Source organism: Malaclemys terrapin, chromosome 1 (assembly GCF_027887155.1).
Source record: "Malaclemys terrapin pileata isolate rMalTer1 chromosome 1, rMalTer1.hap1, whole genome shotgun sequence".
NCBI lineage: Eukaryota > Metazoa > Chordata > Testudines > Emydidae > Malaclemys > Malaclemys terrapin.
Genome location: NC_071505.1, coordinates 254,745,427 through 255,033,784, shown reverse-complemented (window position 1 = coordinate 255,033,784; position 288,358 = coordinate 254,745,427).

The window sequence follows — 288,358 nt, the reverse complement described above, 5'->3', positions numbered from 1 at the left end:
TCATTCACTCACTCAAAGCAAACAACAAACTCTTTGCTTTTTCTCTGTGATACAAACTTTGAAACCGGCACTTCCGCATTCCTGCAGCCGGTCACAACAATGGAGAGGATTGGCCACTTGACAAGGTGATTAGTACAGCGCTGCAAGCGTTTACACTCACATCCATGAGTCGTAGCCACTCCGCTGTATCTCTTATGCTTCTCGGGGAGGTGGAGTACCTGCAGCGGTGTACCCAGGGAGATACAGCACTGTAAGTGCCCTGCCAGTGTGGATGGGGAGTGAGTTACAGTGCTGGGGAGACTTTACAGCGCTGTAACTTGCAACTGTAGCCAAGGCCTCAGATTAAAAGGGACCATCTAGTCCAGTTTCCTACACTGAAGCAGGTCTAAGTATTATCTGGACCATCCCTGACAGTTGCTTGTCTAATGTGTGCTTAAAAACCTGCAATGATGAAGATTGCACAATATCACTAGGTAATTTTTTCCAGGGTGCAATTACCCATACAGTTAAGAAGATTTTCCCAATGTCTAACCTAAATCTTCCTGGCTGTAATTTAAGACCATTACTTCTTTTCCTGTTCTCAGTGGATATGGAGAATAGTTTGTCAATCTTCTCTTTATAACAACCTTCTACATACTTGAAAAATTGTCAGTCCCTCTCCCCCCACCTCTAAGTCTTCTCTTGTCCAGACTAAACAAACCCAGTTTTTTCACTTTTCTTTAGGTCATGTTTTCTGGACCCTTAAATATTTTTGTTGCTCTCCTCTGGAATTTCTCCAGTTTGTCCACATCTTTCCCAAAGTGTGGTGCACAGAACTGGACACAGTACTCTAGTTGAGGCCTTATCGGTACTGAGTAGAGTGGAAGAATTTCTTCTCATGTCTTTCTTGCAGCACTCCTGCTATAACAGCCCAGAAAGATGTTTGTTTGTTTTTTGCAATAGTATTACATTGTTGACTCATATTTAGCTTGTGATCCACTATAACTCCCAGATCCTTTGCAGTACTCCTTCCTTGGCAGTCATTTCCAATTTTGTATGTGTGCAATTGATTATTTATTCCTAAATGTCGTACTTAGCATTTGGCCTTATTGAATTTCATCCCATTTTTTCCAGACCAGGGATCGGCAACCTTTGGCACGCGGCCCGCCAGGGCCGGTTTGTTTACCTGCCGCATCTGCAGGTTCGGCTGATCGCAGGTCCCACTGGCCACGGTTCACTGCTCCAGGCCAATGGGGGCGGCAGGAAGCAGCGTGAGTCGAGGGATGTGCTGGTGCAGCTTTATGCAGATACTGATTAGAACCAAACCCAGGACAGATCCTTTCAGGATCCCACTTGATATGCCCTTCAAGCTTGACAGTGAATGATTGACAACTACTCTCAGAGCATGGTTGTCCAACCAGTTGTGCACCTACCTTAAAGTAGGTTAGTCTAGGCTATATTTCCCCAGTTTGCTTGTGAGACGCTCAGGTGAGACAGTATTAAAAAAGTCTTACTAAAGTCAAGATATATCACATCTGCTGCTTTCCCACAAACACAAGTCTTATTATTCTGTCCAAAAAGGATATTAAATTGATTTGACATGACTAGTTCTTCACAAATCCATGTTGACTGTTATTTGCTCCATTATCTTTAACTGAAGTTAAGATGATTATTCTATAATTTCTGGGTTGTCCTTATTTCCTTTTTTATAGATAGGTACTGTATTTGCTCTTTTCTAGTCCTCTAGGATTTCTCCCATCCTCCCTGAGTTCTCAAAAATAGTAAGTGAATAAATAAAATGCCAGTGGATAGTGTTTAGGAACATGTAGCATAGATCTGTGCAGTGCAAATGGCTTCCTTTGTGCATCTCTTAAAGTCAGGGAAGGAAGGAAAGAAGGTCAAATGGTTAGGGTGCTAGACCTTGGCTCAGGAGACTTGGGGTTTGGTCCCTGCTGTGCCTCAGACATCTTGTGTGACTTTGGGAAAGTTGTATCATCTCTCTCTGACACTTTTCCCTTTCTGTAAAATGAGGATAAGAGTACTTCCGAACCTCATAGTAAATTAAATATTTGAGAGGCACTCAAATGTTAATTTAATAGGGGCCATATAAGTCCCTTAGATAGTTCTCAACAATGCTGGAATAGGACTCAGAAGATCTGGGTTCAATTCCCCACCAAAGATTGGGGTCTGTCAGCATTACACAAGCATTGTGTAGGATAGCCATAGATAACCCTATAGAGACCCCCCACCCCCATGAGCCCTGTGTTCAGAGCATACTGGGAACAGGACCCCTCCCTAGCAGCCCAAAAGGGAGGAATGTGAAAAGGTGACTCTCAGTATTTAGGCATAACTAAGGTGCCTCTAATGACTCTAATAAAAGTCATCACATATCTCCAGCATCTTTAAGGAAAACCCTAAATATCACATGTTTCTACGTAAAATTGTGAGAGATCACAACACTGCTGAAGCTCACTGCTAAAGCCCATTGTCCTCTCTCCACCAGGGCTAGCAAAATTTCCCCTTTATTAAAAAAAAAGCCCATGTCTCCTTTATTCATCAAAAAGAAGCAACAAAGTACTCCAACCAGTTCTTTAAAAATGACCTTAAATTAAAGGAGATATCCCATCTCCTAGAACTGGAAGGGACCTTGAAAGGTCATCAAGTCAAGCCCCCTGCCTTCACTAGCAGGCCCAAGTACTGATTTTGCCCCAGATCCCTAAGTGGTCCCCTCAAGGATTGAACTCACAACCCTGGGTTTAGCAGGCCAATGCTCAAACCACTGAGCTATCCCTCCCCCCTAAGGTCACCTCTTAGGGTATATTGCCTTACAGGATTTATATTTACAACTTTAAGAAGACAAGATGGTCCAGTTGTTAGGATACTCCACTGTAATTTGGGAGACCTAGGCTCAAGTTCCTGCTCTGCAACAGACTTCCTGTGTGGTGTTGGGCTAGTCACATAATCTGCCAGGGCGCTATCTGTAAAATGGGGATAATAGCAGTGCTATACCTCACAAGGCTGTTGTGAAAATAAATACATTCAAAATTGTCAGGGATGCCAGGGTGATAGAGCCCATATAAGTACTCTAAATAGATGAATGCTTGTTTAACTAATTATTTTGTCTGGGAATGTTCTATTTTACTCGTTCTTCCTTTTATATTTTCATATACAAGACTGGTCATGAGAGTATCAAAATAAACTGTCTCAGCTGACACTGAACCAATGCTCAACTCTATTCTCCTTTTATGTTGTTCTTTATAGAGATAGGAGGTTGTGGGTGATTTTTTTTTTCTGCAATGTGTGTCATTTACTATGTGTGCTGTGTGTTTGGCTTTTGTTTGTTTGTTTTCTTTATGTTTGTTTGTTTCTTTTTAAGGAGAAAATGCTTTTGTTAGCAAGAATAACTTGTAACATTATCTAATGATGTGGAGACTTGGGCAGGTTGTTAAGATAAATGGGGTTCACTCAGTGCAGTGATTCATTCTGCATCAGCATTTTCTCATATGGGGATCCTTTATAGGTGTTGAAGGAAAAGAGTTGGAGGAGATGATTCTACAAAGCCTTCCCTTATTCCCTGCCCACCAACAATGGTCCCAAGCTCTATTAGAACAATTGAAGAGGAGATTTCATAGAGTTGCACAGGATGAAGCCATGGCCTAAATGTTGTCCAGTACTGTAGCTCCCTTCCCCGGGGTCCCCTCCAAGTGTATAACCACTAGATCTGGGTTCCTTTTGCTCACAGAGATGAAGGAATCTGGCCCATAGTAATGAGAAAATTCATCTGAATTAATTAGGCCTAAACACAAGGTCTCAGATCCCTGTTGTTTTATTTAGGAAATAATGGTTCACATTTAGCATAAACTATTGCAGGAAATTGGTCAAAAAGCTCCCACTATCCTATGGTTGGTATGCTGTTCACGTGGGTTGCCACAATAAATCTTACACTAATAAGGGTATCATTATGCACTAGTCAGGACACGATAAGGTATAGAAAATTATGAGGGGAAGAGACACTACATGATCAGACTTGTAGAAATCACTCTTTGGGAAAGCTGTGCTTACTTTTCTGTGTTCACTGGGAGGCAGATCAAAGCACAAAGGGAATTTTAGAGAGACATTAGCTTTGATTAAAAAGTTAAATGCCATCCAATGTCCAATCACTCAGGATAAGCACGAAATGGATTCATTCAGTGCCCTGCAAGTTATATTACTGACACAATTGAAAGTCAAATAATACATTTCAAATGTATTGTGGCTTTAGCCAATATGTTTTGGCCTATTTCATATCAGGTATAAATCAGTATTTGTGTCAGATATTGATTAATATCTAGTCACTTAGGACTCTCTACAAGTCTCTTTCAAATTGTTTGAGCTGGAAATAAACAGGCACCAGTGATATCATCAAATTCCAGATCTTCAGTGTTTGTTAGCTCTGCAATAACTTAGCCTTGGTCTTTTTAATAGTTTGATCATGTGGTCACAAGAGAACTGAGAGGTGCAGTAGACACTTATCACTGTTTAATTAAATGTAAACCCAGTGGCATATTGATCCCAACAGATCTCTGACTCCTAAGTGAAGTTGTGTAAATATGACACCGGTTCACAAAGGCTCACTGTTTCAAAGATGTGAAGATGGTGTCATACCCAGGATATTTTTTCCAAGACAATCTAGAAAAAGTGACATGCATTAGATGATCATGTCAGCTTTTTTGTGTTTTTTTTTGCTACCCAGTGGGTCCAGTCCTGAAATATGTGCAGCATAAGTGGGCCCAAGGTGTTGTATGCACTTAACTTGCAGTGAAGTCAAATGGGAGTTGAAGATGCTTAGCAACTTGTTGAGCCCTACGTGAAACAACAAGGTATTGAGTTATTTTAAATTTTAACTTGGCTACATGTATATACAGAAAATACTGCAGTAGTAATAATCAAATCACAGTGCAGATAGTAATGTTCTGCAGATATGTCTCTCTCTTTTGTAGAAAAGCAAATCTCTTTTGTAGGAAATGGTAACTGACCTTTTAAATTTTTATTCATGAAATAAATTATGGATTTAAAAATCAAGTTAGATATTTTGAATATATAGACATTTAAAATAAGAAATTCCACAGATGAATATTTTCATAAGATTTATAAATAAAATCAAATGTAGTTACTATCTGAAATATAATTTGGTTAATGTTTGTTTCATCATCGTAAATGCTGTTACTACTGATAGTGAGTGACTAGCAGCACTGGACAGTGTCGGCAGTTATTGGGTAAGCACCTTTGGACATTTTTTTCCATACCTCTCATTCCTGATCAGCAATGATACCCAAGCTATTCCAGTCCGGGGCTCTGCCTTGTACCAGACTGTGCAGTGACTTTATGATGTGGAAAATAATTCACTAGAAAGAAACCTGAGACCATTAAATTTACTTTTACTTGTCACCTAAATCAGATTTAAACTCATGGTTCTAGATATGACAGACAGGTGCCATAGGGCTGTATGCTTCCTTGGCTTTCATGAAAAAACAAGTATAGCGACTTACTACAAATTCCCCATATTCTATGCACAAGCCAAAATGTCTATTAGTCCTATACATTATTTTGCCTTACCCATTATCCTCCTTAAAACCCTCCTGCTGTGATGCCTACAAAAAAAAAAAAAAAAAAGAAAGAAAATGATTAGGATGTTGGCATGCTGAGACCATTGCCTCTCATGCTGACCAATATTCTTACATTTGTTCCTTGTAGTCCCATCTCTGTATCCATCTGTGGTCTCTTCTCCTATACTTAGACTGTAAGCTTTTTAGGGCGGGGACCATCTTGTGTTCTGTGTTAGCACAATGCCTAGTGCAATGGGGTCCAGATCCTTGACTAGGATTCCTAGGCACTACGGTAACACAAATACATAAATAAATAAATAAATAAATAACCATAATGCTAATACCTAACTTCTACACAGTATTTTTCATCAGTAGATCTCCAAGCACATCACAAAGAGAAGTAAGTAGCATTATCATTATCCCAATTTTACAGATGGGAAAACTGAGACATGGACATTATTAATGATAATAATTATATAAAGAGGAAGAAAAGGCCTATTCAGGAGTTCTGAAGCTCAGGAAAACAAAGCCTGCTTATGGGAATGGGGGACAAATCAGGGCAAATCTAAAATACAATAAAAGAAGGTTCTGATCCTGTGCCGTATTGTGAATGAACCCTCATATGTTTAATGTTATTCATACAAGTGTTTGTAGTGTTGGGACCTTAATATTTAGCATTAGCGATAATAAAACTATATGTTGTATTTAGTAACTGATCACTAACTTAAAAAAAATCATGCATTTATAAAAGGGAGGGACTGTCACCTCTCCATTATATCCCCTCCATTGTTAATGTTGAAGCTACCTCTTACTGGACTATTTTTTAATTTCCTTCTCCCCCTTCCAATTTTACCATAAACAAACTGAACCTTCACATGCCACACATCAGGGTAGAATAGTTTAGGAACAGTCACAAGCCATTGAGATTACTTGCATACATGAAGTTACCCATATGCATAGGTGTTTTCAGATCAGACCCCAAGTGTTCCCTGACTAATGGAAAAACATACAGGATATTATAGTAATACAGTGCAGTAGGTAAGTTGCTAGGTTGTTGTATTTTTGTGGGTTTTTTTGGTGGTGGGGGGGTGTTGTTTTTTGCATGCCAAGACAAGCTAGGCCAGTATAAGCCAGGGTTAAACCTAATAACGTGTGTGCATACTAGGTGTTTCCATCAGCTTAACTACACAGCTTTTTTAAAAATTCATTTTGCCGAATTTAGCGCTTTTCTAGCATAGACAAGACAATGTTAATAGATAGTCCTTGTTCTGAAGAGCTTTTATACTCTTAGTAGACAAAACACAGAGGCAGACAGAGGTGAAGTGACATGCCTCCAAAATTACAAAGCTGGTCACTGGTCCAGTAAACAGAACCCAAGTCTTCTGAAACCAAGTGTAATACCTTACCCACGGAACTACAACCCTCTCTTTTAAATATCAGTGTTCATGTAACAGTTGTGACAATAAAAATTATTAAAAAGGACATCTAAAATAGCAATGAAGACCTAAAATGTATTGATGTTTAAATATTTGTTTTGGAATACACTGAATGAAAGAGTAATGTACTAACTTCTGATATTTTAAAAAAAGTATACGTATGAATACATTTGGAGAAATTTTCTTTGTTCCATAATTTATTTTTATTACAGTAAAGTGCCTAGTTAATTACCCCTTGTATACACAAATACTTGATACTATATAGAATGGTCTTTCACAAAAATGAACTGAAATTAATAGTGAAATATCTATTTTTATATGTATACTGCATGTATACCTTAAAAGACTTTCACCATCAGTAAAATACCAATGAAAAAAAGACATTTTATCTCAAACAGCAACAAAAAAATACCCCCCTCCAAAAAAAAATATTACAATATTAAATAAACATGTATTTCAAGTCCATCAATAGCAAGGAAAATAGGAAAGTACAGGCAGAACTGTTTAAGCAGATATTAAGATGTTTAGCCTTTGGGATGCCTTTCTTGGGTCATACACTTGTTGCCACATAGACCTAGTTTAAACCTCACAATGTCCAATGACAACATGTCAAATCAATGTTCACCGTTGAATAATGTTTTAGGGTATCCAGAAGATCACATTCCCTTGCAATTCATTGAGCATCTCATTTAAAAGCACTACAGCAAAGTATATTTCTTACATAGGGTTTTTCTTTTTAATGTAACCTGCATATAAGATATATATAATATTCAATATATGGAAATAATGGTGTTAGGGGGCTTATTGTTTTATCCTCTCACTTCTCTGGTCCTTCTCGCATGAACAGAGAGCAACAATACCCAAAGTTGAAAGGCGTAAACAATTTGATGTTTATTGGGGTGAACTTTTAGCAAGCATGATTTTAGTTTTCTTTTTTAGTGTTCCACGTCCCAGCTCTGACACCACAGAGCCATTTTTGTTCCCATTCCCTGTTTCCATTTTCCCCTTAGCAACAACATGATTTTCCCACTCCCATTCTCCCCCTTACTTCCTGATTGACTGCAGGCTATATAGTAAAACTTGAGTTTTGCTTAGCTATACTTTAACCAATTATTTTACTGAAATTTAACTAACCAATTTTAACATACCGTAACATGGTTATTTAACCAATTATATTTTACCACCTTAATTAGTTTACACCCAGCAAAATTAATTATACAGCAGACAGAAACAATTACAGAACCAGACAGAGACCATGCAAATAAACATACAAAACAATACAGAAGTGAGGATTTTACTACATTTATTCAGACATAAGGGTTTTTCAGCTGTGTTTATTAATAAGTAAGTTTTTCCCATCAAAAAACTATTAAACTAATTTTTTTTACATGTTTTAGGCTCTTTCCTTTCTCTGGAGGTAATAAAAATATTAGAACAAAATTGTATTTTTAACAGCCCAATAGCACCTTATTTTCATGTAATTAGTTTAAAATGTAAGAATGTAACCGTTTACTCTTCAGCTTATGGCTGCCTTTGCTGCTTAGCCAAAGGCCTTACTTAGCCTAAAAACTAAGCCTCAAACTATCCCTTACACATACAAAAAGTAATTTTAATTCTTTTTTTTTTTGTACCTCTATAACTAGCTAAGTAATAAAAACACACCTAAATTTTTAAAGTATAGGCCGTTACAAACAGGCCTAAATATCTATATTCTAACAAATGGGTATACATAGTAAGTGATTATCCTACTAAAATATGTGACATCTCAAAGGGTATGCTTGAAGGATAAAGTCAAATTCAATTTATCTGTAAGGCTTTACTTATGTGATTGAAGGATATTATTGTTGTTGCTTTTGTTTGTTTTGTTTTTTCTTGTTTATGGATATCATAATAATATGGTTCAGTGCTGGGGCAGAATATGATCATTTAAATGTCATCTCTTTGTGTGCTTAGAGTGAAATTCTTCCAGGAAGGGACAGCCTGTGCATGGATGTAAGATCAATGGGGTGAAATGAGGAAGGAGTAGTCCCTCAGGGTAGGTGGGTAGTGGAGGGTACTGACATCCTTGCTAGCTCTGCACAGAAGAACATAGGAAGCTGAGAGTTACAGATAGATAAGGTGAGTGGAGGTTGAGTGCCCTCAGTTTCAAACATAGTGACCCTAACACTCTGTGCTATTGGTACAAAGCGATTGTGGTCATTACTCCCATCTGGAAGCTGTATTAGAATCCATGGGGCTTCAGAAGAGGCAAAGCTTGTGCTTCAGTCCCACATTCTAGCCCTGGGCAGGAATGATAGATACCCTCCCCCCCACAGCTCCAGTGCACTTAACAATATAAATCCTAATAACTTCAGCTTTGTGTATGTGAAATAAATTATGATAGAGCTGGGATATTACATATCAGCAGGAGTTAGTGTAACTTTATACACTCTCGATATAGAAAAAGGGTCTGAACCAAAACTCGAGATCAAAATGTACATAAAAATGGTTCAACATAAAGATATTGCCAACAGAAAAAGGAACTAAACACAGGAAAGAAGCAGACTTGATTCATCTCTCACGTCAGACTTTGGGTCCCATCCTGGTGCTGAACACATACATATGATGCTGACTGCCCTCAATTCCTATTGACTTATGTGGGAGTTCAGGCTGCTCTGAACCTTGCAAGATTAGACCAATGTTTTTTAAGACATAAATATAAGTTTTCTTCCAAATAGGTATCTGGACAATTATTATGGAAATATTGTTAGAAACGGAGTGTAAGTATTGGTATCAGTGAAACCATCAAATTGGCCTTTGGCACTTAGCAGAAGTTCTTTAGAGATTGCTGTCAACTCCAGGGGATATAGTCAAACTTTTCCTTGTTCCCCAGTGATTCCTGCAAACCAGTCTGGCACTAGACCAAAGTGGAGCAGATCAGATAATAGGAAGATCTGTTAAGCTTTCAACCAGAACTAAGTGGTGTAATGAAAAGCCTATTAAAGACAAGAGGAAAGGATACAAGGGGATTGGAAAAAACAGACCTTTTATACGTGCCTTCCAGGCCTTAAATTAAAATATGAAGTCAGTAGCAAGAATTTTGTGACTCCAGCCTTGCGGTCACATATCATATTTCCATTTTTATCATAATTTCCAACTTGTAAATTATAGAAGACATTTTATAGTGTACAGTAATTATATAACAGTTATATAATCTATATAAACTAACATGATAACTATTTATAAAGCACCTTTACTTTCAAGACTCTTGAGGTGTTTTACAATTCAATAAAGTATTCAATCACTAAATTAGTCATTTAATCCTGATATAATAAAGCAACCCTCTTCAAGCTAAAGTATAGGAGGAGATACACCATAGGAAAAAAGAAGGAGAGAAGGGGTGCTGGAACAATTTTTATAGTGGGGTGCTGCTGATGGAAACCATGTAAACCATGTATTTGGTATTTGATATTAACACTTCAAGCCCAGGGGAAGGGGAGCACTCCTCTTTCCAGCACCATTGAAGGATAGAGACTCTAAATAAGTGGCCAATGAAGCCCATAATAATCAACACATTTGCAATAGGGTTCAGGTGTTGCTCAAGACAACACACTTGAGTATGTTCAGGTCAGATACACTGCCATTTCTAGTGAATACATATTTCTGTATGAACTGGCATTTTACAGTTGTCAGGATTTTATTTTTTACCAGCAAGGAATGAAAAGGAACTTTTTTCTGTTATGGAATAGGGTCCAATTCTGGAATGAGTTGAGCTCCTTCAGCTGCTGTTCAGATTAATGGAAGTCAAAAGGATTCACCCCTTTGGGGTTAGTTGCAAAAATACTCACTGCTTGAATATTTAGGAGGAGAATTATAAGCTGAACAGATAATTATTTTTGGTATCCCCAGATATATGCAAATGATTTTATGGCTACCAAAAAAGTGGATAATTGTGAAGCTTTCCCTAGAAACTTATTAAAAAACCTGCTTTTGTATAATCAGTTTTTTTCTCTTTTGTTTATTCTTATAGCCTCTTAAGTTCTGTATATGGCAACCATAAGAAATAAAAGTAAAAGGGGTCAATGAAACAAAGATTGACTCGCACCTCCAGTTATCCCATGATTTCAGCCTCTATCATCATTTGTTAAATTTTCAAAAAAAAATCTTCATTCTTTCTCCCATGTTGTCCCTAATGCTTAGGAGAAGCTCCACAAAACTGACTTGTGATCCTCTTTCAGAACACTCCTTAAAACTCTCCTTTGCCATGTTGCCTACAAAAAACTTGATAAGTATTGGGCTGCTGGTGTGTTCAGACCACTGCCTTTCATGCTGACAGATACTGTCTCATTGTTTCCTTGTGTCCTCCATGTGTCTGTATCCATCTGCTTTCTCTTGCCTTATACTTACGTTGTAAGTTCTTTTGGCAGGTACTGTCTCTTTGTTCTGTATTTGTACAGCACAAACCACAGTGGGGTTCTGGTCCACGAGTGGGCCCCTAGGCACTACAGTAATACAAATAATAAAGGCAATAAGAAAAGTAAATATTTTACCCATTAAGAAAACGTTCACTTTAAATAGACTAAACATGCATAAAACTAAGTGTACTGAAATATACATTAGATCAACAAGTATTCCACGAGCCTGTGGCCATGGAATTTGACTCAAAATTCACACCCTGCTCCTGAATTTTTGTAAAGAAAAATAGTCATATCCTTGAGTGAAGCTGTCCTGTGCTCAGCATCGAACCCAAGCTGGGGTTACAGAGATGCTATTATGCCTTATCCACTCCTCAGTCTGAGGAGAGCCTGGAACTGCACATCGGATGCAGGGAGGGTGTGTGGCAAAGTCCCTTTGTACTGCAGGAACAGTCCAGGAGATCTTTCCCAATGGTTCTAGCCCTCCAGGTTAAAAAGTAAACCTTGAAAAGCTGAGCTAAATGTACCCCAATGTAGTGTTGAAATAGTTGTGCGCTATTTCACTGCTGATTATTTTGACAGACTCACCCAACTACTGTGCTTAGCCATAGTCCCAAACTGCCTTCAAAATGTCCTCAGGAGACAAAAGCCTCAGCTACACTTTATATAACTGTCAAAATCTCCACTTTACCCCTAACAACATCTGTAATGCAATTACTCATTGCCAGAATAAGAATTTGTAATGTATCAAAAATGAGATTATGAGGCCAGCCTAAAATAAATTTACCGTAAGTCAATATCTAAATAGCATAAGGGCCTATTGTACTGATTTACATGTTTAATTCATTAAACATTTCCTTTTAAAATTAAATTTAGATGCTACATAATGCCTACATCAGATTGCCACAAAATCCAGGGTTCTTGCTGCAGAATTTAGGCTCATCTTGCTGGAGAGTATGTGGGACCTTGAACATATTGCTTATTAAGGGTGCTTATCACCTCCAGCAAATTGCTGTGTAGCTTGAACTAATAATTGACATTATGGAGAACTGAGGGCACCCAGATCCATGCAGGATTAGCCTTGTGAAGGGAAAGCTTACTGCATGTAACAATTCTATGTGCTTTTAAGTTTTTTTCTGCCTCTGCAGTATCTGAGTACTTTGGTGTTTCTATAGTTGAATTAGAAATACAGTGAAAAATTATCTATTACTAAATCCATTTGGCTCACACTCCCTCTGGGCTTTGTTTTGTTTTGCTGAAGTATTGCTTTTCAAATTTACTGAACTGGGTTTGACTAGCATCCTCCTGGGCTTAGTCTATATCTGGAAAAAGGGAAAATCTAAAGACACTGGGGAAGAGAGCATACATTTTTTTCCCCATCCTCTGCCTTTTAATGTTCCTGGAAATTGCAAAATGCAAGGTGGAGGAGTCGTGGAGTTATAGCTTGTGATGGGTGTCAGCCTTTTGGGGATTCTCGTGGGCTGGAAACACTTTTCCCTGATTCCACCATTGAGGAATACAGGTCAATCCTATAAATGGTGCAGTGAAGTATACAGGCCAAGTGTTGCTTGCAGGGAGTCCATGTGGATTGGTTCATAATCTAGATCCCAGAAGGCTCATGTGGGTCCCTGGGAGTGAAATTCCAGTGCAGAGGGAGTCCTGAGGGGTAGATAGCTATGCATCTAGCTGAGCTATTCACTTGTAGGTAGATGACTTGCATTACCCTGATAACTTATCATGATATGTAAATGGCTGACTTCTTTTCTGGTGGAGGAGCATGAATAGACAGGCTTTTGAGAAGAGAAAAAGTGCTGTCTTCCTCCCCTTCCTCCCCCCTTGGTGTGTTTTTGAAATGGAAGGCTATTGGGGCACTCAGACAGAGACAATTTATGGAAAAAAAAATAGCTTTGTTCAGAAGAGTGAGGCAAGCAGCCTGAGGAATCCCCAGTTAGCCACACCACACATCTTTACTCATCTAGTGAGTACTGTGATTTTGTGCTGCTGCTGTTAAGTAAATCTGTATTGAAGAGAATGAAACTTTTATGTAGAAAAATTACTTCAATATTATATACCAATTGCACCTGCCAGATATACACCTTTTAAGGTATGTATCAGTTATATCAATCTAATTACATTTGAGATTGTAAACACCATAGGACAGTCATTATAGTTGTACAATCTTGTTTCTCAGTAACATAGCAATGATCTTGAGAGTGGAGAAAGAGGCTTTAGATACTGAGATGCTCATTTCAATAGTGTCTTCCATTTGAGGATTTCAGAATGCTTCCAAAACATTAATGTAGACTTTCTCAAACTTAATATAGCAAGATCTTCCACAAAGACTACATCCCCACCCACTTAAAAGAGAACATCATCCCGCCCACTTGCTAGTTAATTGCATTATTGGAGCTGAAAGCTGTAGTCCTTACTTAGGCAAAACTACCTTTGAAATCAGTGATGTTTTTGCCTGAGGAAAGACTGCACAATTTGACCTTTAGAAAGGTGTTTGACACTGCTGCTTCATTTGCTGATTTATGAAGCTAAAAGTCTAGCCACAAGTGTGAGTGATGGGATAGACTGTGATACAGACAAGGGTTACACAATATTTACTTGCCTTCAAACTCTTTCATGGCAATGAAATATTTCCCTAGAGTTCAAAAACCCTATGTTCTGCCAAGCCGTTTGTATTAAAGGTGTGAAGCCAACCTGTCTGGTTTATTTCTGGGTATATATTTCGAAGAAATCATTATTTCACTATGTTTTGTGAATAATTAGTTGATTTACCAAAACACATCTTGACACTGTTTTACAATTATGTTAGGTGTCTTACCATAGCCTTGTACTGATACCTTTCTACTATTGTCCTGACATCAAGGTTATGAATCATGAGATCTAGGTCACAGACTCCCTATATGACTTTGGAAAGTCACTTTCCCTATGGTCTAGGTCACAGACTCCCTATATGACTTTGGTAAGTCACTTAAAACTTTCTCTGCCTCAATTTCCTCAACTGTAAAATGATAATTCCCTTTTCACAAAATATGTGATATACTTAATCAACACATTCTGGGATGCAATCCAGACCAGTGAAGGGTTGTGTCATCCCCTGCCCTGCAATCTGGGATGCCTTACAATGCTTTGCTGCAGTAGCTTCCAATCTGGGCTCCTCACAAACAGCTGCAGCCTGCCAGAAGTGGCCCCAGCAGACTTGGTTACTGCCTGCAGAATGACCCCAAAACACTCCAACTTCTGAATTTTCCAAAAATAATGCGTGTTGCACTGGCCAGCCCTCTCCTGGGGGTGGCCCCTGTAAGGGCTCAATGTACAACAATTTGGTACCTTTAATAGAGTTTCCCAGACAGTTCAGTTTTAACCCAACACTGGATTAGTTTTGATTCAAGAATAAAACAAATGTATTTAACTACAAAGAGATAGATTTTAAGTGAGTACAAGTACAAGGCACTAAAGTCAGAAATGGCTGCAAAAGAAATAAAGTTAAAACACTTTCTAGTGCTGAATCTTAACAAACTAGACTTGGTTCAAGATAAAATTCTTACCACATGCTCCCAGCTAACCAAATAGGCTAACCAAATTTTAGCTCAGAATCTCTCCAAAGTCAAATGGCTTCTTCCTTTGGTTTCTTAGGTGAAAGAGAAAGAGGGCTAGTTAGGGAGAGATACATTTGGGTGTTTTTGCCCTTCGCTGTTATACACCCGTCACCATCTGAAATACATTTTACTGAGGGTTACCCCTAGATAAAGTTCATTCCCTCTGTGAGGTCGGAACCATGTACAAAGATTATTGCAACAGTCTGTAGGGTGTGAAGACAGGCTGCATTCAGTCACATCTATTAAATTTTGTAAAGCTCATTGAGCACCTTGGATGCAAGACACTATATAAGTGCAAATTATTAAGACAGAGTTGCATTGATGAAACTTTGCGGCCATGGGAGTTCTCTTCACATTTCCACTGATGAAAATCATATAATTTTATCTTATAATTATGACATTCTCTCAACTGACTTGTATTTACATTATAAATTGAAACATTACTAAGCTCCGTTTTAGGTCAGGTCTATGCTAAATAATTAGGTCAACCCAGCTATGTCCCTCAGGGGTGTGAAAAATCCACACCATGACCAGCTTAGATAAGCTGACTAATGTAGACAGTGCTATGTTGACAGAAGAATTTTTCCACCAATTTAGCTACCACCTCTTTGGGATTAACTACATTGATGAAAGTGCTCCTCCCTTTGCTGTAGTGACTACATTGAAGTGCTACAGGGACACAGCTGTGCTGCTGCAATGTTTTTAGTGAAGACATAGCCTCAGTGACTGGTAAAGTACAGTAATTTGAGGGATGGGAAGAGTCTATATGCACAATGGATGTGTGATAAGACCTTTAGTGATGGACAGGTGTTTTTGTTTTTTTGTCTGTTTGTTTAAATAGTCTAGCCTGTACTGTAAAACTTGTCTTTAAAAACGGTTAGATAATAGGCTTCTTAGTCATTTTTAGAATATAGTGCTAATGTGACCTACACTGATATTTTCTGAAGTTAATGCTATTTTAAATCCATAACCATGAACTCACTGTAAACTTTTTGTTTTAATTTGAACTCAGGCTAAAAGAAGCACAAAAGGGATCACTGAAACCCAAACGCAATTCACAATTTATATAAAGTGTTTAATTACAAGGTGATGTAGATATATTTGATATAACAAAGGACTGACTTTCCCACTGACCATGTTTTAACAAAAAGTGTTATTACTATCCTGTATATAACAATGAAAGAAAAGTTGAGGGCATACAAGATGAGAAGCAGGATCTATAACATAGCAACACTAGGTCTCCCATAAGATTTCCAAGACACTTATCTCATTCTGTTCTTTGAGAAATGAAACCTGAGATTCTGTAAATTGAAACAAAGCAAGAAAGCTTAAAAGCTGCATACTGCTCCTTCTCAGTGTGGCCTTGGAATAATGAAAGGTCAAGACCAGTGATCATCCGTCTCCATAATTTCACTAGCAATTGGCAAACACAATTTAGAAACTGCCAGGAAGTGAAATTGATCTGAGTCCTGGAGAAAAGAGTATCTATCTCTTAAGATTTCTTTACTTTGGTATAATGACAACAACAAAAAATCAACCACATTCATTGCAACTTTATGAAGTCCACACAGCTTGTACTACAACCTACATTTCAGTGAATGTTACCTATCAAACCAAAATTTTAATGATGTTAAAGTTGTCTGTGAGAAACCTAAGGAAAGCAAGTAAAGTTACACTTGAGAATGGATCTCTATCAAGCTTTACAATTTGTATGAACACAATACAGATTATGTGGTTGAATTTGTGGAGTGGATTCATAGCAACATTTAATTATTTTTATCAGTGAATATAACTTTTTCCTACAAACATGGTAAAATTTCACCATAGACAAGAGGTAAGCATTTTCCTGTAAATTGCCATGTTTTGCAAAGAAATTTTGCTATTTTAATGACAAATTGATAGCTTCTAGAAACCATTTTTTTAATTATTTTCAAAGAAAACCCATTTGAAAAAAAAGTTGTAAATCATACATTTTACTGTCATACTACATAGTGAGGAGTTGTGGGCGAGTGCACTTGAAATGAACAGAGAAGAGCAGAAAAATGTCTGGAGTCTATGTATGCATTATAGGTAGAGATGGCAGTACTGGGTATATTTAAGGCTATGCCTTAGCTATGGAAACTATGCCAACATAGCTATTTTGGCTTAGCTATGTTAGCATAACCCTGTAGCTAGACACAGCCTACACTAGCAGAAGGGGTATTTCCAATGGAGTAGAACCACCATCACCTCAAACTAAGGCTATGTCTACACTTAAATCGCTACCACAGCACAACCACAGTGCTGAAGCTGCACACCTGTAGTGCTGCAGTGTAGTACTCCTGGGGGAATTCTATGCTACTGCATGCACACATAATTAATGAGCCACAGGGGGATGGCTGAGTGTGGGCACAGAGACACATAGGGACGGGGAGGAGGGTACAGAGCTACATAGGGACATGGGGAGGGGGTGTAGGGCCACATGGGGATGGGGGCAGTGAGTGTCTGAGTGGAGGTACAGGGACACATGGGGATGCAGGGACACATGGGGACAGGGCAGATGTGCCTGAGTGAATGGAAGAGACAAGGGGTCAGCCAGGGGCTATACGGGGGAAGCTCCCTAACAATCCCTCCCCGCCCCCCGAAAACCTGTTCCATATTTTTCCCACCCATATCCAACAACCCTCCAAGTTCACACCAGGCTCCTTCCCAGAAATTTAGTCCCTCTCCCTCAGCACCTCTATTACCTCTGATTCCCCTAAGCCTTTGCACTGCTTCTGAGGGATGCCAGAAATATGATTCTGTATTGTAGATTAAATGAATTATTACTCAGAGTTCTGTATTAATATGCCTAGTAAGGAATCTACTTGTCAAAAAACATTTCCTGAATCTTTTTTGTTGTTTGTATTGTCACAGACATACTTGCAGACAGGTATTTTGAAATAAATGACCAAAAATAATTGAAACTGGTATGATTATATTGTGTTATTTTAACAAATGAAATATGCAGATTTTTTCAGAATTTTACAATATTGTATGCAGAATATTTATTTTTTGTTCCAACATTTTTAATTTTTTGGTGCAGAATTCCCCCACGAGTATTGTAGATATTTGCTACAGTGACAGGAAGGGTAGTTAATCTACCTCCCTGAGAGGCAGTAGCTAGGTAGATGGAAGAATTCTTCCTTCAATACCTCACTGTCTACACTGGGGGGGTAGATCGGCATAGCTACAACACTCGGGGTGTGGATTTTTCTGACCTCTGAGAGATGAAACTATGTCAATGTACATTTTCAGTATAGACCAGCCCTATTGATGGAAGCATTTGTTCATCAACAAATCTGTGTTTACACTGGGGGTTAGGCTGGCATAGCTATGTTGGTCAGGAATCTGTATTTTTCCCCCCACAACTCTGAATGACATAGCTATGATGATCTAACTTTTAAGTGAAAACCAAGCCTAATGTTGTCTGACGCTTTCCATTATAAGACACTGCTTTCAGTTGCTTATCACATCTCCAAACTTTAACCATTCAGGCTGCAATTTTCCATGTCAGGTGTCTACCTCATGCTGATTTTTGGGGGGACATTTTAGGTAAAATGATTCAGTCATTAAAGAGAATGATATTAAGGGGAAAATGCATTGTTTTACCCATGAAGAAGTTAAATTGTTATTAAATGTTAAATGTTTCTATGAATCAAATCCACAAATACAACCATATCAACTCTATTTTGTTCATACTCATCATGAAGTTCTCACAGCTCCATTATCAACTGTAACTTTCTTTTATTTGTGTGTAGATGATAGTAGAGGAAGATAGGGGAAAGAGCTGGATTTGGTGAATAGGAGCTCAGGGAGAGCAAGGGACTGTGTGTGGTTGGATTGGAGAAGAAGGGGGTGGATCAGGAGCTATGAATGGATAGAGATAGGGGTGGAAGTAGGAAGGGGGTGGGGAACTTCCTCAAAACTACACAAAACTTCAATTAGGACACTAGTGTGCTCAAGCCACTGTTTATCATGGTGACTAATACTGTCTCATTGTTTCCTTGTACTCCTCCATCAATCTGTCTGTATCCATTTGTCCCTTTTCTTATTCTTAGAATATAAGCTGTTTGGGAAAGGGTCCTTTTTTATATTTGTGTTTATACAGTGCCTAGTACACTGGGGTCTGGTCCATGACTAAGCCTTTTAGGTGTTACAATAATATAAATAATAAGTAAGTGTTGTGGTAAACAGATACAGACTTGGGGGATGAGTAACAAGGGCAGAAGAGTCTGTAGTCAACTAACGCCCCTACTTTACTTGCGCTACATTGATGACATCTTCATCATCTGGACCCATGGAAAAGAAGCCCTTGAGGAATTTCACCATGATTTCAATAATTTCCATCCCACCATCAACCTCAGCCTAGATCAATCCACACAAGCGGTCCATTTCCTGGACACTACTGTGCTAATAAGCAATGGTCACTTAAGTACCACCCTATACTGGAAACCTACTGACCGCTACACTCCCCTACAGGCCTCCAGATTCCATCCAGGACACACCACACGATCCATTGTCTACAGCCAAGCTCTAAGATATAACCGCATTTGCTCCAATCCCTCAGATAGAGACAAGCACCTACAAGATCTCTATCAAGCATTCTTAAAACTACAATACCCACCTGCTGAAGTGAAAAAACACATTGACAGAGCCAGACGAGTACCCAGAAGTCACCTCCTACAAGACAGGCCCAACAAAGAAAATAACAGAACACCACTAGCTGTCACCTTCAGCCCCCAACTAAAACCTCTCCAGCGCATCATCAGAGATCTACAACCTATCCTGAAAGATGATCCTTTACTCTCACAGATCTTGGGAGACAGACCTGTCCTCGCTTACAGACAACCCCCCAACCTAAAGCAAATACTCACCAGCAACCACACGTCACTGAACAAAACCACTGACCCAGGAACCTATCCTTGTAACAAAGCCCGATGCTAACTCTGTCCACGTATCTATTCAAGTGACATCATCATAGGACCTAATCACATCAGCCATACCACCAGGGGCTTGTTCACCTGCACATCTACCAATGTGATATATGCCATCATGTGCCAGCAATGCCCCTCTGCCATGTACATTGGCGAAACCAGACAGTCTCTCCGCAAAAGAATTAATGGACACAAATCTGACATCAGGAATCATAATACTCAAAAACCAGTGGGAGAACACTTTAACCTGTCTGGTCATTCAATGTCAGACCTGTGGGTGGCTATCTTACAACAGAAAAACTTCAAAAACAGACTCCAACGAGAGACTGCTGAGCTGGAATTGATATGCAAACTAGACACAATCAACTCAGGATTGAATAAGGACTGGGAATGGCTGAGCCATTACAAACTTTGAATCTATCTCCCCTTGTAAGTATTGTCACACTTCTTATCAAACTGTCTGTACTGGGCTATCTTTTTTTTCCCCTCTTACTTAATTGGCCTCTCAAAGTTTTTAAGACAACTCCCACCTGTTTATGCTCTCTGTATGTGTGTATATATATCTCCTCAATATTTATTCCACTCTATATGCATCCGAAGAAGTGGGCTGTAGTCCACGAAAGCTTATGCTCTAATAAATTTGTTAGTCTCTAAGGTGTCACAAGTACTCCTGTTCTTTTTGCAGAAATGGTGTTATATCTAATAATATAATCAAGTGGGATACAAAGAAATAAGCTAGTATGGAGGATGTGAAAGGATAACATTGTTGAAAAATGGATGAAAATAGGAATAGCTATAACAGACACAGTAATGCAGAGCTGACTGAATTATTTTAAAGAGAAATAAAAGAATAATGTAGTGTTTTTATTATTATTATTATTATTATTATTTTATTTATTATTACTACAGGAAAATACATTAAATCAAAGGAAAAATAAAAATATTTTTCTTTAGGTTTTAAGAGGTGTGAAACTAAACCAGTCCAAATGTATGCAAATGTTAAGGTAATTACTTGCTCAGAGTAATCCCTCACAAAATAGTTCATAAAACATGCTCACCAATAATGATTCTATAATGTAGGTAATATTCATATTCTTAAAAGCTGCTAATGACCCAATTTTACAATAGTTAGTGTTGCCTAAATTGAGAGTACAGAGTAGAACCCTAAATGTGGCTTTAATTCTAAGAAGATCTATCCTCAAAAGAATGCAGACTGAAGAATCTAATAGGATGGTGATTTTTTTTACTTGTTTGTATTCTATATAATGAAACATATAATCAATCTGTTGTTGTCCTTTTGTTGATTTAAGTACAGATTGTCTGGCTATATCAAAAGAACAGGAGACTTTACATATGATTTTAATCAGGCTTCAACTTTACTATTAGATGTCTGGGACTACCTGGCACATAAAAGTATATGGTGCAGGTTCATTCAATAACTTCCTAGAGGGCTTCCATCAGTCTATGCTCCCCCACCCCCCTTCTTCCATCCAGGTCACCCAGCCAACCCATTGCTGGGACCTTACCATACACACAGACCCCATGTAGGGGGGTTAAGGTGAGCTATAAGAAAAGCTCTCTTCCGTGCCAATCATAGAATTCCCCCGTGCCCCGTTCGTTCCTGTAACAATCACCTCCTTTTTAAGTCCTTTCCCAAGCCATTTATCCAGTCACTATATACCTTCCACATGGAGTAGCCACACTGGACATCTGCCACAAGGAGGCACCAGCAATTAGCTTGGCTGCCTTCTCCCCAAACCCTGTCAGGTTCCCAGAAATCTCCCAATGCTTTCTTTTGTATCAGTCAAAAACATGTTAGCACGTAAATCTGACAAGTGAATTCCATCCTCCTGAAATAACTCTGGTGCTCCATATACTATCACAGAATGCTAAGTTACCACCCCTCCTATGGTCCCAAAGAATTTGACCACCTCCCTGTTCACAGAACTCCTTGCCCTGCATTTAAGCATGTCTGACCATACAATTTTAACTCCTGAAAAAGTTCAAGGATCGATTTTCATGCCATTAGATATTTTACTCTACAATATTGATAATCCTAACATTAGCTTAATTTACAATAGCAAGAGTTAATTTCCTGAGTCAATTATTAAATTGTTATTGTGATATAATCATCAATCTTTGTCGCTTCATCAAAAGAGTGTCCATATTCTACTCTAGTGTCATACAAAACACAATATGCTAGGAATACTTACAGACTTTAGAAGGAGAGAAAATATCCTGGTTATCTTGTAATTTAACTTTGCAAAATACTAGAACATTTTAAACCTTTACCATCAGAAGGTTTTCTCACTGTAGTGAGTCGGTGTGGCTAACCGCCACCCTGGAAGGGGAAGAGCCCATCCGGAGGCCGAAGTGGGCGGAGCTAGGGAGTTCTGAGCCCGCCCCTCAGAGGGTCAGGAGGCGACCCAGAAGTATAAAACCGGGCCCTCAGAACTCAGTCTAGCCCCAACAGCCGGAGAGACCAGACATCTCCAGCCTAGTTCGGGGCAGGGAAACCTCCGCAGCCCAGAGTGACCGCCAGGAGCCGCCGGGCCTGCCCTGCACCCGCTACCCCAAGGAGCCGCCGGGCCTGCCCTGCGCCCGCTACCCCGAGGAGCCGCCGAGCCTGCCCGGCACCTACTACCCAGAGGAGCCGCTGGGCCTGCCCTGCACCTCCTATCCGGAGGAGCTCCCGGACTTGCCAAATGATCCCTGGCTGGACAAACCCATGGTCCAGGATCCCCCCGAGGCCGACACCAGCACCCAGGTAGGCCCAGAGGGGGAGTCTGGAAGTAGCCCGGGGGCAGCTGACCCCAGTCTGGCTGCAGCACTGCCAGAGCCGATGTCAGTGTGTTGCGGCCAGGATCCCCACTGACGAAGCAGCGGGTCTTCTGCTGCTGCTAGGGCCCTGGGCTGGGACGCAGTGGAGTGTGAGGGCCTGCGTCCCCCCTGCCACCCACAGGTGGCAGTCTCCCCCTCTCCCAGGCCTGTTGAGGCTCAGGCCTATTACTGTGGCTCAGCCCTGCCTGAGGGCCTGAGCTCTGCCTCAGCGTTTGTTGCCCGCCCTGACCTAGGGCCTGGGATTAAATACTTTATTTACTGTGGCTCAGCCCTGACTAAGGGTCTGAGCCCTGACCTAACGCTGGTACCCGCCTTGAGCCAGGGTCGGGCTTCCTGTATCTTTCAGGATGGCAAGGGCTGCCGGGCGAGACCGGCAGCCAGACAAAGCACTCAAGCCCCAGCAGGTAGTGAGTCGGTGTGGCTCCCCGCTGCCCCGGAGCAGGTCGAGCCCTGGCCAACCCCTGTACATCATGATAAACACTTTTACATGCCAGAAAACTGATGACCTTATATTATTCTGCTTTAAAAACAAACAAATAACCCCCCCCCCTAAATCTTAACTAATAACCCACCTTTTCATATTAATGAATGAAACTTCCAAAAAGATACAAAACGTGAGCAGGACATCAAGTTTATCTGATCATTAATCATGATATGACACTAAATGTTTGCTCCCTCAGTAGTAGTGTTATACTTGATGTTTGATTTTACCTGAATATTTAAGGAATCAATTGTCTTGTGTTGTTTTTGTAGTTTTGTGTTGTCATATCATTCTGATATGACTGAGATAGACATATGGATAGACTCAAACCTGTGAAGGATAGTGATGTCATAATATTATTTCGGGACACTGTATGGCACTGACAGATTTGTTTTCATATGGTAGAAGGTGTGCATAAACCTTACAAATAAATAAGAAATCAAAGACACTGCCCTGAAGAGTTTATAATCTAATTTATACATATAACAAAAGGCCCAGGTCTTTAACTGGAAGTCCACAGTATGCTTCATGGTGGCCTGAGGAGAGATGGCTGGTCACTTTGTGCTGGTTGTCCTCCTTAGATGAGCAAAGGTAATATTCTATAAATAGCTTTATCTCTGCCTTATGCCCAACAACAACAGAAATATCCACTTAATATAAATATCTGTAAATATTAATAATTTAAAAAAACTGAACGATATATGAAGTGTCAAACAAATGTATTGTAAGCAAATGTCAACTTCTTTCTAAGATCTGGGGGATGGGAAGTAGGTAAGGTTCTGGAGAATTAAGTAGCCTGTGGTCTTCTAAAGGCTATACAGATTAGATGTGGTCAAAGTGCTTATCCTAACTGCACTTTGGTAATGGGATTTTGAACATCTGTAAGGAAGGTGAATAAGGTAAGCATGGTGGTGTTTTCAGTCTGTGTGTGGGTGTGGACCAGAGGGTAAATCTCTCCTCCAAAACTAGGAATTTCTGCTTCTGATATGGTATTATGATGAGATAATCTTTGATAATATTATATTAATTGTAGAAATAATAGTGAACTTGGGTGTCTAAAAATGATGGTAAATAGTAATTTAGTCAGGAAACACAGTAGAATAGAAAAGAGGGGAGGAAACGCTAAAAAAAGTCATTTGTTGCTTTTGACAATGTATTTGTATACATGCAATGTTTTAGCTCAGAGTGAAAAGAAGAGAGAAGTCATCAGGGGTTCTCAAACTTCATTGCACTGCAACCCCCATCTGACAACAAAAATTACTAAAGGACCCCAGGAGGAGGGATCAAAGCCTGAGCCTGCCCAAGCTCTGCTACCGCAGGGGGAGAAGCTAGAGCCCCACCTCTCCAGGACAGGGGCCAAAGCCAAAGACCAAGGGCTTCACATAGGCATGGGGCCTGTAACCTAAGCCCCACCGCCCAGGGCTAAAGCCCTCGGGCTTGGGCTTTGGCTTTGGCACCAGGCCCCAACTAGTGTAAACCAGCCCTGGCAACCCCATTAAAACAGGGTTGTGACCCACTTTGAGGTCCTGACCCAAAGCTTGAGAACCACTGAGCTAGGCCAATTGTTGAACGTGGGAGCAGTGAAGTTCATCCCAAAATGAGGCTGTGTCTTATCCACTTTCTCTCAATAACTTCCATGCTTTATCCCAGAATGATCCTATTTGAGAGAAAAACACTCCATCACAATTCATAAATGTCCTGCCTTATCGTTATTTAAATTCATCCCTCAAACCTATGGCTTCTCTGCTGCCTACAAACCATTACTGTTTGGCCCTGGTTGGGTAAGGGCTGAGCCAAGGCTAGCTGTTTTTACTAAACTCTTATCATTTTAATATGTATTCCACTATCCCCACCCAATTTAGCTGTTGAAGCCTATCTAACACCTAAACTAACCCCTTTGGGCAAGAACTGTCTTTTTATACTTGCCTATACAATGCCTAGCACAATGGACCCTGACCTTCATGAGAGTTCCTAGGTGCTAATATTCTACTACTGATAATAGGAATGACAGTTACAATTTAGGTAAGCACAGGGAATACCCAAGAAGCTGCAGAATGGCAAAGTCATTATGAGTTAAAGATACTATTTTCATACCTTAGGCACAAAAGATAAGAAAACTATCAATGTCAGGTTAGGAGGGAATTGAAGAAGCCATGAGTCAGTCTGTCTCACTGTCCCAGATACAGTAACTCCTCACTTAATGTTGTACTTATGTTCCTGAAAAATGCAACTTTAAATGAAAAAATGTTAAACGAATCCAATTGTCCCATAAGTTATCATGTAAATGCGGGGGGCTAGGTTCCAAGGAAATTTTTGGGGGGTAGACAAAAGGCATTATACTGTATACTGTACAGTACTGTACTATACTGTACAGTACTGTACTGTGGCCCCTGACTTACCGCAAACAGGCACAGCCCGCTGCAGGCAAGGACGCTAGGAAGCACCTTTGGTGCAACAGTGGCAGCTTCCCTGGAGAACAGGCTCGGATTTTGCCAGGAATGCTCCAGGCCTGCCTCTTCCTGTCCCCGCTCCACTCCAGTCCCACCTCTTCCCACCCCCACTCCACCTCCTCTCCAGAGCACGCCACATCCCTCGCCCCACCCCAAAGTCCTTAGCGGCGCTTAGGACTTTCTGGGAGGAAGGAGGAGGAGCGGAGACGCAGCACTTCCCTGGTCCTGCCCCTCCCTCCCAGAAAGTCCTAAGCGTGAAGTTCTAGGAGGGAGGGGGAGGAGCAGGGAAGCCCCATGTCTCCACTCCTCCCCCCCTCCAGAAAATCCTAAGCATCGCTAAACAGCTGTTTGGCAGTGTTTAGGATTTTTTGGGAGGGAGGGGCAGGAGTGGGGAAGCGCCGTGTCTCTGCTGCTGCCCCTCCCTCCCAGAAAGTCCTAAGTGCTGCCAAACAGCTGTTTGGTGGTGGGGGAAGCACTGGGAAGAAGAGGGAGGAGGCAGAGAAGCAGAACTTGTGCAATGCTCCCTTGTAATCAAGCAAGTAGCCAAACAATGTTATAAGGGACCATTGCACAACTTTAAACGAGCATGTTCCCTAATTGAGCAGGGACATAACATTGAAACAACGTTAAGTGGGACAACATTAAATGAGGAGTTACTGTACTTTACTATGTCTATAGTCAGTCAGAGGAGGTTGTACTTAGATTTATAGTCTTATACTGAAAGCCCACTGGATCTCACAAGATAGACACATGGTTGGGTTCACTTATTGGGTGGAAGGCTATGTAAGGTAGGAGCTTGTAATGAATCTATCTTGCCTAGTTTTTTCAATAGACAGGGAAAAGGAACAGTTTACATTTTTATGACAGGATTAACAAGATGGAAGGAAGGCTCCAGTTCACCCCAGAGATGGAGGAGGAATTTAGTTTGGGGCTTAGAGGTCTAGTAGAAGGGGATCTGGCATTGGTTATCCTGTTTCTTCTGTTGAGTATTGCTCAGAATAGGGCATCTATGATAGAAGCTTGTTTCTTCCTTCCCTAGAGTAAGTGAGAGTTTGCAAGTAGACCCTACCTAGTAGTGTACAAAGATGATGTGCGCAGAAAATACTGTGCATATGTTCTACCTGGGTATTGAGCAAAACAGGAGAGATAATAGAGATGTGATCCAGATTTCTGCAAGAAAATTGTGTGATGTTGGAGACATTGCCTACTAGCTCTCAAGTTGATTAAAATATATGGTCATAGCCTCTTGGTCTTTGTCCTTTTTGGGACCCAGCCTAACTCTCGCTCCCCCTCGCTCCCCGCATCCTGATAGGTGTCTGTATTTCCTAAGTTAATACACATGGAGATGGCAGTTTGGTGTGTTTGCTATGGCCCAGATTCAGGAAAGTACTTAAGTGCATGCTTAACTGTCCTTCCTAAATAGGAATTCTTTCCTAAACTAGGGCCTGTACTGGGAATATTATACGCTTTAGATGAAACTTGGCTTCACTAAAGTCAGTGGCAATACTTCTATTGAATTCAGTAGGGCCAGAATTTCACCCTGTTAATTGCTCACCCCTACTGATAGTAGCATGGTCTGTCACCTCTATCAGAGTATTGCTGCATTCATCTAGCAAACCCTTACTGCTTCTCTTGAGCATTGCTGTACAGAGCACTTCAAAAACACGTACTTAAATTTGAGAACAAAGTTCCTACATTTTGTCTAGGATGTCTGGAATTATATAATTTTGGGACAAATAGGAACCTTAATTAATGACACTACCGACAGGCTAGTTCCACTCACAGTTCTGTGCATGAAAGTATATGTGGATTGGCAACTTCCATATCCAGTAAGAAATTATCAGTATTGTTTATTAAACTCAGAAAATCAGATGGTGTAGGGTTTTAAAAAAAAAAAAAAAAAAAAAAAAAAAAAAAAAGCTCGTGCATCAATCCTAAATATAGTGGTGGTGTCTTGAACATGTAATAATGAATAACTTTAATAGATAAATGTCACATTGACAGACGGAGGTAGTAATAGCTGTATTGTGCAAAAGTATATTTCATCTGCCAGAATCAAAGTTAAAAGGATGAACTATGTACTTTACAGGCTTAAGTAAAAGAAAGAATCTGTCCCAATTCTTAATGGACATCACCAAAGGTATTACAGCTCAAAGTGCATGATGAATTTAGTGGTTTGGTGGTTACAGGAAATTGCACATTACCACCAGAAATAAAAAGTACTATTTTATTAGATTGACACTTGCTAGAGTTTTAAGTAAAACTGCCAAGTTCCCTTTCTGCATTAGCACTTTAGACCTATCTACTTGCTTCAGGGTAGTGTTTCTAATAACACAGAGATGATTTTATATATCACTTTAATCCCAGTTCATAGTTTTTGCAATATAAAATATAGTATTATGTATCTGCAAAGTTTCAGAGAATAACATTGTCTAGGGAGGTTCAATTTGTAGTGCAGTGGCATGCTGTTCAAAGCCAGCCTTAAAAATGATAAGCCAGGTACAAATTACCAAGATAACTGGGACTTGGAAACTGTTTTTAAAAATGGAATATTTTAAGTAATATGTTCTAAGCCCCAATATTCAGGAAGGTACTTATGCATGTCCCTAACTTTAAGCATGAAAGTAGCCCATTGACTTCAATTTAAAGTTACATCCAAATGTAGGTACTTTCTTCAATTATGGACAAAGTTAGTTTACAGGGATGGACAGCATAGTATAGGAAAAAAACACACACACACATTTATCAATCTGGAATAAATATAAGCATATCATGGAACCACTGCTCTAAAAGAGAAAATATTTGCATAGTATACAATGCAGTGGTTAAGATAGAAATATTACCTAGTTATTTCGCATTGTTGAGATGCTATGTAGGTAAAGTGATAGTCAGGAACATAATGTGGCTCAACTACTTCGTTCATCATAGATAATGACTATGGATATGTCTACACTTCAGCAGGGAGCATGTTTTTCAAATCATGATGCATGTATAGCTCTTATTGAGGGTAATGACAGCATCATGTGCTCAACACATTTGAAAATCAGGCTTCGTAATTATAATGTGTGGCACAGAAAACCATATGTGGTTCACTAATCTGTGTCAGCAATTCTTGCCAGGCCTGGCATACTCACTATACCTAACACATGGTTGTCATAATCTGTATCTAAAAGGTGACATGCAAGATATCATTGAAAAACACATAATTCACTGATCATTAATAATCTTGCATTATGTGTGCACTGGGTGTGTACAAAGAGTTATTAATATATGCTAGAATAATGTTCTTAAAATGTGTTTGAAAAGCAATCCATAAGCCCAGTCTGCCCTTGACAAAGGAAAGTGTATTTGTTTGTTCAATTTGGGCATCAGGCAGAGACAAGGAAGATCCATTTACATATAAGGTAAAAAAGCCATCAAGCAGGGGAGATGACAGGAGAGAGACACATTATCTAGGCTATAAAAAAGGGGATCTGAAACTCAAAATCAACTTATTGTGTACATTGCAGGCCATAGAACCTCACCCACCACTCCTGTAATAGGCCCCCAACCTCTGGCTGAGTTTCTGAAGTCTTCAAATTATGGTTTAAAGACTTCAAGGTATGGAGAATTCACCATCTATGCTAAGATAAACTTGCAAGTGACCAATGCCCCATGTTGCAGAGGAAGGTGAAAACCCCCTCCCCCAGGGTCTCTGCCAATCTGGCCCAAAATTCCTTCCCTACCCCAAATATGATGATCGGTTAGACCCAGAGCATGTGGGCAAGACCCACCAGGAAGATACCCGAGAAAAAATTCTCTGTAGTAACTCAGAGCCCTCCCCATCTAGTGTCAGCAGGGGGATGGGAAGTCCACAGGAAATGATAAGCAGCATGAGGTGGTCCAGAGTCTGGGGACAAACAGTAATTGTGGGAAGATATAAGGAGAGAGGGGAAGTCATCTTGGCATCCATCACTAGACAGACATAAGGAAACAGAGCACACAGTTTGGGGAAAATCTGGGATTGATAAGTGTTTGCTTACACTTGGAAAAATGACCCTCAGTGGGGCTATCGTGTTGTAGTCAGGTTGCTGGGGTCAGAGTGCTGAACCAAGGCATAACACATAGACATTAAGTGCATGCTTATATGATGGCTGGAAGCATCCAGGCAAGAGAATCACAGCAGCCGAGCATTTTGAGGTACTTAGGGTTACATGATGATAAAAACCTGTACTGGTCTTGATTGCAACTGGGAACATGACAATATGTCATAATTAATTATTTAGCAACTTTAAATTTAAGCACTGAGAAATTACAGTGATAGGAGTCATACACATACCTAGACTGATAAAATGTTGATGTCTACATGGTAGGTTTCATCCTGGAACAGGAAAATATCAAATACTCTGAGGCTACAGGTGATGTTATTTTCCTTCTTCTAATTGGTGTAGATTCTTGGACCAGAGGAACTAATCAAGTATCAAAGGAATTTGAAAATGGACATGATAAATCAGGGGTCATATTTTGATCTCAGTTATATTATACTGGTATAAATCCAGAGCAGTTCTATTGAGTCCAAACGGTAGCAGAAGGAAATTCATCTCTTCAGTGCTGTGGATAAGATAAAAAGAATAATAATCACTTTAAATTTAAACTATTTTAAAATACTTCTTTTTTCACTGCTGTTTTAAAGTATGTAGTATCTAGAGGAAGATTGTATTCTTTACAGGTTCAGGCTTTCTCTTGTGCAGAACAGGGAGTGAGCAAATAAAAAAAATAGATAGATAGATAAACCTGATATTATAATTAAATCAAGCCACTGACCCAGATTTCCTACAGTTTTACACCTCGTTTAATCATTTACATGTATACATATGTGATATAGATGCAAAACACTTCTAGACGAGAATGATATATTACACACCCTTTTTCACAGATGTAAACAATTACACTAGGTGCAAGGTATTGGATTATCATTTGACTTTATATAACCTTGCAGAAACTCACCTTTGTTAAGTCTGACATTTTTTCAAAATAACCTCTGTAGTAGAGGCTCCCATCTCTGCTAAGCTTCTCCTTCACTCATCTACCACATTCCTTCTCTCTCTGTGCTAAACAACCTCAATTTGTCTCTGTCATCAGGCTTCATTTCTTCTCCATCTTATTTCTACCACCAGATTTTCATTTCAGCTGAGTTGCTTCATATTTCCAATGCCATTATTTTTGCATTTCTGCTGTGCATCTTATCACCTTGATTAAGTAGTTCAGGTGAAACACTACCTTTTGCCAGCCTAAATGCGTAGTATCTGTCAACAAATTCAACAACAATAATAGTTTAATTAATTTGGAACATTTGGTGTCCATGGTGTTGGAAGAGTTTGTGATATTTCAGAGTGTGTTATTCACTCTTATCTGGAATGTGCCATGTGTTTAACTATGACGAAAGTGGACCTTTGATGTATTGAGGATCAGACTTTGGAACAAAGCAATTAATGAAGTACAAAAAGGCAAAAGGAGAAAGATCCAGTTTGTGTTTTAGCAATGAGGCTGACACAAAAGAAAATTCAGTGATAGGGAAGTCAGCCAACAAAAAGGGAGTTACAAATCTGTCATCTTGAGACACAACTGCACTTGGTGAAAAATAGAGGACATTTTTAATGTGTGCTTATGTGCCTGGGATTGAAAGCTAAACAAAGGAAGAATGTGTTCTTTTACTTAACTTTATTGATACTTACATATTTCATCAAATTTGTGTTTGTCACCAACAACTGTGACTCACTCTGACTCTATTCTTACGTTGTGATCAAGTAATATCACTATATGCTCAAAGTTTAACCTTTTGAAGAGTTACCTATACCACCCATATTAGCCCCCTCCATTCTCATTCTCTGTGTGTGAGGTTTCTTGAATTGCAAAAGTGGTGTTGGGCATAGCATATGTTCTTCACACAAAAAAGCTTATTATTCCCCTACCCTCTCATTCATCAAACACACATGAATCCACACTATATATAGTGGGCTTCAGACAGACTAGTTGAATTATGCCAGCAGAAGTATGTAAGTATTATTTATGTATTTGTATTGTGGCAGAGCTTAAAGGTCAGGTGGAACAAAAAAAAAATCTTACAATATAACTTTAAAATGAGGCAATGGGTGACTAGGACAAAGACAGTGGGACCACAAGGTAAAGATGAGATGACCAGGAGTGTGATAAATTGTGGTCACAGTGGACCACACCACCTCTGCAGGGTCTTACAAAATCACAGGTGAGGTTTTTGCCATGCTGTGGTGGCTAAACAGAAGATCCAGAAAACTTTGGGAAGGGTGTTCAGTTAATTAGAGGCTCTAATTGTGAATTATATTAAATCTGGTATAAATTCGATGATATAGAAACAACTGCCACTGAAGAACCTAATCTAGGACTGCTGCATACATTACCCAAAATCAGGAGTGCCCACTCTAGAGCACTTACACTAAATTCCATAATGAGTGCTTTAATAACAGTAATAATCTTAGTAGTAGTATGTAGATTATAAACTGTAATAGTCAGAGACCTTCTAGTCATACTTGTTCATAATGTGCCCACCACACTATTGAGTCTATATAAATAATCATACATCATGGTACCAATACCTTTCTCATGTTGTAAGAGCCACACAGCTATCATTTCTTTTTCACTGGGAGTAGCAGACCACAGATACTTACCATTTCTGCAGTTAGGTCATTTGTCGGGGTTGAACCTGGGATTTATAATCCTGAGCGTCTATAACTTGAGCTGAAAGGCCAGCTCCACTAGCTTGATGGCAATAGTGGATTCATAAACCTCCTCAGCTGACTAATAGTGCTGAAGTATGCCACTAGACTTAAAAATGATAAACTATAATTAATTATCCCAGATAAAAACTACATTAAGTTAAAGTTAAAAGTACATATTAGTAATTTAGGGTCAAATTCATTACAGCAGCCGTTCTCAAACTGTGGGTTGGAAGTGGGTTGTGACCCTATTTTAATGGGGTTGACAGGGCTGGCGTTAGACTTGCTGGGGCCCCTGGCCAAAGCCAAAGCCCGAGCCCCACAGCCCGGGGCGGCAGAGCTCTGGCTTTGGTTTCACCCCTGGGCAGCAGAGCTCAGGTTACAGGCCCCCAGCCTGGGGCTGAAGTCCTTATGCTTTGTCCTCCCCTCGCCTGAGGCAGCTGGGCTCCGTCAGATTTAGTCTTTGGTTCCCCCCTCCTGGTGTTGTGTGATAATGTTTGTTGTCAGAAGGGTGTCAGGTGCAATGAAGTTTGAGAACCGCTGCATTACAGGGTTGTTGTAATTAACCCCAAAACAAACAGCATATGCCCAAGCGATCGGGCTCAGTAAGTGTGCATTAATTGTGCATGAACTTTAACTTGTTTCATTTTTATGGTTAATTTTTCTCTCAAATAGCATTAACCCTTCCCTGTATTGATCCATGAAATAAACATACAATTATGGTTAGTGCCATGGTCAAACTGGGGAACTGAAAAAGATGGTAGTATTCTTCCAGGTTCTAAATACAAAATAAGCACTGCCCCTCCACCCCCAGGGCATCTTTCACAAGGGAGATGTTCAAAATATGATCATGCATGTTCTCTGGGCTCTTTGGGCTTGGATCAGCTCCCACTCATTAGTGTCCAAGTACACCGAGGGTCTCTTCTATGTTCCCCTTGTGAAGCTCCCATATGAACTGGGCTTCCTGAGCTTCACTGCGGCACAGGAGGCTGCAAACAGGGCTGCTAACAGGGGAGTTTGAGTGGGAGTCTCATTGGAGGAGAAGGTATCTGTACTTGTGTCTGTCTTTGTAGTGCTTGTGTGTGTAGAGGCCTGTAGGGGCAGGGTGCTGGAAGGGACGCCGAGCCCTGATTAGGGGGTGGAGCTTGGCTGAGTAGGAGGCCTATAAAAGCAGCCGCCTAGCCAGGCAGCGGCACAGGAGGCTGATAACAGGGGAGTTTGAGTGGGAGTTTGCAGGGGGAGATGGAAGGGGAGGCAGGAGGGAGCGGTGCCTCGTGTGCTCTGTGTCCCCAGGTGCTGTGGGCAGAGACTGCAGCAGCCATGAGCCAGACTGCAGTGGACAGAATGCAGGTGATTGCATGTGGAAGCTGCGGTATGTATATGGTTCTAGCGGGTGAGCCTGAACAGAGGTATGTTTGCATGAAGTGCCGCCTAATACAGTTACTGGAAGAAAAGATTAAGGGGTTGGAGATGCAGGTAGATACCCTGGTGGAGTTTAGAAGGGGGTTCGAGCAGCTGATGGAGGAAAGGCAAGAAGGGGCTGAAGGGGAATGCTCAGGGGTGCAGGTGGAAGCAGAGGCTGAGGACTGTGAGGGGGGAATGTTAGGGGGAGAACAAGGGCAGTGGAAGCATGTGACCGTGAGAAGCAGGCCAAGGAAAAGAAGGGCTAGTGAAGGGGAAATAGAACTCAGGAACAGGTTTGGGTGTTTGGATAACGAGGAGGGGGGGCAGCACGTGGTAACTGAAGGTGAGAGGGTGAGGAAGAAGAGAAGAGCAGCTAGTCCAATAGAGAGAGGGGAAGAGTTGATGGAGACAGCACCAAATCTGGGCACCGGGAGGATACAGAATGGGACAAGGAGGAGTATGAGGGAAAATAGGAACGGACATGGGTTTCGACTAGAGGGAACAGAGGATAGATTAGTAGATCGCACTGTCGCCAGGTGACGGCAGGTTTACGTGATTGGGGACTCCTTATTGAGGAGGTTAGACAGGCCTGTGACCAGGGTGGACCCAGAGAACAGAAGGGAGTGCTGTCTACCAGGCGCAAAGATACGGGATGTGGACCTGCGGTTGAAAAGGATACTAAAAGGAGCAGGTAAGAACCCCTTGATAATCCTTCATGTAGGAACGAATGACACGGCTAGGTTCTCGTTAGAGAAAATCAAGGGAGATTATGCCAGGCTGGGGAAGACGTTCAAGGAAATCGAGGCTCAGATCATCTTTAGTGGGATTCTGCCTGTTCCTAGAGAAGGGCAGCAAAGGGCTGACAGGATCATAAGGATAAATAGTTGGCTAAGGGAGTGGTGCTATAAGGAGGGCTTTGGGATGTATGGCCACTGGGAGGCTTTCGGGGACAGACAGCTGTTCTCACGGGATGGACTTCACCTGAGTAGGGAAGGAAATAGACTTCTGGGAGGGTGGCTGGCTCATCTCATCAAAAGAGCTTTAAACTAGGAAGTTGGGGGAGATGGTTGGGAGATGTACAGTTAATCTCCACGCCAGATTCCAACATTGAAAAGGTGAGTGATGAGATAAGAAGAGATATAGCTGGGGGGATGGGATTGGACATAAGAAGGAGAGGGGGGATGAACAGTAAGGGGTCCATAACAAATTGCATAACTAATGGGAGACAGTCTAAACGGCATACATTAGGATGTTTATACACCAATGCAAGAAGCCTAGGTAACAAAATGGAGGAATTGGAGCTCCTGGTCTGAGAAATGAAACCAGATATCATAGGAATAACTGAAACGTGGTGGAATGGTAGTCATGATTGGAGTACAGGTATGGAAGGGTATGTGCTGTTTAGGAACGACAGGAACAAAGGTAAAGGTGGGGGGGGTGGCATTGTATGTCAATAATGAGGTAAGCTGTAAAGAAATAATAACTGATGGAATGGATAAGACGGAGTCCGTCTGGGCAATACTCACACTGGGTAAAAGAACTACTAGAGCCTCCCCAGGGATAGTGCTTGGGGTGTGCTATAGACCATCTATTTATTACTGATCTCGGAACCAATTGTAGGAGTGGGCTGATAAAGTTTGCGGATGACACAAAGTTGGGAGGTATTGCCAATTCGGAGGAGGATTGGGATATTCTGCAGGGAGACTTGAATGACCTTTTAAATTGGAGTAACAGAAATAGGATGAAATGTAACAGTGAAAAGTGTAAGGTGATGCATTTAGGGATGACTAATAACAATTTTAGTTACAAGCTGGGGACGCATCAGTTAGAAGTTACAGAGGAGGAGAAAGACCTCGGAGTCCTGGTAGACCGCAGGATGACTATGAGTCGACAATGTGACGTGGCGGTGAAAAAAGCCAATGTGGTCTTGGGATGCATTAGGCGAGGTATATCTAGTAGTGACAAGGAGGTGCTGCTTCCATTGTACAAGGCACTGGTGAGACCTCATTTGGAGTACTGTGTGCAGTTCTGGTCTCCGATGTTTAAAAAAGATGAACTCAAACTGGAACGGGTACAGAGAAGGGCCACTAGGATGATCAGAGGAATGGAAAACCTGTCATATGAAAGGAAACTCGAGGAGCTCGGGTTGTTTAGCCTAACCAAACGAAGGCTGACGGGGGATATGATTGCTCTCTTTAAATATATCAGAGGAATAAATACCAGGGAGGGAGAGGAATTATTTCAGCTCAGTACTAATGTGGACACGAGAACGAATGGATATAAACTGGCCGTGGGGAAGTTTAGGCTTGAAATTAGATGAAGGTTTCTGACCGTCAGAGGGGTGAAATATTGGAACAGCCTTCCGAGGGAAACGGTGGGGGCGAGGGACCTGTCTGGTTTTAAGATTAAGCTAGATAAGTTTATGGAGGGAATGGTTTAATGGGATAACATGATTTTAGTCAAATGAACAGCGTGCCATCACTGGTAAATAGTATCAATGGCCAATGGGGGCCTGGCTGGACAATCTTGCCTACAAGCTCGGGGTTCTACTGATCGCCATATTTGGGGTCGGGAAGGAATTTTCCTCCAGGATAGATTGGCAGAGGCCCTGGAGGTTTTTTGCCTTCCTCCGCAGCATGGGGCAGGGGTCGCTAGCTGGAGGATTCTCTGCTACTTGAAGTCTCTAAACCATAGGATTGGGGACTTCAACAACAGAGTAAAGGGAAAGGGGTTGAGACGGCTTTGTGGCCTGCATCATGCGGGAGGTCACACTAGATGATCATAATGGTCCCTTCTGACCTTAAAGTCTATGAGTCACTCCTCCTTCCAGGGGCTCAGATGCGCCTGTGGGCTCTGCTGGTTCCCCTTCTTGATTGGGAAAGCTCTCCACAATGAGCTGTCACCAACAGAAGACTGTTTAGATCTTCCTAGAATGATCCTGCCTCTTCTCCCTTAGACACTGTGATGAGCTGTGAAAAAGTTACCAATGTTGACATTTAAATTGTCATTAGACCTCTGAGTTAGCCCCCACTGAGATGAATGGGGCAGGTCACACCTCTCAAAATCATGTTTGTAGGTTCTGCAAACACAATCAAATGTCACTGAATCAGTTCTGCTTGGCTCACAGTTTTGAGATTGTCTCTTATAGTCGCAGAGACAGAGGACAGTCAACACTACAACTTTGCATTGGAGCAGCAGCACCAATGCAGCTGTGCCGCTGTAGCGCTACTAGTGAAGACACTCTAAGCTAACGTGAGAGAGCTCTCTCTCAGCTTAGTAACTCCACCTTTGTGAATGTGGTAGTTAATTTGCCAGGAGAAGCTCTCCTGCCAACACAGTACTGTCTATATGCGGTGGGAGGGGTAAGGTCAGTTAACTAAGTTGCACATCCCTGAGTCATGTAGTTATACCAAAGTAAGTTAGTAGTTTTTTGTTTTGTTTTGGTTGGTTGGTTTTTGTTTTGTTTTTTTACATAAAAGATTAGATTCTGGAAAAAGAGGCACCAGTACAACATACCTCATGCACTGGCATAGTCTATGTCTGGCTTTATGTATAACAGTGTTTCTTGTCCTAATATAGATTACATTGATTTTGAAAGACACATTAGATTGTCTTTTTTCCTTTTTCTTTATAGTGTCACTAACAGGTTAAGAATTAAGGATGTTTGGGTATATTAACTGTATATTTTATCTTGGCATGTCAGGATTTCTTTTATGGTTAACCTTAAGTATGAACTTTCTCGGGGTATAATGTTTGATTTTGGGAGGCAAATTAAAGTGCACTGTATTGCATTAGACTCCGAGGAAGCTAGGTGATACGGTTTGTAATAATCACCCAGGCCAACTAATACAGGCCAACTAATAACAATGAGGGATTTAAAATATGTGTGTGTGTGTGTGTGTGTGTGTGTGTGTGTAAAAATATCTTGAATTAGTAGAGGTAATTAAGATCCTGGAAGGCAAACATAAATAGATAAATTAAAGAAATAAACAAGGAGGTGCAAGTAACTTGAGAGAACAGAAAAATGCCTGGGGCAAACTTTAATGTTCTGTTGATTAGACAATTCCCCCCCCCTCAGGCTAAATAAGCAAACATGAGAAAAAGTTGGACAAAATTCTTTCAGTTTAGATAAAAGGCCAATCAAAACCATTAAGTAACTAGGTCCATTAAGAATAAAAAACACAAACCGCTTATTAAAACTGAAGAGATTAAGAGACATAAGAAGATATGCTATGCAACTCACACATCTGAGGGCTAACCAGCAAGGGGCCTATAGCAGGCTTAGGTGAAGAATGCAATTAATAACATCAACAACAAACTCCTTTGATAAGCCAATGCCTTTGGAAATCCCAATTTCTGGAGCAGAAATGCATAATGCTATTACAGATCATCCAAGTAAAAAGTCCCACGGGCTGGATTGTGAAGCTTCATAAAACATTTGAAACAATCAATTTTCTTGCTGGTTAGTGTCTATTACAAGGTCTTATATCTGATATAACAGATTCTGATTTCAATTACACCTGAGTAAATAAATGCAGACTAACTCCATCAAGATCAATCATTCTTGATAAGCATGATAATTCTTTTCATAGAGTATCTATGGAGCACTCTTGCTATTAAACAATCCTTCACAATGTTAAATAATTTTCTTGTATTTGCTTTGATCGTTCACTTTGGCCCCCAATTCAGACAGAATTGAAGCAAGTGCTTAAATCCATCCATACTCTATTAACTATTAACTTGAAGTGCTATAAGAATGCATTCCTAAATCAGGTTTTGTACTCTCTGGGTTTGCTCCATGTTTGGATTACTTTGAGGGAATATTAAATAGCAGATAACAAAAATTGTACTTTGGTTAAAATATTTAGATAATTATTTGTGATAAAATTGGTGAAGTTTGTGGGACCAGAAAATATTTTGTCAAATGCTTGTGTTTATTCAAATATACAAGACTAACAAACATGACACCATGAACTATAGCAAACTGAACTCAGCACTTTTATTCAAAAACAATTACAAATCATTTAAACTATTTGACCAGCTCTATTCTCCCATATTAGACTCTGAGAAGGCATTTGAGAATCAAGGATAGGATTGCTTATTTATTTTGCATTAAAAGCTTAATTGCCATATACTGAGTTTTTTTTAAAGCTCTATGCAGAAAACTTAAGGCTACATTGTGAATGACTAATACTTTGGGAATATAGGAGAAACAAAGAGGTATATTATCTGCAGCCTATTTTCTGTTTGTTCTTTTTATAGAGGCACTGATTTCAACTATGATGCCTAGAATTGAATTTCCGAGGTTGAATATTGGAGGAAGGTTATGTGAACACAATATGACATTACGTGAAGATATCAACGTTTTAATTCTTTTAAATTCCTATGCTAGAAAAATATTCGTACTTAATTCATACTTAACTTGGATAAACCTGTTATGAGTTTTAAATCTCATTAAATTTTCAAATGTCCTTTGTCAAAATGGAAGCCCCTTGACATTGTTTTTGTAATTACAGGCACATTTGGGTTCAATTAGATGGAAATGTCTATTAAATATCTTGTGGTGGAGGGATGGATTTAATTTTTGCTAGATAAGGATATTAAAGAAGACATGGATTGATTTTTCAAAATTGCACCTGGATAGGTTACACTAATGCATTTAAGTAAATGTATACCCATACTGAATTATTCAGCACAAAACATAAAGCAAAGTTCCTGTCATTATTAAATATAATCATAGAAAACTCTGGATTCTTTTCAGCTTTCAGATGAACTCTCAATAAAATTGACCTCCAATTAGCCAAAACACTAGGTGAATGGAAACTGGGTTATGTGTCTCTAGGACTGCCTTCTGGAGTCAGCTTCATACCTTCAGAACTCCTATTCTTCAGTTGAGCCACACACAAAGTTAAGCACGATATGTGATAGTGACTGTTTGCAGGATTATGCCCTAAATGCTATGCTGAACATTTTTGTTTTATGGAGATTGTTAACTAATCATTTTAGTTTCAGTAAGCCACTAAATTAAGTAATTTAGCCTAAGGATTTATCTAAATAAAAGGACAGCTAGGCATAACCAGTGTTCCAAATTTTGGTATGTTAATTGTGCCACAAATTTGGGCTGCAACTAAGCAAGGAAGATTTCAGCCCAATGTGCAATTCAATTTAGGCTTAGACACAGAGGACAAGCTAATTTTCTGTAATGTAATATTGTATTCTTAAAACTTGTAACTTACGTTAGATGTATCTACAATCACTATCTGGCTCTCTCTTTGAATCTGTCTATAATAACTGTCTTTTAGAACTAAGTATGCTTCATTTTCTCATCTTTTTATTCTTGTGGGAGTCTTGTACTGTCAGAAAGCTAAGAAAACTGAAAAAATATATAGCAATTGTAGAAGTTGGCAGTAAACTAAATAAAGGAGTCACGTAAAGGTGGTTTTTTTTTAACTCTTTGCTCAATTTTAAGTTCCCTATTTTGTTTTTCTTTTGGAGGGGAAAGGTTTCTTAAATATTAGTTTGTACATCTGCTTTGTATTGTACATATTGTACCTTAATAAAATCTGAACCATTTATTTGAGCCTGTAGATTCTTAAGTGAATTTACTGCTAGTGAAAGAAGTCAGATTGACCGAGAAAAAGACTGAATACTATAATTGGACCTGACAAGGGTGCTTCCCCACTCTGAACTTTAGGGTACAGATGTGGGGGCCTGCATGAAAACTTCTAAGCTTAACTACCAGCTTAGATCTGGTCCACTGCCACCACTCCCAATGTGCTAATTCCCTTCCCTGGGTAGCCTTGAGAGACTCTTCACCAATTCCCTGGTGAATACAGATCCAAACCCCTTGGATCTTAAAACAAAGAGAAATTAACCATCCCCCTCCTTTCTCCCACCAACTCCTGGTGAATCAAGATCCAACCCCCTTGGATCTAAAAACAAGGAAAATCAATTAGGTTCTTAAAAAGAAGGCTTTTAATTAAAGAAAAAGGTAAAAATCATCTCTGTAAAATCAGGATGGAAAATAACTTTACAGAGTAATCAAACTTAAAGAGCCCAGAGGTACCCCTCTAGCCTTAGGTTCAAAGTTACAGCAAACAGAGATAAACACTTTAGCAAAAAGGTACATTTACAAGTTGAGAAAACAAAGATAAAACTAACATGCCTTGCCTGGCTGTTTACTTACAAATTTGAAATATGACAGACTTGTTCAGAAAGATTTGGAGAGCCTGGATTCATGTCTGGTCCCTCTCAGTTCCAAGAGCGCACAACCACCAAAACAAAGAGCACAAACAAAAGCCTTCCCCCCACCAAGATTTGAAAGTATCTTGTCCCCTTATTGGTCCTTTGGGTCAGGTGTCAGCCAGGTTACCTGAGCTTCTTAACCCTTTACAGGTAAAAGGGTTTTGGAGTCTCTGGCCAGGAGGAATTTTATAGTATTGTACACAGGAGGGCTGTTGCCCTTCCCTTTACAGTTATGCAGGACCTTAATATGCTCCTTTTGGAGGCAATGGTAAAACTCCTATTGCAATCAATGGTAGCAGGCTTGGGCTATATGTGAATGGAACAGATATGATATAGGCGGTGGGAAGCTTCCCTTGTCAATGTACCTTAACCCAAACTTGGATAAACCTGCTCCTAGGAATGAAAGGATCATCCTTCTCCATCTCTCGCTCTCTAACATACACTGTGAGAATATGGGTCTTCGTCTCCCTCTAGAGGTTGGTCTACATAAGAGGATAAAAGTCTACAACAGCTGCTGGCAATTAAGCCATGAGTGGGACCCAAAAGATCTGGATTATTTTCCAACCTCTGCTACAGAACTCCCAAATGACTTCAGGCAAGTTACACAATTTTTCTGTGCCTCAATTCTGTTTCTGTAAAATGAGGATTCTAATAATTCCTGACTTTGCAAGTATGTTGGAAGAATAAATTCAGTGATGTTTGTGAAACTTCTGGTTAGTACATTTATGTGCACCATAAAAAAGGTTATATAGAGAAAATATTCTCTATGAAATATAGATTTTGTGTGATGTGAAGTAATGGCCTTCCAAAGCACTCTGAATTGAATGAGACTATTTCCTCTGACTTCAATAGGCTTTAGATTAGGTTCTAAATGAGGTATGAAACTGTATGTTAAAATATGAGGATAAAAAGAAATATTCAATGGCTGCCTTGTTAAATGAATGAAGCAGAGGTCCTGCAGAAAAATACTGCATGATTAGAATAAAATATACTGTCATAAGGCATACACACAAGAAGGCAGAGTGAAAGTTGCATAAACAACCTTAATTTTGTCATTTTTGAGTTTTGATTGCTTTATTTTCCAATCCTGATTTTAGTGCAATTATTTTATATTGAATATAAAATAATATCATGCAGACAATTTAGACTGAAACCAGTGAGATTCTTCTCAATACACGTGAGATGAAATGTTGATCTCAGCACAGAGGATTTCAGGATATATGAGTTGTGTTCAGTTTTAGGGATGTGACAGAAAGTATTCCTAATTTTTTTGTTCTGAATCAGTTGATCGACATCTGTTGTAATTTCTCTAACAATTGTGTTGCCAAACTTGAAAATAAAGATGTTTGATAATCTAATTTGAACATCACAAGAGCATGTTACAAAAGTTTCCACAGTCACTGAAGTCTGGATGAATTATATCTAGCTACACAGTTTATTTTTTCAAATATATTTTTGGATAAGTTTACTAAAGGAAAGCATGAACAAAAAATATCCCATTTCTTGCTGGTTTGATTTTTTTTTAAACCTCTATATTTGATACAGGTGATTTTTCAAAAGTCAATTTTTTATTCAAATTTAATTTAAGATGGCTAGAAATCATTCAGCCTTGAGTATTCCAAAAAAAAAAAAAAACCAGGCAAAATGCAAGACTACTTGCATAAAGTACGATTTAAAGCTCTAAATGCTTAACAAGCTATAATCTGAAAACAATGAAAACCTAAATAATACACATCAATGGCTGACCCCAAGGGAAATATACAGTATAAATAGAAAACAAAAATGGTATAAAAAGATGCTCTGCAGTTCAAATATACTACTGGTAAACGATATTGAGCCAAATTAACAACCCACATACGAGCACAGTCTCTCAACCAAACTGGCAATGACCAATGCAATTGAGAGGAATCACATTTCATCCAAAACACAGCTACTTAGAAAAGAATTCTGGTGAGTCAGATAGATATGATCATATTGATGATACCTGACTAAAATAATATTCTATTTATTCAGATTAGGGTTTTGAAAGGGAAATGGCAAATTCTTTCCCCTTCCAGTTATTCTCCTGTTTACACACGACTGCATATGATGTGCACACACACACAAACACGGATAAAGTAGTTATGTATAAAAAAATACATTGGCTTTCTCTGTTAGGAATTTTGAAACAATGTTAACAGCAGCCTGCTGGAGAATCATGTTGAGTGGGGTAGAAAGGCTAAATGTTAAATTAACGTTAATCTTAAAAAAATACTAAATTTTTTTTGTCATTAACATTGTGGTGTTCAAGGTAATAATATTTAAATAACATTACCAGTGCTCATTACTGAACAACAAATTTTTAGTTAATGTTTTAAAGGAATAACTGCGAGTCCATGGAAGTACATGAATACGAGAATAACGAATGAACTAGTTGATCAAATCAACAACATTGACTCTGAGTAAATTCAGAGGTCAATGCAACTAAAAAATTAGAAACTGCACTACCAACTAGGTAACATGATATCTTTTGGGGAGTAAATTATGTGTCCCTGTGTATCCCACTCAAGGTGCACATGGGTCCTCTGCATGTAAAATTGAAATCTTTGAATAGTAGTGTCTGGTGGGTCATGCCTGTGCTGTGCATGTCCTTGTGTACCGCTACCCAAGGACATAAAGGAAAGAGTGGCCCCAACTGTCCTTCAGTTCCTTCTTATCACTTGTGGCAGAGACAGAATGAATGGTGTTCTCCTGCTACCCCGTAGGAGAGCATACTTCTAAGAAATTAGGTACTTACATCATGTTAATTACCTTTAAATTTCTCCTTTGTTTATTTCTGTTTTATAATAATAATAAAACTGGTTTAAATTTAGTTTTTCTCCTTAGTGCACCATGCCACTATCCAGGCCTAATATGGGAGATTCAAACTGTGCCTGTCCTGTGACACTCACTCTTCTCACAGACAGCCATAATCACTGTCTGTTTTACCTTGATGAAAGTCATATGTCAGACTGCTGCTCAGGGTGTCACTCCTTTTCAGTGAGGAAGAGAAAATCTAGGAACACTCTACTGATGTTATAGCTCCTCGAACAATCAGTAAGAAGGATTCCAAACCCCAAAGAGTGAGGATCAACTTTCAAGATTGATTTGGTCCATTTTAAGTTCCAATCAGTCAGTTCAATTGATAGCCAATATGCAAGACCCAAAAACAGTCCTGACAAAAAATCCTCAGCACCATCTGGCAAGGCCAGGATCATCAAAGACCACCTCAGTAGTGACTACCATCTACCACCGAAGACTGGTGCTGTTCCGTCACTGAGGCAAGGGGTATCTGAACACCAGGATAGATATGGCTCCCATTCTGATCCTCCTCTTCCCATAAAGAGAAGTTCCATGTTGTAATATATATATGTATAGTGAGATAAAACATTGTACACGTATGACAACTCTCCCTAGATTCTCCTCCTTTTCACCATGGTGAGATGAAAAATGCTTTTTACACCCCTACCCCCACAACACCAAGTAAAAAGTCTCCACCCGCAAACATAATACACTACAGCCAGCCAATAAGAGCAGAACAAAATGCACTTTCAGTCAGAGTGGAGGAGAAAAAAGCACAGGGGTATGCCAACTCCTGGGAGTTAGCCCCCAACTTCTAGAACCAGCCATGTTAGCAACTAACATATGCTAAAGCAGCCATAATCCTATGTGTGAGGGACAAAGTAACCATTCTGCAACTCAGGTACATGGAAGTGCAAAAAGTTACCTATAAGACACTTTTACTCCTTTCCTCCGCATCGAGCATAGTTCACCTGGGCCCAAGGATCTTAGCCTTAATCTTTTGTACAAATACCTGTTACAGTGAATCAAAATCATGCAGGAATAGCACTCAGACATAAGCCCACATGCTTCATAGATTCACAGATTCTAGGACTGGAAGGGACCTCGAGAGGTCATCGAGTCCAGCCCCCTGCCCTCATGGCAGGACCCAATACTGTCTAGACCATCCCGGATAGACATTTATCTAATCTACTCTTAAATATCTCCACAGATGGAGATTCCACAACCTCCCTAGGCAGTTTATTCCAGTGTTTAACCACCCTGACAGTTAGGAACTTTTTCCTAATGTCCAACCTAAACCTCCCTTGCTGCAGTTTAAGCCCATTGCTTCTTGTTCTATCCTTAGAGGCTAAGATGAACAAGTTTTCTCCCTCCTCCTTATGACACCCTTTTAGATACCTGAAAACTGCTATCATGTCCCCTCTCAGTCTTTTCTTTTCCAAACTAAACAAATCCAATTCTTTCAGCCTTCCTTCATAGAACATGTTCTTAAGACTTTTAATCATTCTTGTTGCTCTTCTCTGGACTCTCTCCAATTTCTCCACATCTTTCTTGAAATGCGGTGCCCAGAACTGGACACAATACTCCAGTTGAGGCCTAACCAGAGCAGAGTAGAGTGGAAGAATGACTTCTCGTGTCTTGCTCACAACATACCTGTTAATGCATCCCAGAATCATGTTTTCTTTTTTTGCAACAGCATCACACTGTTGATTCATATTTAGTTTGTGGTCCTCTATAAGCCCTAGATCCTTTTCTGCCGTACTCCTTCCTAGACAGTCTCTTCCCATTCTGTCTGTGTGAAACTGATTGTTCCTTCCTAAGTGGAGCACTTTGCATTTGCCTTTGTTAAACTTCATCCTGTTTACCTCAAACCATTTCTCCAATTTGTCGAGATCATTTTGAATTTTGACCCTATCCTCCAAAGCAGTTGCAATCCCTCCCAGCTTGGTATCCTCTGCAAACTTAATAAGCATACTTTCTATGCCAATATCTAAGTCGTTGATGAAGATATTGAACAGAGCCTGTCCCAAAACAGACCCCTGCAGAACCCCACTTGTTATACCTTTCCAGCAGGACTGGGAACCATTAATAACTACTCTCTGAGTATGGTTTCAGAGTAGCAGCCATGTTAGTATGTATCCGCAAAAAGAATGCATCCGAAGAAGTGGGCTGTAGTCCACGAAAGCTTATGCTCTAATAAATTTGTTAGTCTCTAAGGTGCTACAAGTACTCCTGTTCTTCTTTTTTCTCTGAGTACGGTTATCCAGCTGGTTGTGTACCTACCTTATAGTAGCCCCATCTAAGTTGTATTTGCCTAGTTTATTGATAAGAATATCATGCGAGACCATATCAAATGCCTTACTAAACTCTAGGTATACCACATCCACCACTTCTCCCTTATCCACAAGACTTGTTATCCTATCAAAGAAAGCTATCAGATTGGTTTGACATGATTTGTTCTTTACAAATCCATGCTGGCTATTCCCTATCACCTTACCACCTTCCAAGTGTTTGCAGATGATTTCCTTAATTACTTGCTCCATTATCTTCCCTGACACAGAAGTTAAATTAACCGGTCTGTAGTTCCCTGGCATGGTTTTATTTCCCTTTTTATAGATGGGCACTATATTTGCCCTTTTCCAGTCCTCTGGAATCTCTCCCGTCTCCCATGATTTTCCAAAGATAATAGCTAGACGCTCCGATACCTCCTCTATTAGCTCCTTGAGTATTCTAGGATGCATTTCATCAGTCCTTGGTGACTTGCAGGCATCTAATTTTTCTAAGTGATTTTTAACTTGTTCTTTTTTTTATTTTATCTTCTAAACCTTCCCCCTTCCCATTAGCATTCACTATGTTAGGCATTCCTTCAGACTTCTCAGTGAAGACCGAAACAAAGAAGTCATTAAGCATCTCTGCCATTTCCAAGTTTCCTGTTACTGTATCTCCCTCCTCACTGAGCAGTGGACCTAGCCTGTCCTTGGTCTTCCTCTTGCTTCTAATGTATTGATAAAAAGTCTTCTTGTTTCCCTTTATTTCCATAGCCAGTTTGAGCTCATTTTGTGTCTTTGCCTTTCTAATCTTGCCCCTGCATTCCTGTGTTGTTTGCCTATATTCATCCTTTGTAATCTGTCCTAGTTTCCATTTTTTATATGACTCCTTTTTATTTTTTAGATCATGCAAGATCTCGTGGTTAAGCCAAGGAGGTCTTTTTCCACATTTCCTATCTTTCCTACTCAGCAGAATAGCTTGCTTTTGGGCCCTTAATAGTGTCCCTTTGAAAAACTGCCAACTCTCCTCAGTTGTTTTTCCCCTCAGTTTTGATTCCCATGGGACCTTACCTATCAGCTCTCTGAGCTTACCAAAGTCCGCCTTCCTGAAATCCATTGTCTCTATTTTGCTGTACTCCCTTCTAGCCTTCCTTAGAATTGTGATCTCTATGCTTTCATGATCAGTTTCACCCAAGCTGCCTTCCACTTTCAAATTCTCAACAAGTTTCTCCCTATTTGTTAAATTCAAGTCTAGAACAGCTTCCCCCCAGTTGCTTTTTCAACCTTCTAAAATAAAAAGTTGTCTGCAATGCAGTCCAAGAACTTATGGATGGTCTGTGCCCCACTGTGTTATTTTCCCAACTTATGTCCGGATAGTTGAAGTCCCGCATCACCACCAAATCTTGGGCTTTAGGTGATTTTGTTAGTTGTTTAAAAACTAACATGACAAAGCATTATGTCTATCCCCTATCTCCTAGCCTTTTCTTCTTCATTCATATTCTTCATATCACCTTTATTGAAAATCATTTTCCCATCATTTTTTTTTTCAATTTCCTACTCTTTTTCCTCTTCTAGTTTTTATTTTCATTCCTCCTTTAATCTCAATATGTCTTCTTTGTTTATTTACTTCCAGGACTATATAAATGTAGCTCTCATGGAAATGATGCAGTAAATTTATACTAGTATGCGTTTCGTTTCCAGTGGTACATGTTTCTTGCTGATACTTACTTTCAAGCTGAGCAGTTGGGAGCTGCCAGAAAGGCAAGTTTTTCTAATGATGCTGTGATAGACATGCAATCAAACATTTGACAACTAGTCTATATATCAGTGGAGATGTGAATGTGATGGCCCACAGCTTTCTTAAGATAACACATAGCTCTTCTGTGCACTGTTTCATAAAGCTGTAGAAACATTTTTTTTCTAAAAAGGAACTTTCAAAATGATATAGGCTAATATGAGTCAGCTGTATCCATAAACATGAAAGAAACTTTATTTACTTGCAAATGAATCCAATAACATTACCAGGAACCCATTATGTACCTTTTTGTTATTATTATTATTCCAAGCCTCTACGTTCCTATCATGGACACTATTCCAAGCAGTCCCACTTACTTTGTACCTGTATCATAAGTCTTGTTGTATTGTTAAGTTTCTCTGGTTAATAATTTATTGTAATTTATTTGGTTCTGTGATTGCTTTTCAGAGTCAGCCTCCTGAGGGTCAGCCTTCTGGGCACACAACATGAGATATTAACCATACTACAAAAAGGCCCTCATTTACATAGCCATGAGCTTGCTCAACATGCTTTCAGAATAAATGTAAAATATTACTATTATTACATCTATCTAATTTGCTATTGCCCGTCTTCCATGTATACAGAGATAGCAAGTGGCATCGTCAGTAAATAAATTGAAATTTTACAGATTTTTAGGCAAATAACTTTGGATTACAAAATAGGAACATATTATTTCTGTTCCAGAGCATATTATAGTGCTCTACGTAGTGTGATGCATCAAACTTTGTAATTTATCCACTAAGTGTGCAATATAAGTGGAATTGTTCCCTTTCTGTTCCTTTTGGTTAGAAGGAACAAGTATCAGAGATATCATAATAATGGAAATGCATAGTTCTTCACCGGTGGCTTTTAACCCTTTTAATTTCACCAGTTTTCCTTGTGTTCAAACTGAAAACGTCATGTTTTACTTGTTTTCTTGTCCACTTGAAATATGCCATGGCTTAGAATTGAAAACTTGTGCTATGATTTTTAAAAGTGACACGAGTTTTTTCAGTGCTTCAATTTTTATTTCCAACTTGACACAACTTACAGGGCCTGATTTTCATAAAGTGTTGAGCACCCAAGCTGTAATCATATATACTATACATTTTCTTGTTTAAAATGGTGAGAGAATATCAATATCTGTGGTGATACTGTCTATGGAATAGTGGAGAATTTGGTTCATTGTTCAAGGCCTCCCTCTTGATGTATCTGGCATCAGACACTGGTGAACACAGAACACTGGACTTAGGGCCAGCTTTGGCATTAGTTCTGACAGTGTGGACCCTTTCTCCTTGGTGTCACAAAGGAATACTAGTGTTCATGCTTCACCATTCTGTGATGTACTGTAAGAGGTGTGGAGTGAGAGTGTAAGGCTGTGGTGCTAATAACATGAGCCCCTTTTATGTAACAGCCCTGGCTGGGATAAATTACACATTTCCCACTTCCTGACCCAGAAAACTCCATTATCTTCCCATAACTTCTTCTAAGGACAAATGCATCACTTCTGGGGGGGTGGAGGTATTCCTCCCCCCCACCACCACCCTCACCTGAGTCAGACTGAGTCCTCCCTTCTCCTCAAATAGTATAACATAGGGACATGAAAACGTAAAAATGGCCATTCTGGGTCAGATCAATGGTCCACCTAGCCCAATGTCCTGTCTTCTGAGAGTGATCAGTGCCAGATGCTTCAGCGGGAATGAACAGAACAGAGCATTTATTAAGTGATCCATCCCCTGTTGCCCAGTCCCAGCTTCTGGCAGTCAGAAGCTTAGAGACACCTAGAGAATGGCGTTGTGTCCCTAATCATCTTGGCTAATAACCATCGATAGAGTATCCTCCATGAATTTATCTAATTCCTTTTTTAACCCAGTTACACTTTTGGTCTTCACAACATCCCATAGCAACAAGTTTTACAGTTAGCTGTGTGATGTGTGAAGAAGTACTTTCTTATGTTTGTTTTAAACCTGCTGCCTATTAATTTCATTGGGTGACTTCTGGTTCATGTGTTATGTGAAGGGATAAATGACATTTACTTATTCACTTTCTCCACGCCATTCATGCTTGTATAGTCCAGGGATTGGCAACCTTTGGCATGTGGCTCGCCAGGGTAAGCACCCTGGCCCGTGCCGCTTCCCGCAGCCCCCATTGGCCTGGGACGGCAAACCGCAGCCGTGGGAGCCGCAATTGGACAAACCTGTGGACATGGCAGGTAAACAAACCGGCCCTGCCCACCAGGGTGCTTACCCTGGCGAGCCGTATGCCAAAAGTTGCAGATCCCTGGTGTAGACCTCTATCATATCCCTGAGTTGTCTCTTTTCAAAACTGAACAGTCCCCATCTCTTTAATTTGTCCTCACATTGAAGCTGTTCCATATCCCTGATCAATTTTGTTGCCCTTCTCTGGACCTTTTCCAATTCTAATATAACTTTTATGTGATAGGACAACAAGAAATGCATGTACTATTCAAGATGTGGGCATACCATGGAATTATATAATGGCATTATGAAATGTTCTTATTATCTATCCCTTTTTTAGTGGTTCCTGACATTATGTTAGCATTTCTGACTGCCAGAGTTTGAGGATAATACTGTGGTGGTTACATACAGATCATGCAGCCACAGGATTGTCCCTCCTTAAAATTGACCTTTGCTATACAGAAATGTATACAGAAAATTGCCATTTGATAATGACAAGGCATGAAGTGAGATGTGATTTCTGCTACTAGTTGGCTAAGATCTCTATATTCGGCTATTATATGCTAACTATCCTATTTTTATTATCACCCCATCATCCAACCCATCCTCTGCCTGCTAGTTTGTCTCAACCAGCTGTTATCTCTTGTCTTCTGGGCAGCAAGCTCTTTAAAGAAGGAATTTTCCTTTTTGGGGGCCTGAACCAAAGACCATGGATGTTAATTGAAGTTTTTCCTATGACTTGAACCAGCTTTGGTTCAGATCCCGTGGGACACACTCAAGTCCCATTGAAGTCAATGCAGGTTTTGCCAGTAGCTTCACTGGGGCCAGGATTTTTTTGTATGTTTTTGTATAATACCTAGCACAAGTGGGGCCTGGGTCTGGTTTATGCCACTAAGCACTACTGAAATATAAATGTATATATATTTTAATAATAATTTGAGGCAGGTTCAAGATTTGCATAAACCAGTGCAAGTGAGGAGAGGAATCGACTCGCTCTCTCTCTCTCTCTCTGTATATATATATACACACTAGTTCTAATTAAATACATTTTTTGCTTATAGAGCTCGAGTCTGACTTCACTTACGTCTGTGTAAGTGGGATTAAAATCAGTCTCATTATTGTCTTTGTATCATCACTTGAAAGACCACTTTTATAAGGGTAGAGTATCAAAGAAGCTATTAATTATGCTTCTGTGGTGGATATTTTGCCCCAGAAATATACATGAAAGCAGGTATCATGCTTCAAGGAAATGCCTACTGAAAATATATTAAGACAAAACTACAGAGAAATAAATGAATTCAGATTTATTTATTTTTTCAACATTCTGTCCCTTTGATACAAGTGTTTAAAACTTTTTTTTTTTTTCCACTGAAAGGGAAATGTACTGTAATAGGTAGAATTAGTCATACCAGAAATTTAATGCAACAGAAACATGAAGCAGAGTACTAATCTGTGGCCCTTTGTTGGTGTTCATCATACTAGCCACTCACTGCAGACATATTTCTATTAAGTCATTTTCAGTTTGTTTTGCTGCTGATTAAGGCATGTTTTCTCATGGATAGATTCTCCTGTGAACTTTTGTTTGATAGTAGTTATGTTAGATCCATCCTATGCAGTTGTGGGTTAATTTGTGCTATTTCCTAACATTTTGCATGAATGTGTCTTCTTAAATCCTGGCATTGTGGGCAGCACCATAAATAAGGAGAAACCTGAGGAAGTAAATGGACTTATTTCATTGTTACTGAAAAAATGAGAAAATAATCATTCCCTGGGTTTTTACATTGCTAAAATACAACCTTGATGATACCTGAAATAGTCAACTTTTGGCATGGCAGCTTAAATTACATTTGTTATTTCTAACACCAGAATACTCTAAAGAGTGTTCTATTCTGGTCACGCTGGAAAAGTACAATTTTCCACCACACCAAAATTTCAAATAGGGTAGGAAGTGTTTCTCTCCATATAACAAGAAAGCAATACTTGGAAAAGGGGAATTTTATTCCTATTTATTCCCCATTTGTGTTTTCCTTTCAGAAATGAGGTATATACATAACTTGAAATTAGATCTAGAGAGGATACAGTTAACACATCAAGATTTAGTCTAGTTCCAAGAGTTCTAATAAATTCTAGAAGACTACTTCTTTGACTTGGTGTTCTAGGCAGTGAAGTATCAGGGTTAGACCATTCAGAAAGCAAGCTAGAAGTCAACACAAATAAACCTGTAATCACGTACTCAGATTCTTTTGTTTGTTGGTTTGGGTGGGTTGGGTTGGGATTTTTGCACTAAATTTCATGACAAATAATTGTCTAATTTTTCAGAAGTGTCTAATGATTTTGAGTTTATCAATTTTTGGGTACCCTATTTGAGACACCTGTAAAGGCCCTGATTTGCAGCAAGTCAGTGCTGTGAGCTCTAAGTACTTCCTACAGATTGAGTTCTTCTGAGATGTCTCAATTTGGCCATCCAAAATCGCTAGTAACTTAAGTACATCTACACTGCAATAAAAGCCCCACAGCACAGCCATGGCTTGCACAGGTCAGCTGACTCAGGCTCAGAGGACTTCAGCTGTGGGACTATGAAATTTCAGTGTAGACATTCAAGTTCACACTGGAGTCTGGGACCCCATGAGCAGAGATGGGTCTCAGAACCAGGACTCAGACCTGGGCCCAAACTTCTATGCTGCTATTTTTAGCCTCACAGCCCAAGGCCCGCAAGCCTGAGTCAAGTGACCCAGACTCTGAGACAATGTCATGTTTGGGGGTTTTTTTTAGAATATAGTCATAGGCCTATTACCCTATGTGGTATAATAAATAGAGAGAGTGAAAGCCTTGTCTTATAGAGACAATGTTATGAATGATAAATATTAATAGAGCAAAATTCTGTCTTGTCTTCCATGTTTCAGGAATGTGTTTGAATTATACTAATTTTTCTCAATGTGAGATTCACCTCTACCCCGATATAACGCGACCCAATATAACACAAATTCGGATACAACGCGGTAAAGCAGTGCTCCGGGGGGGCAGGGCTGTGCACTCCAGTGGATCAAAGCAAGTTCGATATAATGCGATTTCACCTATAACACGGTAAGATTTTTTGGCTCCCAAGGACAGCGTTATATCGGGGTAGAGGTATATTTGTTTTATAGGCATTCAGAATACACTGAAGATATGTATCAAAAGAACTCATTGTTAGCACTGTTTAGAATATCTAGAATTTGAAGACCATCCTTAGTAACTTGTCTGTTCTTTTGTATTTTAAATATTAAAGCACATACTAAAGTTCTACAGTGTGACAATTTACAACATTGTATTTCATATTGCAATGCAACTTTTTTTAAAAGCTCATTTGGGATCATTCGGTCTCTCTTTCTTGTTTTTCTCTATCAGCGCAATTACAGGGGGATTTATTAAAGATGGTGATCCACTGGATTTCTGAGGTTCTTTTTTGCCATGCATCCAATAAAAAGAAGAAATAATAGTTTTTGAGTCGCTAAAGACATAATGCCATCAAGACTGGTGCTAATTAATCTTATGGGAATATAGTTGCTAGTGCAATTAATACATTTATTATTAAAGAATTGCTTCATAAGATTAAACTGCTAGTGCAATTTTTAACGTACTCTAAAATACTTTGGCAGATCTAGAACACTGGGCCTGATGTTCCTCTCAGTTACACCAGTATAATGCTGAGTACCTCAGTTGATTTCCTTGGAGTTACTCCAGATCTACTCCTGTGGAAGTGAGAGAAGACTTTGCTCTGGTGACTGAACTACAAAAGATTAATAATTTTTCATTATATGTGTGGAAATGGAAGTCTAAATTTGTAGAGCTCCTTACTCAGGAGTTCTGGGAAAATAATATGTTAAAAAAGATTTGAGGAAACAACATCACCTTAAAGAATATATTTATCTTCAGTTTATGGTATCAGAACATTGGAATGTAGGGCTATATTTTACAATAAATGGGTCAATACCTTGTAGGCAATCTACTTATTCTAAAGCAAGAGATATGTAGAATGTATTAATTATCTTAAAAATAAACCATGTGAAATTCTTACCATGAGCTCTTTATTTTGGTACTTGGCTCCCAATAATGAAATGGTCTAACCATATGCATGGGAGAGGTATTGCAGCTAAGAAGCACTGCCCAGAGAGGAACATGGGGCCTGAGATATTCTAACAATTTCAGTGGGGCATCATAGGAGCCTTGCTGGATGGTTTTCAGGTGTTCACTTTTTCAATGAAAGTCAAAATTTTCTGTGGAAAAAATTTATGAAAAAAATTGTTTAATTGAAAACCCAATTTTCTACCAAAATATTTTTGACAGAAAATTTTCAACCGGTCCTATTGTTCTGGTTGAGTAAGGGTGGCAGAATCTAGGCCTAAATAATATGTTGGTGTAAAGCTTAAGAAATATTTTGTTTCTTCCAAATTTTAAAATTGCAGTATAGATGCCTGCTAAAGAACTGCAGCAGATGTTCTGTTCTTGGCTGTTTCTCTGGAAACAGCATACCTGGTAAGTACACTGAAGTTAGAAAACAAGCTATTCTACATGGCATGCGTATTGAAATATACTATTAGGTTTGTTTATGAAAGCCACACACAGCTCTTGAGGCATGTGAGTGTATCATTGGGTCAGATGTTTAATGAGACCAGCTTGAAGTCCTTCTCTGTCCAAAATAAAGCCATGGGTCACTCTATGCAAAATATATATTCTAAAGAATATGTGTTATGACACTAAATGATGAGTTGAAGAAACACATGACTGAGTGCAAAAGAGAGAATTACACCTTGTTAGTTTGCCACTTTCTCTTTCTTCAAGATCACAGAAAATGAAAATAAAAAAGAAACTTTCAAATAGTTATTGGAATATTTAGCATCCCACAGATTTATCCATCAGTCACTTCTCTTTTCCATGTAATCTGAAGTTTTTTATTTACTTTGGATAAGAGACTGTCAGTTCTCTTAATACTGCACCTAGTATAAAGGAATGAAACTAATGACTGTACCACACTTAACACTTCATTTTCTCTAGACTAGAGTCTAGACTAATGAAGGCAGAGAGAGCAATGTATATGGATTAGAGTGACCAAATAGCAAGGGTGAAAAATCGGGACAGGGAGTGGGGGGTAATTGGCACCTATGTAAGACAAAGCCCCAAATGTCGGGACTGTCCCTATAAAATTGGGACATCTGGCCACCCTAATATGGATATAGACTTCCAGCTTTCTTTGAAGTGTTCATGATTAAGAAATAGGCTGAGCCTGAGGGTAGTACCCTAGGAGAACCAGCCTCCAAATTTTACCATCTCTATTAATCGCTCTCATGTGATTCATCTAAAGCAGTCCCCTATTACTTTAGTGTGTGTGCTTTTTGGAGTGTCATAATTATTTCAGTTATGGTAACTAATGAAATACACTCACAGAAACATTTCTCCTCATGATTGGTTGTTCCCTGACGGCTGTGTGTGTCATGGTTTCAAGTCCGTCTTTATCCTCCAGCTGTTGTGCTCTTTTCAGTAATCAGTTAAACATTTTAAAGTTGTTTGAAAGTTATTAAGAAGTTTTGCTTGTTTGTTTGTTTGAATCATATCTGCTTTGGAAAGGACAAAAAGCCCCTCCTTTGTGGCAATATGGTATAAGAATATAAGAATGTACACACAGGGTCAGACCAATGGTCCATCTAGACCAGTATCCTGTCTTCCAACAGTGGTCAGTGTCAGATGTTTCAGAGGGAATGAACAGAACAGGGACATTTTAAGTGATCCATCCCCTGTTGTTCAGTCCCAGCTTTTCTCAGTCAGAGGTTTAAGAACACCCAGAGCATGGAGTTGCATCCCTGACAGTCTTGGCTAATAGCCATTGATGGACCTATCCTTCATGAACTTATCTAATCTTCTTTTGGCCTTTGGCTTTTTTAGTAGTAGTTTTGGCTTTCACAACGATTTCCGTAGGTTGACAGTAAGTTGTGTGGTGCCACATGTAGTTACTGCAACAGAAAATATTACTGAGGCACACCACTGCAATAAAATTAAACTTGATTCTTTATTTCCAAAATTTCGGTGGCCCTTGGGTTGGTCCTGGGGCCGGTTTTGTTTAATATCTTTATTAATGATCTGGAGGATGGTGTGGACTGCACTCTCAGCAAGTTTGCAGATGACACTAAACTAGGAGGCGTGGTAGATACACTAGAGGGTAGGGATCGGATACAGAGGGACCTAGACAAATTAGAGGATTGGGCTGAAAAAAACCTGATGAGGTTCAACAAGGACAAGTGCAGAGTCCTGCACTTAGGACGGAAGAATCTCATGCACTGCTACAGACTAGGGACCGAATGGCTAGGTAGCAGTTCTGCAGAAAAGGACCTAGGGGTCACAGTGGACGAGAAGCTGGATATGAGTCAACAGTGTGCTCTTGTTGCCAAGAAGGCTAACGGCATTTTGGGCTGTATAAGTAGGGGCATTGCCAGCAGATCGAGGAACGTGATCGTTCCCCTTTATTCGACATTGGTGAGGCCTCATCTGGAATACTGTGTCGAGTTTTGGTCCACACACTACAAGAAGGATGTGGAAAAATTGGAAAGAGTCCAACGGAGGGCAACAAAAATGATTAGGGGTCTGGAGCACATGACTTATGAGGAGAGGCTGAGGGAACTGGGATTGTTTAGTCTTCAGAAGAGAAGAATGAGGGGGGATTTGATAGCAGCCTTCAACTACCTGAAGGGGGGTTCCAAAGAGGATGGAGCTCAGCTGTTCTCAGTGGTGGCAGATGACAGAACAAGGAGCAATGGTCTCAAGTTGCAGTGGGGGAGGTCCAGGTTGGATATCAGGAAAAACTATTTCACTAGGAGGGTGGTGAAACACTGGAATGCATTACCTAGGGAGGTGGTGGAGTCTCCTTCCTTGGAGGTTTTTAAGGCCCGGCTTGACAAAGCCCTGGCTGGGATGATTTAGCTGGGAATTGGTCCTGCTTTGAGCAGGGGGTTGGACTAGATGACCTCTTGAGGTCCCTTCCAACTCTGATATTCTATGATTCTATGATTCTATCATTTTTTGTGTGTTTTTGTCTGTAGTTATCTTGCTTATTATCCCCTATTGTGTTTAGTTGGGAAAGGGCTTTATTTTCTTATATGCTTCCTTCCCCTTACTTTGCTTGCTTAAATTTTGTCATATGGCAGCTGTAGTTGTTCAAATTTAGTTATATATTATTGTAGTGGTTTAATAAGGATCCGTGAAATTAATACTTACCATCTTACAATAAAATTGAGTTGTATCCATTTCTCCTCGTCCTGGGTCATTCAATTCAGTCCTTCCCCGAGAATCCCTAAAGAACCCTTGCCTCAATTGGGCAGAACAAACTTTACCCAAAAACTCATGCTCTCTGAGAAGAAAATACTGTTTTGATTTGGCAAAGAGGGTGAAAAAATCTAGGGGTTAATGCAGAGGATTTGAGAGTCAGGAGAGTCAGTTGTATAGGAATATAATCTCACTCACAGATTTACTGCATGATCTTGGGCAATTTGCTTAATGCTTGTGCATGTCAGTTTCCCCATCTAAAAATTGTAAATATTTATCTCATGAAGTCAGTGAAAAAACTGTCACAGAGATCAGTGGATGGGCAATATGCCATTAATTTTGAGATCCGCAGATGGAACAGTATATAGAAATACAAAATATTTTTATGTTAAGGAGTACTAGTGAGAAAAAATTCAAAAGGTATTGATATTCACTGTAGTTAAATTTCCATAAAAGTTATTTTAACTTCTCCAGATCTCCTTGGTCTAAAAATCAGCCTATTAATCTTACAAGAACAGTTTCTCACAAGATTTCTCTTTCTTATTAGCCTGGGTTGAGCTGGAAAGATTATAAAATCATCTGATCTCTCCTAGTTTTTTTCAACATTTGCTTCTGGCCCAAATCAGGAAGTGCAAAGATTAATACTTAGTCCTGCCATGAGTGCAGGAGATGGGACTAGATGACCTCTTGAGGTCCCTTCAAGTCCTAAGGTTCTATGATTCTATGCACATACATGAAAAATAAATAAACTAACAAAAACCACAAATAAATAGCCAAATCTTTTCAAACCACAACTAAGTTTCAGAATTCAGAAAGGTTCAGGTTGGCTGCTACTTTCTGTGAGCCACTTGGTCCTATTTTAATATATTCAGTGGACATATTTTAAAAAAAGCAATATTTTACAATGGTATGGTGTCTGATATTACTATATTATATGTGAAATTTCTTAATTTAAATTGAATACCAGAAATGCTGTGGCAAAGGAAAATGCAAAATGCAGCAGTGACATAATTACGAAGTATGTGTGTGTGTATTTGCCTTCTCTATTCTTATATCTTCCTTTAAAATATTAACTTCTATTCAGACTTACACTTAATATAAACACTACTGATTTTATTTTAATATTTTATTTTTGTTATTGTTGGCAAATTTCAATTGCTGACTACTTTTTCTTAATTATCTAAATATACTTCAATAAAAAACTTAATTAAAATAGAATACATGAGTCATCCCAAAAGGAATATAATTTATTCAAAGACAAGCTTTTAAGTTGTATATATTTTCAAAGAAATATTCCCCAAAGAAGGATGATCCAGGAATGAATTAACTAACCTGACCCAGTTGTTAGTGGGTGTTTTCCCACTCCCCAATAAGTAGCTGATTTAAATATCAAGAGCTGACTTAAGGAACTACAAAGTTTCTACAGCACTTCTGAAAGTGTTTTGTATTATCCTATCCTATCTCCTAGAACTGGAAGGGACCTTGAAAGGTCATCGAGTCCAGCCCCCTGCCTTCATTAGCAGGACCAAGTACTGATTTTGCCCCAGATCCCTAAGTGGCCCCCTCAAGGATTGAACTCACAACCCTGGGTTTAGCAGGCCATGCTCAAACCACTGAGCTATCCCTCCCCCCCAACCTTATACTGGTTGGTGTGCATTTGTGCCACTGTCCTCTTCTGGAAAGCATGTCAGATCCGATCAAGTGTATATGTTATGCCAATCTAGCATTTAGCCCACAGAATAGACTTTGCAAGCCCCAATATTGAGAATCTTATGACCACAGAAACAAAAGCCACATTTATGAGGTAAAGGATTATTTGCACACACAGAACATGCAAGTGTGTTTTAATTTGCATGCCAGTTACCACAAGTGTGTGCACACATTAAGCAATTGTATGTGTGGGAAAAAAGTAGCATATTTATCTACTTTTTGGGGTGCAATTTCCATACTTATGTTAGGTATTAGAGAAGTCATGTAATGTGATTGCATGTTCATGTTTTGCACAGAGACCCCATCTTTCTTTCCTTTTCAAATTTGGCCCAAGGTAGGAATAAGTAGAAAAACCAAATGTGCATACAATGCTTTGTATCATTATTTATTATCGTAATACCTAGAAGCCCAAGCAGAAAACAAATAACTGTGCCTCTCCCAAAGTACTTACATAAGATACAGTTTGAAATATATATTACAATTTTGTGCAACCGCCTACTGGAATTCAACGTTTCTGAACACAATTACAAAATTTGAGTTTTTAGAAACTCATATTTCACCTGTAAGAATGCCTTTTGGGTTCCATCTGTGGTTCAGATTGTAACAGTTTTGTAGTCATACTTCTCTTGGTTTTGTGGGTATTTTTTAGATTAGGATGATTTATGTTAATCCTCATATCCTATTGACATCCATGGGATTCAAAGACAGATTTTTTTCTCAATTGAGGTGTCCCTTGTTTTATTTTTGGCCTAAAATATTGAGATGATCTTGAGTAGCCTCTACACAGTAGTATAGACAACCGTTCTTGCTTCTGACAGTGTTTTTTGGGGGAAACAGTTGTGGGGTACAACATTTCAGGTTGTGGATGTCACAGTATTTCACTACTCTTAGGGCTATATTATTCCTCTCTTTTTTCTGCATGCATTTAAGTGCTTTGTTGAACAGGATTACTAAAATGTTCAAAATTAAGCATGTGTCTAAGTACTTCACTGACTCAGGGCTCTCTGTGTGTGTATGTTGAAAGAAAAACAGATTTTTTTCAATTCTCCTTTAGGCAACTGAGAATAATGGGAGCTAACAGGCGCTGAGCACTTTTGCAAATCTGCCAACTTAATTTGAAAGCCTAAAATGGATGCTGAGCACTTTTAAAAATATATGTCTACAGATGTGAGTATGGAACATTTTTTTTTTTAATCTGGCCTGGTGGTGCTAATACAAAGGGATGCTAAATGTATTATTTTTAAAATCTTTGTCCAATAATTATGTTTCTAGCTTTCTGAAATAAGTTTTAAAAATACATTAAAAATAAATTTAAAACAGTCATTGTTAGTTCTAAAACTCATTTTTTTTTGGCTCTATTTTGATTTTGCCCAGATGCCAATGTGATGGATGAATTACAAATCATTAAAATAACTAAATAAATACAAACAAATTAACATGATAATAACTGTCTCACTGTATGTAAATTTTCCCATTACCTCATAAAATAGGTTGATGTTTACTTTTGTTTCTATTGATTGCGTATGGTAAACAATTACATTTCCTCATATAGTAATAATCATATAATAGAAATGGAAAACAACAGCTATATACTATCCACATGAGAATTACTATATCGGGGGTAGCCGTGCTAGTCTGTATCTACAAAAACAACAAGGAGTCTGGTGGCACCTTAAAGACTAACAGATTTAATTGTTGTTTTTGGAGAATTCCTATAGTGTATCATGCTTTTATACCCATGTATTTGACTTAGTGTATTTTTGTGAAATCTGATTAATTTGCTGCTATTATATTTTAATCAAATGTTAGTGCCAAAGGAAGCACCATGTGCAAGGTGATGTATATTTTCTTTGGAGATAATTCTAAAAAGTATTTTTTCAACAAATAATAAATACACTTATTAGATTTTGATTTTTCCTCTATGTTAATATGGGGAAGTTGCCAGTGTTAAACCATTTTTTCTACTTGAGAGCTGATTGTGGTTGAAAAAGTAATTTATTGCGCTGATTGCTTTTTGAAATTGTTGATTTTTGTTTTTGTTTAGATTAGTCAATAATTATATTTTGAGTGAATATCGAAGGAGATGAACAGTATTGAATAAATAATGAAACTGGAGGATATGATATTTATTGATTCATCTGTGGTCATGGTAGTCTTTGGGACTAATTCTCATTCCACTAATACCAAGAAGCAATAGCAAAATGTAGGTATTTATGTAAGTCCCTCTCCCCCCAACAAAACAATTACTGATTTAATTTAATCTCAGTAGGATGCTTCTAAAACAGAGCAAAGTCTCATTGTTTCTACTTACATGAACAGTAGGTGTAAATCACTGAGCTCAGAACTCATTGTGTATTCTGTATGAGGCATTGCTTCTAATTAAACCAAGTCTGATGCTGTGGGAAATGTCAGTAATACATAAATTGGATTGGAAGGGTTAGATTTTTATCGGTAAATGTTGGTCAACATTGATGTCACCATACATACACAAACTAGTGAAAAAAATATTTCCATTGGTATACTAAATTTATAGATTGGCAAAATAAGAAAAATGCTGCTTGAGAACTTATTTAGAATTTGACTTAAGGATATTTACTTTGTATATTTTGATGTAATATTGACAATGTGTGTTTTAGTAGTTATAAAGCTGTAATTGTTTGAATGTTAACATCAACTGTCATTAAATAATTACTGTCTGATGCCCTCAAAAGTATCCACAACTGTTAAAATGTAAATCAATAAAAATCTAAAAATGTGCTTAAAAATCCACAGTATCCATCAAAATTATATATATATATATTCTGCCAAGCCTATATATAAAGCTCTAGAATAGAATGATTTTTTTCAAGCTCCAGAGTAATAGCAACCAATGTAGGAATAATTGAACAAGTGACAAGTTGTGCTGAAGAGCAGTGGCCTGTTATGATATACCCTACCTTTGGTAGAAATTCTTAATCATTCAAAGTAAGTGAAAAGTAACATGAGATTGTCTTCACCTAAAACATGTTATATAAATGTTGTTGAAAGGAAGTATGAAATGAAGTCAAAGTACTGGCGAGAACTGAATTTGTTTACAGAAAAGGAATTGTTTGGCGCACACCAGAAATGAAGTTTGAAAATTGTTGCAGCAAAAGATCAGAATTTTAAGATATTGTACAGCCAATGGGCAGCAACTGCCATTTGTTGTGTGTTTGTATGCCTATCATGAGGGGGCACAAGTTGGTCATGACCTTTAGAAATTACCAGAGTATAAATGTTAATAATGACAAAGTCTCCTTTTATAGACTATGGGGAATGTTGTTTTGATTGGACATTTTTTATGAAATAAGGTTGATATCCCTTGAAACTTATTTTTGAAGGACCTCTTGGCAATTTGATTTAACTTTGAAGCAGAAGCAGCATCACGATATCAACGATCCTCAGAATCACTACCAAGGTAGGTAGACTCCATGACTACTACCAGATACTAGAATATAGCAAGTTACCATGACACTTTGGGGCCTCTTTCTGATTCTTAAACTGTATTTGCAATGAGCCTGACAAGGAGATGGAACCAGGTGGCATCACTATTGACATGACTCTATCTTGAGCAATCACCGAGAGGTGAACTATAGGTCCCTTCTCCAGTCTATCAATTTCTCTTCACCATATTCTTCCTACTATTCCCCTCCTCACAATCTCTCCGTTGGATTTCTCAATAACAGTTGGATTTCTTTAAGCCAGGCATGACAAATCTAACCCTGCCAAACATGGTCTCATAGCAAGCATAACACTATTGCTGAGTAGTCCCATCCCTGTGAACTCTTGTCAAGAATAAAACTGGAGCAACCTAGAGAGATGTTTTCCAGAGCGAAGAAAGTGAAATCCGGGTCCAGTGGCTAATTAGATCATGTAAATGGTCCTAAAGTCTTCCAATACTTGACCTACAAGCCAGAGACAGAATGTCTATTGTGTTTCTTAAGTTATTCATTCCTCTCTCCCCTGTCATGTATAACTATCTTCTTAAGTTAATACATAAGATGAGATCTTAATCACAGAATCAGAGAGCATCAAAATTAACTCTGTCTTTGCCCAAGAAGGAGATTTAGATGTCATTTCCAAGCAAGGGCTTTTCCTATTTAACATCTCTATCTAAAGAGGAGGATGAGAAGGATAAGTATAAAGAAGTTTGATTTTCCTTAGATTTAAATATTTTGATTTCACATCCCTTACTGTGGGCTATGCCTTTAAGGTTTGATCCATCTGTTGAAAATCACATGATATTGTATCAACCATATCAATTTAATTTTATATATTCTGAACCTTGAACTAGTAATAACAGTTGATCAATATATGCTTCATCATTATGTTTTCAATTTCTCAACAGGATATATCTCTGCTCCCCCAAATCCACATTTGTATCTGCTTTTTTCCCACATCAATACCCTTTGATCTAGACATAAAAATCAGGAAGCCATATGTTGTGAGTTTCTTACTCTGTGGTGTTTTTCATCTAGTTATTTTGCTACATGTGCTCTAAGCAAACTGAATGTGATTAATAATTGACATTTAAGAAATAACTGCTGGAATTTCTCTGTGGTGTTGACATACATGATTAAAGCTAGTTTGCAATACAATATTGTAGGATCTTAACCTCATTTTTTTCTCTTAATGCTCTTTGCATTTGTCTATACAAATAATTTTCATATCTCATTTTTTGCAGGATGATTGGTGGTGACCACCATCTGTCTTGAAAGACAATGGTGGAAGCACCAAAGATGCTCAGTTGCAGCATCATGAGTGGCTAAAAAGTCTAATTCTTGAGTGACAGTCCTCATCACAGATAATGCAGGCATAAAATGCATTGCCAGAAGATGAAGCCAGTGCACTAGTAATGCTTGAGGCCTACTGCACTTTCTTCTTCTCTCTCTTTGCTTTCCTTTCACTGAACCACCACTCTTTAGCCTCTTTGGGTATGTTTACTCTGCACCAGCTGACTTGTGCCAGCTGACTTGTGCTTGCAGATCTAAGGCAGTTTAATAGCATTGTAGATGTTTGGGTTCAGGCTGGAACACTCCCGCCTCACAGGGTCCTAGAACCCGGTCTGCGGCCTGAGCCCAAACATCTACACTGAAATTAAACAGCCCATTAGCTTGAGCCCTGTGAGCACAAGTCAGCTGTCATGGAGCAGGTCTGGGTGTCTAATTGCAGTGTAGAGGTACCCTTTGACTCCCTGGTGCAGCACAGACTTCCAGTGTAGCCTGTTGTCAGCTGCATCTTCTCAGCTTGCAGAGGTGATATTGAAAGTTTTCAAATCCCTCTTGAAACATCCATGAACCTGAACCTAGATCAGCCAAGTAACCATGGAGCATCTGCAATTTCTCCATAGAGGAATCCTTTGGAATCTGTCCATTGTCCATTCAGTGCTGATGACCAAGCCAATGAACATGTCTGTGCATGAGAATAGTGTTAGACATGGCACTTTTGCTGTCTCATGTACTTTGGTGTTAGGAACTTTGGTTTCTCACATGATATTTAGAATACAAAAAAGCTAGAAGGTATGGAAGTTGTTTAGCCTTCTCTCATGCCCATAGTAGGTGGTCCAGGTCTTACCGCCATACATCAGCACGATCAAAATTAATGTCTGGTAGACCAATATCTTGGTGTTCATTGTCAGTTTCCTGTTATCCCCACATATACTTATCCAGTCGGCCGAATGTAGTCGTTGCCTTGCTGATGCAAGAATTAAGCTTGTTATCTAGAGACACATTATCTGATGCACTTGATCCTAGATGTAATAACTTGTGCATAACGTCTAACATAATTCTATCATTAGCTATTGACATTTCTGGTGCAATCACACCTTTTTAGTCTAAATTCATCACAAGCTAGTGAAAAACTATTTATTGCACAGTTTGTCAGGATGAGGATATGTTCAGTCTGAGCTAGTGGTTGGAGCAGGGGAAATCAGGTCCAGTGGACAGAACCAGCATCCAAGCCAGGGGTTAGAGCCAGAATCAGAGTCCCTGGACTGAGCCAGAGGTCAGAGCCAGAACGAGGAACTAGATATCAACAAGGGGGGAGGGATAGTTCAGTGGTTTGAGCATTGGCCTGCTAAACCCAGGGTTGTGAGTTCAATCCTTGAGTGGGCAACTTAGGGATCTGAGGCAAAATCAGTACTTGGTCTTGCTAGTGAAGGCAAGGGGCTGGACTCAATGACCTTTCAAGGTCCCTTCCAGTTCTAGGAGATAGGATAGGAAGAGTCTGGTCTGGCACAGTGGCCAACTGGAAAGTCCCTCAGTTGGTCTGATAATTTCATGTGCTGATTTAAACAGTCTGGTCCAGCCAATTGGTGGAGCCAGTAATAGTCCCCCAGTCAGGGTCCTCTTGGGTGGACCCCTGTGGAAGGGGTCAGAGTTCTGCTAGCCCCTCACTTGAAGGAATTCTGGGTGAGCTGCTCAGTAGTGTCCAGGGTGAGAAGGTTGCCTGTGAACCCATGGACCTGAGTGTGAGACTCATGAGCCCTTACATCACCCTCTCTTCTAGCTCTCAGGGCTGCCTTGGGCCTGCTTTCTCAAGATGAGAGTCATGGAAGGCTCTCACTAGGTTGGGAGTGTGTCCACAGGCTCCCAGGAAAGTACTTCTGGTCTGTAGCATTCCCAGTTGACCAAATATCAAAGTATGCTCTTTCTTTTGGAGTCAAGATTTTGTGGGCAATATATTCATTGTTTACCTCCTCAACTTAGCTAGCACCCAACCTCAAGAAGGAGGACAGCTGTCCTCTCCCTGGGTTGGTACCTTAATACTGAAGAATACACTCTGCTATCCTCACTGTCAGACAAGCCAGGGTCACTGATGCACCACTTTGAGGCACTGAGGTAGGATTTTGCAGCAGTTGAGGAGTCAACGTGCCATTGACAGCATAGCCAGTGGGTGGATGAAGAAATGACTAAAACAACATGAATAAATGGGGCCCAACTCCTTGTGTGTTCCTTGAAACATTCTATGACTGTGGTGGGGATTTCAGTCAATGAGAGGCTGTTAAGAATCTCAAAGGTCAGAAAAAGGACTGCCCTCTCAGTCTGCACCTGTAACTGCAGGACACTGATGAGAGACGATTCAATGCACATGGAGAAGAAAGGCCACGAAACAATAAGAATGGAAGACATGTTGTGATCAGCACAATCTAAACGAGGGCTGAAAGATCAATCGACCAAGGTGATATTCATTGTGGTCTTAGACATTCACTGGAGTGTTGGTGGTAGTTGGGATCAGTCAGGGAAATGGGTTTTGCATGCAAAGCTTCAGCAATGTCACGTGGAACACTACTTGTATGCACAGGGATCAAGGTAGGTGGAATTTGAAAGTCACTGAATTGATTTGACAATGAATTCAGGAGGGGCCAAGGAACTAGTTTGCAGAGTGGCCTATTCGTGTGTAGATGTTTGGTTGAGAGCCAAATGTTTTGGCCTACAGAGAAGACAGGACCTTGCTGTTGATGCTGATCCACATTGTACTTGTAACTCATCTTAGCATCCTCCAGATGGGTTTTCAGGTCCTCTTGGGTCTGACATATCAGTTGTACCCAGTCTGCAGCTGCAGACATGGAGAAAGTTGTGGGCAGCTCCTGGTGGAAACAAGAGTGAAACCCATAATTTGAAAAGAAAGGACTTTGCCCTGTGGAAGCATGTTCCACGTTGTTGTATGCAAACTTTCCCAGGGGTATTAGAGAGGATCAGTCATTTTGATGATAATTAATATAGCACTACTGTTCCAGAATTTGATTTGTTCTCTCTGTATGACTGTTTATCTGGGGTTGGTAGGAGGATGAGAGGCTGGAGCAAACCCCTAATATTCAGAGGCCTCCTGTCAGAAGCAGGACACAAATTGTAGGACATAATTGGAGATGATGCACTCTGTAGACCATGAAAGTGAACAACCTGTTCCACACAGGGGTGGGCATTTTCCTTGTAAGATGGCAGGCTGGTGGAGGGAACAAAGTAGTCCATCTTGGAGAAGTGATCTACTATGGTCAGGATAGTCATAAAGCCATTGGATTAGGGTAATTCCACTATGAAGTCTAGAGTGGCAACTGACCAGGGTGTGGATGGTACTTTTGAGTGCTGTTGGAGTCAAAGGGTTTTATCGTGTGGCACCTTGGCACAAGCCCAGATGTTGCAGGAGATGATATAGGTCTGTATTGTGGCTAGCATTCCACAAAAAGAACAAAGAAAGCTGCTGGGTCTTGGTAAGGCTGAAATAATGCCCTGCCAGGGGAAGAACTATGGCAAGCTTGCAGAGCTGCAACTATTAGGGTTCCAGGGGGGATACCGGTTTATTCTTTCACGTAGAATATCCCATCATGGACACTGGAGGCTCCTAGTTTAATGCTTCCTTTTTATCAGGGGACCTCCATGGGTTAAGGCTGACTGGATCAAGACAAGCAGGTCTTGATCGGGGAGCTGAACCAAGAAAGTTCTGGGGCTTGAGGATGTTTGAGGCTTCAGTGATTGGCCTTTTGGGCCATGAAGATGATTTCCTTTCTGTGACAGTGCATTGGCCTTGCTATTTTTAGGAGCTGGATGATAACAAATAATAAAATCAAATTGGAAGAAGAACAGGGCCCACCAAAGCTGTCATTGATTAAGAGCCTTGTCCCTATTCAGATATTCCAAGTTCTTATGGTTGGTATACACCTGGACTGGGGACCGGGCCTCCTGGAGGTAGTGGCACCATTCTCTGAAGTCATCCTTAATTACCAGGAGCTCCTTGTCCAAGATTTCATAGTTTTGTTCTGCAGGGAAGGGTTTCCTGGAGTAAAAGGCACATGGATGCAACACCTCTTGGGGGCCTTGTCTCTGGGAAAGCACTGCCCTAATCTCCATGTTGGTGGCATCTGCTTTCCTGGTGAAGGCTTGTGTGAGATCAGGTTGGCCCAGTACAGGGGCAGAAGTGAATGCAATTTTTTTGCCATTCAAAAGCCTATGGAGCCTTAGGAGCCCAGTGGAACTTAATGCTTTTATGGAGCAGAGAGATGTGGGGGGAAACTTGTTCTGACGACCTTGGGATGAACTGATAATAGAAGTTAGCAAATCCCAGGAAATGCTGCAGGTTGTGAATATTCTGGGATGCTGCCCAATTGAGGACTGCATTCACCTTAAATGGGTCCATCTCAGCACTCTGTGGAGACAGCAGAAACCCCAAAACCTCTACAGAGGACTGGTGGAAGATAGACTTTTCCAGCTTGGCATAGAGGTCATGATGGCATAGACTTCTGAGGATGGTACAGACATGCATGGTGTGCTGCTCTGCATTATCTGAGAAAATCAGTATGTCATCCAGATATATTACCACATACTGGTCTAGCATGTACCAAAACACATCACTGATGTAATGCTGTAATATGGTGGGTGTGCTTGTCAAAACAAATAGCATTACTAGATACCAGATAATATCTGGTTTGAAAAGCAATTTTCTGCTCATCACCTTCTCTAATGCATCCCAGTTTGTATATCCATCAGAGGAGCAGCTTTGTGTATGCCTGTGCAAACCCCACATGGTCCAACAGATCAGGGATGAGTGGCATCCCATGACGATTCTTGATTGTGATTTGGTTCGGAGCCTGAAAATATACACACACACTTGGAGACTTCCATCTTTCTTCAATAAAAGTACTAGTGCCTCAATAGGCAAGGTGAATTCGCGTATAAACGCCTTGCGTTAGGTTTTTTAGAAGGTAAGCCTGCCGGGCGACAAACTTGGGATCCAACATGGCATAAATGCACCCACACAGAATCTTCATCTTGATTGACATTCTGTGGGGTAATTGTACTCCCGGTGATAAGGAGTCTAAATTCTTTTTAAAAAAATACATTAGCAGAATAACTGTGCTGTGTGGGGATTTCGTGTTCAGTTTCCATGGGAATCTGGTCAGGCTGAGTACTCTTGCTTGTGATCCCCAGGAAACAGTTGCATGCTTCCCACCCACTGCAGTCTGGCACTACTGCCAGAGGGGAAGTTGACCTTCCCCTGAGGGGAAGTTGACCTTCAGTTCCCTCCACTTGATGTATGGGCTATGGTAGACCAGCCAGGACATACCCAGAATCAGAGGCATATCTATGGAAAGCATGACATTGAATTTCAACATCTCCTCTTGTCATTGGATGGTAGCCTCCAAGGGTAAGGTTTCTGTAGCCATGGGCCCAGAGGACAAGAGAGCTCCGTCAATTGTCATCCCAGGTCTGGGATTGATTTTGACTATAGGGAAATCTGTAGGGTTCAGGCTACATCCATGATGATGCAGTTATCTGTGGTACCTGAGTTGATGACTGCCAACTGCAGGAAAATTTGATGGGGATACACAGATATGTGTAACTCAACTAGAACTTGTAGGTGTGGTGTCACTCGCTTGGAGTTGTTGTGAGTTCCAGTCAGGAACCTTGTTCAGGATTCAAAGGTACACTTTGTTAGGGACCCAGGCCAGTCCCCCTGACTGGGCTCAGACTGTCTTGTTTCCTGGCTCCCTTTGGGCTGGGCTTCAAGTGGGGTTTCTGGAGATGACACTATCTGGCTCATCACAGTAAAAACACAGGTTGATATGTTAATGATGCTCCTTTTCCTCAGAGGTGAGGTGCTGGCAGGTGAGGGCTACCTGCATCAGCTCCACCTGCAGGGCTGGGTTTGATAAACAGGGACACATTTGTATATTGCCATTTTTTTCTCTTGTCATTCCCACAATTGATTATTGATCTGGATCAATAAAAGTGTCCAGGACTGCCAGCATCTTGATCTGGTCCAGCTCATTCTTTATTTCTTCTGGCAGGTCCCCCTGCAACTTGCCTAGTTAAGCCACCTCATTCCAGACTGTATCTGATGTGAGCCGATGAAAATGTGCTGCATAGGAGGCAGCTGTACCTTGCTCCTGCCAGAGATTACACACGATGGCTTCCAAAGTGCATGCACAATTGGAATAATCAAAGATAGCTGATATTGCTCACTGGAAGGTGCCCCAGTTTGACAATACTGGACTATCAGTCTCAAATAAAAAGGAAGCCAACTGCAATGCTTCTCCAGTCAGGAGGCCAACTACCAGGCCTACCTTGGGTGCCTCAGAGGAGTATGTCTGCAGGTGAAACAGGAATTGGAGGCAGAACTGATTCACAAAAACTTGAAATCTTTGGTGATCCCATTAAAGTGTTCCAGCAGGGGGATGATGGGCAATGAATCAGGGTGGTGCAGAAGGGTGGGGTCAAAGTGCAGAGTTCTCAGTGCAAAGTTGTGGCACTTGCTCTTGCAGTATCTGGTTTTCAGTGGCCTATTCTGTAGCCATGCATGCATCTCTTGGTTGTTTGCCAGAAAGTAGGCTACCTGCTTGTGCAATGTCAGTGCTCCTTAGGACAGGAGGTGCTCTGTCAGATCCATGCCTAGAACAACCTATCTCTCGAAGGGGTCAGTAGTCCAAGCAAGCTGTTAGGACCAAAATGTGGGTGGTCTAACCTAGTGGCTAGAGCAAGGATGGTCATGTCTAGTGGTAAGAGCCAGAGACCAAGGCAGGGGTCAGAGCCAGAACCAGGAACCAGGGACAAAGAAGAGTCAGATTTGGTACAGCAGCCAGTCAGGAAGTCTTTCAGTTGTTCCTCTGTCCCCCTCTGACTTAAGTAGTCAGTCAATTGGTGGAGCCAGTCATTGTCCCCCCAGTCAGGATCCTCCAGGGCGGTACCTCTTGGAGGGGTCAGAGTTCCATTACCCCCTCATTTTTATGAGTTCTGGGTGAGCTGCTCAGTGGCGGTCAGGTTATGAGGGCTAACTAGGATCCCATGGGCCATGGTGCAAGATATAGGCCCTTATACAGTTGCTGAAGCTCCTCTTCACTGTGTGTGTCAAGCACTGCATACTCAGAGAAAATAGTGAAAATATCAGCAGGTGTTTAACTTCGCTGTTAGAACTTTCATCTGACCTTCTATGGCATTAACGTAAGTGATAAAAGTAAATTTTCAGAAACAATATTGTAGGATTTAAGCCCCGTTTTCCTTTAAATATTCTTTTTAAGGGTCTACACAAAGCATTTTCCTAACCCATTTGATGCAGAAGGATTAGCAGACGATACCTTCTATAGTATTTGATATATGGATCTAACATATATATATATATAACATATGTATTGCAAAATTTCATTTGCCAAAAAATTGAAATTCCTGAACAACAAAAATATGGGTTCCTCCAACATGGAGAATTCCAATTTGCTCATGTTCATGTCAGTATGGTGATTTCGGTGGAACAAGTATGTCATATTTGATAAAAGTAGTCTTTCATATTGCCGTATATTTCTTTTGGTGAACTCAGACACTTACACAACATTCACCACTCTTTTCAAGTTGAATTTCTTCTTTATTTCAGTAGGGAGTTCTGCTAGCAATGGCATAATGTTCTAGGTAGAGGGTAGATTTGACTTATTTAGATGAGCTTACAAGAGGATAGAAGAAATTATAGTCTCATTGTTTCCTTATACTCTTACATCTGTCTGTCTCCATCTGTTGTCACTTGTCTTATACTTAGATTATATGCTTTTTGGGTGGGGGTTTCTTTTTGTTCTGCATCTTTACAGTGCCTAACAGAGTGGGGTCCTGGTCCATAGCTCTGGCTCCTTGTTTCTACTTCAGTACAAATAATAATAGAGCCATTGAATAACTTCCCATGGAAAGCTGAGGAAGCCCCATCACTCAGCTTGCAAAGTGAAACTGGAAAAACTGCTAGAAAATGGAGAGCAGGAAACTAAGGGAATTAAAACCACAATATACTGGATAGATTAGCAATGTCAAAACAACCAAATAAACACAAAAATAAAAATGTAGTGTATGCATCTGTAAAGAATGAAGAACGTTAGCTTGGGTACAAGGTAAATAAAGATGGAGCTCTTTGGAAACTGGTACTTTCTATGAAATGTTTTGAAAGAAACAGAAAATACTGATTTTAATTGATCTTTAATAACCCCTATATTTTCAAAAGCAACAAATATTTTCATTAAAAAGGCATTTACAAAAATAAAAAAAAAGTGTTTTAGCTACAATATTTCAACCAGCTCCAATAACACACACATGGAAATTTGAGATAAATCAGCATGGAGCTATCCAGAAATAAGTCACATACGTATTAAAAGCATGAGTTACAAGGATGTTGATTAAAAATAATATCAGTCGCAACCAATCAGAAGTTATTCTACAGACTATCATGGAACTAAATTATCCCTTCCTCTGGAAAATATCTCATGACTGAGATAGATACTTGAATAAAATTAAAAAAAAAAACACAAGCAAATAAATCCATCACTCTGCATCCTTCATTCTGTGCTGTGGAGATGAGAAATCAGAGCAGCCCAAGTTAAGGATCTGCTAGAAACACTGGCTGAAATCCTGACCCCATTGACATCAGCAACAAAACTTCCATTCTCCTGGACACACAGGAAGAAATATAAGAGGCAAGGCATGTGGTTTAATTAGGCCACAATTTATTAACTTACATAGGAGCAGCAATATCTCATACAGCACGGGTTGTGATTCCTTCTTAAATCTTTTCTTAAATCTATCAGCCTCCAACCCTGCACAGTCAGACCCCAGCTCTCCCCTCATATGAGTGGTAAGAGATTTAGGGAAGAGATTATCACTCACCTATACCAGCAATTAGGAGTCCCATCCCTATCCCCAGCATTTTAGGAGACATTTTCTAATCCTCCCCCAATCCCAGTTTATCAGGGACATGTCATCCTGGATGCCTGCTATTAGGAGGTGCAAGAGATGGGGTCCTGGCCAAAAAGACAGGGCATGTATACAGTTCCCTAGTTGCACAGGGGCTAATGGATTACTTCAGCCCCTTATTGGCTAATTCACCAGCTCAGATGATGACCAAACTGAACTTCAACAGGAGTTGGGTATTTAATTCCCATAGGCATCTTGGAAAATCCCCCCCCCCCCCCCACACACACTGACATTAACCTCCACAGCTTTTTTGCTGTAAATTTTCTTTTCTCTTCTTCCAAGGGTGCATGATACATACGGTGGCTGTTACCATACTTTGCCACCACCAGTACTGGACAGATCATCTCTAGTGTTAGGATATAGATATTCAGGCCTGTCTGTAAAGGCCTATACTTTAAGAATTTACGTGTATTCTTATCACTTAGCTAGTTATAGAGGTATAAAAGAGAGAACCAAAATCACTCTCTCTGTATTTGTAAGGGACAGTCTGAGGCTCTGTTCTAGTTAGGCTAAGTAAGGCCTTTGGCTAAGCAGCAGAGGCAGCCATAAACTGTGAACGGTCACATCCCCACATTCCAAACTAGTCACATGGAAATAAGGTGCTATTGGGCTGTTAGGAATACAATTCTGTCCTGATATTCCTATCACCTCCAGAGAAAGGAAAGAGCCTAAAAGATGTAAAAGGAAACTTAGTTTGATAGCATCCTATCTGGCAAGAACTCACTTATCAATAGCTGGGATGTGAAATCCTCGCTTCTGTATTGTTTTGTATGTTTATTTGCATGGTCTCTGTCTGGTTCTGTAATTGTTTCTGTCTGCTGTATAATTAATTTTGTTGGGTGTAAACCAGTTAAGGTGGTAAAATATAATTGGTTAAATAACCATGTTACAGTATGTTAAAATTGGTTAGTTACATTTCAGTAAAATAATTGGTTAAGATATAGTTAAGCAAAACTCAAATTTTACTATATAGTCTGCAGTCAATCAGGAAATAAAACGGGGAGGGAATGGGAACAGGGAATGGGCGTGGGGAAATTGAAATCATATTTTGCTAAGGGGGGAATGGGAACAGGGAATGGGAACAGGGATGGCTCTGTGGTGTCAGAGCTGGGAAGGGGGACACTGAGGAAGGAAACTGGAATCATGCTTGCTGGAAGTTCACCCCAATAAACATCAAATTGTTTGCGCCTTTGGACTTCGGGTATTGTTGCTCTCTGTTCATGCGAGAAGGACCAGGGAAGTGAGCAGGTGAAGGAATAATCCCCCTAACATCTAGCCTTCGGTGACCCAGTCCTATTTTGGTCTTAGTGTTCCACAGAGCTCATATCAGCCTTCTGTAGCCTTGATTTCACACATGTGTATTCTAATCCATCAGAAGTGAATGGAAGGAAATAACCCAGAGGAGAATTAAAGAGAGGTCTGGATATGTTTGGTGTTAGAAATCACCATATAAAAAGAAAAGAAAAATGTTTGTTATTGGAATAAATTTCCAAGGAGTATGCCAAAAATATAGGGTACCGAATTAATCGATAAAACATATAGTAGAATATAATTTCAGTGACTGGTTAAAAGAAAATGGCTCACACTTCAAAGTTAATGTATCAAATAAGCAGTTAATTTTCCTTTAGATTTAATACAGCAGTAATTATGGAATGATCAATTATTAAAAGGCAACTTCTTAAGGATTACAATTACATCGAATAACACAATTGCCTAATGAAGTTAATGATACATTTCTATTCAAATTTTTTAAAGTTTTTCATTCACCCATGTTGAATTGTTTAGATTTTTTTAACAGTTTTCTAGAGAAAGTCAGCCACACACAAATCTATGCAAATGTGTGTTTTCATTTGTTTGTTTCTTTCTTTTAATCAATTAATTTCTATATTGTTTGTAATACAGGCTGTATGCTAAGGTTAATGGTACTCAAACTGGTCTTTAGGTCTTCCTGCAATTCTTGGGTTGCAGGATCTTCCCACTGCTCTTGCATATTCATTTCATGATTTGCAAAGATGGTGGATCGACTCAAATATGAACCTATCATTCCTTCCTTCTGCCTTCTCCCTGTGTGCACAGGAGAAGTTGAGTAAAGCCCATGGAATAGAACTCCATGATATGCAGGGTATACCCATCCTTTGCATGGACGTGCCAAATCCTCCCTGTTTCATGCAGCGAGACAAGGTTATGCTGCATCAAATAACATCTTGGCACAGTGAGGTGGTTGGACAGTCAAGATTTATCTCCTGTGAAACTACAATAGGTAAATTGATCTAATGCAATTCATTCTTGGCAGTGGAATTTTATAATATTATTGCATATTTGGCTTGTGCTTTCCAGTCTCTTACTATTGAAAATGTACAATAATTTCTGGGAAGCAATTTCTGGGTGCAATATCAGGAGTGTCTGGAATCCTGATGTTGCAGTCCTTATTCCCATTGAACTCAGTGACTACTGAATAGGAAGACTACAGCACTAAGCATTTCTCTATTATTTATTACAATGAAACTGTATTTAAAGCTAAATAGAAAGATAGTGTTTTTTTTTTAACAGAAACTTACAGGAAAAGAATATTCCTGTCAATTTTTAGTTGAAAGGCTACAGGGGTAGGCATGTATGCTATGTTCTGTTTTATTATTGCTCTAGTTTAACTACAGCTATGGTACATAAAAAGGGAATTAACTGGGGAAAGTTCTATGACCTGTGTTATACAGGAGGTCAAACTAGATGATCACAGTGGTCCCCTCTGGCCTAAGGATCTATGAATCCATGAATTATGTATAATGCTGAACTGTTACCATGAACAACATTGTAGCTGCATTATTTGCTGTACTGAACTCTTCCTGGAGAGGTAAGAGAATGTGGAGGATCATGAGTCTAAGAAAAAGTGAATTTTACACTAGTAATCTTCCTTATGTTTTTACTGGTTGTTTAGGACATTTCTCCTACATTTCTCCTCTCTTTTGGTTATCAGAGTAAGCCTAGGATGGTCACCCTTTTTTCTTGTAAGGAATGGCTATTACGGTACTCTAAAGGACATTGATTGCTTATTTATCACTAAATTACCATGCCTGTATCAAGACATTTTAAGACTGCATAGTAACTTTTTGAGTATTAAACACATTGACATTGCCTCACTTTTATTTCACGTACAACCATTGCTTTCTGCTGCTATTTACCATATCGGAAATACACAGATAAAGTAAAGGATGCTAGATCTCTTCCCTGGGGGAAGAAATCCCTGAAGCACATAGTAAAAGGAAATAGCAATATACACAGGAATGATAAATTTAGCTGCTTAGTGGCTGTATATCTTTTCAGTGTGCAATGAATGCCAAGTTGGGAAAGTCATTTAATTTTTCCCTTTAACTTTTAGAATTTTTAAATATTAAATTTGTTTCTGTAGGGAGCCAGGGTGGCTGCCCTCCGAACCTGAGGGTAAAGGGTCGCTCTCTCAGCCTGAGTGGGCAGGGCCAGGCCAAGCTCGCTCCACCCCCCGGAAGGGGAGGGGTGGAACAGGAAGTATAAAAGGCAGGGCCCTTAGCTCAGTCAGGGCAGCACCAGGGAGGGAGGCACATGCAGATCGTGGGCTGCTCCCTTCAGACCCTGTTGCCATGCCAGGGGAGTCCCTGGACCAGTGGGAACCTCACCTGGAGGAAGGACTGGGGCTGCCAGGACTGCCCGCTGCTGAGTACCCAGAGGGACTGGAGGAGCCGGAGGGGGAGCTGAAGCTACCAACAGCGGACTACCCCGACGCACTGGCAGGACCAGAGGGATTCGGATGAGCAATTGGGTAGGAAGTAGCCCAGTGGACAGAGCAGCACAGTGGTGAGTCTATGTAGCGGGACGACCCCGCTGACCCAGTGGCGGGACCCTCGTTCTGCCACTGTCAGGGCCTTGGGCTGGAACGCAGTATAGGTTGGGCCTGCGTTCCCCTACCCAGCCGACCCACGCCGGGACCTTTGTCGGCGCTCCCCTGCCTGAGGGGCGCGCTACTGACCTTTGCCAGCGCTCCCCTGACTGAGGGGCGCGCTACTGACCTTTGTCGGCGCTCCCCTTCCTGAGGGGCGCACTACTGATCTTTGTTGGCACTGCCCTACTTGAGGGGCGAGGTACTGACATTTGTCGGCGCTGCCCTGCCTGAGGGGCGCGCTACAGACACTGGCTGGCATCCTTCCCACTGCTAATTCCCCAGTGGCAGAGGTGTGACCCACGCCGGCCAGTGATGTCGTAGCTCCCCACCGCACCCTAGCGGGTAGGTGGACTGACACCGATCACAGTTTCCCTTTATTTTTTCTATGTAATTCTTCAATTGTATGTGGCATTAGGCCATTGAATCCACAAATATGCAGATCCTGTGGCTTTGCTCCTTGCCAGACCCTAACCTGCCCAAATCAAAACCTTCTATTCAGGCCTATGTGGGGATCAGACAAAGATTTGGAGCGAAGTGCTAAGAAAGAAGCAGGGTTCCTGATACATTTTTTGATATTCTAATGCTGTCTAATAGTGAACAGAGTGTGATGGAATTTCCTTGTTTCTTTCTTGGTTTCTTTTTTAAATAAACTAGGAAATTCTGTGCAAAAAAAAACTATATTAAGAGAAATTTAAGTACAAAGTGAAGCACATAAAATAAAATAAAATGTCAAAATAAGGGTTCTGCATTCAAACTTAACTCCACCTGCTTTTGTGTATGTATTGTTATTTAGTGTTCAATTACATGGCAGTGCTAATCTGTTTTTTCTTTCTTTTGCTTAAACAGGTAATGTAATTTTTCCCTTATTTTCAAATCCAACCCAGATCATCACAATATTGTATTGATTATTTGGGCTATGTGAGTTGACCAGGCTAAGAAAACATAACATATCAGGAAGATTTAGACTGAAGGAGTGAGTTATTTCCTTGTTGGGAGAGAAATGAATGGACATAGACACAGGATCAATAATTTATCCTACCCCTTTTAAAAAAAAAAATTCCAAGATGTAGCACTCTTGCTGATGTAGTTTTGAGCAGCAGCATTAGATAAAATAAGCAAGCACAGATTATGACTCAAAACTGCAGGCGTTACCAATTCAGAGACAGGGGTAACTTTATGTATATTGTTGTTATAGGGAGAAATAGGATGTCAGCATTGACTACAGTATAAAAATCTATAAATCACTCTACTGAGAGCCATCTTTAAAATATAGGCTAGCAATTAATAACATGCTTAAGAAAAAACAAATCCCCATCATTCTCCATATTTTTATCCTCCTCTTCACTTTTTTTTTTTTTTAATGTGAGAAAGAATGATCCAGCACATAGGGTATTAGCTTGGAACTTGGTTAATCTAAGTAACTTTAAAAATCTAGCCTTTAGTCTCTCTCTGCCTCTGTTTCCTAGCTATAGGAATAAAATAAAAACAAAAAAGCATAAAGAGAGAAACAAAACAATATGAATGTCTTGCTATAGCATTCTGTACATTTTAGAAAAAAAATCCCAATTGGAAATTTGCATTCCATTTTAGTTATAATTTATTTCATTAAATGCAAACTTTTCATATCATTGCCATTTTTCCCACAGTATTAATGTAATGATATTTTGAATGATTTCTGGGTGATCTTGTCACATATTTCAGATATCTATGATTAATCAGTTTTCATTTACTTATTTGGGAGTCTATGTCCTATGTTCAGAGATTGGGATTTAGGGTTCAAACGTGTTCAGTTCAAGGTGTTGAATGCACTGTCCCCAGTCTCACAGAGCACTAAAGTATGTGCTTAACTTTAAGCAAGGAAGTAGTCTTTTTAAAATTAAAGAGTTTGTCAGCAACAGAGGTTAAATTGGCCCCCCTGCTGTTCCAACTTCCACCAGAATAAGTGACTTGAAATCTGGGAATCACCACTACCCCCTGTGGATATCTCCATCTACTACATACAAGCACAGATCAGCTGTAGTGGAGAATTGGGCTAGAAAATGCAGAAAAGCTGTAACTTCTTAACACAGAAAATGTGTGTGGTTCTCACAAGCAAACCAGAAAAATGTGATCTAGAATTTAGTATAAGGTGGATGTACAACTGATTGAAAAACCATACTCATAAATTAGTTATCAGTGGTTTCAAACTGTCAAACTGATAGGGTATACCTAGTGGAGTCCTGCAAGAATCTGTCCTGGATCTGGTCTACTCAATATTTTAATTAATTACTTGGATAATGGAATAAAGAGTATGCTTATAAAATTTTTGAATGATGTCAAACGGGGTGGAGTTGCTAGAACTTTGGAGAACAGGATTAGAATTCAAAACAACCTGGAAAAATTGGAGAATTGGTCTGCAATCAACCAGATAAAATTCAATAAAGACAAGTGAATAGTACTACACTTAAGAAGCAAAAATCAAATGCACAAAAACAAGATGAAGAGTAACAGGCTAGGCAGTAGTACTGCTCAAAAGTATCTGGGGATTATAGTGGATCACAAATTGAATATGAGCCAACAATGTGATGCGGTTGTGAAAAAGTCTACTATCATTCTGGTGTATATTAACTGGAGCATTGTAGGTAAGACACGAGAGGCAATTGACCCACTTTATTTGGCATTAGTGAGACCCCAGATGGATTACTGTATTCAGTTCTGGGCACCACGTTTTAGGACAAATTGGAGAGAGTCCATAGGAGAGCAACACAAATAAAAAAAAGATTTAGAAAACCTGACCTATGTATAAAGGTTAAAAGCAACAGGCCATGTTTAGTCCTGACAAAATATGACTAGGAGGTAGAGAGCAAAACCTGATAGTATTCAGATACAATTGTTATGATTATATGTGATAATACAAAATTAATTATAAAACTTAACTCTCAAAATACTGAGTTGTTAAGGCAAAAAGGTGTACAAAGATGTTTATAAAACAAAACCTCAGCATCATTCTGAATGGCAATGCCCTGTGAAAGATGTTCTCTGCAATGGGTGAGGCAGATTTGGTCATTAAAATGCAGTTTGGCAGTCTCAGTAGTTAATCTATGAGGCAGAAGAATGTTCACAAGTATGTATAAGTGAGTTCAGTAATTATGAGAGACAACCCATGGATAATTGATGTTCATAATGGATCTGAAAAGCATTAACTTTAATGGACAGACACAGGTGCAAATGCCAAAAGGAAGCATACTTCTCTGGTTATTGCACTCACATCTTCTAGAAAGGTGCACCCAACTTCGCATTCACTGGCACAGATCAGTGCTGACACACAGCAAAAGCAGCTGTAAACACTATGGAATTGGGCTAGTAGCACAAGGTTACTTCACTTCTAGTCCCTCTGCACTTATAGTAGGGGGTGTTGCCAGGCAAAAAAAAAAAAAAAAAAATGGAAGATGATCAGATTAGTTACATTTCTGTTATGATTTGTTGGGGGAGGGGGATTGTACCATGTTTGTTAATACAAATAATCTTAATTAGACAGATCATTATAAAAATATTAAAATGAAGTTCCTGGAATTTGTGCATCTCTTTTGCATAGACCAATATAATAAAACAAGGAACCCAATATGTTAATGAATAACTTTTATTAAATGAAATATGCAGTTATAGCAGTGTAAAGCACATCCAGTGAGCTCAGAAGCAGGCCTACAATTTGTGATCGTGGTATCATTTAATGTATTTTCTTCGATTGTTCTGATAGACAGTTTCAAATCTGTCTAAATACCATCTAGAACACTACACAGATAAGACTATTTGATGATATACTTCTGATGCATACAATTTTTATAATAAATTATGTCTAATGAAATAGTAATTGTGCACCTCACTAATTTTAGTACAATCTAATTCTTGGCTTACTTTGAATAAGTTATCTTAATGGTCATACCTAATTCTCCATCATTTAACCTGCAATGTAATTAAATACCCCTTCCTACCATTCACAGTGATGCTTGCTGAGACTTTTTTTAGTACATTCTATTCTCTTTTGGCATTTACTGCATTTATTTTCAGAATTACCTGATATGATAAATACAGTTGTGAGTGGACAAGGTGACATCTCTCAAGATAATGTCAAACAGAGATGCAGGTAACTATGGCACCTAAATTAAATCTGAAATGAAAACACTAGCATTATATGATCGGCTCATGAAGAAGGGAGCATGCTGATTCCAGCACCAGTTCCCTGGTTTCTCCTCTCCTCACCCTGGAACTCTGTCTGCATACAAGCAGAACAGCACTCACATACATTTCTTACTGAAAAAAATTGAGCCATTTTTACACCTTCTCCACCACTCTAATCCCTGGAACCTGAGGGCTGCTCTGACATACTCCTGGATACTCATGGCCCTAGGATATTTCAGCAGTTAGGTATCAGTGGAATTCAACTGTATTCTGACCACCTCCCTTTTCACCCCTGTTATGAGTTCAGGGGACTAGAAGAGGAGTAACCCTATGCCATTGGCCCAAATCCACAGGGTTTGCAGCTGTTTTGCACAAGTGCATCAGTACAGATCTGGGCCAGTGAGTGCAAAGTTGGTTGTAAAACAGTACCACTGGTTGAAGTGTAAAATTCTGATTTGGAAGCATATTACAATGATTTTGCACTCCTTGGGCACAGGTACATGCAAAAGGGTGGAGAATCAGCCTGTTCTTCCCCTCTCCTCCCCACCCCACCCCACCCCACCCTGCTGTGTTGAACTGGAATTAATATTATCATGACTTCTGCTTTGTTTCCCTGATGTATATCAGTACAGGTAGATTTAGGCTTGCTTGCAGTTTTTCTGAGGATGACACTCTCCCCTTGTATATTAATAGCCTGTCTTGAAATCCTCAACTACACTTACAGAGGTTTATGACCTTTTTACCTAGTAATTCATACAAAATGGATGTCCAGGATTTAAATTTTCTATACTTTTGGGATAAGATTTCTTTGGAAATGTATTCCTGGAACATTAAAGTACACAAAATCTTGAAGAATTTGATTTGCATTCATTTTATCAAAATGCTGCTGTTTATGGGCCAGTTTCTCTTTTGAAAGGTGACATTTTATTTCACCCAGGGGACACAAAGTAGTTGGCTTCTGGTCACAAATCACCAATAGAGAATTCCCCTGGTGCAAGGGGACAATTCAGCACAGACTGAAATTCTGTGGATCAGATTAAATTAGGGTTAAGGCATTGCAAACAGTAGAGCAATCTTGATGTGCATACACACAAAGAGGAGAAACACAGCATCAACCTGATCAGGGGAGTCATTTCCTCTTTAAAGAATCAGGCCATTTGTTACCATAATGACACTCTGCCTCCTATGCTCTAAAAATCTAAAAAACATTTTTTGCACATTAACATTATGCTGTTTACAGTTGCTAGAAAGTGTTTGTTTTTCAAAAAAATAAATACATAAATGATAGTCATTGATTTCATATTCACATCAGTTTCCAATGTTATTTTGATTTACCTGTAGTATTAAAAACATATCTAAATTATATATTTTAAAAATAAAATATATTAAAGGCAAACCACTTTGTAAGGTTCAAAAAGGAATTTGATCCTTACAAATTAGGATAGCATTGGCATTTGCATTAGCTATAATACATCTATTTTCACGGCCCATAAATCTTCACCAGCCACAGTCAGGAAAGAAATTTCCTTCATTGGTATAGTACCTAAGGGCTAAATCTTGATCCCAATTATTTTATCTCAGATTTGATCATTGATATCATGATTTGGCCTCCAATATTTTATAACTAGAGATATGAACACAAGGCTAGGAATCACACACTACTGAATTCTTAGTATAGCTCTACAGTACTACTGTCTTGTGGTGTAGTCTTGGGCAAGTCACTTAACTTCTCTCTGTTTCCCCATTCTTTTGCTATGCCTAAAGTGTACTTCCAGTCCTGTAAAAAAGTTCATTTGTTCTTATATCAGTCTGTTTAATGCATACAGAATGGTAGCATAAATACTAATTATGAAAATTTGCATAATTTATGTGATAGAAGTTTCAAGACTGAATGTTATAACATAGTGAGAGAGTGTTTTTTTTTCTTTCTTTCTTTTAAACAGTTCTCTAGTAGATTGTAGCTGTGGGCAAAAACTTCTTTCTTGTCTTTTTAAATTGACCTTTTGTGAAAAATAACGTGCATAAATTTCAATAGTTTTACATAATTTTAATATTGCAGTGGAAATGTGAACTCTTATGAGACACTTTTTTCTAGCTTGAAAGTATGTGTAAAAATACTTATTTATAAATCTGCTGCATGTTGTTCATCACCTAACAGTGTGGTAAAATAGCTAAGTATGTTAGCTTTTTATTCTCTGAGACCAGGGTTCAGATCCTCATGGGATCATCAATCAAAATGAATTTATTATCTTTTTCTTATGTCCTATAAGACATTTGTCTATATCCAAATAACTTCTGTACCAAGTGGCAATCTCTGTTCAAGGAAGGATCTAGAACATTGTTGGACAGCTGTATGTGCAGGTTTGTGTGTGACAGCCTCATCCATTGGACATAAAAAAATACTGTAAACTTACATTACTTACAATAATTCATCATTAATACAGTAAAAAAATCAAGTAAGCAAAGCTAGAGGTCAAAAACTGAAGAGACTTTTGCAACAGTAAATAGATCCCATTGTACCCATAGTTCATTGTCTATTGCTATTTTCCTTGTTAATAAATTAACATGAATTATTACTTAGTGGACCCCAATTCAGTCAAGAATTTGCTTAATTCTATGCCTATTGCATAAAGTACTTAAGCACATACTTAAATCCCACTGAAGTCAATAAAAATAAGCATGTGCATAAAGTTAAGCATGTTCTTACATAATCTGATGAATCAAGACCTTCCTGATTGGGGATTAATGTTGTTAATGCATATAATAAAATAGATGGACAAGTTTCATTTTGTAGCATTTCCTGGCATTTAAGTTCTTGATTTGGCAACCCTGATGTTGCATTGTGTTTTGTGGTGTTTTTGTATTGTATTATATATAAAAACTATATCAACAAAGAGGATGTTTGTGTGTTTTTTTAAACTTCCAACCATATAACATTATTTATTTATTTTATAGATATGCATAGTTTAAGAAAATGTCTTGATACATGTGCTAGTTAATTTGAATATTGATTCACCACCACTTAAACTCACCATGTTAAAGATAGCAACTCTTAACTGTATGCTCAATACCTTTTGGAGGAAAACCATTAGTCTTCCAGATTTTTTTAAATTCTACTTCAGTATTCGTTTCTATTAAAACCCTTGTATGACCTAGAATTTACCTGTATTTGTTTCTGTGTCTGATTGTTTGACGTCTAGAGGTATATTTTAAAATGTGCATCAAACGTTTGTATAAAAGTATAAATCTTAATATGTCTGTTGATGCATACCAATTTACAATATGTAGCTTGTTAATCAAATCCACAACATATCTATAATTACTTTAGCCTGATTCTGTCTCCATTAAATTAAAGGGAGTTTTGCCATTGTCTCAAACTGAAGCAGGGTAGGATTTTTTGTGTTCTGTTGCTATTTGTCTATTTTCTTAAATATTCTATTAAAATGTATACAAATGTAATCTATTAAACAATCTCTACAGTTCATTAGTAGTTAGTAGTTAAGTTAATTGTTTTTACATTCATTGTGACTTGTAACATTAGAACCTACTAAATGTTCTTTTATTGCAAGCTATTAAATGTCCCTCTTTGAGACTACTGCTTTACATTTGCTTATTTATCAGCTACTGAAAGAGCACTAGGATGAACACTTTAAGAATGGATGTCTTGCTGAAAGTACATTCTGTCATGGGGATGTGAGCAAGGGGAAAGTCAAGCTGTGATTTAGTATTTTTGCTTTAAACCAGCATCATGACAGAGGTCATAATGCTGTTTTGACGACGAAGTACTAAATCATTCATTGCTTTTCCGTTTGCTCACTTCCTCATGACAACATGCACTTATAGCTAGACATTCATCTTTGGGATTCTTGTCAAAGTAGTTAGATAGGAGGAAGGAGGAAGGCTTAAATGAGAAGCCAAAGATTGCAAGATTACTTTTTTTTCTGGGTGTTGGATGGCCACATTTCAGTTTTCTATGCCTCCATATATGCTATTAGCAGAATTGTTACTATCTCTGTCTCACATTGGAAAGTTGTTGGAAAACTAGCTTTAAAAATGAAACCTTGATTTTCTCCCTCACCCTGGACATTCTATTCATATTTGACTTTTTAAAATAATACCCAGATTTGTTTCTGGAGAGAGAAAGAGTTGAGCAATATGGTGGAAAAGAAAGAAGGATCAAGGCATTGAAAGTCACAAAGTTGGTCTAGATTATAGGTAGGGATTCTTTGTGTTGCTGCTCCTCAAATTTGTGTGTTTTTTTAATTTTAATTTCAAATTTTAATCTATGTAGCTACAATTCTACTCCCATTAGGAATTTACCATTCAATTATTTGGGAGCAGATTTAGGGCTAATCACACTACAGAATATAAATATAAATGGCCTGTGTATTTGCTTTTATGCATATAATGACACTTCATGTAGGATTTCCTTCTTCTTTTACTTCTCATTGGTATTTATGCATGATAACACTCACATGCAATGTTGTAACCGTGTCTTAAAGAAGCAGTTACCTTAACATTTAAGGACCAATTCTGCTTTCACTTAAACTGTTGTAAATCAGGTGTAACTTTGTTAAAGTCAATGGAGCTGCACTGGCGTAAAGTTAATATAAGTGTTTCGTGGCACTGAGAGGGCTTTGATTAATGTGGATGGAGAAACATCTCTTGACGATGAAGAGGTTTCTGTTCTTGCTGCTATTGTTGGATCTACAACAACCTTTGATGCATGTGATCACTTATGCATGTCAGCAAAACCGATCTCTAATGCCTGTGTTCAATGGGAAATCTGAAAGATGGTTGCCACAAGGCTCTATCCTGTCTACTTACTTCTTTGGTTTGTTTGTTCATTGATTTTGTCCCTTTCTTCCCAAGAAAAAAAGGCCTTTTATAAGGCTGATAGGGGAGATAAGCTGATATGGCTCTAAATATTAGCTATGTACGTCTGCAGTTCAGCATCTCATTTACTATGGAACTGCTTTAGACTTTAGCTCTACACTACCACTGGCAGATGTTTTTTTTTTGTTTTGATGAGGGGCAATTTTGTAAGTCTATCTGAATAAGATAAAACTAATCTTTGTGGGAATGTTGAAGAATTTATTAGCAGCTTATGCACTCTTCTTATTAAGAAAGTGAGCCCCTGCTTCTGGCACAGGTCTGGAACTGTCACTTTGATTGCTCTCAGCACAGAAGCCTGTTCTACTTGTCACATTAATCATAGAATCATAGAATATCAGGGTTGGAAGGGACCTCAGGAGGTCATCTAGTCCAACCTCCTGCTCAAAGCAGGACCAATCCCCAATTAAATCACCCCAGCTAGGGCTTTGTCAAGCCTGACCTTAAAAACCTCTAAGGAAGCAGGGCCGGCTTCAGGGTTTTGGCCGCCCCAAGCAGCCAAAACCAAAAAAAAAAAAAAAGCCGCGATCGCGATCTGCTGCGGCAATTTGGTGGGAGGTCCTTCACTCCCAGGCGGAGTGAGGGACCGTCCACTGAATTGCCGCTGAATACCTGGACCTGCCGCCCCTCTCCAGAGCGGCCGCCCCAAGCACCTGCTTGAGAAGCTGGTGCCTGGAGCTGGCCCTGTAAGGAAGGAGATTCCACCACCTCCCTAAATAACCCATTCTAGTACTTCACCACCCTCCTAGTGAAAACAATTTTCCTAATACCCAACCTAAACCTCCCCCACTACAACCTGAGACCATTACTGCTTGTTCTGTCATCTGGTGCCACTGAGAATAGTCTAGATCCATCCTCTTTGGAACCCCCTTTCAGGTAGTTGAAAGCAGCTATCAAATCCTCCCTCATTCTGCAAACTAAATAATCCCAATTCCCTCAGCCTCTCCTCATAAGTCATGTGCTCCAGCCCCCCAATCATTTTTGTTGCCCTCCGCTGGACTCTTTCCAATTTTTCCACATCCTTCTTGTAGCGTGGGGCCCAAAACTGGACACAGTACTCCAGATGAGGCCTCACCAATGTTGAATAGAAGGGAATGATCATGCCCCTCGATCTGCTGGCAATGCCCCTACTTATACAGCCCAAAATGCCATTAGCCTTCTTGGCAAAAAGAGCACACAGTTGACTCATACCCAGCTTCTCATCCACTGTAACCCCTAGGTCCTTTTCTGCAGAACTGCTGCCTAGCCATTTTGTCCCTAGTCTGCAGCAGTGCATGAGATTCTTCCATCCTAAGTGCAGGACTCCGCACTTGTCCTTGTTGAACCTCATCAGATTTCTTTTGGCCCAATCTTCTAATTTGTCTAGGTCCATGAGGAGGCTGAGTGAGAATTACAGAGTGTGCAGTTACAGCTTGGTAAAGAGATTTCCACTGTAAATAAAGTTCTGTTCAAGTTTGTCAATACCTTGCCTGGGTGATACAACAACTTGCTGGCAAGAATACTGTGGGAGACCATATCAAAAGCTTTGCTAAAGTCAAGGAATAACACATCCACTGCTTTCCCCTCATCCACAGAGCCAGTTTTCTCATCATAGAAGGCAATTAGGTTAATCAGGCATGACTTGCCCTTGGTGAATCCATGCTGACTGTTCCTGATCACTTTCCTCTCCTCTAAGTGCTTCAGAACTGATTCCTTGAGGACCTGCTCCATGATTTTTCCAGGGACTGAGGTGAGGCTGACTGGCCTGTAGTTTCCCGGATCCTCCTCCTTCCCTTTTTTAAAGATGGGCACTACATTGGCCTTTGACCCGATCGCCATGAGTTTTCAAATATAATGGCCAATGGCTCTTCAAATCACATCTGCCAACTCCTTTAGCACCCTCGGATGCAACACATCCAGCCCCATGGACTTGTGCTCATCCAACTTTTCTAAATAGTTCTGAACCACTTCTTTCTCCACAAATGGCTGGTCACCTCCTCCCCATACTGTGCTGCCCCGTGCAGTAGTCTGGGAGCTGACCTGTTCGTGAATACAGAGGCAAAAAAGCATTGAGTACATTAGCTTTTTCCATATTCTCTGTCACTAGGTTGCCTCCCTCATTCAGTAAGGGGGCCCACACTTTCCTTGACTTTCTTCTTGTTGCTAACATACCTGAAGAAACCCTTCTTGTTACTCTTAACATCTCTTGCTAGCTGCAACTCCAAGTGTGATTTGGCCTTCCTGATTTCACTCTTGCATGCTGAGCCATATTTTTATACTCCTCCCTGGTTATTTGTCCAATCTTCCACTTCTTGTAAGCTTCTTTTTTGTTAAAACATTAGGTTATCTGAAAAGTTGTTCTTTATACCCTTTTTTATTATTTAAAGTTTAACTGTGTCCCACAGTGTCTTAGTAGAGTCTGAGTGACTGACCAAGAGGCTCATCCTACCTTCCCTCCCCCAATCCAACATCACCTGCAGGACATATGAAGTCAGCTGAAATGTCCTCTTTCTGTATTACAAGATTCTATTTGAATCAGACTTGGGGTTGGGCCTTCTCCTCCAGCTCCTAACATGAATATGTCTACTGGGCTCCTTTTGTGTCCCGGTCTTAATGGATCCATGCAAGATATTTTCTTTTCTGTTTTTCTCCAGCTCTTTTCTAAAAGAGAGATATGCTATCTGGCTTTTCTGGGCATTGTGCCCAGTTTTTATTTTTATTTTGTAATTTGGGATGTTATCCCATTTACTGTGTCCAGAGATAAGCACTTAATTAATAAATAAAAATATTATCTACTGCACTGGTGCAGCACTTTAAAAAATGCATACCAAAGAGTAACAGCAACTTAGCTGTTAGGATATGTGTGTGTGTGTGTGTGTGTGTGTGTGTGTAACTATTTTCCTGCCCTACTCCCATTTCTCTATCTGCATGCATGTATTCTTTCACTGCCTAAAAACATTCTCTATTCCCATTTCTTCTTTTACATAGTCCTTTGCATACTACTTTTATCTCTCCCTCTTGTCTATCCTTTTCCTCTGCTCATAATATGAAAAGTTGTACTCCTTTTTTTCATTTAATTTTGAGTACACTGTCTTGAGAAGCATCTTTTCTATCCCATTTCCTGATTGTGTTTCTCTGTTTCTTTCCTCCCCTTAACTCATCCATGCTCCATTGTTTCTGTCCACAGGATACAGTTTCTCCTTCTTTTCATTTCCCTCTTTCCTACATTCCCATTCTTGCTTCATCCTGCTATGTTTTCCCCAAGACTCTTCTTGCTCTTCCTGCCTGTCTATTTCTTCTTCCCCCATTTATTAGGCTACCAATTCACACCCCTAGCTACTCAACAGCTTAGTAACCAGGTGAACAATGACCCCTGTGGGAAAATGAGGCAGGCTTTTTTAAAATGTAAGGAATTAATGGAACAATGTGCCTGTTCCACTGAAATTCAGTTATTCCTGGGGAAATTCTACACGAAATTTAAAAATATATTTTAAAATTCTGCATATTTTATTTATCAAAATAATGCAATATAATCATGCTGTTTTCAATTATTTAGGTAAGTTATTTAAACCACAATACAATGGATGGAGAATGAGAGTGTGAAGTATTAGAGGAAATCCCCAAACTCTCTTGCCTAATAGTAATGTAGCTAGGTTTGACATTTTATTTCTATTTATTAATCAACAAATATATGCAGCCATAATCTCAGTGTTACATCATAGGCAACTGAAGAGCAAGTGAGGGCTGGTGAATCAAACCTACAATTTATATTGACTACTGACCATCTCTAGAAAGGTCACTAGCAAACAATTCATGGAGCATATTTTGATAGGAAACTTTGTCAGTCGAAAAATTTAGAGCAGTTTTAATCACTAAAGAACCATAAGCATTTATAAGGCTGTATTGTCCTTTACACCTCTCTGGCAATGTAAAAGAGTCTTAAAACATTTACACCTGTTTTATACTGCTCAGGAGAGTCACAAAGACAATGGGAACAATCACTAAGCAGGCAGGCTGCTACTTTCTGCTCTGTCTCAGGGGACATAGCCTGCCCCACGTCTACCTCTCAGAAACATCCCAAAGCTCCGCCTCTCCACACCAAGCATGCCACAATACAGAGAGACAGAGTGTCTCTGTCTGTCACACGCACAACTGCACACACACACACGCCATGATTTACGTCTCTACCAGCTGCTCTGGGCACCCAAACCAACCAGACAGAGAGGGTTGTGTGACTGCTCATGCCGCTTCCCTTTGCTTCCCGATCAAAAGTCATTTTTCTGTTGGGAAGCAAAGAAATCTGCGTGGGACATGAATTCTGCACACGTGCAGTGATGCAAACTTCCCCCAGGAGTAAGAAAGCAGCTATATTCTATTCCTTGCGAATTGAGTTGACTGGGATCCTATTTTTAATAATTATTCAGATCCAGTCTGTCTTGTGCCTCCACTGAATAGTATAAGACCTATAAATCCTATGATTGTAACATGACTAAGGAGATCTTGGACCCAGTTTTTCAGAATTACTACAAACATTTCCACATTAAATTACCACTGTAATTGAAGTTTTGTGATAGACTTCCAAGAGATCTCTGGCCCCTGCAGTTATAAGGTTTGATAAATTGTGTGTGTGTAGTTGTGATAATTTGGGCCTTGGTCTCCTCAACTTCAGAAAACACATTGCAATAGTATATGACCATTAATGGTGAATTTAAGGAGCCTCTTGAGAACATTCTCTTTGCCTCAGAATGTACAAATACAATAATTTGCACTAAACTAAATCTCATAGTTTCTAGTTCCAGTTCCAATTCTCCTTTTTTTTGTGCCAGAAAGAAAATTTACATCAGATATAATATTATTTTATACAGTGCTGTTCACACAATACTTTTATGCAGTCTTCTTCATCTGATAACTTACTTAACTTTTTTCTGCAATTTCAGTTAGAAGCATAGTCTTTATTTCCTGTACTCAACCTTTTTTTCCCCCTTTGACATAAACTGATTAACCCTGAAGGTGCTTGCATGTCATTACTGAGTGAAGTGATCACTACAGATCATCTGTAAAGTGCTCTGGAATAAAAGCTGCTACCTAATTGTAAGTCATATAGACCTAGAAGCATTTTACAGTTGCCTTAGATAATTAAATAAATTTACCTCAACATTTGCAATATTCTCTATCATAAGTGTAGAGAAATAAAGGGATTATTGAAAATAGAGAGTTAATGTTAGCTGCAATGGACACCTTTAAAAACATGTGTCTTTCTGCTTTTGCCATTACTGTCACAGAATTATGGCCAGTGGTGTAGTTTTACCAGTGGGCACAACTCTTCATAGTGCTGTGAGTCCATAAATAAAAACCAAGGCCTCCATCTGTGTAAGTTCCCTCCTGTACCCTACCACAAATGAAGCTCTCAAACTCCCCATCTCTTCAAACATTCCCTCCCTCACTCCTGTTTCCAAATTTCCACCCTATGCTTTCTCTCACCCCAAAGCACTCCCCTCTCTCACCAAACCTTCCATTCCCACTCATGTCCCCCAACAAGGCTGAAAGTTGGAAGGGAGATGTCCCCTCTTCCTCTCCTAAAATTATGCCCATGTTTTTAGCAGTTGTGGTATTTCCTATATTTAGAAAGGGGAATTATCTCAAATAATCCATAAATTGTTAAATATGTAAATGGCAAGTTTGTAGTTACAGTAGGCATTTTCTTATAGGCAAAAGTGGTAATGCTGGATATTATTGAAGTTGCCTGACACTTCCCATTATGAGACTGTTTTCCGTGGCTTATAACTTTGCCAAACTTTAACCCTTTGGCCTGAAATGGTTCATGCCATTTGTCTACCTCTGGCTGAAAGTATTGGGAAAATTTCAGCCAAAATGGTACAATCTGCTCCGATGCTTACCTATCCTATTTAAAGACTGTTATCATGTTCCCCTCAGTCTTCAATAAATATTTCTGTTTTGTATTTGGGGAAAAACAGATGGAGAAGTATCACCATGTGATGATGTTAATACTCTTTCTATTCTAGTAGTCCCTCAGGAGGATTTTAAACAGCTTCTACTAAAGTGAGACATTTTAAAATCAGCCAGTCTGGATATCTTACATCCAAGTTTTAAAAAGAGCTGGCTGAGAAGTTCACTGGACCATTAATATTGATTTTCAAGACATTTTGGAACTTCTGGGAAGTTCCAGAAAACTGGAAGAAAGCTAATTTTGTGCCAATATTTAAAAATGGCAAATGGGATGACAGAGGTATTGATATGGCTGAAATCGATCCCAGGCAAGATAATGGAGCAGCTGAGACAGGATTTGATTAATTAATGCCAAACAACATGGGTTGATGGACAATAGAGCCTGCCAAACTAATTTGATAATATTTATTAGCTCACGTTTCGCTGATAAAAGTAATGGTGTTGATATAATATACTATGACTTCTGTAAGGCATTTGACTTGGTATAGTATGACATTTTGAATAAAAATGAGAATGATATAAAATTAACATGGCACTTATTAAATAGATTAAACACTGGTTAAATGATAGGTTAACTTCAATTGGTTAATTGGTTTACTGTAATTGTAAATGGGGAATCATCCTTGAGGGAGGGTGTTTCTAGGGGGGTTCTGCAGGGATCTGTTCTTGACCCTGCATTTAGCATTTTTACCAAAGACGTGGAATAAAATCATAAAAATCATTTTATAACATTTGTAGGTGACACAAAAATGTTAGTGTAGCAGGGTGGTCACCCACTCCTGCCCTGAAAGGGCTTTAAGCCAGCCTGGGGAGAGGGCTGGGGCTGCAAGCTAAAGGCTCGCTGAGTGGGGAAACAGCCACAGCTGGGCCATGCCCCAATCAGACTGCAGCTGGCCCAATAAAAGCTAGTGAAGCCAGGATGAGAGGACTCTCCCTCTAGCTCTTGAGGGAGAAGTGCCTGCCTGCCTGGGAGCCGAGAAAAGGTACCTGGAGTGTAGCAGGGCTGGGGGAAGGCGAGAGGAGCTGGGGAGCTCCGGCCTGGAAAACCCCCAGGCTTCAGGCCTTGTTAAAGGCTGAAAAGATACTGGGGTTGCAACGGGACAGCCCAAGGGTAGGCAGAGGCAGCAGGTCCAAACCCCCCTTGCCGATGATGAGTGGCATTTACACCGCAGTCTGCCCCAGTGAACGGGGGCTAGTTCGAGACTGGCAGTAGCCATAGTCTGAGGCGAGGTGGGGATTGAGGGTGGGGGTTCCCCAGGGAGGGGAGACCCAGATCTGTGGGGGTACTGCCGGGGGCAGCACCCCGGCCTGAAAGGGCACCATGTCCAGGAGGGACTCGGGCCCAGTGGCAAGCAGGACACTGGCCTGCAGAGGGCGCTCCGGAGGCTGGAAACGCAAATTCCCTGGACGACCAACAGGAGGCACAGATATTTTGTGATTAAGTCTTTAGTAGCGTCGTTATCCTCCCCCCTGAGGAAAGCAGTTTCCACCGATAAATTTCTTAGTACAGCATGTACATGCCAAAAAGCCATATTTAAGTGTAACTAAAAAGTCTAGACTTGCATCTGAAGAAGTGAGGTTCTTACCCACGAAAGTTTATGCTCCCAATACTTCTGTTAGTCTTAAAGGTGCCACAGGACCCTCTGTTGCTTTTTACAGATTCAAACTAACACGGCTACCCCTCTGATACTAAAAAGTCTAGGACCATTTATTTCATTTTATTGTTTTTAAAGGCAGAGGCATAACAAAATGAATCACCAAGTAAAATAAAATAAAACATGAAAGTCTGAGTCTAATACAGTAAGAAAACTGAGTACAGATAAAAACCTCACCCTTAGAGGAATTCCAGTAAGCTTCCTTTTACAGACTTGTCTCCTTCTAGTCTGGGTTCAGCAATCACTCTCACTCCCTGTAGTTACTGTCCTTTGTTCCAGTTTCTTTCAGGTATCTTTGGGGTGGAGAGGCTATCTCTTAAGCCAGCTGAAGACAAAATGGAGGGGTCTTCCACGGGTTTAAATAGATTTTCTCTTGTGGGTGGAGACCCCCTCCTCGCTCTTATGTAAAGTTCAGCTCCAAGATGGAGTTTTGGAGTCACATGGGAAAGTCACATGTCCATGCATAACTCAGGTTTTACAAGCAGCGGCCATTGCTCACATGCTATCTTGAACATCCTCATGTAGATGTTTTATGTGGATTGGAGCCTTCCAAGATCCATGGTCCCTTCAGTGCTTCTTGATTGGGCATTTAATTTTCACATTCCTTTCTCAAGAAACTGACCAAATGCTTTACTAAGGCTACTTAAAAATCAAGCAAGTACACAGCCAATATGCATAACTTTGAATACAAAAATGATACATGCATACAAATAGGATTAATAGATTCAGTAGATCATAACCTTTGCAGAGATAGGTTACATGGCATATGTAGCATAAAACATATTCTACTTGTCATATATACATTTATAAACATATTTCCATAAAGCCTTATGGGGGGCACCGTCACACCTGCATTCAGTGATTTCTCGGTTTTCCATCTGAGGTGCTCAATTTTCTTTAAAGATCATACTTTCTTTTAATATTTTAAGTTTATTAATACATAACCTACATTAATACATAACCTACAAAGATTTTTTTTTCCCTGCTGAATTAAAAGCAAACACCAACAGAGAAATTGCTTTGTAAATTAAATGTATTCCAAAAAACTACCCTCTGTTCTTGTAACCTTTACCTGGACAGTGTCATTTACTATAATGGATATGTTCTCATGAATAAGGAAAACTCAGGTGACTAAAAGTTTCAGATGGTAAATGGTCACATTCAAATGAATATAGGTAAATATATTTATGGTACTATATATACATCTTAAATATGTCAGTGTTGCAGTGAGGTTATGTTAGTGTTGAGGGCCAAGAGGTGTATTCTTAAAGTTCATTTGGTTATTGGCTATTTTAATATGATCATAATTAGTTTTGGTTTCTATCATATGATCTTCTCTACTAACCATGAAAGCCCCTATTAACCACTGAAAGCCTGATTCATCAAAATATTTAAGAATGTGCTGAAGTGTCAGTGAAGTCAAGCACATATTTAAGTATTTTGCTGATTTGCAGTGTAAACCATTGTTCATTTGAGTTCTAAAGTTCTGGGCAAAAGCCTAGAATCATAGAATCATAGGGTTAAAAGGGACCACAAGGGTCATCTAGTCTTACCCCTGCCAAGATGCAGGATTTGTTGTCTCTTATATATCCTCATCTGGTATAAATAAGCATAGCTGTAGTGAAGTCAATGGAAGCATGTTGATATACAAAAAGTGAGGATCTAGCCCCATATTTTTTGCGATTATCGATTCTAATTTCATATTGTGAGGAATGATTTCATAGTTGAATGGTGACATTAGTTCATATGTGGCTTTGGGCTATGAGGTAACTCAAGCTATATATAAAGAATTAACGTAAAATAGAATTGCCTACTCTATATTATAAAGACTGTCTATCATTCTTTTAAACACCCTCAGACTGCAGGAATATTAAAACATAATTATCCTGTTACTCCACAGGGTATGTATTGGCGCATAGATACAATTGCAGATCAGAATGAAGAAAAACAAAGATTATTCCTGTAATGCTAAATTAATAGTTTTAGTTTATCCCTTTGCACAGGAATGAAGGTCCAGGATATTAATGGCAAGATATTTCCATTTAATTTTTATTAGTGTGTTTATCAATAAGAATAATAAAGTAAAGTAAAAGGTTTCTTTTTAGAGATAATTTATTTTGATGTATATACATCTTTGAAAGTTATTGCAATTATTCTTATAATGTAAAAATGGATTACACCTTTCTGAGAAATCAGTTTTAATAAATCCTCTGTGTGCTTTCCACATTGGTTTCTGTGGCCTTAATGAACGGGAGTTGGTGTTGTATTATTGTTAAACTACCATAGCTCAGTGAACTCAACTGCAGTGACAGTAAAGATAGCATCACTGATCTATTAGCATTTGGCAACAATGAGAAAATCAGTATCTGGGATAAACAAAGGGGTCTGTTAATAAGAAGGTTTTCTCCAAGGTGGTGGTGGGGGGGGGGAATAAAAGACCTATTAAATCATGTGAAAGCTGCAGTTTGGTAGCAGCAAGTCTGTTAAGTTTGTGATCTGACTCAAGCGATTATTCATCAGTAACTGGTAATGTTACTGATCATTTTTTGTCATAAACATGTAGCAATAATACTTTTGAAAATAAGACATTAGTGTACTTTTCCATACAGAGCCTTATATTCAGACATGGACATATTCCACTTCTGTCAGCACATGTTAGCAATTGGGTACCACTGCCTAATATGCTCCCAGAGCCACTCATGTATCACACAGAAAAGGCACCAGAGCCAAATCCCCCCGGCTCCCAGCACTCTGGAATATAATGTTTTGCACGGCTCAAGATGGACAGTGCAGATTTATTAATTGGTTCACCACTTCTGCAATGGAAAGTGGAGATACACCAGCCTTTGCAAAACTTGAGCAGATTTGCCACACACTTCATACAAACTCACTGGTAAAGTTAAATAGTTAAACAAATTTATTGACTATAAAAGATAAATGTTAAGTTATAGGCAAAAATCAGAGTTAGTTACCAAAAGAAATAAAATATAAGCATGCAGTCTAAACTTTCAACCTTATTAGACTGGGCAACATCTAGATTAAGCAGTTTTTTCTCAACCCCTTAATGGATAGGTTTGTTCCTTAAACCCTGGCCAATCTACTCTGTTGGAGTCTTTTCTTCTCTGTGTTTTAGTTGCTTGCAGCATAGGTGGGTGCAAGAGAAGGGCCCAGTATGTGTCCACTCTGTCTGTTTTATACCCTCAGTCCATGTGCTTGGAAAACACAAGTCCAGGCATGTCTGGGGGCATTGCTGAGTCTCTAGGCAAGGTTGATCAATTCCCCTGGTGTGGCCTCATGTAGGTGATTCATCAAATTGTAGCTTCCTTGCTGGACAATGGTTGTTGATGGGATTTTTGAAACCCCGCCTGGGTGTTGGTTACTTTCCTTGCTGTTGCCTCTTGGGAGCTAATATCTTGCTGATTCACCAATTTACAGCACGTTTTAGTGACAACCATACAACACAATTTTCATAACTTCATATGCATTAATGATATACATATGTGAATAAAGAAATTACTTTAAGTGGTTCATAACCTTTTCCCTGATACCTTACAAGGCATGCTTTATATGTAAGATCACAATTATATAAAAATGAGGAATATGGGGGTTCCAGGACGCTCCCCCAAGGTATAGAATATTACAGATATAATGCATTTTTCTAGCTATTACACCATCTTGTAATGGGGGGGGGTGGTGAGGGATTGGACCACTGATCTTCTATGGTAAAAGATAGATGGGATCTTCTCCTGGCATGCCTTCACCTACTATAACAGCTTGTTCTGAATTGTGTGAATCTTCCCTCCGTAATGTTCAGGAGGTCAGACGCTTTTCTTGAATTCATCCTCACATTCATCTTTGCTTCATGCTTAAGTATTTGAAGAGCTTTTCACCAGCTTTCCACTTCCGAAAAAGTCTCACCCATGACAATGATGTGCTGCAGTATCCCTTTTGGAATTCTGACACTCCTCCCATTAGCTCCTACACTTTTCAGTGACCCAGGTATAAAATCTGCTCTTTTCTTAACTATCAGATGTGACTGTTTCATCCTTCTTTGAAGAGAACTGTAATCAACATTCAATTCCATAATACACCCGCAGTACTTAAAATACACATCTACTTTACATGGCTATTTCTTTTCACTAGACAACTATCCTACTTTTTGTCTGAAAATAGTACAACATTTCTTTGTTTGGTCTCTTCAGTTTTTGCTGTTATCTATTTCATAGACAATAAAAACATATAAGTGTAAGAGTCACAAAGAAATTTAGGTGCCCGGGATTCACAAAGCCTGAGTGTCCCTAAACAATTAAAGGGATGAGGGAGGCACTTCAGAATGAATGGGATTCACAAAAGCTAGCAAGCTAGGCAGCTCTTTGCCTAAAATAGCTAATGAGAGATGCCAATCTGAGGGGAGTCTATTAAGTCCTGTGCCACTCTCAGAGATAAGTCTGGACATCAGGCAGCCATCTCCCTCTGCTTGAGAGTCTCAGCAGAAAACCCTCACTTGGCTTTGGTGCCTATGCCCTTTTTTTCAAGAAGCTGAGGGTGGAGGGGGAACAGATCTCTGTCATAACGTTTAGAGTTAGAGTACTCACTTGGGATGTAGGAGACCCCCTAGTTTAAGTCTCCCATCCAACTGAGTCAGAGAATGGAGTTGAACTGTGATGTACCATCTCTCAGGCAAGTGCTGTAACTACTGGGCTTTGAGATATTCTAATGTGCTCCAACAGTCTTTCCTGCTGAAGCTGGTTTATGGTGGATAAATAATGCAACAATCATTGGGCAAGTGAGGAGAGGGTGCATGAGATGGACTCTCTAGCCTGGTGTTTAGGGCACTCACTTGGGCAGTAGGAGACAAAGGATACCAGCTTTCATGACTTTTTAAAATCATTTATCGACAATGCAAGAAGACACTGAGGGAGCCCTGCTGTGGAATATATTGTAGCCCAATGATTAGAGCATTCACATGAGCGATAGCAGATCCCCATTCAAATCCCTACTTACCCTCAGGTGGGGTGGGAGGAGACTGAAGTGGAGAGTCTCCTGCATCCCAGGTAAATACTTTAACCAGTGGGCCAAAAATTATGAGGGAGTTGCCCCTCCTACTCTCCCCTCAACCATGTTCTGCATAAACTTCTCTGTATGAGCACAGTCTGGTAAGTGAGGTGCCAGCATGCTTACCATATTGGGCACTGAAGGTGAGTTAAATAGAAGAACACCTATCTTCCCCTGGATATGAATTGTTCTGGGATTTAGGCATCTGGATACATGGTGTCAAGCTGCAGTGCACGTGCTCAGAGGCAAAAATATGGGGGCGAAGGAACTTTTATTGAAAAAAAATGGGTGCCAAATGAGTTTAGGTACCTACAAGACTTTGGGAGCAGGTGAGGGAGGTCTTTGTGAATATCAGTGGGACTTTAATCTGGGATTTAGGTGCCTAAAGTGTCAGTTAGGCTCCAAAATCTTTTTCTTTTCATGTGCAGTAATTCAAATATAGAACTTACTTCCTTGGGCATTCTGTTCATTTACCTTCACACTGGGGATGAGGATAACATTCAGAAGTTAACATAAAAGCAATCAGTGGTTAGCACACAGTGATAAAGGAAATAACAGCAATTAATCTCAAATACATCTCCATGGCAACTGCAAATATTTTTTTTTCTTTTAAATGGTAGCCATTGTACCTAACTGAATCCATTGTTGATTGCAGTGACAGCTCTGACCTCTGACTAGTTTTTAATAGGTAATATTACTTAGCTTAAATTAATAAGTATGTTACACGTACCATTTCCCAAACAATAATGTAGACCCTGATTCAGAACAGCACTTAATCATATGTTAAACTTTTAAGTCAGTGAAGATTAAACACATGCTTAAAGTTAAGCACTTGCCTAATTGCTTTCCTGAATCGGGCTTTGATTTAAACAAAAAAATGCAGAGTGAGGCCTTTGTTATTTGCAAATAACTATGCATGTTCTCAGTTTTACACACCTGAGTAGTCCCATTGACATCAGAGGGTCTACGTTACTGTGAGTAACTCTAGAAGACATACATGTTCTGATGTTGTAAACACTTTGGCTCCTTTGTTAAAATGGTTCACTTAGTGTCTGGTTTGGTTTTCAGAAACAAGTCCACTAAATTTGTCCTAATATTTCAAAATATATTTGATTAAACATATTGTCTGTAATACATTGTGTGAAAAAAATTGTGATTTTGTAATAAAAAAAATTGTGTAGACCAGGGGTCGGCAACCTCTAGCATGCGGCTCGCCAGGGTGCTTACCCTGGCGGGCCAAGCCAGTTTGTTTACCTGCCGTGTCCTCAGGTTCGGCCGATCGTGGGTCTCACTGGCTGCAGTTCGCCGCTTCAGGCCAATGGGGGCTGTGGGAAGCAGCACGGGCCGAACCTGCAGATGCAGTAGGTAAACAAACTGGCCCAGCCTGCCAGGGTGCTTACCTTGGTGAGCCGCATGCCAAAGTTTGCTGATCTCTGGTGTAGACATAAATGTTTGCAGAAATATTCTCTGTATTTCTCATAAATTGCACACTATGATAGCTGCAGTGCTGCCCTAGAAGTACTTCAAAGAGCAGGCATACTTTCCTATAAATAATAATAGGGCAAAGGGGAAAAGCACACTTGGCACCTGATTAGCTATTAATGCAGTCAGAGGGCATAACGTTTTGCAATCTTAACAGGTATTTAGAAAATTTCTATTGAATGTGTTGTCCAGTCACAGCACAATTTTTTTTAAAGTCAAATCAAGTAATAAGTGAAGTGATTTAGTTGTCTGTGTTTTCAATTATGCTTGTATAATTTTGCTTGCCAGTTCCAGACTTCAGCACAGCTTATTCTTCCCCTCCCCACTTTTTTTTTTTTTTTTTTTTTTTTGCAACAGTGTGAACTAAAATGAGTTGCCAGCCCACCAGCTTAGGTTTTTTTTTTTTGTTTTTTTGTTTTAAATCTTGAATCTATGGTAATTCAATTTCCGATTGTATGCTGGATATACACACACAACAAAAGACAATGAGTGCTTCAGTATTTCTGTTACAGTTACAGACTGATTTAAAATGAGGAAACAGCCACACCAAACCAGTTGTTTTTTATAATAAATATAACATTTATTACTTCTACTACCTACCTGGAGCTCAGTGTAAAAGGGAGCAAAACTCCCATTCTCTGCTTTTATTAGGTAGAGAGTGAAAGCAAGCTATCCCCTTCCAACTGTATGGATGTAATTTAATACCCTTTGAAGTCAATCAGAGTTTTACCATTGACTTTGATGGAGCCAGGATTTCACCCGATGGCTTTGGTGAGTGCTGTCCTTAAGGACCTTAACTAAAGCCTATTGAAGTCAGTGGAAGGCTTTTACATCAGGCCCTAGAGCTCTTTCCTGTGTGATTGGTGAAATGAGGGCTCACCAGTTAGGGGAATCTGAAGCAGGTGAACCTAGTGTCTGGCCGAGAAATTTGAGGAGCATCCATCCTTTCCTACCAATGAGAGCAAGGGTAGCTGATGGGAAAGACGTGTCCTAGACAGAAGTCCATTGCTCATCTCTTCTCCTCTGCAGGAAGATATTGTCCTTTTGGGAGAGAAAGAGAAGACAGCTGCTAGCTGCTCCCTATTCAGACAGATACATAATTTATAATAGATTTTTTTAAAAAAAGCCTTAAAATTATCTAAAATTAAAAAAAATGCATTTGTATTTCAAAAGATTTTAGGGACATGTGTTGGATAGCAAGAGCCTGTATCAAAAAGCAAATAGAAAATCTGTGTGATATATACTGAGAAATACTTTTTTATTTTGAATTTCTAAGGAGCCTAAATCCTTTCACATTTAATTATGTATAGTATCTGACCTGAGATGCTCTGTGATAGTCTGTCATGTAGTAATTGTACTGAAAATTGATTCAAACATAGAACATGTGTGCTGGCCAGCATTAGTTAGCCTGTGAATATATCACCATGGATGTGATCTTGGCAGATCTTCTTATAAAGTAAGTAAGGTAGGCCTAGTACTGGATGTGTGATTGAGTAGAAAATCACCAAGGAAAGCCCAGCTGCTATAGTATGGTACTCGGCTCATCATTGACCACACATTGTTGCCTTAAAGATACTGGATTTAAGGTTCAAAAGTGCACACACAAAGAGGTCTGGAAGCTGGAAGTTGGGTGAATTCAAATTCTGACATGCAGATGCAAATCTTGATTTGTATGTGCAAGGTTGACTGCACCTCACTAGGGTCAATAGCACATTTTAGTAGCTGTGGGGGGGATGCCATCAGTGCTGACTGCATGTCCGTTTTTCAGTTTACAGATGGCACACTTCACTTCATCCAGTGTTGGTGCGTCAGTACAAGTGTCTGGGTCTGGAACTGCAGTGGCTGCCAGATAGTCTAGCTCAGAGGAAGCAGCAGCTGGAGTATGGTTTAGGGTGCTGTGATAATATTCTACCCAGTGTGAGAGGATGTGATCATCCAATTTACATAGATCACCTTAGCTGTCGTTCAGGATGCCATTCGTAGCCACTATCTCTTGACCATTGAGGTTGCGGATCGCACAGAATGCCGGCTTTAAGTCTCCCCTGCCTAAGCCAAATTCAACGTTATCCACCACTTGGTTATAATATAATGTTAATTTTTCACTTCAGCTGATTACGATTGCATTTATCACCATGCTGGCAAGCTGTGGCCTTCAATTTATCTGGAAGGCTTTCTCTGATAGCATGGTCGGCATGCTGGGTGACTATAGTCAATCATCTGCTCAGCAGATTGGTGGAAGATAGAAGTGAGCAGAGACCAGGCAAACTCCCCGTCATCCAGCAGGTTGGCTAGAGCCAAGAATCTATTGCTAATGTCAATACAAAACCTGTTGGCTAAATCTGGCATGCAAAGTGTGTCAATGTCAAACTTCTCCATTATTGCAGAGGGCTTACCTGCTCATCGGAGTGTCAACACCATGTGAGCAACCACTATGTGGTGATCTGTGTTAGCCACTCATTCCACACTACAATATACTCTACAGGAAGTAAAGAGACGCCTATCACATGTAATGATGTGTTCCAACTGCTTCTGAGGAACACCATTGTGGGAGATCCATGACATTTGCTGTATGTGTCTCCACTTGAACCATGGCCCAAAAATAGAAAGATTCTGGGAGGTGCATAATGTGAGCAAGTGGCAAGAGTTCTCATTGGGTATACTTGAACAATAATGACCAATGACCTGTTCAAACCCAGTTTGCAGGGAGCCAGTAACTACATTTAGGTTGCCTAGGATCACGAGATTATCATGTGGAGAGACTGTGCATGCTAGAGACTCCAATTGATCGTATAAATTATCTTTGACTGAATCAACAGATTCCTCTGTCAGATAATAGACGGCTATGACAGCAAGGTGACCGTGCTGATGTTTAAGACATGCAATAAGTTTCCAAGAAGACACGGGCGTCCAGGCTATCAAGGAGGACTTGGCCTTGCCTCGCACTAGTAGTGCTACCCCATGTAAGTGGTTGGTGCCACCAAAATACAGAAGTAAAGAATCTTCCACCTCATGATCTATCAGTCTTGCTTCTGTTATCCTGCAATTGATATGTCAAGAAAGTCCATTTTGCGTGAGACAGTGACCTGATGATCACACCCGTGAGGAGTTGCAACATTCTAAGTTGCAATTTTGATGGACTGGTGGAGATCCCAACTACAACTGGATGCATTGTCACGGTATACTGCAGATTTGCCTGCGGACATCAGAGGATGTGCGTCCCCAGGTGGGCTTTGGCATGAGCCTGTCATATTTGTGCCAAGGGAAGAGGACACTGGCAAGGCATCTGCAGTTGAGAGTAATGCAGGGGCTTTAACCCTGGTGCTGAGTGCTAAGTTATTCATGTTGGTCAAAAGCAAGCGCTGAAACCAGTGGAATAGGGAGGGGCGCCGTTTCCAGTTAAGCTGTAGTTGTTAAAGGTGCTCCAGGGGGATTACTCCAGCAAAGCTGATGAGGTGAATTTGTGGGGCAGGGTTTAATATGGGTTTCTGATCCCCTTTATGTTTAAAATAAATAATAATAATTAGTATTATTATAATTAATAATTGAACTCAGGGGCAGTGTTTGGCTATATTGTTAAGAGAATGATTCCGCAGGAATGAATTGAGGGTAGAGTGGCAGGGCCATTCAAGCAATTGCCTGTGTGAAATTGTGGAGTTTTTTTCCCCCAAAACTTGGCCCCTAGGAAGGCTGCAGGAAATAAAAATTTCTTCATCACCTTTCCCCCGGTTAATAATGTCAAAGCAGATGCTTTGTCTCATTTTCAGATGCACAGATTTCTGAAGTTGGCACAAGGAGCCAGATACGAACCCAGGCAGATGCCACCAGCACTATGTAACCTTGGCATAGATTGGTTGTCAGTGTGGTGTGGATATCAGTTGCTCTACTCACATGGCAGAACTATGAGAGAAGTTTTAATGATTTCATCCAATTTCAGGATCAGGAAGGCTGGTCTATAATATGGCCCATTACAGAGGAACAGGTGCTGTGATACGTGCTGTTGCTGACAACCTGTCAACTGGCATCCTCAACAATCTCGAATCACCATTCTGCCATTACAATCGTCAGTAGGCTATATGGTTATCCTGATCCTTGCAATGTTTTTTTAGTTTGGAGGTTTTTGGTACCAGGGTGGATTCACGTCATCCCATCACAGTTTACATACTCAGGGATCTCGTGCAGATCCTTGGCACCATACGTCATAGTGGACAGGAGGCAGCTTTGTTCAGGGCATCATTCTTGATAGCATTTTGTGGTGCTTTAAAGATCAGCAAAATAGTATGTGGGTCTGGTAGGGACTATACAGGAAGGACTTTGGAACTGCATAATATACAATGGGCATGAGCATTCAACGATAATACACGTGTGAAGGTCAAAGATGGATCAAGTAGGCTGGGATGAATCTGTTATCCTATGGGAGGGCAGTGAACCTGAGGTCTGCCTGTTTGGGCTTTGAGGACCAACATGACGATATGGCTTGGGGATAGAAGGCCCCCTTTTATGGACAGTGACAGGATTCCCATCACAACATAGCAATACATTACAGTGTAGAGTTGGGGACTGACAAGGTTGGGGCTGCCAGCCCACAAATTTGGTTCCCACTCAATCAGAATCAGGGCAGCAACAGCAGAAGCACAACTAGGTAGGGGAGCAGAGACAATTCAGAAAGTGTTGGCATTCGGAAGTGTACTGAATGTATGTGAGACCTCATATGGTCAGTCGGCATTAATTTGTTTTAATCTCATTCCAGATGTTGGATAACCGGCTATGTAGATGGTGGTGTGGATCTGCGGGCAGACTATTGTCCCTTGGGTGTATAGGCATACATCTAGGTTGCTTGAGGGTTCGGAACTGGGATTCAGCAGTAAAGCAATATGAAGTTGACATGGAAAGAGGGGCATGTTATGGGATCACCTGATACCACTGCTGTAAACTGTAGGGGCCCATCAGCGGCCAACAGATATAATTGTAAAAAGCAACAGAGGGTCCTGTGGCACCTTTGAGACTAACTTCTGCTTTTTACAGATTCAGACTAACACGGCTACCCCTCTGATACGAGATATAATTGTAGTGCACCTTGGGGAAAACAATTTGGGAATGTTTAGACGAATCGAATTAATGCTCAGAGCAAGGAGGGACTTGAGGCTGATCCTTGAACTTTTTTCCAGGAGTTAAAATTGTATGGTCAGACATGTTTCAACACAGGGAGCCATGACCCCTCCCCCCACCCCCAGGGTGAACAAGTCAAGGAGGTATGTGTACAAGGAAATGGCCAAATTCCTTGGGACCTCGGAGGGGTGGTAATATCACATCCTGGCATAGTATATGGGGCACCAGAGTTATTTCTGAGGAAGAGGTTCACCTGTAAGAGATGCTTACATGTTTTTGACTAATATTAAAGAGGGCATTGGGAAATGTCTGGTTTTGGGTAGGAGTCAGCCAAGCTAATTGCTGGTGCCTCCTTATGTAGATGAACAGTGCAGGTACTCCATAGGGAAGAAATACAGTGACTGGCTTGGAAAATAACTTAACAAATATTTGTTAAAGGAACAAAGGGGTGGGCATGGGGGTTGGGGACTCCTATGATTGCCATGGCAGGGATTCCTCTCCCCCCTTCTTATAGGCCACATTAACCCTTCTATGAGGTGAGCAGGGATGGTAAGGTCCCAGCAATGGATTGGCTTGAGGGACATGGATGAAAAAAGAAAGGGTGCTGGCGGAAGCCCCCTTGGCTAATTAGGGAATAAATGTGGTTTTACATTCATTGCACACTTTTATCTGCCAGGTAGTCCCAGACATCTAATACTAAAATTGTGGCCTGATTAAACCCATATCAAATGTCACCTGTCCTTCGCTCAGTATATCCGGACAATAGGTCTAATGCGTATAATCAAGTTTTGTACCTGCACAAAGCTGTGAGCAGACATTTGCAAATCTGCCCCACTGTCTTTCAAAAGTGAACTTGTGGCACATTATAAAATGTTCATATTGGTATCTTCCTTCCCCCTCACGCTTTTTCATTTGAAAATGATATAATGATATAATTGTAGTGCACCTTGAGGAAAACAATTTGGGAACTTCCCTTTGACCTATGGAATGTGTGGGTTTTGCTTCTTCACTCTACTGGTAGTGCACCAAATAATTTATATCTGTATGATTAATTAGTATCACTCATGTTTTATTCAAAGAGTGGTAAATGGTTGTGCAAAATGATGTATCATTATGAATTTCCCCCTGTATGATACATCACACTTGGCTATGTCAGCACACATCATTATATTGAATTATTGGACTGTTTTTCCTCATTACATTGAATTGTTTTTATAAGCTATCACCACTTTTCTCTTTCTTTCCTTTTTTCCCCCTGTGTTCCTAGATGCCGCTAAGAACATTCCACTCACTGGCTAGACCTAAACTACTACCGTTCAGAAAAAAGATCTTGGAGTCATTGTGGATAGTTCTCTGAAAACATCTGCTCAACATGTAGTGGCAGTCAAAAAAGCTAATAGAATGTTAGGAACTATTAGGAAAGGGATAAATAAAAAGACAGATGATATCATAGGGCCACTGTATAAATCCATGGTATACCCAATTCTTGAATACTGTGTGCAGTTCATCTAAAAAAAGATATATTAGAAATGGAAAAAATACACAGATGGTCAACAAAAATAATTAAGGGCATGGAACAGCTTCCATATAAGGAGAGATTAAAAAAACTGGGACTATTCAGCTTGGAGAAGAGATGAGTAAGAGGGGTGGGTATGATAGAGGTCTGTAAAATCACGAATGGTGTAGAGAAAGTGAATAGGGAAGTGCTAATTACCTTTTTTGCATAAACAAGACCCTGGGGTCACCCACTGAAATTAATAGTAACAAGTTTAAAAAACAAAACAAAAGGAAGTACTTCTTCACTCAATACACAGTCAACCTGTAGAACTTATTGCCAGGGGATGTTGTGAAGACCAAAACTATAACTGGATTTAAAAAAGAATTAGATAAATTCAATTGCTATTTGCAAAGATGGCCAGGGATGTAACCCCATGTTCAGGGTGTCCATAAGCTTTCCATTGTTAGATGCTGGCACTGGATGATAGGGGATGTATCACTTGATAATTGTCCTGTTTTGTTCATTCCTTTTGAACCATCTGGCATTGGCCACTGTCAGAAGTCAGGATAGTTGGCTAGATGGACCATTGGTCTGACCCAGTATGGCCATTCCTATGTTCTTAAACTGGATATTTCAGCAGCTAGCAGACTATTGATTGGGAAAAAGAAATTTGAGAGCAAGCATAACTGCAAACTTTGCCAAGGGCTGCACCACAAAAGTGCCTTGCGGAGGTAAGTTACTGACCAGAGCAAACCAGCTGGTGTTCAAAGTGTGTCCCAAGATGGTTGTACCAATTTTTATGGCCTAACTTGTCTTACATAAGCTGGTGTGACAAAATGTGTTGCACAAAGATATTGAAAACTTGTAATCTCAGTTGGAAGAACTCAAAAACTGATGTATCTTCCCTGATTGAATGGTGAGAAAAACAACTCTGATTTTGGTTTGACATTTTGAATCTTCAGAAGAAGTATGGGTCACCATCTGATTAGTCCATACCAGCACCAAGAGAGGAAGCAAGTTAGACCACCCAGCAGAAATAGGATAAAATGGCTTGTCCCCTTCAGCACATCATTTCCTGAAAACTGAAGGGAGAAGACTGAGGTCCTAGACTGTCCACCTGAGAGTCCTCCTTGTTGACATCAAGTACCTACCTTGGATTTGATAACCAAGTAAAGCCTTATTTTGAGGGCCTCTAAATCAAAAATCTAAACAAAGTTACCTCCCTGAGATAGTAATTGAGTAAAAGTGTTATTTTTTATTGTGGTTATGTGATCTGATTATAAAAGACTAAATGGTTATATCAATCAATTTTCTAATTTATGTATCCAAATCATAGTCCAATACCATTTTTTTCTGTTCTTATATCCTATATTATGTGTTGCTATTGTTAAGAATATTTAATAAACTCTATAAAACCAGTGTCAATGCCTGAGTCTTTTTTTTCTTTAGTTAAGCAATCAAAATTAAAGAACCATAAGAAAGGTAATCACTTAAATAGTTGCTTAAAGAAGGTTTGTTTTATACCCTATCTTTCTTACACCATGATGCACCCTTACTTCAGGGCTTCCTTCCTTGTGCCTGAGAGGGTTTGTCCTGCCCAGTTTCTCCAGCAGCATGGTTTCCTCTTACAGTTCTTGATACATGTCTCTAATTGACTAACTGGGAGTCTTTTAATTAGTTCCGGCCAGCCCTTGATTGTCTTCAGGTGTCCCAAACAACCTAGCTGTCTCCACTGCTTTCTAGAAGGATCTTAATTGGCCCCAGGTGACTTGATTAACCTGGAGCAACTGCCCTTTGGTTACAATGGTAACAAGGATTTGTTTAGCCTGGGGCTAACATACCTGTTTCTCACTACTTTCCTATAGTCATCTGGCCCTGCCCCGTCACAGTATGTATAGTTGGGATTGTGTTTTCTGATACCCATTGCTGTGCATTTATTAACATTGAATTTCATCTGCCATTTTATGTCCCAATCACCCAATTGTTTGAGATCCCTTTCTATCTCTTCTCAGTCAGCTTTGGATGTTAAGTATTTTTGTATCTTCTGCAAACTTTGCCACCTCACTGTTTACCCCATTTTCCAGATCATTTATGAATATGCTGAACAGCACAGGTCCCAGTATAGATCTCTTGGAGACACTACTATTTACCTCTCCCCACTGTGAAAACTGATCATTTATTGCTATTTTTTGTTTCTTGTCTTATAACCAGTTACTGATCCATGAGAGTATCTTTCCTCTTATCCCATGAGTGCTTTAAAATTCACATAATTATTTAAAGTCCCTCCATATTTTTGATGTTCTTTAAACTTGTTTTAATAGTCTATTATACAGCACAGCATCACTTCAAGAACTATTATCTTTCAACAGGCCAGAACAGCTGTTTAAATCTTCTATTTCTGTTCTCCTTGTTTTAGCAACAATGATAGAACCTGGTATATATGACTAAGTTGAGTCCATACATTAAATAAACAGTTACATTTGCATTCTATTGTCAAGTGTTCTTAGAAACACATTATTTGTGTAATTTCGTTTGACTTACTGCCTTTTCAGCACAGGCGTATTTCTCTAACTTGATAGCATGAGCTTCCTTGATTGCAAACATTAGCCTTACTTCTTTACTTTATCACTTAAACTAAAAGAAATCAATATGAATGCAACTTTTTTCTTTCCTAACAGGATTGCCCATGAGATAAACCCTGTAATTAAAGTTTACAAAATTTTGCCCAAAGCTGTGTCACTTACAATTGACTTTTGTTTTACATACATTTTAATTATAATATTAGATTCCATCGAGTTCCACATTTTACTACTGTATCTACCACAGAACACTAAAATATCAGTGTTTGATATTAATTTAATATGATTTTTAATTAATTCAATCATGGATAGGGAAAAAAGGGAAGTCTCTCTAACTACACCAGTGCTACACTCTTGTGAAAGAGTGCAAGAAATCTAGCCTTTAGAACTTGGGTTTTTATTCTCTCAGCCATCTGTTTTATCTTTTCTAGGAATTTAGAGCAATTCTTAAATAGTAATAACACACAATGTAGGGGTTTTAGTTACTAAATGGACATATATGGCTGTTGTGCATCATGAGAAATGTAGTCCAACTGGGGAACCTGGCCCAAAGAAGAAATTGGAGGGATGAGGTAACTCTGAATCACATTTTCTATTTTTTGCCAAAAACTAAAATCGTCAGTTTTTGAGTGTCCATTTTTTTCAATCAAAACTCAACATTTACTATGGAAATCAGACACTTTTGTGGAAATAAAATGTATTCAGAAATTTCCATGGGAAAACAGTTTTGATGGAAATTTTTCTACCAGCCCTACTGATCAAGCTGAAGAATTGGTCCTTTAATAATAATGGTATTTTTTTCTAAAATGACTTCACATTCACTAAAGTGTCTCTCCATCTGTATAGATGTCTATACACATTGCATCATCATGTTTATTTTTACCCAGCATTATCATAGAGCCTGATCCTGTGTGCCTTTAATCCCATGAGCATTCCTCACTTAAATAGTCTTAATGATCTGTCTAGGTTTATTGACAGACTCAGTTGAATTAATGTACATACCTCTCATTTTCAGAAGCCTTGTCACCTATACTATACTCTTTACTTCTATTAAATTACCATATATAGAGCCTCAATATATTTGTGATTTGGGACAGTAGTGCATCATTAGTTTGTTGGAGTGAATGACATTTTTTTTTTAAATTGTGAGTTTGACATTGTTTACAACAATGCAGGGTGCGATTTTCAAAAACTCTCAGCACTGGCCTTTGTGTGGTTCCATTAACTTCAGTGGAAGCAGAGTTAGGCCAATGCTGCGTGATTTTTAAAATTTCACACATCATTCTTTCCACACTTATTTATGGTGAAATAATTGTACTCTACAGTAGTTATTCAGGAAAGAGAAAATAACTTGGAAGAAACAAATCAATTTAATCAAAACCAGCATGTTGTTTTGGGAGTCAAATGACCAATAGGTGTATCACAAATATGAAGCTGATAAATCCTATAGTTATAAGAATTAGGATTTTTACATTCTGCCTGAGACTAATTTTGCATTATGGACTGTCATGGTAATATTAAAACCTCTGTTAGCATTGACATCAACAGTTCAGTAATGCTTTACACTTCCCTTTGGGAACAGATTCACTGAATAGTTACTGTTGGCATTCATACAACAGCAGTAAAAGTCACAACATTACTAAAAAGCAATATATAGCTCACTAACACCCTATTTTTCACTTCAGAATTACCATAATTTACAGCAAAAAATTACTTAGGCAAATTCCTTGTACTGTAGGGTGTATTTAACTGGTGAATACATGTCTCAGTAGCATCCCCAAGACAACAATTCAACAGTAAAAACAACACATTATGCTATGGAAGGTGTTCGAACTGATATTATTATATTACACTGTGCACTGTATATATGTTGTGTGTTTGTAATACAGCATTTGGGCTAGCAAAAGTTGTGATGTAGCCTCCACTATAAAGCATAGATTTTGTTGGTTACATAATGCCCATTTTGCCACTGGGACTACTCACAGAGAAGCTGAGTAAGGGTGGCAGTATCAGGTCCAAAATAACATTTCCCCAAGTCCTCCATTTGGAATATAAGTTTCCATGCTTGGTCCCATAACAAAGAGCTTTTTTTATTTTCCTTGTAAATCGGAGCAAAAATCATTTGGCCACTTTTTATTTATCAGTGTATGGGGTAGGAAAATCATTGTAAGAATGACAAGAATTCCATTTATATCTATTCACTGGCTACCTGGACTTTCGGTACATGTGTACAGGAGTAAGTGGGCACTGTATTTCTGTTACTTCCCCAGTTGAACAGGTATCTGGGGAGCTAGGAGGAGTGGGTGAAGCCAACACCACAGCTGCTGCAGCTGAGCAGGGTGTAGTTTAAAGTTAGATAAGCAATACTGAACAAACTTTCTGCAGTTATGTCTATTAGTAGCTGGACTGTTAAAGGACAAATTTTCAAAACACAGTCTCCATCCGTGCATATGCACATTTCTTCTATGTTTTTGTGCATGGTTATTTGTGCAATGCAAATTGAGTGCAAATGGATTTTTCACACATAAAGTGAAATTTTCTAAAGGACTCAACTTTGTCCTGTGTCTACTGTGATGGAACTCAATGGCAGTTTTACCAATGTAAATCTGACACATTCCATTGAATTCAATTAAGTTATTCTGGATTTACACTGGTGTAACTGAGATCAGAATCTGGCACATGGAACCATACAATGCAACATTTCCAGAAGAGGATTTTGTGCACGGAAGAGAAAACTCCGTTAAATAAAGCTTAGTTCCTGTAAGAAGGAAGAAGATGAAAAAAACCTCTCCTTTTACAGAATGGGTGGAATTTTAAGGCTTCAAGACTATCAGTTAAAATCTGAATGAACCAGTCTAGACGTTGAAAGATCCAGCAGCAGTAACTAAATGCAGCTGTAGTGTGGCAATAAGACAAGAAAAGAGATCCTTGCAAACTACTGTACAGAGGATTCACTTGCCAAAAGAGGCATCTGCAGAATAGGTGCCAACATACTAATCACACAAAACTGAACACCCCTGTCCCAACCCCTTCCCCATCCCTTCCCTGAGGCCCTGCACCTACCATGCCCCTTCTCTGAGGCCCCGCCCCCACTTGCTCCATCCCCACCCTCCCTCTATCACTCGATCTGCCCCACCTTCACTAACTTTCACTGGGCTGGGGCAGGGGATTGGATTGGGGTGCAGGAGGGGGTGAGGGCTCTGGCTGGGGATGCGGACTCTGAGTGGGGTCAGAAATGAGGGGTTCATGGTGCAGGAGAGAGCTCCAGGTTGGGGTGCAGGGGAGTGTGAAGGCTCCAAATGGGGGAGTGGGCTCTGGGGGGGCTGGAGATGATTGGTTTGGGGTGCAGGAGAGGGCTCCGGGCTGGGACCTAGGGGTTTGGAGTGCAGGAGGGGGTGTGTGCTCTGGAGTGGGGCCGGGGATTAGGGACTTGGGGTGCAGGAAGGGGCTCCAAGATGGGAGGTTGGGGTGCCGGGGGAGAAATGGGTTCTGGGCTCCAGGTGCGGGCTCCAGGTGGGGCCAGAAATGAGGGGTTCAAGGTGTGGGAGAGGGCATCAGGCTGGGGCAGGGGGGGTTGGGTGCATAGGGGGTGATGGGTCCAGATGGGGGTGTGGTCTTGGGGGAGAGAGCTGGGAATAAGAAGTTTGGGGTGCAGGAGGGGGTTCAGGGCTGGGGCAGGGGGTTGGAGTATGGGAGGATAGCGGGGGGCTTGCTCTGAGAGGGCCTTTGGGTGCTGGATGGGACTCCAGACTAGGGTAGGGGGTTGGGGTGTGGGGCCCTGGCGGTGCTTACCGCGGCTCCCAGGAAACGGCCACCAGGTTCCCAGCCAATAGGAGCTTCAGACTGGCACTCCGGTGGAAGCAGCATGCGGAGCCTCCCTGGTGGCCTATGCACATAGGGGCCACAGGGACCTGGCAGCTGTTCTGGGAGCTGCGTGGAGCCAGGGAAGATAGGGAGCCTACCTCAGCCATGGGTCCCCACTGCGCCACCGACCGGACTTTTAATGTCCCGGTTGGCAGTGCTGACCGGAGCAGCCAGAGTCCCTTTTCGACTGGTGTTCCATTCGAGAACTGGATGCCTGGCAACCCTACTGCAGAAGCATGCTCAGTAAGTCTGCTTTACCAAGAAGGGAAGCCAAAAGGCCATTCCAGATCATGAGGTAGCAACCTCTCATGCTAAATGAACAAAGCTGGCTCAAAGGTGTTCTTTGTTGATGACTGAGTAGGCCTCTTTGATGCAATTCATCACCAATCTGGTTAAAGATATCAGAATTCCTCTATAGGATGATCATCTGATCAGAATTCTTTATATATGCATAACTCATCAAAGAGAATGTGGTTCTTTTTCTCTTCTCTTTCCTGGGACATGATATATATATATCACAAAACTTTTAAATGTCGTGGAAAAATTCCAAATCCAAGAATAAAACCTCATGTCATTTATATTTTGCCTTGAAAAGAACAGTAATAAGAAATGCACCCTGTGCTTGTCATCAATATGCAGCAGAGAGTAAAGCACAGCAGAGAAATACAGAAAGTTGTAATGAAAGGACTGAAGACAGAGAGACAGACACTGATGAATAGAAGATATTTCTAAGATATATCACATTTTAGAGAAAAAGTAGATAATAAAAGTACATGATTTTTCACGGCAGAATTATCAGAATAAAGCCTTCTATCATCACTAAGCTGACAGCACTATTAGAGTTCTAAGCAGGATATAATTAAATCATCAGTTTTGTATATGGTAAATCCAAACTATCAGTCTATGAACCTGCTTCTTTAGTTTATTACTCAATACATTTTCTTTCAGGTGAATTATCTTGAAAGGCCACTTGTAGAGAAGCCTTGTGTGTTATTTTTATTTTTTATTTTATTTTTTTGGACTCCTACATTTAGTCTGGAGAGAGCAATTCATTTTAGAACATGTCACAAGGATCCCTGCCAAAAAGAAATCAAGAAAATAGTCTCCATGACTCTGTGAGCCAGCCAGGAGCGTGCCATTTGGTCCACACATGGTCATATATTTGCCTCATTGGCAGGGAGAGGATGAAGATGCAGCCACTATTACTATCTGCCTTCTGAATCTGGGTTATGCAAAAGGTGTTGGATAGGCATCTGTAGAGAATGAAGTCTTCTATCCACCTAAAAGCCACATTCTGCATAGTAGTTGCGCAGCTTCTCTACAATACTTTGCACAAGGAAGCCGTGGTGACTGCTTCAGTATATGGGCAGGAGTAGGGGCAGCTCTGGGCCCTGTGTGGATCATTAGGCAATTAAATGGTGACAAAGCCTTGTCACGCCATACTGGCTCACAATACCTCCCTCCCCACATACACACAGTTAATGGTCTCATTTAGAGATGTTCTTGGAGTTAAATGACCCTTTGTGTTAGCCTTTTTATAGTCTGCCACTATTAAAAAGGGAACCTGTCCTTCCTGCTGCATATTGTATCTTGCGTATCATCTGATAGTGACAGTACTTAGTCTGTAAAGATTTTCTATTAGCTCTAAAGGTTCAGCTCACTAAGGGTATGTCTCCTCTGCAATCAGAGGAGGGACTGCATGTGACAGGGTACAGTGTGTCACACTGCAGCATGTGTAGACATACCTGAACTAGCTTTCACGTAGCTATCTCAAACAACAATAGCAGTGAAGCCCTGGCACACGAGCAGCAACACAGGCCAGCCACTCAAATAATTACTGAGATTTCTAGGCGGGCTTGTACAGCCTGAGCTGCCACCACACTACTGTGTTTCCATTGGTCTCTTATTTGAGCTAGCAAGATCAAAGCTAGCTCAGGCTTGGCTACAGGTACTGCAGTCACACCTTTGATTTCAGTATATGCATATCCAATAAACTGGCACAAGATTTACAATAACAGCAACAGGTATATTATTTGCATTAGGCTTGTAATATGTAGGGAATATGTTTTGATGTTTAATTGGTATAAGTTTAGCATGGCACATTATTTACTCTTGACAAAGATATGAGTGAGTCATACAGGTACTCTGAAATGGGGCTTCTAAAACACTTGTACTACATCACACCATTACACACACAGTATGGTGCCACATTTTACTGACAAAAACTATTTTAGGAATATTAGATTTTTTCAATCTATTCGTGTAAAGCAAAATTCCCTTAGTACTATGACTCTAACTGTACATTATTTTGATTTGTATTGTATCAAGGCCTTGAGGCCCTAGTCAGGAATAAGAGTTCATTGTGCTAGGTGCTACATATAACGAAAAGACAGTCACTGTAGCTTACAATAATATTTGTGTAGTGCTTTGGAAATATAAAGTGCCATGTTATTGCTAAATATTATTATTTTCCAAAAAAATTAGATTGAAATTTGTCATTCTTCTAAGACCAGACTTTGTGTTATGTTTTGTTGTGTTGGGTTTTTTTTTTTGAAAGCTTCAAAAATGTTATTTATTTCTTCATAAAAATATTTGCTTTTCAGAAAGCGGGAGAATTAACTCTAAAAGAAAGATTTCAGCACAAGTGCAATATGTATTTGTGGGTTTCTGACTGATAAGAAACTTTGTAAAGGATGAAGCAGGCTGAACTAGAAAATTGTTAATTAATTTATCATTTTAAAATGTAAAGTGAAATATCAAGCTATTACAAATTGAAGCAAATTAACATATTCACCCACAGTGCTGATTACTATGTTGGTTACACTAATTGCCAATAAAATGAAAAATTAGGAGTTTATGTAGAGTTTTGTAAAATATATTTGTTTATTGTTTCTTTGTGCTCCGCAACGGCTAGTTGTTGCTGTCTGCTGCTCACCATGTTGCCTTTGCAATCAGACACACTATACAAATAAAACCAACTCTCTAAACATCAGACTTTTTGTTTCAATTGACTACATCTCTCCTCCCTTTTTGGCTGGTGAAGTAAAGAGTGGAACATCACACAGAGTAATGAAAAGAAAGACATGATGGATTCCCCTCCCCTGACCCTCTCCTGCTGTTATTCTATGGATGAAATTTGTACTTTAGGAAGGCAAATTAGGTGGGATTGAGTAATATGTAGCATCTGATTTTACAATCCATTGCTCATAGAATTTGTTTTAATTTGGGTGAGGAGTCCCAAATGCATGGAGTATTCTTCTGCATAAGGAATATTCCTAGGAATAAGGTTTTGAATTGATGGTAATCCAGAGTTGTGTCTCTCTTCTGCTTTGCTAAGGAGGGATCTGCCCAGTTAAGGAGCCATTGCTGAACAGGTAGAGGTACAACAAGATCCTTTGGTTCAGTGAATACACGGCCTATTAGGCCACAGCTCTGGGAAGGATTTAAAATGTTATGTTTGAGCAACTGCAGGACACACAACACAGCACAGATCTTGGCTTAAGAATGCAGTTTTTAGAAGGAAAAAAAGGGCAATGCTTCCTGTTCTATCAGGAACAAATACTGTGTAATTAATAGGACAAGAGAGTGACAGGCAAAGCTGACAACAGGAACATAATGAAAATATACAACTTTAAAAAATAACAGTGATTTTCATAGCAGTAACTATTCTCAAATAGGAGGACATAAAATGACCTTCACATGACACTGGCTTGTGATAACTTTCAAATCAAATATATCTGTTTGCTGAACAATGAATATCTGAGCATTATTTTAACTCTTATATCCATCTCTCTCCACAGCTGGCCTATGTCTATGTAGTATCATCTGGTTTTGTGTTGTCAGGTCTTACAGCTTTGACAAATTGTAAAGCTGTGTAATTCCATAATTCTGTGGGAGCTCCCAGGAAGTATGCAGTATTTGGAAATATATACAAGCTAGCAGTCATTTATCTTTTTGTACTTTTCATTGTCTTTTTCTTTATGAAAATCAATGAAAAATTAATCTATATATGCTTAAAATAGCAACTGTCAAATACTATTAGGACAGAAAGACAATTGGCACAGCTGGCCAGGGAGCCGTTAATGCACTACTTTAAAAACACAAGTCATGTCTGAGCAGCTCTCAGTACTGTGAGAACAAGGGTGTATCTGGTAGAAGATTCCTATTAAAACGTAAAACCCTGAATTTAAAAAATAAAATGTCAAGTGTGTAACAACTATGCTATCAGCACACCCAAATAAAAAGGGGCAGAAGAACCCAAGTTAAAAAAACACTTTCCAAAAAACCCAGTTTGTGATATATGTTTTCAGGAGAACTGACAGATAGAGTTGCCCAACACATATACAGAACTTTTGTTTATTAACGTATACACTAAGTCACATTTTTCACTTGACAAAAAAAAAACTCTCACATTCAACAATTAGCACCCACATACAGACAGAATTAAGGGTAGGTGTGGGCGTATCTGAGCTTGTCTCAAAAATATACTGAAGGTTCAAGCCAGAAGAAATAATAATAACAACATATATTTCAAAAGGATCTATTGTAGTTTTAGCTGAATCTCTTTGACCTTCTCACTCTGGGTACTTTCATTTACCCATCCACTTTTCTTGGCCACCCACTGATATTCTTTTCTAGCTGACAGTAACAGATTATATATTTGATGGCCTGGATGCTTCTTTGAACTTTATATGAATCTCTCAATTTTAAAACAATCAAACAAACAAACAAAAACAACTTGCAAGCATTGGTTTTCCTATGAGATTCCCACTATTTTCAGCGTGAAGTCATGTGGTCACTCAGGTGGAGCAACATTTCAGGCAGGATTTTGACATTTTAGTGTGCAGCTGGAAACAGGTACTGCAAAGGTGCATGAAAAGAAAAGAAAAATAATGGAGGGAACGTTATCCAGAGTTTCTTAACGTGTATGGAAAGTTTGATGAGAATTTTGATAAACAAATTTGGCTGGTGCTGTTTCTTATGTCTTATAACATTGTGTGTGCTCACTTCAGGACTGAGGGCTTTCCCATGTAAATGTATTGTTCAGCATTCAAAACCTGACCTTCTAAGAGCCTGCCTGGTTCAACAGATCCTAATATGCCTTCTCCACCTAGACACTTCAGTCCTTGTTCTCTTGCTTATCTGGCCCTTGTTTCCTTTCTTCCCCCTTTTTTGCGTTATTGAGTCCTATTATTTTCTCTCATTTTCAGCCTCCATCCACCAGCTCCTAGAAGCACTACAGACCCTGGCCCTGGCCTGAAGTATAATGAGCTTCTGCAGCCTATCCTGAACTGATTTCTTCACATGTTTTCCTGGCTGCTGATGACCAGGATCTAGCCTGACCTTTTGATTCTGAGGTAACTATGTGCTGCTTCTCCAATCCAAGTCACAGGGAGCCTCTCTTGGTTAAAGTAGGCAAAGTGCACCTTGCCTCCAGAGCTGGAGGGGACCTCTATTACACAGGAGGTTTCTATCTCCACAGTTAACTCTGCTCACAAGAGATCCTCTTTGCTGCATTCCTAGTGTGGGAGGACAGTGGGACAGGGAATCATATTATGTTGGGCACCTCTCTTTTATCCTCTATATTCACCTACAGACCTGAGGTTTAATACGAAAAAAAGTTCTCCCATACAGGTCTATGTTTCTCTTTCCTTGGGCCCAGGTTTCCACACCTTTTCAACTCCTAGCCCTTCCTTCTCTAATTGTGTCACATAGGATATTGTACTATACGTATCACTATAATATATAAATGCCTCTTAATTTAATTAGATTGGCAACAGTAAGTCTCTGTTCTTCTCCCTTTGGAGGTTATAGAAATCTCTACTCCCCCCACACCTTTCATTTAATGAGAGATGCTGGGAAGGTTGGTATTGTCTTTATGGTGGAAACCCTTTATCAAATAGGAAGAGGTGTTTTTTTTTTCCCCATCTAATCTATCTATCTAGATATAGATATGGATATAGATAGATAGATAATTCCAACATAAATGACATGAAGACAGCAATAGCGATCATATTCAGATCCACCCATTTCCTCTCACCTTCATTGCTTGGTGTGCACATGTCTGTAGCAGGAACAGCCCTCTGTGTAGCTGTGATGTGTTTGAATGGTTGCGCATCTCATTCTGGTCTATCAAAATGACTTTCCAGACTTCATACTGCTGTCCCCAAAGCTACTGAATGACTAAAAAACATATGTAATGTCTACTTCAACCCTTTTGATACTTTTCTCACTTTCTGTTATATCTCCCTGCTTTTTCTGTCTTTATTGTACATTTGGGCATTTAATCATAATACTTAATCATAATGATTAATAATAATAAAATTAATGTCTGCCTACTGCCTATTTGGTTTCAGGTTTTCTGGTGCTGTTACTATTCTTACAGTCCCCATGTGAGTACCTGGATGTGATCTTTTTATATACATTGAGCAATGCATGGAAGTGATATCATGCAGTGAGACACAAAGTGCAGGTCACCTTCAGCAAAACAGTGAAATATCTACATGTAAAGTCCCAGCAATTGTACAAAGTGAACAACTTGAAAAAAGAGTAATTTCCCGCCTATCTCTTTCAGCCATAGTAATTGTATGTGTTACTGTTGTGTGTTGTGTGCTCTATGATGTTTTAGTACTGTTTGTATTAATAGTTATTACAATTGTTCAATGTTGGGGTAAATTTGGACATTTTCGTACACTTTGTGCTAAAAGATGACAGACTCTCATGTGAAATCCAGTTCCAGCCAGAATCACTGTGGAACACTGGCACCCTGGCACTTTTAAAAAGGATTCCATGACTGTTGCTGCCCATCTGAGAGGCAGTCGAGTATGGTTCCTTTGCGCGGCAATGGATCAAGAAACCAGCATTGTCAAGGAGCACGTATACCATCTAATCAAACTTATCTCTCCGGTATCTTGCATATCCAGAGTCACCAACTTACCTGGTTCCGGATCCAATCCGATCCTGTGTTCCTCTTGCCTTGGTCCAAAATCAGCCGTCAGGCTAAATGCCAACTATGAAAGAAACTGCATTTTAACATCTTCTACCCAGAAGTCTCTGACAGAGTAGAGTATTGGGGTATTTTGGTTTTTTCTTTATTTTACTTTGTTACCACAGGAGGGGTATTTGGGGCCTGGGGTTAATACCATAAGGGCAACCACAACTGTTTATTATCTGTTTATGGTTAATAGTTTTCCCCTTTTCTATCTTTGTTGCTATTCCCAAATAAACTGTGTTTTCGAAGGGCTTTGTTTCTCTCCTCTTCTTTCCCTGCATACACACGTACATAGGTGGGAGGAGTGGACCGGAGAAACACTTCACAGGTGACAGACCCTTGGTGCCAGTGAAAAAGACCTGTCTACTGTAATTGGGGGTATCTCTACTATTCCCCCTTTCTCCCTGTTATTTCACCACCTTTTATCCCTGTTACATTACTTGTAGACATAACATTTTCAGATGACAATGTGATGTTCAGGATGGCAGTACCTCTTTAAGCTCCAGGTATGTGCTCAGTCTGCCAGTTAAATCATGTGCCAGAATTCATGAGCTTCTGCTGTGAAACAGAATTCAAATGGTTATACAGGATAATTTCTTTTTCTCATATTTGCCACTCTTGCTGAGCCTGCAAAATTGTGTCCCTTATGTTTTTTTGAAGCAGCTCTTCTATTCTTCTATCTAAGGTCATACTCAGGAGCAGCAGGATCACTGACGCAGAAGTGGAATATAGAGTAGCATGATTTTATACCCCTTACAGAAAATGCTAGTCAGTGGGGAGAAATGCTATAACTAATGTGGAACCAAATTTTTGACTTGTTCTGGAGCAGTTGTAGAGACACATGGTATGCCATTGTAAATGTATTAACACAGAAAAGTCTTTGAATTAATTTGTTACAAGTTAGAACATAAGAATGGCCATACTGGGTCAGACCCATCAGGTCCATCTAGCCCAATATCATGTCTTCTTATATGGACAATGTCAGGTGCCTCAGAGGGAATGAACAGAACAGGTAATCATCAAATGATCCATCCGTTGTCGCCCATTCCCAGCTTTGAGAGACTAGGGACACCATCCCTGCCCATCATGGATAATAGCCATTGATGGACCTATCCTCCATAAATTTATCTAGTTCTTTTTCAACCCTGTTATAGTCTTGGCCTTCACAACATCCGCTGGCAAGGAGTTCCACAGGTTGACAATGCAGTGTGTGAAAAAATACTTCCTTTTGTTTGTTCTAAACCTGCTGCCTATTAATTTAATTTGGTGTCCCTTAGTTCTTGTGTTATGAGATGAACTAAATAACACTTCCTTATTTACTTTCACCACACCAGTCATGATTTTATAGACCTCTACCATATCTCCCCTTGGTCATCTCTTTTCCAAGCTGAAAAGTCTCAGTCTTATTAATCTCTCCTCATACAGCAGCCATTCCATCCCCTAATCATTTTCTGAACCTTTTCCAATTCCAATATATCTTTTTTTAAATTGGGCGACCACATCTGCTCGCAGTATTCAAGACATGGGTGTACCATGGATTTATATAGAGGCAATATGATATTTTCTGTCTTATTATCTATCCCTTTCTTAATGATTCTCAACATTTTGTTCGCTATTTTGACTGCCGCTGCACATTGAATGGATGTTTCAAGAGAGCTATCCACAATGACTCCAAGATCCCGGCTTGACAAAGCCCTGGCTGGGATGATTTAGTTGGGAATTGGTCCTGCTTTGAGCAGGGGGTTGGACTAGATGACCTCTTGAGGTCCCTTCCAACCCTAATATTCTATGATTCTATGATTCTAAGATCTCTTTCTTGAGTGGTAACAGCTAATTTAGACCCCATCATTTTCTATGAATAGTTGGGATTATGTTTTCCAATGTGCATTACTTTGCATTTATGAACATTGAATTTTGTCTCCCATGTTGTTGCCCAGTCACCCAGTTTTGAGAGATCCTTTTGTAGCTCTTCACAGTCTGCCTGGAACTTAACTATCTTTAGTAGTTTTGTATCATCTGCAAATTTTGCCACCTCACTGTTTAACCCTTTTTCCAGATCATTTATGAATATGTTAAATAGGACTAGGTCCAATACAGACCCCTGGGGGAAACCACTATTTACCGCTCTCCATTCTGAAAACTGACCATTTATTCCTACCGTTTGTTTTCTATTGTTTAACCAGCTACCAATCCAAGAGAGAACCTTCTCTCTTATCACGTGATTGCTTACTTTGCTTAAGGGCATTTGGTCAAAGGCTATCTGAAAATCTAAATACACTACATCCACTGGATCCCCCTTGTCCACATGCTTGTTGACCCTCTCAAAGAATTCTAGTAGATTGGTGAGGCATGATTGCCCTTTACAAAAAAAATCTTGATTATTCCCAAACAAATTATGTTCATCTATGTGTCTGACAATTTTATTCTTTACTATAGTTTCAAACAGTTTGCCCAGTAGTGAAGTCAGGCTTACCGGCCTATAATTGCCCGGATCTCCTCTGGAGCCCTTTTCAAAAATTGGTGTCACATTAGCTATCCTCCAGTCATTTGGTACAGAAGCTGATTTAAATGATAGGTTACAGACTACAGTTAATAGTCCTGCAATTTCACATTTGAGTTCCTTCATAACTCTTGGGTGAATACCATCTGGTCCTGGTGCCTTATTACTGTTTAGTTTACCAATTTGTTCCAAAACCTCCTCTAATGAAACCTCAATCTGAGACTGTTCCTCAGATTTGTCACCTAAAAAGAATGGCTCAGGTTTGGGAATCTCCGTCACATCCTCAACTGTGAAGACCGATTATAAGAATTCATTTAGTTTCTCCACAATGGCCTTATTGTCCTTAAGTGCTCCTTTATCATGTTGATCATCAAATGGCCCCACTTGTTGTTTATCAGGCTTCCTGCTTCTGATGTACTTACTTTTTTTTTTGCTATTACTTTTTGAGTCTTTGGCTTGCTGTTCTTCATATTCTATTTCGGCCTTCTTAATTATATTTGTATACTTCATTTGCTAGAGTTTATGCTCCTTTCTATTTTCCTCATTAAGATTTAACTTCCACTTATTAAAGGGTGCCTTTTTGTCTCTCACTGCTTCTTTTACTTTGTTGTTTAGCCACGGTGGCTCTTTTTTGGTTCTCTTACTCTGTTTTTTTCATTTGGGGTATACATTTAAGTTGAGCCTCTATTATGGTGTCTTTAAAAAGTTCCCATGCAGCTTTCAGGGATTTTACTTTTTGTGCTTTACCTTTTAATTTCTACTTCACTAACCTCCTCATTTTTGTGTAGTTCCGTTTTCTGAAATTAAATGCTACACTGTTGGGTCGCTGTGGTGTTTTCCCTGCCACAGGGATGTTAAATTTAATTATATTATGGTAACTATTACCAAGCGGTCCAGCTATATTCACCTCTTGGACCTGATCCTGTGTTCCACTTAGGACTAAATCAAGAATTGCTTCTCCTCTTGTGGGTTCCAGGACTAGCTGCTTGAAGAAGCAGTCATTTAAGGTGTCAAGAAAGTTTATCTCTGCTTCCCTTCCTGAGGTGGTCTGTACCCAGTCAATATGGGGATAGCTGAAATCCCCCATTATTATTGAGTTTTTTTATTTTAATAGCTTCTCTATTCTCCCTGAGCATTTCACAGTCACTATCACCATCCTGGTGTGGTTTCTGTACTATATCCCAACTGCTATATTCTTATTATTCAAACATGGAATTACTGACCATAGAGATTTTATAGTACAGTTTGGTTCATTTAAGATTTTTACTTCATTTGATTCTACACTTTCTTTCACATATAGTGCCACTTCCCCACCAGCATGACCTGTTCTGTCCTTCCAATATATTTTTTACCCTGGTATTACTGTGTCCCATTGATTATCCTCATTCCACCAAGTTTCTGTGATGCCTATTATATCAGTATCCTCATTTAATATGAGCACTCTAGTTCATCCATCTTATTATTTAGACTTCTAGCACTGGCATATAAGCACTTTAAAAACTTGTCACTTTTTACCTGCCTGCTTTTACATGTTGTAATTGAATGTGACATTTTTTTCATTTGACTGTTTCTCATCAGTTTTTATCATCTACCATCATCTCCTCCTTTCTAGGACACAAGGAATCTCCATTTATAGATCCTCCCCTAAGGGATGTCCGAACCACATGCTCCTCTGCACCTGTCAGCTTTCCCCAGCCCTTAGTTTAAAAGCTGCTGTACGACCTTTTTAATTTTAAGCACCAGCAATCTGGTTCCATCTTGGTATAGTTGGAGCCCATCCTTCCTGTATAGGCTCCCCCCTTAACAAAAGTTTCCTCAGTTCCTAATAAATCTAAACCCCTCCTCCCCACACCATCTTTCCCCAGCCCTTAGTTTAAAAGCTGCTGTACGACCTTTTTAATTTTAAGCACCAGCAATCTGGTTCCATCTTGGTATAGTTGGAGCCCATCCTTCCTGTATAGGCTCCCCCCTTAACAAAAGTTTCCTCAGTTCCTAATAAATCTAAACCCCTCCTCCCCACACCATCTCATCCATGCATTGAGACCTTGCAGTAAACACTCCATTTTGAAGTTTGTCGCACACTACTTACTAACCCTACTCTAAATTACTATGCCACTAAGAGTATGTCTACAGGGCACACACAAAAAACAGTGGCAGTGAGTCTCAGGCTAGGTCTACACTACCCGCCTGAATCGGCAGGTAGAAATCAATCTCTCAGGGATCGAATTATCGCGTCTCGTGGGGACGTGACAATCGATCCCCGAATCGATGCTCTAACTCCACCAGCGGAGGTGGGAGTAAGCGCCGTCGACGGGGAGCCGCGGAGGTCGATTTTGCCTCCGTCCTCACAGCGGGGTAAGTCGGCTCTGATAGGTCGAATTCAGCTACGCTATTTGCGTAGTTGAATTTGCGTATCTTAAATCGACCCCCACCTGTAATGAAGACCTGCCCCCAGACCCTGTGTCAACTGACTTAGGCTTTTGTGGCAGGGCTCAAAATAGAAGCGTAGACATTCCTGCTCAGGCTGGAGTCCAGGCTCTGAGACCCTTTCCAGTTTTCAGAGCCTGGGCTCCAGCCTAATTGAAAATGTCTACACAGCTATTTTTAGCCCTGAAGCATGAGCTGCATGAGCCCCAGTCAGTTGCCTAAGCTCTGAGATCTGCTGACACATTTTTTTAACATATAGATATACCCTAAGTGTCTGGATTGCAGTTCCAATTGCGACTATTACTTCCTGTTTAATTTCTAAAGAAGACCAAACATTATTTACTCCAAAGAGATCTAGCCATTTCCATGAGTGCAGAAGTATCTCTCTGTCAAGTGACATATCTCTGATATTAGGAACAACTTCTTACTGTTATTTCCAAGTCCTCATCCCTTATTATTAGTTATTATAATGAGTTCTGTCCACTGTTGCTGTGTATGTTTATATCCTGTATATGGAAAATCCCATGGAAGGTGGCAAGGAATATTTGATTGGGGGGCAAATAAGATTATTGATAATAAGTGCGAGAACCATGGGACCATCTGCTGTTTTCTAAAAACTGAGGCTGCTGTTAACACATCTTTGTATGTGTGGCCCTTGTATGTGAGGATCAAAGCTGTGAGGTGATTATTCTTTTTGTCTGGTATTTTCAAAGAGTTCTAAGGCAGACAGCCAATTCCTATGAATTTCAATGGAAGTTAGACACCATATTTCTTTTTGAAAATTCCAGACTTTCTTCCCACCCTATGAAGTATCAGAAGAATGGTTGAGAAGGGTGGATGAAGGAGAACACGTATGTGAACCTTGCATTCATCACACAGGAATTGTTATCTTTTCCTCGATCATCTGAATGACTCAGTATGCCATGAGGAAATTAGTGGTACAATCATTTCATGTAGATTTTCCTGGTGGAAATTTCCACTAAAATAGATATTTTCCTGTTGATGGGAATATGTTTAGTCCAAAAATTTTCAAACAGCCCTATTAGTAACATTTTCAGGTGACTATAATTGCGGCCACCATTGAAATCAATGCACAGGCAGCTATACTCCAGTATACTGAGATACTGGTGTTGTCAAAATAGCTGACAGTGAAGTCAAATATTAGTATTTGACAGCTTTCACACTCAACAGATTACATTTACCAGAGTGGCAAAGGTTATTGAAAGGTTTATTTGAGTTATTACAATGTTCTTCCCACAAAATTGTGTGAGACACTATGTAGCACTACATCTGTATGGACTCACCTACACTACAAGCTACCTTCTATAGGCAACCTTATTTGTTAAGTGACCACTCTAAGACAGCTACAAAATTGGTTGTGCAATTTTGCTTAACCTTTACTTTCAAGATTACGTCTGCAAAGAAATAGCTTTTGTTGTTCTCTTTGGTGGTTTGCCCCCTATGATTGATGGTCTCTTTGGTTGTTTGCCCCCTATGATTGAAATTGATCCAGCTCTTCTGTGTCAAAGTAAGTGCTCCCAGTTGAACCAATTAAGCATGGGGGGAAGTTGGCAGAGTTATAAGGGCTCAGAGGCAGTTCAGTGAAGGTAGAGCTAGAAGGGGAACAGCAGAGTGAAATTGTAGGGAGAGAGGGTCTCCTGCAGTTGTCTATAAAGAAGGGATTTGGGGATGGGTAAGAAGGTACATCTGAAAGTTTTGTTTTTCCCTTTGGGAGAAGTCAAAGAAGACAGGCTAGGTCCCACATCTCCTCCAGCTGCCCAGACAGTGAGAAGGTACACAGTACACAGGGTGGAGGAGCTGTGCCCAGCTTGAGATTGGGTAGAAGATTACTTTTTGGAACTTTGGGTTAATAAAGAAACCAGACCTCCAAGAAGGGCTGTGGTTGGAGGAACAAGATTGTTTGTAGTTTTGTTTAAGGAGCCCTGAGAGAGGGACTGCTATAGGCATTTAGTTAAAATGAAGATTATTAATTATAATTATTATTTTATTATTTTATTTTAAAATATAAGACACTCTCCAAAGAGTGGGAAAGAGATAATTAAAAAGTAGGGTTTTAATGCACTTCCCAAACTCTTGTGTGCTAAAAACAAATGACATTTTTCATTTTATCAGTGTGCTAACCAAGAACCTTTATGCGAGATGGGAGTACATGACAGCTATTTTTGGAAATAACCTTTAGTTAATGTTAAATGTGTCTGTCATATTCTTTATCTTTTCAACTGGAAAATACATATATTTTTTATGAACACTTTGTTTTATTAAGGCTCAGCCAAGATAATGAACTAGTATTAGTATTTCATTTCTGAGATGCCTGGTTCCAATCTGTGACAGCTTTAAGGAAGGCTGTTTGTAATGGTATTTGTAGCCAGGAATTTTAATGCTGAAGCCTGAAAGATTCAGAGATATTATTTTAAATCCAGTTTGTCTGCATGCTTTAAAAATGCACAGAAGTGAGGGATATTAACTTTAAAATCCCCCAAATCCTCCCTTAGAGGATGTTGGTATAAATTATTAATCTGATGCCAAAAAATGCACTATTTGCATTATTTTAAAAAGGAGACCCATATATTACTTCCCCTGTCTGAGAACACATTTCCCCTTAACCATGCACATACCAATAAAACTAATGAAAACTACATGAACACATGAAAATTGGGAAACGATAAAGCCTATTAGATAAACTTACAGTACTGAAAATTTACTTCATAGTGAGAGATGTTTACCTATTTTTTCCTTCACTCTGTTTGTATTATCTCATTACTTTCATATTTTTTTTCTGATATTTATTTTCTTTTTCTCACTGCTTATTTTATTCCTTCATTTTCTTAAGTACTGTACATATTTATCACTGAAATTTGGATAAAGCTGTGAAACATTTTTAAAAAATGGAAACCACATGGGCCCATCGAAGGGGAGAATTTGTCACTAAATCTATATTTATAAAATGACATGGCCCAATACTTACCTCCCTACTTCCACAAAGCTCCAGTTTATGTCAATGGGGTTTTTAATGGCATAAGGAATAGGAAAGACCTATTAGGTCATCCTGTTCATCTTCCTGTCACTGCAGGATTGCTGCATGTTTCATTGTTCCTCTTTTGTTTTACAATTTAAAGATCAAACCATTGCCAGGATTATGCACACATGATTATTTTTTCTTCAATGGGAGATGCACAAAGTTGTTTGTAGTAAACCTCTATCTCGATATAACGCTGTCCGCAGGAGCCAAAAAATCTTACCGTGTTATAGGTGAAACCGCGTTATATTGAACTTGCTTTTATCCACCGGAGTGTGCAGCCCCGCCCCCCCCGGAGCACTGCTTTACCACGTTATATCCAAATTCATGTGATATTGGGTCGCGTTATATTGAGGTAGCGGTGTATTTGCTAAATAAAATTGGCATTTGTCCTTTCTCTTTGATTGCTACCACACTGTGACTATACTTGTTCCTTCTTTAGTAATTTCAATAAATGTAAATTAAAACAACTCATCTTTAAAATCATTAAAATTGGTATTTCCCTTGCAGAATGTCGTGTACTTTTCTGGACAAGTATTTCAAGTGGGTAGACGTGTTGAAAACTGAAGTACTGTACCAAGGAAATTACATGTCTGCTGCTTTTTTGCAATTGTAGTCTGAGAAATCTTAGATTCATTCTGTGCATAAGTTGATGAACTCCACTGGAAGCTTTCATTCAATTTATGTGATTAGCATATATGCAGTCTGCCCTTTTTGATCTTTCCTTTATATGATTCCTTATAAGTTCCAGTGCCAGATATTGACTGCTAGAGGTTATATCTCTTTTCCAGAAGTAAAGTTGTTTCATTTTAAAAGAAATTAAAGGCATAATCCTCATCTTGGAATGTGAGGATACCAGATATGCCTCTTGCCTGATATTCCAATACTGTGAATTGGCACAAACAACTGAGTATGTAGAAGTGCCAGATTCTTGGCATCAAAAATGACAGCAGCAAGGGGCATCAAAAAGCTAGGATTGTACTCAGGAAGTTCTGTCATCCTTTTCCCTTTTAATACAAACAGTTTATTTTAGAACTTAGAATAAACAGCTTGGTTTTGCTCAATAAAAACTTCTACTGAAAACTGGCAAATCACACTAATTAAGTGTAGCATTTCTCTAGACATTGCAGATTCATGACTGGAATTTTCTGACTTTCATCAACATTTTTTGTGCAATTTGAAGGGGAGATTTTCAAACACACATAAGGGGTTTAAAAGCACAAATCCCCCATTGACTTTTAAATCTTTTCTGTTCAACTAGTCCTGCTATGATAGATTCACAAGGGGAACTATGCCTAACATTCTAATGCACTGACACCACAACTCATCTAGATATTTGGCTAGTTTTACAACAGGCTACATAAAAGCACTAGCAAAGTCAGAACAAACTATAATTTCATACAGACAGTGATTAGCTCTATATATTATACATTAGTGTTTCTCAAACTGCTGTTGCCGCTTGTGTAGGGAAAGCCCCTGGTGGGCTGGGCCGGTTTGTTTACCTGCCCCGTCCACAGGTCTGGCCAAGCGCGGCTCCCACCGGCCACCGTTCACTGCTCCAGGCCAATGGGAGCCGCTGGAAGTGGTGCGGGCCGAGGGACTTACTGGCCGCCGCTTTCAGCAGCCCCCATTGGCTTGCAGCAGTGAACCGTGGCCAGTGGGAGCCACGATCGGCCTGACCTGTGGATGGGGCAGGTAAACAAACCGGCCCGGCCCACCAGGTGCTTTTCCTACACAAGCGGCGACCCAAGTTTGAGAAACACTGTTATACACTGAAATGTAAGTACAATATTTATATTCCAATTGATTTATTTTATAATTATATAGCATAAAATAAAAAGTCAGTAATTTTTCAAAAAGAAGAACAGGAGTACTTGTGGCACCTTAGTGGGCTGTAGTCCACGAAAGCTTATGCTCTAAAAAATTGGTTAGTTTCTAAGGTGCCACAAGTACTCCTGTTCTTCTTTTTGCGGATACAGACTAACACAGCTGCTACTCTGAAACCAGTAATTTTTCAGTAATAGTGTGCTGTGACACTTTTGTATTTTTATGTCTGCTTTTGTAAGCAAGTCATTTTAAGTGAGGCATAACTGGGGGGTACGCAAGACAAATCAGACTCCTGAAAGGGGTACACTAGTCTGAAAAGGTTGAGAGCCACTGTCCTATTCAATGCCTGAAGAGAGTTAGGTACCTAAAAAGGGGATTAACAAAAGCCAGCACACTGAGTGAGAAGTTGCCTAAGCTAGCCAATAAGACATGCTGAGGAGAGGTGTGGGGCTGATCCTTTCTCTTCAAAGGGATTTAGGCATCTAAATTCTGTAGAGAGGGAGGCACTTATTTTTGCTCACGATTCATTGTGATCCCTCTCCTAGTTATGTTCCTAAAGTAGGTTAGTCATTTATCCAGAAAAAAACAAAAACAAAGGAGAGGTGTTGTTGCTCCACTTATGCCATATAACTCACAATAAAGCACTCACCCACACTACAGAACACCTGGATTCAAATTCTTTCTCCTTCTGATTCAGAGCAGAGAGCTGAAACCAAGTCTCCCACCTGCCAACTGAGTGTCCCATCCACTGATCTATGGAGTCATTCTTACTTGCTGTCTGCCCAATGACTATTTAAGTATTTCATACAAATTAACCCGTCTTCAACAAGAGAAAGCCCTACATCAGATTAACCTCGAATAGCCCAGTGGTTATGTCATTAAACTGGGAGGTGTGACCTGGGTTCAGGTCCCTGCTCTGAATTCAGAGAAAGAAGGATTTGAAGCAAGGTCTCCTACAACCTAGCTCCATGCTCTAACCATAGGACTACCAAGGGGTTCCACATTCTTTGGCCACTTTTTTGTGTGGTTCAGGCATGCTTTGAGCATGTCTACCAGCTTGGGCTCCACAAGAGAGCTCCTAATTTGTGAATCCCAGTGGGATTTAGGCATGAATTATGGCTGATCAGATTGGTGGTGTCAGGATTTAAGCAGTTTTGCACATGCCCTCTGGCAGAAAAGTCTATGCCAAGGAGAATTTACAGATGGAAAGCTAGGTGCCTACTGGGTTAGGTTGCAACTGAATCATGGTTCTCTGAGTGCTGGTGGCATATTAATGTTAGATTAAGGTACGTAAAGTGGCAGCTAGGTGCCTAAGCCCTTTTGTGAATCTAGTCTGTTGACTTTATTGGAGTTACTTGAATAAGGAAGGGTTATAATATCAAACCCAATATTACAGAAAGTAAACAAGTTATTGGTAACAGTAGAAAATGTTTTCATAGTTGTGAGAATGGAAGAGTTTAGTATATGGAAAAATGTTCCTTCAAAGTGATTTTTTTTACCAGTGTAATATACGGAAATCTAGTGCCTATGTACTGTATAAGTATTTTATTTTGTGTGCAGTGTATGCATTGTCCTGGACTCTGTAGTGTTCTTCACACAAAGTGCACTCCAGAGTATGCTGAATAGTAATTTAACATGAAGCCAGTAGATCCTAAATTGCATATTCTCATTGAACAGCTTTCCATATATCAACACCAATGAAAGATGCTGACAGTTACACATTTTTTGATAATGAAAATATATAGTAAAAGTTGATTAATGCTGAGCAGATGTTTTTGTTTTGTTTCTCTTTCCTAAAAAAAAAAAAAAAAAAAAAGAAAGAAAGACAAAAAGAGAGAGAGGGAGAGAGAGAGGGAGAGAGAAATAACTAATGTTGTAATGCTGAGTGGACACTTCACTTACAAATAAATATGGACAAAACAGCTGATGATTTTCAGCCAGATGTTTCACTCACAAAGACAAATGCAGAGTTCTCTAACCTATGTGTTAAGCTGATATTAAACTTATAAAATCATGTGTGTAATGCTTATGTATGAGGATAAAATATGTCAGTTAAGATGGCTGAGAGTATGAAATTCCATGCAGTTTACCTGTATCTATGAATCTCAGAAATTGATAGGGGATTTCTGTAATAAAGACTCTAGAGCATAATTAAGCAAAGCTAGTGACAGCATCTGTAGCTCTGAACCCACAGAATCCAATGTTACAGCGGTGACATCAGTCAAAGATAATTGATCTTTCATAGTTTTTACATAAATGAATGTAAGTCTCCATAGATTTCAGAAGCTCTTGGGTCACAAAATGCAGAAAGCACTTATGTGCCATCTTATGTTTTTGATATTTATTTTATTTTGGTCTTTTTTACTCCCCAATCTTCCTTCTGGGAACTTTACTGTAACTAAAATATGAAATACCAAGAATACCATCAACACAATGAACACATATTGAATTTCCAAGTAATTTATAGTAACATTAGCCCAGCTGAGATAACTTCTCAGATCACATCTTTCCCCACTACCGGCTACCAGTTGGACATATCCAAGGTTTTGGTCAAAGAGAGAAAGGAAGTTTCAAAGGCTGTTACATCCCCCCACAGGAAACACTCTGCCAAAAGCCCCTCTTGTATGTTAATGAGATCTCTGCCAGCTCATGTGCCTCATTGGTCTCATTCAGATTGGTGTTGCTCAAAGAGAGATGTGATCTTTCAGATAGCCAGGACTCAAACCATGTAGGTCTTTATAAATGAAGCCCAACACTTCAAACTCCAGCCAGATATTTACAGATAATCAATGCAGATGTATATCACGCCTGGTGATATACACCTTGTAGATGATGCACCATTTAACAAATAGGAAAACCACTGTGCAATAGCTTCAGCAGTTTCTGTTTTAACTAGTGTCAGTTCGTCATAATAAATCTAGGTCCCCCAAAGGATTTACATTGATCAATTAATATGTGTTAAAATTGTAACTTGACTTGTCTACATTACAATTTTAACATTAATCAGTTAGCATATGTTTACTAACATGTTAAAATCCACCTTTAGTCCTAGTAAAGCATGGCCTCTGCATACAGTACTGATACTAGAGATTTTGGAGCTGAAAACATTGTTTTGCCACCAATAACTGAATATAGGGGAAGAACTAAAATAAAATTAACTAAACTGGCAGGAAATAGGGTGACAACAGCAGACCATAACATTATAGTGCATAAATTAACAATTGGATACACATTAAAAGGATGAGGTAATTGTTTACAGTTTGATAATTTGGTATGTGTGTAATACTGGCACACAGACAAGAAGAATAAGTTAGTAGTTTTCAATTCAGCACATAGCTCCTATGTTGGAAGGCAGATAAATGTAATCTAGAGTCAAGTAAATGTCACTCCAACACCACAGGAAGTGGTCAGTCAGGCATTCTCAGTCCAAAACTAGGTGAGGATCACCAGATTATAATAGTAAACAGATCATAATACTAAGATGTGTTATGAAACAGCTTTGATTGACATCCAGATTTAGCTGTTGTGATTGGACTAGAAGAATAGACCAATCACAAAGGGTCTAAATTTTATGGGAGGATAAGGAAGGATCAAAAGGATAGCCAATCAGAACAGGTCAAAAACTGAGAGTTTGGACAGTAAGGAGCAGGAGCGATGTTAAGAGCATGAGGAGAAGAAGGAGAAATCAGAAGAAGGAAGCAGAAGAAGCAACCAGAGGGTGACAGCAGCAACAGCGGTGCTGCTAGGACATACCATAAAAGGACCCTGACAGAACAGAGGGAGAGAAGACAATGGAGAGTAAACATGAAAGCTATAGTGAAAAATATAGAAACAAATAGGATTCATGATTATGTGTCTGTATGTTCAGGTTAATAAAAATATGTCTCTGTGTTGTGAATGTTACATTGTTTTTTTCTTTATAAAGTTTAAGATATTAAGATTGCAGGTGACTGATCACCACAAGCAGGATACAGCCATTTAGTATTGCTCTAACTATATGATTACGGTTCAGGTACTTTTAGCCTGTATCCAAGAATTGTGCTAAGGGATTTATGTTTATGTTTTGATTTATGTTTAGACTTATTGTACAGGAAATATCAGTTACACTAAATAAAGAAAATACTTTATTTTGTAAGAATACTGCCTGGGTGTTAATCAATTATATCAGAAGGCTGTATCTGTGTTCTCCCAAGGGTAACAGATATAAGCTGTAATGGGAAGTTTTTCCTAAAAGTGTTTCCTGCAAAATCCTGGCAGATTCTCTAGGTAGGGCCCCCTTTCACTTTGCAAAAACAGATAAATGAGTGAACTGAAGGGAATCTCTGGTAAACCCAGGATCCCAAAAAGAAATGTCACCTATCCTTAACAAGGCTAATAAAACCAAGCAAATGTCAACACCACACTTTTAAGAGGGGAAGGGGTATTTGGCTGGCTTGCCAAAGGAAGGGAACAGTGCTTTATGGCTGAGTGGAGGGAGATGAAAACTTCTGCAAAAGGGTCAACGTAGTCGCTTACTCATCCACTGTGAATGCAGGATTTAAAAGGGTCAGCTCTGCACCTGAAGCCTCCCTTTTACCAGAAGCAGGAGGAGGCAGGAGGGAACACAGTTCTTCAGCACATTTCTGCATGGCTCCATGTGGAAGCAGGACAGTAAGAAAGGGGAAGGGGGGTAATTCCTTCCTTTGGTCTGGGTAGGGTGAAGCAGGCATAGCAGACATAACCCCTGGATAGGGAGACAAGGAGAGGGGATGTACTCCCCCCCCCCTCCCAGGCAGCTGACTGTGGTTAGAGGCATTAGTGAATCAGGTTTCAAGATTTTCCCTGCTAAGGGGAGAGGACAGCAGGGGGCACTTTTGCTCAGTTTGGCTCCCTGTGGAGGAAGGTTGGTAAGCAGTGAAGGAGTAGACCAAGAGGGAGAGGAAACCCCCTCCCGTCCCATTCCCTCAGTCCATGCGCAGATAGGCAGGAGAATGCTGATAGTGCCAAAAAGAGACGGGGGTATTACCTAGTTAGTTAGCTCTAAGGAGGAGGAAGGCGATAGAAAAATTGTCCCTCCCTACCACCCCAGCAACTGAGCTGTGAAAATTGGCTTAGGGGCTGGTCTCAGGTTTTTGCTTGGAATGGGAAGGGCAGACCCAGGGAATTTTCACTTCTCCATTTTCTGTCAGGCTCAGCATTAGCACTGGAAAAAGATGGGGGAGGTCAAAGGCTGCACAAGGCATATGTAGTGGGGTTGTAGGAATCAGTGGCAGTCAGAGGTCGTAGCCATGCAAAGGGGGCATGGGGCTGGTACTAGGCCAGGGGCTCATGGGCCCGGGGTTTTTGTTTCATTACCAAAGACCAGCCCCCTCCTATCCCCAGGTTCATGGCTTGGGGAACTCCAAGGGAAGCAAACTTCTACTTCAGTCAGCAGGAATGTTCATGCAAGTGGTTAAGACTGTTATTTCTAAGGTTGTCTTCACAGCATTAAGGGTTTCTAAATGCCCGGAGCATTGATGTTCATCCCAACTGAATACAATATGTGAGGGCAATGCTGAAAGCAGAGGTGTATCAGTGCAGCAACAGATGCATGTGATATTGAGTGCAGGCTTTGGGAAGGTGCAGGCATCTGTGAGGCACCCATTTGTGGATTATGTTTTGGGGCACATGCAGCATGTTCATGCCACTGCAGTAAGGAAAGGGTCCCAGGGGGAACCAGCATAAGGATTAAATCAAGTGCCATCCACAAGTTGGCAAGGGCACCATTTCCAGTTCAGCTGGAGATGTTAAGGCTGATCTTTTGGAAGTATCTTAATAAAGAAGATGGGGGCAGATTACTGTGTGTTTAGGATTCTGTTTTTGAGGATGGGGTGAGGGATAGCTCAGTGGTTTGAGCATTGACCTGCTAAACTCAGGATTGTGAGTTTAATCCTTGAGGGGGCCACTTAGGGATCTGGAGCAAAATCAGTACTTGGTTCTGTTAGTGAAGGCAGGGGCTGGACTCAATGACCTTTCAGGGTCCCTTCCAGTTCTAGGAGATAGGTATATCTCCATATATTATATTATATTATTGACTATAAATAACACACTGTCAAACAAAACCTGGGGATAGGAGGGTTAGTGATGTAGCAAGGAGATCCACGGCCTCTATTCACATGGCAGAGCTATGAGAAAAGTTTTAACGAATTCATGCAATTACAGGTGTGGGAAGGCTGGTCACCGAATGGTCCATTACAGAGCAGCAGGTTCTGGGGTACACAGGGTCCTGGACAAAATGTTGACTGGAGTCCTCAACAATCTTGGAATCGTCTCCCGGCTGTTACATTTGTCAATGGGGCTAAATGGTTATCCATATCCATACAGCAGTCTTAACTCAAAGGTTGCTGGCTGGGTGGTTGTATTCCAATGTCCCATGCAGCAATCATGCAGACACATCACAGGTAATGTTCACAAGAATCTAAGCAGCCTTGCTCAGAGCAGCATTCTTAAAAGCAATGTTGGTGCTTATGGGATCAGCAAGCTGATGCCTGGGTTCTTTAGGGGCAGTATGTGTGTGTGGTGGGGGGGGGAGAAGGGGGTTTGGAATTATGTGATGTACATCAACAGGGGCAAGCATTGATATTAAACTTCTGATGGTCAATGACTCATCAACGAGGCTGGGGAGAATTTGTTATCTTCCGGAAAGGCTGTGAGCTTAGTTCTGCCCCATCGAATTTGGTTCTCAATCAGGAACCACAACAGCTTCAGTGCAGCTCGGTACAGGGGCAGAGGCAATTCTGAAAATTGGGCATTGGCATTTGGAAGCATACAATACTTGTGTGCAACCTCAGGTGGTGAGTCAACCTTAATGTGTTTTGATTGCATTCCAGATGTTGGCAGATCGGACATGGAGGTGGTGGTGTGGATCTGTGGGCACAGGGTTATTTTTCTTATGCACATATGCAGACATCCTAGTGGCCTTGAGGGTTGGCAGTAGGGCTCCTGTGACAGGTGATCCTGTGTTGGCATGGAAGGAGAAGCATGTTATTGGATCAGCTAATGCCACAACTGTGCTCCATTGGGGCCCATCAGCACCTTGAAAAACATTATTTGGGAATGTATAAAGGGGTTCAATTACTGCCAAGATCAAGAAGGGACTTGATGCAGATCCATGTTGTCAGACATGCATTAATGCAGGGTCTGGATTGGAGCTGTGGAGTGCCACCTGGATGGAGAAGGCATGACAATGCTAACAGGGGTGGTGACCAAATCTGTTGGGGTCATAAAAGGCTCAGCAATTTGGGCATCCTGGGTCACCAAATTATTCAGGGAAGGTGGGGTTCCTTTGTAAAGCTTTGGAGCCCATTTATTTTGGCCGATATAAAAGGGGTCAGTAAGAGATGTCTGGGAACCTGACTGGTTGGGGGGGGGAGGGGAGGTACTCCATAGGAAAGGTATACAGTAGCCAAATAAATGGCTTGAAAAAAGGACTTAAAAAGAGCTGTTCATTACAGAAATGAATGGGGGGCAGTTGGAGACTCCTATGATTGGTATGGCAGGGAGGCAACCCCCCATTCTTATAGCCTACCTTATCCATCATATGAGAGGGGATGGATAGTAAGATCCTCAAAATGGATTTGCCAAAGGGACATTCACAGAAAAAGAGGGGGAGCTGGTAGAAGCCCCCCAGGTAATTACAGAATAAACATGGAATTACCTACACAGTAGACTTCTATCTGCCCAGACATCTAATAATAACGTTATGGCCTGATTATACCCATATCAAATATCTCCTGTCCTTCTTTCAGTATAACCAGACAATCTGGGGTTTGTAGACTAAGCCAGTTTGGAAATCTGAGCCAAATATATATATTAGAAACATTTTTAGAAAAGTTAATGCAGGAATATTTTTAAACACCATACAGTAACTTGAAAATTTCCAAAATTCCACCATGAGAACAGATGTGGGGTATGAAATGGAGAAGTTATTAATTCCACGTTTTGGGTTTAGACAGGAGCACATAACATAAGGTGCTTCATTAAAGATAATCAGCATTACTTCCACATGTAGTGAGACCTACAGTTAGCTCTTTCACTCCCTTACACCACAGCTGTAAATCTGGCCAATGACTGGAAGCTAGCTTCAACCTCCTTATTTAATATTTTAAAATGGAAAATCTGGGAACTGTTATTTCAAAAGTTTTGTGAAGGGAATAGATTTCTGAATTATGTTTATATTAAAGAACATACAGAATTTCTATGGTTTGATGTTAAGAGAACACATTTTCTATATTGTTATCTTCCCTTCAGCTTGTTATGTTTTCACCAAGGTATTAGTTGTCTGACAGTTCATTTAAAAAAAAATAGGGGATACATGTTCACAACAATCTCGGTGACATATTGATATAGACATCATTAGCAGAAGTTTCTCAGAACAATATAGACAAGGACACTCATCTATTTGAAAAGTTAGATGGACCATAAAGCTTCTGAATAGCTCCAGGAAGAGTGTCTTTGACAGAAACTTGGCTAACAAAATTCAGTATACTAACAAATGTTATAACAATGCCTTATGACATTTCAGAATTACAGGAAGACTGAACATTATGGTGTCATGTGTAATTTCAGATGGGCATTATTTCCATGGTGCAAGGTATAGTGGATTTCCAGAGGTCATAGAAAAGACAAGAGCCTGTTCCATAATTATAGAAATTAGATCTAATATACATGAGTATTCCATTTAGGACTACATTCTTTAAGTCTTCACTTTAGCAGTGTACCTCATGGGAGGGAACTTATTCTAGTCAGATGCGCGCCCCCCCCCCACCATTTACTCTTTCAAGTGCAGTCTGTACAGTTTCCTGTTATGCTGTTACAAAACCACAAACAGCAACAGAAGCTCCCTATGATGTTAGATGCTTGCTTAAAGTTGCATTGCTCTATATCACCAATTGTATTCATGCTTATGAACATGTAATCAATTAATGTAGGGAATGAGTGAGATAGTGTGAGTGACTGCCAATGGCAAAGCAAAGAAGCAAAGATCACCTTTTATGGAACCATGGTACTGTCTTGGTGAAGGTATACATTTCGAGACAGGCAGCCAGGACAGGTACCAAGAAGGAAATGTAACAGCTTGCTAACCTCAGGGCTGGACTGGAAGCAGTAGAGGCCTCCCACAGATCTGAAGGGACACCGGGGACTCTCGTCGCCCCGCGTTCAATCTCTGGGCAGCTGTGGCCTGCCAGCCCCAGTCACCTGCAAAATCGAAACCAACAGCCGTGCCTTCAGCCTGCCAGCATGAATGAGTTTTGTGTGTGAGTATAACTGCGCAAATAAGGGAAGCAATAAGGAAAGCAATAAATCAACCCTCAGTACTGCTCGAGTTCACCCTTTGTCTGTGGTTATTTCCTGGCTGGATCCAGGAATAGGTAACGCTTATCACAGGGATTGCAAAACTTGCTTCGCGGCTTGTTCAGGGTAAGCCCTTGGCGGGCCACAGGATGCTTTGTTTACCCAGCATGCACCACTTCCCACAGCTCCCATTGTCTGGGAACAGCGAACTGCAGCCACTGGGAGCTGCTAGCGGCTGTACCTGTGGACGCTCAGGTAAAGCCCCTTGCAGCCAGGGTCTTACCCTGAAGAATCCGAAAACCAAGTTTGGGAACCCCTGACTTATCATCAACAAAAAATATTTACATCAAATAATGACAGCTCTGAGGGATGAAACTGACCCATATTCATGCCATAGCTGGAGTAGATGGCACAGCACTAAAACATTCCCAATCACTCCTTAACCAGGGCTTCCTGAATATTCAGAAAAATATTCCCTTTAATCATTTTTTTATCTCTGTATTAAAAGATGAGGTGTTGTAATTCACAAGATCTCCCAGGTCAATTTTAAACAAAATCTCAACCTGCCTTTCTTTTTTGTTCCTGTAATTTTATAGATACTAATAATTACAAACTTGGTTTTGCACATTCAGTTAACTGAATGTGGATGTTTAAATGTAGAATGACCAGGTATGTGAGCACAATTGGGTAATTAGATATCAAAATTACATCACTTCAGCATCATGTAATAATTAAAACACGTTAATTCACCTAACATGTTACACTGTTTCCTAGTGAGTAGATTGTTATGTAACTTAAAGTCAGTGGTGCAAGTAAGCCGGTACAGTCAGCTACACCATATCATTCAGACATTTCTTGCTGATACGCCATACTGGAAAAACACATTTTCAGAACTGCAGGGCTCTCCCGGGAATTGCAGAGGTAAAATAAGCAGAATATGGGACCACTGTTCTGAGGAGCCAGTGCCCCGTGCCAGCAGTTCCTCTGGCGCGGATGTACCACCCCCCAGTCCAGCCCCTAGCCCTTCCACACAGTTGGGTCTCCTGTCTGGGGTCTGTGCAGCCCCACCAGAGGACAGGGCTGTGGACAGGGCTGGGGGCAGGACAGTCATGCTGGAAGAGCTGCTGGTGCAGGGCACTGGCTCCTGGGAGTGGCAGCCTTATGTTCTGCTCCTTTTGCCACTGCGGTTCAGCAGATACCGATTTCTATCCATGGATATCCACATTCACGGGTATAAATTTGTATCCGCACAGGGCTCTAGTCACAGAACATTTTTTGTGAGGCGGAGCAGGGTTGGCGGGTCGGTACCATACCAGTATGAGTTAAAATCTACTTGCACAGCTGCTTATAGTTTAGGTTGAATAAAAAAAATTGAAAGGAAATCATATGAAAAATGTTGTCTTTCATGACTTCATACTCCTGAGCCCATTCTCTTCAAATGTGATAACACAGCCTGTTTCTCAGAATTTAGAGAACTCTACAAAGGAATCCACATTTCAGGAGAAAAGAAACCAAATGATTCTTGAGTTATACACATGCAGAATTTCTCATTTGGAACATATTGTAGGGGGTTTTTGTTTATTCTTTCAAAAGTGTCTAGACAGGTTTTCCTGATACTCATATATCACCTCAGGGAAGAAACTAATCATGGAAAATTTAACCCAGAAGACATTTTTTTGAGGAAGTTCTGAACAATTGAAAAAGGAGGTTTATATTGTACATTGCATTTCAGCCTTACCCCACCTGTTTTAATAAAGCTCCGTCTGATAGGATTTAATGTTATATAAAATATTACCAGCTTTCTTTTTATCGGAAAATCTTAATTAAACATGTTTTACTTTATTCCATACATATGCTGGATTTGTATGGTTGCCTAAGTAAAAAGGTCAGCAATCGCTTATTTGCTGTATTTTTGAGGATTTCCATTGAAATGGGAGTATTTAAATATGGAAAGAGTTTTATTATTGCTTTTACGTGCAATCTGATTAATTGAATTTGTCAGTTATCTGATTATATTTACAGCATTACAGAAAAAAAAAATTAAATGACACAACTGATGGGTGTTAGGCTAACTACAGCAGTGAAGTTCAGTGTCACTGTTAACAGCAAACTGTGATGCCTACTAATTGAGTGAAGACTACAGCTTCCAATCGGTAATCTAAGTTTATTTGCTATAATTCCCCTGTCAAGAGATCACAGTCTATATACTGTTTTCCAGTTCATGCTGATATCGATTAGGGGTGAGAAAATAAAGTCTGGGTTTATATTTCTTTCACCTCCACTACACTACACATGCCCTTGGCTGGCTTCAAGACATCCCTGTTTCCTAGTTAAGGGCTTCAAGGATATCACCAACCATGATTACTTCTGCTATCCGCAGGTGTTAGAAAAGCTTTTGTTATTACTTTGTTGCTATAGATGTTATCAGTGCTCCTTTTTCTCTTCACCTTTGAATAAAGCAGGTTATGGAACTAAAAGTCCATAAGAAGGACAAATTCTGTATTTTCCTTCTCTCTTTACCTCCTTCTTGCAGTGCTCTCTTATTCCATTTGCCCCTTTTAATCCTCTCTCTCTTTTTCACCAGTTGACTAACTTTGCCAAATGAGCACCAGGAATGAAGCAAGAGTGATAACCTTGTCTGCATCATTCAGCATTAAGTATTACTTATCTTCTCTGCCAGTTTCAAAAGGAATACTCCTATTAAAAGAATATTTGAAAAAAAATGTGATTTTTTTTTAATTGGGACTAAAGCAGCTCCTCCTAAGCCAATCTATAATTAGTGTGCTAAAGATCTCATTAGAATTCCTGACCTGTATCCTAATTAAGAAAAAGAGGTTCACATCAAAATCTCCTTACAGCAGGCTCATTATGTACCCTGATCCCTCAAAAACAAACAGGCTATACATCATGTTGGGCAGTCCTTCACTTAATTCCATTTGCTGTGATTCTTAAGTGTAATAGAGAATAAGTCTAAATGCAGAATGCTAGGTTCAACGCTTCTTTAATAGGGCTAAATTTGTCACATTCTGCTCTGGGTTACCTGGATAAAACTCCTATTGAAATCAATGGGATCAAATAGCTGTCACTAGAATCTGAAGCTCCCAATTTCATAGCTACCTATTCTGGAACATTCCCGATAAAGACAAAACAAAAATAAAAAACAAACAAACAAATCAGGAGTGTATCTGTGAAGGTCTATGGAGAAGAATTCCAGAAGTGGTAGGAAACTTGGAGCGGCATAAGTCATTCATTGGAGTAAAAGACTGTGTGAGAATCCATCAATAGAGCTTCATCTTAAGACCTGTAGTGAAAGCTGGAGATGGAAATGCCCTGTGATGAGAGAAGCTATGTGGACACTTATGCTTGTTTTTTGGGTCAATAACTGAGTCTTTAAAAGAGTGTAGGAGGAAACTCCCCTCTGCATCTGAAGGATTTGGTAGGAAGAGCTTATGGATATAAAGAATAGGAATATGGTCTGGGGAGAGTTAAGGACTGTCTTGTTTCATTTGACTTTTCATTACTCTAGAAGAGTAATAGTTTATCCCTGCAAATGAACCATAATCTAGTCACCTATCAGCAGAGGGCAACTGTGGACCAGTGATGGAAAAGTGAGGGAACGGAATGATATGAAATTCAGCTTTGAGGCTGAACTGTGGAGCTGCACCATTATGGCATAGCACAGATGTTTTTTGCATCAATTATTACCAAAATCTGGGGCCTCTCTTGAGTCTAATAACACTGCTCTACAGCCAAAATGCTTCTGAAATAAATGTAGTCAAACTTTACTAATTCTGGGTCACTGAGAACAAAAATCATGCTTAAAATTGTTGATTGGCTCTAGTTTTCAAGATATGCTATTGGGTCAGTATATACAACCCTCGACGTGGGAATGGCAGAGGAAAAGTGAGTTATAAAGGGAAGGGATCTCAATTTAAACCAGAAATGACTAAAAGACATCTTTGACTGGATCTATGAATAAATCTGTGACTGGGTTTGGACAGTACTTGCTTTTTAAGCAAAACAATGAATGATGCAATCTGAAACTGGTATTGCATCATACATGATATGAATTACATCATGTTATTCCTAGAAGTCATGGATGATGCAATCATAACGAAGCTTACATCACTCTGCTGAACAAATTGCCCAATATCAGGAAAAGTGTTCAGCATTCACCACTCTAGAAATCATACAGTGTTGTGCTCTCTTGTTTGTCAGTGTTTGATTTTGCAAAGGGACACATTTCTGTTTAGCCAAAGTGAGCAGAGATGCCTCGTACTTGTGTGAACAGTGCAGATAACTTCTGCTATGTTTGTGGTGAAATGACTTTTGCATCACAAAAGCGCAGTATAACCACTATGGTTAAGAAAGCGTATCACCTTTATTTTGGCTGCAAAATTGGAGATTAGGACAAGAGGTGGGCCCCACACATATGCTGCAACACTTGTGCAACAAATCTTTGCCAGTGGTTAAACAGGAAAAGGAAATCTATGCCTTTTGCAGTGCCAATGATTTGGAGAGAGCCAACAGATCATAACAGCAATTGTTACTTCTGTATGGTGCCTCCAGTTGGGAAAGGTGTGTCAAAGAAGAAAAAGTGGACTGTGCATTATCCAAACATTCCATAAGCTATACGCCCAGTACCCCACGGAGAAGGACTGCCGGTTCCTGATGCACCAGAATCATTCTCACTTGAGTCAGATGACGAAGAGGAAGAGGATGAAACTTCTGGTCCTGAACCATCAATGTCACAGGAGCCACATTTTCTCCCATCCTCCTCCTCCTCTGAACCACACCTCCTAACACAAGGTGAACTGAATGACCTTGTCAGGGATTTGGAACTACCCAAGAGTAAGGCAGAGCTGTTGGGCTACAGACTACAGCAGTGGAATCTCCTGGCAGGTGATGTTAGGGTTTCCATGTTCCATGACCGTCAAAACGATCTTGTCCCATTCTTCTTCATGGAAGGTGATCTTGTAGCCTGCAGCAACATTGATGGTGTGATGGCAGCCCTCAACATCATTCACGATCCAGATGAGTGGAGACTGTTCATTGATTCATCCAAGACGAGTCTTAACGCTGTTTTACTGCATAATGGCAATGTTTTGACATTAATTCCAGTTGGTGATGCAGTCCATATGATGGAAACCTATGACAACATGAAACAACTTTGGAGGTGCATAAACTATGACCAACATCAGTGGCAGCTTTGTGGCGATTTGAAGGTTGTTGCTCTCTTGCTTGGTCTGCAGACTGGATACACAAAGTACTGCTGTTTTCTCTGTGAATGGGATAGTCGGGCAAGAGATTCCCACTACATCAAGAAAGATTGGCCACTCCGACAGTCATTGGAGCCTGGGAGGACAAGTGTTCAGCATTCACCACTTGTTGAATCAAGGAATATTTTGTTACCACCCTTACACATCAAGCTGGGTCTGATGAAGAACTTTGTCAAGGCCATTGACAAAACACAAGCAGCTTTCAAATACCTCCGTGGAAAATTTCCAAGTTTAAGTGAAGCTAAGATAAAGGAAGGTGTCTTTGTTGGTCCTCAGATTCGTGAACTTCTTCGAGATGATGCATTTGATCATGCACTGCGTGGCAAAGAAAAGACGGCATGGAAAGCTTTCCAGTTAGTGGCAATAAATTTTCTCGGAAACAACAAGGCAGACAACTACAGCTTGTTGGTGGAAAACCTCCTCAAGGCATACAAAAGCCTTGGTTGCAACATGTCACTAAAGATACATTATTTGCACTCTCATCTAGATTTTTTTCCACTGAACTGCGGAGTAGTGAGTGACGAGCACGGCGAGCGATTTCACCAGGACATTGCAACAATGGAGAAACGCTATCAGGCCAAATGGAGCACATCAATGCTTGCAGACTATTGCTGGACAGTGACAAGAGATGCTCCATTTAATGAATAGAAAAGACATGCCAAGAAGCACCGAGTAGATACTGAATAGGACTAAACTATGTACATAATTTTTTTTCCTTTTGTTTCATACTACATTTTATTTATATAACCCTTTTGCTGATTTTTAAAGTGTTACAAAAACAGGACAGGTGAAATATTATCATGTAAAGCAACCATAAACACATGAAATGACCTAGGTTTACAATTTATGATTAAAACTCTATTATCTACACAATATACATAGACATAAAATATAAAAACTTAAATATCTTAGAAACAGTAGCCAATCAGTTGTTTTAATTCAATCAGTTGTTTTAATTGAATTCAGCATATCAAAATACATAATAAATAGCATATTTTATCTCTGAAGCAGACGACTTCTCAAAAATTGTACACCAGTGTAATTAACCCTGGGACAGAAAGACCAGGTAATTGGATGAAGGATGGAATCCTTAACCGGGATTCTGTGAGACTTGAAACATCTGGACCTTCCCATGTCAAATGTTACCTATGAAGTGACTAATCCCAGTTCAAGTTGTACATGTCAGGGAGGTGGCAGCTATTTTAGGTGCTTAAATATTTTGTAAAGCATTACCTTAATCTCACTACCTGCATCCTTTCCCAGGCTTCGCCTCCTCTCCATTACATCTCACATAAACCAATTGTCCTAACTCTGAAAGCTCTTCACTGCTAAATTCCACCCTCTTGATCAAATCTAATATGTTGTTGAGACTTCAAGATCTACCTCTGCTCTTTCAGTAATTCCAGTCTTCATTTCCCATTAGTCCAATTTCTTCTCTTTTGTCCATATATTTTCTTATGTTTTGAAAGAATTTCCGCTGCATTAACACACTGCATTATTATTCTTCAAACCTCTCTATAAAATCACCTCTGCTGTGATACCTACAAAATGGCAGTTATTTAGCCATTGTCAAGTGTGCTGACAATGGTATATTTCTTACCATGAGAAGCATAATTTATTTCACTATTAGACAGGTTTTTTCCTCTCCACCTATTTTCTCATCACATTCTAAGAGTGCAATGTCACTGGGTCAGGGATTGTCACCTTAATACATATGTTTACTATGTCTAACACAGTGGAGCCATGATCCCTGATGTGGGTTTCTTAATTTTACTTCAGCAGAAAGAATTAGTTTTGGGATAGGTAATCAATTAGGCTCAGATAATGTTCATATACCAAAGCTTTTTTCTGTGAGGATGGGTTCACCTGTACAAAACCAATGTTTCCAGAAACATTTATTTTTAGTTGGGTCAGACCTGATTACCCACTGGGATTGTGCTGGTAAGAGATTTTTTTTCTTAATGGAGAAATTCTATTTCCTAGAACTGGAAGGGACATTGAAAGGTCATCCCCGAGTCCAGCCCCCTGCCTTCACTAGCAAGACCAAGTATTGATTTTGCCCAAGCTCCCTAAGTGTCCCCCTTAAGGATTGAACTCACAACCCAGGGTTTAGGAGGCCAATGCTCAAACCACTGAGTTATCTCCTGATATTTCCATTGTTGTCTCTGGTGTGCTTTTATTTTTTATCACCCCTCCCGCCCCTACCAATCCAAGCACAGGGTCAAGAATAAATATGACTAGGGTTACTCGCTATGTTATGGTCTTGGATAGAATTTCACTACGGTGCACAGCTTTAAGATTGTCCAGTATCTTTGTATGTGGAAAGGTCAGGATGAGGAGACCTCAGTTTGTCAACCCTAATCCTAATTTGATCAGGGAAAATAGTGGCACTTTATCTTGTAGGATTGAGCCATGAAATAGAACCTGACTGGAACTGAACCGGATGAGATGTTACTCCCAGATAAATAAAGGATTTTTAGTTTAGTTGCTCAATAAAGTTCTGGCCATTGCTTAAATCAGTCTAATGGTGTGGAGTCTTGATTTATATTATGCTGTCTCTTCAGCAGCAACAGCATTGATGTATACCCAACAGCCTGTGCAATTCTAGAAAGAAGAAATCTCTTGCATTTATACAAGTGCGGATAAGCATACAGCAAGAATGCCTTTCTCATACCAAACCTATCAATAATCTTGTAAAATGAATTGTGCCCTCTGGCCGTTAGGAGATTTTCTGAAGAAGATAAATGCTATATAAGGTTGTGCTATCTCTGCCTCAAAGCTGCCTACATACCCCAGTAGTCCTGGGGACCACCATGGCCGGGGGTTGCCCCTGATAATGTGGATACTTTGGAACTTTACTGCCAGGAAGTCAAGGGAGAAGGATGTATGTGATGGCCACAGGATTGCCCATGGCTCCTGAGGATTTCATAGTTTGGGAGTGAAACCTCTGGCCTTTTGAATTTGGGACGGACAAACGCTACCTCTCCAACAAGAGAATATAGGATATCTCTGAGGCTTCTTCCTGCATACCCTAATTTTGTGAGGGTTTTTTTGTGTGTGTGTTGGGGTGGGAGGGGCTAGTTTTGGGCAGCTGATACCTTGTCCTATGAAACTTGCTTTGAGGCCTTCTGCATTGGTATGCCTTGCCTGGGATATAGCGATACTGAAAAAGATTTGCCAATTTTGCCTAAGACACATAGGTACCTTAACATTTGTGTATTTTATTCTTTCCTAATATTCTCTATAACAAATACCTTATCTGTAAGAAAAACAAGAACTATTTGGAATTCTTATTTAGGAAACTGTGAAGATTTGGGGTACCATTAAAAGCAACAAATATGAAGGTCCTAAAATTGAGACACCCCTTCAAAGTGCATTGTCTGAGAAAATTTCTAATGAAGTTTCTTCATAATGATTTCCAAACAAAACTGGCCTTTCAATGAAAAATCCACATTTAAAGAAGATAAGAAATGTTGACATTAAAGATAGCATGCTCTCCATAACTTTCCCCCGCTCCACACATTTCTAACAGATTAAAAGGATAGCACATATAACACACATATGCTGACTTATAACATAGAAATATAAAATTGGAGAATTGCTAATGATAAGATTGAAAGCTTTGCTAGCTATATTTTAATGATTTGTAATTATGGATTACAAATGAGCACAGGTGAAGTAGGACTTAAGCAAAGATCTTGCTGGCATATTTTTGGTTTTGTGAATTCTTCTTTTATATAGAATTGCTGATCTGCTTCAAATTATATTGTTGCTGACAGAACAAAGGTAACATGTTGGGTTGCAAGATGTAAGTAAGAAGTACACAAATGTAATTATAAATTAAAAAAAAAAATCTGGGAAGGCTGAAAACCAGAGTTATCTAGGACAATTCGACCCAGAAAATTGGAAACCTAGCAGAAAAAAAATGTAGAAGTCTGGTAACTGAAACTTGCATATGCATAATATATGGGTTACATAAACCCAAAGGTTTGATACGTTAAAAGCCCATTGGATGAGGATTAATCTGCAATGTAAATGTATAAAAAACCTACGTGAACATGGGCCAAACTGGAGAAACCGTAGACCAGAAACTGAAGGACAGAACTGAAGGACCAGACAAAGGGATCAAGGACGTCAACAGATATCATGGAAAGTGGAAGGGCTTCCCGGTGCCTGGTGGAATGTGGTAACTTGGACCCATTTACCAAATTTGTTTTGTCTGTTATTATTTGTCTGGCATAGATGTATGTCCAGACACTACAAGAGGCAATAATTATGTATCAAATGTTATAAATAAAGGCCAAAAATTGATTAACACTAAATTCAGTGGACTTGTGACTGAGTTTCCCACATTTTACCCCCAACATACAGTAATGGGGGATAATATCCCAATGGCCCACTTACTGAATTCAGCTATTTGCATTAGGGTAAAATTCACCCCTGTATGGAAACCAGCAGAAGACTCATCTATACACTTAAGTCCCCTATACATCATCACTGATGTAACTGAAGTGAAACCAACTAGGATGAACCGGATCTTAATAAGACTTAATTAAGGCTCAATTGCAAGATGCACTTCATATTAGAAATGTCTTATTTATGAAATGTATATAACAAACCACCACTCTCTGGGATTGTCAACACTATTGAGACACAGCTGCAGTGCTGCAGATGCACTGTTGTAAAGCTTCAGGGTAAACACTGCCTTTGCTGACAGAAGGAGTTCTTCCATTGGTGTAGGTAATACACGTCCCCAAGAGGTGGTAGCTAGGTCAATAGAAGAATTTTTCCTTCCGCCTAGTGCTGCCTACACCAGGGTTTATGTTGGTTAAGCAGTGCTATCCCAGGGTTGTGGATTTTTCACACCCTTGGGTGATGCTGCTGGGTTGACAAAGCATTTTAGTGTAAAACAGGCTTAAGAGTCACCTGGAATCATTCAGATTTTGATATAAGATCAAGTGTGGGAAATGGCATGAAATGTCTTCCAACAACTCCTTGGGAAAAAAATCCCTAGAAACAAACTGCTTTCTGTTAGATCTTTATAATGTCTGTTAATTTACAATACCACATGCTGAACTCATAGAATGATTTTATAGTTATTTCAATCTGGGAAGTTGAAAAATGTCATATCACATTTAGAAATAATCATGTGATGTGACTGTTCCTTCACTTTTCCAGATTGCTAGCCCTAAGATTCCTGCAGCGATCAAAGCTATTTTAGTAGCAAAACCACCATAGTTCGTAAAATGGTTCACTTTGACATGATGCACATCTACAGGGCTATATGTAGCTGGCGTTATTGGGGATAGTTGCATACATCAAATGAACAAAAGGAATAATAGGGTTCTCTGCAATTACAGATGCACCTTTTACCCCCACACCCCCAGCTACATTTAAACCTCTAATGCCATGTTTGAAAAGTATACTTTTCTCATTCCCAGCAAGACTACCTTGCTGTAGAATTTAATGAGAGGAAATCAATTGTTAATTAGTTATATACAGCATATAGTAAGTGAAGATTCTTCCAGAGCTGTTGTAATGGAGACTGTGATACTAGAGATACTGCTATTTAGGCCCATTGTAATCGAAAGCCATTATTTTTGAAGGAAAGTATCGCAAACAGATGCATTAAATATGAAGATATAACAAAAACATCATTGTATTACCTGGTCAATGCCAAAGACAAAACACATGAAACACTATCTCAGGATCTATTTTCCATTCTAAAACAGCAATGTCAATTTATAGTGAATCCAGGCACTATAAGCCATTTTCTAAACAAATTTAATTAGAGGTAGGCTCAAACCAATGCCCTGAATCCAAATTTATGTTTGAGCAGGGAACTTGGATTTGAACCATTATCTTCTGAAATACAATGGTGTCATGATGATAATGATATGAAAAGACTCAAAACTGAAGAGTTACATATGAATGCACAGGCTTCATTCTGCCCCCTAGTGTATATGTATTCCTTTAAAGCCTTAAAGTACATGGTCACATATAATACTATAGTATGCCCAAATAATAAAGAATATTTTACAGGATTTTTTTTTCTGCTGTATTACAGTGGTTTAGGTAAGCTCTACAGAAACATACAGACATCAATTCAAAATGATTTCTTAGTTAAATCGTACAGCACGTTGTCTCTATGTTTCCACTGGAATCTGTCTACAGTTGAAGCTGTATGTAGATGTCACCAGATGCTATTTATCCTGTGTCAGTTGATAATGGCTACTTGTACAACTCATGTTAATCTTTTTCCAAGCAATAAAAGGCTATAATCTGCTGTGAAAAGTAGCAATCCTGAAATATTCTAATTATAAAACTCATCCATTTTTAGTTAAACTTAAAATTTTAAAATTAGAACACTGCTTTTCATTCTTCCAAAACTCAAACCGGATGATTGTCCTTTGCTTACACTTTTCAGACTAATTTTACTTCTGAGCTGAAACCCCTTTGGATGATCTAAATGATCTAAATACAACCATCCACCTTCTCCCTTCCCTTATCCCTCATACGAATTGGGGAATGTGGTTTCAATCCCCCCAAATAAGGGTTGTTTGGATCCAGCATTGTAATTCAGATAGGGGCTTTTAATAAGGGGCCATCTTTGCTTAAACACTGTAAAGATTTTTCATTTAGCTGAAAATATTTGTCTTACTATGTATTGATATGGCATTTTTGAATGACAACAATATAGTGAGCCTCAGGTATAATCAGGATTCCTACAGAGAACACTCTTCTAAAGTTTCAGTATATAGTTCTCTTCAGAGCCCTTCCAGATAAACTCTTTCTTATGAAGGTAGACGTTATAAAATCTAAAGCATGATATCATTGCATAATGCATTTCAGGTTGTAATTATAATACATCTAATGAGGCTATGCTGAAAATTGTCATCTTATTTAGTAGGCATCTATTTCCAAGAGCTTCCTCTTGTGGTCTGGGCGGGGGGAAGAGGGAAGGAGTGGATTGGGAAGCTCTTAATATATAATGTTGTTAACTCTTGCAATGTTTTTACTATGTCTAAAAATATTGGGGATATTTCTTAAAGCTCCACCTCCTGGAGTCAAGTGATTATATGAGAATCTTGACTCTAATTTTTGTAAGTGACTAGCCCTCAGTTTGATGCAGAAACATTTAAAAACACGAGCCCTAAAGGCTCAGAAACCAGAAAGTGACATTTCAAAGCTAGATTCATGATTTTCCAGAGTCTGACTCATGAATTTTTGAATACTTGGGGTTGATAATACATTATAATTTGGACCGAGAAAATCTATCAATTTTATGAGTTTTCAAAATGTCAAAATTTGTCACTGGATATTTGACTTGAGACTATCAAAAGCAGAGAAGCAGGTTTCGAAGATCTGTCTATTGTCATCATAGGGTTTTTTGACTTTCTTCCTAAGACCCACTGTCAGTTACCTACCTCTAATGCAGGGCAACCCAATTAAGTTGGATGCACTGGAGGAATGCCATATCTTTCAAATTTACCTAATAGCCTTTTTAAAACAGGAAATATCATATTGAATACTGTATGCAGTTCTTGTCAACCCCCTTTTTAAAAAGATATATTGGAATTGGAAAAGGTACAGAAAAGGGCAACACAAATGATTAGGGATAAGGAATAGCTTCAATGTGAAGAGAAATTTATAAGATTGGGACTTTTCAGCTTTGAAAAGAGACAGCTAAGGGGTGGGATGTGATAAAGGTCTATACAGTCATTACTGGTGTGGAGAAAGTAAATAAGAAAGTGTTATTTCCTCCTTCTCATAACACAAGAACTAGTGGTCACCATGTGAAATTAATAAGCAGCAGATTTAAAACAAACAAAAGGAAGTATTTCTTCACCCAACACACAGTTAACCTGTGGAACTCTGTGCCAGAGGATGTTGTGAAGGCCAAGACTATAACAGAATTAAAAAAAGAACAAGATAAATTCATGGAGGATAGGTTCATCAAATGGCCCTTAGCCAGGATGGGCAGGGACAGTGTCTCTAGCTTTTGTTTGACAGAAGCTGGGAATTGGCGACAGGGGATGGATCACTTTTTGATTACCATTCTCTTCATTCCCTCTGAAGCACCTAGTCCAGAAGACAGGATTCTGGACTAGATGGATCTTTGGTCTGGCACAATATAGCCATTCTTATGTTCTATGTAAAATCATTAAGGAGGGACTTTTGGGGGGAAAGTCATTTAGATACTTGAGAAGCTATCCAGGATGAGTTAAAAGCCACAGAGCTAGGGAAGAGTATTGAGAAATCTTGGGAATCTGTTGGTGCATGAAGAGGGTGACAGGAACTGCTAAAGAACCATGAGAAAGAGAAGAAAACCAATGGAAGTGAAGTAAGTCCAGTAAATAATGCAATAAAATGGCTTTAAAAAATGCTTCAGTGATAGCATAAACTGTCACAAATGTCCACTGGGTTTGGAAAAACGCCTTTTCTTATTGACTATCTTGATGACACTTATGTCTACTTATATGTTATCTATCATCATATAAGCCCTTGAGCCCCTCCAAGGACTTAGGGGTTTATTTTCACAACTCCCGTGTAAGTAAGCAAGTAGTAATATCCCTGTCATACTGTTGATGATTTGACACACGTGAAACTATGACTTGATCAAGGTCTCAAAGGATATCTATAGCAGAGTATGGAATTTTACCCAGATGTCTAATCTGTCCATTGCATTAACACTAAGATCATTCTCCCTTCTTTACCTTTCTTCAGTGGTGTCTCCATGTGCTGAAATCTCTTTGGGATTAAGGAGACGTTTATTTCAGTCAGAGAAAAGGGAAAACAGAAAATGAATTGCTAACCTTTAAAAAGGTTATACATCCATTTAAATACTACTTACGCTGCCAGTTTTGCTTAGAGTGAACATGTATCACCACCCTTGTCATGCTACACACTTCATAGCTCCTTGTTAAATTCTCAAGGCTTTCCTGGTCTGAGAGGTATTGATACTTAAGTATCTCACAAAAGCTACAAGTCAAACCCTGCTATGTCATGCTACAAACCTAAATGTCCAAGTCTTAAGGACACTGATTTAGCATCACTCTAATTCACTACCAGCCACACTGTGGATGTTGCATACACATGTGGTTGTATAAGGTTATGCTGTGAAGGCCAAAATCTCAGGCTGTTAGGGCCCTTCCACTTATTAGTAAACACAGGCAGAAGAACTTAATAGAATAAACAATAATAGTATTGGCAGCAGTTTTGAGAGCTGGTCAAAACTTCCTGAATTTAAACATTTTTAGTGATTTTTTTTGTCAGTCTTCTTTCGTATTTTCGACCAGTTATTAAGCTGGTGAGAATCTTTTGCTTTTTAAAACATAAATATTGAAGTTGTCAAAATAAATGTTGTTACCACTTTTACCATCTCTAGCAGGTATACTGAATGTATAGAAAGTTTGCATATCCATATTTCATATAACACCTAATGACCTAAGGCCCTAACGACTGGAGGGAGAACAAGATAAACATAATTTTACTTTGTTTTCCATTTAGCCTAAGAATTATCCGTTACCATTCAAGAGGATCCTGCAAACTTTTACATGACTGAGTAGTACCAGTGATAATCAGTAGAATGTAAACCTTTTCAGGCAAGTCTACTTGTTTTCCTGACATAATAAGCTTTTAGGTACACAAAGACATTAATTTTATGGAAAATTACATGAAGTTGCTGAGTGAAAAAAAATTGCAAATTAGTAATAATTTAACATAAAAATAAAGACAAAATGAATACATTAATATTGGGAGGACATTTCAAATATACATGTGACTTTACAGCCCTTAATCCCAGTGTTGAATGTTTGAGGCCTGATCTACAATATCTACACAGGATCCTGCAGCAGTTCTTATTTAGGCACAACACTTGCTGAAATCAATGGGACTATTTGCAGTGCAAGCCACAAACCACCATGAGTCCTTTGGGATCCTGAAAGTTTAAAGACAATCTTTAAATGTTAAGTATTATTGATGTTATCCTGTTTTTTTCTCTAGATGTACAAAACAGTTTAAAAAAAAAAATCATGTGCCGTAAATTTCTACATGTATATTTGAAAGACCGAGAAGTAATTTCTGGTTCCCTGGGGAAAGAACCCCTTTCTATTCTTACATCAAATGTTCAGGATTCATTAACCATCCTTTTAGAATAAAAGGAGAGAGAATAGCTGCTGAAATATTCAAAGCAACTGATGAAAGAAAAAGTTTGTTTTCAAGAGAAACTAAGATTTTTTTTAAAAAATACTGTATCTTGGGCCTGGTCTACACTAGGAGGTTATGTCGAATTTAGCAGCGTTAATTCAAATTAACCCTGCACCCGTCCACACAACGAAGCTATTTATTTCGATATAGAGATCTCTTTAAATCAATTTCTGTACTCCTCCCCAACGAGGGGAGTAGCGCTAAATTCGACATGGCCATGTCGAATTAGGGTTAGTGTGGATGGAATTTGACACTAATAGCTCCGAGCTAGCCCACAGTGCACCACTCTGTTGACGCTCTGGACAGCAGTCCGAGCTCGGATGCTCTGACCAGCCACACAGGAAAAGCCCCGGGAAAATTTGAATTCCCTTTCCTGTCTGGCCAGTTTGAATCACATTTCCTGTTTGGAAATCGTGGTGAGCTCAGCAGCACTGGCATCGATGCAGAGCTCTCCAGCAGAGGTGACCATGCAATCGCTGAATAGAAAGAGGTCCCCAGCATGGACTGATTGGGAAGTCTTGGATCTGATCGCTGTGTGGGGCGATGAGTCTGTGCTTCGGAGCTGCGATCGAAAAGACGGAATGCGAAGATCTATGAGAAGATCTCAAAAGCCATGACGGAGAGAGGATACAACCAGGATGCAATGCAGTGCCGCATGAAAATCAAGGAGCTGACACAAGGGTACCAGAAGACCAAAGAGTCAAATGGACGCTCCAGATCCCAGCCCCAGACATGCCATTTCTACGAGGCTCTGCATTCCATTCTAGGTGTGGCCACCACCACTACCCCACCACTGTCCATGGACTCTGATGATGGGGTATTGTCAACGGAGATGTTCGCAGACGGGGAAGATGAGGAAGGAGATGAGGAGGACGAGGCAGTCGACAGCGCTTTCAACGCTGATTTCCCTGACAGACAGGATCTCCTCATCACCCTCATGGAGATCCCCTACCAACCCTCCCAAGGCGGTAACCCGGACCGTGAATCAGGGGAAATATCAGTAGGTAAGTGTTGTAAACATTTATTTTGAATAGAATAGGCATGGTATGTTAGCAATGGGCTTTTAATGCTTAGTTTACCCTAGGCGCTTAACTTTTTAGTCCTTGCCAGTGCAGCTACTGGAAAAGTCTGTTAACATGTTTGGGGCTAGAGTAGAAACCCTCCAGGGACATCTCCACGAAGCTCTCCTGGAGGTAATGTGAAAGCCTTTGCATCGGGTTCCGGGGGAGAGCGGCCTTATTGCCTCCTCCATGGTAGGAAACTTTTCCGCACCAGGCTAGCAGCAGGTTTTCTGGGACCATTGCCTGGCAAAGCATGGTAGCATAGGGCCCTGGTGTTTGCTGGCATTCACGCAGCATGCGGTCTTTCTCTGCCTCCGTAATCTTCATCAGAGTGATATCACTCATGGTGACCTGCTTTGAATTAGGGGAATTTTAGTATGGGGACTGATTGCCTGTTCCTTTAAATAACTGTAACCGGCGGTTTACAGCCATGCAGTGGGGGCAGGGAGGCGAACCGTTCATGCTGAGCGGTTCGCCAGCAACATGCAGGGATCTTTCCTGAGCACAGCCACATGGTGGGGGCAGGGAGGTGAACCGTTCCTGCTGAGCGGTTCACCAGCAGCATGCAAGGATCGTTCCTGGGGATGGCCGCAACGGGGATGAGAAAGGGGCAGAGTTCATGCCGGCCGGATCGCCGGCAGCATGCAGGGATCTTTCCTGAGCCCAGCCACATGGTGGGGGCGGGGAGGCGAACCAGGGCCGGCTCGAGGCACCAGCACTCCAAGCATGTGCTTGGGGCGGCACTTAACAAGGGGTGGCACTCCATCTCCTTTTTATTTTTTTCCTTGGAGCGCAAAAAGCTGGGAGCCGGCCCTGAGCGGAGGTGAGCTGCAGCTGTGGGATGCGCAGGGAGGGCTGCAGGAAGTAACCCCGGGGGTGGGGGGCAGAGGAACCGCTCCCCCCCAGCTCACCTCCGCTCCACTGCCGCCTGCTCCCCTGAGCGCGCCGCCGCCGCCGCTCCGCTTCTCCCCCTCCCTCCCAGGCTTGCCACGCGAATCAGCTGTTTTGTGGCAAGCCTGGGAGGGAGGGTGGAGAAGCGGAGCAGTGGCAGTGCTCTCAGGGGAGCAGGCAGAGCGGAGGTGAGCTGCGGCGGTGGGGGGAGCATGGAGGGCCACAGGAAGTAACCCTAGGGGGGCCAGAGGAACCGCTCCCCCGCCCCGCTCCACTGCCACCTGCTTCCCTGAGTCCGCCACCATTCTGCTTCTCCCCCCTCCCTCCCTCCCAGGCTTGCCTGGGACGGGAGGGAGGGGTAGGAGGGGAAATGCGACATGCCCAGGGGAGGAGGTGGGGCTGGGGATTTGGGGAAGGGGTTGCAATGGGGCAGGGAAAGGGCGGAGTTGGGGCGGGGGGGGCTGGGGACAATTTTTTTTGCTTGGGGTGGCAAAAAACTTGGAGCCGGCCCTGAGGCGAACCGTTCCTGCTGAGCGGTTCGCCGGCAGCATGCAGGGATCGTTCCCGGGGACAGCTGCAACGGGGGTGGGACAGGGGCAGAGTTCATGCAGGCCGGATCGCTGGCAGCAGGAACTGACCAACGCTAGAAGCATTGCTTGGAACGTGAAAGAAGGGCACTGCTGTAAATTAAGCTTTAAGCAGCCAAAAGTCTACGGCTTACCATGGCCGCCTGCTAGCAGAATTCCGGTGTCCAGCCCCACTTGTGTGATCTGTTCAGCAAGACACCAGGCACTCAAGGTGAAGACAGAAAATTCGACCTTGTACTGAGTGCACATGTGATAGGTACTGTACATGGTCTTGTTCACAGAGAAAGACTATATTCATTGTTTGCAAAAATATATCTTTGTGAGGAATTCACTCCCTTTTTCCCATCCCACAGCTGCGAGCGTCTCCCGAGCTACCCTGGCATCCCTCTCCCAGAGGCTGGGGCAGATCAGGCGGTGAAAGAAGAGGACACATGCGACCCAAGCCCCCATCCCAGTTTAATCCCCTAACTGTGTAGTTCTTAATAAAAAATATGTTTCTGTTAATTACTGTTTCCGTCATGTTCTTTTAGAGGACAGTGTGTTTGAAGGGGGGGGAAGGGGGTTGGTAATTGGAGAACACAGTCACCTTTACCAGGGTACAGACACGGGGGCAGGTTCAGCAGAAGGTCACACACACATTGCAGTCACTAGGCACACTGGTCAGTCTGGGAGGTGGTTTTCATGTTCTGTGTGGGGAGACTATGTGAGTTTGTGGCGGGGGAGGGCGGTTACAGAACTTATGCAATGGTCGTTAACCTGGATGACAGAGCCACGCAGCACGGGATCTGTAACCGTCCTCCCCCACCACAAAGTCACATAGCCACCACACACAGAGTCCCGAAAAGGAGGGGTGGCAGGCTCCGTTGAAACAACCAGTCCACCACTGCGGACCACTCTCGGAGCAGGAGCCTGTCATTCCTCGAGTTTAGAAGCGTCCTTTCCATCACTACACCCACTCCCCACCACAGTCTGCATCCCAGTTTCAACCCTTTACCGCGAAATCCTTAATAAAGAAAATGGTGTTAATGAACAAAGTTTCATTTATTTTATTTTTAAAGGTGTGTTGGAAGGGGGGGAAGGTGGTTGGTAACTGGAGAGGATAGTCAACATTAACTGGGTAAAGAAACGGGCAGGTTCAGCTTCTGTTTAAACAAACTTAATAGTCACAGGTTACCCTGCTCACTCTGGAACCTAGCTTTCAAAGCTTCCCGGATGCACAGCATGTCCCGCTGGGCTCTTCTAATCGCCCGAGTGTCTGGTTGGGCGTAATCAGCAGCCAGGCGATTTTCCTCAACCTCCCACCCCGCCATAAAGATCTCCCCCTTGCTCTCACAGAGATTGTGGAGCACACAGGAAGCTGCAATAACAATGGGGATATTGGTTTCGCTGAGATCAGAGTGAGTCAGTAAGCTTCTCCATCTCCCCTTCAGATGTCCAAAAGCACACTCCACCACCATTCTGCACTTGCTCAGTCAGTAGTTGAAGAGTTCTTTTTCACTGTCCAGAGCATCTGTATAGGGCTTCATGAGCCAGGGCATTAGCGGGTAGGCTGGGTCCCCGAGGATCCACATCCCCAACAGTTATTTTGTGGTCCGGGAAGTGCATCCGAAGAAGTGGGCTGTAGTCCATGAAAGCTTATGCTCTAATAAATTTGTTAGTCTCTAAGGTGCCACAAGTACTCCAGTTCTTCTTTTTACCTTCCTGCAGTGCATAATCAATTTTTATTGCCTCAAACCATATTTTCCATACAAGACGGTCCTTTGGAAGTGTGTGTTATAAGCCTATAGCTAAGGGAGGGTAGGCTCACTTTTGAGACTGTGAGACTGGTACTGCTCCAGGGAATAACATTTAGATCTGAAATCAAAACCACCCTCACTGGTTGTATCATAGGTTAATGGATCTGACTATATTAGCTAAAGAAAACAGCTCTTTAATTCTTTTGCCCAAGGAAAAGTGCTGACTGTACAGATTAGAATGACTTGACACTGATAGTCTAATTTTTCATTGAAGGTAGCCATTGGCAGGGATCCACAGCTGGAATGTTTGAAGAATATTGATATTCTTGTTCAAATATTTCTTAATTTCTTTGGCCTCCATTACCTTTTGTATGGGGCTTGGGGTTCAGTTAGGGTGACCAGATGTCATGATTTTATAAGGAGAGTCTTGATATTTGGGGCTTTGTCTTATATAGCTGCCTATTACCACCCCCCCCCACCCCCTCTCTTGATATTTCATACTTACCATCTGATCACCCTAGGTTCAGTGAAGGGTTATGTCACCACTTGCCCTGCAACTCTGAGTGTCCTACAATGCTTTGCTGCAGTAGCTCCTCGCCTGGGGTGTTCACAGCTAGCCTACAGGCATGCAGGTCACTCCCTTAGTGTTCATGTGCTAGACAGCACCTGGTACAGCAGCTCTGACCCATGAAGCCTCTCTACAGCCCCACAGCTCCAACCTGGTTTCCACCAGCCTTGGTTACAATCAGCAAGATGATCCCAACACAATCCTAGTCCCAGATTTTCCCCAAACTGGGTATTTAGCAATGTCCAGCCATCTCCTGGACAATTCAAGGAAAAAAATGTTTGTTTCTTTAAAGCGATGAAAGCACATTACAGCTTATTAACTTAACTGTGCTAAATACACCCTTCCCTAGTAGTAAAAATAAAACACATTTATTAACAACAGAGCATAGGTTAAGTGCTGCCAATTAAAAGGAATAAAGTTAGCAAGGGTTACAAGCAAATAAAAGTGAAAGCTCACATCTAAAGGGCTAAATCTTAATCTAGCAAGGTGCAGACATTATTCAAATTTGCTTATCTCACAGGTTGTTCTTCCCAACCATTGCTGACTATCCCTCAGTCAGGGTCATCCACAGAAATACAAGATGCTGGTTTCCCTTGTTTTCCTGGAGATAGATCTTTGCCTAAGCAAATTTCTCACCTATTTCCAAAGACTTCAAACCCCTTTTGGTTGAAGGATTTATCTTTCTCAGCTTGAAAGAGGCCTCGCAATTCCCTCCTGTCTGGCAGAGACATTTTTCTCCGTTTTCGATCACAGGTTTTAGAGGATAATATAATTAAGTATCTATATTACCTAATATAGTGTTAATACAATGACATTAATCACCAGTGTGTTATTAGCTTTTAAAGCACAGAAATATTGTATACAATCAGTTGATTCAATTGCTTATCACTTGACGTTCAGCTACCCCTTCCCCGTCTTTATAGACCAGTAAACCTTTCAAATGGATTCTTCTGAAGGTTACCCCTCAAAGTAAAGTTTTTCTAGCTGTGAGGAAGGCAACATACAGTCTGGTAGTGAAGGAAGCTTCATGCTTTCTTCCCCCACTGGTGTTTGCTAAAATGCAAAATGTTCTGTTTCTTGAAATCTCCCCCACTCTTGCTAGTTTGATGGTGCTGTTTACTGTTTGTATGTAAACTGATTTAAATCCACATTTAGTTGGTTGAAGCAGACAGTGCTTAGGCATTGCTTGCCAAATATATTTAAGAATATAATTCTAGCACATATTCATAACATTTTGTACACACCCTGTGCATATATCATACAATAATATTAATGATCAGTGAGTTGTTAGTTTCCCAACGATATCTTCCATACCGCCTTTTTGATACAGATTATGGCAGCAGTGTGTAAGGTGTAGTGAGCATTTCAGGCCTTACAAGTGCTGTTGACACCAATTAGTGAACCACAAATGGATCTCTTTGTCACACCTTCACAAACTACTCCTGTTTGGGGAGCAAGAAACTCTATAAATCTGCACTGACCAAAAGTATTTTGAATGCTTCTGCCATTATCAGAGGTGGCTTGTTTCTCTCCTCAGAGAGAAGTAGCAGGAGACTTGACATTTACCTCCAACGCCAGAGGATCCTCGAGACATGTGAACATCAGGAAGTCCACAGAGGCATGCTCCTATACGTTAGCTCCAAGGTCCCATCAGCTTCAAAGTAGTAGGTCTTTTATAGAAGTTGACAGGGATTGTCCTGCTCACAGCTATCCTTGAAGAGTCCATTCAGAATTTGATATCATGGTTAGGGGTGGGGAGGGATGAGTAAATGTTTCGGATTTTGAAATGGAAAGGAATCCATACCACAGAGAGGGCCAGGGAGATAGCCAAACTCCACCGATGGAAGGGGAAGGGGAACCTTTGTAGGAGAATGTGGCTGTCCCCGGACCTGGACTCTCTTTCTGTAAATCTACAAACCATTTGGCATAATATGGATCGGTCCAAGTGAAAAAAAAAAGTTCTTCAGAAGCATCTCTCTACCCATCTTATCTACTGCAAATGCTGTCTGCTTCCTCAAATCTTCCCCAGGTGGTGACCTTTCACTTGAAGTATCTTTACTGAAAATGTATATGAAATGTAAAACTAGCATCTTACAATTTTGAAAGTGGTCTCAGGTGGCTAAAATTGAGTATCTGAAACCTGTTTTTTGGAACTTGGTCCATGAAGGTCAGTTGTACCACGAAGGTCAGGTAAGTAGTTCCTTTATTTACTAATTGCTGTGTTGTGTTTGCCACCATTATTCAAGTGAAAGCTACCTTAGGTCACATCTACACTGCCCTGCAATTCAGACTACAGGGGTGTGAATACCAATGTATACCGAAGTGCCACGCTGTAACTCCCCTATGTGGATGCTAGGGACATGAATTAAAAAAAATCCTAGTTTGCATTAATGTAGTCTTGTTTAAAGAGGATTATGTTAACACAAACTATAAACCTTTATTTTGCGCCCACAGACTTCCCATGGGGGAGTTACAGCATAGCACTTTGGTGTGCACTGCAGTTCATACTCCCCTCATCCAAACTGTGGTATAATGTAGATAAGCCCTTATTCTTCAAGCAGATCCACTCAGATGAGCCTCCTTGTGAAGTAAAGTACTGTCATGGATCTACTGGGCTTCATTGTGTGTGGGCCTTTATGTAGTCTCTTGGGAATACCCCTAACTGGCTAGATCTAGAAGCTTTTCACAGGAGTGATCTACATGATCGCCACAGCACCCCCTGTGTCTCATCTTCTGCTTCACTGGGGGACCAAATGAGCTCAGATTCCTGTGGAGACTTCTACCCCTTCAGAGAGCAAAGTATTCAGTAAGTATTTGCAGTAAGGCAGCACAGTCTTTTCAAAAAAAGGTAACATTATTAGTCAACTTAAATGCAGCATGTGAGAGTCTTGTGTCAGCATGGAAAAGATAAGCTTAGACAGAGTCTGTATTGACAGAAGCAACTGCCCCACTATTCTATGAGGGAAGGGAATCCTACTAAATGATTTTTCAACAAGCTCTAATCTTGGCTTAATTTTGGAGTTTAGAGTCTGGATGCAGACCGGGAACTACAGTAGAAGCAAGCTTGGGTTTTTGAGGTGTCTGACATTTATATATGTATAAACATATATAAATGTTGACAGACACATATCATCCCATATCATCATAGGCAGCTACTATGTGTATGAGCCAGTACTATTTGGTAAGAGCCACTCAAAGGGAAAACTAACCCAATTAACATAATTATGTTGATATAATTAAATCATTGATATTGGTGTCTAGACTTGGATGAAATCTTTGACTGAAACTTTTGGGGTGAGAAATACAGATTTGGCAACACAAAAGCACTCCATGAATTCGTGAAGATTTTGCCAAATTGTTCAATTGAGAAATACCTAATTTAAAAAAAAAACAAAGTATTTCAAATAAAAAAATAGAAACATTTTTATTTCAAAATTCTCTTTAATTTTATTTAGAAACTTAAAGACATGAAAAATTCACACAAAAATAGTTTAGGTGTAACAAAATGTTCCACTTAACCCAAAACTATTGTTTTCAATTTTTTGTAATTACCAGCAAACCAAAAAATCTATTATTTACCCAGATTCCCTGATGAGAACAGAGTAAAATAAAAAAACAAACCAGCTTCTATGTCTTAGAAGTAGGGAACAAATACACAAAAAGGACTAACTGAGCAGGGAAAACTGTTTTCTGATTTCTAAGAGGACACACACAATGGAGAGTTACAAGTTTTGTTTTGTTTTGTTTTGTAAAGGTAACTGACGGTGTCAATTTACCAGCAGATGTCTTTACAAATGCAAGCAGAATGCAAAACCATGATGGGGAAAGTGGTAATGAAGATTTCATTATTCTATTTATTTTGTCATTAAATGGAAGTATGTTCTGGATGAATGAGTACAGTTTTGGCAGTTCTAATCATGGTTCCACCATTAACGCACAGGCCATGGTCAAGTCACTTAACCTGTCTGGGTTTTCCCATCTGTAATATGTGGGATGATACAGGATTAATATCTGATAATAGTACTGGGTATGGTCTAAGGATTTATTAATTAGGCTTCAATTCAGTAGCTCACTAAACTATGTATTGAAAAAAATAGTTGAGTAATCACATGGAAATCAGTGAGATTTAAGCACATTAAAATCCTTTGCTGAACTGGGGTCTTTACCACACACTCTTTTGAACAAATGACATGATATATAATGTATAGAGTGTCTAGGGCTGTACTACACTGTGGGTACTACAGTGGCACATGTATGGTGCCATAGCTATGCTATTGTTGTGCTGTAGTGTAGAGGCACACTACAGCAATGGAAGGGGTTTCCCCATTTTTGTAGTAACTCTACCTCCCCAACTGACAGTAGCTATGTCAACAGAAACATTTTTTTTTTATCCTGGCCTCATCTACACCAATGGTTTAAATCAACATAGCTGCAACACTCAGTTGTATGGATTTTTCATACCTCTGTGATGTAGCTATATAGACCTACATTTTAAGTGTAAGACCAAGACCAGCATATCCATCACCCTAATAACTAAGCACTAGAGGATATGTGTTCCAAAGCATTATAGGTAGACATTACTACAATTGATAATCCTGTATTAACTCAAAAAAGATGATCACTTTGAGATGAGATAATTAAAGTAGGGAGTAATGGCAGTTTACACTGTCTCTGGGATATGGATTAATAATGGACTTTATTCTTCAATACCTATAACTCATTTGAAGTATTAGAATTATTCACCAAGGCATATTGGGATTTGCATTATGATTACATAGTACCATACCTTCGATATATTATGAAGCATAAACTATGCTGAAATCATTCATCCTTATCTATATATGGGTTTATTAAAATAAATACATCTGGCTCCTAAGTATAAAATTAAAGTATAAAATGTATTTACTGCCTTAAATAAAATGAGTCACTTTTAACAAAAATGGGATTTTAACAGTTGTGTTTAATTATTTTTCCTCATAATAGTAATATTTCTTTGTAATAGCATGACCATACAGTTTTCAGCTTGGAGCATGGATACCTATTCTGCTAACATGCAAAAGTTTAGCACATAATTACACTTTAGCTTTTGTCCTTGTTGTTGTTGTTATTTATCTTCAGATTTTGAAATCAGTCATTTGGGTATTAGTGTCACTGCTTTACTAAAACAACTCCAGGTGCTAACTTCTCAGGGCTTGAAAGCATTGCTGTCACATTGTTTTCTTTAGGGCCATAAAACTGGTTTCATAATCCGTTCCTTATGGTGATGCCTGGCAGCGGTAATATAAAAAAGTTATTGGGGTTCCTATTTTAAAATGACTTTAAAGTATTTGTAGAACTATTACATGGCCATTTCAATTTGAATCTTATTTGCAGACTACTTTCCAAAGAGTATGTCACCATAGAACAGAAGAGGGTGCAAAGCAGGGGAGGGTAGGTGTTAAGATAGTCATTTCTCAAAGTTTATTGCCCAAACTTCCACGACCTTTAACACTTAACAGGATGATGACTTGCACACTTTTGTTTTTTCAAATTCACCAACCCCCTAGTCCAATCAATTATTCTACCACTTTCTTTTAAAAGATGTCTACTCCAGGCAACTTTACAAAAACAAAAAGGACAAGGCCCCCCTTCTCTATCCCCTCCGTTCTATCACTAGTTTATCTAAGCACCAACCAGTGAGAGCCCTACTGTAGATATGGCATTGGTGGCTTCTAGTGTTCTTTATCACTGTTAGTTAAATCTGCTACATCATCATTTATGTCAGTGCTATTACTGGCTCAGCTGAACTGGTGATAATAATGGTGGAACATGTAATTCCTTAATGTAGAGCAGGAGTTGGCAACTTCTGGCACGTGGCTTGCCAGGGTAACCACTCTGGTGGGCTGGGTCAGTTTGTTTAGCTGCCGTATCCGCAGGGTCTGCTGATCACGGCTCCCATTTTTTCTCAATGTGTTCTCAGTCCATAGTCTTTCAAGAGTTGCAAGGCAGTGTCCAAATTTCGAAGATGATTCTATTGATCCTTTCCAGTAACAAGGAGGTCATCCAAATACATTTAAACTAAGTTCAGTCCCTTCAGGAACTCATCCATGGTATTCAGGAACAGGGCAGGTGTTGATATATTACCGAACAACAACCTGTTCTAACAAAAAAAAAGTTTTTTTTGTGTTGATTGTGAGATATTTGTGAGATGCCAGTCTCCATTTGTAGGTATGCATTGAGCAAATCCAATTTACTGAAACACTGTCCTCTAAAGGTATGTCTACCCTGCAATTAGAGATTTGTGGCTGGTCTGGGCCAGCTGACTTCAGCTAAGGAGATTTGGCTTAAAGGGCTGTTTAATTGTTGTGTAGACATTGCAGCCTGAACTCTGGGACCCTCTCCCCTCACATGTAAATATTAAGAATCTGAATAATGTAAGTTAAGCTATTTAATTGTTTAAATAAATGTATATAGATATAGAGTATTCTCCTGGTTAGCAAAAAGAAATGTCATATTTAATTGCAAATCAACATGTTTTAATGATTAATCATACAATGCAAAATCAACCTTTTTTTAGGAAAACAACAAAAATACAAATGCAAAACAGTATTAAAATTGATTATTTAAATCAAGTTTTTCTGCTTGCTGATTTACATCATGATTAAAATAAATCAGTTCACCCAGACTAGCACTGTAGCTTGGTATTCAGAAATGCTGACACAGAGAGCTCGACTTCATTAGCAGGAAAAAAATATGAAAATAAAAGGTCTGATTTTAGGCACCTAAGCTTAATTATTTTTCCTCTTAATGCACCGGAAAGAGAAGGAGGGAGGAGATGTGGTTCTGTGGGTTTAGTTAATGCCTTTGAGTCAAAACATACCTTCAACTCTTTTGATATGTACTTCATCTTTATAGGCCCAAGCCATATACCCCACACATCTGTATGAACTGTGCTTTTAGGTGCTGTAAAACATTAAAGTAGAAGTATTCCAGATGTTATTCCTGTAAAGTGCTTCAAAGTGCCTCTGGACAAAAGCCTTAGAATAAATAAGACACATTTTTCTTCAGCTTCTTCAAGTCTGACATTTGCTATGGAATCGACAGCTGGCTGTAGATTTTAGGTAGTTCATGGAAAGTAGAACAAAACTGTTAGTACTGTATTGCCAGATCTCATATATTGCCAGTCTCACAGTTGATGGGGACAGATCTTCAGCCAGCCAGTGTAAGTTGTAATAGCTACAGTGACATCAATGGAGCTATGACTATTTAAACCAGGGGTCGGCAACCTTTCAGAAGTGATGTGCCGAGTCTCAATTTATTCATTTAAGGTTTCACGTGCCAGTAATACATTTTAACGTTTTTAGAAGGTCTCTTTCTAAAAGTCTATAATATATAACTAAACTATTGTTGTATTTAAAGTAAATAAGGTTTTAAAATGTTTAAGAAGCTTCATTTAAAATTAAATTAAAATGCAGATTGGTGGCCAGGACTCGGGCAGTGTAAGTGCCACTGAAAATCAGCTTGCGTGCCGCCTTGGCATGCATGCCATAGGTTGCCTAGCCCTGATTTAGACCAACCAATTTACACAAACTGTTTTATTTCTTAAGAACTCAGCTCATGAGATGATATGATTATGTGAGAATCTCAGCTTTAAAATGTAGAAGCAAGCTTCTAGACTTCACAGTTGCAGAAAATAGTTTGAAATCATGAACGTTAAAATGTCCAAAATCCGAGAAGTCCAATAAAACAAACCCAAATTTGTTTTGTTTAAAATCATGATTTGTAGCATGACTTTTGAATGGTTTTGGTAGGCAATACTGCAAGGCTTTTTATTACAAGAGATGCTTAACACTTTATTTTAAACTTTTAAAAAGGAAGTATGGACTTTCAGACCCTCTCAAGCTGGATAGACACATTGGAATCCACCGCTGGAAAGTCAGAAACTCTACCTCATTACTGATTGAATTGCTTTGTACTTTATTTCTTGTTCCACATCATCTCCAATATCTGTAGAATGACTCAAATTAATCCTTTGGGTAATTCAACTGAAGCTTAGAGAGTTCCATCAGGGATTTATTTGGCACATTACCTGGAATTAATGCCATTTTTAACTTCTTAAAAATATTTCAATCCATAACTATGCCAATATAGACAAAGATTATCACATTAAAAGCTACATACATTAATTGACATTGTCATCACCTTAGCTATTAGACTAATTATACAGGATGGGAAAGTCTTTACCCAATTTTCACTTACTGTATAAAACTATTTGCTGTGAAAAAAGTAAAAAATGCAATGTCTTTCCAAAAAAAAAAAAAAAGCGGGATGCTGCCAAGTGTTTTCTGAACTGACAATCCTCCAAAAGCAGTGGGAAGTAGTTTTCAAGAACAATTCATTTGATACTATGCCAGAGATGGTTTTTCCATTTTAAGGGACAAATCTTGTCTCCAGCAGTACACCTCACATACAGCCTGCAGAAGCTGCACACCTGTCTCTGATGCTTATGTGGGTCTTGGGTATATGATTCATATGTTAGGTGTACATGCTGAGGTAGGTGTTTAATATTTAAATCGCTACCCAATAACACCCCATGCTCATACATTGAATCACAGATTTCATCCAGCCCCAAATGGATACGTACAGAAACTGGACAAGAGATGAAGTCAGGGGAAGCTGACTATACATCCCAAATTTTAAAGTGTAAAAAAAAAAATCAGGTAAGAACAAAACTGACAATGAGTCAGAGAGAATAATTGAGTAAGGAAGCGGGAAATGACTTTCCCTGGTTGATCACTTTGAGAGACAGGCTGACAAAGTTCATTGGGATGAAGAGCCCTCCACCCTGGAAATCAGAGAGAGAGAGAGAAAGAGAGAGAGAGAGAGTGTGTTCTTTGGGTCAGAGGAGGGAATAGTGATGAAACCTATAATAACATTCCACTCCTTAGGTCCCACGTCTCTTTTGTGGAGAATAGTCTTGGATCATATTCACTCCTACCACCTGCTCATTACCTGGGAGTCTTGCTGAAATTGTTGCAGTCCAAGGTATAAAGTAACTCCTAGGGCTTATACAGGAAGGAGAGAGAGGCCAACACATCTGTAGGGCTGGAGAGCTCATTGCTTAGGTCAGAGCACCCATGTAACACAACTCTGGTTCCACCTCACTGTGGAGATGACACATGTGACATTGCAGTTATATGTGTGTGCAGGCAAGTGGGTAATGAAGTCTTGCAGTGACATGTGATCATGTCACCTGAACTGGAATCCATCTTAAACCTGTTGCTTTTCCAGTGAGGGGGGTGGAAACCCAGAGGGACAAAGGGTTCCCGCCTTATGCAAAAGATATATAAAGGGGTGGAAGAGAACAGAGGTGGAGAGGAGAGCCATCATGAAGGATCCCCTAGCTACCACCTAAGCTGGAACAAGAGCTGTACCAGGGGAAAGAATTGTGCCCAGGCCTGAGCTGGCAGAGAAAACAGGGATAGAAGTAGTCTTGGCACGTCGGGTGGCAACTCCCAAGGGGTTTTTTGTGATCCAACCCATCACAGACACATTTAGGTTTTGTCCACACTGGAACCTGAATGACAAAATTTGTGAAAAAAACACTCACCCCGAACGACAAGTTTTGCCGATGAAAAGCGTCGGTATGAAGAGCACTTTGTCATCAGGAGAGCTTGGCACGGCTGTAGCAGCACAGCTGTGTCACTAAAAGATGCACAGTGTAGACATAGCCTAAATCTTCTCCCTTTAGGCACTGGGCTAATTGTCCTCAGGATTGATTGGATCAGTGTGCAGCTGGTCTATGGGGTTTACATGCTCATTTGATGTAGGTCTCTCTTTTCAGTTACTAATAGCTGTTTCAGAAGATCTGAGGAGATATCATTTCCCTACTCAAAGAGGGTTCATTGAGGACAGTTTGAATAGAATCCTTTATCACCTTTCCAAAACAGGTTTGCAAGGCCTCCAGTTTTCAACTGGAACACCTGGTCAAAAAGGGACCCTGGGAGCTCCAGTTGGCACCACTGACTGGGCCATTAAAAGTCCAATCAGCAGCGCAGCGGGAGCCTGGGGCTAAGGCAGGCTCCCTACCTGCCCTAGCTTTGCACTGCCCCTGGAAGCAGCCTCCAGGTCCTGGTGGCCCCTAGGCACTTGAGTGGTCAGGGACTGGGAGGCTCTGTGGATCACCCCTGCCCCCAGTGCCAGCTCAGTAGTTTCCATTGGCCAGGAACTGTGACCAATGGGTGGTGCAGGGAGCGGCGCCAGCAGGCACAAAGGCAGCATGCACCTCGCAGAGCCACCTGGCAGCCCATGCATCTAGAGGCCACAGGGACCTGGAGGCCACTTCCTCAGAGTCGCGGTAAGCAACTCCAGGACCCCGCACTCCCTCCTGCACCCCAACCCCCTGCCCCAGCCTGGAGTCCCCTCACACACCCCAAACCCCTCTTCTCCCACCCCAATCAGAGCCCTCACCTCTCCTGCACCCTAACCCCTGGCCCAACCCGGAGCCCCTTCCTGCACCCCAAGCCCCTCATCGTTGGCCCCACCCTCAGCCAGAGCAATCACCCCCCCTGCACCACAACCCTCTGCTCCAGCCCAGAGCCCCCACACACCCTAAACTCCTCATCTCTGACCCCATCCCAGAGCCCATACCCTCTTCCTCACTCCCAAATTCTCAGCCCCACCCCAGAGCATGCACCCCCAGCTCAAAGCCCATACCCCCTCCTGTACCCCAAGCCCCAGCCCCAGCCGAGTGAAAGTGAGTGAGGGTGCCGAAGAGTGAGCAATGGAGGAAGGGGGATGGAGTTAGCGGGGGGCGGAGCCTCAGAGAAGGGGCAGTGCATGGGCGGGGTCTCAGAGAAAGAGCTGGGCAGGAGATGGGGCAGCAGTGTTTGGTTTTCTGTGATTAGAAAAATGACAACCCTATTCCAAAACCCATTAAGTCAATTTTTTGCATTCAATACACCTCTTTAAAATGGTGATTTAAGACTTCAGATTATTCACATGAATATTCCTTAAAACAAGGAACTTTGCCACCTCTGGAAAAATCTAAGAAATAGTTATTTCTATAGGACTCTTTCCCTTTTCTTTTGGGTCTCACTCAGAAACTGATGTAGTATTGTGCAATGAAAAGCCTGCCATTCCTTCCAAAGTCAGTCGAACTGCGACTTTCTCTAGTGGAAATGGAGTAAAGAATGTGAGTGTGCATTTCAGGAAGCAAAGAAATTGTTTACATCAGTGGGTGCAATTCTTTCTCACATTCTTCCTGATTGCAGGAAGAAACCGATTGCCTTCAGTCAAGAACACTCACCCCCTCTGAGAAGAACTATGCACAGATAGAGTAAGAAGCTTTCAGCATTACCTTTGGGATCAGAAGTTCCCAACCTATCCGTTTGGCAGACATTTTATCTTGTTGATTGATGCGGAGTACAAACAGAATAGTGGAACTGTTTTTTAGAGACACTTAAGGGTATGTCTACACTACAGGATTAATCCGAATTTACAGAATTCAAATTTTGGAAACAGATTATATGAAGTTGAATGTATGCGGCCACCCTAAGCACATTAATTTGGCAGTGTGCGTCCATGTACCGGGGCTAGCATCGATTTCCAGAGCGTTGCACTTTAGGTAGTTATCCCATAGCTATCCAATAGTTCCCACAGTCTCCCCCGCCCATTGGAATTCTGGGTTGAGATCCCAGTACCTGATGGGGCAAAAAACATTGTAGCAGATGGTTCTGGGTACAGCCTCACCCCTCCCTCCATGAAAGCAATGGCAGACAACCGTTTTGTGCCTTTTTTCCTGGGTTAACACAGCAGAGGCCATACCATGGCAAGCATGAAGCCCGCTCAGCTCAAGACAGCAGTCATGAACATTGTAAACACCTCGTGCATTATCATGCAGTTTATGCTGAACCAGGACCAGAAAAACGAGGCAAGGAGGAGGCGGGGATGGCAGCGCGGCGACAAGAGTGATGAGGACATGGACACGGACATGGACACAGACTTCTCTCAAACCGCGGGTCTCGGCACTTTGGAGATCATGTTGTTGATGGGGATGGTTCTATCCGTGGAACGCTGATTCTGGGCCCACGAAACAAGCACAGACTGGTGGGACCGCATAGTGTTGCAGGTGTGGGACGATTCCCAGTGGCTGCGAAACTTTCGCATGCATAAGGGCACTTTCATGGAAGTTTGTGACTTGCTTTCCCCTGCCCTGAAGCACCAGAATGCCAGGATGAGAACAGCCCTCACAGTTGAGAAGCGAATGGCGATAGCCCTGTGGAAGCTTGCAATGCCAGACAGCTACTGGTAAGTCGGGAATCAATTTGGAGTGGGCAAATCTACTGTGGGGGCTGCTGTCTTGCAAGTAGCCAAAGCAATCATTGAGCTGCTGCTACGAAAGGTAGTGACTCTGGGAAATATGCAGGCCATAATGGATGGCTTTGCTGCAATGGGATTCCCTAACTGTGGTGGGGTGAGAGATGGAACCCATATCCCTATCTTGGCACCGGAGCACCAGGGTATCCAGTACATAAACCGCAAGGGTTACTTTTCAATGGTGCTGCAAGCACTGGTGGATCACAGGGGACGTTTCAACAACATCAACGTGGGCTGGCCAGGAAGGGTTCATGACGCTCGCGTCTTCAGGAACACTACTCTGTTTAAATGGCTGCAGCAAGGGACTTACTTCCCAGACCAGAAAATAACCATTGGGGATGTTGAAATGCCTATAATTATCCTTGGGGACCCAGCCTACCCCTTAACGCCATGGCTCATGAAGCCATACACAGGCAGCCTGGACAGGAGTCAGGAGCTGTTCAACTACAGGCTGAGCAAGTGCAGAATGGTGGTGGAATGTGCATTTGGCCGTTTAAAAGGTCGCTGGTGCACTTTACTGACTTGCTCAGACCTCAGCCAAACCAATAAACCCATTGTTATTGCTGCTTGCTGTGTGCTCCACAATCTCTGTGAGAGTAAGGGGGAGACCTTTATGATGGGGTGGGAGACTGAGGCAAATCGCCTGGCAGCCAGACACCAGGGCGATTAGAAGAGAACACCAGGAAGTGCGACACATCAGAGAAGCTTTGAAAACCAGTTTAATGACTGGCCAGGCTACCGTGAGAAAGTTCTATTTGTTTCTCCTTGATGCAAATCCACCACCTTTATTGACTTATTCTCTGCAGGCAACCCACCCTCCCCCTTCGATCACAGCTTGCTGTCAAAAGAAATAAAGTCACTATCATTTAAAAATCATATATTCTTTATTAATTGAGTATAAAAAGAGTAGAAAACTGAGAAGGTAGCCCGGGTGGGGTTTGGGAGGAGGATCGGAGGGAAGGAAAAGGCCACTAAAAAAAGGTTAAAATAATGACAGCCTTTTGCTTGGGCTATCCACTGGGGTGGAATGGGAGGGTGCACAGAGCCTCTCCCCCCCCCCCCCCCCGCATTCTTACACGTCTGGGTGAGGAGGCTATGGAACATGGTGAGGGGGGAGAGGGGTTATACAGGGGCTGCAACGGCAGTCTGTGATCCTGCTGCCGTTCCTGAAGCTCCACCAGATGCCAGAGCATGTCTGTTTGCTCACGCAGCAGACCCAGCATTGCATCCTTCCTCCTCTGATCTTCCTGCCACCACTTCTCATCTCGAGCGTCTCTCCTCTCCTCACGTTGGTCCCTTCTGTCCTCACGTTGGTCCCTCATGTCCTCACATTCACTGTCATCTTTCCTATACTTTGAAACTGTGTCCTTCCATTCATTCAGATGAGCTCTTTCATTGCGGGTGGATTCCATGATTTCCGTGAACATCTCGTCTTGCGTCCTCTTTTTCCGACACCTTATTTGAGATAGCCTTCGGGACGGAGGAGGGAGGCTTGAAAAATTTACAGCTGCTGGAGGGAGGGAAAAAAGGAGAGAATTTTTTTTTAAAAGATACATTTTAAAGAACAATGCTTATACTCTTTCACAGTGAACAACACTATTCACATTACATAGCACATGTGATTTCTGTGCAAGGTCGCATTTTGCCTCTTAATATTGAGTGCCTGTGGCTTTGCTGCTAGAGATCACAGACGCAGGTCCGGGCAACAGAATTCGGCTTGCATGCGGCCACGGTAAGCCATTGTCTTTCAGCTTCTGCACCCTCCTTTCCCACATACCAAGCAAAGCTCGTTGAGTGCTGCGGTTTTCCTGTTAACCTTCAGCAGCAGAAAACAAACTAACCCTCCCCGCATCCAATTCTCTGGGATGATCACTTTATCCCTCCTCCCACTGCGTGGCTGGCATCAGGGAAGATCCCTGCTAGCCACACGTGAAAAGCTCAGCGCCAATCCTCCCTCTCCCCCCCGCCCCCGCGCTTGGCTTATTACAGGGAAGGATTTCTTTTCAGCCACAGGAAAACATCCCAGTAGGAAGGGCCACCTCTGTCCCCTTAATTAAATTCCCGTATTTCAACCAGGTTACCATGAGCGATATCACTCTCCTGAGGATTACACAGCAAGATAAAGAACGGATGTTGCTTGAATGCCAGCAAACACTGGGACCATACGCTGCCAGGGTTTGTCATGCAATGATACCAGATTACTTTCTACTAGCATGGTGTGGTCAAGTGTCCTACCATGGAGGACTGAATAAGGCTGCACTGCCCAGAAACCTTCTGCAAAGGCTTTTGGAGTACCTCCAGGAGAGCTTCATGGAGATGTCCCTGGAGGATTTCCGCTGCATCCCCAGACACGTTAACAGACTTTTCCAGTAGCTGTACTGGCCAAGAATGCATCCCAAGTCTTCAGGGCAAATTAATATTAAAAAACGCTTGCTTTTAAACCATGTTTTATATTTTAAAAGGTAAACTCACCTGAAGTCCCTTCCATGGGGTCATGGTCTTGGGTACTGGCTTGGGAGGCTTGGGAGGGTACTTCAGTCAGGCTGAGAAAAAGATCCTGGCTGTTGGGGAGAACGGAGTGCTGTGTGCTCTCCGCAAGGTCATCCTTCTCCTCCTCTTCCTCTTCCCCATCTGCAGAATCCTCTGGTGTGACTGATGAGATTACCCCCTCCTCGGAATCCACGGTCAGAGGTGGGGTAGTGGTGGCGGCCCCCCCCCTAGAATTGCATGCAGCACAGCGTAGAAGCGGCATGTCTGCAGCTCTGACCCGGAGTGACCATTTGTCTCCTTTGTTTTCTGATAGGCTTGTCTGAGCTCCTTGACTTTCACGCGGCACTGCTCTGAGTCCCTGTTGTGGCCTCTCTCCATCATGCCCTTGGAGATTTTTTCAAAAGTTTTGGCATTTCGTCTTTTCGAACTAAGTTCTGCTAGCACTGAATCCTCTCCCCATATAGCGATCAGATCCAGTACCTCCCGTACAGTCCTTGCTGGTGCTCTTTTTCGATTATTGGCCTGCATGGTTACCTGTGCTGATGAGCTCTTTGTGGTCACCTGTGCTCTCCTGTGCTGGGCAAACAGGAAATGAAATTCAAATGTTCGCGGGGCTTTTCCTGTCTACCTGGCCAGTGCATCCGAGTTCAGATTGCTGTCCAGTGTGGTCACAATGGTGCACTGTGGGATAGCTCCCACAGGCCAATGCCATCGAATTGCAGCCACACTAACCCTAATTCAAAATAACAATATCGATTTTGGCGCTACTCCGCTCGTCGGGGAGGAGTACAGAAATCGATTTTAAGAGCCCTTTATTTTGAAAGAAATGGATTCGTTGTGTGGACGGGTGCAGGGTTAATTCGATTTAACGCTGCTAAATTCGAATTAAACTGATAGTGTAGACCAGGCCTATGTATGGCTTAAGAGCTAGCATATCTCTTTTGAGTCACCAGCAGAAACTGGACAATTTCTTACTTGTCTAAAGGAACACACCATGTGTTGTTACCCAGAAGTCATCCACAACTCTTTTTATAAAGCGATCTTTAAGCACCTGTTTGGACCTGTTACCGTTGGATGTTGCTTCATCTGTAGCCAAATCACAAGCCAAACTGATTGATGACATGAGATTCAGCACCGTTTTTTTTTTTTTTTTTTTTTTTTTTCAAATAGGAAATTTAGTGTGGTCTTGCAACTATGATTGTGGAGTGAAATAAGTACCTGGAGAACTTGTAAAATGCAAGGGATCAGTTTCGTTCATTGTCAAACTATCCAATACTACTTTATGGAAACAACATATGGACTGGTTGTAGCCTCGACAAGTACCAGAGTCCAGAAATATTTCAGTAGGACTTTCTGTATCTCTAATCAAACCTTCTTCCATTACAACTCCAAATTCTGATGGCTTCTTGGAAGAAACTTTGGTTCCAGATCCAGTTGATTCCTTACCACCAACTGCTCCTGGTGTTCAGAACAATACCTAACCACCATCACCATGTTACCAAAAGAGAGTGAGAAAATCAGTGCTATGCTTAAACTTATAAGTTGTTTAGCTAATAAGTTGCTAATACAGGGCAGAAAAATCCCTTGGTCCTTAAGAGTCTGCAATAGTCCACATGCAACTTTAAGTTAGGTTATATAATGATTTATGTTACCCATGATAACATGAAAAAAGATATATACATATATTAAAATAGAGTGGAAAATATGATGTCCTTTCCCTTTAAATGTGGGGCACTCTGAAATCACCATCCCCAGTGCTGAGCCTCACTTTTGTTTGCTTTCTGTTTTGCTGTCAGAATGTCAGTCACCGAAGCAGATAGACGGAGGGGGATCTGATTTGAACATAGCTATCTTTTTCATCACTATGTCCAAATATAACAAACAGAATTTTAATGTTTTGGTTAAATCTATCTTAAATGTTCTGGATACATACACATTTTTATAAACTTTATTTTATCTTACCAAAACATGTTTTGATTTTAAAACTAACTGATTTATGAAACAAAGGAAGTTCTGTGTTAGTGAATTGAACTGATTGTTTTGGGTCACCATGTCATTCAAGATTTTAGAAGTGGTAGATCTCATCTCACACCCAGTTTGTGTTCATATATTATAGTAAGTTTAGGCCTTTAACATAGGTTGTCAATTTCCAGTTTCATATTAGATCAGTTTAATCGTAAAAATAAACTTGCATTTCACTTACATAAAAATAATCCAACTTAAATTTAAAAATCCATTTTTTTAATTTATATTTTAAAATAATTACTTTTTTACCCTCTCTGGTGCTAGTACCTAAATATAAATATTACATGCCTAACTGTAGGCACACAAGTATAAAATAACTAACCAACAAAACCTTTAGATCTAAACCTACGTGAACCTCCTAACCTCCCCAGGATCTTTCAGCCAAAACTAAATTCCTTAGGCCCTTTGCAGCTCCACAACCACCTTTTCATCGCTGTTTTTTCCTTCCTGTTGGGTCCCGGCAAACTGTACTCTGGAACTTCCTTTTAACTGTGCTGTAGAATTCACTTCAGTTCGGCTAGGGAAACAAGAGTGCAAGATTTTCCACTCTTTAATGTAGTCTGGGTCACAACAGCAGGGATATTTCTCAATGCACAGAACTGTACAAAGGGACACCCAGCAAGGCGGCCACTGTATGTGTTGGATCCCCATTTAATGTGTGGCAGTCAGGAAGGTAGGTCAGGGATGTGAGATGAAATGAGGGTCTCCTTAAATAAAACTCAAGAATAGTTGCCTCTGTGCTTCAGTTGGGGGCACATATGTAGGAAGTATCTTGTTTATGTTATGCTGCATTTTGGTTCTTCCAGTGTTAAAGCCAAAACAGTGTGTTGCCTTTATTCATTGAAGCAATTTTGAAATTAATCAAATATTCAAAAAGTAGCTGTACAATGAACCTCCCTCAGGACTGGAGTGACATACTGATTCCCTTGGAGTGAGTTAATTTCTAGCTGCAGCACTTTAAATAAACAGGAGTTTATGCTGTTTTTTTTTTTTTCAGGAAGCCATAAAGTAAAACATTATAATGATCTAATCCAGTGGTTACCAAGGCACAGCATCAGCCAGTGACAACATTAACCAACATTCTAACTGGGTTACAGTTTGCAGATTTTAAACTTCATCTCTTGCAGATGATTTTTCAACTGAATAATACAGTCCAGTACAAAGATGCCCTCCCTTCTTCCAGGTCAGATGGAATTTGAAGGCTCCTCTAACATACATACTCAATATAACAATTAATTGTAGATGTGATGACTGTCAGAGGATGGAGCGAATGGTGTGGAATCCACACAAATTTGAAAAGGGAACCTTAAATATTTTGTGACTTAAGGACAATGACTGCACTTTTTCTTGCATTTATTTCACTATCGAAAAAAGATATACATCGTTTTGTGTCTTATTTTGCGATTCCCAGTAAAGGCCCTGAAACTTGGGAACAGCCAAGTGTCTCTGCGGGTGGGGAACCTAGACCCACCCTCATTGTATGTAACAAAACTGCTGTGGTTCTGCTGCACAATAAGTATGGACTCAGCTAGCCTCTGTGGAGGGTGTAGCCAGGGCCAGCCCACAACATTTTGGCACCTGAGGCGGGGAGCTCAAATGATGCCCCCATGACCCCTCGCTTCGGCCAAAACTTTGAAAGGTCTCAATTCTGCCTCCTTTCTGTTCTACTCCTCTCATGGTACTGCTCTGCTACCTACCCCAATAAAGGAGAACTAACAACTTAAAATGCCTTGTTCAAAAATTTTAAGTAACACTTAACTTTCAAACGCCTGAACAGCAAATGTAACTTTTCTTGTCTGCATAGTAAACACTGACATTTTTATCTGTTTGAATAACACTGGTCTACAATTTTTGAGAAGTTGTCTGCTTCAGAGATAAAATGTGCTATTTATTATGTATTTTGATGTATTGAATTCAAATATGACAATTAAAACAACTGATTGGCTACTGTTTCTAAGATATTTAAGTTTTTACATTTTATATCTATGTATATTCTGTAGATAGTAGAGTTTTAATCATAAATTGTAAACCTAGGTCTTTTCATGTATTTATGGTTGCTTTACATGATAATATTTCACCTGTCCTGTTTATGTAACACTTTAAAAATCAGCAAAAGGGTTATATAAATAGAATTTATTATGAAACAAAAGGCAAAAACTATTCTGTACATAGTTTAGTCCTATTCAGTGTCTACTCGGCGCTTCTTGGCTTGTCTCTTGTATTCATTAAATGGAGCATCTCTTGTCACGGTCCAGCAATAATCTGCAAGCATTGATGGGATCCATTTGCCCTGATAGCATTTTTCCATTGTTACAATGTCCTGGTGAAATCGCTCACGTGCTCGTCGATCACTGCTCCACAGTTCGGTGGAAAAAAATCTAGATGAGAGTGCAAAAAATGTATCTTTAGTGACATGTTGCAATCAAGGCTTTTGTATGTCGTGAGGAGGTTTTCCACCAACAAGCTGTAGTTGTCTGCCTTGTTGTTTCCGAGAAAATTTATTGCCACTAACTGGAAGGCTTTCCATGCCGTCTTCTCCTTGCCACGCAGTGCATGGTCAAATGCATCATCCCGAAGAAGTTCACGAATCTGAGGACACCTTCCTTTATCTTAGCTTCACTTAACCTTGGTAATTTTCCATGGAGGTACTTGAAAGCTGCTTGTGTTTTGTCAATGGCCTTGACAAAGTTCTTCATCAGACCCAGCTTGATGTGTAAGGGTGGTAACAAAATATTCCTTGATTCAACAAGTGGTGAATGTTGAACACTTTTCCTCCCAGGCTCCAATGACTGTCTGAGTGGCCAATCTTTCTTGATGTAGTGGGAATCTCTTGCCTGACTATCCCATTCACAGAGAAAACAGCAGTACTTTGTGTATCCAGTCTGCAGACCAAGCAAGAGAGCAACAACCTTCAAATCGCCACAAAGCTGCCACTGATGTTGGTCATAGTTTATGCACCTCCAAAGTTGTTTCATGTTGTCATAGTTTTCCTTCATATGGACTGCATGACCAACTGGAATTGATGGCAAAACATTGCCATTATGCAGTAAAACAGCTTTAAGACTCGTCCTCGATGAATCAATGAACAGTCTCCACTCATCTGGATCATGAACGATGTTGAGAGCTGCCATCACACCATCGATGTTGTTGTAGGCTACAAGATCACCTTCCATGAAGAAGAATGGGACAAGATCCTTTTGACGGTCACGGAACATGGAAACCCTAACATCACCTGCCAGGAGATTCCACTGCTGTAGTCTGGAGCCCAACAACTCTGCCTTACTCTTGGGTAGTTCCAAATCCCTGACAAGATCATTCAGTTCACCTTGTGTTAGGAGGTGTGGTTCAGAGGAGGAGGATGGGAGAAAATGTGGGTCCTGTGACATTGATGGTTCAGGACCAGAAGTTTCATCCTCTTCCTCTTCCTCGTCTGACTCAAGTGAGAATGATTCTGGTGCACCAGGAACCAGCTGTCCTTCTCTGTGGGGTACTGGGCGTATAGCTGATGGAATGTTTGGATAATGCGCAGTCCACTTTTTCTTCTTTGACACACCTTTCCCAACTGGAGGCACCATGCAGAAGTAACAATTGCTGTTATGATCTGTTGGCTCTCTCCAAATCATTGGCACTGCAAAAGGCATAGATTTCCTTTTCCTGTTCAACCACTGGCAAAGATTTGTTGCACAAGTGTTGCAGCATATGTGTGGCCCACCTCTTGTCCTGATCTCCAATTTTGCATCCAAAATAAAGGTGATAGGCTTTCTTAACCAGAGTGGTTATACTGCGCTTTTGTGATGCAAAAGTCACTTCACCACAAACATAGCAGAAGTTATCTGCACTGTTCACACAAGTACGAGGCATCTCTGCTCACTTTGGCTAAACAGAAATGTGTCCCTCTGCAAAATCAAACACTGACAAATAAGAGAGCATGACACTCTATGATTTCTAGAGCTGATATAGGACAATTTGTTCAGCAGAGTGATGTAAGCTTCATTATGATTGCATCATCCATGACTTCTAGGGATAACATGATGCAATTCATATCATGTATGATGCAATACCAGCTTCAGATTGCATCCTTCATTGTTTTGCCTAAAAAGCAAGTACTGTCCAAACCCAGTCATAGATTTATTCATAGATCCAATCAAAGATGTCTTTTCGTCATTTCTGGTTTAAATTGAGATCCCTTCCCTTTATAACTCACTTATCCTCCGCCATTCCCAAGTCAAGGGTTGTATATACTGACGCAATAGCATATCTTGAAAACTAGAGCCAATCAACAATTTTAAGCATCATTTTCGTTCTCAGGGACCCAGAATTAGTAAAGTTTGACTACATTTATTTCAGAAGCATTTTGGCTGTATAGCAGTGTCAAAGTGGTGCTTTCCGTGCCTTCTTCGTTGCAAAGATTTGAACTGCTACCTGACGGTCCACAGTCTGGGCCAGCTCATGCTCTATTGAGATGGTTGCAAGACCGACCAGCCTCTCCTGTATCATTGTGGAGCGTAGTTGTGTTTTTATTAACTTCAGCTTGGAGAAGGTGCGTTCTCCACTGGCAACTGTTACAGGAAGTGTTAGAAGTATGCGCAGAGCAACAAAAGCATTTGGAAAGAGGGTGGTCATCTTATTTGTGCACATATATTCCAGAACAGCCTTTGGAGTTGATTCTGCTGAAATGTATCTTGAAAGGGCTTTCAGTTCATCACCTAAATCATTTGAATCAATATCGCACATGTCATCATGTGTCAACAGTGTCTCTAGTGCCCTGCATTGCTGGTGTAGGTCTTCTTCAGATGTAGTGAGGAATTTTGGAATATCATACAACATCCCAAATATACTGCTGTGTTCCTTGAGATGCATGAAACGTTCTTCAACTGACTGTATTGCACAATCTAGCACCTGGTTAAAGAATTTAACTTTGAATTATTGTTGGGAATCTCTTATGGGATTATCCCATGCCTCGTAATCAAAATGTCTTCTTCTTCAGTGATTCTTGTAGTCTTGAATGGGTGGGAAAATAACTTCAGTGTGAAGTTCCTCTGCCAACTTCTGTGCTCTCTTCAGAAAGTTTTGGAATTCCTCATCTGACTGTAAGACTGTAGGTATGACTTTGCTTTGTCCAGTTGTTCATTGCTCCAAATATATCAAGGTCAACACCTTGGAGTCTCTTGCTTACAACATTTATTTCAAACAGTATATCATGCCACAACACTAAGCCACACAGAAATTTGAAGCTATGTATGTTTCTGATGATTCTATTTCCCTGTGCCACTGTTCTCCCACAAACAGTTCCTGTCATAGCATTATCCTCCATAATGGCAACTATGGAATCATCCATCTTCCCAATTTGGTGCTTGACAGGCTTTATTGCCTCCACTTGACTTTCCCATCATGTGGCACTCTGTGGTTTCAGTGTCAGAGCGGATATTCCCAGATGTTGCTTCAAAATTTGCCATCGATGAGTCGATGCAGAGAGAAATACATAGATGCTTCTGAATGACATTAAAAAAGTCAGCAGCCTCACTAGAAGTTGATGCTGCATCACTGACCACCAACTTCAGTGAATGAGGATTTAACTCTCGGATCCGTGTCTGCACTCCTCTGTTCTTTCCTCTCATGTTGGCACCATTATTGTAGCCCTGACCTCTCATGTCAGCTATCACAATTCCCACAGCATCCAGCTTTTTAAGAAGCACATTTGTCATACCAGCTCCTGTAGGATCATCAATGTCAATAAATTCTAGAAAATGCTCTTTGACAGTCACCATTGCAGGGACATTTTCACTAGGTTCTGTTGTTGTTACAAAACACACCATTAAAGTCATTTGTTCCGTATGGCTGATCTCAGGTGTGCAGTCCAGAATAACAGAGTAATATCTTGCTGACTTCAGATCTGCAACAATCTTCTGTTTGACTTTTGTTGCCAGTAATTGTATGATCTCATTTTGAATTGTTTTTCCAAGGTAGTGGAGTGTGTACATTTCTTAGGTGGTTACTCTTCTTAGATGCTCCTGAAGTACAGCATCAAACTCAGCCATCAGCTCCACAATTTTAAGGAAATTTCCATTTTTTGGCACATATAGCTGATCTGAAGTACCACACAGTGCTAGGTTTTGGGTAGCAATCATTCTCACAGTGGCAATGAGCCTTTTCAGAACATTTTGCCAGTAAAGAGGCTCTGATGCAATCTACTCTTGATGCTGATCATCTATGATGGCCTTTAACCTTAGTCTCATCTCATGCTCTTTCCACCTATGGAATGCTCTCTGGTGATTTGCTGCTTTCTCATGGCATGCCAGATTTCTAGCCAGATTTTTCCAGTCCTTTTTTCCTGTAGAACCCAATGTGGCTAGAACATTAGACTGGAAGAGTTTGCAACAAAAACAGTATGCAACATTCTGGGTTTCTGAGTACATAAGCCATGGCCTCTCCACTTTGTCACCATTGAGGATTTCACAACACTAATGTGTTGGATGGAAACTTCTATTTTCATTGTCTTTGGGGAACATGAAGTTTTTCACTTGCTGTGGCCCATGAAGTACAAGGAAATCCCTCAGGCTACTGCTGAAATGGGTCCACAGTCCTGGATCATATAGACCAGGGATTGGCAAACTCTGGCACCGTCCCAGGCCAATGGGGGTGTCAGGAAGCTGCGGCCAGTAAATCCCTCGGCCCGCGCCACTTCCCTCCACCCCCATTGGCCTGGAGGGGTGAACCGCGGCCAGTGGGAGCCGCGATCGGCCGAACCTGTGGACGCGGCAGGTAAACAAACTGGCCCAGCCCGCCAGGGTGCTTACCTTGGCGAGCCGCATGCCAGAGGTTGCCAACCACTGATCTAGACTTAAGGAACTAAACTCAGCAGCAGCTGTTTCTTGCGCCTCCACCCCACTCTTCTCTGTTCTACACTTTTCTTCAGGAATGTGCATGGTTGCATCCATTTGAGATGGAGATATGGATGCTGCAGTAGCTGCCATGTCACCTGCACACTGACTAACTGGAAGATCAGACATCTCCTCAACATTCACATCCTCACTGGGGCCGGAAGGCTCACCATGAACATTTGTGTCTATGTATCTCAGGAGAGCTCCTTCCTGCTTAGATAGAAAAACTTCCTTTGCTTTCTTTCTTTTTCTGAATGCTGCCCCACAGGGGCATTTTCTTCTTTCACTCATGACTGCTGCTCTGTGCCAGCTATAGTCGCTCTCAACATTCAATTGAAGGGGACAAATAAGCAGGCTGGTAGCAGGGCTTGAGTGAGGGAACATATCAGCATCTTAAGGGACTAACTGGCTCCTACTACTTCAGTTGACTGCCTGTTCTCCTCAAGTGGGTTCAGGGAAGCAGCAGGAAACAGGAAGCTCCCTGAGAAGCTGATGTTAATCAGTCCAGGCTCCTGGGGAGCTAGAGATGTACATAAGAGGCTTCTCCTCTTCTCTCTCCCTGCAGCTCATTCTGCTTTCTGTTATTCCCTCTCACCTTTTCTTCTGTCTGCCTGTTATGTCTCTTGTGCCCTCCTTTCTCCAGCACAGCACTCCACCATCTCTGCATCTAGAGCAGAGAGAATACATATGCACCAGCAGCAGACACAAGTTTCTACACTCTGGGTCCTAGTGGCGCCTCTCCCCCCCCCCCACACACACACACTGTCTGGCACCGGAGGTGGCTGCCTCAGTTCACCTCATGGTAAGGCCAGCCCTGGGTGTAGCCCTTTAGGATGTCCTGGAATGCATAGGTCTTTCTATAGTGCAGTGTGAATAAGGACTTAAGGGCAGGACTACTAGCTCACCATCTTTGTGGAAGTGCAGGCTGCTCTCCTCAGTGGCTCTGCTACCACTTTGCAGCCTGATTCTTAGGTATCCTATCCTATCCTATCTCCTAGAACTGGAAGGGACCTTGAAAGGTCATCGAGTCCAGCCCCCTGCCTTCACTAGCAGGACCAAGTACTGATTTTGCTCCAGATCCCTAAGTGGCCCCCTCAAGGTTCTGGTCTTGGAATGAGATTTCCCTTTAAATGAGAAACAAAGGCTGCAGGATGTATTGGAGTTATCTGAATGTTTTCATGCTAATTTCACATAAGCAGGTTTCATGGTATTGTGACATGTCATTGTTGTGACTTGTGTACCATTTGGCTTTAATTATAGTTAGCCTGTTTCTTCTCCTTTGTGGGAGACCTATATTTTGCAAGGTAGTATAATTTCTGGCATTTTAATTAACATGTCTTGCAAAATTACCTGACCTTAATATTTTTTTGTAATTGCCTTACTAACTATAATAAGGCTTCTCTATATGCTTTCCCTTTTCAGTGCTGTGCTTGCAATACTTATACACACGGACTTTATTGCTAAACTGAGCACTCTGGAGAAGACTAAATGAGTGTTTTCTCTTAGCTATCCTTTGGTGTCCTAGTACAGTATGTGTATCATTACTTGGCATAGCCCTAAGCAAATGGATAATCAAAGATAAGTAAAGAAAATAGCAAGCTCTAGAAATTACTACATGCAGAGATGATAGACATTTGGTTGTGGCAAGCCTAGCTGCAAATAGAACCTCATTGGAACTGGTTAACCTAGAACCTAGGGAGATTATGTAAAGAGACTTCAAAGAGTTCAGTATCAGTAAAGCAGCTTTACAAAGTTTACATGAGATCTTACACATGCAGACCCAAATCAGTCAATCCTTACTGTAAGGTAATGCTGATAAGAATTACAGAAATGTTATTTGCCTGCCAAGACTTGTCCCTGGTGAGTGGACCAGTGGAATTTTTGAAAGGCTGTGCAAAAATAGTTTAGAAAATATGACCATTATGATGAAACAGTGTGACATAAATAGTGAAATATTCAAATGTAATAGTTGTGGGGACTAATCAAAGTCCTGCATTGATTTTTTTTGGGGGGGGGGGCAAATAGACATGGTAGCAGTGTAATGTTTGAAGCAAATTTGTCTCTAAATTATTACAAAGTTTAAATATGTACTAAGCATGTTGCTAGATATTGTTGTTCCTTCATCCTATTTGAACTACTACCAGGTACTGCTGTCTTGTATTGTGATACACTATCTAGTTTATTAGTGCAATGTGACTGTCTTTGCATTAATTCAATATATTATTGTCTCAGACTGCTTCTTTCCAGTAGAAATTTGCCTATGTCAAATCTAGTACATTGAAATGGGCATGCATCCTAAACAATCTGGGATGCCTTGGTGGAAGCAAGCTCCTCCTGTGGGTTTCCTTCTGCCCACAAAAAGTCACCATCAAAAATTTCTGGTAAGACAATATCCTAGACCATGGATCAGCAACCTTTGGCATGCAGCCCGCCAGGTAAGTAAGCGGCGGGAAGCAGTGGCCAGCACATCCCTCAGCACGCATCACTTCCTGCAGCCTCCATTGGCCTGGAGCGGTGAACCACGGCCAGTGGGTGCCACGATCGGCCAAACCTGTGGATGCGGCAGGTAAACAAACTGGCCCACGTGCCAAAGGTTGGCGATCCCTGTCCTAGACTCTTCACAAACTGTTTACCAGCATTTAGTAGTCCTGAGGAACAATCTTTTATTTTCCATGAACAAAGGGCAAGCATGTGTGCACATAGTTCTGAACCCATATGCAGCTAGAGTCCCTGAAAATAAGGATTTTTTTTTTTTTTTTTTTTTTTTTTTTTTACAGTTCACCGGCAATTTACAAATGCCAAATTACATCTTTGGTCAAACAAAAATCAAAACATTTTGATGTTGACCATTTGGGGATATTTTTAAATAAAATTAAAGGAAATGTCAAACCAAGTCATTTCCAACCAAAATATAAATATTTTGTCTCAAACATGTCTAAACAAAACACTTCAAATTTCAGAATCTTTTAAACAAATATAACATTTTGAAATTGACACAGGCTCACAAACATTTTGCTGTAGCTAAATATGCATTTTTGACCAAAAAAAAGTTTTGTCTGAAAAAAATTTCACCCAACTGTATAAGCAAGAGGTGATATGGTCAGTAGGGTAACGAAAATCTAGAGGTGCACCAAAAGGACAGTGAAAGAAAATGACACATTTCCCCCAATTTTTTCACATGTGAGAGCAGCACACAGATCAACTCTTTCTACAGTTCTGTTCAATATTTACATGAAGTTCCTAGAAGAAAGGGTCAGGCTTCATGGACTCAGATAATATGTAGATGTCAGACAGCTCTCCTTTGCAACCTACAAAAACACTACTGCCTCCCATTTTCATCAGGTGTATCTGAGATCAGCATGTGGATAAGGAAGAGCTGGTGAATTAGTGAGGTTAAATGTGTGGACATAGGGAACATTTTAAACAGCTCACTGCCAAGTGCAGTTCACACTGATCAGGGACACAGGCTTATGTCAAAATTGCAGCTCTGAATGCTCAGTCACCATTCTTTCTTTATTTCTGCACAGTTAGCTATTTGAACTTGTAGTGAAGGCCAGACTGAGGCCCCTTTTAACTGTATATTTGTAACAGAACAGCATAATTCCAACTAAAAGTATTTTGTTTTACAACAGCCCCTAGAGAATCCAGCTGAGATTGGGTGTCCATGTACAAATCTGCTTGCTACAGGGCAAACAGGCTTATTAAGGGCAAAGTGCCACCATTTCTCCTGTTATGTGGTCATGGGTCCTTTGAGACCTGACTTGAAAAGGTCACATAACTGAAGGTTTTATGTTGTCTGATTTGTCCAAATCTTGCTGTGGCTCAGTTGAGAGGCTTAGGGAGGATATACTCATGTGCATGGTGAGCCAGGGAAGATTGCCAGAAATGGATAAGGCCTGGGGAAGGATAGTAGCTGATTGGGAAGCCCTTCAGGAAAGAAGGATCTAATCCCCTGGCAGCAGTTCCCCTACTAAGAGGGAACAGAGAAGGAGCTTGTGTGGAGCCTGGCAAAGGATTATTGAAAAATGCCAGGGAGCAGGTCTACCCAATGATATTGGAAGTAACAGGTGGCCCTCGGGAATATTGCACAAGTCAGTCTACTTCATGGGCAGCAATGTGCCCCAAACCCAAGACAGAGTGTGTAAGCATGTTTGATGGTGCGTATGGAGGTGGTGCATCAACTACTGCAGCCACTAGAAAAGTAAACAGCTCCAGAAAAGTATCGCTCCCTGGGGTGACTTGCATACACTGATTCAGGGTAGTCCTCAAGGAGAGACAAGATAAAGAAAAAAACAACTCAGGGTTGTAAGAGCTGAGTTTAAACAGACTCAGGGGAGCTTATTCCTGATCCAGCAAATGTCCAAGGGAAAGAGTTGGAAATACTGTAACCCTGACAGGGCTGTAGGACCGATGTGAGATTTGTGGTACATTTAGTGTGTATTTCAATCCCTGTTTTGTTGTTTTATTTTCTCTGTGTAATTTTTATCCTGAATAAATGTGCTGCTTGGAAAGAGCAGTGTGGTAACTTGTAACTGCTGGCACACACTGTTCATAGCCCTTGGATAAAACACAGCAGCTGGGATGGATTCAGTCAGACTTGCTTGCTGGGGAGAATCACAGGGAACTGCAGCCTAAAACACTCACTGGAAAGAATGAGGGTCCCTGCCTATAGAGACAGATGAAGACTAGAGACCAGAACAAACATTCCTAAAGCAGACCACAGAGAGTCAAGTCTGTTACACTCAAACTCTGATGGGTTCTTTGGAGACTAAGGTGCTTTTGAGAATATAAGTGATTTAGGAGCCTGTTTGACAAATTTACCCTCCATGACTATGCACCGAGTAAAAAAATATATATTCTGCCTCACAAAATGGCAGTTGCCTCTTTTGGGAGCAAACCCCTGGTAATGCAAAGTTATAGTACTCACAGAATCAGTAGTTGAACTGCTACATGAGAACAAAAAGCTGACGTACTAGTCAATTCTCTGATCTCCCAGCTGTTCCTGAAATACTATAAAATGGCATGCTGGATTAAAGAGTTAACTGCAAATGCTTTTTATTTATTTTTTTTAACTTGGATATCTAAATTTAGACATCAAACACCTGCATATGCAGTACTAAAAATGGGACTTTTCAGCAGTACTTAATACCCACATCTCCCATCTGGGAATGAAATTTCAAGAAACTTCTCTTCTGGACTCTGTCAAATTGTATTTATTAGCACTCTGTGCTTAGATCAGATAACAGATAACTAGGGGCTGGAGAACTTAGTGGTACATTGTAGCATCCCAGTTGAGTGAAATACATGTGGTAGGACAGATAACCCCCACACCAGTCAAGAAGGGATTAGAGAAATCTTGTGATTACAATCTACCCCAATCTGCTGCACCTGTGTGGCTTGTCAGGCCTGCAGGTGGGCCCCTAAAAGAAAGGTACTCTGACCAAGTCGGGTGGTGTTCTGAAATATGCAAAGCAAGAACTCCTAGACTAAGGCAGTGAGATATTTGCGTTAGAGCACTGCTATCATGAGCCCTCTGAGAAAAGAAGATGGGCTAGTTTGTTTCTTTTATTAAAAACCTCAAGACTAATCCTTTGCCATTAAATACACCGGATCTGAGACTTCCTGTGGAGCCTGAAAAACTGCTTCCCCTTCTTTGCATCAGAGATGGGGGTCCTGGACCCTCATGGGCCGTATAAATATTTTCCTTTTTGTTTGAACTGTTTTATGCACTCACATACATCCCCAATAGGTATAGCTAGAGGACTATATCCCAGGACCGGAACACAGACTGTCATCACCCAGGGAATGATGTACAAGGTAAGTGAGGCTTCAGCCTTCACCCCAAGGGGGTGACCTCAAGACAACCTTTGACAGCATGATATACACTAATTTCTCTTCTCAGATATTCCATAGTGTTAGTGGCCTGCCATAGCTAAAGAAGAGTAAAGATGAATTTCAGTGCTCTTCAGAGGGCCAGTATAAGGACTATATATCAATTAACTCCCTAAAAAATGTGGTTTAAATTGGAACTGAAATATTATCTAGACCTTATGCTGGCCTTCTTCAGGTAAGTGATTTTCTACATATACAACACTCTTTTCCCTGCACTAATATGCATTAAAGTATAGCAACCCCATCTGCCATTTTGGGTACATAATTGGTATTTTATGTCTTATGTGAAGTGGTGTCCATAAAGATGTAAGTCTTCCCAAAAGTCTGATACTTTTAAAAGCTGCAGAAAAAGATAATGGTCAGAGGACATCTCCTTTCTACACCTACAATCCTGCATGGTAATTTTCTACCTACCTATTTGATTTATATAAGTTTGTTAATTTATATTTTGGATCTTTTATATATCCAAATTATTGTGTAGATTGTATATATATATATATTATATATAATCTACACTGTAATTTGGATATATAAAAGATCCAAAATATAAATTGACAAACTTTACCACATAATAGAAATTAAAGTATATTATAGGTTTCCATGCCTGAGGGTGTCTGACAAACTTAACAGTAAAGAAAATTAAAACTTAATAACTTTAATCGGCAAGTATTACTTTTCATGGCAATTTTCCTATCCCTGTGAGACATCATCTAAATCAATAGAATGTGAGATAAACGTATTGTATACTTCAACTGGATTATACCCAGTTTATTTAAATGAGTGCTTTTGAAGGGAAGAAATATAAATCCTGCCTCTATCACAAAATATGTCCTTCCTAACATTTTGTTGAGAGAAGTAATCAAAGAAGACAAGATGTACTCATCTACATTTTTACGCACCCAAACTTATAAAATCCACAATATAAATAGATATTTCAGTCACAATGGGACACAACTGACCTTTCACAACTATAAAACTTGAATATCATGGGAACTTTAAAGGTGACTTACTGGAGTTTTTCTAAAAGTAGTAACACAGATGCTTAGATGAAGGGCAGTCTGCATGAGTGTCCTAATGGAAGAGCATCAGAGTAGTTATGAACTTGTGATACTTTTTCTTTCTCATGCAGATCCAATAACTATTGACTTACAGTACCTGTGTTTTTTTGGGAATCATTCCAAATAAAATGATAACTTACATTAAGGTGTTACAGCAGAGATGGTAACTATTTAAATAGTACACTTTCTCAGAAAGAAAAAGCTAGATTGAGTTAAAGGTGTTATGCAGTATTTGCTTTCAGTTATTAGGAATATAAAAGCCAGGATTTTCAGAAGATGTTTGAATGATCTAAAAGCTCACTTTACTATTATGTAGTAGTATATTAATTACATGTAGTTATGTGGATTCTCAAGTGAGAATCTTGAATGGCTATATTTAACAATCGGGAAAATATAATCTAAAAATTTGCCATAAAAGGCAAATATCCTGATTTGTGTGACTAATGTAAATTGGAAATAAATATCTTGGTACCATTGTGAAACACAGGTAAGTCTCTTCACTTGGATGTACTGTTCTCTTATTTGCAGTATGGATTCTATTATTACATGTTCAGCATACATCCGCTATTTGATGTTTTTCTAGAAGATATGCTCTAGGGATTATTTTAGGGATGTTCTTTTATCACTGTAATACAGAAGGTCAAATTAAATGATTATAATGGTCCCTTCTGGCCTTGAAATCTTCTAAGACTGTAGGAATTCTTCATGTGAAATACAGAGGGTGAAATCCTGTCCCATATGAAGTTAATGGTACTCTTCCCACCAACTTCAATGGCATCAGAATTTCAGCAGAATATGCAAAAAGATCTGCAGAAGAATATGCTAAAACAGAAAAATATTGCAACAAAAACTCACCAAATTATTCTATAGAATAGATCAGGGATCGGCAACATTTGGCATGCTACTCACCAGGGCAATGAGGTTTATCTACCTGCTGCCTCTGCAGGTTCAGCTGATTTCAGCTCCCACTGGCCGCGGTTCGCCGTCCCAGGTCAATGGGGGCTGTGGAAAGTGGTGCGGGCCACATTCCAAAGGTTGCCAATCCCTGGAATAGATCTAGGCATGTTATCCTATTATCTACTCATTTTAGCCTTCTTATTTCCTGTTGGTGGATCGTTCATGTATGATTCTGACTTCTGAAAATCTAATCTTCTAAGAGAGCTTGCCAAAAAAACTTTCATCAGAATACTATCTGATTGAAATATGCAGTTTTATCAAAATAACACATTTTGTTGGAATGTTTTTCATCAATTTTGATGAAGGGGAGAAATTGTCTTGACTCTCCTTTTGATAATGTCAAAATGAAACATTTGACTTCTTAATGTATGTTTTAATAATAAACTTCAAAATGACAAGTGTTGATTCTCTTTGGAATTTTCATTCCATGGGGAAATACTGAAACTTTGGCTTTCCGTTGCTATTCAGAATTAAAACAGACTTTGAAACATTGGATTTTCCATTCTGTGGGAAATTCTATTTTCTGACAATCTCTAAATTTTTAAATTTGAATGAACATTCTTTATCCTGAGTTGTCTTGCATCTGAAGAAGTGAGGTTCTTACCCACGAAAGCTTATGCTCCCAGTACTTCTGTTAGTCTCAAAGGTGCCACAGGACCCTCTGTTGCTGTTAACAAATTGTTTCTTTAACATCCCCTTATTTGTGGTTTGTACTTATTCACCTAACTTTGCATGACATTTTTTCTCCTCCCCCGGTAGAACTTTCTGAAGAGTAGATTAATAAATCAAGAATACTAAATGGCCAATTATGAATATAGTGATGAATATTTCTGTTTCTATACCAAAAAAAAAAAAAAAAACCCTGCTCCTGCTTCCATTGAAGTCAATAGATAGACTTCAGTGGTGAACAAATGCGTGGTCTAGTCTCTTGCATGACACTGAGTGGATTAACATAGTAAAAAGTTGTGTATGACATAAAACTACAGAACTATGGCCAGTTTAATGGGGGGAAATTTTAATTTAATTGATTTCATTTAATTTGCTTTAAAATGGTGTAAGCAAAAAAGTTCTCAATGTTTTAATGTATGGTATTTTAAATGACAATGGAAATAGAAATATATAGATAGATAGATAGATAAATTAAATGTAAACAATGTCTTGCATTTAAGTTATAAAACACCTGAAAAGAGAGAGAATGTGCAAGCACTATTTCCAGTATTAAAAACAGGAAAAATGTGGAATACAGGTGTAAAATCCTGCATGTTAAATGCACTCCAATTACACAGCACCATAAAGGATTGGGTCCTATGTGTCTCTCCTAACTTAAGTGCAGTATCTAGACTTCCAGTCCTTTTACTAATCATTAGACCACAGTGGCTTCATATTTGCTGCATATTATCAGTTTCAGCCTAAACCCAGGAACTTTGTTATGTTTCTTCTGCCCGTAACAATATGGCCACATAGAAATATTGGTTCTGTTTAACCAAAATGAGAATTGAACCATATGAAATTTCATGAAATAGGCAAACCTTTGGTCTAACAAAGAATTGCTTCTTCCAAGCAGTATCTATAGTTTAGGCGTCACTTCTAAATGACTAGATTTACAAATGGATAAGGAATCCTTAGGGCTGGATCCCCAACACACATTCCCAGTTTGATAAAAGTGGAATCCTCAGTTGCATAAGAGAATTTCCAAATAATATATAGCTGGTGTAGCCAGAGACAGGGTAGGACCACCAGGGACCACCATTTGTCTTTCCACCTCTATGTTGCCACAAGAAGCATGTGAGTATGCATATCATATGATGCTGGATGTCAAATTGCACAACTGTTACATTCTTGTTTGGATCGGAGCATTAGTGTTTTTACTAACAATGTTAATAAAACTATTGAAAATTCAAGTTTTTCTTGAGTGAGTGTTGCAATTGTATACATAGGGTTCCCAATCAAACAGTAATTCTACTACTACTGTGCCTGATGCTAGGACTAGAACCTATCAAATTTCAGAAGTCTAATTTCTTAGTTAGGAATTCTTACATAATCAGTAAAGCCAATATACAATAAGTAGATAAGGCAACAAATGGTTCAGCAAAATTGGCATTAAAACACAATATTATTCTGATGTTTCAGAAGATAGTTCAAATCCTTTTTTGTCACTACTGCCAGTGTTGCTTTTCTTCCATTAAAGCAACAAGGAGTCCAGTGGCACCTTAAAGACTAACACATTTTTTGGGCATAAGCTTTCGTGAGTAAAAACCCACGTCTTCTGATGCATGGAGTGAAAATTACAGATGCAGGCATAAATATACTGACATGTGAAGAGAAGGGAGTTACCTCACAAGTGGAGAACCAGTGTTGTCAGGGCCATTTCAATCTGGATGGATGTAGTCCACCTCCAATAATTGATGAGGAGGTGTCAATACCAGGAGAGGGAAAGTTGCTCTTGTAGTGAGCGAGCCACGCTCAGTCCCTATTCAAGCCCAAATTAATAGTATTACATTTGCAAATGAATTTTAGTTCTGCAGTTTCTCTTTGAAGTCTGCTTCTGAAGTTTTTCTGTTGAAGTATGACTACTTTGAGGTCTGTTATAGAATGTCCAGGAAGATTGAAGTGTTTTCCTACTGGCTTTTGAATATTAACATTGCTGATGTCTGATTTCTGTCCATTTATTCTTTTACATAGAGATGGTCCGGTTTGGCCAATGTACATAGCAGAGGGGCATTGCTGGCACATGATGGGATATATCACATTGGTAGATGTGTAGGAGAACAAGCCTCTGATAGTGTGGCTGATGTGATTAGGTCCTATTATATTGTCCCCTGAATAGATATGTGGACAGAGTTGGCAACTGGCTTTCTTGCAAGGATAGGTTCCTGAGTTAGTTTTTGTTGTGTGGTGTGTGGTTGCTGGTGAGTATTTGCTTCAGGTTGGGGGGCTGTCTGTAAGCGAGGACTGACCTGTATCCCAGGGTCTGTGAGTGAGGGATCGTCCTTCAAGATAGGTTTAGATCCTTGATGATGCGCTAGAGAGGTTTCAGTTGGGGGCTGAAGGTGATGGCTAGTGGTGTTCTGTTACTTTCTTTGTTGGGCCTGTCCTGGGTACTCTTTTGGCTCTGTCAATGTTTCTTCACTTCAGCAGGTGGGTATTATAGTAAGAATTATTATTAAGAATTATTGTAAGAATGCTTAATAGGTGTTTGTCTCTGTCTGAGGGGTTGGAGAAAATGCGGTTGTATCTTAGAGCTTGGCTGTCGACAATGGATCGTGCAGTGTGGTCTGGATGAAAGCTGGAGGCATGTAGGTAAGTATAGTGGTCAGTAGGTTTCCATTATAGGGTGGTTATGTGAACATCGCTTATCAGCACTATAGTGTCCAGGAAGTGGATCTCTTGTGTGGACTGGTCCAGGCTGAGGTTGATGGTGTGAATTGTTGAAATCATGGTGGAATTCCTCAAGGGCTTTTTTTCCATGGGTCCAGATGATGATGTCATCAATGTAGCACAAGTAGAGTAGGGGCATTAGGACTCAAGAGCTGAAGAAGCGTTGTTCTAAGTCAGCCATAAAAATGATGGCATACTGTGGGGGCCATGTGAGTACCCATAGCAGTGCTGCTGACTTGAAGGTATACATTGTCCCCAAATGTGAAATAGTTGTGGGTGAGGACAAAGTCACAAAGTTCAGCCACCAGGTTTGATGTGACATTATTGGGGATACTGTTCCTGACGGCTTGTAGTCCATCTTTGTGTGGAATGTTGGTGTAGAGGGCTTCTACATCCATAATGGCCAGGATGGTGTTTTCTGGAAGATCACCAATGGACTGTAGTTTCCTCAGGAAGTCAGTGGTGTCTCAAAGATAGCTAGGAGTGCTGGTGGCGTAGGGCCTGAGGAGAGAGTCTATATAGTGACACAATCCTGCTGTCGGGGTGCCAATGCCTGAGATGATGGGGCGTCAGGATTTTCAGTTTTATGGATCTTGCATAGCAGATTTGTTCTTGTGCTTTTTCAGGGAGTTTCTTGAGCAGATGGTGTAGTTTCTTTTGGTAACTCTCAGTGGGATAAGAGGGTAAAGACCTGTAGAATGTGGAGTTAGAGAGCTGCCTAGCAGAATCTCATTCATATTCTGACCTATTCATGATGACGACAGCACCTCCTTTGTCAGATTTTCCTGAGGCTGTGTATGGCATTGTGTTCTGCATGGCTGAGGTTATGGAGCAAGTGATACTGCTGCTACCCAAGATCCATAAACCTGGAAATCCTGGATGCCCCATCATCTCAGGCATTGACACCCTGACAACAGGATTGTTTGGCTATGTAGATTCTCTCCTCAGGCCCGACGCTACCAGCATTCCTAGCTATCTTCATCATCTGGACCCATGGAAAAGAAGCCCTTGAGACATCAAGAATTATAACATTCAAAAACCAGTCGGAGAACACTTCAACCTCCCTAGTCACTCAATTACAGACCTCAAAGTCACAATACTCCACCAAAAAAACTTCAAAAACAGACTCCAATGAGAAACTGCAGAATTGGAATTCATTTGCAAACTGGACACAATTAAATTAGGCTTGAATAAAGACTGGGAGTGGATGGGTCATTACACCAAATAAGAACTATTTTCCCATGTCAATTTTTTCCTCTACCGTTACTCACACCTTCTTGTCAGCTGTTGGAAATAGGCCATCCTGATTATCACTAGAAACATTTTTTTTTCTCCTGCTGATAATATCTCACCTTAATTCATTACTCTCCATACAGTTGGTATGGCAACACCCATTTGTTCATGTTCTTTGTATATATATCTTCCTACTGTATTTTCCACTGCATGCATCCAATGAAGTGGGTTTTAGCCCACAAAAGCTTATGCTCAAATAAATTTGTTTCTAAGGTGCCACAAGTACTCCTCGTTCTTTTTGCTGATACAGAAAAACATGGCTACCACTCTGAAACCTGTCTCCATAATAATACTTACCCATCACACTCCTAGCATGCAGGAAAAAAAAAACAGCTTTGGTAGCCTTCCATATCCATTATCACATGTGGTGAATTTCAACCTATTTGTTTGTGTAACTAACCCCTACCTTCACTTTTTCCCCTAATATCCTCATTTGCTCATAAAGGCTTCTTTCTATCTTGCAACAGTCTTTGAAATCTGTATAATGTTCTGGTGAAGTTATGACTTAAAAAAATATGGGGCAAAATACTTAGTTCCTTACTCACCTTTCTCAGTTTTTACATGGACACACTTCTATTGCACTCATTCAAAATTAATTGAATAAGAACTGAGCATAGTAAGCAAAACCAGAGTTGGGATCTCGTAATAGCTCTGGGAAGAAGGAGTTTGAGGCGCAAGTTGGGTTCTCATCCATCCTCCCTGTTGAAGGAAAAGGACCAGGTAGGGACCATCAAATTGTGGAGGTGAATGCATGGTTACGCAGGTGGTGTAGGAGAGAGGGCTTTGGATTCCTCAACTATGGGATGTTGTTCTGGGAAGAAGGATTTCTAGGAAGAGATGGGATCCACCTAACAAAGAGAGGAAAGAGCATCTTCACAGGCAGGCTTGCTAACCTAGTGAGGAGGGCTTTAAACTAGGTTCGCCGGGGGATGGTGACCTAAGCCCAGAGGTAAGTGGGGGAGTGGGATATTGGGAGGAAACACAAGGAGGAGGGTACAAGATGGGAAGCCTCCTGATTCATACTGAGAAAGTAGGGCAATCAGCTAGTTATCTTAGGTGCATGTACACGAATGCAAGAAGCCTGGGAACCCAGCAGGAAGAATTGGAAGTCCTGGCACAATCAAGAAACTATGACATGATTGGAATAACAGAAACTTGGTGAGGCAGTTCACAAGACTGGAGCACTGTCATGGATGGGTATAAACTGTTCAGGAAGGACAGGTATGGGAGGAAAGGTGAAGGAGTTGCATTGTATGTAAGAGAGCGGTATGATTGCTCAGAGCTCCAGTTTGAAACTGGAGAAAAGCCTGTTGAGAATTTTTGGCTTAAGTTTAGAGGCGACAGCAACAAGGGTGATGTCATGGTGGGCAAGTGCTATAGACCGCCAGATCAGAAGGATGAGGTAGACAAGACTTTCTTCAGACAACTAACTGAAGTTTCCAGATTACAGGCCCTGGTTCTAATGGGGGACTTCAATCACCCTGACTTTTGCTGGGAGAGCAATACAGCAATGCACAGTCAATCCAGGAAGTTTTTGGAGAGTGTTTGGGACAACTTCCTGGTACAAGTGCTGGAGGAACTGACTGGGGCAGTGCTGCTCTTGACCTGCTGCTTACAAACAGGGAAGAATTGGTAGGGGAAGTAGAAGTGGGTGGCAACCTAGGCAGCAATGACCATGAGATGGTTGAGTTCAGGATCCTGACAAAAGGAAGAAAGGAGAGTAGCAAAATACAGACGCTGGACTTCAGAAAAGCAGACTTTGACTCACTTAGGGAATTGATCCCCTTAGGCAGGATCCCCTGGGAAGCTAATATGAGGGGGCAAGGAGTTCAGGAGAGCTGGCTGTATTTTAAAGAACCTTTATTGAGGGCAGAGGAACAAACCAGCCCAAGGAAGAATCCCATGCACTACTACAGGCTGGGGACCGACTGGCTAAGCAGCAGTTCTGCAGAAAAGGATCTGGGGATTACAGTGGATGAGAAGCTGGATATGAGTCAGCAGTGTGCCCTCATTGCCAAGAAGGCCAACGGCATATTGAGCTGTATTAGTAGGAGCATTGCCAGCAGATCAAGAGAAGTGATTATTCCCCTCTATTTGGTTCTGAGGCCACCCCTGGAGTATTGCGTCCAGTTTTGGTCCCACCACTACAGAAAGGATGTGGACAAATTGGAGAGAGTCCGGCGCAGGGCAACGAAAATGATTAAGGGGCCGGGGCACATGATTTACGAAGAGAGGCTGAGGCAACTGGGCTTATTTAGTTTGCAGAAGAGAAGAGTGACAGGGGATTTGATAGCAGCCTTTAACTACCTGGAGGGGGGTTCCAAGGAAGGTGGAGCTAAGCTGTTCTCAGTGGTGGTAGATGACAGAACAAGAAGCAATGGTCTGAAGTTGCAGTGGGGGAGGTCTAGGTTGGATATTAAGAAACACTATTTTACTAGGAGGGTGGTGAAGCACTAGAATGGGTTACCTAGGGAGGTGGTGGAATCTCCATCCTTAGAGGTTTTTAAGGCCAGCTTGACAAAGCCCTTGCTGGGATATTTTAGTTGGTGTTGGTCCTGTTTGAGCAGGGGGTTGGACTAGATGACCTCCAGAGGTCTCTTCCAACCCTAATATTCTATGATTCTATTATATGCTTCTACATTTTGCTCTTTTAAAACTTGTTTTGAGAACTGAACACTATCTAAACAACAAGGTGAACTTGTTGGTTTGTTTTCTTCCTTTCTGTACATTTATAAATCTTGCAACCTTTTGTAGGCTGCTAATGGAATTTCCTTGTTACATCTGACTTGAATGAGAAGTGATAGCTATCTTAATGGTAGACAGGTCAATCTCTGATCACAATTTTATGCATCATTAAAATATTATAGCAACTGCCATAATTCCCTCTCTCTCTTAAGCAGTCAAACTACAGTACATCCGTTTATCATAACTGGCTGGTCACTTGCTCTCAAAATTCATTGCAGGTTGTACCTTTTAATCATTTTTTGAATGATCAGTGTTGCAATCTAATGATGTTACATATTGTATTAGCCGCTTTAACAATGCTTCTTGTAAAATGCACCACTACTCAAATCATCCACCTCTGCTTTATTTTAATATTTGTTGTATCCGTATCATTGCCCTCCCTCCCCATGACCCTGATTGAATGGAGGATAACAGAAGAATAGAAGTTGTTATTATGTAACACAAACATAGAAGATAGGAGAGACCTAAATCTATCAACATACATGCACACTCATTGTCTATGTTGTGTTGGATAATGATTCAAGCTGTCTGAAATTCACACACACACACAAAGAAAAAACTCCTCAACACTAAGAAAGACTCAGACATTTTCGTTGCTACATTCTGGGCAATTAATTTTGTAATTCTGAGGTTCTGGGCAAAATGCGCTCTTGTCCAACAAGTCTGTTAAGACAAGCGAAAGGACTTGACTGCATGGACCATCTGTATCCTGGGGTTGCAGCATGAGAGGTGGGGCGAGCAGCCTCTGCAGGGCCCTGCTCCCCCTTCCATGGGAAAGGGAAATGGGTGGACGTTTCACTTCAAAGTTTCCCTTTCCTTCAAATGGAACACTAACTTGCTTAATGTTAATTACGTTTCACTGGAGCCACAAACACAGAATTTCATATGTTGAGTAAATGTCTAACTATAAATAAAGAACATGTCAGTAGAGCTAGCTGGGAGATCTTTTGTATGGATTTTAAATTAAACACTTGGATTTCTTTTTATTTACAGTTTTTCATCAAAACTGAATTTGTTTGTTGAAAGTTAAAATGCATTTAATTGTTTTGCTTTAACTTTCCACAAAGTTTTCATGAAAATAGTTCAACCAGCTCTACATTGCAGTTTGTGTGTACTGCAATCTTTCTCCTCTCCCTCCTCCACAAGTTGTGTTTTCATAAGTGTAAAATTTTGACAGTATGATTTTAAAATCATCATATGATTCATGGAATACTTATCCCATAACCCAAAACATTCCTGTTTGTCACGAGCTGATTCCCACATACACAATGCTGCTTACAAAACTTATGACTGTTCATGATTTATGCTGTCATCTAAACTTCCTGATAGAGCTATAAACCTATAAATCATTTACCTCTTTAAACTATGTAAAATATTCTGCTCTTTGTGCTGCACTGCTTGCTCTACATTAGTGCCTTGTCCCCACCTGACTCTTCCCCTCACACTTTTCTGACCATATCAACCGAGGCACATTCTGCTTCACAAACTGTCTCTGTCTCCTGCACACACAAGCCTTACTCTTGTCATAGATAGTTCCAATGTGCCTGAGTAGAGTTGTCAACCATAGACTTCAACCTAGAGCTTTAGGCAATCCCATATCCTTAGCATAGGCCACTGAGCATCTTGAGGATAAGGCCCAATACCTGGACTTGCTATACCTAGGTCCTTTATTCACAAAAAGGAGCTGGAGACATGACAAACTTATCGATGGGACTATTCACATTATTCGAGGATTAAGTACTGTTATTAAAAACTCAGCTAGGTATTCCCTGGACCTCACAAGTTTTTCCTATTTGGGGAGTAATATTATGGGACAACGAAGCAGAAATGAAATTTTTGATGGAGTAAGAGAAAGGAGATGTGAGGTAGGAATGAAACAGAATCTTGAAGAGACCACTAGTAGAAACTATAATTTACAGTGAAGAAGTAGAAAGTGTGAATGAAGATTGTTGTGTTTTTCAGAAACAAGAGGTATAAAAACAGGACCATGCTGACAGGAAAAGACTAATACATGCATGGTCTGTTGAGTCTTATTCAATTAACTTTCGGACACTTTTACTTAAATTATATCAACTGAATAAAACTAAACCTGCAAATATTGCTGATGCTGGAGAGTTTCTGTCCCTCAAAATGATTCTCACTCTTGAGCTGTTTTATACTGGTTTCAATTGACTGCCTCTGTAGCTTGTTCAATATTGCAACAATTCTTTGAGAAAAGAGATTCTAGTTGGAATGTTTACATACAAGTCCACTACTTTAAATTCAATTCATGATCTTGTTATTACAAGGTGAAACTAAAGACTTCCGCTGCCACAGTTAGACTTGAACTTATTTCCATAGCTTCTTAGCAGAGTATGATGGGATGCAAAGGAGACATGGATACAATCTCAAGTCAGTGGTTCTTTGTGGTTGTTAGAGGATAATGAGGAAAGAACACAAGATGAATGTGTCTTGTATACAGTTCACATGGAAAAGATTAAAAAGAATGGCTGGTATTGAACTAATGAGAAGAGTACCTTAGTGCAATAAGATGATATTGTTGATATTGAGAAAATACAGGGAAGGGTGTCTATTCTGAGGATCATTATGATTAAAGAGTAATAGATTATGAGATTCTGAGACAAGTTAAAGTGCTTTACTCAGTATTAGAGGGATGTAAATTTTAGTCCACACTAGTGTTGTGCACTAACTGGCCTATGTGGCCCTTGCTGGCATGCACTAAAAGTTCCCTAGTGCACATTGGGTCTACATGGGTTAGTTAGTGCATGACACACTAGTGTGGACAAAAAATTACAACCCTCTGGCATGGACTAAATTGCTGTGTAGACAAATCCTTATTCTAATTGAGTAAAGAGGGAGACAAAGTTGGTGTCGTTACACAATCCCCTCCCCATTTCAGCATAAACATTGCACCATTTTAGACATTTTTTTAGAATACTTTATATTCACCTCCATTTACTAACATGTAATTAACACATCCCCTCCAAAGTCACTACTCTTTAAAGTGACAAATCAGTGAGATCTCTCCATCTATAACCCATTTTATCTTAGGCAAACTGGACCTTCCTGTTCTCCTTTTAATTTCTTTGTTTCACAAGGTCCTAACATGATTGCCAGATTGTTAATTAGAAAGATTAAATTGGAATCATCTAAGAAAAATCTCCCCATAGCTGTACAACTATACCATAGTAGCTTCAATAGCTGATAGTGGTAACTGCAGAGTGAGGCAAGGTCTCCTATTTCCAAGGAAAATCAACCTCTGAAACATCACTGCAGTTCTTCCAAAACTGCAACCAAGAAGTCAAGTTTCCAGAATAAAACATACTAATTTGACATGTATGACCTCCAGGATGGCTTAAAGTGGAAAGCTTAATAAAACTTAATATATAGCAGCAATCACAATAGTGGAGCAAAAGGTTAACATTCAAACTCTGCTTCATTCAGATTTACCCCTTGGTCTCAGTCTGAATCTTGATCTAGTGGTCAACAGTACTTTCATTGACAAAGTGAAGAGATTTCAGAAAGGGGAGATAAGCCACATGTATTATATACTGAGGACTGATCCTGCAATTCTGAGGCAGGCAAAATTCCCATTGACTTCCACAATAATATTTAGGTAGAGAAGAAGCTATTTTGGGAAGCTGAGGGGAAATGCATTAATATATAAATCAACTTTGTGTTATCTCTATCATGAGGTAGGGAATATTGGATTAACATGTCTATTTTTAAAAATCCAAACTCTCAGAACTTTATGAAATATTCAAAATGGTGTGTTCTCAAAATTCAGCTTTTTGTATTTCATTTTAGCCAGGTGGGTATGTGAGTAAATATGGACATTTTTTTCCGTAAATGTGAGAATTGTCAAAATTGGATTCATTGACACTTGCATGACGACTGAGAACTTCAGTTTCCTTGAACCCCAAATTACTATTGTATCAAACCTGTAAAAAAAATTTAAAATTGAAGAGGTGAAAATATATCAAATAGAATAATATGAAAAGAGGAAGAGTTGTGCAAAATTCCACAATACAAAAACTGTGAATTTAAAACAATTATATTCTCATGTCAAAGTTTCCCCCTTGATATGTTGGCATGCTTTCTGCAACTGTTATATTTACATATGTTCTATGTAAAATCCACCTAGCTATGACAGGATATTGTTCAGTAATATATGGAAGGTAGCTAAAAGGTGCTTAATAGCACACTATTTAATATAAAGTAGGGCTGTCAATTAATCACAGTTAACTCACATGATTAACTCTAAAAAATTAATCATGGTTAAAAATATTCATCGTAATTTATCGCAGTTTTAATTGCACTGTTAATAGAATAGCAATTGAAATGTATTAAATATTTTGGACGTTTTTCTATATTTTCATATATATTTTATTCTGTTGTAATTGAAATCAAAATGTATATTATGTTTATTACAAATATTTGCACTGTAAAATGATAAAAGAAATAGTATTTTTCAATTCACCTCATAAAAGAACTGTAGTGCAATCTCTTTGTCATGAAAGTGCAACTTACAAATGTAGATTTTTTGTTACATAACTGCACTCAAAAACAAAACAATATAAAACTTCAGAGCCTATAAGTCCACTCAGTCCTACATCTTGTTCAGCCAGTCACTAAGCCAAACAACTTTATTTACATTTACAGAGATAATGCTGCCCTCTTCTTATTTACAATGTCACCAGAAAGTGAGAATAGGCATTTGCATGGCACTTTTGTAACCGGCATTGCAAGGTATTTATGTGCCAGATATGCTAACCATTCATATGCCCCTTCATGTTTTGTCCACTATTCCAGAGGACATGCTTCCATGCTGATGATGCTCATTAAAAAAATAATGTGTTAACTAAATTTGTGACTGAACTCTTTGGGGGAGAATTGTATGTCCCCTGCTCTGTTTTATCCATATTCTGCAATATATTTCATGTCGTAGCAGTCTCGGATGATGACCCAGCACACGTTGTTAATTTTAAGAACACTTTCGCTGCAGATTGACAAAATGGAAAAAAGATACCAATGTGAGATTTCTAAAGATAACTACAGCACTCCACCCAAAGGTTAAAAATCTGAAGTGCCTTCCAAAATCTGAGAGGAACGAGGTGTGGAGCAACATTCCGATGCGGAAATTACAGAACCCGAACCACCAAAAAAAAAGATCAACCTTCTGCTGGTGGCATCTAAGTCAGATAATGAAAAGGAACATGCATCAGTCCGCACTGCTTTATATTGTTGTCGAGCAGAACCCATCATCAGCATGGATGCATGTCCCCTGGAATGGTGGTTGAAACATGAAGGGACAGATGAAACTTTAGCGCATCTGGCACATAACTATATTGATATGCCAGCTACAACAGTTCCATGAGAATGTCTGTTCTCACTTTCAGGTGCCATTGTAAACAAAAAGAGGGCAGCATTATCTCCTGCAAATGTAAACAAACTTGTTTGTCTGAGCGATTGGCTGAACAAGAAGTAAGACTGGGTGCACTTGTAGGCTCTAAAATTTTACATTGTTTTATTTTTAAATACATTTTTTGTACATAATTCTACATTTGTAAGTTCAACTTTCATGATAGAGATTGCACAACAGTACTTGTATTAGGTGAATTGAAAAATACTATTTCTTTTGTTTTTTTACAGTGCAAATATGTGTAATAAAAAAAATATATATAAACTGGGCACCGTATATCTTGTATTCTGTGTTGTAATTGACATCAATATATTTGAAAATGTAAAAAAAATCCAAAATATTTAAATAAATGGTATTTAATTATTGCTTAGCAGTGTGGTTAATTGTGTGATTAATCGCAGTTAATTTTTTAAATTTTGTGATTAATCGTGAATATTTTGTTCATCGCTTGACAGCCCTAATATAATGCAATATGTACTGGTTACCATTTCATGGTAACAAAGCTAACTTTGTATAGTGATAACAAAAATAGAAGGAGGAACTTTTTTAAAAGAAGTACTTTGATTCAGAATATATAGAGATTAACTCATTTGAGGTGTAAATTTTCTTTTTTATATGAGCATATTGAGATCACCTTTGATTAATATGTTCTGTGGAGAGTTTCTGGAGAATGCTCTTAAAGTGATGGGCATACTGATTTCCAAAATCCATTCCAATCTTGATATCCATAAAGTAACCTTTGATTTCCCCCCTAGTATTCTAATATGCAGGATGGTTTGTTTAATTTAATTCTTCCACTGAAGCATTAGAAAAGTAACATTTTACTTGTATTTATGCAGCTCTGTAAAGTTCCTGAATGGAAAATACTCTGATTCAAATTTGTATCTCACTTTTCATTCCCAACATTCCTCTGGCCATACTAGCACATTTTCTATTTAACTACCCATGGATTTATAATCTTCTCTGGAAGTCCAGTGGTAATTTTTACAATGGTATTATTCAGAGCAGATCTTGGCCCTTAATTAGATTTCTTTCTTTCTTTCTTTCTTTCTTTTACAAAGAACTGAGATCCGGTCCCCAAATACTGGGAAACCAAGCAGCCAGAGTGTACTACATATTGTACCAGCCTGACCTCCACTGGATGAGTAAGACCAAAGAGGAGGGCCCTCCCTGTGGAGGTAGGTTATCTGAATGGGGCTGTAGGATTTACCCCATAGATTTTATGAGACTGTTGGATCATCGTACTACTGGAAAAGAAGCAGTTTTTCCTTTTCCTGAGCTTTCCATATCTATTAGAGTTCTACTTGTTGGTGAATAAGAAATCTAACCTCAAAGGGGGAAAATTCATGAAAAGTTTAAAGCATAGAAGTGCTCTTGTGAGGCAAGAGACTGTACTTGCGTGCATGTATGAAAGGGTAGAGTTTTAGCCATAAGTTAGATGGCAAATACTTACTGGGTCATCCTATCCATTTCTATGCCCAAAACAATGAAGGACTAGTTCTCTAATTTTTAGTGTTTGGCCAAGTCTAGATTTACATGTCCCAAGAACAGACCAATCATCACTTTGTTTTGGTGACAGTATTACGATAGTCAGCAAACAGGAAACAAATGAGTGATGCAGATCTCTTTGAAAGCCAGAGCCGTTACTGTCTTGTGACGGATCCTGCTACTAAACAACTTAAATACATATATTTTAATATAATCACATTGTATTTAAATAAATAACTTTACTTAAGTAAAAAAATAAAGTTGGAATAGTAAATATATAAGAATAGCTACAGTTCTTGTTTGAAAGATATTGGACTGGCAACATGTGCGGTCAATTGGCAAGGACAATATACCATACATTTTTTTTCTCCTGTGCCTTATTTCTAATTGCTACATTCATTTGATGCAACTGACATTGCCAGCTCAAAAATCATGTCTGCCTCTTCCCTCCCTCCCTCCTCCCAGCAATCATGATTCAATGATAATGGGTGAGATTCTGTGCTCTGCTTCTGAGAGACACAACTCACAGACCAAGGGAGGCTGGGATTAAGGTCACTTTAAGTTGTCCCAATCTTGGTGGTCTGCTCAATGGCCCCTATTTTATACAGCAATGCAGGCCTGTCCCTGGCTGTCTATGTACTGCAGTGCTGCCAGGATCTCGGCAGCACTGTGTGCTATTTACCCCTACTTGACATACCCCTTATGTCAGGGCTTGCAAGGGGGCCCTCAGAAGGCTGCTTTATGCCTGTCTTAATTTCTGTGAGGGAGAATCCTCCCCCAAGAAGAACAGGGGATAGTAGGACCCTTTATGTCATCTCAGCCTTTCTGCCTATTGTAAGGGGTCCAGAGGATCTTCCCCAATTAGATTTTAAAAAATAATACATTATAGAACTTTTATTTGCCTTCTGTTTTTGAACTTTTTTCAATCACATTTTCAAGCTTTTCTCTATAACTGTGAGAGACAACTTTTTCAATGAAAAATTACTTTTTACCATATTACTTAATATTATTGATACGTGAGGTTCATATTATATATATTTGAAATTTTTAAAATAGCTAATTAAGGATAAGAAGCCAAAAAAAAAAAAAAGAAACAAAACCGTGGTTTTTAGCGAGGAAGAAGTATTATGTTCTTCAGCTAGTGTTTTATCCCTATTACTCTGGGGAAGAAGCCTCAGTTAAGATCTATAATGGTGGCTAGCAGAAAAGATATTTTTTCCCTCTAAAAAGCTTGTATCTATACTTTAAACTATAGATTCGGCACAGTGAAATGGTTTAATTAGGTCTATGGAGAGAATATTGACTGGGCCAAACCAAACAACCTACTCATGGGCACTTTGTGTCAGGTTTTTATGGAAAGGCCATTGTAAAGTCAGGCTGTATGCAGAGAATTAAAGCCAAGTATTATGCATAGAATCATAGAAGTGCAGGACTGGAAGGGACCTCGAGAGGTCATCTAGATCAGTCCCCTGCACACCAGGCAGGACTACGTAATGACTAGAATACTCCTGACAGGTGTTTGTCTAACCTGTTCTTAAAAACCTCCAATGACAGAGATTACACAACCTCCCTAGGCAATTTGTTCCAGTGCTTACCCTGACAGTTAGGAAGTTTTTCCTAACGTTAAACCTAAACCTCCCTTGCAGCAATTTAATTCATTGTTTCTTGTCCCATCTTCAGAGGCTAACAAGAACAATTTTTTGCCCTCCTCCTTGTATCAAATTTTATGTACTTGAAAAATATTACCATGTTCACCCCTCAATCTTGTCTTTTCCTGACTAAACAAATCCTTTTTTTTTTTCAATTATTCCTCATATTTTCTAGAACTTTTATTGTTTTTTCTCTCCTCTGGACTTTCTCCAATTTGTCCATATCTTTTCTGAAATGTGGCACCCAGAACTGGACACAATACTCCATTCAAGGCCTTATCAGCACGGAGTAGAGCCCAAGAATTACTTTTTTGTTTTGATTACTACACTCCTGCTAATACATCCCAGAATGATGTTTGCTTTTTTGCAACAGTGTTACACTGCTGACTCATATTTAGCTTTTGATCAACTATGACCCCCAGATCCCTTTCCACAGTACTCCTTCCTGGGCAGTCATTTCCCATTTTGTATGATTGTTCCTTCCTAAGCAATGGATCTGGAACACTTTTAATACTGAAGGTGATGAAAGCCAGCCCCCTTAGCCCTATCCCTCCCATTCCCGTCTCCCTTCCCCCATAGTGAAGACGTAGCCTGAGACACACTGAAATAGTTTCTGTCACTATATGATTTTTGCATGCCCAAGATATTAAATTCATCAAGTGCCTGTTCAGGTGAATATTATAAATTACTTGGTCTATCTGCAGCAAGGAATGTCAGTGCCACTAAAGTTGTAAAATAAAACTTGTAAAAGAGTTGTGTTTCCACCTTTGTCTAACCAACCAACACGTCCTCATAGATGATTTCTCTGTTGCTTCAAATTGCCCTAAGCCATTTCAGTCTGTTAAGCATTCATTGTATTTTGATTGCCTTCAGTTGACATCAAATGGGATTCCTCAGCTTCTCTCATCTAATCAATATCTTCACTCATCCTGTCCAATACCTAAAAGAACATAATCATTCAGACATACATTTTAGGATGGATTTTATAATATATACACCTCTACCCCGATATAACACAAATTCGGATATAACGGGGTAAAACAGTGCTCTGTGGGGGCGGAGCTGTGCACTCTGGTGGATCAAAGCAAGTTTGATGTAAAGCAGTTTCACCTATAACGCGGTAAGATTTTTTTGGCTCCCGAGGACAGCATTATATTGGGGTAGAGGTGTCTATATATTGTAAGTGCATTCAAGAAAATATATATATGATAGACTCCCTGCCCACTGCATATATATATATTCAAGAAAAAAAATGAAGCATATATATATATATGCATGCAGTGGGCAGGAAGTCTGTCATCCTTCATCTTCACCTTCTGCTCTGTCTGCTTCATTTTTTTCTTGAATGCACTTACAACGAGGCTGGATAATAATCCTAGAATATATGCTAAAGGTAACAATTCTGTGTTAAGGAAAGGGATATGATAACCTAAATGAACTCTTCCGTATGTTTCTGTGATTCAGAAGGGATGCATGCTCCAAAGAGCATTAGGGCATGCAAAAAAATTTGCTAGATCACTACATACCAAAAAACTATTGTTAGAGTAGTAATGCCACCACTGAGTGCCAAAGTCAATAAAAGAGAGAGTAGTGCCTTTTTTTTTTATTCACAGATTCAGACTCAAGACTTTGTGCCCATGGTTATTTTCTTACTTATTTTCTTATCAGCATCCTAGATTTCTTGTTTAGATTGTTATTTGTACAAAATATAACAAATAGGACTCTAAGTAGGCACTATACAATTCAGTTTTACCACACTGTTAATTCATTTCACATCTAACTATTACCACTTGTGGGGATTTGCATTAATTGGAGTACAAGGTATATAGAATCGTTAATTCACATCTACCAAGTTGCTATTAAGAGTTAATGATTCCTTATTCTACTAAAACAATGAGGATTCCTGTGGCACCTTAGAGACCAACAAATTTATTTGGGCATAAGCTTTCATGGTCTAAAATCTACTTCATCAGATACATAGAGTGAAAAATACAGTAAGCAGTATAAATATTACCACACATGAAAGATGGGAGTTGCCTTACCAAATGTGTGTGGGGGTCAGTGCTAATGAGGCCAATTCAATTAAGGTGGAAGTGGCCTATTCTCAAATGTGTCTGTTGGCTAGCTATGTTCCTTCAGTGGATAAGCAGAACTCTTGAAATCTAGTTTCTGTTGAGAATGTTCACACTTGAGTCAAGACTTGTATTGTGTGACCATTATACCAATATTCTGTTATTATTCAAGCTCCATGAATATCCCTGCAAGTAATTTCATCCACTAGAATAATCACAAAGTTAATATAAAAGACACAGAGTCAAAATATATTCATTTAAAAAGGTAATCTGTTTTTTTTTTGTTTTTGTTTTTTTTAATTTGCTTGCATTCGGACAGGGCCTCAGAGTTTTTTATGAGACCTGGGGCAAAATCTGAAACTGAGGCTTCCCGTCCTGAAACTGGTGCCTGGGAAAGAGAGTAAGCCCATTCTGCACTCTCCTCACAGCAGAACAGCTCCTATTCCACAGAGCTGGGCAGGGCTCCTCACTCTGAGTGTTATGGGCTGGCATACAGGGTCTCAGAACCATTTGGGTTTATCTTGGCTGTCCCTCTTTCATGACAGGGAAGGGGGGAGGTGACTGGGAAAAACTGGAGTGAGTGGCATTACAACCAGGTGTTTGGGGTCACAATGCTGCTCAGCTCCTACAGCAACTAGTCCAAACACAAGTAGTGCTGAGACTCTGTACACCAGGTTCCAGCACCACTCACTTCAATTCCACAGGTTTGGGTGCCTTGAGAAAACTTACCTTTTGCCCGGAAGATGGCCATGCATTCAGATCTGTTGCTGAATCACCTGGAAACCTCTTCAGACTTTTGGGATAACTATTGGTTTGAGGGGCGCTAACTTGCTGCTTATGTGTGTTTGTCCTTGAGACTAAATAAAGTGGAAGTTGTATGTTAAAGTACTCTTGTGCTTGCACCAACCATCTATCAGATGAATAGGCCGTGCACTCTGGTGGATCAAAGCAAGTTTGATGTAAAGCAGTTTCACCTATAACACGGTAAGATTTTTTGGCTCCCGAGGACAGCATTATATCGGGGTAGAGGTGTCTATATATTGTAAGTGCATTCAAGAAAATATATATATGATAGACTCCCTGCCCACTGCATATATATATATACAAGAAAAAAAATGAAGTCCCCATTGCTTTATTTCCTGACAAAGAGTAAAGAGCTTTGGGTTGAGAAAATAATCCTGGATAATATATACATCATTCTTTTTATAATATATATTAAATAATTAAATAAAATAATGCAGCTTTAACATAACTCAAAGTATATAAAAGGAAATTATGGATTGAATAAGAATATTAACTTTGGGAATAATATACATAACTTTATCTCTAGTGGTGCTAATTTGTTCTAGTAACATTTTTAGTACATGGTCTACAGGGCCGCTGGTTGGTTCTACTGGTATATGACAGTTTCCTTGTCACAGTGAGTAAGGTTACTAACTCTCTAGCTTGGGGATGGAGAGAAGCAAGAGAAATCCTGACCAGTCAAAAATAGCCAGATTCTTCATTGCTTTGCCTCTTTTGTAGTTATTCATCCACTTTGCACAGGGATAAATGATTTCACAATAGTAAATATGTGTACTCAAAACTCTTCAATCCTTCCCTCAAAAACTACTTTCCATCCTTCTTCCCTTCTTCATTCTTTTCTCAATGTCCTTTTTGCCTGTCACCGTCCTTTGTCCTTTCATTTGCCTTTCCTACTAGACCAGCGTTACCCTGAAAATAACCTGAAGTAATCTAAATTGCAGTAATGTGAATTCCAAGATGATGCACTCAAGGACTAATAAGAAAGTCTGCTATAAAGTGTAGAGACATGAATTGGAAACAACAGAGGAGGAGAAAGACTGGAGTTTATTTATTGATCACAATGTGATTCAGCCATGAAAAGGCAAATGTGATCCTAGAATATAGCAGGTGAGGTATTTCCACTAGAGATAAAAAAGTATTAATGCCATTGTACAAGGTACTGGTAACATTTCATCTATAATATTGTGTACAATTCTGGTCATCCAGGTTCAAGACAGGTAAATTCAAACTTGGCTATGTAGCGAAGGGCCACTAGGATGACCAAACTAAAAGATTTTGGCTGGTTTAGCCTAGCAAAACAAAGGCTAAGTTGGGATATGATTGTTCTCTATAAAAATAAGAGAGAGGGAGAAGAGCTATCTAAGCTAATGGACAGTGTTTGCACAAGAACAAATTTGTGTGAACTGGTCATGAATAAACTTATGCTGGAAATTAAAAGGAGGAGTGAGGATCTAGAAAAAGTCATCCAAAATGAGTAGCGGGGAAAACGATCTAACTAATTTTAAAAAGGCTTTTCATAAGTTTTTGAACATGATTATATGATGGCATTACCTGGGGTGTCAGAGGACTGGACTTAATGACCCAGGAGGTCCATTCCCAGTCCTATGCCTTATGTTCCTATGCGACTTGTGAGTGGGAAAAAACTTTAAAGCTCAAAAAGTTCAGCTCAAGTTGTGGACACTTGTTTGTACAGGATTAAAAACTTTATCCCACTCACTTCAGTCTTCCCTAATTATAAATCAAAATCTTGATCTTGATCTGACTCCCAGTGAAGTCAACAGGAGTTTAGAGAATATGCTAGGAATGACTCACTAAGAGACAAAATATATGTAAGATAGAAACAAACCTACAAAATCCTGACAATACACTTTAAAGTTCAAATGTTAACTTGTACTAGTGTAATAAAAAGGTCACTGCAATGTGAAAGGGCAAAATATATTGAATATCCTTGTTTTACCAAAAAAGGCAAGAAAAATAAATTTTGTTACAAAATGGTTAACTATTGGGGCTAGTTTCTCTGCCCCCTTCAACAAATGTTGACCAATAGTCCCATTCATTTCAAAAGGATTACTTGCATAGTAAGACACTAGTCAATGTGTGTAAGGTGGGAAGAACGAGACCTTTTTTAGACATTAGTAGCCTTTAAACAAACCTACAGAAAGATTCTATCTGCCCCATGGAGCACAGAATATTAATAGTTGTCAGAATGTGATTCTAATATATGGAAGGTGCCATGATGATAACATAAGAAAGGCAATATTGGGTCAGACCAATGGTCCATCTAGCCCAGTATCCTGTTTTATGATAATAGCCAGTGTCAGATGCTTCAGAGAGAGTGAACGGAACAGGGCAATTATTGAGTTATCCACCCACAGTTGTCCAGTCCCAGCTTCTGTCAGTCAGAAGTTTAGGAACATCCAAAGCATGGGGTTGTGTCCCTAACCATCTTGTCTAATAGCCATTGATAGACCTGTCCTCCATGGACTTACCTAATTATCTCTTGAACCAAGTTATACTTCTGGCCCCTTGGCAATGAGTTCCACAGATTGGTTGTGGGTTGTGTGAAGAAGTACTTCCTTATGATTGTTTTAAACCTGCTGCCTATTAATTTCATAAGATGACCCCCTTATTTGTGTGTTATGTAAAGGGGTAAATAACACTTCATTATTCACTTTCTCCACACATTCATGATTTTATAGACCTCTATCATACCTCCCCCTAGTCTTCTCCTTTCCAGGCTGAACATTCCAATCTCTTTAATCTCTCCTCATAGGGAAGCTGTTCCATAACCCTCATAGTTTTTGCTGCCTTCCTCTGTACTTTTTCCAATTTGAATATATCTGTTTTGAGTGGGGGCACCCAGAACTGCATACAGTTTTCAGGGTGTGGGTTTTATCTTGGATTTATATAGTGACATTATGAGATTTTCTATCTTATCTCTCCCTTTCCTATTGGTTCTTAACAATCTGTTAGCTTTTTTTTATCTATTGCTGCATATTTAACAGGTGTTTTCAGAGAACTATCCATAATAACTCCAAGATCTCTTTCTAGACAGGTAACAGTTAATTTAGCAATGTATAGCTGCACGTTGGAAAACATAATCCCAATTCTTTGTACTTATTAACACTGAGTTTCATCTGCCATTTTGTTGCCCTGTCACCCAGTTTCGTGAGACCCCTTTGTAACTCTTCACAGTTTACTTTGGACTTAACTATATTGAGTAATTTTGTATTGTTTGCAGACTTTGCCACCTCAATGTTTTCTCCTTTTTTCCAGACCATTTATGAATATGTTGAATAGCATAGGTCCTGGTACAAATCCTTGAGGGACCCTGCTACTTAACTCCCTCCACTGTGAAAACTGACCATTTCTTCCTACTCGTTCTACCCCTATCTTTAAACCCATTACTGATCCATGAGAGGACCTTCCCTCTTATCCCATGACAACTTACTTTCTTAAGAGCCTTTGGTGAGGAACCTTGTCAAAGTTTTTCTATATCCAGTGAATTATTCTTGTCCACAAGTTTGTGGAAACTCTCAAATAATTCTAATAGATTGATGGGGAATTATTTCCCTTTACGAAAGTTGTGTTGATGCTTTCCGAACATATCATATTCATCTATGTATCTGATAATTCTGCTCTTTACCATAGTTTCAAATAATTTGCCTCGCACAGCATTTAGGCTTACTGGTCTGAAATTGCCAAGATCACCTCTGGAGACTTTTTGAAAAATTGGTGTCACATTAGCTATCAACCAGTCATCTGGTATGGAGGCTGATTTAAGCAATAGGTTACATATCACAGTTAGCAGTTTTGCAAATGATGAAACACTCAGATTCCCCAACTAGGAGTCAGAAGAGATACAAAGACATCAGATCACTCTTTTTTGTTAATTTTGATTAGTCACATATAGATAAGAACTTGATAGCTATTCTAGTATTGTGGCTGTATACAAAACAAAACAATGGTTTATTTTTAATTTGTAGTAAAATAACCATAACAACTGTGGCTTAAAATTGACATCCTTATTTTTACCCAGAACGATATCATATGCTCATGCTGTAAATCAAAAAACAACACATTTATAGTGCAAGTCCTAATGCTATAGAAAAGCTTCCTCATTAAAATTACAGAAGGATAAGACATCGTTATCTTGTTGCATATACATATGTAAATAATAAAATTTCCTCCCTGGAGATTTTTTGGCAATCTATTCCATTTTTCTGTGCAACATAATCTAAGAGCACATTTTATTTCCTTTTCTTTGACACTGACAAGTTTCATTTTCTTGCTAAAGTTGAAAACACTGCATCCAGCATTGATAGAGGTAAACTGTACCTAGTATATTTTACTATACCGATAGTAAAATAACACATTGCATCAGTTGATATACAGTCATGCCAAAAAAATCATTCAACTTTTCCTGAGAAATTTACCTTTTCCTCTATTCTTGTTGGCAACTAGTTCAGTTGATTAGCTTTTTTATATAAATAGGACTATAGTGTATAGAGATTATCCACAAAATTTGTTAGTCTCTAAGGTGCCACAAGTACTCCTGTTCTTTTTGCGGATACAGACTAACACGGCTGCTACTCTGAAACCAGAGATTATCCAGTAACCTTAGCTGCAAGTGAAGTCCCAAGAAGATCTCATCAACTTCTTTTGACTGGTATAATTCCCCCCTCATGAATTAAACTAACACAGTGAAGTAGATCAGGCCCCATATATCTTCTGTATCTTGCATAACATTGGCACATATTCTTACACTTTACTTTTGAATATACAACTCTCTTGCAATAGCCTAGTTTGTTAGTCTCTTTGTGTGTACCTATAGATCCCGCATTAATTCTGCCTAATGCCCATTTATTATTATAAAATATGTATTCCCAAGTGCACTTGCAGCTGTATAAGACACAAAATGAGACCACATTTTTTTTTTAAAATTGGGCATCTAAGGTAATGCACCTAAACCCATATTATGGTTTCCTAAAGAATGGCTCTGATTATCAGAGTGCCTCATCACCTCCTGACTTCAATAAGACCTGTGAGTATTAATTGCTGCTAGAAATCCAGTCACTGACTGAGGTTGCTAAATCCATAAATAAGCACCTACTTTTGAGCACCAAGTTCAAACTTTTGGTTACAACCTTCTTCCCAAAGATATTGCAATTTAAAGGCCTGCTCCTGTGAGATGTTGAGCATTGCCTGGTGGATTTTAAGTGCTCACAACTCCCAGTAATTTCTATGGGGATTGTATGGCTTCCCTAAACAGGGGACACTCAGAAACTTAAAGGAATATAGGTTTGAGTCCTAACGTCCCAGTTCTCCCGCTGAAGTCAAGAGAAATTCTGCTTTGTACTTAAATGTAAGAGTAAACAGGCTCTAACAGACAGATTAGGAACAAGGAAAAAATGATGTGAAAGATGGAAAATGGTTAAAACTTAAAACATTGTTTATGTAACCCTTCTGCCAGGTGGCGCCTGCTACAACCAGCACCAGGTTCAAAATCTGGGGGTTTCTTTTCAACAGTACGACACAGAACTGGCTTGACCTCCCACCCAGTAACCTGGGAAAATTACACACCACCACCAGGCACCTCTGAGAAGCAATCCTTCCCCCTCTCCCAAGAACAGAGTCTGAGTGTAAAAAAGAAACTTTTAATGAAATGGGAGAAGTCACCTGACATTAATTATGGAAAATGCCATAAGCAGGCATTCATAAACATAAAACTGTAAGCAGGACATCCACCCCAGAGTGTATAAGTGCCTTCTGATTCGTGTTCTTGAGTTCTACAATCAAAAGTTCCTTTTCTGTGCCCCTTTCTGCCCCCTCACCATACCCCACTCACAGTTGTCCTTGGTCAGGAGAATCCAGGGTTCAGAAGTGCATATGTGTGAGTTCACCTCCCACCTGGGGAAGAAGACACCTGGCTTGCTCTGCCATCTAAGCACTTGCTCTGGCTGGTCACCTCACCAGCCACTGCTTCTCACCACTTGGCCGCTCTGCCAGACGACTGTTTGCCACTTTTGCCGGCCAACTGCTAGCCACTCCAGCCAGCCACCTGTCAGTCACCTCGTGCTGCCACCCGCCTCTCTGCTATAACCTCTATATGTCAGTCTTTTAGTGACTATTAGCTTTCAGCAAGCTGGGCAGAAACATTGTCCTACTACAAGTGATTTCAGCTCTCATTGACTTAACATAACAAAAGTCTCACAATGAAGACTATTTAGCTCTATCTTTGAACAGTTGGGAGGAACAGGCTAAATCAGACTGGGGACCCTTAGGGAGAATCCACACCTCCGGGCTGGGACACCTGTCTCTACCCTTGTTACTTTCACAGGGGTCTGGCATTCGAGCCCCTGGTTTAATGAGGTCCTTTCAGCTGAGGGTTACCCCCTCATTTTGGACAGGTTAAGCACAGTCATGCTCCCCATTAAAGACAACAACAAAGACACAACAACATTAATAACATAATTTCACTCCCCCTGCATTCAGTACTGTAGTGATTTGTAACCTACCACCAGCCAACGTTGATTACTTTTAGCAACATCATTCTATCTGCTGGATATCTAAGCAGAGTAGTTGTGTTCCTGTAAATACAGTTTGCTCCTGAAGTCTCTCCCCCTCCCAGATAGCTGTCAGGGGAGAGTTCATTTAGACCCTACTTACATTTAGTTTCTTATCATTTTAAAATATAACAAATTGACACCGTAATGATGAGGTAGATAAGCATTGCTGGCCTTCTTGTTAAAATAAAGGTTATCTTAACTGTGAAATAAATAAATTCAAATGCAACCTCTTGACCTCAAATAACAATTGTATAGGTTGGAATTTTGAATGACCTTTGGCAAAACCAACACTGACTTTCATTAATGGTAAGATTCTGACATTTTTATTCCATGAATAGAAATCTAGGGGACTCTCTCAGAGTAAAGGACTAGACAAAATGACTAAAACTTTCAGAATTTGGCTCCAAATGTCTTTAGAAAATAAGTGTGGTGGGGCGGCTGCCCCACGCCCAGAGAGGGTGGGCTGCAGCAGGCCTAGGCGCCTGCGCAGACGCGCAACCAATCAGAGAACGGCTTACAGAGAGCCAATCAGAGGACAGATTGGGGCCAGCCAATCAGGGCCCGGCTTAGCCATATAAAAGACTGCCCAGAGCAGGAGCAGTTAGTCTGTCCCAGGCCTTCAGAGGGGAAGGTCTGTCTCCAGAGCTGGGAGGCCAGCACCATGGACAGCGCAGTGCAGGCCAGCTCGAGAGAGTGGGAGAAGGCCCTACTCCATAGCCTGCCAGGCGGCAGGCCTGGGAGGAGGAGGAGGCCTAGCGTAGAGAAGGGCTGTTGGGGAAGTGGTCCAGAGGGATAGTCAGAGGAGGAAGGAGAAGGAAGACAGCGAGACTGTCACCCGAGGGCCTCTGGACCGGGACTCAGAGTAGTGGGCGGGCCTGAGTTCCCTCCCCTTTCCCCCCCTTTGTTTGCTGTGCTGCCCTACGCACAGCCACAGGCCGCAGGGAGCGGCCGTCCAGAACCACACCAGGTCCTGGACTGTGAGGATCGAAGGTGTAGGGCTGTTGTTTACCCCCCCCCCCCAGAAGGGGGTGTGAATGGACAAAGGGACACTGTCGGAGGACAGTGTTCCAGAAGAGGACGCTGAACGTTGGGAGCAACGCAAGTCCATGCACGCCACAAAGGCGAGACGACAGGCGGGACGCCACCCAAAGAGGGCGCTCTACTGGCTCAAACTAATTCCCTGAGATGACCAGGAGGAGGCGCCACAGCGGTGAGCTACCGACCCTGTCACAATAAGATATAAGTGGAAATATTTGAAATACTGTGAGTCTCAGATAGCCTTATTAGAGAAACCTCCTAATTAAATTTTACTACTCTGTCAAACACTGTCAGAAGCCATATTTTAAATGTTCAGAATTCTTATAGGAGCTTTGTATTTAATATGCCCAAGGATAATGACAAAGGAAATAAATTGTTTCAGAGGTAATTCCCAAAATGCAACATCAATTCCAAACCGAAATCTGTGAAATTAACCGAAGTATATTATAATTTAGAATGATGGAGTAGTTTCTCATTACACAGGGCTCGGGTCTTATTGTGAAAATATGTACAAGTGCCTGTGATTTTAGAAAAAGTACTCCACTAAAACATACCAGATTACAGGTTGTAGTATGTTTGAGTTAATTACAACTCAAGATTGTCAAGTAACAGGTTCATTTGGAATTATATAATTAAAGATTATCAAGCAGAGATTCGTATAGAACTATACAGAATCCAGAAAGGATAGATACATTGCCACCTTTTGTGTCAGACCAAAAGCTGGCTTTGTGTCTCTCCTTCACTGTATCTGGAGGAATGCAGCGGAGTTCATTCTCCAAGTAAGTTCCCAAACCAGTTTTAGGATATAGGTATTTAGGCCTGTTTGCAAAGACCTATACTTTAAGAATTTTTGGTGTATTTTTATTACTTAGCTAGTTATAGAGGTATAAAAGAGAGAATTAAAATCACTGCTTGCCTGTATAAGGGCCTTTTTTTACTGTGACAGTTTGAGACCCTGTTTTTAGGCTAAGGCCTTCGGCTAAGCAGCAGAAGCAGCTATAAACTGGGAAGTGTATGGTTACATTTTTACATTTTAAACTAGTCACATTGAAATAAGGTGCTATTGGGCTGTTAGGAATACAATTTTGTTTTGATAATGCCTATTACCTCCAGAGAAAGGGAAGAGCCTAGAAGATGTAAAAGGAAACTTAGTTTAATAGCATTTTGTTTGGCAAGAACTTACTTATTAATAGCTGGGAAGTGAATTTTTTATTTTTTTGTTTTATGACTGTAGTTCCCATTTCCCTATTGTTTGTCTGTATAATCTTTGCTTCTGTAATTGTTTCTGTGTGCTGTATAATTAATTTTGTTGGGTGTAAACGAATTAAGGTGGTGGGATATAATTGGTTAGATAATCATGTTACAATATGTTAGGATTGGTTAGTTAAATTTTAGTAAACTGATTGGTTAAAGTATAGCTAAGCAGAACTCAAGTTTTATTGTATAGTCTGTAGTTAATCAGGAAGTAAGGGGGGGAATGGGAACAGGAAATGGGGCTGGGGGAATTGGAATAATGTTTTGCTCAGGGGAGGAGAATGTGAAAAGGAACACAGGCAAGGCTCTGTGGTGTCAGAGAAGGAAGGGGGACACTGAGGAAGGAAATTGGAATCATTGCTTGCTGGAAGTTCATCCCAATAAACATCAAATTGTTTGCATTGTTGGACTTTGGGTATTGTTGCTCTCTGTTCATGCGAGAAGGACCAGGGAAGTGAGCGGGTGAAAAAATAAGCCCTTTAATATCTTGGTGCCATGACTCGGATGCATCGCATTGGATAGGTCAGTGGCAGCCTGTAAGTCCCCCTCCGCGCAGGTGCTTGGAGGGGATACAGCGAACTCTCATAATGGTAGTTGTGGGTTCTTGCAAGCCAGGGTAAAGAAACCTCTTTTGCCAAAAGAAACATATGTTGATGTCATTTCTAAACATTCTCAGTTTACCAGATTTATATGTGAAGGCATCATTATTTACAACTGAGAGGACTAATAAGTTAATATATTTTAGTCAGTCTTTATTCCTCCATAATTATTCTTTCTGATCTGCTGTAAGAATGAACCCTTATCAGTTTACCAGGTTTATATAGGCTTATGTAAGATAGATAGATTAGACAGATAAATATAGATATAACTATTCCCTTAATATTAAATATATAACATACATAATATTAAGGAAATGTTTTCCCAGACTATCTGGAGTTCTGTGCACACAGAGGTGCCCAAGAAAATTAAATACTGTCCAATACATAGAATTCCTGAATAGGGTTACTTATTAGCCAAGGGCCAATGTTCTGGGCTGTAGAATTCAACATACTCTTTGTTAGTACCCTAAAGATTCTAAAGAATAACTAATATATAAATCAAATATACAGAAAGTAAAGGACTATAAAAAGTTAATATTTACTAACAGGTCCTAACAAGTTACTATAATCAGCTACAGTGTGCAAAAATCACCTTTTGGTATTTCAGTACAGAATCAAGCATCTGATATAACATATGTCATATGTGTGATCAGAAGCAAAGAACTATTGATAATATGGACCAAGGAACTTTTTCAGTCTTATTAGAATCATTTAATGAAAATGCACCACACAATAGCTATATTTATTGAGCAGATAGCATGAGTTTACTGTGTTTGCTGCTGAGGTTGCACAGTGCAGTGAGTAAAGATTTGTTTGTCGTTATCATCATCTATAAATAAACGACCTCTTAAATCCTATCTGAACTGCAATTTCTCTGATGGAAATAAATGCTCAGTGGTAGAGTAGAACAAAAATGTCATCTTAAATATGTTACAATTTCTTGTCTGGTGATTTATTATAGCGATGCCAAATGAAGCTTATAACCTGTAAATTCCAACATGTGTTTATCTTCTAATACTCATTTACCTTCTATCACATGTCAAAATAATTTCCTTATCTCTGTCACTGGGTTACATTAAATTTGGAATTTATTGCTCATTTTTCTTTTCCTTTTTGCAGACAGTGCAGTATGCTTCAAGGATCAAAGGCTGCATAATAAAGGGATAAAATTATATGTAGTTCAGATCAAAAAAAGCTTAGCAAATACATTGTAATGGACTCATGATGATAACGGGAAGTCACAATTAAGGCAGTTTACTGTTCTGCACAATAATTCAGTGGTCAAAGCTTATTTACAAAATACTAATTCAAATTCAACTGTGTTAATGCAATATTAAGTCTGCATAGCTAAGGTTACATCATATTGGTACAGAAATAAGTTTGATGCCAACTGTAACTTGGTGACAGTGCATTGTGTATCCTTCATGGTTTGTGGTGTACTCTTTATTACATACATAGTAATATATTAAGAAGTGAGAAAACACTGTAATCAACTTCTCAGGAGAATTTGCTCAAACTTTTAAATGAACATAATTGTGTAATACACTAGTCTACCATGAGTGATCATGACTTCTGCTAGTGACAATTATTTAGCTTGCTGAAGGTTCAATCCCTGCTGAAAACTAGTATCTCTATACTTACTAGTATGGCTCAGATGCTTGGTTGCCTCAGTGTTCTCATTTAGCGTGCATAGCAATGGAAAAATTACAACATTCTGGTAGCGTATAGGAATGGGTAATAATCCTTTAAATAGCTTGAATTTTAAAAGACAGCTACCCAATTCCTATACACTACAATGCTATATGTCTATATCTAACTTTATAGACATAAAACATCTGATAACATTCTATTTGGGAAATATTATTCACTGACATATCTACAAACTGTCATAATCCATAGACAAGGGAGCAGAATTAAAGCTAAACATGAAGCTTTAGCTCGTACCATTCTGGACCTTCTAATAGTTAACCAAGCAACATTAACATCTTTTAAAGTAGGGTTTTTAGTACTGTTGTTTCCCAGGTATTTTTAAAGAATATATTCCAAAATATTGCCAAAAACAATTGAAAATTGCAACATTCAATTACTTTGCTCTCAGCACTTTTAAATTGAGTTTAAACTGTAGCCCAATCTTGAGATTATGGACTAATTATATTGATTACTTAAGAAACCCCAGTTATTACTTTGAGGGTTGATAGGTTCTTGTCTCAAGATCAGGCCCACTATTATTTATATTATTATGTAGTTGGGAACCCCAATGTGCACAGTTGCAACACTCACACTATATGGACTCTTTTATATTTACAAATATAGTTTATTAATACATTTAGCATCCTCTGTGGGTCCAAGGACAGAATAGTCCCAGTGCTTCTCCTGCATGTCGTAAGAGGGGACTAAAAGGGGGCTACCTGGAGAGGGATGGGCTCTGACAGGTTAGAAATTTGCCCAAGACACACCATATGATGAGCAAGTCAATGATGTCCATACTGGATTGATTGCAGCCCAGGCTAATAATGACCATGCAATCCGTGTCCCACCAGGGCAGACGCGACAAGTATACTACTGGTGTAACCCCAACAAAGAGGATCAGTGGAAGCGATAACATCACCATAGCCACATGGAATGTAAGGACATTGAGACAAATAGGGAATTTGAAAAAACTCACATACAAATGGAACAATACACCTGGCACCTCCAAGGAATCTCTGAGGTCAGATGGAAGAACTTTGGAGAGGTACTAACGGAAGAAGGCCATGTACTCTATTACAGTGGAGAGGACAAACATATCAATGGTTTAGGATTTCTTGTGCATAAAGATATCACAAATTCTGTATTAGGATGCCACCCGATGTCCAGCAGGCTTATTTCCATATGTCTAAAGGCAGTACTAGTTAATATAACAGTGGTACAAGTCTACACCCCTACAACAGACTATGACAATGAGAAAATTGAAGATTTTTACAATCAGCTCCAAGACATCATTGATAAGGTACACAAGAAAGATATCCTGATTGTACAAGGAGATTGGAATGCTGAAGTGGGTACTGATGCGCAGGCAGATTGGCAAGATTATTGTGGTCCTTTCTGTAATGAGGTAACCAATGAGAGAGGATTGAGACTTTTGGAGTTTGCCAGCTATAACAATCTGGTTCTTGCAAACACATTAGGAGCACATAAAGCATCCACACGATCAACATGGCATACACCTAATGGTCTACATGACAGTCAGATCGACTACATCATGGTGCAAAATCGATTTCGTTCTGTGATTAACAGAGCTAAAACAAGGAGCTTCCCCGGTGCTGATATTGGACGTGATCACAACCTTGTGATGCTAAATTTTTGGCTACGGCTAAGGAAAATTGTCAGGCCAAAGTTCTCCAAATCCAAATTTGACTTAGACTCAGAGACTGAAACATTGCAGAGTCATTCCAAGCAATGATTGGCAGAAAATTTGCCCAGCTGCTTGTTATAGAGGAAGACAAAAACAATGACCAACTGTTTCAATGCTGTAATGAATGAGGCAGCAATGGACATCCTTGGGAAACATCATAAGAAGACAAAACCATGGGTCACAAATGAAATACTATAAATGTGTGACTTTAGAAGAGAACTTGAGAGACAAGAACAGAACTGAGGGAGCTGATAAATACAGAGCAATTGGCAGAAAGATCAAGAAAGGAATGAAGGTGGCTAAGGAGATATGGATTGAAAAAACAATGTTCTAACATTGAAGAGTGTATCAATAATAAAAATAGCAAACAAGCCTTCCAGGTTGTAAAGGATATGATGAAGGAAAGATGGACCAAAGCTAATGAAATTCAAGACAAAGAAGGGAACAGTCTTACAGAAGAAAGGGGCATCATCAATAGGTGGACAAACTACTGATCTGATTTATACAACCACCAGACAAATGGAGATTCTAGTGTCTTAGACAGCCCAGATTCAACAGAGGAGATGACTTTCCAATACTACTTGAAGTGAAGACAGATGTGAAATCACTCAAACAGAAAGGCTACAGGTATTGACAACATCCCAGCCAAATTGATGAAATTCGGAGGAAAAATAGTAATAGACATACCCACCAAGTTCTGCAACAAGATCTGGCAGGCTGATGAGTGGTCCTCCATGTAGGCACGGTCAATAATCATCACTCTGCCAAAGAAAGGCAACCTGCAATTGTATCAAAATTACCAGACCATAAGCTTAATTAGGCATCCCAGCAAAGTGATGTTGAAAGTCATATTGAACAGATTGAAGCCACAAGCAGAGAATATCATCTCTGAAGAACAGGCTGGCTTTCATGCTGGAAGAAGTACCATAGAACAGATTTTCAACCTTTGTGTTCTATGTGAGAAGCACTTACAACACCAACAGGACATCTACCACATCTTTGAGCATGGCATGAAGCTCTCTGGGCAACCATGAAGAAGTACAGTGTTGGTCGTAAGCTTATTCTTATAATTAAACAACTGTATGCTAATGCCAGCAGTGCAGTTCTTGTCAATGGCACAATAGGACAGTGGTTTTGCACCACTGTTGGAGTCCGGCAAGGTTGCCTTCTTTCACCCACACTGTTCAACATCTTCTTGGAGCGCATAATGATTGATGCCCTAGAAGATCACATATGCATAGTTAACACTGGGTGGCGAACAATCTCAAATCTTCAGTTCGATGATGACATTGATGGCCTGGAGGCAGTGAAGATGAACTTGCCAACCTGGTGAAATGATTGGAAGAAACCTCCACAAAATATGGCATGGAAATCAGTGCAGAGAAAACTAAGCTGATGGCAAACCAATGTGATGGGATCAGCTCACATATCATTGTCAGTGGACAAGAGCTGCAGATAGTGAAACAGTTTAAGTTGGGGCAATCACCACTAATGAAGGATCCAAGGCAGAAATTCAGGCAAGAACTGCTCAAATAGCAGCAGCAGTGGCACAGCTAAAGCCAATTTGGAGGAATAAGAACATCTGCCTGGAATCCAAACTGGAACTGCTGCACGTATTGGTCATCTTCTGTATGGATGGACCCTTACAGTAGAACTTGAATGAAAATACAGGTAGTAGAGATGAGATACTTACGTAAATTCCTGGGCATCTCCTACTTAGACCACGTCACTAATGAAGAGGTCTGCAACATCATCACCCAATGCGCTGGGTCATACAAAGTCCTCCTGATGACTGAAGAAGTGCAAGTTGAAGTAGTATGGCAGTATAACAAGATCATCTGGCCTACCCAAGATCATCCTCTAACGGACAATACAGGGGAAGAGAAGAAGAGGTAGACAGAAGAGATGGATTGACCACATAAAAGAGTGGACAGGAAAGGACTTTGCGGAGACTCAAGCACTGACACACAATTGTCAGGGGTGGAGACAATTGGTTGATTGCTCATCAATGATGGTGCCCCAATGACCAATGCGGTTATGGGAGTGATGATGATGAATACTTTTAGCACAGTCACAAACACCCCAACTCTGTCAGGTAGATAGAGATGCTACAGAATGTACCTCTGCACATACATATACTCACACCATCCCTTGTAGAACAACTTGAAATGTTAGACATCGTCTTCATCATCACTAATGTCCATAACAGGCCTCATCACCAGTGGCCATCATCCTGGCACCTCCCAAGGACTACATCTCCTCCTACCACTGCTAGACTAGGATGCAACTTTTATAATATGATACGCTGACGACACTATGTTTGATGTATATTTAGTAGATGTATTTCCCTTTTTCCTTATTTGTATATCCTCACCTTCCTAATTTTGGAGTGTCTTTCTTCTCTAGGCTAGTATATCAATGATCTCAACTTATTATCATAAACATTAATTCGCTACAATGGCCCTTTTGTGGTTAGGTATCTGAAGATGTGCTCATGTACCTGTTATGTACGTCAGTTCTTTGCTAGGACATGATGGTCATTGGACCATGCTCCTATGATCAGAAATTCCCCTTAAATACTCTATTTTTAGTTCCCCAATACTTGGGGTTTTCCTTTGGGCCGTTTATCTGTGCAAAGTTTATAGGCCTCAAGCCTTACGCTAACTTGCTGAAGCTAATGTCTTACAGGATACAGGTCTCTAGGTTCCTTGCATTACGGCTAAATATAATGCAAAACAGAATATAATGCAAAGCAGTGAATATAATAAAGGCAAGCTAGCCCACTGGGCTACAAAACTCTCATCCAATTGAAGGTGTTTAGCACACACTTTGTTTACCTGTACTTGTATCCTCACCCAGCCTGGGAATAACTCTAATAATGCTACCACAATGTGTAGTAGGAGGCCCCTTTTCTTGGGCTCCTAAAAAGTTAGCCTGAGTCCATACCTTAATCCCTTACAAAGTCCACTTCATCCTTTCTCATCAACCTGATTAGCCATTTCACTGAGAAGACCAGACACTGTGATGTTCTGGGTCTTGAAGTCAGGCCTGGGAGTCCCCAGACAGCTGCCACATACTGGCCTTCACCCAGTGGCTACTGATACCAGGTGGGCTGAGAAACTACTAGGGCTATAGCTCCAGCAAAGGAACAACCCACAGGAACTGTGATTGGAAGATTGCCCGGCTCACCGATTGGTCCAACTATACTATTTAAGCCTATTTAAGGAGGAACAAGAAATTTCTCTGAGTAACAAAGTGGTTTCCTGTTGTGCATGCCTCCTGCACTTAATCCTGTTCCTGCTCCACCCCTAGCTCCTGTGTTCACTCCTGTTCCCACTGTGCTTGAAACTCATCTCTCCTCCTGCCTTCTGCCTCACCTCCAATCCTCAGGGACCAGTCTTGGCTATGACCCTGGCCTCTGACTTTTGAGCCTGACTCTGGCTTGACCATTGGCTCTGGTAACTGTAAAGATTCTGGTTCCTATCCTTGGCTTTGTTCCTCAACCTGTATGTCTGCTCTGCCCACTAGACCTGACCGCCCACTAGACCTGACCACCCACATCCCCCTCCATAAAAATGCATACCAACTTACCTTACACTTTCTAGTGTGGCTGTCAAATGATTAAAAAAAATGATAATAATTAATAGCGAGATTAAAAAAATGTGATTAATCACAGTTTATTTGTACCATTAAGCAAGAATATAATACCATATTTTAAAATATTTTGGCTGTTTTCTACATTTTCTAATATAGTGGTTACAATTACAACAGAGAATACAAAGTGTACAATGCAATGTAAAAAAGGTAAAAGAATCTATTTCAATTCACCGCATACAAGCACTGTAGTGCAATCCCTTTATAGTGAAAGTGCAATTTACAAATGCAGATTTTTTTTAAATGTAATTGCACTCAGAAATAAAACAATGTAGAATTTTAGAGCAGTGTTTCTCAAACGTTTTGTGCTGGCGACCCCATCTGGGCTTAAAAAAAACAATCATGTTTCCCCTACACCCCCCACTAGAAAAAAAACTGTGATCCCATACCTTCAGTTTGCAGGGCTTGGGCCTTCAGCCCCCCTTTGGGACACAGGGCTCCAACTCCCTGCTGCCTCTGGAGCTCTGGGGCTCAGGGCTTCAGTCCCCCTTGGGTCTCCAGACCTCAGCCCGCTTGGGGCACAGTTGTCCAGCCTTCACCTCTGCTCAGGATGCAGTGCTCCAACCTTCAGCCCCCCTCAGGGGTTCAGGCTTCAGCTCCTGAGGCGGTGTGAGGCTTGGGGATCCAGCCCACTCCTGCCACAGAGCTCCAGGGCTAAGAGTCCATCCCTCCTTCCCCCCTCTAAGATTCGAGGCTGGGGCTCCAGCCCCCACTGCCTCTGGAGCATGATTAACTCATTAAAAAATTAACACATTAATCATGCTGTGAATTAATCCTTAATTGACAGCCCTAGTGCAAAGTGAAAGGTCATGGGCATATAACAGTTAGAAGTAACAGAGGAGGAGTAAAGCCGGGGTGTATTGGTTGATGACTATGAGCTGCCAATGTGCTGTGGCTGTGAAAACGGCTAATTCAGTCCTAGGATGAACCAGGTAAGGTATAAAAGTGTTATTACCATTGTACAAGGCACTGGTGATATGTCATCTGGGATACTGAGTGCAGTTCTAGTCTCCCATATTTAACAAAGATGATTTCAAATTGGTTCAGAGAAGGGCTGTTAGGATGATCAGAGGAATGGAGAAACTGCTTTACAAGAGGAGACTTAAGAATCTTGACTTGTTTAGCCTAACAAAACTAAAGGCTGAGGGAAGGTATGATTGCTCTTTATAAATACATCAAAGGTATAAACAGTTAAGGGCCAGTGGTAGTACAAGAACAAATGAATATAAACTGGCTATCAACAAGTTTAGGCTTGACGTTAGATTAAAGTTTCTAACCATCAAAGGAGTGAAGTTCTGGAACAGTCTTCCAAGGGGAATAGTGGGGGCAAAAACCTTAACTTGTTTCAAGATGGAACTGGATAAATAAGGCTGTCAAGTGATTAAAAAAATTAATCAGGATTAATCAGAGTTTTGATTGCACTGGATACAAAGAGAGTATAGGTAGCTATTACAAGGCTAAATTCCAATATCACCAAAGTACTTCAAGTCTGCAGTACCACATACATGTTAAACATGCTTTCACCTCCAGTTATTGTGCTACGGATAACCACCATCAGCAAATGAATCCCATCAGCTGTGATAGAGTACACTTACAGAGTTTCAGGATTGCTAGAAGCCCATGGAACAAAGTACAACAGCTTAACCAATGCTATTGAAAAGTGAATAGTTATGAACTTCAGACTACTCAACATTTTAAATGAAAGAGGGATAAGAGATGTTATTCAACTTGTATCTTCCAATCAGTCATACTCCTTGCCCTCCCGAGGAACCATTGCATCACGAATACATGATCTATATCACAACGAGACGGCTACAAAGTAGGAGCTTCTGAAAAATGCACTAGCTGTTGCTTTAACTGGTGATCACTGGACATTCTTGAGCTATCTTGGAGTCACAGCACACCAGACTGAGGCTTCATGGACACTTCAGTTGGTTCATGGGCGGCGGGTATAATAGGCCAGGGGAGGCTGGCACCAGCTGCCACGGAACAGCTGCTGGACATCTGGGCAGTGGTGGTCCCGCCCCTTCCCCTCTGTGCTCCACCTGTTCCCTGAGGCCCCCACTGCCTGCTGCTGCTGCCTGGTGAGTCTTCCTTTCTCCTCCATTCCACACCTCCTCCTCTCCCCAGGATGTCCTCACAGCCATGGGTGAGGAGGCGAGAGGCAGGCAGGCGGTGAAGTGAGTAGGTGAGCAGTGGGCGGGGGGTGAGGAGGTGAGTGGTAAGCAGGCGGGGGAGTGAGGAGGTGAACAATGGTTTGGGGGTGAAGAGGTGAGCAGCAGGTGAGGAGGCGAGAGACAGGCAGGGGGATGAGAAATGAGTGGCAGATAGGTGGGCAGGTGGGAGGTCTCATGGCAGACAAGGGAATGATGAGAGATGCACTAGGCCAGGGGACGATGAGATGAGTGCGGAGGGGGGGGGGAGGGCCTTGCATCTGGCTGGGGTGGGTGGGAGGTGAAGAGGTGAATAGAGGGCAGGAGGGGGAGTGATGAGGCAAGCGGCAGGCGGGGGGTTCTCACTGCAGGTGGGGAAGTGAGGATAATGCTAAAATCATTTTTTTGAGTTACAGATATAAGACTCTAAAGATTCTTACCTCATAGATGCACTGTGCCGAAGTCCAGATTGATGACTGATGATTGATGCAATCCCTTCTCACCTTATGGTTCTATGATTCTATGAAATGATACATTATGCTGTTTGTCTTACTAGTTCATTAAATTCAAAGTTGTCAATCTGGGTCAATTTCCATTTAGATCACATGGGAAAATGTAGCCCATGATTAGAAACCAAACTTTTATACATGTCACAAACCTCCTAGGTAATTTTGCATGATTGCTCAGCGGGGTGGCAGTTCTACTCAAGAGAGACCTATGGCTAGAATGTCGAGGAAGGGAAAGCAGCAGGTTGTACAACAGGATTGCAGATGTAATGATAGATCTATTGTATATCTGGATGCCTGCACAGTAGCCACCCACACAGCACTTTTCTCCCCATTTGTCTCTTAGTTTTATAAGTATTGTATTCACTATAAATTGTAAAGGAAAATAGTCACAAACAGAAAATAAAAAGGACAAATCATTCTTAAGGGCTATAGTATCTTCCTACCCTTTCAACATTTTCCATGGAAAATATTTTCTGTATGTCGTAAACATACACAAATGTCTTTTTAAAAACATTTCTGAAGGGGCTTAGTGGCTCAGACTAGGGGCTAGTCTCCACTACCGCTTAGGTCTATATAACTTACGTCACTCAGGGGTGTGAACAAGACAACCCCCCCCCACGAGCGATGCATGTTACAGTGACCTAAGCACTATCCACACCAGTGTCTGCTTTAAGATGCACTATGTAAATAGGAGACCACACTACTCTTGGCATAATTACTCCACCTCCACGAGAGATGGAAGCTATGCAGCTCTGTAGTATAGACTTGCCCTAGTAATAGACTACTAAGCCTTTCAATACTAAGGTTCCAGTTCACTTAATGTGAAATGTATCACTGTGCAGAAAGAACATAGAAAGTTAGTGCACCATGTTAGGTGCTATTATGTGCATCATAACAGGGTTTAAGTGAGAGAAAGTTAAGATTACAGGATATGGGTACAGTGTAATTTTGGACTCATCTGATGCAAAACCAGTTGACCAAATTGCATGGTCCATTGAACTGTGGGATATGTACCCCTCCAGAGAACCCAGCCCAAAGGAGAGAATTGTGACAAACTATAACACAAAAAGCCAATGCACTCATGAAATTCAGTTTAATGTTTGTTTTTCAAACTGATTTGAAATAGAATGTTTTAGGTCACTTATATAAAATAAAAAATTCCAAATCAATCTGAAATGTTTTATTTTGACTCTTGACAAATCAAAAATATTTTATTGTGTGGAAACAAGATTTTCCAGAAGAAAAATCATTCTGATGGAATATTCCCAAAATCATTGCTAGAACAGGTAGAGGCATCCTGGAGGAACAGTGTGGTGAGACAATGCTATGGATGTTCTGCAGATAGAATGGTAGTCTGGAAGATAATTAGTGTGAAATCTTTGGCAAGTACTACATTCACTATAACACTTTTAATGTTTCTTGTTAGGCTCTCAAAATAGAAGAGTCATCCCTTGATTATGAGTTGGTAATTGCTTGGTTGTGATTGAATGGGATTGTTCTTATTCTTCTGAGGTGATCACTTTCAGCTGTATTGCTTTTGGTTTGGGGGCTTGGCTCATTTGTGTCTCTATCTTTCTTTTAATTTTATTTATAATTTTATTTTAACTAGATGCTAGAACTATTGAACAGATGCTGTCTAAACTGATATCCATACACAAATTTTATATGTGGTGTCATTAATGTATAAATATAAAATGTCTCCCACCAGAACTCCAAATTGGAGCACCACCCTTCCACTAAAGTTTTGATCAGGATTCAGACTTCCAAACCTTAGAGGTTGGATCATCTACTATAGGCAAATGTCAGACACTTCTTTAGAATATGTGGCACTCTTTCCCAGGTCCCATAGAAATCAAACTCCTTGCCCTTCCTTCATCCAGGCTTGGACATCTTCAGTTAAGGTTGTTACAGGCTTTGAGTTCTAAATCCTGACATTTACTACAATGTACTTAAACTGGAAGAATGGAAAAGCACATACAATCAAAGAATATACATTTTAACAATTTTGTTCTACAAAACTTTTTTTCTCTCCTCCTTTTTTGAAATTCCTTATGCTCAATTATTTCATTTGCAAAACTAAATATACTTAATATGAATTTAATAGCATAAAGTCAGATTTTTGCCTTGCCTGCATATGAGTATGCTATGCAAGTGAACCACAAAGCATCTCCTCACAATTCTTGCATGATGTATATAAGGGTCAAACAGAATAATAGTCCTTATGCAGATATTGTCATTGCAAGGGCAACTCCATTTACCAGTATGGACCTCAAAAACTCAGTGTTCTATCTGGCATATTAATTATGCTTAGCTACATGATTTTATATGATCTCAGAGCTTGAAGTCACAAATGTTCTGAATAACTACAAAAAGTTTGCAATGGAGAAAAGAGACGGAGAGCCCCCTCTTCACAGTAGAGGTCATCATTATTCTTTTGTGCATCTCTACATCTTCCACTCAGATGACAAGTGTCCTTTGAACTCTAAAAGACTGAGTACCTCTGACAGAAATAGTCAAAACAGACACTTGGCATTTAGTTGCTTTATTTCCTTAGCTTTTATTTGGAAATGAATAGCCAAATCTCAGGCATGTACTGATTGGAAATTGTAGAAATTATTCATGCTTGGATGCCCATATTAACTTATTAATTCACTTTGGTTTGAAGCACAGTATCATAGTCAAACAGTTGGAAATACGAGTCCAAATCTTGAGGTCCTCATCCAGGCCCACTCAAGCACATGCTGAGGTACTGTCCTGAATCAGGACGTGAATAAAACTCTCAGGATTCCGCTCATAAATTAGAATGGAAATGCATTCCCTCTCCCTGTGTTGATCCATGTCTACTATTTTGTCTAGTTGCACTTTAATTATTCAAATGCTGTGGCTTCTACCGTTGGTAGACTATTCCACATGTTAACACTTTTCAGTGACAGGAAGCTTTTCCTGCTAGCCAACTGAAATTTTCCTTTGCTTAATTTCATCCCACTTATTTCTAATTTCCACTACCACCATTCCAAGCATTTCCTTTCTCTTACTGGTGTTTAAATCTTTCATATGTTTATAGACCTTTTATATCCCTTCAGTTAACTCTTAACAAAGCTATACTTATGTAGCTGACCTCACAAATGAACCAATTCTTGCTCTTGAGTTCCTGAATTCTCTCCAAAGTGTTGGTATCATTCTGATTTATGTCCTGTACAAAAGGGAACAATGTGTTCCAGGTTCATTCAGCCGGAGCCATAGAGAGTAACTAATACTTCCCTGTTCTGATGTGATTCTTCTGAACACCTGCATATTGCTGTGTGATTAAATAATTTATTGTTGGGTGTTCTATATATTATTCATGTCTCAACTGTAAACATTTTGATACTAGAGCTAGTCAGATTTGTCAGTGTATAACAAAGGAACCTAAAACTCTGATTCAACACATGGTAATCACATATCTCAAGCAGTCAGAAAAGGAGACATTGGAAACATCAGCTGACCTGCACAAGAAGCATCCTCTTCTTCAGACAGTAGCTTGGAATAATAAATATTTTGAATTTTCCAGTTGAGGGTATTAAAAAATACCATTTGCTGAATCTGATTTCTAAGTTCCTATCTTACATTGAATTTTATTACTTGCTCTACGGTCAAAATATTGGTTTTCTAAAAAGAGATGAATTTGGAAATTTCAGTGAAATTTCACATTCTAGGAAGAGAGTCAGGAGAAAAAGTTCTGAAATTTTCATGAACTTTTCCTTCAACAAGCTCTAAGTATAGTCAATGACATTCAAAAATGGGTGCCTAAATTCCATATGAGACTCCTACGTCCATATTCAGGCACCTAAAGAGTGACCTCACTTTTTTTTCAAATACTCAGCATCTACCACTGAAAATGTTAGCTAGACTCATACAAAACCCTAGCATCTCATCATCACCCAAATGTCACCAAAAGAAATCTAAACTAGCCAGAATCCCATAAATGTAAACTCTTAACCTGCATTCCTTCCTTTCCCCATCTCCCTACTTTCCCCTCCAAGACTGGGTAAGTAGAGTATTCTAGAAATATTTCATGAATGTCGAATTCATGCTATTATTGGACCATGCTGAGCAATTCAGTGTCTATGCTGAGGGGCCCCTCGGACAGAATTTCATATGGAAGGGCATAAGAGTTCACTAATATCACAGAAAGGCACAGCAGAATCAGACAGTAGCAGTGCAATAGCAGCTTGAGCAGCAAATTAACAGGAAACTGTTCACTGTTAGTAGTATTCAGCTGGGTTTTGCAGCTTAATAGCTGGAGTGAAGAGTGTAAGATCTTTGGGGGTAGGGCCATTCTTTTTGTTGCATGTCTGTATAGTGACTGGTTCATAACTGGGGCTGCTTAGTGCTACTGGGATATTGTTGTTATGATGGTCATCAAGCTGTACTACAGTGGCTCCAGGGCAGACAATAAAGAAGCAGGGTACAAACCCTATATTTGTTGTGAGTTCTATACTCAGGTTTGCTATCCAATTATCAAGTGTAAATTCCTCAATCACTATAACCCCCTTAATGTGGAATCACAATCACCTTGTGTACTCTGATCTACCTTGCCACCTCTGTGATAGATGGTCCCTTACACTAAAAATCACAATGATATTCAGATTACTACCAGCCCCAAAGGAGCAGTCACTTACACCAGGTCAATTGCACATAAGATCTCACATCAAAGACAACACTAGTAGCCTATCCTATAATAAACTGTATACACATATATTAACTAGGAACAGTAAATAAGAGTTATTTACAACATTAAAGAAGGTAAACATATATATACACAAATTAGTTCCAATCTTAATTACTAAAATCAATAGACCCTTCTATATTAAGCAAGCTCTATATGTCCTTGAGGGTTAACCCAGGCCAAGCACTGGAGATCTTTTGCTTATGCTTAATAATCTTGGACTAATCAGAATCCAAGAAGCATAAAAGATACTGTTCCCTTTTGTTCCTTCCCCCCACTTCTGCGTTAAACTGCAAATTCAGCTGTTGGAAAGGGATCCATTTGCTCATCTCCTCTTCATGGATAGGCCTGAAAATCTTTTGTTCCCTGATGTTCTACAATAGTTCCTCTGTCAGTGGTCATAGTACATGTAGGTACAAGTGACATACAGAAAGTAGAACAGAGGTCCTGGGGGCCAAATTTAGGATGCTAGGTTAAGAGATTAAAGTCCAGGACCTCCATGATTGCATTATCTGAAATGCTTCCAGTTCCATGAGCAGGGCCAGTTAGACAGACAGAAATGTATGGTCTCGATGCATTTAGGTTCATGAGGAGCTGGGGGACCTTTTAGAAGGAGCCTATAAAGGCTCCACCTAAGCCAAAACAGGACAAGACTGCTAGCATGTAAAATTTAAAAGATCATAGAGGAGTTTCTAAATTAAGGCCTGGGGGAAAGTTGACAGAGGCAGAGGAACAAATGTTTCAGAAAAAGACATCCCTAGGAGACATTCTATTAATGGGGAATCCTTATATAGAGGAGAGGATAGAAGTTGATAAAGCACAGCAGGTAGGAACTGAAAAGAAACAGTGAAAGGAAAAACAGTCCCATTCAGTTACATTAGCCGAAGGCAAATAACTAAATATTGACAAATTTTATAATTGCTAGTATACAAATGCCAGAAATCTATATACTTGAATGTATTAAAAGAGGATATGGATATAATCGGCATCACAGAAACTTGGTAGAATAATGACAATCAATGGGACATGGTAATACTAGGGTACACAATATATAAGAATGACAGAGTAGATTTTGCTGGTGGGGAAGTGGCATTATATGTTAAAGAAAGCTGACTCTGCCAGCAGGTAGGAGATCTTGGGGGACAACTACTGCACTGCTGGGGTGCAAAATAAACTTTATTAAGAAAATGCAAAAACAGGGAAAATTCAATAGTGAGGGGTACGGGGTTTGTAAAGGTAGACAATTGGGGAGGGGTTTCTTTTAGTAAATAGGATAGGGGGTTTCAATAGTGGGGTACAATACAGTAGGGTCCAATACAGTTGGTAACCAATTAACACTGAAGTATAAATGTAACAGGTAGCTAACAGTTCCTGTGTAAAAGAAGTGCCACAGCAGCATATAATCAACTAACAGTTATGGGTAAAATGTGTTAAATAACCAACAACTCTAGGTAAAAATATGTCACAGTGGTGTAAATGGAAAATGTGAGGTGTGTTACAGAGAAAAAGGGTAACCAATGGGGTTTTATGCTAGACTTCAGTAATACAATTGAGGTTTGGCAGCAGCAGGAGCGGGGTGAGCACGTGGGGGAAGGGATTAAAAGAGAGAGAGAGAGAGAAAGGCAGTGGTAGAGGAGTGAGGTTGGGGGATGGGGGAAGAGGAGCACGTGGTGGAGCAGAGACCAAAGGCAGAGGCGCTGCAGAGGGAGATTTAAATTTAGGGAGACACAGAGAGCAGACAGGCAGCAAGTTTAAACAGCAGAGAGACTGCAATGAGTGACTGGGGAGCTCGGGGGGAGACAAGGGCAAGCTCGGCGGGGGGTTAGGGCAGCAGAAAGACAGACTTAACCACAATTATACAGAACACAGTAAAATCTTATCTATGATCTAATTTAACCAAGACTACACAAATTAGCAAGTAACAGAACACAATGCAACAATTTTTTTAAACCCAACTTACAGAGCACAATGCAAACAATTCTTTAAACCTAACTTAACCACAGCTATGCAAAATGAAATTACAACTTATCTAGACTAAGAACCTGATTCTAATAGGTGCACCTTACACTATGCCGCTTCTTTGATTGGGAGGGGGAGCAGTCCCGGAGGGCAGAGTGGTGTGTGCCCAGGGTACAGCCCCGGGGGGCAGGGGGGGGTTAACTAGTGGTGGCTGCAGCAGTGGGGTGGCTGCAAGCTGGCAGCCCAGGATACAGTCCAGGAAGGCACAGCCTAGCAGCGGCACAGGCTTATTTCCAGCAGCAAAGGCGCTGCAGAGCAAGAAACAGATTACAGATACAGACCAAGGAGTTAGCTTGGGTCTGTCTGCTGGGGAAACAAGGCCAGCAGCTAGCACAGGGGAAGTTTGCAAGAGGGAGTTCTTACCAATCGCCAGGACAGCAGCAAGCACAGAGACAGGAACGGCAGTAGCATCGGAGGATGGAGAGAGGACTCGATTCGCTTACAATAATCAGGAGATCTCCAGGCACAAATTTGTTGTTCGTGGGAGAGGAGTTTAAAAACAGGGGTATGCTCAAAAACAAATGAGAGCGGGGAGAGGGCCCCCCAAAGACCCCTAGCTGATCAGACCAGGTGGCAAAGCAAGGACCTTCTCCGAGGTCTGATCAGAAAATGTCCGGCTTTAAAGGCAAACTCAGGCAGTTTCCCACCAGTACTTTTGATTGGCTCCTCTTGATACAGGGGAGGAGAGAAGGCAGGGAAAGGCTGCAGGTAAGCATAGGCATGCCTGGGCATGTTCTGAGCCACAGGTATGATTCATATGCTTAATTAGTTGGCCACTTCAGGTCTTGCATTTCTGGGCAGTGCCCCCCACACTGAGCCCGGGTCTGAACAAAGGAACCAAACAAAGAAGCAAGAAACCCCCTCCCTAGGCAGAGTAATGGCTCCAATTAGTCTGTACAAGCCATTCCTATGAATAGGGCTGTGACTTTAGTTAGCACAATGGCCGGGGGGAGGGGGGGGGGGCGGCCACACAGGACAAACAGAAAGGAGAGGTGAAAAAGGAATTCAGCAGGGGGACAGCTGTAACAGACAAAAGCATAGAGTCAAATATTGTAAAAATCTTAAATGGATCAAACTGTACCATATAATCACTATGGATAGAAATTCTATGATTGAATAATAAGAGTATAAAAGTAGTAATAAACTACCGACCATCTGACCAGGGTGGTAATGGTGATTATGAAATAATCAGGGAGATCAGAGAGGCTATCCAAATATAAAACTCAGTAGTAATGGGGGATTTCAACTCTCCCCATATGGACTGGGTTCTGGACAGGGAACTTGAATTTCGGCATTGTTTTTCTTTTAAAAATAATCATTGGTCTCAGTTTGGCGCCATCACCTGTGCATCCTAGTACCACTGTAAAACTGGACTTCTCATGTCCTGTTGTTTTAATTAAAATTGTTTTTTCACCTTTTTGATGGACAGTTTTATTTCCAACCATATCAAAATTCATTGGAGTTTCATCCATATTTCCAATACTACTTAACGCATAGCCATGTTTAGTGCGCTGTTGTATTACGTATCGATGGAAACTATTTACTTTGCTATCAAGATCTGCAGGTAATTTTGGGGCAATTTTCATCTTTTGCCTCAGTACCATATTATGCCTTCCCATGAATCTAGTACACCAGGATACAGTGGCCTTAAATCTGTTGCTGTGATCTGGGTTAGATTTGGCCCACTGAAGTGCAAACAAATGTATTTTATTTCGTGTCACTACATAACCGTTTTGGCGATGCTCATTCACCATGTCTGCTACATGTTTTTCGAGTTCTGGCCAATGTGGAATGCCTCTTCTTAATGCACACTTACCCCTTGGCATACTCTTTAATGCTTTTTCATTTGCTTTCCAGTCCCGAACCATCTTTTCTGTTACTCCATATTGTCTTGCAGCAGCGCAGTTATTATGTTCCATGGCAAAGTTTACAACTTTAAGTTTGAAACTGGCTTCATATTTCTTTCTTCTTGCTGGTGGAGCCATGATGGGGTTTTGACTGTTGGACATTTGTATACTGTACTGTATGTACTGGTGCTATACTGTATGAACAGGTACAGATACTGGTGCTGTACTGTATGTGGTACCCAGTATACAACAACCAGCCAATCACGGCAAGCGATGTACCTTACCGGCGATTGGCTGGTTGTTGTATACAAAGCCTACTTGGATTGGTCAGCTCTCCCTGCCTGCCCAGCCCTCCCTGTCTCCAAGACTATCAGAGCAGTAGCGCAAACACGCCTCTTTCACCCGTCTGGCCCGCCCTTGTATCCTATTACCTCCTTCTCTGCCTCTCAGATCTCGCACATGCGCGCCTGCGCCGCTTCACTGCAGTCCTCAGGAGCGAGATCTGAGAGGCAGAGAAGGAGGTACGGTAATAGGATACAAGGGCGGGCCAGACGGGTGAAAGAGGCGTGTTTTTCTGGGCACAGCGCCGCTCTCTCTCTTTTTTCCATACCCCGGGCGTCCCGGACGCCTGCAGCTTGCTCCGCCCTTCACTTACACCTTCCCGGTGAGGCGCCCCCTCACCTCGTCATCGGGCGGGGATGCGGCCGCGGCCGTTTTTGAGCTCCCCCCACCATATGCGGCGACCGCAGATTCTCCAGTCCGGCTCGGAAGTTTCAGCACCCGCCCTATAAGACGACACCCGGCGTATAAGACGACCCCCGACTTTTGAGAAGATTTTCCTGGGTTAAAAAGTAGTCTTATACGCCAGAAAATACAGTACTAAAGGAGCACTCAAGGAAGATGAAGCCATTGCAGAGAAGCTAAATGAATTCTTTGCATCAGTCTTAACTACAGAGGATGTGAGGAAGATTCCCACACTTGAGCAATTCTTTTTACATGATAAATCTGAGTAACTGACCCAGATTGAGGTGTCAATAGAGGGGGTATTGGAAAAAAATTGGTAAATTTGGTAAATATCAAATAGGTCACTAGGACCAGATGGTATTCACCCAAGAGTTCTGAAGGAACTCAAATATAAAATTGCAGCATTATTAACTGTGGATGTAACTTATCTCTTAAATTAGCCTTTGTACCAGATGACTAGAGGATAGCTAATATAATGCCATTTTTTTAAAGGTTCCAGAGGTGATCCTGGCACTTATAGGCCAGTAACCCTCACTTTGTTACCATTCAAATTGGTTGAAACTATAGTAAGGAACAGAATTATCAAACATATAGATTAATTCAATTTGTTGGGAAAGAGTTAATATGGCTTTTGTAAAGGAAAATCATATCTCGTCAATCTCAGAATTATTTTAGGGTGTCAACATATATGGGACAAGAATGATCCAATATATCTAGTGTAACTGGACTTTGAGTAAGTCTTTGACTAAGTCCCTCACGAAAGGGGATTTACTCTCTTAAGTAAAGTAATCAGTTATGTGATAAGAGGGAAAGTCCTCTCATGCATCAGTAACAGGTTAAAAGATAGGAAACAAAGGGTAGGAATACATGATCAGTTTTCACAATGGAGAGAGGTAAATAGCACAGTCCCACAACGATCCGTACTGCAATCTGTGATGTTCAACATATTCATAAATGATCTGGAAAAAGGGAAAACAAGTAAGGTAGCAAAGTTTGTAGACAATAAAAAATTACTCAAAATAGTTGAGACCAAAGCAGACTGCAAAGAGCTACAAAGGAATCTCAGAAAACCAAATGACCGGGTAAGAAAACAGCAGATGAAATTCAATGTTGATAACTACAAAGAATTTGGGATTATGTTTTCTAACATGCAACTATACAGACAAAATAATGGGGTCTAAATTACCTGTTACTTGTCAAGAAAGTTCACTTGGAGTTATTGTGGATAGTTCTATGAAACATCTGCTCAACGTGCAGCGGGAATCAAAAATGCTAACAAAGTTTGGAACCAGTAAGAGAGGGATAGAAAATAAGACAGTAAATATCATAATGCCAATACATAAATCCGTGGTAAATCCACACCTTGTAGACTGTGTATAGTTGTGGTTGACGCATTTTGAAAAAGATATATTAGACTTAGAAAATGTACACCGAAGGGTAACAGAACAATTAGGGTTATGGAACAGTTTCCATATGAGGTGAGATTTAAAAGTCTGGGACTATTCAGCTTGGAAAAGAGAATACTAAGGGAGGATAAGATAGGGGTCTATAAAATAAGGAATGGTCTGGCGAAAGTGAATAAGGAAGTGTTATTTTACCCCTTCACATGACACAAGAACCTGCGGTTACCCAATGAAATTAATAGGCAGCAGGTTTAAAATAAAGGGAAGTACCTCTTCACATAAAACACAGACAACCTGTGGAATTCATTGCCAGGGAATGTTGTGAAGGCCAAAACTGTAACTGGATTAACAAAATAATTACATAAATTCATGGAGGATAGGTCCATCAATGGCTATCAGCTAAAATGGCCAAATATAAAACCCTATGCTCTGAGTGTCAACCATGACTGCCAGATGCTGAGAGGATGTATCACTTAATAATTGCTTTGTTCTGTTCATTGTCTTTGTAGCATCTGACATTGGCCACTGTAGGAAGACAGGATACTGGGCTATATGGACCATTGGTCTGACCCAATATGACCATTCTTAAATTTATGTTGATGAACTTCCTTTGTTGGGCAGGAGAAAACACCTCTTGGTAGAAACTGGTATTTCACTTTTCGCCACATGCCTCCCTCCATCCTTGCTCTGTCCCTGAGCCCCCACCCCTTGACAGGCCAGCAACTGGAGCCCGGGCAGCTGTGGGGAGCCATGGACCCTCCACCTGCCCAGGTGGAGGGGGGGATGAAAGCAGCCCCCAGCCTGTGTCCCCAACCCCCTGACCTCCTGCCTGTGGAGGGTCCATGACTCTTACCCCAACCTGGCTCTGGCCGGGGACCAGGGCCTTGGAGCCACAGACCAGCAATGGTAAGAGTCATGCAGGCAGCTGGGAGGTGCCATTGACCCTCCATTTGCTCTGCGCTGAGGATCTGTGGGTGGGGACACAGGCTGGGGGCTGCTCTTGGCTCCCCCACCGCGGGCAGGGGCCTCATGGGGAAGAGGAGAGACAGGGGTGGGGCCATGGGGGAGACGGGGGCCCCGACCCCCTGACTTTTGAGTAGGCTCCACTGCCCCCGAATGCTTCTCTCCTGTCTGCTGTGATAGAGTTACAGAACAAACATTTATTTATTACCTTATAATGTGGGCTACAGATATTATAAGTGAGATTAATGCATACAGCAATTTACAAGCATTTTATAGAGTCTAAACACTAAGCACATTCTTATAATGCTAATACCAACACACCAGTGAGCCAATCTGGTTATGGCTATGTCTTTGCCAGTGTTCAACTGATATACCTAGAGGACTTGGCATCAGCTGGCACCTGATCTGCCAGCGTCACAATGATGACTGGAGCAACCTTGAAATGCAAATGTTGATTATGAATGGCATCAGTGTACAGCAATGTTTAGTTCTCCCCTTGCAAATAAGAACAGAACATCTCAATCAGAAATGTGAAAACTGCATTGGTTTTCTTTAAAAATGGGCATAAACTCAAAGGCAGAAGAGACCCTGTAATTAGTAATGACTTCCAATTAATTTCTGGCTGTAAGGGAAAATTATTTTTTGACATATAAAACTCTAAATAGTAATTAGTCTTTAGATAATGTTAGCATATGTGTAACCTCTAGCTGACTTTTTAAAAAATAAGCATTTAAAGATGCTCAGTTGTGTGCTTTATTAAGGTCAAAGTTTGGAACAGCTGAAGAGATGGGACAAACTGTATTTTGCATAGTAAAAATGGTCTATGTTATGAATCATTCAGCCTGGACTTTCCAAATGCTAAGGAATTTAGTCTCTCCACCTGGTGTCTATGATGCTTCCATTAATGTCTATGGGTATTGTGTTCCCAAAAGAAGAGGAAAATAACTCTTGAAAAATGAATGTGCATAACTTAAAAAATTGAGGAAAAAAGAATCATATGAGTCTAGGGCTCATGAGAAACACTCTACTAACAGCCCTGAAGACCAGAACAGATACAGCATGGAAAGTGGCATTATGTTCTTCCTCAAGCTAAGTCAAAAAGGCAGCAACAGGTTTTAACTAGTTGGATGGTAACTTGTGTATAGCTTGGTCTCTTAATAATTGCACTTCTAGTAATTGGGGGGAGGGATAGCTTAGTGGTTTGTGCACTGGCCTGCTGAACCCAGGGTTACAAGTTTAATCTTTGAGGCGGCGACTTAGGGATCTGGGGCAAAAACCAGTACTTGGTCCTGCTAATGAAGGCAGGGGGCTGGACTTAATGACCTTTCATGGTCTCTTCCAGTTCTATGAGATTGGTATATCTCCATATTTAACTTTAAATTAATTGACTAACTTCCCTGACAGCTGTTAGCATTAGCTTAAAAAAAACAATGGCAAATCATGATTTTTGTTCAAGAAGTCTGCCTAAATTCCCATGTATATAGACTTCCTGAATTCTAGTAAATGGAACACAGCACAATGCTACACAGTTCTATCCTTACCAATAGACTTTGACAGTGCTAATCTGGCTAATGGCCAAATAATAGCATAAAAGGTTCTCTGAGAGATTAATGAAAATGTCATGCACACCAGGAGACAAGTGAATGTCCCAAGTAGTTAGCAATTTTAGAATTAAAGACCCTGCCAGCTGCTTATCACTCCATGTATAATTAAATTGATTTAAATTAAGAGGAAAGATAAGGAGTTCAATTTGTCTCACATTTGCAGAGATCAGAGCTAAAGAAATGTACTTTATTCTAGAAGCACCATTTGCTGTTCAAAGGGGTATTTCACAGTAAATGAGACATTCTATACCATTTCTCTTCCATATTTGTTCATAGAATTATTTAAAACAAATCTTTTTTATGGTTTGAGTACTGTTACTTCACATCATATTATTCTCATAGCCAATATATCTAAGTGAACAATATAGGAATAACCGTCTCACCTCTTTACACAGGATAATAAATTTACATTTTGTAGGTATTTATAGCCTCTGAAACTGTCATTGTAGTAACAAAAAATCCTGAAACAAGAAGACTATTTTTTGATACACGAGAAGCATTTTAATTTTAATTTTTTTTACTATGTCATGGAACTTACACACCACATATTAGGGTATGTGGGGCATACTAGGGAAAGGATAGACTTGTGATAAATACACCGTGTGGGAATTCAGAAAATCTGGATTCAATACCTATCATTGCCACAGCCCACCTGTGACATCGAACTTTACCTCTCTATGCCTTAGTTATCCAACTATAAAATGGGAATACCACTTCCTTACAACACAGGCACATTCTATGAATAAATTCATTAAGGTTTGTGAGTCAGTTAGTGACAAGTACCATATAAGTAGACAAATAATGTGGTATCCCATTAGATAAGAGAGAAGTACTATATTACATGTTCCATTTTGTACCAGAGAGTTATAGATTGCAAGGTCCGAAGGCATCTAGTCTGACCTGCTATATAACACAGGCTATAGAATGTCCCCCAAATAATTCCTAGAACATATCTTTGAGAGAAAAAAAACAACATCCCATCTTGACTTAAAGATTGTCATTGATGGAGAATCTACCACAATCCCTGGTGAATTGTTCCAGTGGTTAATTACTTTCACTGTTAAACATTTACATCTTACTACCAGTCTGAATTTGTCTAGTTTCAACTTCCAGCCATTGGATTGTGTTATACTTTTCTCTGCTAGACTGAAGAGACCATTATTAAATATTTATACTCTGTATTGATACTTATAGACTGAAATCAAGTCACCCTGTAAGCTTCTCTTTGTTAAGCTGAAGACTTTGAGCTCTTGGAGTCTATCAATATAAGGCATGTTTTCTAATCTTGTAATTATTCCCGTGGCTCTTCTGTAAACTTTCTTCAATTTATCAACATCCTTCTTGAACTATGGGCATCACAACTGGACACAGTATTTCAGTAGTGGTAGCACCAATGCCAAATTCAAAGGTACAGTAATCCAGGGGTGAAAGTAACTTAACAGACTTTCCGGTATGCAGAGTGGCCAGGGTCCTGGACAAGGTGGTGGGGGCAGCTTCTGGAAAGGGCAGGGCCAAACTGCCCCAGCCAGCCTTTCATCACGCCCTGGCCCATGCCACCCGGGGCTCCAGTGGCAATTTAAAGAGCCCTTGGCCCTTTAAATCGCCGGGCCCCAGGGCATCTGCTTCTTTTGCTCCCTCATCAGCTGCCCTGCCCGTATGGTCGGCTGACTGGCGGCCACTTTTTTACCGGTACACTGTAGCGGACCGGACTGGCTTACTTTCACTTCTGCAATAATCCCTCTATTCCTATTCAAGATTCCCCTGTTTATGCATCCCAGGATCACATTAACTCTTTTGGCCATAGCATTACATTGGGAGCTCATGTTCTGCTCATTAACCACCATGATGCCCAAATCTTTTTCTGAGTCATTGCTTCCCAGAATAGAGACCCCTACTTTCTAAGTATGGCCTACATTCTTTGTCCCTAGATGTATACATTTAGCCATAGTAAAATGTATATTATTTGCTTGCACTCAGTTTATCAATCATCCAGATTGCCGTGTATCAGTGACCTGTTGTCTTCATTATTTATCACTCCCCAATTTTTGTATCATCTGTAAACTTTATCAGAGATGATTTTATGTTTTCTTCCAGGTATTGATAAATATGTTAAATAGCATAGGTCCACAAAACAGTCTCTGTAGAATGCCACTGGAGAAACACCGTCTTGATAACCATTTCCCATTTACAATTTCATTTTGACACCTATTAGTTATCCAGTATTTAATCAATTTAATGAGTGCCATGTTAATTTTATATTCTAGTTTTGTAATCAAAATGTCATGCAGTATCAAGTCATATGTGTTACAGACATCTAAGAACTTTATGTCAACACTATTACCTTTATCAACTAAACTTACAATCTCATCAAAAAGATATCAAGGATCTATTTTCCATAAACCTATGATGATTTGCATTAATTAAATTACCCTCCTTTAATTCTTAATTAATTGAATCCTGCCTCAACTGTTCCATTATCTTGCCCAGGATCGATGTCAGGCTGACAGACTTATAATAACTCAGATTGTCCATTTTATCCTTTTTTAAATTGACACATTAGCTTTCTACCAGTCCTCTGGAACTTACCCAGTTCTCCAAGACTTATTGAAAAGCTACAATAAAAATCCAGCAAACTCCTCAACCAGCTCTTTAAAAACTCTTGGATGCAAATTATCTGGACTTGCTGATTTTAAAATGTTTATTTTAGTAGCTTATATTTAACATCCTCCAGAGGTACCAATGGAATGGAAAGTTCAAAGTATAGTATCACCATATGATGAGATTTTATTTTGTATGTGTTTTGTAAACTATTTTTTTTTAAAAGAGCAACATTGAAATTATCTGCTGTGGCTATAATTATGGATTTCTAAATAAGTTTGCAGCAGTGTGTTTATGTTTTTTTTCACTGAGATGCAAAGTAAGCATCATATACAATTGTTGAATATCAAATAGTATCTGTAAACAGCAGTACAATAGCTGCAGATTGTGCCTTAAGTTACTGAGACCAGTGTACGGTATCAGTTACACTGGCACTTCCTGTTAAATTCAAGTGCCATCGGATTGAACAGAATGTGGCCCTCTTGGGGACAGATCTTGCAGTCCTTACCCACCTATAACTATTTCATTACATTTTGCTGATTCATTGAATACAACATTCATTTTTTTAAAGCCATGGAGTCTGAACTTGATAACTTCTGTAGATTGTCAGAATCATCTCTGTAGATATCACTTTGCCTTCTGAGCACTGTCCTTACAGTTAAGCTATGGGTCAACAATTTCATATTCCTAACCATGTGTCCAGTTGTCTTTTTCTAAAGAAAAGATTAGAGCGGCTATCATACGAGAAAAGAAACCAATATAAAACCTTATTTGTAACATTAAGAGTAAATAATAAACTATAGTTGTAGTTACAGGTATTGATTAAGAAACAGGATACATTTAAAAAATACTGCACACTTTGCTTCTCTTTGGACAGGACTCCCTTTTCAGTCAATGCAAGCTTTGCTTGAGCATGTATAGCAACTTACACCACAGGACAACAGCAGGATTTTAACCCAGGACTTTAAGCACTGAAATCACACTTCTACTACATGATAACTAGTCTGTCAGCAAGATAATTAAGTGTGTGCCTAATGTCCATTAGCAATGTGGTCTTGGGTTCAATGCAGGGATTACTGGATGAAATTCAATGGTTTGTGTTACACAGGAGGTCAGGCTAGATAACCATAATAGTCCCTTCTGGCTCCAATTCTATGAGTTTGAGTAATAGACAGCTATCCCTGTGGATCAGCCATTGAGAAGGGATGCGTATCCCAATGAACAATGAGCCCAATGAACAATGAGCATTATAAACAACCAATATAAGGAATGCAGAATGAGGGCAACATGAAGAGAGCAAGTCTCCAGAACAAAACAAATATTTTGAGTCATTCCAACACAACCAATTTTCTTGTCTCAAATTAATTTTACTATTCAATAGATTGTGAAACTATTTATTTACCTAAAATAATAAAGTCAAGGGGTAAGTGCCAAAAACTGGCAATTGTTTCTACAAGCAGATGCTTGCAATCAAACAAGAGAATTTATCCAAAACACAATTGGTTGTTTATAATGTTCAACCATTTCTCATTAGCATTTTGTCTCTTTGAGACCTAACATCTAAAACAAATGGGAAAGCAAATAAAAGGTAAAACCCGATGGTTTGCCAGTAAACTGTTAGCAATTAGCATAATTAGATTGGACACATACAGAGGAAAGCTTTTTTTTTTCCTTATTGAAACTGCCAATATCATTGAAACACTAGGCCATACAATTTTTCAAATAACTCAGCATTGTCATCACATTTTAAAATCTCCAGATGTCTTCCAGCGGGGTGTATCAAAAGTAGCAACTGAGTTCTGCTAAATGAACCTTTCTCACTGCTTTATTCTCAACAAACTGATTCTTCAGTTGCAGTGCTGGAAAACTTTTTCTACTTATCTAAAAGGCAGAAGGGAAAAACCCTTAACTATCTCAAATTAGTTATTTTCTTTTATATCCACTGTCTTTAAGAATTTTGTATCCCACAACATATGTTCTTTTGTCTTTAGCAATTAAAACTGAGAAAAAAGTAGAAAAGTTGTTTGCTATTACTAATACTAACCTTTCTTTTAATAAGCATTCTGAATATTGAAACCAAACTTATATTCTGAGATGCTCAGCAGAATTTCATATTTAAAATATACAAACAAAATTGAGATTTTTCTGTATGCTTACAGATCTTCAATATTCTTTCAGCCTTATCTATTTAATCCCCTTTAACTCCAGACAGTAATTTCTGAGCTAATTTGAATCTGTTAATAGCCAGGCTATACTCAGAACATTTATACTCTGACCTTATGGCCTGCAAAACATTTCTTAATGAGGCATTATAATAGTGGCATGTTATCCACATGGAACTTTATCGCTAGCTTTAAAACTTTGACTTTGTGAATTAGTTCACTGAGGAAAGCCATCAAAAGGTTCTGGATATCACAGTTTGACTACTCTAATATTAAATGTTAAAGCTGAACACTTTTCAATGTTTGTAAACATTTTGTTAACATTTTAGTTTCATTTTAATATTCTGAAGAGGCTGTCTTGCCAGGTTTTTTTTTTTTTTCATCATCGGACAGTTTATGCTTTCTATCCCTCCAAAAACAGATTCCTGCATCCAGGATGACTGACATTGTTGTATGCTACGGGCTGCGACTGGGAAGCCTTAAGGGTATGATTAGAGCTCCATTTTCTTCCCTTCTTTTGTTTTCCTAATTGTTTCTCAGTGAGGTTGATCTTGGTGATTGGACTTCAAGTGACTGCAACAGAAACTTAGTACTTGAGCCGGTTGGAAACAGAATTTCCATTCCATTTAAAAATAAACTGTTCCAAAATGAGCAAAAAAGTCAAAATTTCACATGTAAGAAAAATTTTGCTTTGAGATCATGAAATCATTTGGTTTTGATAAAGTAAACATTTTGATGTCAAAATATGATACTATTACATTTAATGTATGATTGTAAAATATTTTGGTATTATATTGTATATGTCAAACTTAAATTAAACAAATGTTTTACCTTATTGAAATGCAATGAAAAAATTGAAACAACTTGCTTAATTTTTCCCCATCTAATTTCGACCCATTACTGCAAAATATTTTGACAAAACTGCATTTTCCATGAGAAACCTAGTCCACTGAAATAATGTTGACCAGCTGCACTTGATACCAAGCTAATAGCAGTGGACACATGTACACAGACTCCCTCAGCCTCTTTTCATGCTAGCCAGGATAAAAAAGGCTGCCAATGGGGAGATAAGCCATTCTTGCTCCCTTACTGATAGCCTTAAGTGCTTTCTCTGGATGCACCTCTAACTTATGTTAACAGAAGAAAGGTTTTGTATGAAAATTGCTTGCATGACCTTAAATCAAAGTCACTGAATATGGATTTAGCTAACAATAAGCACTCAAGTTTGAATACCACCCAAGTACAACAAATATTCCACTGAAAAATCTATATGCTCTATATTACTCTGACATCTTCCATGAGTTCTATTAATATACAGGTCTACTTCATTTTTCTACCTAAATGCTGATTTTTTTCTATTCAAAACTAACCTAATACCTTTAGTGAGTTCTCACATCATTTGTGCTTATCGCCTTTGAATTTCTGACATATATTCCAGACAAAGCATGGTATAAGCATAGCCAGTTATTCTATGCACTTGTTACTCTTGCTGTGTAGTGCCAAGTGCAACATACAAGTATAACAAGGTTTCAAACAAGTGTATAAAACAGATTATAAATTCTCCAATAATTGAAAAATATTAAATTTGTGGTAACTTTGCACCACCTTCCAAGAATGATTCCTTCCCCCTCCCTCTTGAAGTGTCCACCTCTATGAACTATGAAAAGATAAAATATTTTTAATCCCCTTCAATAACTGGAAAGGTTATAACTATAGATCAAATACAAATATAAAACAATATTTTTTTAAAGTAACTAAATGTCAAAGTATAATGGTAAATTTATACTCTTAACTCTGACCCTGCAGACATTTGCATAACTTTTTTTCATAACTCAGTAGGACAATTGAAATGCATAAAGTCACTCATATAGATAATTGAGGGATTTAGACCATAGCCAGGTGCAGAACATATAATTACTGATATAGGTTTCTAAGTAATCCCAAAATGCAAAGTCTTATAAGGGAAGCAATGTTTTTTCTCTTTTTTTAAAAAAAATATTACATGCTTGTTTCCTATTTGCTATATATCACATAACTTCAATTGGATAGAATATATGATTTGTTCCAACATTAAAGAATCTGCTCTATGTTTAGAGGAGGGAAAAATAATACTGTCCAATAAAAAAACAATGTGACTCTATGCAAAATAGAAAACCGGTTGTTTCTAGCTTTGTCACTTTCATTTCCTTCCACATGTTCATGTTTCAGAACTGAAAATAGGGGCACAAAATAATTTAAAAAATTTATTAAAGCCAACGTTAAAAAATTATATAATACATAGGTTGAGAAAAGAGTGTCTGTACATCAGGGTATAGTGCTTAGATTATCCACAAATACAAAGTTTATTTTTAAAAGTTTTATGATACATAGAGTACACAATCAGCAATAACCCAAATTTAGGTGAATAGATTTAACAATATAGTTTAGATATTAGAATCTGAATACTCGGCTACATCACTCATGTAAAGTTGTACAGAGATTTGGTTGTGGAAAGCAAAACATATCAATGAGTGGAGATTGTCCCTCAATAATTGAGAATTAGGTTGGTTGTCTATTTAGAAAACAGAATCCATGAGAAAAGTATTTCAGTTACTTTCCTGACTGGACTTCTCATCATCACTCCAGCTCATCCCTCCAAGTATTGCGGATGTCCAGTGATGAGTTTTATGTAGATGTCCCTGAACCACCTGATGGCATCCGACACCATGAGTTGCAGCATCAGCCAAGTGTAGCATTGACTGATTCCGCATTCTCTCAGCACTTACTTAGTTACTCCTCAGTATGCCAGATAGTGCAGCTGAATCTGCTTGGAGGGAGAAGCAAACTTTCCCAATAAGAGGGCTGCTGTAGCTTGTTTCCTGTATGGTATGAGGGAGAAGTGGGGATCAAGTCGTGACTTTCAGAGTCAATTTGGTCTTTATTGTGCTCCTGGGTCAGTGCACGTATGTATGTCTCCTTACCTGGGGTTGATTTCAAAGTATCAATCTGCCCTATAATGAGATAATTACTACTACAAAAGACATATGAGCCATTTTGAAAATATTACCACCAGCTGTATAATTTGGGTGGTCCCAAAACTTTTTTGTTATTAAAGACACATTTTCCAATGGTAGACAACGTATTAGAACTAATCATTGCTCACAATTTTTTCCAAAATGCTCACAAATAGCTTTTTTCTCTCTTTTCTATACAATAGACTAAATTATACAATTTAGAGAGGGCTATGACTTCCTGCTAAGTCATCTATTCTATCCTCTTGCTAATACAGTATAATTCATCACAGTGTATTCTTCTGTGTCATGTTATGTATTCTCACTTTGCTATTTCCTGCTAATTTTTTTAAATTGGTTGCCTTGTATTTCACTTTTCTGGCAAGAATTTAAACTGCACAATTTAATATTATCAACAGATTTAATTGACCTAATCTTCATATGCTTGCCCTAATACTTAAAATAACCTATTGTAAATAATCCAGGACTCAACATTAATGCCTGCAGTGCCTCACTGGTCACCTTTACCTAATACAAATATTACACTAACCTACAATTAGGGTACAAAACCTTTCCTACAACAGTGTTAGTGCAGTCTTGAAAGCTCTTTTATAAGTAATTTTTAAAAAGCATGAAATTCAGAAAAATGCCAAATCCTAAATTTAAAATAGATAATCTTCTTAAAATCAAACTTTTCTTTTAAAAAGGATTGTATAGATTATCCTGTGATGTTATATACACTAACTGCAAAATTAATGCTATGAGATTTACCTGTTAAATAACCCATGACACTTTTTGCAGATTAGATATCTCACTTAGACCAGCAATGTTCAAGGATGAAGTGTCTTCCTCTTTTTTTGTACTCGACTGCACAAAGGGTATAATAACAAATGTTATTTGTAGGTTGGGAAGGATTCAATTTTCATTGGTAAGTGTTGGTAAATGTTGATTTCAACATACACACATAAACTGAAAAATTGTTTTTCCGTCAATAATATTTGAAAATATTTATAGGCAAAGTAAGAAAAATTCTGCTTGAGGATGTAGAATTTGATTTAAGGATATTTACTTCGTGTATTTTGACATATGCAATGTTGACAATTTGTTTTAACATTTATAAGCTTTGACTTTTTGAATTTCAACATCTACTGTTATTAAATAATTGTCAGGTGCCCCGTTGTCTGACACCCACATAATTTTGCACAACTGTGAAAATTTAAATAACTAAATCAGGAAAAAAAGACAATGTTTTAATAAACATTAATATTATCAGTCAAAATTATATTAAAAATCATATTCTTCTACATTATTTGGTAGGGGAAGAGGGGCTGGTTAAATGATAACATGTAAAGATAATTTTAAAAAGTCAATTGAAACTCATAAGAGCACAGACTAGTGACAAGTATTTTGCTAATTGTGAAAAGAAAAATGCTTTTTGGTATGTTGTCACTGTCCAACACATATATTTACTTCTACTGCTGTTATGCTTCTCCATGGTCCTTATTAGTGCAGTGTCTTTCTTTGTTTCCTAAAAAACCCACCAACCAAAAACAAACAACAACAAAAACCAACCAAAAAAAAAAAAAAAAGCCAAAACACAAAACTGCATATGTTTTCTGAGATGCATCTAGAGAGATAGATCAGAAAATTATGCCCATTTGAAATTCTCACTGTACATTCCTGATCACATACAGAGGAATTAGTGATCTATATTACTCAGTCAACATATGCTATGCATTAGGGCAATGATTCAGGATGGGCTGTACAATGAGAAAGTTAACTTTCATATTTATTTCAAACTTCTGTCTTCAACTATTATGGTTCTCTTGAAACCACGTCCAGTACAATACATTACTTATCAGGCCTGTATTTCAGAATTAACAATTACTTTTTAAATTTCATAATTATTTTCTAAATGTGTGTTAAATTTATTATTCTAATTATTTATCCATAGTGCAACAGCTTTCTCAGGAAAGACTGAGGGAGGCCTACATTATATTATCCATGGACCAGTGACCAGGGTGCTTACCTGAGAGGTGGCAGATCCTTCATCAAATCCCTTCTTCCTCTTAGGTAGAGTGGAATGAGGGGTGTTCCACATTCCAGATGACTGCCCTAATCACTGGACTAAAGATTATGAGGGAGGTTACCTTCCCTGCATCCATCCCCAGCTGTTTTGTGTAAGCTTGTCTATAGGAGCCTGAGCCTGCAGATGAGATTTGAGCACAGTTACCAGACGGTGAAGACAAGTTAGAGGGAGAAATAGCTATCTTCTCCCAGTTTGTGTATCATTCTGGGGATTCGTTGCCAGAACATCTAGCATGGGGCTGCAGTGTGCATGGATAAAGACAGAAACATAGGTGTCTGGGGAACTTTACAGCAAAAATTAGGTGCCTAGTGAGCTTAGGCACCTACAGAGTTGGGAGCAGCTAAGCACAAAGAAACACAGCCAGCAATATTGTTAATCTTTCCAGCTATACTCTTAGCCCAGCAGAAGAGTCTGTCCTATCTCGGGGCCTCTCCTTTTGTCCCTCCAGACCCACAAACATGATACAGTTCTGCGGTGACCTAGAATCCTACTTTCGACATCTCAGACTCAAAGAATATTTCCAACATACCTCTGAACAGCATACTAACCCATAGAATCCCCCCTACCAGCACTACAAAAAAAAGGATTCTGCGTGACTCCTCCGGACGGTCGAAACAACAGACTGGATTTCTACATAGATTGCTTCTGTCAAGGTGCAAAGGCTGAAATTGTGGAAAAGCAACATCACTTGACCCATAACTTCAGCCATGCTGAACACAATGCCATCTACAGCCTCAGAAACAACCCTGACATCATAATCAAAAAGGCTGACAAAGGAGGTGCTATAGTCATAATGAATAAATTGGAATATGACCAAGAGGCTGCTAGACAGCTCTCTAACACCACATTCTACAGGCCATTATGCTCTGATCCCACTGGGGATTACCTAAAGAAACTACACCATCTGCTAAAAAAACTCCCTGAAAAAGCACAGGAACGAATCTGTACAGACACATACCTAGAACCCCGACCAGGGGTATTCTATTTGCTACCCAAGATCCATAAACCTGGAAATCCTGGATGCCCCATCATCTCAGGCATTGGCACCCTAACATCAGGCTTGTCTGGTTATGTGGACTCTCTCCTCAGACCCTACGCTACCAGCACTCCCAGCTATCTTTGAGACACCACTGACTTCCTGAGGAAACTACAATCCATCGGTGATCTTCCAGAAAACACCATCCTGGCCACTATGGATGTAGAAGCCCTCTGCATCAATATTCCACACAAAGATGGACTACAAGCTATCAGGAACAGTATCCCCGATAATATCATAGCTAACCTGGTGGCTGAACTTTGTGACTTTGTCCTCACCCACAACTATTTCACATTTGGGGACAATTTATACCTTCAAGTCAGCGGCACTGCTATGGGTACCCGCATGGCCCCACAGTATGCCAACATTTTTATGGCTGACTTAGAACAATGCTTCCTTAGCTCTCGTCCCCTAACGCCGCTACTCTACTTGCGCTACATGGATGACATCTTCATCATCTGGACCCATGGAAAAGAAGCCCTTGAGGAATTCCACCATGATTTCAATAATTTCCATCCCACCATCAACCTCAGCCTAGATCAATCCACACAAGCAGTCCATTTCCTGGACACTACTGTGCTAATAAGCGATGGTCACATAAATACCACCCTATACCGGAAACCTACTGACCGCTACACTTACCTACATGACTCCAGCTTCCAAGCAGGACACACCACATGATCCATTGTCTACAGCCAAGCTCTAAGATATAACCGCATTTGCTCCAATCCCTCAGATAGAGACAAGCACCTACAAGATCTCTATCAAGCATTCTTAAAACTACAATACCCACCTGCTGAAGTGTAAAAACAGATTGACAGAGCCAGACGAGTACCCAGAAGTCACCTCCTACAAGACAGGCCCAACAAAGAAAATTACAGAACACCACTAGCTGTCACCTTCAGCCCCCAACTAAAACCTGTCCAGCGCATCATCAGAGATCTACAACCTATCCTGAAAGATGATCCTTTACTCTCACAGATCTTGGGAGACGGACCTGTCCTCGCTTACAGACAACTCCCCAACCTAAAGCAAATACTCACCAGCAACCACACATCACTGAACAAAACCACTGACCCAGGAACCTATCCTTGTAACAAAGCCCGATGCCAACTCTGTCCACATATCTATTCAAGTGACATCATCATAGGACCTAATCACATCAGCCATACCATCAGGGGCTCATTCACCTGCACATCTACCAATGTGATATATGCCATCATGTGTCAGCAATGCCCCTCTGCCAAGTACATTAGCCAAACAGAACAGTCTGTCCACAAAAGAATTAATGGACACAAATCTGACATCAGGAATCATAATTCTCAAAAACCAGTGGGAGAACACTATAACCTGTCTGGCCATTCAATGACAGACCTGCAGGTGACTATCTTACAACAGAAAAACTTCAAAAACAGACTCCAACGAGAGACTGCTGAGCTGGAATTGATATGCAAACCAGATACAATCAACTCAGGATTGAATAGGGACTGGGAATGGCTGAGCCATTATAAACATTGAATCTATCTCCCCTTGTAAGTATTCTCACACTTCTTATCAAATTGTCTGTACTGGGCTAGCTTGATTATCACTTCAAAAGTTTTTTTCTCTTACTTAATTGGCCTCTCAGAGTTGGTAAGACAACTCCCACCTGTTTATGCTCTCTGTATGTGTGTATATATATCTCCTCAATGTATGTTCCACTCTATATGCATCCGAGGAAGTGGGCTGTAGTCCACGAAAGCTTATGCTCTAATAAATTTGTTAGTCTCTAAGGTGCCACAAGTACTCCTGTTATTTTTGCGGATACAGACTAACACGGCTGCTACTCTGAAACATGTATTGTAAGTGACACTCCTTGAACTGCCTTTTAACTGTATTAGGGCCAATAGCAAATCCCAATTGCCAATCTTTCAGTCAACATGCACTAGCCAGCATATAGCAATGACACTACATTTAGAATTACTGTACAAAGAAGGGTAATGTCTCCTAACAGATTTTTTTTTTCATTTGTTGGGAAAATGTGGAAATCCTCTGACATCCAAATATACATGGCCAGATCTAAGAAGGCCGAATTAACCATGGCTTATATTAATCATAATAAACCATTGAGTGGGAATGTAGTGCTTTTAAAATGGTAAAATTCAAAACACTTTAACAAAAGATACCCTAAATATTATCTATATATTTACTAAATTATATTGGAGAGCCATGTGATAAATTGTGATGTTGTCCCTTATGGAGAAAAAATCCTATATAACCAAATAGAAAATGATAACAATTTTATGGCAAAATGGGAAGAGGGAAGGACAACTGTGACTTGATTCTCAGAAGGGGAAGAGGAAGAGGGAATGCAGAAGAATACCCAGTATGACTATTGGTGCAGAGGACTAGCCATGTCACAGTATCTCTTTTGGGAGAAGAAGTTGCATTAACAAGGATTGTAAAATGTAACTTGTCTATCAAGGAGGACGAGGTCACACAAGTAGTTGTATGGATAAATACAGGAGTTCCACTATTTGGATCAGGGCCAAATAATGTATAGCTTGGACTCCTAAGCACTAATTGCTATTGCTTTCTCAATATATTAGTCAATATGTCAGGTTGCCTCATTACTATTAAAGGAATGTCTGCTTCTGCTGATACCATTATCAGCCACAACCCAGCACTATGCATGGCAAAGATGTTTCACATCAGAGCTGTTGGCTATGGTTTAGCCAATGAGCTGAATGTTGGTTTACCTGACTCTTAAGGTATGATCTGACTCTTTCCCCATTTTTTTCAGTGAGTATCATATCAGGCTGGATTTTTACAGCATTCAGAAAAACTTCAGCTCTTCCTCTTCTCTTATGGAATATCCACATTAAAAAAAAACCATACCCACTGATTCTCGCTCACATTAAAGATTTATGTGGATGTGGTGGGAGAAGAGGGAGGTGTTTACATTTTCCTGATTTTCAATAATTCTAGGAACATTGACTTGCATAGTTTCTGATTATCATACTCCTTTTTATTTCTCCTAAGATCCATTTTTTATTTTTGTCTCTGTAGAGTTTCTTTGTTCCTTTTCAGTTGATGGTTGTTCTCATACATTTCTATTTAATTCATGTAGTTTATTTTGCTTTAATTGTACTGGATACTTTTCTATTCTCTTCTTACCTTTCATTTTATGTACCATACTATTATGGCCCATTTTAAATTACAGTTTTGTGAAATCTTATTGACATATCATTTATTCCATTTTATTTTTTTCACATAGCTTCACCTGCTTCTTCCGCTACTTATGTGGTCTTTGATTGTGCTGTTGCTCAGTAACTAGCAAACTGAATGCAAAAGAAAGTAGGATTTTCTGATCACATGTCTCAGATTGTTCCATTTTTAAATGTATATTTAAATTTATTTATAGGCCTCTGTATAGCTGTAGTTTCTGAGAGCATTCACAATTTTAAACTAATCTGTCACGTAATGCATTAAAGGTAAACTATTAGTATATTTTTGTTAATATTACCTTTATTCCTTGCACAGGAAGAGGTATGCATAAAATGGAATATAAACATCACTCCACAAGTTACTGCTGTTGTTAGACAGTACCAAAGGTGCAGCCTTCTGCTGTTTAAGATCCTGATTCAGCAAAGTACTAAAGCACATGCTTAACTTTAAGCATACACTTAAATTAGGAATTTAAATCTGTGCTTTTCCTGAATTAGGGCCTAAATAGTCTAAATAAATAAAACCCATTCAGAGTTATCATATGCAAGTTTCTCTACTGGAAATGGGAGAGGTATCAAGTAGTCTTAATTGTGCCTTATTTAACTTGTCTGTTAAATCACTTATTCCTTTCATGACTAATCTGTTTTTCTAGGCATTATGGCCTACAATTTCAAAAGCGATTAATGATTTTTAAGTCCTTAAGCTGACACACCTTAACTGCCTGTTTTTCAGAGGTCAGATGTTCAGCATTTTCTAAAAATCTGACCCTTCCCGGTGTCTCAAGCTAGGCACTCAAACTCACTTGTCACTCTAAGCTTTCATCTTGACATTGCTGAACTGTTCTTTTTGCACATGAACAATAAAAGATTAGATAATTAAACTGCAATTGGATCTGAGCCAATGTTGTTTTCACTATAAAGAAATCCTGCTCCAGGGTTCTCTGAAATGATGCTGGGCATTTCAATGTACCTTGAAGCAGTGGGCAGTAATGTTACTTGGTGAATTTTCTATTGAAACCTTCTCAGTTCCAGTAAAACCACTTCTGATAAATTCATAGGAGTTTATCATCTTATAGATAAAAGAGAAAATTTGATTCTATGAAAAATGATTCATTTTATTCCAGTACCAATGTATTGCTTTTTATGAAAATTGTCACATCTGCTCCTGTTTCTGTTGTTTATGGTAATTGTTGTTACTATATAGGCATTGGGATATTACAATATCATAAGAAAATGTAGATCAAAAATTGCAGCTTCTATTAATCTTTCTAGAGCTTTTAATGTTTAGATGCCTTTATTTTTTCTAAACATTCTCCTTGAATTGTTCTTGTGTTAATCTCCCACCAATATCTGATAGATGCCTGGGGCCAAATTTTCAAAGGGTTTACAGAAATATGTGCAAAGAATTTGTAGCACACCCAACTTATGTGTACAAATCAGACTTCAATCCTTCATACATTTCAGTGGTCCATGGGACTGTCCATGCATGTAATGTTACATGTGTAAGTTACTGGAGAATCAGGAACTTAGTATTTATACATGCAGAATCCCATTTTGCACATTTGTGTGCAAAAATGGTGCATTTATAAGTTCTTCAATAGGTCTTATTGTGGTTAAAGTTAATCATGTGCTTACATGCGTTGCTGGATTAGGACCAGAATGTTCTGCACATTATAGGATCAAACTCCAGTTTTACATTTGTGAATGTGGGTTGGTTGTTTTATGATGTCTGCACTATAGGTATGGTATTAATTTGGTAGAATCATCATCACAGGTCCAAATATCCTAATCTATTTCAATGCTTAAGTCTTTTCTCCCAAAGAAGAAATAAAGTAGAGCTGGTCAAAAACGTTTTGAACACAACATTTTACTATTGGAAAAAGGGAGTTTCTGGAAATTGAAATTTTCCCAGGGAAAAGAGCAACTTAATGGAATACTCTGTTGGGGAAAATTGAAATGTTTCAGGTTGACCATAAATGATATGCTTTGTTTGGGTTTATTGACTCAAAATTATCCCATTTTGTGTTAGGTCAATATCAATATCTGCCTATGACTGAACTGCAAACGAATTTCTTGGGATCTGTAGTTACGATTCCTTCATGCACTCATTCTCCCTTATGGGCTTGTCCCCTGTCTGGACTACATCTGACACAATGCACAGTGATTTCTCCCCATGGCTGATGTATCATGCTGCAACATTTTGTTCCAAGTCTACAAACTGAATTATTTAAATTGGCAATGATTTGTTTTGGTCAAAAACGTTGAAATGAAGTGTTTCAGCATTTCCAAATCAAATTTGATTTGCAACTTTTCATTCCAGAAAAAAAAAAAAGCATGATCACTTGACTTTTCACCTCAATTTCAGATAAAAATAAATATGTCAATATCAGAACTTCCTGTAGGAGGGATATTTAATTTTTTTATCAGCTCTAATATATACCATGTAGACCAGGGTTGGGCAAACTACAGCCCGTAGGCCACATCCAGCCCATGGGACCGTCCTGCCCGGCCCCTGAGCTCCTGGCTTGGGAGGCTAGCCCCCAGCACTTTTCCTGCTGTCTCCCTTCCCCCGCAGCCTCAGCTCGCTCACTCCGCTGCCAGCACAATTCTCAGGGCGGCAGGGCTGTGAGCTCCTGGTGCAGCGCAGCTGCAGAGCTCGCCCTGACCGAGTGCTCTGTGCTGCCTGGTGGTGGCGGCGGAGGTGGCAGGGTGGCCTGGCTCCAACCGGGTGGTGTGGCTGTAGCGCTGCCAGCCACTGGTACTCCAGGCAGCGCGGTAAGGGGGCAGGGAGCAGAGGGGGTTGGATAGAGGGCAGAGGAATTGAGGGTGGTGGTCAGGGGGCCAGGGTGTGGATGGTGGTCAGGGGGGGAAACAGGAGGTTGAATGGGGGCAGGGGTCCTGGCGGGCAGTCAGGAAGGAGCAGGGGTTGAATGGGGCAGCGGAGGTCCGGGGGCAGTCAGGAGACAAGAAGCAGGGGTGTCTGGTTGGGGCAGGGGTCCCAGAGGGGCCGTCAGGGAACAGGGGGGGTTGGATGGGGCAGGAGTCTGGGGGAGCAGATAGGAGGTGGGGGTCGGGCCATGACCTTCTCCCCTAACCGGCCCTCCATTCAATTTACGAAACCCGATGCGGCCCTCAGGCCAAAAAGTTTGCCTGCCCCGATGTAGACCCAGGCAAAGAGAGAATGTGTTTAAGTAACATTTCTGAAATTGGACTTTGCTTCATAATGGTTCAGTATTTTGGGGAAAGATTACTGTATTGATCTGAAATAAGATGTAGTTTTTCCACCAGTGAGAGAGAAATTGAGACAAGACAATCCCTATTTGCATTACTTTGGCTTAACATCCCAATTCTAATTTTGTTGTTGATTTATCTAAAAAAACCACAAATTGTGATATTTCTTAGCAAAACTGGGTGGACTTGATGAAATGTTTTCAGACATTGTGGGGTTACTTTATGTTGATGGCTGTAAGATTACAGAAACATTTTACACATGGATGGTATCATAGCCAATCAGGTTAATCTAAAATGTAATTATGCAAATATCTTCTAGAAATATATTTTGTGACTATTTCAAATCCAAGATGAAGTGTAGGTACTTTGGGCTTGATCCTGCACCCCTCACTAACACAAATAGTCCCAGTAAAGTTATTTGGGCTGCTTTAAGTAATAGGGTTTATTAATAGTGAGAGTTGCAGGATGTGTCCGTCTGAAACTCATGCAAAGGTATTTGTCCATATACTTTAGTCATCTTACCCTTTACAATGTGATTCACTTCCAGTACTTTTCATCCTAAATTTTTTCCTTGAAAACATTTTCATTGCAATCATTCCCATGCTTGTTGTACTGTACAAAATATAAAACCACCTCTTAAGCCAGAGGTGGGCAAACTACGGCCCAGGGGCCATACCCAGCCCTTCAGACGTTTTAATCCAGATCTCAAGTTCCTGCCAGTAACTGGGGTTGGGGGCTTGCTGTGCTCTGGCTCTCCAGCCAGGGAGCAGGGTCAGGGGCTTGCCCCGCTCCATGTGCTGTGGCTCCACACAGCTCCCAGAAGCAGTGGCATGTCCCCCCTCCAGCTCCTATGCTGCCCCTGCCACAAGCACCGCCCACCACAACTCCCATTGGGTAGGAACCATGGCCAATGGGAGCTGTAGGGGTGGCACTTGTGGACGGGGCAGTGTGAATAGATGCCTAGCCGCGCCTCCGCATAGGAGATGGAGGAGGGACATGCCGCTGCTTCCAGGAGCTGCTTGAGGTAAGTGCCACCCAGAGCCTGCACCCCTGACCCGCTTCTGCTCCCGAACCCCCTGCCCTAGCCCTGATCCCCCTCCTGCCCTCCTACCCCCTTGGTCCCAGCCCAGAGCACCCTCCTAAACCCCTAACCCCTCATCCCCAGTCCCACCCCAGAACCCCCAGCCGAAGCCCTCACCTCCTCCCCACACCCCAACCCTCTGTACCAGCCCAGAGCCAAAAAAACAAACAAAATTCCCACATGGTTTTTAAATTTTAACAATCCATTACTCTCAGTCAGTTTGACAGGAATGTTCATTCTTCAGGAGACCTCCATTTACTTTATTGGTTGTTTCATCTTAAAAACGAAAGTATTTAGGGATTATTATAGTCAAAATGCACATCCACGATTACTCGAACAATCCCCACAAGCCTCTTGTGCTTAACAGCCACAGAGGCTAATCATGATGTTCAACATACCACACGCCATATTAGTCATCCTATGCTTCACCTTTCCCAAGATCTGAGACTCTGATCCCATTTGACATATCTGCAATATGATAATGATCAGAATGCTACCAGGGAACTCCTCTGAGAATGTGAGGAGTACCGTAGATATCTGTCTGTCTGAGGGAAAAGAAGAGCTGTTCTCTGGCTGCCTGCCTGTGTACAGCTGTAGGAGAACATTAAAGGGGCAATAGCTAGAAGTTTCCCAGTTGGGCTCTTGCCAGACTGAATAAATGAACCATTCCTGAGTCAAACAGCAACAGCTGTGCCTTTCAGTGGTTTAAATAGGAATGTAGGGGTGGAAAGATAGCATTGTGGGGTTGGGTACAAAGCCCTTTCCTTTCCCCACTTCCTGCTACTCTTTGCAAACTTGACTGGCTGGGTGGATTGGATAGTGCCAGTCCAGAACAAGGACATAGAATAAACTATGGACCAATTGGAAGGATTTGAGACAATGAACAGACGAAGGAAGGGAGAGAGACCAAGCCCATCAAGATTTGAAGAGAGAACAAAAAGAAAGCTGAGAATCAGCAGTGCTGAGCTGGGGCTAGGGAGGCCACTTGTCTGGTTTTGAACTGGACAGTCCTCTTTTGGGATGTTTTTTTCCCCCATCCAGTACTGGGACAAAACTCAATGTGCTTTTCTCTGGTATTGGATGGGGGATGCCATCTTTAAGAGGGTTTTGCTCTGCCTCCCACTGGTGTGACCTTGCCCACATGGTATATTCAAAGTCATGCTGGTGGGGGGGGGTCAGACTAGTGGGGGTGGGCACACACCATTCCCGGAAGTACCAGAAATTCCAGTGTTACAGAAACCTGTGAGTGGCCACCCTAGCTGGGGCATAGAGCAAGACCAGGATGCAGGAGTAAAATCTGAAGTAGGTGCTGCTTTCAGAAGAGCCTGCTACTGCACTGGTGCTTTCAAAAGGGGCTTTTACAAATGCACAGCCTGGAGCTGACAAGATACCTGAGACCACATAGAAAGACCCAGCATTCTGAGCTCACAGTGTATGCCAACATCAGAGTTCACAGAAAGGTTGCACTGATTGAAGGGAAGAGGGCTGCATTGGCATGGGACAGAAAGTCTGTGTATATCTAGCCACGTGTGGGGGTGGGTGTTATGTGCCATGTTCTGTATGCTGTATCAGGGCAAGGAAGGCTGTGTAACAACTCCTGCTAGAGACCCTGACCTGGGTCTATCATGGCTTTGCCTGGGCTAGATGAAAATATTGTTCTATTGCTAGATGTGGTTCTTGTTCCAGGGGTAAACTCTGACACCACATGGAAGGAAGGTTGGTATTTGTGCAGAGGTGAGTGGCTGAGATCTGGGAACCTTTCCCCAACTTGTCTGCCACCAGAGAACACCTTTCTTCAAAAACCTTAACTTTCTCATGATTGTTGAGAATGGACTACTCTCACCTCTGCCTGGAGCTGAGTGGCCCCATTCCAATCTTGGCTTCGTCTTCTCTTTTTGGAGAAAGGGAGGTTTATGTAAAAGATCCATGAGGCCTAGTGGATCTGGCGAGTTCCTGTTTCAGGTCTTATCTTACACTATTGATGTCAACGGAGCTTTGACATTTACTTCAATGGATGCAAGACCAGACCCCTAGTCAGTGATGGAGCAGGGTTAATAACACCTATTAATCCAGAAGGGAGTCCAGGTTATACAATCTGTATCAGCAGCCAAGGTCTGCAAGTTAGTGGATTTGCACGGCTTGATTTTGGGTTTGGCTGGAAACACACATGGGCCTTGTATCCAGGTTTCAGCCATAACTTCTGAACAACACTGCCATTGAATCATCCATTCCTCTACCTTTGTTTCCAACAGAGAAATTCTCCAGCCTAGAACACTGTCACAGAGGCTCCCAATATGGCAGTGTTCCCTAGTCCCGAGGTAGAATTCCCTCCCTTTTGCTATCTGACAAATGGGGAAAATCAAATAAAGTGAAAATCCAGCATGTGAATGGCCAGAAGAGACATAATGATACTTTAGAGAGGGTTGGGCAGAAATTTCAGGTTCTGATTATTTTCTGCTAAACAGATCAGCTTGGAGCTTCCATGGCTTGGAAAAACTTGAATATTTTAGGGTGAATCAAATCTTCAGAGCTATTTTTTTCCTAACAAAGCTTGAGTGCATTCTTATTAACACCCCTTTCCCCCACTGAAAAAAAAAAATCAAGACAAAAGCTTGAATGACAAGCTTTGGATGTATTTATTGAGGATCTTTTGTGAGGACGTTGAGAAGGGGGAAATTGTTTATGGAGTCCTTCCTTTTTCAAAACTTTGTTTAAAGAAAATCATTCTAGATTTTCACAGATAATACCTTTTTTTGTACTGGTGCATCATTTTCATTCACTAGTAATAATTCCACAGCTGCAAAAAGATGCACGCTATGACTCATCAACTAGCTGTACTTCTGAGTGACATCTATAACAAAAATGTCTCTTTGCATTGCTATTAATATCTGATACATTCATGCTCTGTCTCAACTGGCATCACTTCAAGTCAGAGAGCCAGACCTGCAGCTGGTGTAAACTGATGTAGATCCATTGAGGCCAATGGAACTATGCCAATTTACATCAACTTAGGATCTGGCCCAGAAGAGAGAGATGTCCACAATAGGAAGTGCTGTTGAGTAGATTCTGATCAAACAAAAACCTAGTTCTTTTTTCAGCGGTCAATGGGCCAAATTCGTCTATTAGTTACATTCATACAACTTCATTGGAGACACTGAGATTTCAAGTGTATAGCTGATATCAGAATGTAGTCAATTATTACTCAAATTACAAAAAAACTTGTTTCTCTTTTAAAGATAATTATGCCTTTTAGAGACACCTCCTATTTTTTTTTTTTCTTTACAGAATTCTACTGCTTTCTTTCCAGATGGGGAAAAAATAATGAATGTTGTATGGCTTACATTGGCCTTCACAAATACATATATTGTGAGGTCTAATTTTTCTGGGAAAAGGCAAGAAATTGTAGTATTGTTCCTGAAATACATGAACTTTCAACTGCCCCAAAACAATTTTTCTAGATTAAAGTCTAAACTTAAATTCATATATTTTATAAATTAGTATGAAGTAAGCAGCATGAAATCACTGAACACTCTGATTTCCTCTGTCATCTATAAATCAAATACATTTATAAGGATATATAAATATATTAAAAGTGAGGTAAAATAATTCCAAGAAAAAAATTAACAGGCAATAACCTGGGGCAAGACAGTAATGTGTGAGGAAAGAATAAAAAGAACAGTGTTCGTGGGAAATAATGATCAAATCTGGGGGTGGGGGGTTGGTGTAGGTTCATACATTATAATACTACAGTATTTAACATATAAGCTCAATGAATAGGGCAATTAAAACTCTTCTCTTAAAACTCTTGGTTTATTAACATAAACAAAAAAAATCTGAGATGAGTTAATGTTTAGATTAATTCTCTACTTGCTTTTTTTCTACAATAATTCCCCCCAGAAGCTTGGTGCAGAAATGGAATCTCATCATAAAAAGTGTTTATAACTTGAGTTTTCCCAGGAACATGACAGAGGCAAAAACGCATTCATCTAGGAGATCATTTTCAATAGCCTGCGTTCTCCCATGAGTTTCTGGGCTCAGGTCAAGGAAAATCACTAGTTAATTGTCTTCTATTTTAATCTCTCTTCCTTTTTTGCAGATTTCTGCTGCCAAAAACCATCTTTATTTCAAGTATCTGATAAATAAGCAACCATGATGCTTCTGAAAGCAGTACACCCTTTATTAGCTTTTTGTGGCAACTTGAAGCAGTGTTCCATATACAAATAATCCTCACTTCTTGCATAAATAGTCCTAGATAACAAGTTTTTTTTTTCTAAAAGTTCCACTAATTGTAATTAAAAAAAAAGTAAAATAAAGATTCAAGTGACCCACACATTTGAACAGTGATAGTATATTGTTTTGGATGGTTACCATCCCGTATTGTAGTTGTGTGAGGCGGGAGTAGGGCATGTTTGTTTTTTTACAAGAGAAGTATTACACAACTGGAAACCAACAGCTTTTAAAGATTTTAGATCTGACTTGATTTCCCTCTATCCTGCTCAGGAATCTTATATCTACCTCTGCTCTCCATCTATTGCATCCAACATTCCAATGTTTTGGGGGATTTATGAAAGAGTTTTTAGTTTATCACTTTCCTTTTTCTGTCTTGTCTACTTACACTGTAAGAAGGGGCAGGGATTGTTTCTTATTAATATATATTTGTATAGCACCCAGCAAAACAGGAGCTCACTTTCTTATAATACAAATACGATTTAGTAGACACAATGTTAATTTTACAAAGGTATTTACATTTCTTAGTCTCTTTGTATTTTTGTTTATATATTTTGTGGTCTGACATTCATTTGTGTATGTGAATAAATGCTAAAAGGCTAGTTCCCAGAGGTAAATGAGACTGGGATATGGCTAGTGGACTTTTTGTCTGTAAGGAAAAGGGGAGGCATGAAATCTTTGTAGACTGAGATCCCCCTTGACACTCTCTACCCCTCTTATGGCAGGGGGTGAGGGTGAGAAGATTCAGCACAGGTACCACTTTTTTCACTGTTAATCCAGCAATGTACTGAGTCAGTAAATATTATATAAATTCCAAACTATGATTACGAAATATATACCTATATTGATAAAAAGAAGATACCACATATTGATACAGAGAAAAAAAAAACACTTTGTCATAGTGTAAGGGAGGATTTTAATGCAGAGAAAATTAATAAAAAATTAATAAAAAACAATTTCTATTAATTTGCATTACATGAGCTGGATGGTGCACCAGCAACAATGTCTTCAATAAAATAATATTCCAAGTTTCATCCCCAAAAGGCTTTCACTTGACATCAACAACTTGTACATCTCTTAATTCATTGAACCTGGAACCCATTTAAAAATGGATATTTGCAATGCAACAATCCTGATGTCAAATCATTGCAATATTCAATATTGCTATTCATACTAAGTAGATTGTGTGTGGATGCATCTTGAAATATATAAAGTATGGAATATTGTTACAATATTTCAGATTTATTTTTGATTGCAGAGGCTACATTCAGACAAATCCTTGCTTATACAAATTGTCACATTAGCTTGACTTCAGTGGTGAAACTTCCATTGACTTTAGTGGTATTGGACCTTGATTATATAATGTGCATAGAAACTCCCATAAACTTTACTGATATGAGTAATTATTCCTTATGCCAGGGGAAATTCATCCTTGTTCAGAAGGCCAACACTATACCAATATATTGCTTAAGTCTCTAATAAAGCTTATTTTGAGGGCTAATATCGTTCCTCTCTACACAAGATGAATTTCACCTGTTAGTAGTAATAGAACATTGATGGAAATAAAGACTGCTGGATTAAGGTATTTAACACTAATGATAATGACAGTGGCTTTACATAAAGTCAATTGTCATTGTAGGTGATCAGCAGCATCATGATTTGGCCCATAAGGTGCCAGAATACATCTCCTTCTGTCTTGTGCAACTCACCTCTTGTTCAAACATGGCAGTGTTGATGGCAAAATTGGCAAAGTCTACTCTTCCTTCCTGGAGGACGCGCTAGAGGGCAGAATGCAGCCCTTTATATGAATTCCAATACTTATTATATTGTGTTCAAAAAATTATAAGGATTAGATTCACTTCTTGGATGCATCCAGGAGAAGTACCAAAACACCTCAAGAGAGACTCTTGTTGGGGTTTTTCCAGCACAACTGGAATCCTGCATCTTGGCAGGGGGTTAGGCTAGATGACCTTTGTGGTTCCTTATAACTCTATGCTTCTGTGATACTGTGATTCTAAATGAGAACACATCAGGAATCTCAGGAGAGATCTGTTTTTGTGAGATTTCCTGCCCAAGTTCTGCACCAGAAAGGTACAGACAAGCTTGGAAAAGCTTCAGATAAACTTTGCAGAACATTCAAACTTTCTGAAATTTACCTGTGACTAACATTAAATCCCTACTTTAAATCCATCTTCCTGAAATAACCTGCCTCTTTCTACTGCCAGCAAATACCTGTATCTCAAATCAGGAATCAGCGGCAGGGAAGATGGGTCTTTCTGGGAGAGAAAAAAAGTAGAATTAATATAGAGTTAATGGGTCATGGAAAGAAGGCTGGGCCAATTGGAATGCTGGGAGCAGAAGGTTATTGTTCCACTGCAGTAGCATCTTCTAGTGCTTCATAGGGATGACTAGGGAAGGCCCTCATTGATCTCAGGAATCATGTTGAGGGAAATGGAGCTCTGGTTAATCAGAGGATTGGTGTCTGTGTTCTAAGGCTTCATAGGAATAAAGAGTGGGCGAAATTGCAGCTGATCTAAAAGTCAGAGGGGCTGTGCCAGTTTACACCAGCTAAAGATCATTGGTTTAATTCTTTTCCATCCCCGTTTTCCTTGATTCATTGTCAGAGCTTCTCAACCAGTGAGATGCAATTTATACATTAGATGGCCAAAAGGGACAATGTGATGATCTAGACTGACCTCCTATATAACACAGGCCATAGAACTCCCCCAAAATAAGTCCTAGAACATATATTTTAGAAAAAGCATGTAATCTTGATTTTAAAATTGTCAATGATAGAGAATCAACTATGCTCCTCGTTAAATTGTTCCAAAGGTTAATTACCCTCACTGTCAAAAATGTATGCCTTATTTCCAGTCTGAATTTGTATAGCTTCAGCTTCTGACCATTGGATCATGCTATACCTTTCTCTGCTAGACTGAGCCCATTATTCAATATAACTTGGGAGTGAGTTCCACAGTACTGACTGTGGAATAATTATTAGGACATTGGATCATCCCTCTGCACATGCAGGATTTTTTCCTATACTACTACTATGAGTACTCATCCAGACTAATTTTAAATTATTCTAGAATGGTTTCCCTGTGGATAATATTTCAGACATCGTTGTTTGCAAAGTTTTGCCTGATTCCCAGCCAAAATTATTTATCCAGTTCAGGTCATTCCTTCTCATTTTAGCTAGTGTTGTTCAAACCTTGCAAAATTAGGTTCACATGCAGTTCACAAACTGAGCAATGCAATTTGGTTTGCTGAGCTTTGTAGCAAGCAAGCCCCTGAGCTTTCTTTTGGAAAATTGGATTCTATCTTTGTGAACCACAAAATAAGAAGAAGGAAAAAAATCTCCCCCTTAACCTGTATCCCAGATATATTTTGCAGAAAATGTCTACATAGGACTTGCCATATTGGATCTGAAATGTAGTCCATCTAGTTCAGTATCATGTCTCCAACAATGGCCAGCACCAGCTATTTCAGAGCACAGTGCAAGGAAACCTGCAGTAGGCATATGTCAGATAATCTGCCTCCCGTATAAGTCATATTTTAATCCTTACTAGTTGGAATTTGGCTTAGGCCATGAAGCATGAGGTTTTCTATCTCTTTCAGTATATATTTTTCTATATATTATGTTTTAGTGTTAACTGTTATAACTCTGGATGCTCATTATCCCTATTTATGTCCACTGATATCTTCTAGGCCCTAAAATCCCAATATCTAGTTTCTTTTTGATGTCTTCAGAAAATGCCCGGTTATTTGCACCCCTTACCTCCATCAACCTGGGATTTTAGGGTGCCATTTGATAGTGATAAAGTCAGTGACAATCTTCAAAGGGCCTCAAGGGGCTACCTGATATTTAATTGACTTTCCAAGTCCATAATGATACATCTGGTGGGAAAGAAATATTTTCCCTTTCCCATTAGCTTACTGGGAATGAGGGAAATGCTCCTTCTCCTTTATAATGAAGCGCCTCTTCTACTACAATGCCACACTGCATCCTGTCAGGTTTATGGGCAAGCATATTCCCATCCCTAGTACTATTATTAGGGATTATGACTCTTCTGTTCTCTAGCTTTGACTGCTAAATTGTTGTCTGGGTGTAGGGGTTGAAACGGGGATGTGCAAACAAGATTAAAATTTGGAATATTTAAACAATTAGTTTCAGTAATGTAGCAGATGAGGAACAGAGTCCAGATTCAGTTTAGGTATCCCAGAAAAGGTTGCAAGGTGCTTTATTTTCAGGGAGTGAAGTGCCAATTCTTATTAAAAGCAGATGAAGTTCTTGGTGCTGTACTAGGCATAAAATACACACACTCAAAGGGCTTAGTCTAAACAAAATAGAAATACAACAGATATCATGTACTTGGAAACCCAGAGGAGGGAATAACTAAGTTGGTTTCTGTTATTTTTGTTATGTCATTGTTATATTGTTGACTCACTTCTTGCAGGCAACACAGAAGTTGGTGTTTGGCAGAAATTTGAAGGAAGAAAGATCTCTAGCTTGGTAGACTGGCACTTTATTGTTGGAATCTTTACGCTTGCATTAGTGGCTTTTTGAGACGGTTGAAAATGCAAATATATCATTATATTAACCATAATTCCTTTACATTAAATGTATTTGGTATAGCTTGTTGAATTTACATTTGAGGTATAAATAGAGAGAACACATCCAATGGCAAATTGTACAATAACACGGGTTACGCGAACAGAAAAGAGACTGCTTCCCTCTAGTGTATTCTGATGTAACTGCACAGGACATTTGAACATTTGAACCAAAGTCATGTACCGCAGATTGCGTGAAAGATTCTGTAGGAAATGAAAGATTTGTTCAATAACTGGTTGTTTGGACTGGATGTCCTCTGAGTCTAAAATAGAAATGACAGTTATACAAGTCAGGGTATTCACCTGAAACAAACAGGGGCATTTGGGAGGGGGTAAGATAAACAACAAATGCATTGCAAAAGTGTGTAATTTCAAGGAATAAGACATTCATTTTTTGTGCACTGACTTCTCATGGCAGCTGTTTCACTGTATTCTATGAGATGGGTCATGGCATAGGTGTAACAGGCTGTTGAAGCCTGAAATTCAAGACAATCCCAGAGGATTACATCAAACAAAATATGTAGAGTGGAAGATGTGATTCTGTACAAGAGTTTTGTTGAATGTCTACTTATATTTCCCAATATTTGAAAAACATGCTTGATTGTAAATATTTTTGGCTGTATGGTTTTATTTTGTTATTTAGTTTTACTGTACAACCACAATAGTCTGTTGGTTACTCACAGGAATAATAGTACATTCAGTTTTCATTGCTGTTATCAAACAAGGTGTATTGTTAACCTGTATAATATATTGCCTTTGGGCAATCTAGTCATAGTTGGTAATTTAAATTAAAATCATAGGCCAAAATTTTCAAACATTGGGCCCACAAAGCTAGGCACTTACATTCACATCTAGGCATCTAAATAAGTGACCTCGTTTGCAGAGTGTTGAGCATCTGCAGCTATGGTTCAATTTCATGGAAGCTGCAGGTGATAAATCAGAGACCTGATTTTCAGAGTTGCTTAAGTACAGAAGGGTGGGATTTTCACAAGGACCTAGCATTGGTCTAACTCTTCTCCCATTGAAGTAAATGGCTTAATTTTGTTCCTATTTAAATCAATGGAAGTCTTACCAACGATGTGCACTTTTGGACATTCTGCGTCAAGAGCCTATTTTTAGATACCCACCTTTGGCCAACATTTCTATACATTATATATTACTGTGCATATAAGAAACAGGTTTTAAGTGTGTAATACCTTTACATAGCAGCATAAATTCCATATACTTCTATCTTCAAACTCTGACAGTTTTAGAAGATAATACAACATACCAGGTAGAGATGGAGGTAGCATAATAGTCAAATGTTCACCATTTTGGGACATGTATATTATTTGATATAGCTCCCATCAGCATGTACCTGGGCAATGAACTAAATTTTTAAAATAACTAAAATAAATCCAGACACAAGGGGGCTGGTCCTTCTTTACATTCTGTAGAAATCCTGCTGTAAAAAAATGGGGTATTGCAAAACAAATGATAAAGAATAGTAATAAAGCAAAGGGGGAAAAACAAAATATGAAAAGGAAGTTCTGGTGTTATAAGGTCAAATCTGACCTGCACAGGAGAACAAAACCCATCCCTATATGTGTCCTAGGTTTGACTGTTGAATTTACATAATTTCATTGTTTCCCTAGTCATCTTTGTCCACAGTTCAGTATGTGTCCCCTGGATCATCCTAATAATGCACATCTGTTCTGCTGTCACAGACCAGAGTTATGTCACTGTGAGCCCCACCATGTAGAGTCCTCTTCAGGGGCATCGGGGGGCTTTACAAATAGATATCTGTTCCAGAGAATGGGGATGGAAGCCCCCATACAGGGTCATATTCTGGAATGTGCTGGGTTATAAGCCCCTTCTTCACATAACTAAGGTCCAGGGGATGGTAACCTTCTGCTCTAAGGGTGAACTGACATGCAAGTGGAAGGGGCATATAACAGGTGCCCCTCCATCCTTGTTTACTAGGAATATCACACAAGGTAGCATTAGCAGCTCTGGTGGTCTAGAGACAAAGGTCATGCCAACTTGCCTGTTGAAGGGGTGAAAATGGCAGCAGCAGCCTTCTTCCTCTCTGGCTGTCCAAAGAAAAGAAATGGTGGTGGCCTGAGGAGCAATGGCAACAGAAGGAACCAGGGTTCTGGGCACCTGCCCAACTTTGGACACCTGAAAAGTAGCAGCACCAGTGGTCAGGGGCTCCTGAAAAGTGTAAACACTGGTGGCATAGGCTATGGGTCCCTACCTTTAGGTAATAAAGAAAATACTAGTTGGCCTTTCATGTTGATTATTTCCTAAGTCTATAAGAATAATAAAATGGCAGTTCATAGTCCTTTTCCATCCATAATAAAATCTTCACTGAGAGCAGCATCAGCATATTAAGCTCTCCCTTTACTATATTCTGTAGTTTTGACTAATGTGACTACAATACAGATTGAAACAGAATATTCTTATTTTGTATATCTTTTTGCTATTTTTAAAATATGTGCTGAATGTAGTAGTCAGGGTCAGACTGCATCCAGTCTTGCATGCCAGCATAAAGAAGCAAGGGGTAGAAAGGCGCCTCCTTAATCCCTTGCACCAGTGTGCCATAGTACTTCCTCCAGAAAGTGGGGTGTACTTGGTTTCAATGAGCCACTCCCTCTCATCCTCACAAAAGGAAGTGGGAAGTGGTGGGAGGAAATTGGGAGCGGACAGAGCTTCCACTCCATTCCCCCAATATATTCAACAACACAGTGATGCTAGCATGTCAAGGAGTGTACACTGTGCAGGGTACAAACCCAGTGAGGTTTACTCCTTTCCATCAGCAGCATGAGTACTTTGAGACACAATCTCCCTCATGACAACACACTGTCCCTTAAGCTGAAGAGAGCACAAACTGATGACTTAGTACTAGACGGAATGCTCCTTGCAGAATGCAGGGAAGCACTGTGTGTTTCTCCAAATAGTTCTGTCATTGCACACCTATTGACCCACAACACCCCTCCTATTCTTGTCTTGGTTGTCTGCTGAGCAGTCAGTCATGTCAAACAGTGTAGCAAGGCTGACAAATGAGGACCAAGAGGAGATCACAAAAATCACTTTCAATGTGTACTAATTAGGGTTTACTGCAGGTCTAGAGATGAGAAAAGATTGCACTTATCCACTTCAACCTTTGTAATAACAAGATGCTCTTCTTTTAACTGAAGACGGAGATAAAACAAAATATTGAATCTATATTCCTTTGGTCACATTGGTGGGCGGGGGTGGGACATCAAAGTCTAATCAATAGGTCTAGTACTGCCCCTGCTGCTTTGATTCAGGGTTGGATTCAGAAGAGTTTTTTTGTTGTTATTGTTCAGGTATGTTCAAAACAACTATTTCTTGGTTCAGATATGATCAGAATCATGCACAATCAGCTGTTTTCTTGAGATTTCTGCTATTTAGAATAGCAGAAATATCATCAGATTCACTGATTCCTGATACCAACTGTTCAGTAGTTCACTTGATCTCATGAGTTTTCCATCATTTGAAGTTGACTCCTCATGAGGTAATAGCTAAGAAGAAGTCAGAACTATTGAATCCAAACCAATATTCTAACCTAGCCTTGATATAGGCTCAGACTTGAACTCTAGGCTAAACCTGATCCAGAACTGAATCCACATCCTACTATCTTTAAATTATATTTCAGGTGTCCAAAATATGCTATGTTCCTCACAAACCAAACATAGCACTGTCTCATCCTTGAAGAGATTACAATCTACATTCAACAAGACACAAGTGGGAAACATAAACAAATAAGACAAATTGGGAGAGGAAAGAAGGCAAGAAGGAGATTATAGTAAGATGGTGACTTAGTAGGGCAGATGAAAGTTGACCTCTCAGAATAGAGTTATTGTGTTTATAATATGAAATGCATCACCCCATCCCTAAACCACTGACCAAGGTTTAATAAGTTATACATGGTATAAATTATTCAGTAGGTAAGAGCTGGAGGGAGGGATGGGGGGGGGAATGTGCTACACCATGATAAAATGTTATTTAATGGTAGACAACATAATACAGCCGATTGACAAAAAAATCCCAAGAATTTTATTTAAACTGGAACAAAAAGAACTGGGTTCCACCTACCTGCAAAAATATTAAATATATGAAGAATATATATAATAAAAACCCAATTTGAATACACACACACACTACCTTACTACTAAGTATCGTAAATATAACCCTCTAAATGTTATTATTTAGGCTATTATCTTATATGTTGTTATTGTTGTTATTATTATTATTATTATTATTTATTATTATAGAGTTCAGGTTCCACCTTTCCCCAAATCTCTGCTGGGTTCTGTCCAATGCCAGGTCAGTCTTTGAGTCTCAAGTGCCTCTCATGACTTCCTAAAGAGATGGACTTGGTTTCAGTGATGCTTGCTTGCAGGAGTGCCCATTAGACCAGACTCATGGACTCGGACGGACCTTTGGTTCTCCTATTCTGGATTGCTGGAATCACATGAAAGGAGACAACTGAAACCAATACTCAGGAACATATAGGTACGGATACTCAGGAACGTACCATCAAAGACTGACTTGACCAGCCAGATTTTAACTGATGGGGCCCTTTCCTGCACATCTGTCTGTCCTGTCCAATCTCAGCCTCTCCACTCACTCTTGGTTTCTCTCAGTCCCGGTTTCCCTTCATCCCTCTGGCTGCCACCTCCCCTGTCCCATCTCCACATCCCTCTCTCAAGTTACTCCCAGACTTTGTTTCTCTCAGTCTCCCCCCAGACTACTTCTGTCCCTAAATCATCACTTCCCCTCCCCCTGAGGGGAGGGACCATCTCCTCCCACTATCCCAGAAGGAGTTGCTACATCCTCTCCATAGGACAATGACAGTGCTTGCACTCTGAACACACATTAAATCATATATCCCCATACATCATTGTGTCCCTTTAGCATATTTACACATTTATGCATGTTTAAGTGGTGAGGAAGGGTTTTTTTTTTTTAATATGTTTGTGATGACTAATACTTAAGTCAACCAGTCTTGTTTGTTCTTTGCCATATTCTTCCCTCTGTTGTCTAAGTAGCATACATTAATCTGTTCCTTTCTTCTATTCATTAATATTAACTGATCCAAGGTTTGAATCCTGGAACTTTTACATTTATAAAATTGGCTTGTAATCTTGCAACAATTATTTTACCCAGTTGAACATTGCCAACTAACTGATAATTAACTGAGTTTCCATAACATTTTCTCACCCAATTTAAATTAACACAGATCAAATTACCTGATGCCAGCTGTAATTCACAGTCGGTCAAATATGCTGTGGGTTTTTTACTCTGGGATTGTCTGTTGTCTATTTGTTTTGTTTTCACTTTAAATATAACTTTCCAGAGTGAGATCTATAAGGGACATAAAGAAATATTTCCAGTGAGTTTTTAAGCATATGGTCCTAAAGTAAAAGAGTGAGCCTTCTTTATATTTTCTAATTCTAACAGATTCCAAATAGATGCCCTGTGTTTTCACAAAGCAAAACAAAACAATATTATACCTGCAAGAAATTTCAGAATACTTGCATGAACATTTCTTCTGTGTTCCTGAATGTTTGCTTTTATGCCTTATTTCTAATCTCATATTTTTTTATAATGGCTACAGAATGAAACATGTCATTAGTGTTATATTTCTGCCTGACAAGTGAAATAGGCTGATAAATTCAATGAAGTTGTCCCAAATGTAATTCATAACTTAAATATTGTGTTCAGCTTAATTGTTTGAAAGGACATTTTTTTTCACCTACATCTAATAAGAAGGGATGAACCTGCCAAATAATTTACATGTTCTTGATGGACTGTGCCACCACAGATGGGAAGATTCAAGCTAATAGCTGTGTGATAAAAGCTGCCCAGCTCAAAGAGACAGTAGCACCTGAACATATTGCTTTCCATTTTGAGTGTCTTAGTCTGTTAAATATTCCAGATGGTCTGAGGGTAAACAAAAGAGCTATTAACTTCTTAAGAGATTGATTCATAGTGTTGACATTGTGATACTTAGTGTACTCAATTGTGGGTGTAAATAAAGCTTTTCACATATTTCACAGTCAAGGACTTGGTGTACATCTGTTCGGTGAATAGCGAAGTCTGAAGTCTTTGGACTGTAGTATGTTGCTTCTCCCTTACCTTCAGGTTTAATTAAATAGATAAATTAGTTTTGTGTGTCTCATTAGCAAATTAAATATAAATATCTATTTAGAAGAGTAGATCATAGAATTTTAAAAGATTCAGATCAGCAATTGCTGCTTCATAAATAAAACTTGCAAATAATTAAATTTCATCAGGTTCCATAAAAACTCCAGTTTTCTTTCTGGAGAACATGAATCAGATTGAGTTGCATGGGAGCTGACTTGTGATAACTTCTGTCTAGTTCTTTGTGCGAACACAGGGCCAGAGTCACAAAGGGACTTAGGTGTTCTGATGCTCAGCGTCACAACACCTAACTTTTAGGAGCATAGAAAATCACTGGGATTCACAAAGCCTGGATTCAACATCTAGGAATCCTATAAAATGAATGCAGAGATAGACACTTAAACATGGGTTTCACAAAAGCCATCACACTGGGCAGAGAGCTGTCTAAGCTAGCCAATGACAGATGCTGAGCCCCGCCCTTCTCAGGGAGTTACGCACCTAAATCCAGTCACAGGGAGGTACCTATCTCTACTTGAGATCCACAGCCATGAACCCTCTCCTGGAATAAAGCAGAGAGAGGAGGAAGTCGACCTCCCTGATAACCTTTAGCATAGTCACATGGGTACTCACCTGGGATATGGGAAACACCCCCCCACCACATTTCACATCCTCCACTGCCTGTGCAGAGAAGGCATCTGAACATGGATCTGATATCTCTCAGATGTGTGCTCTAACCTCTGGGCTATAGGATATTCTGAGGTGGGTCTCCCATAGTCAATCCTGTTGAAGCACTTCCACTTTGACATCTGAGCTCGCCTATCAGATCAGTCCCCATAAATGAGTTAGGTGCTCCCCCCCCCCAGCTATCTTCCTCTGGTTTATGGATCTCCCTGGAGATTAGGCACCTGAACACCTGGAGGCAGAAACATAGGTGCCTAGGGAGCTTTTAAAGTAAAAACTTAGGTGCCTAGTGAGTTTTGGTGCCTAAATGGTTATACAGCAGCATAATTGAGGTGTGGATGGGTGTGAGTGAAAGCCATTGATGCCTAAATCTGAGATTTAGGCACAAAAGTAGCAATTAGGTGCCTAAGTCCCCTTGTGAATCTAGTCCATACATCCCATGGATAGTAACATGTCAACGCATGAGTCGAAATGATCTAATGCCATCTCAAATAAAGTAATAGTGTGTTTAGTGTGCTGACTGCTTGTACTTGCACTTGATATGTACTTGAGTAAATGCACTTCCAGCTCCTTAGCAGTTAACATGTATGGAAGTTATACAAAAGCACTGGTATATGTGCCCTTTCTTTTTTTCCCAGGCACTTTGTGATTTATCAGAATGTTCATAATATAAAATGGTCTTTTCAAGTGATATGTCTTGACAACTGATATTTGTCTGTACAGCTCATTAGTTTCCAAGTCACCTTACTACAAAAGATTATGCTGAAATGTAAAGGTATTAATGATGATATTTAAACACAAATACTTTGAGAGTCTTTATACTTGCTTTTGACACTTTCTAAGCTTTCAGAAAATTAGATTCAAAGATGTAACTAGGGCTTAATTAATTTCAATGATCAATCAGTTAAACACTCTATTTGCTTCCTTTAAAAATAACAGTATATGATAGGAAAGCTTTGGTAATATTTCTGAAATTTATTTCAATGTGTTGTCAATATTGCCACTTTCATGCAACGTTAATTATTTAAATGTGAATTATCACAGCTTTACACAAATTCACCAATAGTGTCAAGTTCTGCTGTGTTTTTTTTTTTTACTGCATGTGATAAATTATGTAAGATACATACCATTTGGGATAATATTGTGGTGTAAGGCTGTTCTAACTTAAGCAAGAAGGATGATCAAGTGAAAGAACAAAAAGGTAATTATAATTATTCTATGTTTTTATATACAAAGTTGGTTTACAAATTTTATTGTTGCTAATGCCATGGATTCTCACTAAGGACCAGATTTTACTAGAGTTCAGTTATACCTTAGCCTCGAGTATTATTGATTTCAATAGGATACTATTCTGCAACAGGTCTTACTCAGTGTGAGTAAGAGTAACAGACTATGGTCCTAAATCTCACTTCATTAATTCAAAAATCCAATAATTCTCATAAAAATCAGGTGTTTTGGGCTCTCTTGTCAAAGATTTAATAACAGAGTGCAGAGGTCCAGTAGCCTTTGTTTGTTTGTTTGTTTGTTTGATTGATTGATTGAGGCAAAATTTAATAATCCCAAGTAGGTATCCCAATTATTATTGCAAATTAGCAAGGTTCTACTATAGACATTTTTGAAAGAACTGTAGGAATGGTTTGTACTTCTGAAAGATAAACAACCATCTCACCAGTTAGTCAACCAATTAGATTTCTAGTAATCAAAGGACTGCATGAAGTGACACTTAATAAATTAAAAGTAGGTATTAAATTGCTAAATCTATGGGCTAGTGAAGAGATAATTGCTTGTAATGGTCTATAAATACTGTCAAGTCTTATGTTTTCCTTTCAAATAAAACCTTCATTATTAGAAATATTTTAAATTCCTTTGTATTCTATGGAGCAGGAAATTAATTGTGACAGTGACTCCTTTTGATTATGGGGTTTCATTTGTAGCCTGTGTGTCCTGTGGAGTTCATGTGCAGACATGTGTGTCACTTAAAAGTGAAGGTGGGATATTGATAAATTGATTAATTTGAGCCTCCATTATATACAGTGCATCTCTTTTTCATGGGGAATTCATACAACACAGTAGGGACATTTTTACTACAGTTGTGTGATCCATCTCAAAGCCACATTTTTCCAGGTTACATTGCCACTATAATACAGAGTAATATGAAATTCAGTAGCAGTGTAAAGAAACAAAGTATATTGTGCTCAGAATCAGAACCCTTCTATAAGAATCAAATAACTTAAACATGTTAAATCAGAAGCAGAAAGGAGGAGCACAGGTGGCAGCAGAAGAAACTGTGACTTGACAGAGTGGAATGGAGCACCAAATGGGATATAAAACCATGTCCATATTATGATAAAGTTGAAACCCCTGTGACGGTTCCAGAATCTGAAGGAACAATGACATAGGTGCAGCCACCAGAAGGCATGGGGAAGCATGTCCGCAGCATTTTTTCTTCTCTGCTAATGTTCCCTCAGTTCTGCCTCCCCTATTGCTGGGTAGGGAAAATAAATTCTTCTGCCCCTTCCCTTAAAATGTATCCTAATGTTCACCCCTGTACAAAACTGTCCGTTTTTCCTGGTCCTAGCTCCTGAAAACATCTGTTGTCTTCTGCTGTATTGCACTGAGAGAGTTTGCAGGGGGGAGAAGGAAACACAGATGCTCCATGTACATTGGCCAAACCGGACAGTCTCTACGCAAAAGAATTAATGGACACAAATCTGACATCAGGAATCAAAATACTCAAAAACCAGTGGGAGAACACTTTAACCTGTCTGGTCATTCAGTGACAGACCTGCGGGTGGCTATATTACAACAGAAAAACTTCAAAAACAGACTCCAAAGAGAGACTGCAGAGCTAGAATTGATATGCAAACTAGACACAATTAACTCCGGTTTGAATAAGGACTGGGAATGGCTGAGCCATTACAAACGTTGACTATCTCCCCTTGTAAGTACTCTCACACTTCTTATCACACTGTCTGTACTCGGCTAGCTTGATTATCACTTCAAAAGTTTTTTTTTTTTTTTTTTTCTCTTAATTAATTGGCCTCTCAGAGTTAGTAAGACAACTCCCACCTGTTTATGCTCTCTGTATGTGTGTATATATATCTCCTCATTATATGTTCCATTCTATATGCATCCGAAGAAGTGGGCTGTAGTCCACGAAAGCTTATGCTCTAATAAATTTGTTAGTCTCTAAGGTGCCACAAGTACTCCTGTTCTTCTTTTTACTCTGAAACAGATGCTTTAGTGTTTCTTCCTCCAGTTCCACAGCAGGCAGCATTGGAAGGACTAGGAAACACTAGGAGGTAAAGTGAGGTGTGGAAGAGATGTGAGAGCATGGGGAAGTCAGGGAGGCTGAGAAGAGGAGCCTGGGTAGGTGGAGGAGATGGAGAAAAGCTCAACCAAGTGTAAAACTATGTCATTTTTCCAACCAACCCAATAGTCTCGGAGTTCAATGACCAACTCTAGAAGTGTTGCCACTTCCTATAGTAAGCATTCCACTGCCAAAACCACAATGATGGTTAAGGAGATGTTAATTTTTGTTATTGTTTTATTATCATTTCATTCATTTGTGTGTATTGCAATAAACCCTAGAGGCCCCCTTCAGGGTCAGGTCCTTGTGTTAGAATGGTACAGACACAGAACATAAAACAGAAACATTGTCCATGTTCCATAGAACTTGAAATCAAAGCATATGACCAGAGACGAAAGGTGGAGACAGGCAAGGTCACAGTGAGATAGTAATGGTGGTTCCTAAAAACTCCAATGACAGATTCCATAACCACGTTTTGACAATTTTTTTCCAGTGTTTAACTACCTTGACAATTAGGAAGCTTTTCCTAATGTCCAGCTTAAATCTCTCTTGCTGCAATTTAAGCTCATTGTTTCTTGTCCTATCCTCAGAGGTGAAGAAGAAAATTTTTTTTCACCCTCCTCCCTGTAACAACCTTTTATGAACTTGAAAAATGTTATAATATTCTCCCACATCTCCACTTCCCAGTCTTCTCCTCTGCAGACTAAACAAAAACATTTTTTCAACCTTTCCTTATATGTTATGTTTTCTACCTTTTTAATAATTTTTGTTGTTCTCCTCTGGACTTTTTCCAGTTAGTCCACATCTTTCCAGAAAAGTGGCATCCAGAACTGAACACAATACTCCAGTTGAGACCTTATTAGTGCTGAGTGGAGTGGACGAATTATTTCTCTTGTATTGCTTACAACACTCCTGCTAATACATCCCAGAATAATTTTTGCTTTTTTCACAATAGTGCTACACTGTTGACTCATATTTAGCTTGTGATCCACTATAACCCCCAGATCCCTTTCCACAATATTCCTTCCTAGGCAGTCATATCCCATTTTTTATGTGTGTAATTATTGTTCCTTCCTAAGTGGAGTACTTTGCATTTGTCTTTATTGAATTTCATCCTATTTGTTTCAGACCAGTTCTCCAGTTTGTCCAGATCATTTTGAATTTTAATCCTGTCCTCCAAAGCACTTGCAATACCTCCCAGCTTGGTATCATCTGCAAAATGTATAAGTGTAGTCTCTATGCCATTATCTAAAGCATTGCTGAAGATATTGAACAGAACTGGACCAAGAACTGATCCCTGAGGGACCCCACTCAATATGCCCTTCCTGCTTGACGGTGAACCATTGATAACTACTCTCTGTTTTTCCAACCATCTTATAGTAGCGCAATCTAGGTTGTATTTCCCTAGTTTGTTTATGAGGATGTCATGGGAGACAGTATCAAAAGCCTTACTAAAATCAAGATATACCGCATCTACCACTCCCCCCACAGCCACAAGACTTGTTACTCTGTCAAAGATAGCTATTAGGTTGGTTTGACACAATTTGTTCTGGACAAATCCATGATGACTGTTACTTATCACCTTATTATCTTCTAGGTGTTTGGAAATTGATTGCTTAATTATTTGTTCCATTATCTTTCCAGGTACTGAAGTTAATCCTACTGGTTATTTAATTATTTAATGTTGAAAAGATCACCTTTTCACAGTACCACTCTGCCTTCTTCTTGAGTCCATGCATTTGCTTCTCTTCTTCCCCATATATTTAATATCCTCTTCACCTAGGAAGCATTCATACCTCTAGTGTCACCAATATTTTTGTCCTCGTTTTATGTTCCCTCCCATTTCATCGGTCAACTCAAACTCTACTCCTGACTTCTCTCTTTATCTCTTTTACTCACTCATGATTATATACCTTGTCTCTTGCAATCTTCTACACATGGAACAGTCCCTTAATTAACACCTTTATTATCTAGTTCTTCAAAATATTCATGATAACACTACAAAACATTCCAGCATTAATGACAACAGCCCACCCTGTTTTCCTATATAACACCAGCACTTGTATGTTATGCCTATGTCTTTCAACTATCTTCTCTTCAAGTCAGAGATACTATGTACTTTAAACAATATTATACTTCTGTGGTGCTGCATAAACAATAACAAATACTCATATCGGCTACCATTTTAGTATGCTTTTCTAAAATATTTAATTTCCATGTCTTTTATTATTCCCTGTACAAGACCAATTTTTTAAAAATGTCCTTTGAAATTTCCATATGTTTCCCTATTCATGCTCTTTTGAAATATTTTCTTACTCTTCTCTGCTTTTACTTGTTTCTCAGTTTCCTTATGCCCCCCTCCTTTTTTAATACAATTTTGTATTTTTATTTAGAATTGTACTTCATGTTGAAATACTACTACATTCTGAAAATGGGACCACTGATGTATATGTCTATATCTATATAAACAAAATCTTTATGAAGGCAGAAATAAATGGAAAGTATCTGCAGATGGAAAAAGTTATTATACTTCTGTATTCAAGCTTCAAAATATTGTGACAGACCCAGACCAGTGGGGTACAGGAGTCTGGTAGAGGGCAAATATACTGGTCACTGGATGAGTAGTTTTCTGTTCCCTGGGTGACCAGAGCAGGGGCTGCACTAGAGTAATCAGGAACCTGCTAGAACCAGTTAAGGCAGGCAGGCTAATTAGGACACCTGGAGCCAATTAAGAAGAAGCTGCTAGAATCAATTAAGGCAGGCTAATCAGGGCACCTGGGTTTTAAAAAGGAGCTCATTTCAGTTTGTGGTGTGAGTGTGAGGAGCTGGGAGCAAGAGGCGCAAGGAGCTGAGAGGGTGTGCTGCTGGAGGATTGAGGATCACAAGCATTATCAGACACCAGGAGGAAGGTCCTGTGGTGAGAATAAGGAAGGTGTTTGGAGGAGGCCATGGGGAAATAGCCCAGGGAGTTGTAGCTGTCATGCACCTCTTACAGGAAGCACTATACACAGCTGCAGTCCACAGGGCCCTGGGCTGTAACCCAGAGTAGAGGGTGGGCCCGGGTTTCCCCCAAACCTCCCAATTGACCTGGACTGTGGGCTCTCCCAAAGGGGAAGGTCTCTGGGCTGTTCCCCAACCCACATGGTGAATCTCTGAGGCAAGAAAATCTGCCAATAAATGCAGGACCCACCAAGATAGAGGAGGAACTTTGTCACAATATACATTCATTAATAAAGCCACATTATCCTTTTTGAGTACAACAATGGTAGGAGTTCTGCTTTCACAGGCCTTTTTATGAGACATTCCTTGAAACTTTTGGCTGAACTAGAACATACCTTTCCAAAAGGCGCCTAATCTTGATTTAAAGAGTCTAAAGTGATTGTGAATTTACCACATCCCTTGGTAAACCATTCCAATGTTTAATTACTCTGTCTATTAAAAATTCATAGCTTATTTCCTATGTGAATATTTCTGATTCCAGATTTCAGCTTCTTACTTCTTACGCCTTAGGCCCATGCCGCTTCCTGCAGCCCCCTATTGGCCTGGGACGGTGAACCGTGGCCAGTGGGAGCTGCGATCAGCCAAACCTGCGGACACAGTAGGTAAAAATAACGGCCCGGGTGCTTACCCTGGCGGGCCATGTGCCAAAGGATGCCGATCCTTGAGATAAATTCTCCTTGTTAGGGCCTTTTATATTGCCATTAAATCATCTCTTAACGTTCTCTTTGATATGTGTGACAGAGCTCCTGCACTCTCTTATTGTAATGTATGATTGCCAGACCCCAAATCATTCTTGTAGCTCTTCTCTGAACACTGACCAATTTTTCAACATCCTTTTTTTAAGTGAGGACACCTTGAATGGGACACAATATTCCAGCAGTGTTCTCATCAACTCCATACACAAAGGTGAAACAAATTATATTATGTACAAGCCTAGGGACCCTCCTCACTTATTATGCATCATCTGCAGAGCTTGGGCCCTGAACTTTCAGCACATTTCAGTCATCTCCTATTTTGTATGTGTGTAAATTGATTGTTCCTTCCTTAGTGGAGTACTTTGCATGTGTCCTTGTTGAATTTCATTCTGTTTACTTCAGACTATTTCTTCAGTTTGTCCACATCACTTTGAAATTTAATCCTGTCCTCTAAAGCTCTATCACTCCCTCCCAGCTTGAAATACGGACCCTGGACTTCAGAAAAGCAGACTTTGACTCCCTTAGGGATGGGCAGGATCCCCTGGGAGGCTAATATGAGGGGGAAAGGAGTCCAGGAGAGCTGGCTGTATTTTAAAGAAGCCTTATTGAGGGTGCAGGAACAAACCATCCTGATGTTCAGAAAGAATGGCAAATATGTCAGGCGACGAGCTTGGCTTAACAGAGAAATCTTCAGTGAGCTTAACCTCAAAAAGGAAGCGTACAAGAAGTGGAAATTTGGACAGATGATTAGGGAGGAGTATAAAAATATTGCTCAAGCATGCAGGGGTGTAATCAGGAAGGCCAAGGCACAATTTGAGTTGCAGCTATCAAGGTATGAAGGGTAACAAGAAGGGTTTCTACAGGTATGTTAGCAACAAGAAGGTCAGGGGAAGTGTGGGACCATTACTGAATGGGGGAGGCAACCTAGTGACAGATGATGTGGAAAAAGCTGAAGTACTCAATGCTTGTTTCGCCTCGGTCTTCACAGACAAGGTCCGCTCCCAGACTGCTGCATTGGGCAGCACAGTATGGGGAGGAGATGAGAAGTCCTCAGTGGTGAAAGAACAGGGTAAGGACTATTTAGCCCTCAGTGGTGAAAGAACAGGGTAAGGACTATTTAGAAAATCTGGATATGCACAAGTCCCTGGAACCAGATTTAATGCATACAAGGGTGCTGAGGGAGATGGCTGATGTGATAGCAGAGTCATTGGCCATTATCTTTGAAAATTTGTGGTTATTGGGGGAAGTCCAGGATGATTGGAAAAAGGCAAATATAGTCCCCATATTTAAAAAGGGGAAAGAAGAGAACCCAGGGAACTACAGACCGGTCAGCCTCACATCAGTCCCTGGCAAAATCATGGAGCAGGTCCTCAAGGAATCCATTTTGAAGCATGTGGAGGAGAGGAAGGTGATCAGCAACAGTCAATACGAATTCACCAAGGGCAAGTCATGCCTGACCAACCTGATTGCATTCTATGATGAGATAACTGGCTCTGTGAATATGGGGAAAGCGGTGGATGTCTTGGCGGTGGATATCTTGACGTTAGCAAAGCTTTTGATAAGGTCTCTCAGAATATTCTTGCCAGCAAGTTAAAAAACTATGGATTGGATGAATGGACTATAAGGTGGATAGAAAGCTGGCTAGATTGTTGGGCTCAACAGGTAGTGATCAACGGCTGTCTAGTTGGCAGCCAGTATCAAGCGGAGTGCTCCGGGGTCAGTCCTGGGGCCGGTTTTCTTCAACATCTTTATTAATGATCTGGATGATGGGATGAATTGCACCCTCAGCAAGTTCACAGATGACACTAAGCTGGGGGGAGAGATACATATGCTAGAGGGTAGAGATAGGGACCAGAGTGACCTAGACAAATTGGATGAATCGGCCAAAATAAAACTGATGGGGTTCAACAAGGACAAGTGAAGAGTCCTGCACTTAGGAAGGAAGAATCCCATGCACCGCTACAGGATGGGAACTGACTGATTAAGCAGCAGTTCTGCAGAAAATGTCCTGGGGATTACTGGAGACAAGAAGCTGGATATGAGTCAGCAGTGTTCTCTTGTTGCCACGAAGACCAATTGCATATTGAGCTGTATTAGTAGGAGCATTGCCAGCAGATTGAGGGAAGTGATTACTCCCCTCTATTCGGCACTGGTTAGGCCGCAGCTGGAGTATTGTATCCAGTTTTGGTTCCCCCACTCCAGAAGGGATGTGGACAAATTGGACAGAGTTCGGGGGGGCAATGGAAATGATTAGGGGGCTGGGGCACATGACTCATGAGACGAGGCTAAAGGGAGCTGGGGTTATTTAGTCTGCAGAAGAAAAGAGTGAGGGGGGATTTGATAGCAGCCTTCAACAACCTGAAGGGGGGTTCCAAAGAGGATGGAGCTAGGCTGTTCTCAGTGGTGGTAGATGACAGAACAAGAAGCAATGGTCTGAAGTTGCAGTGGGGGAGGTCTAGTTTGGATATTAAGAAACACTATTTCACTAGGAGGTTGATGAAGCACTCTAATGGGTTACCTAGGGAGGTGGTGGAATCTCCATCCTTAGAAGTTTTTAAGGACCGGCTTGACAAAGCCCTGGCTGGCATGATTTAGTTGGGGTTGGTCCTGCTTTGAGCAGGGGATCGGACTAGATGACCTCCTGAGGTCTCTTCCAACCCTAATATTCTATGATTCTATGATTCAATGATATCATCTGGAAACTTTATATTTGTACTCTCTACACATTCTCTAAATCATTGATTAAGATAGTGAACAGAAACAAATTCAGGACCAATCCCTGTGGGACCCCATTCAATATGCCTATCCAGTTTGTCTGTGATATATTCAGAACTACTCTCTGGAAACAGTTTTCCAAACTGTTCTTCTCCCACATTATAGTAGCTCCATCTAGGCTATATTTCCCTGGTGTGTTTATGATGAGATTTTATAAGTTTTTTGGGGGTTGTTTTTTTAGAATATTTAACGCCCCGAGGTAGTTCTTCTTTACTATGGTATCTCTTTAATGCCAGCCAGATATCTCTGCAAGTCTCCCAACCAGTCTCCAGGCTCCTGAGTTGAACCAGTCTGATTATAATGATTCTTTGACCTTGGCAGCCAACCAAGTCCAAAATGCATTGGTAGTTCAGTTCATTAGAGTTGAGGTAAAAGAATCAATGTCCTTGCACTGGATAAGGCTTTTTATTCCTTCAAGATTCAGAGGAGTTACACATTTGTCTTGAACCTTTCCTCAGTCAGTTCTTCAAAAAGTTTTATAGTGGCAGTGCCAGACATCACGTGGGACATCACAGAAGATTATTTTTGGTTTGTTTATTGTTTGTTTTATGGGAAGTTATATTTTAAATGCATAATTTCTACAATTTTCTTCCTATTTTGCAATCTTTATGTAAAGACTGAAGTTATCTCTCACACCTTAAGGCAAAATTAAGGTGAAATGTAAATTTGAAAAATATATATAAATAATTATTGTAAAATGGAAGTCTGTACAATGCAAACAATAAGAAATCCTATCTGAAAATAAGTATTGCCCCTTTTAGTGACTATCAGCTGAATATTAAAAAAGAAAAACAACTCACCATGGGTTTATATAGAAATCACATTTTGTTAGAGCCTAACGTAATGCAAGTACATTTGAGCTTTCCCCTCAAGAACCACAGTTTTTGATCATGTTTTGAACTAGGTAAAACAATTCATCCATCCCTAGTGTTATCTTTCCAAAAAATTTTGAGCTAAAGTTGACTACATTAACCACTTGCACAATCTGTGTGAAATTTCTCATTTTTATTTGAAACAGATTTGAGGGGAAACTGATTTTTGAGAAATAGTAACATATACCGTGGAGTGTTAGTGCAGGAGATGATTTTTGATCCTATAAATTGGAAAAGTGAAAATGTAGCTGTTTAGTTGTCCTTGAACTCCTTTTATTAAGAATTTGGAGTCTAAAAATATTTGTATTACAGTCAATATTCTGTGAAATACAAAATAAATAAATAGCCTAATCATTTACCACAGCTTTGTGAATTGATCTCTGTATGGTTTGTGTCATCATTTGATAATATGATACCATTTTCATGCTGTATATTCAACAGTACCTTAATATTTTAAATAATAAAGCCTCAGATCTTGCCAATATAAATAATAATGGGTGAGTGACATAATTGCAGATTTGTGCTCAAAAAACAATAGGGCAGAGCCCATAAATGCTTTGTGTCACTATAGCTCAGAGTCGGCAACCTCTGGCACACGGCTCGCCAGAGTAAGCGGGAAGCCGCAGCCAGCACATCCCTCGGCCTGCCCTGCTTCCCACAGCCCCCATTGGCTTGGAGTGGCGAACCGCAGCCAGCAAGAGCCGCAATCGTCCAAACCTGCGGACACAGCAGGTAAACAAACTGGCCCGGCCCGCCAGGGTAAGCTGCGTGCCAGAGGTAGCCGACCCCTGCTATAGCACATTTGTGGACAAACGGCGGCTCGTGAGCCACATGCGGCTCTTTTACTGTTAAAGTGCGCCTTGTGAAGCACCCCACCCTGCTTCCCATTCTCTGCCTACCAGACTTGTGGGAGGGCAGTTCAGGGCTTCAGCCCCACTGGGCGCATCTGCTGGGGTTTGGGCATCAGCAGAAGTCAGGCTGGACTCAGTAGGTGCCTCATGTGGGGCAGAAGCCCCAAGACTCACCTTCTTATGAGGCTGAAGCCCCTGCAGGTGCATACCATGAGGCTGAAGCCCCGAACCCCTGCAGACGAACCCAGGGTTTGGTCACCTCTGCTATAGTGACTTCTGTGCAAGGATTTCAAAACACTTTACAAATATGTGGCTTAAACCTGTGAAGTGCAGAGCATCCTCAATTCTC